The following is a 243,793-nucleotide window of genomic DNA, read 5'->3' on the forward strand; positions in this document are numbered from 1 at the left end:
GTTTATGAGCAGTGCTTAAGGATTTAGATCTCTGAGCACGTGTGTTTAGAAAAAGTTGTTGCCGATTTAGAGTACTCACTCTACAACGGAAAAGCGAAAAGCCACCCCTTGAGTCTCACCTGCGTGTTTAGAAAAAGTGGGTAACAATTTAGAGTACTAGGTACTCTACTATGGTAGAGTTTAAAGCCGTCCCGTGGGTGAGGAGTTTACCTTGTCACGTAAATGTGTGTCTGTTCAGAAAAATTTATTGTCACAGACGTCAATAACATTTCAACAGAACATTCTCTTCTTAGACATACAATAACGATGATGACAAAACAGACGTCATTCACATGAACATGAATATGAGGTGACGTGGAAAGAACATGTACATTCAATAGTTCATACAAACACAGCCACACTAAATTGTGTCACAAAAGTGTGTGTTGTGTGTTTAGAAAAAGTTGGCAACGATTTAGAGCACGTAGTACTTTTACTATGGGAGAGCTTAACGCCGTCCCAAAACGCGGACGAGGAAGTAGCCCGACGCTTTACTGCAGACCTAGAGGAAAAGGGGGAGAGGGGGTTCAGAAAAAAATGTTTAACAATTTTGAGTACTTCGTACTCAACTATGGGGCAGCAGTAAACCGTCCCTTAAAAAAGAACATGTACTAGCGTGTGTCTAGAAAAAGTGGGTGTAATGATTTGGAGTATTAGGTACTCTACTTTGGGAGGGTGTAAAGCCGTCCCATGAGGAGCAGAAATAAATGCGAAGACATTTTGCACACCACTCAGCGTATATTTAGAGAAAAGTAGTTGACGATTCAGAGTACTTCATACTCTACTATGGGAGAGCTTCAAGCCGCCCCGTGACGCCTTTTGTATATATGCCAATGGTAAACACCTTTAGTTGCAGGCGAATGACGGTCAGGAATACACGGTGTACTTGATTATTCAGGATCACCTTATTGAAGCATGCCTCACAATCACGTCGTCGTTTTGTACGCGTAAAGCACCAATATTTATTCTTACCTTCTGTTTCGGCGTATTCATGTCACTCACGCTTCTGTTAAACTTGCACCAGCACCTTCACTTTTTAGTTTGATGAGACGTAACAAACCAAACGGAGAAGCTTTGAGCCCAATCACACGCTCAAATTTTGGTCACAGTGCACGCAACTAGAAACGAAGCGAACATAGACGAGCCCATTAGTCTCGTGCCTTTGTTGCGGTGCGATCCACGCGTTTCCTTTGTTCCGCAAACGTATACGAATAGAAGGTCAATCCGAACGGACGTCTCCTTCCTTCTCGACGCGACAACGGCATTCCGACCTCGCTAGGCCACAGTGCGGGAAGCCGTTGCGCCCTGACTTTCTGAGTTCCGGGTGCCGCAGTAACACTACACAAAAACCGAAACCGGGCATCTGTCTTTCTCTGTGAAGACGGAAACCGCTATTAAGCTTCGGCTTGGCAGTGCGTCTCGGTGTCCTTGGCATCCGTCTTTGTTTGTGCAGTCCTTCGGCTCACTTGGTGCGTTCACGCTACCTTCACTGGTTCTCTCATCCTGCTGAGATTGATGCTCCAACAACGCGATACGCCTGGGAGATTTTCATTCATTTGTACCCGTGCCTTCTGGATATTATCATTTGGTTTTGCCTCCGACCTTCCTATTCAATACGTTGACAAACGCTTGACATTCTTATCTGAAAGCTATAGCAAATTGAAGCCCCGCCGCGGTGGTCTAGTGGCTAAGGTACTCGGCTGCTGACCCGCAGGGCGCGGGTTCGAATCCCGGCAGCGGCGGCTGCATTTCCGATGGAGGCGGAAATGTTGTAGGCCCGTGTGCTCAGATTTGGGTGCACGTTAAAGAACCCCAGGTGGTCTAAATTTCCGGAGCCCTCCACTACGGCGTCTCTCATAATCATATAGTGGTTTTGGGACGTTAAACCCCACATATCAATCAAATCATAGCAAATTGAATATGTTCCTTATATGCAATGGGTGAAATAGGAAGCGATTCATTGTATTTCGTCCATTACCACCAAGCCCGAGGGCATTACAAAGGGGAGCGATCACATAGCAATATACAAATTAGAAATAAGAAAAATACGGATTAGAAAATAAATCTAAAAATATAAATAAGGTGCTTTTATACAATGTTAGCCGTCATGCGTTAGTATGCTTTACATCAATGTAAACATGAACCTTCCTAATCAGACAAACATATGTTGCCACGCGGTAAAAAAAAAACGATGTCCTGAGTAAATCGTATTGATGAAGAAACTGAAGCAACGTAGAATAGTGAGCAACTTGGTAGAGATTCAAATCGAAGCGTAGCACGAGGAAAACGAAAAGTCTAAAGATCACAAATGACAGGCACAAACTGATAACTAAAGTTGAGCGGAATGATCCAGGAAAGTGATTGCGATCTTTCATAATCCAAGGGATGAATGAACCGGAGAGTCTCTTACGGGTCGACCATACTTGGTCGTGAAAATCGTCTCGCTCAAGGGCGATAACATCTGTTTGTGACGGCCAGGTTATCCTCCCACAGCATGGTAAAAGTGATCATCTTCTCCATTCATTCTTAGCTTCGGTGATCTCCAATGACAAAGGCCCACATTCGCAACAGCGTTTCACTCTCAAATCGCTCGCAAGCTCATTGAATCCTGATGTTGGGCACTAAATTAGTGAATGCACACGCACAGTGGGTACCGAGCCTGAACAGCTTTCTCGAACATGCCGATCTGAATTGCATTCAATATATTTTTCTATTCACGAGAAGGTCTCGAGTGTAGCAGACCTCGTTCAGGACGTAAACACAATCGCCATACATTGTGTTCGAAGCATGTGCTTCATATATCTGCTTCGAACCCACAGATGAATGGTGAGAGAAAGTGCTATAGATGACAATATAGCGGTGAGAGCGATTAGTAAAACATCGCCGCCTTAACACAAACATGCGGGGACAGTGGGTTTAGACTAGCGAAAAGCAGCAAGCATTATTAGTATGGCCAGCATTGGTTTTATACTACCGTTTTTGCTCCAGATGTGTTCAAACTAGCAAGTCACTTCTCTCGTGGCGTGAAAGGAAGAGAAAAGTGAGCCCCGTAACTGTCTCTCATGGGCAGGACACCTCAACAGAGCTCACGAGGGTTGGGGGTAGAGAAGAGAATAAAAGGATAGGATTAAAGGGTAGATAGATGGAGAGAGAGGAAGGACAGAGCGAGGTGGTGGGACAGGGAGCGACGGAAGTAAGGAGAAGACAGGAAAGAAGAACATGGTTACAGAAGTCAAAGGACGGGGCACCACTGGCGAGAGCTCTTTTCGGAGACAGGAGATGGCGAAGGGCTAATCCAGTCAGCCAGAGCTACGCTGTCGTCGTCGTAGGAGACCGGCGGCAGGAGGTGGCGTAGGACCAACCCAGTCGGCCAGAGCTGCGCTGCCGTCGGAGATCACGAGGGCACAACCAGTCGGCACGGAATCCGGCGAGCGAGTCCCACTGCACGCGGTCACGTACGTACGTACGTACGTACGTACGTACATACATACATACATACATACATACATACATACATACATACATACATACATACATACATACATACATACATACATACATACATACATACATACATACATACATACATACATACATACATACATACATACATACATACATACATACATACATACATACATACATACATACATACATACATACATACATACATACATACATAAAAAGGATTAATTATTTAATTATTTATTTATAGTACCCTCAAGCTGTAAATACATTACAGAGGGGGGGGGTGCACAGTAAAAACAAGAGAATGAACAATAACAGCAAAAAGGTAAAACTGGAAGCATTATGCTGATTTGATTGATTTGTGGGGTTTAACGTCCCAAAACCACCATATGATTATGAGAGACGCCGTAGTGGAGGGCTCCGGAAATTTTGACCACCTGGGGTTCTTTAACGTGCACCCAAATCTGAGTACACGGGTCTACAACATTTCCGCCTCCATCGGAAATGCAGCCGCCACAGCCGGGATTTGATCCCGCGACCTGCGGGTCAGCAGCCGAGTACCTTAGCCCCTAGACCAGCGTGGCGGGGCATTATGCAAAATAATCGCAGAAATCTAGTAAAGTGCAATACGTTGGAAAAATAAACATGTAGTGCTACAGTACGCTGGATAAGACATTTTTAAATGCTGTTGTATTATATATATATATATATATATATATATATATATATATATATCATCAGTTATGAAGGCTGGTAAGTGACTAAGTGAATGGTAAGGATGGACACACTTGTTGTTCAGCGCTTGGTGCTGCATTATCGCGAACACACACAGAGAAAGAGAAAAAAAATGCTTTACTGCGCTTTCCGAAAATCACTTCAATATAGAAAACCGTCCACAAGGTGTATGGACCACTGCTCAGGTGACTGACTTCCACCGGCCCCAGAGTCACGTTTACTGTGGCAAAAAAATAAGTGGCGGTGAACGGCACTTCGACAGGAGTTCGACAACCGCTTTCTGTAGGTATCGTTCACTCAGGATGATATTTAATAAATGACGGGCTTTCAGTAGCGAAAAGAACACCAAGAAATAACGATGGGCTGCGTACAGTCAGGCCGTGTCGTCGCTTTCTTTATTTTCTTTTTTTAGATGCGGAAGCATCTTATACTCGCGCCTTGTAGTGCGCCGTCTGCGCCGTCCGCGCCGTCCGCACCGCTTCTCGAACATTCGACAGCTGACGCGCGCGCATGCGCCGTCGCGCCGTCGCCCACTCTTCCACCATCTGTGCATCCCTTCCTCCTCTACACACCGCGCGCGCTTCACTCCTCCACCATCTGTGCACCCTTCCTCCTCTACACACCACGTTCGACATCTACAATTCTCCTGATTCTTCAGTGGACGCGCATGTGGCGTCGCGCTTCGAGAACATTCAACAGCTGACAGTGCATGCGCCGTCGTGCTGTATATATACTCAAGGTCGGCGCTCGCTCGCTCAGTTGCCGCTCGTCGGTTGGTTTGTACGGCGCGTCGACGTCCAAGGTCGCGGTGAAATGAATTCCAACGAATCCACAAACACAATGATCGACGTCCCTTCGACCAGCGCCGCCCTTTCGCATACGTATGTACGTGTTCACTCATTTAACACCCCCTCCTACAACCACGTTAACCAATTTAGCCATCGACCCAAGTAAGTCGCAATTTAACACCCCATTTCACAACCACGTTAACCAATTTAGCCATCGACCCAAGTAAGTCGCACTTTAACACCCCGTTAACCAATTATATGCTCCGCATCCTCCTCAGTGTTCCCCCGAGGGAAGCTGCGGGCAATTTTTTTCGCAGGGGAAGTAAACGTCAAAAACTCAACCTGAGAGGAAACGATTGGCGACACCCTTCGCTGTTTACGAGGTCGTTACCGGCGGCCTTCTTGTTCCGAAGCTGACACCGGAGTTACACGATCCGAGGGATTCGAAAACTATATATGGAGTCTGCAGCGCCAGGAATGGCTTCTGCACTAGTAAGAAGGAAGTGGGTAATATTTCAAAGGCAGTTCGACGCAGGCATGGCCATATCACAAAAAAAAACGAATAAAAACGAGAGGCTTAAGATGGAGGATCTATAGCACACAAGCAAATAAGACGGTCATGTTTGTACATGAAAAACTACATCGTATAACACTTCCGCACCATGCGCACGCGCTTCAGCGTCCTCAATGTGGTCACCGTGTCAATACTATAAATGGAGCTGTGGATAACTTACACTTGTGCAAACAGCTTTAAATTCAATTTAATATTATGCAAAGGTTCAAAACGAGTGCGCATGCGCGCATGGCTCCTGTTACGCTTCATTTTACGCGAACCCCTTTGGGCCCAAATGCAAGACCATGGACAGCGTGCGAACGCTCCCGGGCCTGTAAACGTATCGGGGGTAGAGGCGCAGAAGTGTATGCCCAGACGCCGAGGAACCTGAGACGCTGCTGCCGCGAAGGTCGTCATGTGCTGTGCGCGAGAACGCGGTGAGCTCGTGGCTCATTCGCACCTGGCTCTTGAGTGTGGGAACGCCGGTGGTGTGATCCGTGGCGCGATCAGTCGCGTGATCGGTGGCGTGACCAGTGGCGTGGTAGGTGGTGCGAACACAAGGTGTTCCATATTTGGTCATGTCTGGAGGCGCCTGACGTCACACAAGCGCCTGGAACCCTTTAAAAACGCGCAGGGAGAGACTGGGTAGAGCAGTCTAGATTGAGACTCTGCCGGAACTCTGCTCCTCGGCTTCTTACCTTTGTTTGTAAACTTGAATGTCCACTTTGGTGTAACTATGTAATATTAAACTCTTTTAATTTGCTGTTCTGCGCCGTCTCGCCGGTACTTCCCTTCTCGTCGGTCCTGATGCAAGTTACGAGCACAACCTGCTGACGGCGGCGGTCAAGAGACACCCTTAACAACTGGTGGCAGCGGTGGGATGCTGCAGTCATTTCGACGACTCGAGGGCTGAGCTGCGACACGGATCCACGAGCCGTCTCGTCTGCCAGGCCGCAACCAGATGCAGTGTTTGCGAGGGTCTACGCGGAATTCTTGGCTGTTGAGTGGTGAGTGCGGGGCTTTGTCTGCTGAGTTTTGCCAGGCTTTTTCAGTGGGGAAGCGTAACTGGTAATTCGAACTATTGTTGTCGCCAAAGTGGGCTGCGGCAAGATAGTTGTGTACAGTAGGAAAGGCCGCACTGAACACAGCCATGAATTTGAAGTTGCTGCGTAAAGCGGAGTTATTACAGCTTGCAAAGGAGTTGCGTTTGGATGTTTCTGACGCACTCCGGAAACTAGAATTGATCGAGGCTATTAGTGCTCTGGAGACTGAGGAAGATGAGCTGACGGAATGCCTTGAGATAATTCGAGAAAGGGAAGCCGCAAAAAGACAGGCATAGGAGCGTAGAGAACAGCAAGAGAAAGAGCGTGAGGAAAGGGAGCTCGAATTAAAACGACTCGAGTTTCAACGTTCGAGAGAGCGCGAGGAACGCGATCACGCGCTCGAGTTAAAGCGACTCGAGGTTGAAATAGAGCGCGTGCGAACGGCAGGGCAGAGAAGCGAGGCAAACAGTTCAGGGGTGCACATATCGCTCAAAATGACAGAACTAATTCGCCCTTATAAACTCGGAGAGGACATTGGGTTGTTCTTGGTGAACTTTGAGCGGACGTGTGAGAAGCAGGGGTTCTCCCGTGAGTCGTGGCCACAGCGCTTGCTCACACTCTTACCTGGCGAGGCAGCAGAAGTAATCGCTCGTTTATCCACTGAGGAGGTCGACGATTACGATAAAGTAAAATCCAGTTTGCTTAGGAAGTACAGGCTGTCCGCGGAGGCATTCCGGCGGAAATTCCGTGAATTGGAGAAAGGAAGGATTGAGTCATACACTGAATTTGCCTATAAACTGAAGTCAAACATGGTGGAATGGCTAAAGGAGGAGAAGGCCTTCGGTGACCACGCAAAGGTTATTAAGTGTTTTTTACTAGAGCAATTCTACAACCGGTTACCAGAGAACATTAGGCATTGGGTGCAAGACAGGCCAGATGTTAGCTCTGTAGCCAGAGCCGCAGAGCTAGCAGAGGAATTCGTCACACGTTGGGCTCGCGAAGGCAGTGACAGTGGTCGAAAGGGGGGTCCCGATTTTGGGTTCAAGCCAAAGAGAGGGCCTGTAAAAACGAAGGAAGAGCCTGAAATTGGGAATGCCCGAACCGTAAATACGTCGGAGTCGGAACGGAACACCGAACCTGCGTTAGAACAGCAAAGGAAGCTAGAAGCGAGGAAACCGTTCCTTTGCTATAACTGCCATAAACCCGGTCACATTGCGGCGCACTGTAAGAAACCAAAAGTTGTGTTTCTATCCATCAGTGGTAGGGACGAGAATATCGAGCTTCTCGAACCTTACATGCGCGACCTTGAAGTGAACGGGAAACCATGCCGCGTAGTGCGCGATTCTGCGGCTACGATGGACGTAGTTCACAGCTCGTACGTTGAACCGCAAATGTTCACGGGTGAGTGTGCTTGGATCAAGCAGGCTGTAGAGTCGTGTAGTGCATGCCTTCCCGTCGCAAAGGTAACTATCAAAGGCCCTTTCAGCACGCTCGAGACGGAAGCTGCCGTGTCGCCGGCACTCCCTCCGCAATACCCTTACCTGTTTTCGAATAGATCTGACAAGATGCTGCGCGAGAGAGGGCAGCTGTTTGGGGAGGCAAATGTGATGGCGCTAACGCGTTCGAAAGCACGGGAACTCGCTGCGAAGGCAGTTGCCGAGTCCCCTTTAGCTGAAATCGGCCTGACGCAGGACTCCCCATCAGAGGTCGAACTTACGCCAGCGTTACAACAGCAGGGGGTCCCATCCGTGGAGGACGAAGGTACGGCATGGGCACCATCAGAAATATTGGAAGAGCATTCCAGAAATTTACTTGTAGCGCCTACGTCGGAAAGCTTACAGCGACTGTTAATGGTAGACAGCATGGCCTTGAGGAATCAACAAGATAAAGACCCGAGCTTGCGAAACATCCAGAGCAGGGTACATGAAAAGATAGCCCCGAAAAACATAAGTTATTATGAGAAGGATGGCATACTGTACAGGAAGTATGTTGACAAAAGGGGTGTAATGTTTGATCAGCTGATCGTGCCTCAAGCTTATCGAGAGGATTTACTGCGCTTGTCGCATGGAAGTTCTTGGGCAGGTCATTTAGGCGTCAAGAAAACGAAGGGACGGTTGTTGCAGGAGTATTATTGGCCAGGCTGTTTCCGCGACGCAGAGCGATTTGTAAGGACATGCGACACGTGTCAGCGTGTAGGTAAGCCGGGTGACAAGTCGAGGGCGCCGATGAAGCTGGTGCCTATCATCACAGAGCCGTTTCGGCGGCTCGTAGTGGACACTGTAGGCGCACTGCCGGCGACATCGTCGGGGTACCGCCACGTGCTGACCGCGATATGCCCAGCGACTAAGTTCCCCGAAGCGGTTCCACTTAAAGAACTTAGCTCTGTGGAAATAGTTAACGCGCTCCTTTCCATATTCGCACGAGTTGGCTTTCCCGCCGAAATACAGTCGGATCAAGGCTCTGTGTTTACTAGTGCTCTTACCACTACGTTTTTGGAAAAGTGCGGAGTAAAACTAATTCATAGTTCAGTCTACCACCCTCAGTCTAACTCCGTGGAGAAGCTCCACTCCGATCTGAAGCGAGTGTTGAGGGCGTTATGCTACGAAAGGAAGACGGACTGGGAGCTAGGTTTGACGGCTACCATGTTCGCGTTAAGGACTGCCCCGCATGAAGCAACGGGGTTTTCACCAGCCGAGCTCGTGTACGGCCGCTCGTTGCGATCTCCTCTTCGCTTGTTTCGAGAATCGTGGGAAGGCCGAGCCGAAGACCCAGTAGTGGTCGAGTACGTTTTGAAGCTACTGGAGCGTTTAAGAAGCGCTCAACGGCTATCAGAGCAAGCCATGGCTAAAGCGCAACATAGGTCAAAGGTGTACTATGACCGCACAGCCAGAACCCGTCGATTCGATGTCGGGGACAAAGTAATGATACTGCGACCGTCGCAGAAAAACAAGTTAGAAGTGCAGTAGGAAGGTCCCGCCAACGTAGTTGAAAAGCTTTCTGACACAAACTATGTGATACGCCTGCCCGGAAAGCGAAAGATACAGCAAGTGTATCATTACAATCTGCTCAAGCCATACCGAGAACGGGAGGCAGTGGTATGCATAATGGTGAACATCCCCGAGGAGATTCCAGTTGAACTTCCGGGGCTTGCATCAGTCATAAACGGTGAGGATGGTGAACCACTAATCAAAGCATTAATATCGAAAGCGCAGTTAGAGCCGGAGCAAAAGATCGAGCTCCAGGATCTTCTGACAGAATTTCAGGACTTATTTGTAGATAGGCCTGGAAGAACCTCGGTTGTTACTCATGACATCGAGCTGACATCCTCAGAACCCGTGCGTAGCAAAGCTTACCGAGTGTCACCGCGCCAACGAGAGATTATGGATTCCGAGGTGAAGAAGATGTTGGAATTAGGCGTGATCGAGCCTTGTGAGAGCAATTACACTTCGCCCTTAATCTTAGTTGAGGTGCCGGGAAAAGATCCACGCCCTTGCGTGGATTATCGCAAGCTAAACTCGATCACCAAAGATCAGATTTACCCGATACCAAACATTGAAGAGCGCATTGAGAGGGTTAGTGGAGCTCGATATATTTCCACGCTGGATCTCGTTCGAGGCTACTGGCAGGTTCCTCTCACCGAAAGGGCTAGCAGATATGCAGCGTTCATATCGCCGTTGGGAACGTTCCGCCCTAAGGTATTAAGCTTCGGTTTGAAAAATGCACCATACTGTTTTTCAAGCCTTATGGACAAGGTGTTACGAGGACTAGGGGAATTCGCTTTACCCTACTTAGACGATGTGGCGATATATTCGTCCTCTTGGTCGGAACACATGCAACATCTGCGAGTGGTTCTAACGCGTTTGCGTGAAGCGGGACTAACTGTGAAGGCACCTAAATGCCAACTCGCTCAAGCTGAGGTGATCTACCTAGGTCACATAATCGGACAAGGACGCCTCCGACCTTCTGAGCTCAAGGTGGCTGCCATACGCGATTTCCCGCAACCACGCTCAAAGACAGATATCCGCTCATTTCTGGGGGTTGCAGGTTACTACCAACGTTACATCCCGAGATATTCGGAATTAGCTAGCGCTTTAACTGACGCGCTCCGGAAAAATGAGCCACAAACTGTCATCTGGGATGACCGTAAAGAGGAGGCTTTCAAAGCATTAAAAGCCGCCTTAACAGGTCAACCTGTGCTGAAATCACCTGATTATTCGAAAGAGTTCATAGTTCAGTGTGATGCTAGTGAGCGAGGCATGGGAGTAGTGTTGTGCCAACGAGGAGAGGACGGTGAACACCAAGTTCTTTATGCCAGTCGTAAGCTGACTGTGCGAGAACAAGCGTATAGCGCAACCGAGAAAGAATGTGCGTGTCTCGTATGGGCAGTGCAAAAGTTGTCGTGCTACCTTGCAGGCTCGAGGTTCATAATAGAGACAGACCACTGTCCTCTCAGATGGCTGCAGTCCACTTCCAAAAATGGTCGCCTCCTGCGCTGGAGCCTCGTTTTGCAGCAGTATTCATACGAAACACGGTACAAAAAGGGGAGTCTCAATGGCAATGCCGATGGCTTAAGCCGAAACCCCTAGGTCATGAATTGGCCTCGATTGTTTTTCTTCCTGACATAGGTTTTTGTGTTGTTAATTCTTCCGTAGTTTTGGAAGACCTGTGCGTCGTTAGGTGGGCAACGAAATTAGGGGTGTGTTTAGTACTTTGTACGAGTAATAAGATTGAGACTTTTGTGTTTAAGGTAAGCCTGGCGGGGCTCAGTGGATACGTGTCTCGCGCTTGCTTCTTCAGTGGCTTTGTTATCCTGTGTTTTCCCGTGGATTGTTTGTTCAGTCGACCGGCTCTACCATGGCGAGGATCTTGCCCTCCCAGAGAGAGGACTTCGTTGTCATCTTGCATCTCTTCGGACACCACGTCGGTTCCAAACTCTTGGCAGGAACGCCGGAAGAACCTGTGGTTTCCCTTCTTGCTGATGAAAGACCTGAAGCGGTGGGGTGTGATGATCTCACCACCCGGAGCTGCCTGGCGACCAGCCCCACCGACGAGCCCCTGCGGGGTCGCCCCGGAAAGGAGCTCATACCATTGTCTTTGGCCACTTTTGACTGTCGCCATTTGCTGGATTCCATTGTATGGTTCGCCTCCAGCCTCCGGCGAACCTCGACAACATCAGGGAAATCTGGCGGAACTACCTTACGAGACGGAACAGGGCCTGGAGCCAGGTATCACGTACCGTGCTCCAGGTTAAGAAGGCTACGAGCTTCGACGACTGATCCCTGTTGACAGTGGATGCTGTCTCCTGCCATTCGGGATCTCCATCCGCGAGGGGGCAGTCTGTTACGCTTCATTTTACGCGAACCCCTTTGGGCCCAAATGCAAGACCACGGACAGCGTGCGAACGCTCCCGGGCCTGTAAACGTATCGGGGGTAGAGGCGCAGAAGTGTATGCCCAGACGCCGAGGAACCTGAGACGCTGCTGCCGCGAAGGTCGTCATGTGCTGTGCGCGAGAACGCGGTGAGCTCGTGGCTCATTCGCACCTGGCTCTTGAGTGTGGGAACGCCGGTGGTGTGATCCGTGGCGCGATCAGTCGCGTGATCGGTGGCGTGACCAGTGGCGTGGTAGGTGGTGCGAACACAAGGTGTTCCATATTTGGTCATGTCTGGAGGCGCCTGACGTCACACAAGCGCCTGGAACCCTTTAAAAACGCGCAGGGAGAGACTGGGTAGAGCAGTCTAGATTGAGACTCTGCCGGAACTCTGCTCCTCGGCTTCTTACCTTTGTTTGTAAACTTGAATGTCCACTTTGGTGTAACTATGTAATATTAAACTCTTTTGATTTGCTGTTCTGCGCCGTCTCGCCGGTACTTCCCTTCTCGTCGGTCCTGATGCAAGTTACGAGCACAACCTGCTGACGGCGGCGGTCAAGAGACACCCGTAACACTCCCCCCGGATTCTCGTGGTGACCAAAGACAAAATCAAAGCCAGGACAAACTGAAGAGGAGGAGCGTGTCAGTGTGCGCCAAATCGGCCAAGATTGTTTCGCGATGCTCGTTCAATGCACGATCCGCGTTTTGGGGGCGAAGCTCTTTATAGCGGCACCCCTGCGTCCCCCGTAGCTGTTGTAGCATGTAACAAGTATAACATTTTGACCTCCAAGGTGGTGCCAGTGAGAGATTTCTTCTGTGCGTTGTTGAATAATAAAAATAGTGCTCAATTTATAAGCCAATGAGTGCTAATGGGGAATGAGAGACAGGAGCATTCGGCTTGTAGTTAACGCGCACGCTGCGATCCCCATTAGCAGCCATTGGCATCTACATTGAGCACTATCTGACAACAAAGGGTTGCTACGTTATACTCGGTGGGTGAAAACTCCTCAGTTTTAGAAAGGTTTAGCGATCGTTGAGCTGCAGTGCCATGCATACAATGAACTAGCATATACCATGAACTCGATGTGGTTAAAGGCGGGTAGTAGATACGAAGCGCAAGTCGTATGAAAGTAAAAGCCGAACTCTCCTCTCTCATTTCCCATTAGCAGCCATTCGCATGTACATTGAGCTCTATCTGACAGGAAAAAGTTGCTATACATTATACTCGCTGGGCGTAACCTCCTCGGTTTTAAAAAAATGGCAGCATATCCACAGAGTGAATGATGGAGAGTGGGGCGAAGAATTCGTCGATCCATTCGTTCTTGCTTCCGTCCGTCCATGCGTACGTCAGTGTGATCGTCCATGTGTCCATCAGACCGTCCGTGCGTGCGTCTGTTCGTGCGTCCGGCCCTGCGTTCGTCCATGCAGCCACCCCTGCGTCCGTTCATGCGTCCATCCATGCATCTGTCTATGTGTCCGTTCGTCCATCTATTCAACACTCCAAGTACCACCATCTCGCATCTTTTCATCTTACATTCCCCATATAGAAGCACCGCCATCCAGCGGACATTCCAAGGACTAAACGAGAGGTGGCACACGCACACTTTCCTACGGCTTGCGCTTCGGGTCCACTTCCCACCTTTAACCACCTCGAGTTCATGGTATATACTAGTTCACTGTATTCGCCGCCGACGGCGGTAGATCGTTTGGGGTCGCTTATAAAGTGTATTCACACTTAAAAAAGAAAACAAGCATTCAAAGACTCCCCGGGCGTGCGTTCCTCTCCCCTCGGAAGCGTGGGTTCGCCGACGAACCTCCTCTCATCAGCGGCCGAGCAAGCCCTGGAACGTTCTTGATGGAAAGAGGCGGGTGATGCCGGGTTGAGTCGTCCGTCGCGGACAGCCCTCGTACCGTCTCGCCCTTTCCCCCAGCCCTCGCTGCGCATCGCGCCGACGAAATGATGAGAATTTTCTGGAATCTCGCGCGGAAGTTATTTAACCGAGCAGCAGAATTGGGAGATCAGGAGAAGAAGGAAGTTAGCGCCAGTGTGCGTGGGGTATTCCGCCGCGTCTGTCGGTGAAGGTTTTGTCCTTAGTGACAAAGCAGGAGAGGAAGAAGGTATGCGCCAGAGTGCGTAGGGTGTTCCGCCTTGTGGGCGAAGCCTTTTGTCTTCCGGGACAAAGGAGGAGAAGAAGAGGATTTCCACCTGAGTGGTGAAGACTCGAGCTACAGGCAAGAGTGTGTGTCTACCGCTATCGAGCGAAGACGCGTGGCAACAGCTGCGTGTGCGAAGCCGACGTGTTTCCGGCGAAGGAGTTTGAAGCTTGGAGAGCGGCCAAGTGAAGACGCGGGGTTTCCTGAAAGAGAAACTTCGGGGGCAGCGGAACGACAACAACGCTGGACTTTGAGTGAGTGATTCTCTGAAGAGTATCATTCAGATTTTTGTTGCAAGAACTTTGGACTGAATAGGTTTTCTAACTCTTTAGTCTTTAAGTGTCTTGGTTGTTCGATGCATGCGACTGCATTGTAGTGCGTATTGTTATCTGTGTCCGTTCTTTCGAGTGTGGCTGATTGTACTGTGCAGGACGTTGTTTGATTGGTGTCATTTGTATTCAACTATTGTCGAGTGTGCATACTTGTGTATCAATTTGATCTGCCGTATTTGAGAATATAATTTTGTTTTGTTTATCAACTCTCGGCTCTGACTTGTTCTTTGGGCCACAGCCAGCGTCCGCTGGCGCACCAAATAGGACCACTTCTAAATTGTCCACGCTTTCGTGGTGCGGTTCGGGGGGCCGATACTTCGGCCCTTGGAATTAGCCCGGCGATCGCCTCCCTAATTAACGGGACCTGTGACACTTACCTACAAGACGTACAATTGTCCCCACTTCGACATAAGTGCGCGCGAGCGTAGATCCACCTTCTCCACTCTAGGGGCAAAGTACGCGCGGGAGAACGCGCGCCGGCGCACGCTCATTGCGCCATCTTGCTGGTAATACTAAAAACGCGATAGTACCCACCCCTTCCCCGAGACGCTCACCGCCACGCGCTCATTGCGCCATCTTCCTGGTAATGCTGAAAACACGAAAGTTCCCCCCGAGATACGCATCGCCAGTGGTAAGGGGTAGATATTTTTTATATACAAATACTGTAGGCTTTACTTGGGCCCAAGCAAGAGTGGTAATATCTTTAAAAACAATACCAACAATCATGTTGAGAACTATTGACAACTTAAATAGTAAACCACAATTAACCAGCAAAAAGAAATGAATAAATAAATATGCTTTGCAATAGCAAACGCACAACATTATAAATGATGCAAAAATTTGGCAGATCCCACACACCTGGGAATCGACGTTATGCGAAGCACGCGGAGGAAAGGTGACCGTGTTGCAATTTTTTAATTGAGCGACACGTCATTAAATGACGTTAAGTATATGTACGAATGTAGCAGGCACAAACATATGTTGAAGAGTTGCAGATGTTTATATAACCAGTTGCTTGCATTTGCACAACGATGTCAACTGGAACATGCGTATTAGCAACACGAGAAGCTTATATGAAGCGCTGATGCTAGCGAAGATGCTGGCCCTTGACCCTGCTGCATAAATCAACACCACAATTGACGTTAGCCCGACGTAACGGCTGTATCAAAGGAGTACATATGTAATGTTTGTAAAACTGGATAGGCAGCACTGTAACCACTATTGACGTTTAAATAAAATTAGCGTCTAATTGAAAAGTGGTTCCGAGACCAGGCGTTTAGCTCTGTGGTAGAAAGCTTGACTGCCACGCAGAATGCTTTCTGGGACCCGGAAATTTATTATTTGCATTCGTTGAGTCGACGCTACCGATGTCGAGTATTTCTTTATGCTCGAACGTTAAAATATTTCGAATGTCGTTCCTGGGTAGGTACTAAGTGTCAATCGCCTATGGCACATACCCGCATACCAGCGGCACATACCCGCCCGTGGGTATGTGCCACTGTCTGGCGGGAAGTGTTTGATGACGTATGCGACGGGATTGTGACATTATTCGTGTATTGACCAGCGCGTCATATTCGTCAAACCATCTTACCCTCCCATGCTGATTTTAGTCCACGCCAAGTTAAGGGGGTGGCCACGAGAGCACTCAAACCTAAGCGACTAGATAGATAGACATATGCGCTCAATGTTACCAAAGTTCGCTAAGAAAGGCTTCACATATAAAATATGCACATACAATATTTCAACACATCAGATGAGCACTATGCATAAAGAAGTGAACACGAGAATCAACTGCAACAAAGCGGTTCAGCATAAACAGAACTTTACATATCAAACAAAAGGTTATCTAAAAACTGAACAAATGATTCAGCTGCGTTAGGGTTTACTACGTTTTCAGGTAATTTATTCCATTGTGATACAGCATGTTGAAAAGGGGAATACTGATGTATATTAAGATTACTAAACGGCTGCTTGAATGTTTTGTTGTGGTTTCTACAACCAGACCGCATGAAGGGCTAAGTTATGTAGTTTTCACGTGGTATTTTGTAGTGACTGTGGTGCAGCTAATACCAAAATTTCAAGTGAGATAGAGTTCTGCGGTTAGCTAGTTTTTCTTTTTTCAATTTGGCCCTGTCGCGAAGACCTGACACATTGTAAAAACGCGAGTTTGTAGTGTATATAAACCTCAAGGCCAAGTTTTTTACACTAATTTCCTGATCAAGTACTCTTTGTGCGGGCTCTAGATGAGATCCGCATATTCTAATTTTGATCTGACGAGAGCTTTGTATGCAGTTAACTTTCCGGTCGATGACGCACTACATAATTTTCGTTTCAAAAGTGCAAGCTTTTTAGTGCGTTGCTGCAAACGTTTTTTATGTATGTTTTCCAAGTTAAACTGTTTGTAATCGTAAGACATAAATACCTTATTTGATCAGTTTTCTCAAATGTATGCATTAACAATAGTAAAAGACAATTTTAGGGCTTCTTTTTGTTGCTAAATGTAATGCATGCCGTCTTCGAAGTATTAAGCTCCAATCCCCATGTTTCACACCATACGTCAATTGAGTGAAACGTATTATTGAGTCAAACTTGGTCGGAATGGTCAGTCACATCAGCATACACAACACAGTCGTCGTCAAACAGTCTGATCTTCACAGGTGAATCAACAGACAAATAAACATAATGTATATAACCTAAGAACATTAAAGGGCCAAGTACCGAACCTTGTGGTACTCCCGAGTGAACATCCAATGTATCGGAAATACAATCATTAACGACAACATACTGTTTCCTTGAGGACAAATAAGATTCTATCCAACGATTGATATTATGTTGAATGCCCATATAATGTAGTTTGGTTACCAAATCAGCATGCGGAACAACATCAAACGCTTGGGAAAAGTCCAAAAATACTACATCAATTTGACCCCTCATGTTTACTACACTTGAAAAGTCATCTGTTATCTCAGCTAACTATGTTATTGTAGATAAAGACATAAAACCACGTCGATTTGCATGAATTTGATCATTATCCTTGAGATGTGTCATAGTTGTTTTAAATAAAATATGTTCAAGCAGTTTACAAGCAGTGGATGTCAAGGAAAATGGTCTCTAATTATTTAATTATAAAGGGGATCCAGATTTGTAAATTGGAACTATTCTTGCAGAGCGCCAGTCATCAGGTATCACACATGATTCTAACAACTTTTTGTAAATTATATATAAGTTCTATGCTACCCAGATTGCATACCTGTTGAGGAAAACATTCAATATTTCGTCCGGACCTGGTGATTTTTTAATGTCTAAATTACGCAAAAGATTCAAAATGCCGTTCTTGCTTAAATTTATTTCGGCCATCAGGTTACGAAGCGTATAAGATTGCAAGTGTGTATTAGATGTTATCAAAGTAGAAACAGACTGAAAGAACGCGTTGAATTCATTGACAATCGTACAAGGATCGTCAGTGCTTATGCCAGACGTTTTGATCTCTGTGATGCCACGTTTATGTTAAGATAAATATCGCCAAAATTTTCTTGCTTGTTCCGACATGAAAGAAGTCAAGGTGCAAGAAAAGAACTGGTCTCTTGCTGCACGCACTTTATCTTGAAAAGTGCGAACTAAACTTGCAAGTTCCCTCCTATCACCACGTTTTCGAAACCACTTTACCTTGCATTTCAGATGTATAAGATCATGATTCATTTACGGGTATTCTCTGTTGAGACGCTTTTTTTAAAGGAACGTACATGTTTTCAGAATGAATGACAATGTCTTTAAACTGCGACCACAGCTCGTTAACATCATTTAACTCAGTAAAGGAAGGGAATGAGGATTCCATGCAACCAATGACCTCATCATCATTCGTATGCGCATATTCTCTCACAACTGTGTCGGTAGGTTTAACATAGGACCGAAGGAGGCACTATTTCTGAATTTTGAACATCTGAATGCGGGCAGGTTTCAGTGATCACTACGACATGTGGTTAATAAGTCAAAATTGTATCTTCGAGGCTCTGTATCTCATTCAGCACACTGCGAGCATTTAGCGAAACAAGCCGGAGCGTCTTAACAGATTCTCGTCATTTGTTATCGCTTTTACGTGTGTTCGCACGTAAAGATATAAATAGCTTGCCGTTTAAACGGGGAAGGACGTGCTGCTGGGTGGCTCAGTGGGCAACGCTTCGCATTCAGAGGTTCCACGTTTGATTCCGCACGCCAGAGTCTTCTTCAGGACTTCTTTTTTTTCTTTCTTGCGTTTTCATATATATTGACACGTATATATATATACGGTTAGTGACATGGACGTCGACGTCGGCGGCAAAATATAGCGGAGAGTGTCTATACAATTGCTATCGCAATGAAAGAAAACAAACCTGCTGAGACGCCGCCACAGCGACCGCCTTAACCGAGTGCCATCTGGGCTAAAGATAGTGAAGCCACCACCCCCCGAGGAGAAGCCGCCACCGAGCCATCATCATAGCAATCGCCACAGGGACTTCACCACAGTTTTTTACAGCGCGGCCTAGGGGCAGGGATTTCAACTCGTTCAGATTGCAAGCTTTGCGTGTATTCCGAATGCGCCCGTCACCGCCTCTTGTCTGCCGCTAACTCGGCCAAGCACGCTGGATCCAACCGCCGCCGGCGTTATGATTCCCGTGCTGCAACACGACAAACTCGGGATCGACCGGCTTCGCAGGGCCGGTCGATCCCAAGTTGTCGTGCAAACATTCCGCATTGTATGCAACTACTTTTCGAATGTGAGAAAAATTGCTAGATGGTTGCTGCTCGTGATTTGTTTCGTGCTATGTACTACACAAATGCGAATAGAGAACAAAAAAAATGGCAGATCCCACGTACAGTGGGAATCGATGATATGTGAAGCATGAATGAGAAATGTTGATTGGTCAATTTAAAATCAACACAACGTTACGCAATGGAGGTAAATGATGCCGTACATGACATCTGTGTCATGATTATCATGTTTCGATGTGTCGTTTGCCTTCATCATCTATTCGCGTCACGTAATACCAACTACAGTATATGTGGAGCTAGCGGAACAGCCGCGAGCACGCTATTACGTTGTAAGTTATAATGTTCTTACGTGACACGCGTGTCAGGATTATCATGTTTGCACCAGGCATATAGTCTGTCAATCATTGGCGTCACGTTACACTAAATTTGGTATATGTGGAGCTATCAAAACGGCCGCGAGCCCATCGTGCAAAGCACGTATACTTCAATGTAGCGTTGACGCGCGCGCACGGTGGGCACAGCGACGCTATGTTAGCGAAACCCGAGCACTCTAGTCTGACGCCAGGCGCGACCAGCGTCCGTCGGCACGGCCCTACAGTAACTTGCGCGAAATGCAACACGCTGCATTTCTCGCCGATGCGTTACCCAGACAACACTGCGTCTCCCTCTTTTCGTGACAGAGGGACGCCGGGCGCGCTGAAACGCACATGCGTCAAAGAAACGCAGCGCGGCGCACGCCTGCGAGTGTATGGCAGGACCGGCGACTGGCGGCGCCACGCCGGCGTGACGTGACGAAATGAACGTCGGCGAGCACGCGCACCACGTCCCGTCGAAATGTATTGGAGCCTTGACTGCGGCATATAGTCATGTTCTCACATGACACGCATCTCATGATTATCATGTTTACACCAGTCACATACCTTCGTCATCCATTCCCGTACTGCAACACCGAATTTGGTATATGTGACGCTAGCGAAACAGCCGCGAGCACGTCATGAGCGTGTCATGTAGTCATGTTGTTACATTACACGCATGTCATGATTTTCCTGTTAGGGTCTGTCACTTGAGTTCACCATGCAGTCACGCCACATCATACCAGTTTTGCAACATGCCATGTGAACGAAACCACCGGAAAAGCTGCAGGACCATTACATGTAAATCATAACATTCATAACATACATGTCATGATTTTCATGTTATGACTAGTCAAATATGTTCTTCATGCAGTCTTGTTATGCCATACCAAGTTTGGTATACATACCATTTTCGAAATGGCCAGGAAAGCTAAAAGTCGTAGGCGGATAGATAGATAGATAGATAGATAGATAGATAGATAGATAGATAGTTAGATAGATAGATAGATAGATAGATAGATAGATAGATAGATAGATAGATAGATAGATAGATAGATAGATAGATAGATAGATAGATAGATAGATAGATAGATAGATAGATAGATAGATAGATAGATAGATAGATAGATAGATAGATAGATAGATAGATAGATAGATAGATAGATAGATAGATAGATAGATAGATAGATAGATAGATAGATAGATAGATAGATAGATAGATAGATAGATAGATAGATAGATAGATAGATAGATAGATAGATAGATAGATAGATAGATAGATAGATAGATAGATAGATAGATAGATAGATAGATAGATAGATAGATAGATAGATAGATAGATACGTTTAAAGTCGCCGAAGTTCGCTAATAAATGCTTCGCATTTAATAAATGAGGTGGTTTCCGTGCCCCTTGTTTACTTGAGTGAAAGGGCATCCTACTCAGTTGCGTGTCGCTGTCATTTTGGAGCTGATGATACAAATCATCTAATCAAGTGACTTATCGGTGGCAGCACCGAGATTTGAGGGACTTATTGAGTGGACCGATTCTCACTAGGCGCACAATTTTCACGGGGGATCGACCGGTATGAGGTACCACAAAGCAATTTCATCATGTTTGAAAATTTGCTCAACGAATTCCGTGAACCTATTAACCTCTACTAAAATATGTTGGCTGCAAGTGGTACCTCAACACCAATAAATATCGCAATACATACGGCCACTAAAAAGCCAACTGGCATGGCCAAGAGTGACGTCCGTGATGCAGTAATCTACGGTGCGGCTAATCTATGTAATATAATATTATGAATAATAGTACTATTTATTTTGGTAACAACAACAGTGTTTGTTCATTGCGAACCATTAAGACAATACGTACTCTGTCATCGCTCTGTAAATATCATGCTATTTTACTATTACGATTACTCGTGCTCTAAATCGTTAAAAACGTTTTCTAAACACACATTACTCCAGTGGGTGCAGCTCCAGGCATGCCAGCTTGTCCTGGCGCACAACCATCGGGTTGTGTAATCACCACCCACAGGACGGCTTTATGCTCTCTCATAGTACAGTACCTAGTGCTCTAAATCGTTAACCACTTGTTCTAAACACACAGGCTACTACTGATGACGCGCATGACGACAGATGATGTGCGACGGCGTGAGCCTGCCCCCAGGCCCTTTTCCGACACTCCAGTAGTACGATAAGCAAACAAACTTTTAGAAGGGCTCTGGCAGCGTAGGCATACGACCACAACCAACACTCAACACTAACTAAGCCTGTTTAGCACCTAAGGTTTAAAATGGAGATTACGTTCTGTCTGCTCCTTTTACTTTTTATCGATAAATGTTACTAATATCAACAATGGTACCGCACTTAAAATGCAGTGCAACAGCATTGAGAAGAGCAATGTAACCACACGATTGCGATGCTTAGTTGAGTGTTGACCAAATGTTTAAAATATTTACATCGACAAGATCTGCGTTATATTGATTTGTTTTTTCGACAACTTACTGCCAACGCTAAACGTGGCTACTTCAACGAATGCAGCTCACCAGGACATAGTGCTGTTACTATTCTTGCGTCAATCCAAAAAGAAAAGCGTCAAGCGCGGAAGGCACTAATCTCCTTGCACGTTTTCATTAATTAGCGCCTATTCGCCTACCTTTACTGTGGCATTTGCATCCCTGCCCCAGCCAAACTCTTTCTTTTTTTTTTTACTTAACCGCCCATCCTTCGAGTTAAAAAAAAAACGAAATGCAATGTCTTCGCTGTTAGTAACATGCCTGCAAAACGGTGCCGTTTACCTGATTCATTTGTTCTCTTTCTTTTTCGGGCCTCTGTAGTGGCAGCGAGCAATCGATCGCCACGCGATTTCTCGAAATTCCCCGGGCTGTAATTTATAATCTCGTCTGACGGCAAACCGTGCTCCCGGCAACACGGCCCCGGCAATCTGTCTGTCTCTCTCTCTCCCTCTCCGTCATTTCGCGCACCGAGGGTCATTAGTTTGTTGTTACAGCGACTGAGAGCTCGCCACTGCGGATTGTTTAACCACTTCAGCTGAAAACCCGTTTTTTTTTTCAAGAATGTTACCCGATACGACTCGCTGCCGTTACGTCGTAGAGAGCGCGATCACTTCACTTTACTAAACTTCGGAGAGCCGAGTTTGATTTCAAATTGGTTGCTATTCTCGATTCGTTGTTTAGCTTTCCATATAATATGAGTGTTGGAAAGTTGCGCTTTTCTTGCAGGTATACGCCGATGGTTACGCTGCCACCTCCTGTTTTACTTCCTTTTTTTATCAAATACTTCGGCAGGTTGCGTATTTCTATTGCGCTATCACCCTTTAATCTGATACCGAGATATACGAAGTTCTCACGCCTTATATTACTAATGCGGTTTAGGCCACGTGACGCAATACACAAATAGCATTCCAATCAGAAAACTAGAAAATTACGCGTGTGCTTTCTCGGCTTAACAGAGTATACAAGTGTGATCCTGAACAAATCATCCAGCCCTTGGCAATGGAAACGTCATACTCAAAGCTCTTCATGCAGTTTGTAAACAGAAAATAATTTTAGTACTTTATTTTATTCGTTACAGCAAGCACCGCCAACACCAGCTTCATCCTATGATGACAGGCCGAAAGAAGCAGAACCAGAATTTGGCAGTCAGGCTACGTGCGCTATTTTGAGATGTCGATTCGCATGGTTTCGACACTTGTTCTAGAAAATGTTGTAATCGTATCAGCACAAAGAATGACAAGTCGGCAGTCATTGGATTCCAAGAAGATCAATCAATGGTGCTGACGCAAGCTATCGGAAACTAACTATGACAAGTAAACAGAGATCGGGCGGTGGCTGCGTGTTACTGCTATCCGGACTAAGGAAGCCACCCATATTTCGGCCCAAGCCTGGTTCACAATAACGGTCTATATGTATACTGCGGAGAAAGCAGTATATATATATATATATATATATATATATATATATATATATATATATATATATATATATATATATATATATATATGTGTGTGTGTGTGTGTGTGTGTGTGTGTGTGTGTGTGTGTGTGTGTGTGTGTGTGTGTGTGTGTGTGTGTGTGTGTGTGTGTGTGTGTGTGTGTGTGTGTGTGTGTGTGTGTGTGTGTGTGTGTGTGTGTGTGTGTGTGTGTGTGTGTGTGTGTGTGTGTGTGTGTGTGTGTGTGTGTGTGTGTGTGTGTGTGTGTGTGTGTGTGTGTGTGTGTGTGTGTGTGTGTGTGTGTGTGTGTGTGTGTGTGTGTGTGTGTGTGTGTGTGTGTGTGTGTGTGTGTGTGTGTGTGTGTGTGTGTGTGTGTGTGTGTGTGTGTGTGTGTGTGTGTGACGCTAGATGAGGGAGACGTGGCCTGGCTCATACCCCATGTTTATTCTCAAGCACTTCTTCCTTCTCTGCTTCTACAAACCATCACTTCATACGTCACACGATTCCCCCTCCCCCCGAAAAAATGCATGAATTACGAACAAGAAAAAGTAAACAAGGAGAGGTTGGAAAGTCACAAATGTCAAAATCCACAATTTGTTCTATGCTCCAGAGGAGTTCCGTGCACTTTCAAAGACTTCAGGAGGGAGTACAGCAGTCCGGTTAACACAGGCGTTCGGGTGGGCGAGGCTGACTGTGGCGTTCTGGAAAAAATAACCACGTCTTGCACAACTTCACTGACCATGACACGGCTTCGGCAGCTGCGAAGAACGAACGGGGTTGGACGCCCTTGTAGCCTTTGAAGGTCAGACGTTGTATGCGCCGAATTTTCTGTCCTGGGTGCTGTATTTTGTGTCGTGGCTGAGACATAACGAGTGCTTGCAGCCTGCATGTGCGAGAACCGAAGCTGATGGTATGATGCCTTTGTTCCTTCATTGTACACGTGGTAGCTGCACGTCTCTTTCGTAGCTTTCTGTAGTATTCTCTCTGTTTGTTGAACCGTAAACACGGCGTTGAGAACTGGTGCAGGAAACTTTGTCGACGTTGCTTTCTGCGAAGATGGCTTAGGCATCGACTTCGTCTTTGCTTCTTTAATTGATGTTGTCTTTGGTGATCTTTCAGCCACAAGTGTACTCGTGAGGAGGTTTCACTTGATCGTTGTTCTTGTTCGAGTAGCCGTTGCAGTTCTTGGAGTTCGTGGAGTTGCCTTTGTTGAAATTGCTCGTCTTCTTGTGAAAGTTCGTCAGATAAGCCTCTTTCAGGAACATGAGTCTGCTTTTCTTTAGATGGTGATGTGTTCTGTAGATTGTCGGTAGTCGACACTGAACTGCTAGGCTTGTCTTGCGATGAAAGCAGCGTGACAGGCTGATGAGAAAGCTCCCAAGATAGTTGTGAGTCATCCCTGAATGTAAATGCTTCTGTCAGATGACAATGCGCCGGCGTTGGTGGATTCGAAATTCCTGCAGTGCTTTGACTCACATGTGTGTTATCACTTGATGAGAGCACAACAGACATGGCTTCAGGTGGTTCTGATGGCGTATGTTTTTCTTTTTGCAGCGTAGTTAGGCTGAGAATGTCTGTCGAACGACCCTGGTCGGGAACGTCAGGGTGGGGGCTCGTATTGCGAGGATTTGCCAGCTCGTCACACGTAAATTTCGTCACACGCTCAAAACCGTTTGGGCCTTGTGTGTGACACGAAGCATCAAGGCATTCGGGTGTTTCAGTAAAATATGAAGTGTTGTGGTACAGTGAACACGTTGAAAATGCCGAATTCATTGCTCTTGGGAAAGGTGGCTTTAGGTTCAGTTTTTTGGTGAAAATTTCTCGATTCCTTTCAGTATACGGACGCTTTACCTTGTCTGTTGCGACGTGCACGTTACCAGTCGGTGTTCGAATGCGTGACGTTTTTTCGGAAGAGTCATATGATGGTACAATGGTGGTATATTTTCTCTGAGATCTCGTTTGGACAATGGGGTTACTGCGGGAAGACTTCGCGTAACTGTGATGGGTGAGTTGAAATGCCTTCCGCTGATGAGGTATGGACCGGTCTTTATCGTATTCTTCGAAACGAATGATCATTTCTTCTTTGATCTTTTTCCAAGACTCATCGTTCTCGAAGATGTGGGTGAGGTAAAATTTGAATGCCTCACCTGAGATGTAGTCAGTGAAGTTTATGATCATCTCCCGTTCCGACCATGATGCAGCGGTAGCGTGGAGCTCGAACAGGTCGAACCAGTCTTGTACGGGTCCATCGTCCGCTGCTCCGGTGTACTTGGGGATGGGAAGGTCAGTAGATGCTTCTGACATGATGCTGGTCGATGCGTAATGCTAGGTGCTTGCACGGTTGTCCATGTGTGGTCAGGGTGTCTTGCGTAGAACTGCGTCGATGCTGAGCGACTGATGAAGGGGCAGGCAGGTCTCCATCCTGTCGACTCGTGTGACGCTAGATGAGGGAGACGTGGCCTGGCTCATACCCCATGTTTATTCTCAAGCACTTCTTCCTTCTCTGCTTCTACAAACCATCACTTCATACGTCACACACACACACATATATATATATATATATATATATATATATATATATATATATATATATATATATATATATATATATATATATATATATTGCCGTGGCAATATAACTTGCCGTGGGCAGGAACCAAACCTGCGACCTTCCAATAACGCGTTCGATGCTCGGCCGACTGAGCTACCTCAGCGGCTATCCCGCAAGCCAGTTTATAGAGTATACGTGTCAATTAACGTGAAAGGGTAAGTCAGCACCAACAACAGCTATGGCGGCGCGTGTGGCGCATTATTTTACGAGCTTCTTTGGTGTCACGTACCACGTGAGCTCATTACGACCTGGCCGCTGACTAATACTCCCTCGTATACAACCTAAAGGCACCAAGTCTGCCATTACGAGACCCTCGTTAATGAATTATGGAAAGAAGCGTATAGGCTCGTTTTGCCGTGTTTGACACAATATCATTGTGTGTGTGTGTGTGTGTGTGTGTGTGTGTGTGTGTGTGTGTGTGTGTGTGTGTGTGTGTGTGTGTGTGTGTGTGTGTGTGTGTGCGTGCGTGCGTGCGTGCGTGTGTGTGTGTGTGTGTGTGTGTGCGTGCGTGCGTGCGTGCGTGCGTGTGTGTGTGTGTGTGTGTGTGTGTGTGTGTGTGTGTGTGTGTGCGTGCGTGCGTGCGTGTGTGTGTGCGTGCGTGCGTGCGTGTGTGTGTGTGTGTGTGTGTGTGTGTGTGTGTGTGTGTGTGTGTGTGCGTGTGTGTGTGTGTGACGTAAGAAGGTAGGCAGGACGGTTGGTAGAAGCAGAGGAAGAAGTGCAATGGAATAAACACATGGCCTATGACCAGGTGAGCTGCATACCACGTCTCCTAGTCATCATAGCATTCTCTCTCTCTCTGTAGATGTATATATTTTTATTTATTTTATTTGACAATACTGCTAACTCCTGGTGGAGTCGCCGCAGAGTGGGGTTACAATAAAAAATGAAGACAATACAAAGCAAAGAACCAACACAATTAGTTAAACAAAACAGGCGCACAATGTGTAATGTACAGGCGCACAATGTAAACAGGCGCACAATGTATAAAGAAAAAACCAGAAACAAAAACGGACACCCATTCAGGCCGAAATATAAGGCGAAAGGCAAGCAATGCATAAGAAAGGAACTCCACACAATCAACCGGCAAGCAATGAATCGAACAATTCCACACTGTTGGCCTCAACGGTGGGTGCATCCAGGGCGTTCCACTCATCGATCGTTCGCGGAAAAAAAGAATACTTAAAAACATTATTAGCCGTTTGATATGGAGTGATTGAAAAACAATGTCGCATTCTGGTATCATAACCTGTTGAAAAATGCACATAATTGGATATACTGCAGTTGAGATGACCTTTAACTATTTTAAACATAAAACGTAATCGTGCGATTTTATTCCTCGCCGAAGTGTGCTTCAGATTAGCCTTAGCCACTAAGCCTGAGACCGAGACCCTATCGTAGCGATTGAAAATAAATCTTACGGCTTTGTTTTGGACTCTTTCTAGCTTATTAATATTAGATTGTGTAAAGGGGTCCCAAACAATATTAGCGTATTCTAGAATAGGTAAGACAAGTGTTTTAAATGCTATAAGCTTAGTATCACAAGAAGAATGACGAAGGGAGCGTTTTAAGTAATGCAGTTTCGACATTCCTTTGTTAGTGATCTCTGTTATATGATCATTCCAGCGCAGGTCGCTACGAATGTGAAGACCAAGGTACTTGTAGTGCTCGACGCGAGATAGGATGGTACCGTCAATTGTGTAGTCAAATGAGTGTATATGTGTTTTATTTGCGATAGACATGACAACACTTTTCTTAAGATTTACTGACATTTGCCATGTATTGCACCATTGAAAAAGCTGATGAAGTTCCCTGTTCAGTTGCAGTTGATCATTAATAGAGTTAATAACGGAGTAAATTACACAGTCGTCCGCGTACAACCTAATTTTTACATTACAATTGTCAGCAATATCATTGATGTAGAGTAAGAATAATAATGGTCCTAACACCGATCCTTGGGGTACTCCCGAAGAAACCGGAAGCATGGTTGAAGTAGCTTGATTAAACGAGACACACTGTTTTCTAGAAGTTAAGTAAGACTCTATCCAGTTACAAATTGTACTATTCTTTAAGATGTGCGAAACTTTAAGTAGTAGTTTTGGGTGCGACAGTTTATCGAACGCCTTGGTGAAATCCAGAAAAATAGCGTCAATTTGAGTATGATTGTTGATCGCCGAAGCAAAGTCATGAATTACCTCAACTAGTTGTGTGACGGTGGAGAACCCATGCCTGAAACCATGCTGTGCAGGTGATAAAACTGAGTTGGCTTCCAAGAATTTCATAACATGCTTGTAAATTACGTGCTCCAATAGTTTACAGCATGTACAGGTGAGGTGTTTATCAGGTGTTTATCAGGCTATCAGGTGTTTATCGCCTTGCTTATGTAGGGGTTTAACTATCGACGTCTTCCAGTCATCAGGTAAAAGACCAGTGGACAGAGATAAGTTATAAATTAATGTAAGATACTTGGCGCACCATAACGCGTATCGCTTTAAAAACGCATTGGGTATTTCATCTGGACCAGGACTTTTTTTTATATTCAGGTCTAACAATAAATTAAGTACCCCAGATTCTGATACATCTAAATTTTCTATAGGGGGCAGATCACTAAATTTTTTATAAAAAGGGGAGCTTCCATCATCTGTGACAAATACAGATTTGAAGTAATCATTAAATTCACTAGCAATTACAGTAGCATCAGAGGTAGAAGCATTATTTACAATGAAGGTATCACAGTTTGAGATCACCGGTTTTATGAACCTCCAAAAAGAGGCAGGGGACTCTTTTATCATTTTACTCAGCCTAACATTGTAAAAATTATGTTTCTCTTCTCGCATCTTAATTTTAAGTTCTTTAGATACGCTTAAGATTTGATTATGAATATTTGTGTTATGGTGGAGCTTTTTTTTTTTAGCTTTCTTCAAACGCTTAACCTTCCTTTTTAAATGAATAATGTCCCGTGTAATCCAAGGATTGGATACGTTAGTTTTTTTAGTTCTAAGGGGTACAAAAAGTTGTATGCAAGCATGGACCATGTTTCTAAATTTTACCCACAAAGCGTTAACATCACATGTGTGAACACTGCGAAAGAAATCGTCGTAAGATGATTCCAACATTTCCAAAATAGATACATCATCAGCTCTTGCAAAGTCATGAAAACTTATAACCTTAACATGTTTCGTCGCCTTTAAAGAAGGAAACTGTACAAGCACCGCATGATGGTCGGAGATGCCATCAACTACATCACACTCAATAGTTCCCGGAATGTTGCTTCGAACAAAAACGAGATCCAGAATGGATTTAGACTCACCGTGAACACGTGTACAATCCTTAACTATTTGTCTTAGATCAAAGCGAAACGCAATGTCGATAAGTTCTTCACCACACACTATATCATTATTAGTAGCTGAAAATGTATTCCAGTCGATTCCCGGCAAATTAAAATCACCGCAAAGAATGAGCTTTGTGTTTTGCGATATAAGGGAAGCTATAAATGCTTTCAGCTCTTCCAGGACTTTTACATCTTCGCCGGGTGGTCTGTAAACTACTCCAATTACTAGGCATTCGTTTTCAAAAAACAATTTGCAGAACATAGCTTCAGCTCCAGGTGGCTCGGACAAGCGTACTACTTTTAAGCCTTTTCGAAACAGAAGTGCCACTCCCCCACCCCTGAAATTCCTATCTCTCCTATGAGCGCAAAACTGAGGGGGCGTGAATTCGCTATCGAAGACACCGTTGTGAAGCCATGTTTCGGTTAAGGCGATTACGTCAGGATCGTGAATTGAAGTTAAGTGCTCTAAATCGAGGCCCTTGCGCACAATACTTCGACAGTTTGCGTTGAGCAATTTCAACGAAAAGGGAGGGTGCTGGGGTCATTGTTTTGCGTTTCTAGAAACTGCAACCTTATCGTTAGATGCTTCATCCCAGGTATACAGAGTTCCATTGACAGACACCTTGTCGTAGGAAAGTTTAACCCGATCCCCGCGTTCTCTGTGTACACTGGTACAATCCCACAACCTTTTTCTTATGTTCCGTACTTTTTCTGAGTAATCTTCGGTCACATACATACCAGAATTTTTTAGTTTGCCACAGTTCTTTAGAATTGATTGTTTTTCTCTATAATCAAGTAATTTAATAACGATTGGTCTCGTTTTGTTTGGGCGTTTTGATCCAATCCGGTGACATCTTTCCATACCATTTATAGAAAGCTGAAGCTTTTCTTGAAAAAAATCCCTAGAAACACATTCACACAGAGATGACAATGTTTCATCTGCGGGTTCACGAAAACCGTGAATAATAATGTTATTGCGCCTGCTGCGATTTTCGAGATCGTCAACTTTATCAGCAATAGAGGCAATGCTTTTATCTATGCTCTGCATGTGGGATTTCATAGAAGCAAATTGCTCCTGAGCATTGGCAATCGGTATGACCGATGCCTCCAAGGAATCTAGCCTGTCTTTGAGCTGAACTAAGGTGTCCTGTAAAGAAGTCTGCGCCGTGCTATAATCGTTCATACGGCGAATTATTTCCTTTTGGCCTTCAAGAACGTGAAGTAGTAATTCATGATCACTTTCAGAGTCTACTTTTGAGCTGCGCAGTTGGCGTGATACCTTATCATCATTAGGCCCTGGGTTTTGCTCAACGTCACCGCACAGTAATAGCACATCAAAAAAGGAAGAACTTAACGAACATAGTAGACTACAAAATGCACATTTTCGCTTCTGTGGGCAAGGCAGCAGGACAAGAAAAGGATCATTGCTTCGAAAACATTTAGCACCGCTAAGGTAACTGACCTGCACAAGGAAAAAGACGTGCTTGTTCAGCATAGTTGCAGGCACGCTGCCGCCTCGCCCACTGAAGATGCGCAGGGGTGGCGGCGAGTATATAAGTCCTGGGCCGGATGACGTCACGTGAAAGGAGGTGAAGGCATGGCTCGCAAGTGCACACGAGGCGCCTGGTTGTTCGATGAAACTGCAGTAGTTCATGAATGTTGAATTTCCGTGTACTTCGCCAGATAGGGCACGAGAAACGTCGGCTGGGCAGAAATCCTGATCGGATGCCGGCATAGGGCTGGGCGAAATGGCGACCAGCATCTGCACAAGGAAAAAGACGTGCTTGTTCAGCATAGTTGCAGGCACGCTGCCGCCTCGCCCACTGAAGATGCGCAGGGGTGGCGGCGAGTATATAAGTCCTGGGCCGGATGACGTCACGTGAAAGGAGGTGAAGGCATGGCTCGCAAGTGCACACGAGGCGCCTGGTTGTTCGATGAAACTGCAGTAGTTCATGAATGTTGAATTTCCGTGTACTTCGCCAGATAGGGCACGAGAAACGTCGGCTGGGCAGAAATCCTGATCGGATGCCGGCATAGGGCTGGGCGAAATGGCGACCAGCATCTGCACAAGGAAAAAGACGTGCTTGTTCAGCATAGTTGCAGGCACGCTGCCGCCTCGCCCACTGAAGATGCGCAGGGGTGGCGGCGAGTATATAAGTCCTGGGCCGGATGACGTCACGTGAAAGGAGGTGAAGGCATGGCTCGCAAGTGCACACGAGGCGCCTGGTTGTTCGATGAAACTGCAGTAGTTCATGAATGTTGAATTTCCGTGTACTTCGCCAGATAGGGCACGAGAAACGTCGGCTGGGCAGAAATCCTGATCGGATGCCGGCATAGGGCTGGGCGAAATGGCGACCAGCATCTGCACAAGGAAAAAGACGTGCTTGTTCAGCATAGTTGCAGGCACGCTGCCGCCTCGCCCACTGAAGATGCGCAGGGGTGGCGGCGAGTATATAAGTCCTGGGCCGGATGACGTCACGTGAAAGGAGGTGAAGGCATGGCTCGCAAGTGCACACGAGGCGCCTGGTTGTTCGATGAAACTGCAGTAGTTCATGAATGTTGAATTTCCGTGTACTTCGCCAGATAGGGCACGAGAAACGTCGGCTGGGCAGAAATCCTGATCGGATGCCGGCATAGGGCTGGGCGAAATGGCGACCAGCATCTGCACAAGGAAAAAGACGTGCTTGTTCAGCATAGTTGCAGGCACGCTGCCGCCTCGCCCACTGAAGATGCGCAGGGGTGGCGGCGAGTATATAAGTCCTGGGCCGGATGACGTCACGTGAAAGGAGGTGAAGGCATGGCTCGCAAGTGCACACGAGGCGCCTGGTTGTTCGATGAAACTGCAGTAGTTCATGAATGTTGAATTTCCGTGTACTTCGCCAGATAGGGCACGAGAAACGTCGGCTGGGCAGAAATCCTGATCGGATGCCGGCATAGGGCTGGGCGAAATGGCGACCAGCATCTGCACAAGGAAAAAGACGTGCTTGTTCAGCATAGTTGCAGGCACGCTGCCGCCTCGCCCACTAACCTTTCGACGAAGTTCTGTGTGGGAAACTGTTCGAACACCATGCCAGTATGTACCTCTTGGCCGGTGTTTGAAAGAACCCAATCATCTCGGCTGCGTCCTTTTTTCATTGTGATGATGTCCAAAAGCGCCCCGAAAAATTGACAGCAACTCAATTTTTCTCCACACTTTCGAAAGGCACGACGTCTTCGGCATGAATTGGGGGCTGTCAGATTTCCGCTGAGTCCGCTGACTTACATTTCTTTTTTTCAAAGTTTAACAAAAGGGACCTTGCGCAGGAAGCTGGTTCGCCAATGCCCCCCTTTGTAATGGTCCTCTGTAGAGTTACCTTTACTGTAGAGGAAATCTTTATGCCGCATTGCGCTTCTTTGTCACCAATTTTTTTTTCTCCTTTATGCCCAATGGCTCTGTCTCTCTCTTGGCAAAATACAGGCGCCGATTTTGTTTTCCGTCTAAACTCTTCTACAAGCCCACCTCCTGTGATATCTTCTTTCCTGAAAGCCTCTCGCTTTCCTTTGAAGAGAAGTGCTTTAATGTCCTTACCAGACAAGGTGCTTGCAAATAGTGCGCCAGGCACGCTTGGCACAATTCTTGAAATCGTATAAATAGCTTGCACGTGACGTCATGGTCACAGTTCCAAAACGTACTAGTTCAGCAACATGGCGGCCTTGACTCGTAGACGCAGCATAATGACATCATACTTGAACTGCTTCAACATGATAACGATGTGGGCTGAATTTCATTGACCTTTATTCGTCAATATTGAAAGAACTTGCAAGTGATATAGCGATAGCATGAGCGCATAATCTCATGAACCTTAGGTGTGTGAGGTGGCTCACCCACATGGCGGTTCCTGTGACGTCAGTGCCAGCCATCTATTGGCACAGCTCTGGGGTACCACCTCGGCTACGTCTGTGCAGAGCACGCGAGCAGTAATTTTTTTTGCTCTTCAAGAAGTCAGTTACGGGCTCGGAAATGGTCAGCCTCACTACTAGGCCACGCACGCTGCTGACACAGCATGTGAAAGCCTGAAACTGCCTCAAACTGTTGCCCTGTAGAGCCAAAACCGGCTGCTCTTGTGGTCCAGACAGACGTGGCTGCGACTGCACTTCTACACTGCACTTCAGTGCCATGTGACGACGTCACCCTGCGACACCACGAAATGTGGCTTCATAGAGACCTCTTAAAGTGACGTTATTGCTCGATGAATCTTTGCATCATTCATGCTGATGGTCACTTTTGGCGTTTGATGAGGCATCTAGAGCATCCGCCTGAACCGACCTCTGTGTACGTTTTGTTGTTCCTGTGAGACTCTTGAACGCCTATATCTTAGAGTGACGTGCATTTATTACTCCCCATGAAGCACTAATTAAATAATGTAAGCCTGCCTGATTGACGTGTGGGACACTTCAAGGTTGCCTGCAACTCCTCATTAACCGACTTCGTACAGACAAAAGACTATGACTACCATTGATAAAAACTTCTTCCTGTTCCCACTTCATTTCGTCTGCATATCTGTCATTTTCTCGTTTCCTATTCTATTTTCTCTTCTTTTCATATTTTATATAATCTTTTATTTCTATTCCAACCTCGCTAGTGATTAGGCGGGCGCCATGTCCCTTACTGTGGCTTTGTCTTCCTGTTGCTTTCCTGTTTTCTTTGTGTCCTTGTATGTTTAAGCATGCAAGCCAAATAATCGGATAAATAGTAAGAAAAAAAATGAAATTCATTTTTGGCGAGGCTCCTTGTACTCCAGCAACAATGAGTTGGCCCCTTCGGGCAGATGTGGCTGGCTGCCGCCGCTCGATGCCTGTTCACCAACCGTACAGCTGGTTTTCAAGGTCCTGTTTCATCAGCAGAGCCTCCCAGTGGTCTTCGAGTTCTTCCTCTGCATTCACTTCCTTTTCTTCGCTTTCACTTGGGGGTGACTACATTGTTCTTGCACTCCAGCACCTGTGGCGCAGGGTGTTTCAAGCGTCTGGTAGCCAAAACTTGCAGTCCTCCGCGTAGGTCCTTGGATACATTGCGTCCATCAATGAAAGGCGCGGGTAAGCTCCAGCTTAAAATCTTCTCCAGGTCACCGTTTGATCACTGCTCAGACTTTTGTGTGCCGGCGGGTACCATGCACTTCCTCTACTTTCTGTAATTCCCCAAGATGTATCAGCCCTACTTTAATAAATACGTTCATCCTGGTCATGACAGCCGTCCGTACGCATTCCATGTCAGGTATGACTGAGCGTGCATTATCTCGAACCGCAGCATGCACTACCTCGTTCCCCGCAAGACTCTTCTTCCCGCAGCTAGCAGATGGGTACTTCTTCCACGTTAGTGTTCTTTAATACATGAAGTCGTGCCTTTTTGGTCCTCGCGTTCATGCCCCGCCACGGTTGTCTAGTTGCTGAGGTACTCGGCTGCTGGCCCGCAGGTCGCGCGATCAAACCCCAGCAGCGGCGACTGCATTTTCGAAGCGAAAATGATGTAGCCCCGTGTGCTCAGATTTGGGTGCACGTTAAAGAACCACATGTGGTCGAAATTTCTGGAGCCTTCCACTACAGTGTCTCCCATAACCGAATGGTGGTTTCGAAACGTTAAACTCACCAAATCAATCAATCATTCTATCTGTTCATGTACCTTCTGAACGCCACAGTAATCAGGGACTTCTTGCGTGCTGTGATGGCCAGGACTATGCCCAGCTCCACCACTTTGTCACCTCGCCCTCTACCACCTTGCCCTCAGTCATCGACCATTTTCGCGGTTGTAAAACGATCATTTGCAATGTACGCCACTGCGTCCTTCAGGGTCTAATAGGCCATGCGGCGACGCACGTTGCCGCCCACGCACTCATGCTCTGGGTCACTGCCTCGCCTGTAATTCAGAACACTCCTCTCCCGACTCTTAAGGGGATAATTACATATTATCGGGACTCCCATCACCACTTTTTTGCGTCAAAGTGCTCAGCACAACCTAGATGCTTCTGCGTTGGCCATCGTCTTTTGTGTTCGTTGTGTGACATTTTTGCGCTGAGCAGTTTAATAATGGAATACCAACTCGCCCAATCCCACACTTTGCTTTACTGTGCCCTGTAAAGGGCTCAGGAAGACGGATTGTAGAATTCTCCATTTAATCGCCAATATGCTACTATGCACGGCAGTGCTTAAGCATTTTGACGCTTCCTTTTCGGCCTCTTTCAGTACTGTGTGCAGGTAGCGGACCCCTACCAAGTGGTATACAGATGCCAGCTCAATTGTTCTTTACTCCTCAACCTCAACCCAACCCGAGAGAACTGGGAGGCGGCCCTGCTCGGCTGCTAGGACCTTCCGGCCCAACAAGCCATGGTTCGACGTGCCAAGACAGCAGTCACGGCCAGGTGGAGTCTCTAGCTAGGTACCCCACCTAGTACTGTAAGGGAGCTGGCCCACTAAAGGTTTGTTTCCCTAACTACCTCTCCGTAAATGTCAGCTTATTAAATTTCTCTAGTACTGTTACTATTACCACCTTAATAAATATTACTACCACCAATAAATGTTGCTACTACCACACATTTTCTTCATTGCCGTTCGCGCGTTCAAGTGTTTGCTTGAGCAGATGAATCGGATTCTGCCTTCTTCTCTTCTCATACTCTGAATGCAGGCTCCTTGGCATATCGCTCATGTGTTCGTTGTCTTTGAAGTCGTGAAGGATACGCTAACAAAAGTGCATGTTATCTTCGACAGGGTAAAACAGATCTTGGAGTAGAGGGCCCTGCTCGCGTTTGTCAGCTTCAACCGCTCTAGCTCATTAACATTGTGCGCGTCCGCCAGCTCTTCCCATGTGTTGAGCAACATTTTACCATACATGATCATAAATAACAAATAATGAAGCCCTTATGAACCCCTTGTTTATCTCACCCATTTATACATTGGTTAAACGCTTTTTTTCACTCGAATCAATAGTGCATTTCAGACGATATTATGTTTGACGATTTTCTTCGTAGCTTACCTTTCGAGGCAAGTTTTAATATTTCAAAAAAGAACGACGCCTTGAAAAACAATCTACCGTGCTTCCATTCTGCTCCCTCCGCTCCTTTTTTTCTCTGTTTTTTTTTCTGCAAAGATGAGTACGCTCGAAAAGTGGAGGTTCCATGCCCCGAGGCACCGGAATTGAGGGCACCTTGCGGTGAAGGTTCTCATAATGCGAAGGCCGTGGCTTGCTCAGGAAACATTGAGCCTCCATGCTTGCTACCTTTCTTCGTAGTTTTCATCATAGATTTTGGAAACAAGACAGTTTTCGGGTCCTGCCTGCCCTTGAGAGAAGCGCGGACTCGTACACCCGTGGCATGGCTTCTGCGCAAACCCGCCGTATTTTCTTTTCTGACATTTCTTGTGTTCGAGACGTAAACAGGCTCATTTGATCTAGTTCTATCTCCGCAAAACTTTTGAAACGTAGTCTATATTATAATATGGAAGGGTTCTACATGAAAAAACTATGACTTGATTATCAGGCACACCTTTGTGGGGAACTCTAGATACATTCCGACCGCCTGGAGTTTTTATGCTGCACCCATAACAGTAGATGTGCTAAATATACGAACAGCGTAACATAGAAGTAGTTACAGTGTAACTACGAAGAGTAGTTCGGAGAGTCGTGCCTGCCAAGAATGCGCTGTAGGAATCTGAGTAGTTGCGGCCTTAACGTCCTGAAACGTTGTTGTCGGCCGCCGTCGGCTCAGCTTTCTTGCACTTCTCTCCAGCGCTCGTCGGTGACTGGAACGGCTCCATGAAAGAAGCGTCGAGCGGCCACAGAAAAGTGAGTAGGGAACTAACTTTTCTTAGTCTAAATTTCTCTGCTGCCTAAAATCTTTCATGCAGGCTTTACATGTTTTTTTTAGATAAAGGGCTTTGATTACGCTGGCCTTAAATTCAATGATTCTGTCAAAGGAAGTATACACCTATTACATTTAGGATCACATATTAAGATCACATATGCCGATCAGTATAGCAGTTTTTAATATAACTAAATTTCTGGTATAACAAAACATCTCACATTGACCACGCCGTGACACCACAAGGCGTGGTCAAAATGCGTGTAAATGTTCTCTTGCGTGGCCGCATTACTCGCGCGCGCGCTTACATCAGAATCCGGGTGCTTTGTATGTCTTGTGCTACCCCCGCAAGTTTGCTTTGAAGTTACAGTGGTTAAAGAGAGCACCAAGGTCGCCTCGCTCGCTGCGCCAGCCACGTTTCCGAAAGGAGTGCGCGGCGCAAACACGAATTGATTTGAAGTTACAGTGGTTAAAGAGAGCACCAAGGTCGCTTCGCTCGCTGCGACAGCCACGTTTCTGAAAGGAGTGCGCGGCGCAAACACGAATTGATTTGAAGTTACAGTGGTTAAAGAGAGCACCAAGGTCGCTTCGCTCGCTGCGGCAGCCACGTTTCCGAAAGGAGCGCGTGGCGCAAACACGAATTGAGAATTGTGACACAGTTGTTTGTGCTCGTGCCCGTGTAACTTGTGCGCGGCATTTCGTGCGTCTTTCTTTTTGTTTGAGCAGTGTGCTTTAAGTGTCGAGCTGTGTCAACTTTTTGTTCACGCTCGTCCCGTGTAAGCTCATTTCGTGAGTGTTTTCTGCATGAGCTGCGTGCGGCGAATTTCCAGGTGCTTGCTGGTCTTCACGTGACTGGAATTTGTTGCTGTACCAGACATTCATTTGCCCTTGTGGCTGAACAATGCACAATAATCGCCCAACTACCTCTGTAAAGGCACGTCTCGATTTCGTGTTACACCTATTGCTACAAAGAGGGGTCAGCCAATCTATTCTTTTTTTTTTTGTACCATGAGAGCGCTGGAAGTGAGGCTACGCGCTCGGCCAGCAAAGAGCGTTCCCTGAATGCCCTCTGACGGCTGTACACTCTTCTTCGAGAGACACGCCCCTGTTACTCTCTTCGGGCGCACACCGAGAATTTTGAACGTCGTTATTTAAACGTTTGGTTGTCTTGAAGCGCTCTTAAGCCGAGGAAAACTATCCTCAAATATGCATAGCTTACCTAACTTGTCTAGCTATAAACCAGGTAACATTCTGAAGCTATATTTAGAAAGCTCTAACAATATATCCTTAGGGCACAAAATCACGTCGTATTTGCATTGTTTCGAAATAAACACAGTCTTTGCATGTAAAGATCCTTATTTCTATATTGGCCTGTGAAACGTTTAATGCACCAAGATGGTGGTTTGTGCACCGAATTCGATGGCCCTGAACTAGTTTTTCTGAAGTGCACATTCTTTGTAAGCAGCACGCGCAATGCGTTCTCTCTCTCCCTCTCTCTTTCTTTTTGATTCTTAGATCAAAAAATAGTCATACGCTGACAGAAGATTGAAGACCAAATGAAGGCTTATCTCATTCCTTAGCATATCTCATTTGCTTCGTAATAGGAAGTGCGAATATTTGATGCCTTCATATGTTGGGTTTGAAATGGGCAATGAAAAAACACATTTTTTTTGTGCGCAGAATGTTCGCGGAACGTATGAGACCAGAAGTCAGATAGGGCAGAGCACCCCCCATCTGACTTATCTCTTATAAGACAGAAGTAGGTTCTGTAGCTCATCCGCTATAGTACAGAGATAGGGCAGAGCGCACTCTTATCACAATGCAGAACCAACCAGCCCAAGTAGCCACCGTGTTGTAGTCGATTCGTACAAATTGGTACTCGATTGAATTTTCTCAACACTTTCATTAGTCTAAATATTTTAAAACCACTAAACTTTATAAAACAACACATATCAGCACAAGGGACTGCGTACGTTTAATAAATAACGCAAATTTGGACGTATGAAAAGACAAACCAGTTTCAGTTGCCACATTGACTCTCCTACCCTACCATCATTGATAGTAGTATTTAACAAATATTACTCCATTTTTTTCATGCTTGGTGCCCAGAGCATAACATTTTTTATGAGACAGGATACGTTGTTGCAGGGCGCCAAAATTATATTGAGCAATGTCAACAAAACAAATGAAGAATTAATCACTGCACAATCAAGAACAAATGTCCAAAATGGGAAAAATCAGCGTTAGTGTTTGTTCCTAAGATGCAGCATCTTCAATGAACATTGGTATGATTCATTATCACTAGTTTTCCTTGTTGAGAAAGCGTACTTGCGGGATGAAACTCTGACGATATGATTAACACGTCGGCACCAGTGTGTCCAGTGAGCGGCCGTTCTCGTTCTCTACAGACAGGAAGTGTACAGCGTACAGCGGTGTCGCTGGTTCTTTATTATAGCAGCTATCTATCCTTTGTAAAACTGAATAACTGCGTGTGTGGTACGTTCCAGCAATACTGTTGTATATGTAATTGTTTACACTACTTACTGGACATCAAAATCATCTTTTCATGTCTCGTCAATGCTAGTATTAACAGTGGTCGTATGTCACACATGTCCCGTTTATTGGGGAGGCGATCGCCGGGCTAATTCCAAGGGCCGAAGTATTGGCCCCCCGAACCGCACCACGAAAGCGTGGACAATTTAGAAGTGGTCCTTTTTGGCGCGCCAGCGGACGCCGGTTGTGGCCCAAAGAACAAGTCAGAGCCGAGAGTTGATAAACAAAACAAATATTATATTCTCAAAAATGGCAGATCGAAAACGATACACAAGAATGCACACTCCTCAATAGTTACATACAATACGTCACCAATCAAACAACGTACTACACAGTACAATCAACCACACTCAAAACAACGGACACAGACAACGATACGCACTACAATGCAGTCTCATGCATTGAACAACCAAGACACTTAAAGACTAAAGAGATAGAAAACCTATCCAGTCCAAAGTTCTTGGAACCAAAGTCTAGATGATACTCTTCCGAGAATCACTCACTCAAAGTCCAGCGTTGTTGTCGTTCCGCAGCTCTCGAAGTTTCTCTTCCAGGAAACCTCGCGCCTTCAATTGGCCACTCTCCAAGCTTCAAACTTCTTCGCCCGAACACGTCGGCTTCACACACGCAGCTGTCGCCACGCGTCTTCACTCGATAGCGGTAAACACACTCTCTTGCCTGTAGCTCGAGCCTTCACCCCTCAGGTGGAAATCCTCTTCATTTCCTGCTTCGTCCCTACGGACAAAACCTTCGCCGACTACACGGCGGAATCCCTACGCACTCTGGCGCTACTTCCGTCTTCTCCTGATCTCTCATCTCGGCTGCTCGGTTAAATACCTTGCGCGCGACATTCCAGACGGTTCTCGTCATTTCGTCGGCGCGATACGCAGCGAAGGCTGGGAAGAGGGCGAGACGGTTGGAATGCCCTCCCGGCCAATGACTCAACTCGGTATGACCACGCCCCTTTCGTTCTAGAACTTTCGCGGGCTATCTCGGCCGCCGATGTGGGGTGAGGAGGTTCGTCGGTGAAGCCACGCTTCCAAGGGGAGAGCGCGCGCCCGGGGAGCCTTGGATGTTTGTTTTCTTTTTTTTTCCTTTTGACCGCCCGGCGTCTCTTCCGCGCGTTACCGCAAGAATTTGGCGGCGCGCCCATTTTTAGCGCTCGTTCTGTGACATCGTACTATCGCTGTATTTGGCAATATTTCAAAATTTCTTGATTCTGATCGCTCTTCGTTATTATAGTTCACTTCAAAATTGAAAATTTCATATCCGCACACCCTCAGTGCAGAGCAGAGAAGGCTCAGTGCAGGTGCTACTCAATGTAGCGTCAACAAGCTACAAGTGTTAATAATTTAATAACTCTTCTAGGTAAAGGCGAAAAAAATCTGAGAAATTGGGCGAATGACCCGAAACAAGAGAAAGAGAGAGAAACTTTATTTTTTATAAGGCCTGTTCGTAAACTGGACTCCCGCCTTGATGTGGCCTAGCATAGCCTTGCCTCCTCTAGTGGCTACCTCGGCTCACTGGATTGCCCAGAGCTGCTTGTCCAGGGCTGAGTCAAACAAAACACCGGCCACCATCGAGAATTTTAGTAGTGCATCTTACAGGAAGTTCTTCTTTTGGACGGTTTGTGTATGGATTGAAGCGCCTGTGCACACAGGAAAACAAACATGGCGCAATGTGCGAGCTTTTAGAGCGTCTGCACTGTTTACACAACTCATAACTTTGCGGCGAATTTCAGTATATCTTTGTTTGTTCGTTCCACACACATCCGTATAGACAGGGGATTATAGATGCGGAGGTCGCCTTATAATCTCGGATTTGTGCCGGAAGGTCCAAACAGCCGCAAAATGTGACAGCCGCGCTGAAGCTGGGTACACAGGCAGCGTGCGGTGTGCACACATGAGAACGACAGAACTGCAGCCACTACGCAGCATTTCATGGCGTCGTAAAAACTCTGAGATGCACGAAGAAGCCTGAACCCGCGGGCATTTTTTTCTGTTTATATCAGAATGCCATAAGTTAAATGCAAAACAGAACTGTTACACTGAGGAGCACAAAAAGGCCTGAAGTGCGTTCTTCCTGTCATCTTCTGTGTCACGATCCTGTTTTCGCGCTACTCATTAGGAAAACGCCAACTCGCCTCATGCCGACATAACAAAACGCATTACGTGTGCAGATTCCTCCTCATCCTAAACGGGAACATAGAGACATTATTATTTGCACTTCGTACATTTTCTTTAACGTTAGGATGGTGTTCATTATGTCTTCGTACTTCACAATTTACTTTATATATGTATTGTATCTGTGTGCAGTATTTTTTTTACGCATGTCCAACAGTCTGTGTGTTCATTTTATGAAATGCTCAATTCATTCAAGAGTTAAGGAGTAGTTAGGGCCTTATTTGTATGCCAACATCTTCTTGATATCACAATAAATATAGATGAAGCAAAAACCTTTGGAGCGTCCACATACCGGAAAAATTCAAAGCGGACAGACGCTCAAATTCAGGAGGAAATCGACATTTGATTGAAGTTACGAGAAATCAATCATTCAACATTGAACCTCTCTGGAGGCGACGTTTCGAGCGAAGGACTGGTCTTCGTCAGGGCGGCATCAATTTTTCTGTTCAGCAGTTTGTCATCACATACCGAGAAAAGTAGCTTCATCCGCGAATGTGTAATGAGTGTCTAGTGTTTACCTTTATTAGCAAGTATAATAAAAGTCACACGTCTTTCTGCAGTTTTATGCCTGGTGATAGAAGAAATAGAGAGTGAACAGGCGTTTAGAAAAAGTAGTTAACTATTTAGAGTAAGTACGAGGTACTCTACTATGTGTTTAGCAAAAAAGGGGTAAGGATTTTGCAACAAATCAGCTTTGAGCGTTAACCTCGAAGTGTGAAGTCATGGGCACTTAATAAGGAAGGGCACGGCATAGAAACCCCAATGATGTACCCAATACCCCAATGATGTACCCATAGAAAGAAACCCCAATGATGTACCCAATGATGTACCCATAGAAACCCCAATGATGTGTTGTGGGGCAGAGGCTCGGCAAGTAAAAGAAGTGTCTTGCAGCCAAAACGTTGCCTTACAAGTGGTCGAGAGTGCTTTCCGGTCCCCTGGTCCTCTCCCTGCAGCGCTTTTTCGTTATCTTCGACTACCAACCGCCCCTGGAGCTCCGGTCGGGTCGCCGTTTGCGCAGTCAGCCCACGGTCATGTCGCAAGACGAGCACAACAAAAACTCAGCTCCATCCACCCCGCCTACACCCCTGGGCATGCCTTCATGGACTGTCACCACCCCTCAAAAAGATCCCCCGATGTTCGCTGGCCTTCGCGGTGAAGACGTTGAAGACTGGTTGGATGAGTACGACCGTGTGAGTGCGCTTAACTATTGGCATGATTCAGTGAAGCTGTCCCGCGTGCCGTTCTATCTGACGGGGGTCGCTAAGACCTGGTTTCTCAACCATCAGCTGGATTTCCCAGACTGGCCTACCTTTAAGCAGCAGCTCCCTCAGATATTTTCCAACCCTTCTGTACGTGCAGACATCGCCAAACGGAAGCTTGCTGAACGTGTCCAGCACTCCGGCGAGTCCTATACTTCGTACATTGAAGATGTCCTCGCCCTATGCAGTCGCGTCGACAGCTCGATGGCGGAACATGACCGCGTTCACCACCTGCTCAAGGGCATAGGCGCCGTCGCATTTAACGCTTTGGCGGCAAAGAACCCCACCAAGGTCGCGGATATCATCAGTACGTGTCAGCGACTCGACGACCTTCAACTTACACGTTTACAACCTGACACAGCATATCTCAGGCCAACGCATGACAATGAGCTCCGTGCGTTGATACGGTCCATGATTCACGAGGAGCTGCAACTCCAGGCCACCTCGTCGTCTTGTGAGCTCCGCATAACACCTTCTGCAGGCAGCCTCCGCAACATCGTCAGGGAGGAACTGGCATCCATGACGTGTGAGCAAGTCCCGAGCTCGCATACCACTCCAAAGCCGACATACGCTCAGGTGGTTGCAGCGTCACCTTCTCAGCAATCACCGCAGTATGTGTCAACTACGCAGCCCTCCCTAAATGTCCTCACCCCAAGGACACCACCTCCTTCTTTCCATGCCTGGCGTCCATCTCGACCGAGTTGCTATTATTGCGGAATACGTGGCCACATCTCACGGTTCTGTCGTCGACGTTAACAAGACGAAAGGCGGGGCTATGGTGACTACGAGAGGGATGAGTTTGACCCTGCTCCACAACATCGCCACCCATACTAACTGTACCAACGCCGCTCACCATCTCCACAGCACTTCGATGCAGCCAGTACCTTCCGCTCCTTGCGCCGTCGCTCACCGTCACCTATGTGCCGTTTCTCGTCACCACTTCGTCCGGCTACCACGGCGTCTGATCATCGCCCGGAAAACTAAACAGTGCAGCTTCAGGAGGGAAAGCTGCATTTGGCGGACTGCATCGACCTCCTCCTGAACGCCCTTCAAATGTACTTTCAGTGTGTGTTGAGGGTATATGGACTGAAGCCTTGGTGGACACAGGGGCATCGCTCTCAATTATCAGTGTGGACTTGTGTTCCCGTTCGCGCAAAGTGAAGACACCGTATGATGGCCCTCCCCTTTGCTGTGCTAATGCGGTTTCCGTTCAGCCTTCTGGTGTTTGCACAGCACGAGTTTTATGGAGGGCATCCTTCACCATATACAGTTCCTCGTTCTGTCATCGTCTACTAATGCGCTCATTTTAGGGTGGGACTTTCTCTCCTCAGCTTCAGCCATGATATCTTGCCGTCAGAGGGCCATTCGCATGTCAGATACTGTGCTTTCGTCCAATAAAGATGCTCATAGCCAGCGCTTCGTCACCGCTGATGACTGTTTTATTCCTCCAGGTAATGAGCATATTCTGACCCTGACATCAGATAAGATCAGTACTGGTGATGCGTTCCTGGCACCGTGTGGACGCTACATCTCTGGTGGGCTTACGATCGCTCCTAGCCTGGTGCGCTTTCATGATGGCAGAGCATTAGTTACGGCAGTTAACCCTACTTCTTTGCCTGTTGCGCTGCCCCGGGACACCAGTGTGGTTTGCTTCACAGATACCGAACCACTTTCTTTGGTGCCCCTTCACGCAGACGCGCCATCTTTCTCTACAAGTAATGATGACGATGCTACGACGGCTGCTTTAACAGCCACAATAAATCCCGATCTCACGTCAGTGCAAAAGCAAGAATTTTTGGGTATCCTTCAAAAACACAGAGCTTCATTTGATGTCAACTCCAAGCTTTTGGGTCGCACTTCCGCTGCCGTACATCGAATTGAAACGGAAGGCAATACAATTGTACGCCACCACCCATAACGAGTGTCATCCGCAGATCGGAAAATAATCGAGAACAACGTTGCTGATATGCTCAAACGAGATGTTATCCGGCCTTCGTCCAGCCCGTGGTCATCACCTGTAGTGCTAGTTCGAAAGAAGGATGGTTCGGTGCGATTCTGCGTCGATTATCGAGCACTTAATAAGATCACGCGCAAAGACGTGTACCCGGTCCCACGAGTTGACGACGCACTTTACTCTCTGCAAGGCGCTGAATTTTTCTGAAGCCTTGATCTACGGTCTGGTTATTGGCAAATACCTATGTACGAAGCGGACAAAGAAAAAACTGCCTTTGCAACACCAGACGGGCTGTATGAATTCAACGTGATGCCATTCGGTTTATGTAATGCTCCTGCCACGTTTGAACGCATGACTGACACAGTTCTACGCGGCCTAAAATGGAAAACATGTCTCTGTTATCTAGATGACATCGTCATTTTTTCCTCTTCTTTTCGTCAGCATCTTGATTGTTTAGACAAAGTTTTGACGTGTATTTCTAATGCTGGACTTCAGCTAAACACAAAGAAATGCCACTTCGCCAACAAGAACATCAAGGTGTTGGGCCACCTTGTCCGCAAAGATGGCGTTCGCCCGGATCCTGACAAGCTTGCTGCCGTGATACGCTTCCCTCGGCCAGAAAATCAGAAACACCTACGAAGTTTCCTGGGCCTGGCGTCCTACTTCTGCCACTTCATTAGCCATTTTGCTGCCATCGCGTCGCCACTGCATAAGCTGCTGACATCCGGATCAACTTTCGCTTGGAACGACGACTGCGAGCGTGCCTTTCAAGCCCTCAAGCATGCTTTAACATCCGACCTTGTTCTCTGTCATTTCGGCGAGAACGCACCTACATGTCTCCACACCAACGCGAGTGGCCAAGGCATTGGTACAGTTCTTCTACAGCGGGATGCCACTTCACGGGAAAGAGTTATTGCGTATGCTAGTCGTGCTCTCACGGCTGCTGAACAAAACTACTCCATAACTGAGCAGGAGTGCCTTGCTGTCGTCTGGGCCATACAAAAATTTCGAACATATCTTTACGGACGCCACTTCACAGTTATTATAGACCATCACGCCTTGTGCTGGCTGTCGTCACTGAAAAACTTGTCTGGTCGCCTCGGTCGTTGGGTGCTCCGCCTACAAGAGTACAATTTTGACGTCATCTATAAGTCTGGCAAAAGACACCAAGATGCAGATGCTCTCTCTCACTGCCCTCTTCCACTGTCACCATCGAGTACGTCAGGTGTTTGCTCGTCTGGCGGGCAAAACACTGCGCCACCCTTCACATTATCACAACTTGCGGTTATCGACACACCAGCTTCAAATCGCTACACCGAGTTCGCCACACGCCAGCGTGATGATCCATATTGTAAAAGCATTATTCAACGCCTAAATGGTATATCACCTACTCCAAATGCTAGATTGCGCCGACAACTACGGCAATTTAAGCTCGATAACAATGTGCTCCATCGTTACGTTTACACTACTGATGGACACCGCTGGGTTCCAGTACTTCCGCGTTCTCTACGTCACCAAGTCCTCGAAGCCTTTCACGACAACCCATGTGCAGGCCACTTGGTATTTCACAAAACACAAAGCCGCATCAGGAAACGTTTCTTCTGGCCTGGCATCTCTACTTTTGGGGCGAAGTACGTTGCATCTTGCCATTTGTGTCAACGGCGGAAGCGACCAACTTCGTCTCCTGCTGGCCTTCTGCAACCCATCCCGTGTCCCGAGACACCTTTCGCCATCGTTGGCATAGACCTACTAGGACCTCTCCCCATTACGCCAGCAGGTAATCGTTGGATTGTGACTGCTGTCGATCACCTGACACGGTACGCAGAGGCTGCTGCACTACGCACAAGTTCTGCTTCAGACGTCGCAGACTTCTTTCTCAACGCAATTGTATTGTGTCACGGTGCACCTCGCGTCCTCCTGAGTGATCATGGCAAGACGTTCCTGTCCACTACAATCGAAACCCTGCTTACAACCTGTGATACAGTACATAAGACGACGTCAGCCTACCACCCCCAAACTAATGGGCTGACAGAGAGATTTCATCGGACACTAATAGACATGCTATCGATGTACATCGCACCAAACCACGACAACTGGGATACAATTTTGCCTTTTGTGACGTTTGCCCATAACACCGCTGTTCAAATAACTACTGGCTACTCGTCTTTCTACCTCGTGTACGGCCGTACACCGACATTCGCCATCGACGTCTCTTTTCTAAGTGCTCCAACTGACTCCTCGGCAACCGTATCGGAGCAGTTCATCACAAGGCTCGAAGAATGTCGGCAACGGGCTCGCCTTAATACAGAAGCCAATCAGCAAGATCGCAAGCAATGCTACGACAGCTCTCATCGCGACGTCTCCTTCAGTCCGGGGGATGAAGTGTTGGTTTGGACGCCCATTCGTACTCCAGGATTCTGCGCTAAATTTCAGTCACGCTTCATTGTACCCTATACAATCAACGGACAAACGTCACCAGTGAACTACCGTGTCACTCCCAGCGACATTTCTTCGGATCGTCGCTGTCGTGGTTCGGAGATTGTCCACGTATCGCGTCTGAAGCCATTCGTTCGACGTTCCATTTCCGTCTAAGACCCGTCCGGGCTGGCCGCTCAAGCGTGGGGGGGGGGGGGGAAATAATTGTGAGCATTATTCATGCGCGTCATCTTGTCATATGCACATACTCATCATCATCAGTCTGACCTGTGTTGTGGGGCAGAGGCTCGGCAAGTAAAAGAAGTGGCTTGCAGCCAAAACGTTGCCTTACAATATTAAAAAAATTTGGCTCAAACCCAACAACTCTGTGTGGCAAGCGGCAGGTGTTCTGCCACAGAGTCACGCAATTTCTTGAATATGTTTCAGAAAGGAAAAAAAAGACTACAAGAACGCCATGTAGTGGGGAAAGTCTGCTTAACGTGTGTAATATCGAGGGGTAGCAGTGCATAATCACGCCAGGCGTCAAAACATGCGAATTGTGCAACGTGTAGGAGTTTTAAAGGCCCACCCGTTAAAGATCACCCAGACATACGAATCATCATCATCATCGCCATCATCAGTAAAAGCATCAACAAAGTGAGCAGCTGCATAGGTTCACGCGTTGTCTTACCGACGCGTAGTGAGCCACTCGCCGATTCGCAAAAGGAAGAATCGTGGCGTAGCGGACACTACTATACGCTACTTATGCTTGCAGTAGGCATTCTGGGATAGTTCGAAACAGCGAGTGTTATGCGCACAGGCGTATGCTTCCTCGCGGCACGGTTGAGGCATCCACCGAGTATCGAAGCCTTGCTGGCATTTCACGTGGTGATGCACGTGATGCCCGATTAAGCTATCGCATTCTGCTCATGAAGGGGAACCGCGAGTAACCTGCAAGTCTTTTTGGTTACTTACTTATTACTTCCAAATACCATACACGGTCTGAGTACGGTATAAAGTCAAAAACAATAAAATAAAAAAGGAGGCCGTGATACATGGAACGCAAGTGTATAAAACGTAATCTGCTAAAAATAAATTGAGCAAGCACTGCGAACCCACTTAACGTAGTTGAAGAAGTCTAAAATAAAATGCAACAACACCCTATTCTGAGATATGCTCCACTATTAATGCTGTAGAACCATTGCCGGGGAACTGCTATTGACATGAAACCGGAGCAATCAGTAAGGATTGTTATAAATTTTCTGTTCTACGCTCTCATAAACGAACCGAGAAATCACGCTCGCAAGACTGTCGTTGGGTGCTAAGCGAAAATTTCATTGCAAGCCACGCTAGACTCGTTAAAAGAAAAACAACGATAAATACCCCACCTGGCCATTTACTAAAAAGTCACAGCATATTTACGAGGTGAATGATGACAAACAGAGCGAAGCAGACGGACGCACGGACGCACGGACGCACGGACAGATATGCGGACGCACGGACGGACGGATTGATGCTTCGCCCCCCTCATCATCATTCCCTCCATGGATATGCTGTGACACTTTTTTTATTGGCATGCAATGCAACGCAACTGGCTACTACGAAGACTACGATGACACGGGAGATACGAAGTGGGGCAGTTTGGGCTAGTTGGTATGACATCATCATCATCATCACCACCATCATCATCACCATCATCATCATCCTGACTACGTTCACTGCAGGACAAAGGCCTCTGCCATGTTCCGCCAGTCAACTCGGTCCTGTGCTTGCTGCTGCCAATTTATACCCTCAAACTTCTTAATCTCATCTGCCCACCTTACCTTCTATCTCGCCCTAACCCGCTTGGCTTCTCTGCGAATTCAGTCAGTTGCCCTTAATGACCAGCGGTTATCCTGTCTACGCGCTACATGCCCAGCCCATGTCCATTTCTTCTTCTTAATTACAACTATGATATCCTCAATCCCGGTTTTTTTCTAATCAACACTGCTCTCTTATTATCTCTTAAGGTTACACCTACCATATTGCTTTCCATTGCTCGCTGCGTCGTCCTCAATGTAAGCTGAACCCTCTTTGTAAGTCTCCAGGTTTCTGCTCCGTAGCTAAGTACCAGAAAGATACAGCTGTTATATACCTTCCTTTTGAGGGATAGTGGCAATCTACCTGTCATGATTTGAGAGTGCTTGCCAAATGTGCTTCACCCCATTCTTATTCTTCTAGTTACCTGAGTCTCCTGGTTCGGCTCCGTGGTTATGACCTGTACTAAATAGACAGTTATTTACAACAGAAAGTGCACTATTACCTATCTCGAAAAGCTGCTCTCTTAAGAAGTTATCGTACATTACTGTCATTTTCTGCAGATTAATTTCAAGACCTACTTTTCTGTTCTCCTTGTCTAACTTTGTTATCATGAGTTGCAATTCGTCCCCTGAGTTACTCAGCAATGCAATGTCATCGGCGAAGCGCAGGTTACTAAGGTACTCTTTATTAACTCTTATCCCTAGCTGTTCCCAGTCTAGGCCTCTGAAAACCTCCTATAAGCACGCGGTAAATAGCATTGGGGAGATTGTATCTCCCTGCCTTACAGCCTTCTTGATTGGTATTCTGTTGTTTTCTTTATGAAGCACTATGGTAGCAGTTGATCCCCTGTAGATTTCTTTCAGGATGTTTATATATGCTTCGTCGACGCCCTGATTCCGCAGTACCTGCATGACTGCTGATATTTCTGCTGAATCAAATGCCTTCTCGTAATCTATGACGGCTATGTATAGTGGTTGGCTATATTCTGAGCATTTCTCCATTACCTGATTGATAGTATAAACGTGGTCGATTGTTGAGTAGCCTATTCGAAATCCTGCTTGTTTCTTTGGTTGATTGAATTTTAATTCTGTCTTAATTCTGTTAGCAATACCTTTGTAAATAGCTTGTATGCTAAGGAGAACAAGCTGATCTACCTGTAATTTTGCAATTACCTTTGTAAATAGCTTGTACACTATGGAGAGCAAGCTGATCGACCTGTAATTTTTCAAGTCTTGTCATCTCCTTTCTTATGTATTAGGATGACGTTATCATTCTTCCAAGATTATGGTACTCTTCCCACCAGGAGACACCTCGTAAACAGGGTGGCTAGTTTTCCTTACACAATCTGTTCTCCTCTGGTATGACATGACGATAGTTATAGCGCGAGAACAGAACGACGACAAAGAGACAAGAAGGACACGAGCGCTCGTGTCCTTCTTGTCTTTTTGTCGTCGTTCTGTTCTCGCGCTATAACTGTCGGGAGATACGACCCACAGCGTAAGTAGCTTTGTCCCTAAAGAACGTTCTGAGAACTCTTTAATTAAAAGCATGGCCCCTTGTTTATGTAGATCTTTATTACCTTCAACACAGTACGCACACACAAAATCAGTCCACTCAGAGGCGTTCCGACAGGCCAATAGTTCGTAAGAAGCCCAGTAGTGCTTGCACGGCTTTCTTCTGTGTTGAAGCTAATAAAGATCTACGTAAACAAGGGGTATTTTTCTCTTATTTATTTTTAACTCTCCCTTTCTCTTTCAACTCCCTATTCCCCAACCCCAGTGTAGGGTAGCATACCGGATACTAGCATCTGGTTAACCTCCCTGCCTTCCTTTTTTCTCGTTTCTCTCTCTCTCTCTCTTTTATTAGGTTCAACAAAACAATGCACTACAGCCTGTGTATGTCGTCCACGGTGGCATTGCCAACAGATAACCCGTGCTTAGATGCAGGCCAATAATCGGGCGACTAAAGAAAAGAAGGGGAGGGGTAGAGTCCTCTTGGACAATGTTCTTTGTAGCATGCCGACTACGTTAATTATCAGAACATGATTCAACAGTGCACTACATGACAGGAAATTACAGTGTTCTGTATCTACCACCACCCTGTTTTCTTTCGCACCCTAGTTTATGCGAATCCAAGCAGTCTGTACTAACAAACACCGCCAACAAACGAAGATACTGTGACTTACGCTATCAATGGCACTTGCAGAAGCGCGAAGTGATTCATAAAGCTAAGTTTGTTTGTTTTTCTGTTTGTTTGTTTGTTTGTTTGTTTGTTTGTTTTTGAAGGGGGAGGCGTTTGTAGCATTGAATGAATACGGGGCACGTCGCAGATGAATACTAGGCGCACCGCAGCGTGGAACTTCGAATTCTTATTGATAATCTGGATTTTAGTGAACACCTTATTCTAGGTACGCAGGATTTCGCACTTTGCCCACGTCGAAGCGAGCCCGTTGTGGCCAGCAATGTAACCCACCCCTTCTTGTTTAGCAGCGCGATTAGCTTCTCAACTAAACATGGTGGGTGACTACTGGCTCAGTGGGTCGTATTAAGGTTAATACGCAAACAACGACCTCACCAGTTCCGCATCTTGGGACATTCTTTCGCACCGACCCACCGTTAGTTAGTATAAAAAATGCACAGTTTCGTAAGCTGTGTTGACAGTGCGCGCACAAACTGTCCACTTTGTTCGTAAATGCGGAACCAAAGTTTGTATTGGAACCTTAGTGAAATTAAAGAAATACGACAAGAATAACAATACAAGATTGAGTGACTCTTAAGAAATAGTTCTGCGGAATTCCACAAAGTTGCGATAGGTTCATTCAAAATAAATATGAGAGATAATTCTCGGAAACGAAATATTCAGTATAAATAAAAGGCTGGCGAGATGGAAGCGAAACAAAAGCAGTATAGCACTGGTTGAAGTTCCAAAACTTATGATTTTCCTGTTTACTTTCTCGAGTATTGTCTGTGTATGCATTGCTCAAAGATTAGTTGCAGGTTTCATTTTGAGAAATCTGTGCAGATTTCCATGTTGCTTGGTTCAATAAAAAGTGGTCTTAGATTTTTCTTCTAGAACGGGAAGAACATTACGTTGTGACAGAGAAACGTTTGGCTCTACAACAGCAACAACAAAAAACAGCATATCCACGAGGTCAATGATGACGAGTGTGGCGAAGCGGATGGACGTATACGCATGAAAGCACGAAGGGACTGACGGACGCTTCGCTCCACTCATCATCATTCACTCCGTGGATATGCTGTAAAACCATTTTTATTGACATGCAATGAAATGCAACTGGCTACTACGATGACAAGGGACGTACGACCCACGGCGTAAGGAGCTTCGCCTTTAAAAACTAACAAATGACCGACGTTGACATATCGACCCAATCAAGTTTTAATCGGTTGTTGCTATAGGTGTACGAATACGAAAATTTATAATGACGAATCGAATAGCGTTCTGTTCGATTCGATGCTCGAATCAAATGGCACATACTCGCAAGTATTCGAAATAGTTTTCCAGTAATCAGCACCAACGGGAGAACCCCAAAACAAGCCTTGGAAGAGCTAAAATGTATTTTGCCCTTTTAATCCCTTAAGTGATCTGCACGCGGCCTGAGCTTTTACGAGACAACCGACGCTAAAAACCCCACTCTATATCAATTTTTACTATGCCAAAGTGTACAGCATTTATCATCGACGGTCTTCATCTTATAATAACTGAAAGTGGGAACTACGACTGCTTGCAGCTTCATAACTAACAACAGCTGCAAGTATTGGGTCAACTCACATTGTTCTTGTAAATGTAGATATCAGCGCCGATTGTAGCATGCTTTGGGTTCGCAGGCCAAGAGAGAGAGAGAGAGGGAGAAAGGAAAGGCCGGTAGGTTAACCAGATATTGGCATCTGGTTTGCTACCCAGCGCTGGGGGCGGGAAAGTAGGGGCAAGAAAGAGGGGGTAGATAGAGAAAAAAAAAACGCACGCGCACTCATGAGAAAACGAAAACACACACAGGAAGGGCGTCCTAGCTACAACCGTTCAGTAAGGCCGGTCGATCGCAAAAAGTGTAGTAGCGCTTTCAGGGCCCTCTTCTGTGAAGTCGCATCCTGTCGATACTGCAGAATTCCCTGCTCCAACAGAGGTTGATCATCTAATTTGTTGAGTTCCTTGCGAAGGCATAGTCGTTGTTTACTATACGCTAGGCAGTCACAAAGAATATGTTGGATCGTTTCCTCTTTTCCACAGTGGCCACAGGCTGCGGTGTCGGCCATCCCAATGCGGAAAGCGTAGGCGTTGGTAAACGCAACGCCCAACCACAGCACAGCCTACATAACAGGGTCTGGTCTGCTCGGCAAAGCCTCGACGGGACTTGAACACTTAGCGTAGGGTCGAGCGAGTACAGTCGGGCATGCTTGAAGTGTGGCTGATTCCATTGTGATGTGGTTTGCTGGCGAGCAAGCTTGCGGAGCTTTCGTGCAGCATCTGTCCTAGAAAGTGGTAGTCGTAGTTTTTAATCTTCTGTGTGGGCTGAGCGGGCAGCTTGATCAGCCCGTTCATTGCCGATGATTCCGCAGTGACTGGGCAACCACTGAAATGTAATTTGGTGCCATTTCTCAGTGAGGTGGTGTATCACCACCACCACCACCATCAGCCTGACTACGTGGACTGCAGGACAAAAACCTCTCCCTTGTTCCGCCAGTTAACCCGGTCCTGTGCTTGCTGCTGCCAATTTATACCCGCATACTTCTTAATCTCATCTGCCCACCTAACCTTCTGTCTCCCCCTAACCCGCTTGCCTTCTCTGTGAATACAGTTAGTTACTCTTAATGACCAGCGGTTATCCTGTCTACGCGCTACATGCCCAGCCCATGTCCATTTCCTCTTCTTTATTTCAACTATGATATCCTTGACCCCCGTTTGTCCCCTAATCCACTCTGTTCTCTTCTTGTCTCTTAAGGTTACGCCCACCATATTTTTTTCCATTGCTCGCTGTGTCGTCCTCAATTTAAGCTGAACCCTCTTTGTAAGTCTCCAGGTTTCTGCTCCGTAGCTAAGTACCGGCAAGATACAGCTGTTATATACCTTCCTCTTGAGGGATAGTGGCAATCTACCTGTCATAATTTGAGAGTGCTTGCCGAATGTGCTCCACCCCACTCTTATTCTTCTAGTTACTTCAACCTCGTGGTTCGGCTCTGCGATTATTACCTGCCCTAAGTAGACATAGTCTTTTACAACTTCAAGTGCACTATTACCTATCTCGAAGCGCTGCTCCTTTCCGAGGTTGTTGTACATTACTTTCGTTTTCTGCAGATTAATTTTAAGACCCACCTTTCTGTCCTCCTTGTCTAACTCCGTAATCATGAGTTGCAATTCGTCCCCTGAGTTACTCAGCAATGCAATGTCATCGGCGAAGCGCAGGTTACTAAGGTATTCTCCATTAACTCTTATCCCTAACTGTTCCCATTCTAGGCTTCCGAAAACCTCCTGTAAGCACGCGGTAAATAGTATTGGGGAGATTGTGTCCCCCTGCCTTAGACCCTTCTTGATTGGTATTCTGTTGCTTTCTTCATGAAGCACTATGGTAGCAGTTGATCCCCTGTAGATTTCTTCCAGAATGTTTATATATACTTCATCTACGCCCTGATTCCGCAGTGTCTGCATGACGGCTGATATTTCTACTGAATCAAATGCCTTCTCGTAATCTATGAAGGCTATGTATAGTAGTTGGTTATACTCTGAGCATTTCTCTATTACCTGATTGATAGTATGAATGTGGTCAATTGTTGAGTAGCCTGTTCGAAATCCTGCTTGTTCGTTTGGTTGATTGAATTCTAATGTTTTCTTTACTCTGTTAGCAATTACTTTTGTAATTAGCTTGTATACTACAGAGAGCAAGCTGATCGGCCTGTAGTTCTTCAAGTCCTTGTCATCTCCTTTTTTATGTATTAAGATGATAATAGCGTTCTTCCAAGACTCTGGTATTCTTCCCGTCAGGAGACACCTCGTAAACAGGGTGGCTAGTTTTTCTAACACAATCTGTCCTCCATCTTTCAGCAGATCTGGTGTTACCTGATCCTCACCAGCAGCTTTGCCTGTTTGCATGCTCTCCAAAGCTTTTCTGACTTCTTCTATTATTACTGGTGGGTTGTCATCTGGGTTACTGCTAGCTCTTATAGTATTAAGGTCGTGGTTGTATCGGCTCCTGTACAGATCTCTGTAAAACTCCTCCGCTATTTTAACTATCTTATCCATATTGGTAGTTATTTTGCCTTCTTTGTCCCTTAGTGCATACATCTGACTTTTGCCTATACCAAGTTTCCTCTTCACTGCTTTGACGCTTCCTCCGTTTTTCAGAGCGTGTTCAATTCTCTCCATGTTATACCTTCCTACATCGCATACCTTACGTCTATTAATCAACTTCGAAAGGTCTGCCAGTTTTATTTTGTCTGTTGTACTTGACACTTTCATGATTTGACGCTTATTAATTAGGCTCTTCGTTTCCTGGGAAAGCTTGCCAGTGTCCTGTCTAACTACCCTGCCTCCAACTTCCACTGCACACTCCGTAATGATACTCGTCAGATTATCATTCATTGTATTTACGCTAAGGTTGGTTTCCTCACATTGTATTACGCTAAGGTTGGATTCTCACACAATGTGTGTTACCAAGGCGGCTGACATTCACAATGACGTTATCTTCATTTGCCGGTTTTATTAGCACTGAGAGATACGAGTTTGGAATTTCAGTGGCGATGTCATAAATGACTCCTGTTGAAGTGGTGCTATAAGCTGGTATTATAGACTTGACATTGAGAGGGGAGGAAGAAGAAGTTGTCACAGAGAACAGCCTCTGCTTCGAGCTCTGTGAGTTTTCTAATTCTTTTGCCTAGACTTTTCAATAATCGACACACCTCGGAGGGGCGTTCTCCCTTAGAATGGGGGATCGAAACCCTCTCCAGCAACCGGGACCGGGCCAACCACATCATAGTGCGTCTGACACAAGTTCTCACCCCGGCCCAAGCGTGGTCCACGTTGATAATTCTGATGACTCCTCCGTTGAAGATATGGCTTCGGACAGCGACTACGTGGTCGTACCAAGCCGACGCCTGAAAAGGAAAATCAGCCGGACATCGCCGACTGGCTGGCAAGCACAGAAAAAGGCGAGTAGCATGCGGTCGTACACCATTTCGTATGTGCCGACATCGAAGACAGACAACTTGAACTCTCTAAATAGGCAGAGCCTGTCCTCTTTAAATAGGCAGAGCTCTCTAAATACTCTCTAAATAGGCAGAGCCTGACTTTGAGCTCGTCGCTCCAGGTAAAGTCGTAGAAATACGCATAAATAGTCAAAAGAACATACTGTCCGTAGAGGTCACTACGAAGGCTTTATTGGGCACGCTGAAAGCGATTGTTCGATTAGGAAACATTCCGGTGCGCGCATTCTCCGCGTATGACGAAGAAACGACAACAGGAGTTATATACGATGTGGATGAAGAGATAACAGACTCGAGTCTCGAGAAACTGCTGTCATCGTCGGCTCCCGTGCTTGGTTTCCACCGCTTTGGACGCACGCGATGTGTTAAAGTAGTGTTTCAGTCTTAGACGTTAACCACACATGTAAAAGTTGGGTACGTGAGGCGCTCGGTACGTCCTTACGTACCAAAACCTCTGCAATGTCATAAATGCATAAAATTTGGGCACGTTAGTGCAGTTTGCAAGGGTGCAGTAACCTGCAAGCATTGCGGTGGTCTTCATGATGGTGATAACTGCAATGCTGTGGCCAAATGCCCAAACTGCTCAGGCGCCCACGACGCAACATCAAAGGAATGTCCCAAAATGAGGAATGAAATTAGTATCCTGAAGAAGATGGTTCGAGACCACTCCACTCACAGAGAAGCTGCAAGGGCTGTACGGCGCCGTAAACATCGTTCGCGACACCGACGCAAACAAAGCAGCAGTTTTCATAGCTTATCGAATTCGACACACAAAACCGTGCCCTCACCACCTACTAGCCTACTTTTGTCGGCCAGAAAGGAGGATACAGATGCTCAAATGCCAATACAGTCCACGCAGGTACAATGTAACCAGTCATTGGCTCTCCCCACGTCGGAGACTCAGTGGCCTTCACTACCGTCAAGAGCTACGATAGCGCCATCATCACATAGTGCCCCTACCCCCAATGAAGAAAACAAGAAGATGGACAACGCAGATGTCAAGGCTATGCTTAAAAATTTGATGGGTTCGATGCGTAAGATTCTCAGCAGCCTAAACACTCCCGCTGCTAAGGCAGCTGTGCAGCTACTTGAGGTTTTGGAGCCTCTTCTACTGGTTCTTCAGTAAGTGAACATGGCACTGATATTCGGAGAACGCATGCGCCAGTCGCTTGTTATGCAATGGAATGCTCGTGGCCTACGCGGCCGTCTGTCAGACTTCAGACAATAGGTTTTTAAATATCAATTTCCTGTTATCGTTATATGTGAACCGAATATGGTTTCATCTTTTCGTATATGTGGATATATCCAGATTTGGTCCCACAGTGATCAACGTACGAGCAAAGTTCTCGTTTGTATACGCCGTGATTTGACGTTCTTGAGACATGAAGTCGCGTCGCATATCAGCAATGATTACGTGAGCCTGACTATAACAAATAAAAAGCGGACATTCTCACTAATAGGAGGATACATACACCCAAGCGCACAGATGGACTGCTTCCACCTGGGGACCATTCTCCAAGCAGCACAAAGGCCACACATTGTGATCGGCGATTTTAATGCACATCATCCTCTCTGGGGTAGCACTACAACAAATTATCGCGGAAGGGATTTGGCCAATTTTATATGCAACTATGGACTAAGCGTACTCAACGACGGATCACCTACATTTGTTCGTGGCACGTCCTACAGCAGCTGCCTCGACCTCTGTTTCGTTTCCAGAAGCCTCCTGTCTTCCGCATGTTGGTGCACAGATTTGGACACTCGCGGCAGTGACCACCTTCCAACCTATGTTCAGTTCAGGTGGTTTCGCCGCACGCACACACGCTACATCCGTCAAACCGACTGGACACTGTTCAAGGCATCTGTCAAGTCTGGCTGTGAGCACACGACTGATCCATCCGAGGTAGAGGACATCATTGCTTCTTCACTGCGTGACACAACCAAACAGGTTAACCTACCGATGCAGGGATCAGCATTTGACTCCCAATACGAGGCCCTTCGTGCAATCCGTCACCATGCCGAACGCCGATACAGACGAACGAAGTCGCCTTCAGACCTTTCCGTCTGTCGTCGAGCTCAACGACATGTTCTTCGGCATCTTGACAAGATTGACAGGCAGCGTTGGAGAAATTTCTGTAGATCTCTGGACCCCAGGCAACCTCTATCTAAGATCTGGCGGGTGGTACGAAGTTTGCAGACAACTCCCCAACAACGTCAACCATTTCAAGCTGTTGCTCTACATCAGGGACGGACAGAAGTTGAGATAGCCAGTGAATACTGTAGCCTCATCGTGGACACCACTGATGGTCTTGCCACTAATGAGCCTCTTACTACCGTTGCGCCTCCATCGTCTGACGAGCGCCTTGATGTACGTTTTGCAATGCATGAGCTTGACGCTGCGATTTCTGCCTCCCGCCGATCATCGGCACCAGGACCTGACGGAATCACGTATGCTGCACTCAACCATCTTGATACCGAAGCACGACGTATCCTGTTATCTCATTATAACACCTCATGGGAGTCAGAAGTCCCAACTCATTGGAAATGCAGTCGCATTGTTGCATTGCTTAAGCCGGGGAAGTGTCCTTATGCACTTTCCTCCTACAGACCAATCGCCTTAGCCAGATGCGTCGGAAAAGTGATGGAAAGAATGGTACTGTCAAGATTAGAGTGGCTTCTAGAGAGGAACAACTTCTTTCCTGAATTTATGAACGGCTTCAGAAGAGGCCGATGTGCCATTGATGGTGTGGTCGACTTGATCACCAGCGTTGAAGAGGAAAGAAGCCGATGCAGACTAGTGGCGGCGGTCTTCTTAGACATTAAGGGTGCCTACGATAATGTGCTGCATTATGCGATCCTTGACGCACTGGAAGATTTCGACATCGGTGGACGGCTGTACGCTTGGATTTTTAGCTACCTTAGGGACCGCACCATTTACATGACGACAAATAACGGAGACACCGATCTATGTAAGGTTCATCGTGTTCCCCAAGGAGGAGTTCTCAGCCCGATCCTATTCAATGTCACAATGATCGGCCTAGCAGCAGAACTTCCCAGCACAGTGAAGATCAGTGCACACGCTGATGACATATGCATATGGGCATCCGGAACTACTCGTCCGCAATTACGAGCTCGACTACAGCGTGCAGTGACGATCACATACAAATATCTACGACGTCAGGGGCTCACTCTTTCAATCGACAAATGCGCAGTGCTTGCGTTCACGCGCGAGCATATGTCGAAATACCCGATATTTATTAATGGGACAGCGATACCTGCTGTAACGCACCACAAGTTCCTTGGGGTTGTCGTACACAGAGATCTATCGTGGACGAGGCATGTCGCAGTACTTAAATCTAAATTGAAGAGCTTTGCTCTCGTTCTTTGCCACGTAGCAGGAGCAAGATGGGGCCCGTCAGAATCATCGCTACTTCGATTGTACAATGCTCTATTTGTGGGATACAATCGGTACAGCATGCCGGCGCTCCACAATATGAGACCTAGTTGTGTGAAGACGTTAGAGAGTGTTCAAGCTCAATGCTTACGAAGATGCTTGGGTCTACCGCGCTGTACTTCAACAAATGGGACAATCGCAGAGGCTCGGGCTTGTCCCATCAGTGTATACATGCTCTGCGAGCCACTCAGAGTTCACCTCCGATTGCTGAGCAGACACAGACAGCACCCACTGTCAGTACTACCCGCCACTCACCCAGATTGCAGTTTCTCAACAGTAATATTGCGGCATGAAAACATTATATTATCAAGGTTTTCTCCGCCAAATGCCTCTCAGTGCCTCCATGGGTCCTGCCTAAACCACCTGTTTCATTTACGATACCTGGAATCACGAAGAAGTCACTCATTTCTTCTGTTGGCCTCAGACAGCTGACCCTATATCACATTTATACAACGTACAGTGATTCTCTGCACGTGTACACCGACGGATCCACCACGCTAAACACCTCTGCCGCAGCCTTTGTCATCCCAGACATGGATATCGCTCGACGATTCAAAGTGGACCATAAAACCACATCAACTGCCGCAGAGCTTGTCGCTATCCAGGAGGCAATAAGATTTATTTTCGGAGAGCGACCTCGAGCCTGGACGATTTTCCGTGATGCCAAACCCGCTTTGCAAACCATTAATCGCATCATGAAGCAAGGTCCGTATTACAGCTTGGCAATAGAAATCACAGAACTTATTCAGGTTGCTTCAACAAATGGTCATCTTATAACTTTCCAGTGGATTCCCGCTCATTGCGGCGTGATGGGAAACGAAGAGGCAGACGCTGAAGCTAAAAATGCCTTAGGCAGTGCCCCTGAAGTACGCATTGCGTTTTCACGAGCTGACACGAACGCCCTGCTTCGCTGCGTGATGCGCAGCTACACACTTCAGCACTGAACCGAACCGGAACGGCGACACCAGCGACTTCACAAATGGGACCCGGAAATGAGGTTCCGCATGCCCCCTAAATTGAAACGGCAACTCACAAGTATGATCCACCGCATTCGTCTTGGTGTAGCGTACACCAGACGTTACGCACATATCATCGGTCGCAGTGACACCGGTCCTAATTGTGAACACTGTGATGTGCCAGAAACACTTGAGCACATATTTTGTGTCTGCCCAGCATACGCACGTGAACGACAAACACTGATTTCTTCTACTGAACTATACCGCAGTAGGTCATTAACTGATGAGACCATGTTGGGCCCTTGGCCAGACAACAACAGTGCAACTGCGGTCACAAGAGCAGTTATAACCTTTTTGGAAACAACTGGACTATGTGCGCGGCTATGAAATGTGTCTCAGCTAGAAAAAACACTACATACTCACCTCTCTATCTCACCATCGTCATCCATTAATCTTTCTTTTCCCCTTTCCCTTCCCCCAGTGTAGAGTAGCAGGCTAGAGCAAGCTATCGCTCAGGCCGACCTCTCTGCCTTTCTGTAAATAAACTTACCTCCTCCTCCTCCTCCTCCTCCTCCTTGACATTGATGTTACCCAGTTGCGTTACTTTCTGAAGCGCGTTTAGCGCACGTGGGTTCAGCACATCGATTGCCAAGATGTTCCTTCTTGCGTTTAGACGTACTTCTTTGATCTGATTTGGCGTAATATTCTCGAGATACACAGAGAGCGCTTGCCTGTTCAGCCCGCGTAGACTGTCGGTAGCCATCAGCGGCACAAACAGGATAGAGTGAGGCCATCGCTGAGGGGCAGTTTTCATGGTGGTCGTGCTTGATGCCGTAGATTCATTGACGATCCGTCGTTTAGCCTTGCGGTACAGGACGGGTTGGAAGCCGTCGTCCGAGGACTCGTCGCTTGATGCGGAGTACAGCTCAGTGTCCTCACTCTCACTAGACGCGTTTCCTCACTTCCTCGAAGCAGTCCCCGTGGTCGAACCGGACTCGGACGGTGCCCCGTGAGGTTGAACATCCATAACCACGATATATGGGGTGATAGACCCCACAACTGCGGCGAAAAATCCAGAAAAGCACAAAAACGAGCAAGGTGGGTTCCGTAAACGAATCACTTCGTCTTCCTCTCGCAGGCCAAGTTTTCAAGAAAGCTTGAAAACTTCGCAGGCCAAGTTTTCAAGACAGGTTAATGTGCTTCATTACATATTTAGCTGTATCCCCAGTGTTTGGTCGAAAACTGCTCAGTTCTTGTCGTCCGATTTCATATAATATAAGGCAACAAAATATCCCATTGATAACGTTAGTGAATCTCGTATTTGTACCTAAAGTTACAAAACAATACGAACGCTGTAATTCCTGCTGTATACGAGCTTAGCTTAGTTCTCGTAATCATGGTTTTTTCAGTTTATTAAAACTAACTGCTATGCTCTTTGGTGAAAGTTTGTGAATATTTATTTAATACAAAATTTTGGGTGTTTTATTACTGTTCTGAGCATGGCCTACTTGATATTTGAAAACTATACGAGCAGTATTCGATCACTATTCGATACGTATTCGATTCGCTTCTAAAATTCACTATTCGCACGCCCCAAGTTGTTACTGCTTCAGAAAGCTGCTACAATTTGAGAATCTGTATTTGTTACCAAGAAGCACTTTACAATGGACCTTTTAAAACGTTCATACATTAAGCTTTAAAATTGAGCGGCGCTATAAATGGAAGGGCATTCAACGGCGTAAGTATTTCTGGGCGTGAACTACCACGTTGCCGGCCGCTGCCGTGTCGGGTAAATAATCCCAGCTTCTCCGCCACGTTGCGTGACCACTGTCCTGTCCATAGTTGCGCTTTAAAATTTCGGCTGCTGCGTATAGGGTAGCATGGCACTTAAACGATGTAACATATTCGTCCCTTCATAGTGTAGAGGACTGCCAGAGCATGTGTTTTAAGCTGGCAAAGTTTGATCAAAAGCAGGCAAGCGTTTTACATCTGAATTCTTGATATATCTCGTGCAAGAGTGCAGAGATAGGTTATGCCCCAACCTACCTGTCTTTTACCCTCATATTCACAAACGCTCCTCGACTCGACTTCCACACTTCACTTGACAGAGTTGAGCAGTGCGCCACCACTCGGCTAAAAATGACGCTGCGCTACTGAAGAATCGCAGCAGATTATCGCTGATATGCAGTGGCTTGTCGTGCCTAGAGACGGCGCTTCCATAGGCTTTCTCAAATGAAGGTGAAGCATTGAGTGAAGGGACGTTCTAGAATACGGGGTCACTGAGTGTCAATGCCCGAGGCCTGTTCAGTTAACTAAGCAGTGGCGGATACTTTGGCCTCCCCAGGTAAATGTTCGTTTTATCTGGCCGAGGAATCACGATTCTGCAGAAACTCAGCACCGCGCCACCAGCTACACGGTCCACGGCTCCTCGTGCAGCTTTGTAGGTCGACTCGTTGAGGTAGGATGCGGGGTGCCCTCGATCTGACTTGTGGGAGTGGGGAGCTGTAAGATTCCGTGTTGCTTAGTTTCCTTTATATCGCAAGACTCTCAAGGCCGATTCAGAGACTTGGTCTTCGGCGAATGCTCGTACGACCGATTTGGAGTAGCTGTATATATTTTCGTTCCCCTGACAACCTGTAGAACCAAAGCTATCATTACCTGCTCCATTAGCTCGGTGGCCAGCGTATGAGCCGTGGAGGAGTTTGTTATTTTATACTTTCCATCAAAACGGCCTACAACAAACGCATTTCCGTCAGGGTACCATGACGCATCACCATACAGCCATCCCGTCTTCCGCCTACGTTATACTCGGGGTGAACATTCTGAGGAATAGAGGCAGCGGTAATGCCCTCTCTCTGTTCTCGAGGAATGCTGCAGAATCCAGTATCGACCTCCATCAAACACTTTCTTATAACTTTGATGGTATTATTCGTGTTCTTGGGGAGCGCCGTCTGTAGATGCTTCAATAAAATTTTCGAGCTCTCTAAGGTGGTCACAGCCGCACGCTCGCTCACCATCAATGCAGTCTCGACGGTACGAGTTGGTCAACTCAACCAGAACGACTTATTTTTTCACAAAACAGAAAGCTGACAAACTAACGCTGTGACAAATGTTCGTCCACATAGTGGATTTCCGCCCTATACCACGCTACTTACTCTGATTCAGAGCCATCGCGACTGCGAAACTCCTTAGATAATTCCTCTAAGACGTCAGTACGTTGTCAAGCACACAGCAAAATTTCTGTTCGGCGAGGCACCACTGACCATCCATCGTACTCCTCGGCGTTATTTTTAGGGACGCGTGCTCGGAATTCACTCGACCAGCAGGGTGGCTACGAGTATCGGGAATCAATGCCCCTGCTGCGGGGTCAACAATTTCATGCGAGGTTCGCATTCTCTTTACGCCCCGCCTGTCACGGGCCGGCTTGTTTCTTCCATTGCGGTGTTCCGGCCCAGCACACGTAATCGATTCATTCTTCGGTCCTTCTGGCCCGCTTGTTAAGGTGGTCATGCGAGCGGACGGGCCCCATATTTTCGTCGTTGCATTTTGTATTTCGTCCCGCGTTTCTTTCGCGGAAAAATTGGCAAATTCAGTCATATATCCAAGAACAGAAAAAAATGGCAGCATATCCACGGAGTGAATGATTGAGAGTGGGGCGAAGCATTCGTCCGTCCATTCGTTCTTGCTTTCATCCGTCCATGCGTCCGTCTGTGTGACCATCCGTGCGTCCATCCGCCCGTCCGCGCGTGCGTCTGTTCGTGCGTCTGTTCGTGCGTCCGTCCCTGCGTTCGTCCATGCATCCGCCCCTGCGTCCGTTCTTGAGTCGATCCATGCATCTGTCTGTGTGTCCGTTCGTCTATCTATTCAACACTCCAAGTACCACCATCTCGCATCTTTTCCTCATATATTCCCCATGTAGAAGCACCACCATCCAGCGGACATTCCAAGGACTAAAAGAGAGGTGGCACACGCACACTTTCTTATGGCTTGCGCTTCGTTTCTACTTCCCACCTTTAACCACCTCGAGTTCATGGCATATACTAATTCACTGTATTCATGGCACTGCGGCCCAACGCTCGCTAAACCTTTCTAAAATCAAGGAAGTTACGCCCAGCGAGTATAACGTAGCAACCTTTTCTTGTCAGATACTGCTCTATGTACATGTCAATGGCTGCTAATGGGGAATGAGAAACAGGAGCATTCGGTTTTTAGTTAACGCGCACGCCGCGAACTTTTTATTGTTCAACAAACCACAGGATAAATCTCCCACCGGCACCACCTTGCAGGTCAAAATGTAACACTGGTTACACACTACGACTACGACTATGACTACGACTACGAGGGACGAACGGGTGCCGCTTTAAGGAGCTTCGCCCTTTAAAAAAGTGTTCCGTGTTCTTATGTAGATTACGCTGCGCCAGGAGCGACATGAAAGGGAAAAAATTTTATTTGAAGATATACAAGCCCCTTCTGCGACAGTCCAACAGTGAAAGAACGAGTTCATGGCAGGCCTCTAGCCAGGGGAGGGGAGGTTCTGAAATTCTGAAAGAGGGGGGTATTTTACCGGAAATAAGAAATACGTATTCAAATTGAGTACGTATGGCACGAAGTACGTATGGCACGAAGCATTTTACTTGAGGGTCCTGAGATGTACCACCCCTTAGGGTGACGCCACGGGGCGTTGCCACGTGGGAACAGTTCGACCTAGTCTAACCTTCTCATCGCAGGCTCTCTGGACACACCAAAGTTGATATTCCGAGCTCTTAAGGGCCGAGCTCCATTTCTGCTCTGCGAGGTCCTTATCCGCACGTAACTAGAGGCACCGTCAAAGCATGTGCGTCATAGCACGTTTCCCCACAGCGAGGACAGTGTGATCTGAAAACTATTGGCAATATATACAGTGCATGAAAGTGAGATTCGGATGAGGGTTAGTCTGGAACATATTAAGGGTCCTCGCCTGTGGTCTCGTGAGCATTTTGTGCTGTGGGGAAATACTCTTTTTTCCACCTAGATATGTTTCGTGAGTTCATTAAGTATGAACAAAGTGTCTCGAAGCTATTGGACCCCGCACTGTGACAAGGATTCTCCTGTTTCGCAGAAAGTTAATACGCGCACTTGATAGTGGGCGATATCATTGAAGTTGGTGAGTGAGTCTAAATTTTAGCCTAGGTGTGCCGGAAACCACGTGATCATGTGTATAGGTACTGCATTGTTCTTAAGACCGTCATGTGCCTTTTTCGCTATGAAGGCCGAGGCAAACGCCCTAACCACCGAACTAGAATCTACGTAGATTTGAGTCCCACTGGCACCCAAGAGTGCGAAGTGAATGGCAATCTCCTTCGCTTTAGAAAAGGTGCTTTTCTAAAACATTGATGATTAATATGCGGGGTTTTACGCCCCAAAACATCCATATGATTATAAGAGACGCCGTAGTGGAGGGCTCCGGAAATTTCGACCACCTGGGGTTTTATAACTTGCGCCCAAGTCTGAGCACACGGGCCTACAACGTTTCCGCCTCCATCGGAAATGCAGCCGCTGCAGCAGGGATTTGATCCCGTGACCTGCAGCCGAGTACCTTAACCACTAGACCACCACGGCGGGGCGTTTTTCTGAAACAGTAAAGGTTTTAGGCAAGTGCTGCCTCCCCCCCCCCCCCCACTTTCTTCCCCAAATGACTCCTCGCCGCGAGCCTGGATCATGGCATGTCAGAGGCAAACAAATTTTTCTAATATAATGAAAGAATGTACTGATGCTGATGTGCTATCTCATTCTATATGACGTGTCACGTTCGAGCCATGGTAAAACAATCACTCTTGAAAGAAAAAAAAATATAGGAGAGAAGTTCATCATTTTGGCAAAGTAGATAGCACTGTGCTAGCTTTTTGATGAAAAGGATAATACACTGGCTCGCTGAGCATTGCGGACGGGCATGGAGCCGAGTACGCGGAGCTTTGCACATCAGCTTGCATTGGCACAACAAAATTATGCGGGCTTTCCAAACGAGCGTGACTACTTTTTGCTTTTGGAACCCGCCGCGTTAGTCTAGTGGCTAAGGTACTCGGCTGCTGACCCGCAGGTCGCGGGATCAAATCCCGGCTGCGGCGGCTGCATTTCCGATGGAGGCGAAAATTCTGTAGGCCCATGTGCTGAGATTTGGGCGCACGTTAAAGAACCCCAGGTGGTCCAAATTTCCGGAGCCTTCCACTATGGCGTCTCTCATAATCTAATGGTGGTCTTGGGACGTTATACCCCACATATCAATCAACACTTTTTGGTATTTCATATTCCCGTCTAAACCTTCCTTCACGCTTACCGCGACGAGCGCTAGCTTTCATTTCTCGTCGCCGACTTGGAGAAGCGTCTACAAACGCACACTTTCATATGTCATTTAATTTAGTTCTGTGAAAATGAGGAGCCGTACTACGCCCTTTCTTTGCAATTGTCGTTATTTTAGCGCACGATGGAAAGTATACTCAACGCCATGCTCCAAAGGACTGACAATCATCAACCCATGGAAACTTGAATTATTGAACCCTGTTCTGCAGTCGGCGTCTGCCTGGTCTTCTTTAAAAGCGCTAGCTTGTACATTTTTTTTTTCAATGGGAAATGCAGCATAGGAGGAGACGAAACACAAGCGAAGGAACACATTGAACTTGTGCTTCGTCTACTTTTGCGCTGTTTTCCCCATTTGCGAGAGTTCGTCTAACTAGCTCGATGAACGACACTTATGCTTTGTATTAAAGCTTCATGACTGAATGATTAAACGCTGCAGTGTGAGGGCGTATTTGTTTCTCTACTATTCTTGTCATCATTTATCCCCCTACTCCATCCCCAATGTAGAATATTCTCGTTAGCGCAAACCTTGTCTATCTATCTATCTATCTATCTATCTATCTATCTATCTATCTATCTATCTATCTATCTATCTATCTATCTATCTATCTATCTATCTATCTATCTAATACTGTATATAACTGTACGTAGTTGCCAGTGCAAAACTGATGAGTCGATTGCCACTAGACCATAGTGGCGCCATAAAGGAAGGGATTGATTTGATTGATGCGTGGGTTTTAACGTCCCGAAAACACTATATGATTAGGAGCGACGCCGCAGTTCTTAAACGTGTGCCCAAATCTGAGCACACGGGCCTACAGCATTTCCGCCTTCATCGAAAATGCAGCCGCCACAGTCGGGATTCAATCCCGCGAACTGCGGGTTAACAGCCGAGTACTTTAACCAATAGACCCCCGCAGCGGGGCGTAAAGAAAGGGATGTCCACCGATTATTGTAAAGCGGGGTTTTGCTGGCACTTGATTTTTCTATACGGCATGGTGGTCAAGTGATTATGCTGCTTGACTGCTAACCTGAAGGTAGCGGGATCGAATTCCAGATTGCGGTGGTCCATTTTGATGAGCCGAAATAAGAGAACCTGTGTAGTTAGATTTAAAAACATCTGGGAGAACCACAGGGGGTCGAAATTTTCGAAGTTCTTCCCTACGGCGGCCGTTTAATATGAAGGCTTTTACATGCAAGATTCCTGCAGATATTGTTATACTTATCTTCATGCAGCACCACACCTTCCACAGTTGTCACACAACGACGCAAACCACCACGGCGTGTGCCACCGCGCACTTAACATCATCCGCTGTACTTAAGGCATGAAGCAGATTTTTTTTTCTTTTTGAGCGCGTTCTCAATCCCTCACCCCACCTCCCAGTACTAGTAAAAAAATTGAGAAGTTATCGACACAGTTAGTCTCAGAAAAATATTCATTGTCGTGTCCTCCCAAAAAAACATTAAAAAAATACTGACAGATCCCACGTACAATGGCAATCGATGATATGCGAAGCATAAATGATAACGGTTGATACGTCACTTTAAAATCAGCACGATGTTACGAGGTGCAGGTAAATTATGCCGTACATGACTTCCGTGTCATGAATATCATGTTTGCATGTGTCGTTTACCTTCGTCATCTATTCACGTCACGTGATACCAAATATAGTATATGCAGAGCTAGCGAAACGGCCACGAGCACGCTATGAGCTAGGTATTTTGTCATGTTCTTACATGACACGCCTGTCATGATTATCATGTCTGCACCAATCATATATTTCGTCATTCATTGACGTCACGTAACACCGAATTTGTTATATGTGGAGCTAGCGAAATTGCCGCGAGCGCATAAAGAAGGGCCCAATATACTCCAATGTAGCGTTGACGCACGCGCACGCTTGGCACAGCGACGCTACGTTGGCGAAACGCGAGCACTCTATAGTCTGACGCCAGGCGCGACCCGACGGCAACCAGCGCGAAATGCGTTACCCACACCACACTGCGTCTCCCTCTTTTCCTGACGGAGGGATGCCGGACACACTGAAACGCACATCCGTCAAAGCGACGCAGCGCAGCGCGTGCCTGCGAGTATACAAGGACCGGCGCCTGGCGTGGCAATGCCGGCGTAACGCGCCGAAATGAACGCCGGCGAGCACGCGCACCACGTCAAGTCGAAATGTATTGACGCTTTGACTGTGGCATATAGTCATGTTCTCACATGACACGCATCTCATGATTATCCTGTTTGCAAGGGTCACGCACCTTCGTCATCCATTCACGTCTCGTAATACCAAATTTGGTATAAGTGAAGCTAGCGAAACAGCCGCCAGCGCACAATGAGCGTAGCATGTAGTCATGTTAGTACATGACACGCTTATTATCATTATCATGTTTGCACCAGTCACATACCTTTGTCATCCATTCACGTACTGTAATACCAAATTTGGTATATGTGACGCTAGCGAAACGGCCGCGAGCGCGTCATGAGCGTGGCACGTAGTCATGCTGTTACATGACACGTATTTCATAATTTTCATGCTAGGGTTGGTCGCTTGTGTTGACCAGGCAATCATGCCTTACCATACCAGTTTTGCAACATGCCACGTGAACGAAACCACCGCCAGAGCTGCAGGACCATGAAATGTAAATCATGACATTCATGACATACGTGACATATATGTCATGATTTTCATGTTATGACTAGTCAAATATGTTCTTCATACAGTCATGTTATGCATACCAAGTTTGATATTGATACCATTATCGAAACGGCCAGAAGAGCTAAAAGTCGTAGGATAGATAGATAGATAGATAGATAGATAGATAGATAGATAGATAGATAGATAGATAGATAGATAGATAGATAGATAGATAGATAGATAGATAGATAGATAGATAGATAGATAGATAGATAGATAGATAGATAGATAGATAGATAGATAGATAGATAGATAGATAGATAGATAGATAGATAGATAGATAGATAGATAGATAGATAGATAGATAGATAGATAGATAGATAGATAGATAGATAGATAGATAGATAGATAGATAGATAGATAGATAGATAGATAGATAGATAGATAGATAGATAATCAATCGCTTTTGCTATTCCCGTATTACAAACTTGACGTGTTTGCAGGCTCTGTGTAAACTCCGGACATCGTTGTACTGGGCAGCAAACTCAGACTGCCGCCGCTTTTGAGCACAAAGGGGGCATAGAAGAAGGGAGTTAACCGAACCGGGACTAGAAACGTTACACCACATGGCGGGTCAATACGAAGGAAGGGGCACTCACTCGACAAGTAAGCCACGCCGCGTCCCGCTCCTACAGAAGCTCCTCCGGCGTGAACACAAAGCCACGTGTGGGCGAGGATCCCGGCCACGCTGAGCCCGCCAGTGAGCTGCACACTTCGCACACCGCCTCCACCCCGAACGCTGTCGGAATTCGACAACACAAAGCTGCGCTCGAAAGCACTTCGGTCGTAATTTGCGTAAGCAGGCGCGGTTCTAACGTTGTACTGCGTTTCTTCGCTTAGAAGCCCGCGCACTTGAGCGTGACATTTTATGCGTTTGGTGTCGCTAAGCCTAAATATTGCGGGTCACAGCAACAACGTCCAGACCGAACAGAACACACGTAGTACACCCATTTCAGAAAAGAGGGAACGCTGGCACACACTGATGCGATGCGTGGGCGCGTCAATTTAGCGACTGCGCTAAAGCGACGGGTAACCTTATCACAGACATGCGGCGATCAAAGCGCTCGATGACGCAGCATTTCTTTAGGCTCGCGTTATCTGCCCGCGTCACTTCGGCGCGCGTGATCAACGGTTCCGACACTGCACGCGTATGATAACTGTGGCTCCTTGAGCACAATGCGTTTGTTAAAGCGAAGCGCGTATCCGTTCGCAGTCAGTTCCGAAATTTGACGCTCGTCCCCGTTGACATCATTTGCCGGTGAGGTTGTTGATTACCAAGGTAAACGCGTTGCCTCCAAATAACCTTAACGTCTCGGTACTTACGATACGACCTTATTATCATCCGATGAAAGCCTCGGCAAAAGTGAAACTCTTATGAAACTGAACGCACCGCATTGAAATGGTGCAAGGGACTGAACAGGGCAGACGTAAGTTTAGTCTCTTCACACTGAACTTTTAATAAATTGAAAGCCGCGTGACAAACTTGGCATTCAAGCAATAGATAACCGAACGCTATATACAAATGCACGCGAAAGCGTGGCAGTGGTTTGCAGACAGCTTTGAGAAGACACGAATGCCGCAGCAAATGCGCGTTTTACCGGTAACATACGCAGATGATTCGCGCCGTCACCTCACTTTTATAGTCATAGAAAGGCAGCTAGCTGTTCGCCATTGACAGTTACAAAGCACTAGCTCAAAGACATCATGTGTGACTTGCTTGGTCCCACAAAGGTAGTCAATGAATCACTCTCATAGAGGCGGTAATGTTGTAGGCCCGTGTGCTCAGATTTGGGTGCACGTTAAAGAACCCCAGGTGGTAGAAATTTCCGGAGCCCTCCACTACTGCGTCTCTCAGAATCATGTGGTGGTTTTGAGACGTTAAACCCCACACATCAATGAATCACTCTCGGTTCTGATCAGATTCACACCACGAAAACGTTTTTATAACCTTTTTTAACCCTTCGGAGCAAGTCGCCGGTAATGCTGCACGTGGAGGGCGACCAGTTAACAGCGCGTGCAGAGCGCGTGAACGTGCTGACACAGCGCAGGCAGAAGGCGAGAGCGGGGCACCGAGCAACCGGCTTTTGCTATAAAGGCGGCGAAAAGTGCGCGGCGCAGCGCTCCTTGGTTTTTTTTCTTATGACGATGGTCTTTCTTTGGGATTTTCGACGCAAAACTTTTGGTCTTTCTGTCTGGCTGGCCGTCTCTCTGTACATTTGTCTGTTTGTCCACTCTTACCGGCATCGGGTACTTGAAACCGCCGACCCCATCAGCAGCGATCACCAATGTTGCTCAAGGTAGAGCGTTCATGCTTGTGCAATTGCCTATTAAAAAGCAATTATTGCGCATGTCTGGCGCACCATAACAACACGCATATATTCTGCATATGCGTATCTTTCTAGAAAACGCATACACAAGTATTTTAAGGACCGCAGCGCTTATCACGCTGCGCTTACCATGCAACGCTTGCACAGAACGGGGAGCGTTTCCAACGCTTTGCTAAGACGAGACGGTGGTGGCACCTACCCGTCGCCTCGCGTTCTACACCTTATCATATATAAGACGGGCGCGCACGGCCACGCGCTTTGTTTTCCAAAAGAAACTGCCAGATGGCGCTCATTTCTCACGTGTGACGTGACTTGATGCGCTCGTTCGCCTCCGCTCGAGGCACTCTAACGCAGCGCCTCCGGAATACCATTCACCAATTTTCTTGTGCAGAACATCAAACAAATGTTTTGTTCATTCTCTCCGCACGCAAGACTATCGTCTTTCAACGACATTTGCAGATCACATGCAGATACGGGGCCAATTTTTCGGCAAAATTATCAGTGTTTTGCATAGCTTGGCGCATGCGGCTGTCAGCTTCCTTCAACGAAAATCATGAAAGATAATTCGTTGAACGACGTATGTTCGCCTCGCTTCTGCCACTGTTTTCACTGTTAGTGGAAAGAGACATTCGCTTCTGCGTATGCATGCATGGAAGCAAAGGACCCTTCAACTACCTCTGAAAATACAAAAAAAAAACGAATGGGCTATTCTTTCCTGGTGTTTCCCGTCTCTTCGGCGCATTCGTGACGTCAGCAGTCTGTTCGCGCGAGGTCACGAGGAAATAAGCTTTAGATTGGTCCATATACGAGTGATATCAGTTGGGAATCAACCCGTACCGCGTTTTTCCGTACAATCACACACCCGTCCCACGATTGTATCGCATGACTACCATGCATGCACAATCAACTGATTTCTCTTCGTTTTGGGCGTTTTTGACAGCGCAAGCGCAGTTAGCGGAGTGTCGCTGCAAATCATGAAATCTTGATGGCTCAGCGCCTAGTCCTGATTTAGTCCATAAGCCTTATAATTAAATAACGGGTGATGCCTGTAGAAAGGCTTGGGTCAGTTGGTACTTCATTATACAAGATATATATATATCGGCAGGGCAGTAAGACAAGAAAGAAACCACATTCTTGTCTTTACACTCGGTGTTGCTTAGAGACCCTTTAAATGCAGCTTATACATATACAGGTATCCAATCCCGTAGTCTTGTATACATCTTAACATGTATGTTTGAAACGCCTACACCCGAGCACACGCGCGAAAACATGTCAACAAGTAGCTGGTTAAGACAGACAAACTCTGCCCCTAACATAGTTTCTATCAACTTGCTTCACGGCGTTTACTTTGTAAACTACTCAGACTTCCGAAGTGGTGAAAAATTCGCCAGTACACGCGGTTAATCGAACAGTCGATTCTTGATCATTGATATATGAGGCCATTTACCACCGGTCTTCAAGGCTGGTAAAGCATATAACTGTCCGTCAATACCTCTCTGTAAAGTGCAAGCTATAAAGCATATTTATGTAGCTAAATCCTATTTTGACAACTATATAAAAAATTACCATAAGGCACTTAGTAATTTGGGCAATCTGATATGTAGAAAGAGGCACAAAGTACGGTTTGCAGGTTCTCGCTTTTTATTTATTTAGCATACCCACTTGCATAAAGCTCCGAAACGCGCTGCTTTTCGCCTTTTTTGACGTAAAAAATACTCAGAAATAACATTCGTGGTAAGCGGTTGAAGTTTTTTTTCCGCTAATATAGCGCTACTGATGATTATTCTCGTTTGGATAAAATATTGTTGTTGTTGTATGGAGTTTTCAGAGAAGTGTTAGCTTTTTCTTTTATTTCCCTGCGCCTCAACATTATGGGTTTCTATAAATGATTAACGGCACAAAGTTAATTTCACTCGTAGTCGTACGTCTCTTATACCCAGTGCATAAAAAGCTACCGTTGCAATCAGAACAGGCTGAATGAGTCGAAAAGAAAGCAAAAACTGAAGACCTGGTGGCGTTGCACCACACTATATAGGGTGATAAATTATGAAAGCGCCTGCTCATGGCTGATCTGTTTTACTCGTACGTATAGACTGCACTATTTAATAAAAGGGCTGCAGAACAGGCTTAACAAACAGGAAGATTTTTATGCTGCTTAAAAAAAGGCAGAACTGATAAAGAGAAGTTTGACGAGTTGTATTTCTAAAGTGATGGAGAAAGTGATCAATGAAGGAATGTTATGATGGCAAGACATAAAAAAACTACTATCAGGAAGCATAGCCGGTTTCAGAAGAAGTATATGCACAATGAACTGCATTCTGGATTAGGTCACAGATGTGGAAAACCAACGTACGCAAGGAAACATCACTGTCGCTGTATTCCTTGATGTCCAACGAACGTATGACACAGTGAGTCACGTACACGTTTTGGAAGGCCTGGCGTTACATGGATTCAAGGGCAAGATACTGCATTGGATAACTGACTTCCTGAAGCACCAGCAAATTTTGTAGTTACGCAGGAGGGCCCAACGTCAGAACATGTCGTCAACCAAGGAGTGCCACAGGGCAGCGTGCTAAGCCCTACAGTCGTGGCATAGCTCCCGTATAATCTTCCACCTAACATCAGATGTTCAGTATATGCTGATGATATAAGTATGTAGACGCCTGGTCCATCGTTTTTGGATATCCAACAAACTTTACAAGACGGATTGGATTACGTAGACCATTTTCTAAAAAAAAGAGGCATGGCACTGATTCTGGCTAAAACAGCCATGCTACCGTTTACATTAAAAATACCTGGAGATTTTTAGATTACTCTGCAAAACCAGCCTATTCATATGGTAAAAACTCATAGATTCTTGGGAGTAATTTTAGACCAGAGACTAACATGGTCGCCTCAGGTACAGTCCCTTGAACAAAAAGTGAATCAGGCCATTCGAATTCTCCGGCATCTCTGCGGGGCCAAATGGGGTGGTACTACAGAATCGTTATTAGCCCTACATGTTGCCAGGATACGCCCCATCGTAACTTACTCACTGCCTCTGCTGCACGGACTTCCAGCCTCCACCGAAAGGAGACTTCACTTGTTATTGGCAAGGAGCTTGAGGGTATGTCTGGGTTTACCACGGTCAACTTCCAGTGCTTTAGTGTATGCGGAGGCTCGAGAGCCACCTTTGGCAGTACTCCGAACTAAAGAAACATCTCGAAATTTATTTAGAATTTTCACGCAACATGAAAGTCATTTTTTATCTGGTGCACTAACACAAAGGACGGCAACGAGACTACAGGATACTATATCACCATTTCAGGCAGTAGTACCAGAATTTAAACAATGGAAACCTTCAAAACCACCTTTGACGCTACCACTTCTCAACGTTATTCGTGAAATAGACGGCATAGAGAAGAAAGCAGACATGGCACCTCTAGTAGCGGCACAGTTGGTACTTCATCAGCTTCATGTAATGCATAATAAAAAAACGAAGATATATACAGACGGATCATGCACTGAAGAAGCGTCAGTCTGTGCGGTCTTTACACCCGAAATTCAAAAAAAGAAGATGTACAAATTATCGCACAAATCTTCATCGACGACAGCAGAATTGGTGGCTATCTTTGAAGCAGTTAAGCTTATCTGCGAGAATTCTGAGCCACGAAAATGGGTGATATGCACTGATAGCAAACCTGCTCTTCAGCTAATCAGAAATGTGAGATCACCTTACAAAAATGGTGAAATAGCACAATGTATTGCAGAAACTGTGGAATATGCCTCATCTCAGGGTCACAACATCGTATTCCAATAAATACCCAGCCACATTGGAATAAAGGGAAATAAAGATGCTGATAGTCTCGCGAAGAAAGCATTGAAGGAAGGACGGGATTGCACAATCCCTATGTCTGGGGTGGATATTCGACAGTTTATATCGCAAGGAGCTAACCATTGTTCGATGGAGAAGTGGTTTGAGAGCCCTAAATCAAAGGAAACGGCACTTTATGAAGTTGATCCACGCAGAAAATTTTCCATAGCTACAGACCTCCCACGACACCTAGAGACATTAATCCACCGTCTTCGATTGGAAGTAGCATACACAAACAGCTTCCTTCACAAGATACATCGATCCAACTCACCGGGATGCCATTGTGGTCATGCAGAAGAAAATGTTCGCCATACTCTTTTGAAGTGCGTTAAATACGCGAATGAAAGAGAAAAATTAAAGAACAAATTAGCAAGTTTGGACAGACGGCCCCTCACAATAAAAAAACTACTTGGACCATGGCCTGAGATGCATCTCCAGAAAAAGGCAATACTCTTCCTGGCACTTTTCAGCGGAGACCGGACTCGACAAGCACCTATGATAGACAGCCAGAGAAGGATATATATAAAATGTGTGTTATGCCTATACTGACAGTATAGAAGGAAGGTGTGCGTGTAAACAGTTTATGACTGTGTCAACTGCTGTTAGCAAACCATGTATTGGCAAGATATTTGAACTGGTTTCAGTGTGCTATTATGTTTTTATTGTTACCTTTTGGGTATCGTATTGTATTATTCTTTTTTTTTTCGCTGCAGAACTTCGTGATGTGGAGTAACCAAGGCAATATGCACCCCATCCTCTCCACGGCAAAACAGTTAGAACAAAAGTTTAAATTACGGTGACGTTAGTGGGAACGTATACCTACGATTTTCTGGCGTGAAATTGAAAGCTGGGATAGAACAGTGACTCTCCAGTAATCACCAAATTAGAGCAAAACGAACGCATATTGTCATGTAGGTGGCGGTGAGCTTACGGGTGCGCAGACGAGAGGGCATATTACAGCCTAATGAACTCAACTATCTCTTGAAGCCCAATCAACCAAAGTTTATTAGGCTAGCTTGTGCCCGAAAGTGATCAAAATCGAACAGCTCGACAGCTACAGGCGTGTGCACGAAAGGGAACGCAAAAAAAAACGCCCCATACACTGATTAAAGTGTGGGGCGCTTGCGATTAACGTTGCCTCTCCCCCCCCCCCCCCTCCTTTTTGATAGGAATCCTACGCACGCCTATGTCGACGACGGTAAATGAACAGCGTGCCTGAACGGTGGCCGTAAGACATACCGTGAACGGAAACGACGACCCATTATACCCCGCATAGCGGAACATTTGGGCCTCAGCCGTTTAGGGTAAGGCGCTTTGTGCACGATCCGAATTGGCGCTTGCCACCCGTTTGAACGTTGGTGTCCCTCACCGTCGGCGTAAAAACGACTAACGCCAAAAATAACCATCATAAGATGACGTCAACACCATCATCTTTAGTTTCCTAGTTTTGCACTAAAGGGAACTCTGCCGCTATAGTGTCTGTAAAGGGATTCACCCTATAGTTCAGGATGATGGCGCAGAGTTTTTCAAAGCACTGGGGTTTAAGAAGAGGAACGGCAAATAAGTGGGTAGAAATAGCTAGAAGTAGGTTACCTGATTGGTGGCTAAAATCAAGGCACGAGTGAAAACTAAATCCTTCACTGCAAAGCACCATTCCTCAACTTCACTTTTAGAGGGAAAAGAGAAAAAAATAACTCTAGTTCGTGGTTCACTAAGTATTACGGCTAGGTGGCGTTAGCCGCCGCCCTATCAAGAGGGTACAGCCATATCAATCCATCCATCGTCAATTGGAGCTGCAGTTCACGGTGCTTCAGCCAGCATGCGAATGATGAGCCGTACGCGGATTTGTCTGAGCTTCTTTCTTTCGGCCCCGTACGGCTCCGCGTGACCTGAATCCGTTTTCCCTCAGGACAAAGTTCAGCGAAGGTTCAGCAGTCACGTTTCGTCACCTTGAACCCTAGGTTCACTAATTGAACTCGGCTCACGAAGACCACAAAGGTTCGTTCTCTTATTCGATGCCTAACCAAAACACAATAATCGAAACCACAAGTGCTTTCGAAGCCCGCCACCATGAAGACTATAGGCAAATCCGTGTACTACCCATCATTTCCATGCTGGCTGAGCTTCCGCAGCGCCAGTTTCCTATAGAAAATATGAGCACGAGCATTACCATCTTCTCGTGATGACGCTGCCACAATATGTGACGTTTTTATGACGTCACGTAACATGATTTCACATGATGGCGTCATCGCATGTCATTTTAGCTCTGCCAAAGCTGGACCGATTTCAGACGCAGTGCGAAACCATGGTGAGGTGCACAAAGCTTGCGATGCATACCATTCCCGAGGAACTCCAAAGCCATGTTCGGTTTAGAAAGTTTTCGAAGGAGGAGGAGAACAATGACTACATTGACTGAGAAGCACAAGTACTGAGACTTTCTAAACGTTACATTTATTGTATGTGCTTAATTAATGCCTGCTTGAACATTCCTTTTATCTTACGTATGCTCCTCCCCTTATGTAATACCTCAACAGGGGCCCTTAAGGGTTAATAAAAGATGCTGATGATGATGGTGATGAAAAAACAAGAAGAAGATAGATTTTGCCTTCGAGTCAACTTAGGCATAAGAAACTCCAAGAACTTTTTTTTTTCTTCTTAGTGAACAGGCGGTCAGTGTCGAGGTTTTCCCAATAACCACGGCACGTATGTTTTTAATGACGCGCAGACAAAAATACACGGAACGCTATAGCCGCATACGTCTTAGCTGCAAAACAAGAATGAAATAACGTTTACCAAAGCGAACCAGACGTCAATTCATTCTTCGTTTCCCGCCACCTACACTCACGAATGATAACAAAGACCGCAGACACACGTACGTGGCCCGCAGCTCCAATGGCCGAAAAGCGCCGAGCCGCCATCATCGCAACAGCCACGCTTCTCCGCCTTTCTCTGCTTTCTGTAACAAGCACCTCAACCTAATAACTCGTGCACGGGCTCAAGCTACTCGCATGCAATCACGTCCATGCCATACACGTGCGCATGGTGAATACCACCTCCGTATACCATCGGATGCACTTGCCTGTAACGAGATGGCTGGGTGGGCGGGCGCCTTTATGTTCCACCGGCGGCTGTACCGATGTTACTACAGATGCTACATCGCCTTTTGTGTCGTCGTCCTTCTGTTCCTGTCTGCGTTTTGCCGTCGTCCTCAGATCTCACAATGGAGGTTCCTTATATGCGCCACGCGCCAAGCTAGTGGCACATGCTGGGTTAGGTTGTAGTGTAGCAGAATGAAACGCCGGGATTAGTTGATTACCAGTTATGCGCCAATGCAAGTTAGCAAAAAAAAAGATAACAGGAGACGCGCGTAATTATGAATAGGTTTAGGTGTATCTAGTCTAAGTCACTATACTATATGTATACCTGCCGCTCCAATGTACACTGAAGTAGCGAATGATGGGTGTATTGACATGTCGTAAATGCAACGGTCCTCATTGAGGCTCTCTTTGTGAACCACTTTGGCGAGTCTAAACATACGTTGAAGACTTATCCGGTATAGCATATACCAAAACGAAGTTTAGAAAAGGATCTGAATAAACGCTCTAGAGCCCACAACATCATTTTTCCCATGATGATTTTGCTATCTTGAAACTGTGTTTTAACACTTGGAAACATCCTAAAGCCCATAAAAAAACAATGTTTGTGCGTTAGAATGAATCTACAGAGATCCTAATTACTAGATGTATTGATTGCTACGTAGCCTACTGCCCCTAATTTGCCAGGATGACTTTTTTTTTCTGGAGGGAACATAAATGTAGCGAAGAAGTTCATTACACTAGTAGAACTCGCTGTTGGGCTAGTTGGTGCATGTCTTGATTAAATATTCAACGTCGCGCCGAAAGAACAACCACACACAGAAAGAAACACATATAGACACCATGGGTGCCCATGGTGTGTATATTTGTTTCTTTCTGTGTGTGATTGTTCTTTCGGCGCAACGTTGAATATTTAATGAAGATCACTACAGCTATGCTAAGAGTATTTTACTGAAGTGAAAGTTATCTTGTAGTAAAAAAACGCGCAAAAACCACAAGGAATGTTTAGGGAAAAAAACATGTAGGATAGAGCGCTGTCCTACAACTGATCTCTATTTTGAAATGCGGGCCAATTGATACCATGGCCGGCCAAACACACGTTGTCACTGGTCTCGTTACTTAGGGAGGCGATCGCCGGGCTAATTCCAAGGGCTAAAGTATCGGCCTCCCGAGCTGCACCACAAAAGCCCGGACAATGTAGATGTGGTCCTATTTGACGCTCCAGCGAGAGCCGGCTGTGGCCCAAAGTACGAGGCAAAGCATCGTACTTTGGGCCACAGCCGGTGTTGATAACAAAACAAAAATATATTTTAAAATAAGGCAGAACAAACAACACACAAACATGCACACTCAGCAATAATCCAATACAATTCCGTCTAAGCGGAATTTTAGGGCAAATTAGGCACAAACGCTGATACGACATTCTAACTGCACCGCTACTAAACTATGTATATCTGCTGAAGCAGAATCCCAATTTGGGCCAGTTGGTTCACCGTGGTATAACTATAACAGCGTTACACGGTTATAATACGGACAGTAGAAGCACTGTGTCGTTCTTTTCTACTCACCACATTCAAACTCTGTTGCGCCGTTGTTTATTACACGTTAAGCCATGTATCCTCAAAGAAATAATATTATTTGCATGGCTGCGTACGTGAAAGTTACTGGAGTATGTTTTCAATGAAAGTATTCTATGCACAAGCAAAATCAATAATGAGAGCATAGTATAGGCACACAGTGCTAACCCATTGTTAGCATTACCGCGAAGCTGGGTGATATTTCTATTACTCTGAAAAATCATCGCAGAATTAAAAGTGGTACCTGAACTGAACGGACAAACAAATCCAATAACTTTATCCAAAAGCGATTTCAATTGAAGCGAATGTAGGGGCGCTTGCCTTGTGAGGGATGCGACTATCTGTCTTCACTCGACGGAAACTAGCGACATAAAACGTACATTTCAGGACTGTATGTGAACAGGTTATGACACACGGAGCTCATATACAGAAAGTTGGCGAACAAATTTAAAAGCGGAATAACGTCGAACTTTCGGGTTCGACCGTGAATAGCGGAAGATATTGGCCTGCCTGGTTTTCATTCTCGATTTCATAACAACGTCAACGGAGCGGAGAAATTTCCACTGTTCACCGTGGCTCTCTATAATGTAAATAGGTTGGCAGAAGCAGACAAGACTTCCTGCATAACTCGGATTCCAGCGCGTATCCACAAGGTCCCTGCAGTATAGTTAGCGGTCCCTGTTCTTTTATAGCATTCAATGAAGAAAAAAGAGCAACTGTTAATAGGATAATAAAGATACTAGCAGTCCAGAGTGCATCGGTGATACATTACGTGTGCGAAGTAAAAAAAAGAAAGAAGCCAGCTGTGTACACATGAAGGAAACAACTTGTTTCTTCTTCTGCGCGGTCGCCTGTTAGCACATCTTCCTTGCGTGCCACGTACTCGCGGAACAAGCGTACGACCACTAGCGGTCACGCCGAACGTGATCTCGTGTAGTAATCGTACCATCTCACGCTAAGTGACTTCTTTCCCGTTGCCATAGCAGTCAGGAACGTCCATCGCGTCGGAACAGAACAGTACTCGATTGGGGTAAGAGCAACGCAAAACACCGTGCACAAAGCGAATAGATGCTTGAAGCAAGCCACGGCATGGCCACCGCGAATGCTAGTAGCCTGTTTGCTGCTGGCTCGTGAGTATCCAAGGTGAACACACAGAACACCACAAAACTGCTTGTCTTTCTTTTCGTTCATTCTTGTTACATTCGACGTTGCTACCGTAGTTTCCTACGCATTGTCTATTGCCAAAAAGATCAAGCCCTACATTTCGCGTTTTTTTTTTTTTGTGGTGGGGGGGGGGGGGTCGACCTGTCCCTCCAGTTAGCATTCTCGAGTCGCAGATCGACAATCGATATCCGAATGACTGTCGGGTAATAACTGCAACTCATGATACGTTAAAAGCCACTGCTGTATATACCAGCGTACTTACCAGACTGGAAAAAAAAACGGCTAAACGTTAAGTGTTGCGGCGAGGAGCGCTGCCGATTCTCTCCGGGGCTTTGCTGCAGTATAGAACCCCAAGAACGTTTTATTGACCATCTGTGGCTGCACTTGCATACACGTCTATAAAACGTATACAATCAATACCCCTTCCTTCGAGGCACTATCGGCTATAACTTATATTTGTTGACTCTTTATTTTCATTGTTTACAACACAAGGACAAAAGGAGGTGGTTTGCCTACTGACGTGGTCCTGCTCGTACTGGGAATCACTAGCGTAGTAATCAGCAGAAACACAAAGCTATGCATTTTGTGCACGACTAAAAGAAAAGAATACGGTCACACAATGTCATTTTGTCACTAGTAATCGTTCAGGCGAGACAAACACACAATGAGCTTGCAACACAGAGCTGAGGTCTAACTGGATTCTTCGTGTTGAAATCTGTCGTATTCGTTTGCATGCATTCTACTCGGAGCGCGAGCTCAGCAAGACGTGACGTCATAGCGGGCAAGCGTGTGCGCTCGTAATAGATTCACTGATGCTGGTACGCTTAGCCCTTTATGGGGCCCAATGCTTTCGCACAACGCATGCCGCCTATCAAGGGGTGCATTGATGTTTGTATGAGGTTCTCATATACGTACAAAATTTGAGCTCTATATCCTTGAAGAATTTCGAGAAAAAAGTGGGACATACCGTCACATACGTATCTCACTGCCCACTGAAAGACAGTCATTTCAGGAAGGTACTTTTTCACGCAAATTTGCTGCTTCCTTACAAGCGAAAAAAGTACAGATGCTACAAACTGGAACCCTCAACAAACTAACACTTACAAAAATGCCAAGTGAACGGTCATTGTACTTCTACTCGCTAATGGCATTCTAGCAGTAGATTCATTGATTGATTGATTGATTGATTGATTGATTTATTTATTTGTAGGGTTTAACGCGCCAAAACCAGTATATGATTATGAGAGACGCCGTAGTGGAGGGCTCCGGAAATTTCGACCACCTGGGGTTTTTTAACGTGCACTCAAATCTGAGTACACGGGCCTACAACATTTCCGCCTCCATCGGAAATGCAGCCGCCACAGCTGGGATTTGATCCCGCGACCTGCGGGTCAGCAGCCGAGTACCTTAACCACTAGACCACCGTGGCGGAGCTCTAGCAGTAGATGTGGGTACTGGGCCCGCCTTGCTACCGTCCACTTTTTGTCCGTGGAGGAAGCTTAAATGTTTCTTCCACGGGAAGAGGCTTCCCTGCATGAAAAAAAATAATGATAACTGGATACTTCAATCGGCTGTCCACAATGTTAGAATGGCTACACTGCCGGAAATATGTCAATGAATGGTTGACAATTCAGCATTGTGCAAGTCTTTTTTTAAGAAAACTGTATGGGTAGGAACGAAGAAAATCACCATAATATCACACTTGGGAAGGCGTGAGTATTAAACAAACTTCGCAAGCTTGCCTCTCAGACTCAATTGTGAGGAGAGCGCGCCAAAATCGGGATGGACAAGGGTTCTGTATTCGTTGCGCTGCCGTCACAGTGTTGCATCAAATGGTAGTATATAGGTGTTCTGTGGTTGCATTTCCAAGACATATTGGAAAGTGTTCCTTAGAACTGACGGTTGAAATCGTACCCTGTATAGGTTCGGCCTACAAAAGGCTGGATGGCTGGTTTTCATTTTTTTTATTTGTATCCGTATAATTTTGAGTACAGCTTTCGCAATAAGGTGGCAATGTAGAAGTATTTTGTTTAGAGTCTTTGTAACAGCACCACCGTTATGGTTCTATCGGCTTCGCTTACGTAGTGGGTGTTTAGAGAATGAATTTAAACTTACTTTGCGTGCCAGTGTATCTCCAGTATAGCGTATGTGTTCATGTAAATTCGTGCTTTACTTTTGTTGCTGTTTTTTTTTTTCACTCGCGCTATTTTTTTTTTCATTTCTCACCTTGTGGCCTAGATTGGAAAAAGAGGGAGGTGCTAAGCTCCAGGAGGCGGGTTCGAATCCCGAACATAGTTGCCGCATTTCCATTGGAGAGAAATGCAAAGAACACCAGCCTCGTGCTTAGATTTAAGTGCACTGTACGTTCAAGAATCCCAGACGATCTAACTTAATATCGAGTCTCCCACTACGACACGCCTCATAATGTTAACAACGAAAATCTCAGCAATTTTTAATTAAATTATTAGTTAAGAGAGGGAAAGAAGAAATAAGAGGTGTTAGGTTGAATAGGTCATGTCTGGCTTAATGGCACGCTAGACCAGCGTGCAATATGTTATACTTCTGATATCGTTAAACTCACACACTCTCTCTATGTCTCTCCTGTGTCACTCTCCCGAAGTTACTGTTTCGAATTTTATCGATAACAACCAGAGCGCACCATGTCTTTCTTGTCTCAACCATTACGAAACAGCTTCGTTTCTCTTGCGAGCAACACAGCTGGCACGAGGGTGTGCTTGAAATTCAATTTTTGCGTCTCGATTACGCAATGGCCGCATCGAACGCCTCTAACTTCAAGCATCCCACGAACGTATTGACGTTTCCATACAAGAACGTTTCGCGCTACTTGTTACCATATTTCGATCGCTTCGGTATCTTGCCACGTAATAACATTGCCGCCGTACAAATCGAATCTCGGGACGTCGGTAAACAAACGGACCGACGGCACGCATCTCATTATGACGTCGCTGCGCACTGGAATGTATGTAATTGCGAATACTTTTTTTAGAAAGGGGGGCAGATATAGCTCTGAACAACTTTTCAGAAAAACAAAAGCGCAATGTGATTTCGCAAACGGGTACCTTGTGCGCTGCCCGAGTATGCCCTGAATACGTGACTATGCAGACGGCGTCCAGTATCATTCTGTTTAGGATAACGTTCATTTCTTTTACAGTATAGAAGACGTGACGCCAGCAGCACTTCGCTCTTATCAGTCGAATTATCCAGGTGAGACCATCGAGCGAGTGTACGTGCGAATCATATTAAAAGACAACACTCCGTTCACTGCGATAACGCCGTCGAAGTTTCAGTCGACAGCCTCTTGCTCAAACAATTCAAACCGAACACATTTCGTGGATCCTATCGAGTACAGTGAAGTCAGAAGTGCGATAAGAACGCTTTTAAAAAAAATCGCAATATGCGTATTGCAGCTAGAGTACGATTCGTAATGATGTTTTTGTTGTACTCTCTTAACGTGTCTTTAGTCTTGGAAGAGGCAGAGAACTCGGTTGCAGCAAAAGACACTTTGAAAGTTGTTTCGCGGCTCTTTTGTTTCGCGTTTTTTTTTTGTTATATCTGTGTGTTGAGACGCCTTATACCATCAGTTGCAATGTGCTCCACTTTTGTTTTATTATAGGGCAGTATCCTGATCAAGTTTCGTGTCCTCCATTCGAGTTAGAACAATAATTCATAATCATCCAATGCTGTAAGCACGATAAGGTTATGAGATACGCTATAGTGCATGGCTCTGGAAATTCCGGCGATTTGTTGTTTATTAACGTGTACTGCCATCCCAGAGCACACGCGCCTTTAACACTTCGCCTCCATCGAAGTGCGACCGCCACCACCAGGTTCGAACTCACGACTTTCGAGTGCATTGACATGACCTTTTTTTTCGGGGGTAGGAAGGGGGGGGGGCATTCACATAATTTAAATGAACGTAGTGCGTACGGACAAACTACGTGACGAAAGTGTCCTACCTACTCCTGCAAATTGTAGCCTCTGAAGACAACTTTACGCAGCTCGAGTTGCCCAAACGCAATACTTAAAGAGCCTGCTCATATTGTTAAAAAGCGAGAACGACGTTGCCGTTCCCGACGGATTGATTGATTGATATGTGGGGTTTAACGTCCCAAAACCACCATATATGATTATGAGAGACGCCGTAGTGGAGGGCTCCGGAAATTTCGACCACCTGGGGTTCTTTAACGTGAGCCCAAATCTGAGCACACGGGCCTACAACATTTCCGCGTCCATCGGAAATGCAGCCGCCGCAGCCGGGATTCGATCCCGCGACTTGCGGGTCAGCAGCCGAGTACCTTAGCCACTAGACCACCACGGCGGGGCGTCCCCGACGGAGGACGACAGTGTACGACCGGACTTCTCCTTGACGATACTACCACTATTCCAGCCAAGGCGTTACGTTCGGAGAGCCGAAGAGACGCAGAGGCGATGAGAGTGTTGGCGGGTGCCGCGGGGCAATCGCTACCACCACTTTCAACTCGTAGAGAGCTGGTGCAGTGTTCCACTGATAATCTCCGCGACCAGATTAAGGCCTACGTGTCATTGCTGTGTTGAGGTCACTGATGAGCACAATGCGCACACCAAAATGACAACGCCATCGACTCTAAACGCTCCGGAATTTCTTCACACTTTGAAGCCAGTGTTTGCAAGCAATCATCAATTTCATGTATGGCAGTCTATTTCGTCTAATACGACCGTTAACGAATCGTTCTCAAAAACAGTTTGCAGTTTGTAGCAAACGAATCGTACTCTCAAACTGTTCCCAGTTGCACACTGCTTGACTAAGCGTGGTGCCACTGTGTATGCGTATCACTTGTTCTTTCTTTCTCTCTCAAGTCTTTCCTCCCCTTTCCACGTGTAGAATAGTGAACCTAGCGCAACCTGGTCCAGCCTAATGTATATTTTCCCCTGGAATTCCTTCCAGTGGAAAAATCCCAAAAGAAAGCGAAACAATTTCGCGCATCAACTATTTATTGCTGTTATAAGGTTGCAAGTAAAAGTATGAAGATCCCACGATATCAACCCCCTCCCCAATCTACCCACTTACACACCCACACAAACACACACGCGCGCGCGCACATGTAAAAACGTCTTTTTTTTCTTCTAGCCCAACTCCACAATGTGGAATCACACTGGTCAAAAACCCGCTCATATGCGCTGTTACTTTTCATGCGTAAAGATCAAGCCACTAAATCAAAAAAGAAAGTCTTCGACGCCACTTGTTTTCGCACTTTTTCTCGCGTCCGTACACAAGCTTCTAGTTGCGGAATTTGTAGTTATGCCCATGGCTTACTGCGGCCAGCACTTTTACGAGAACACTAGCGTTCGTGTTTCAGGACAAAATAATTTCTTTTAAATTCAATGGTGTACTTTCAAGACAATGAAAGAGCTTGTTTGAGTGCAAAAGCATTTAGATCCTCGCAAAACAGTACATTGGAGAGATTTCGCACGGTGGATAAAACGCGAAGATTTGTCACAGTGCTAAAATGTTATAAGCACGTATAGGCTCTCACACCAGCTTTCTTAAATCGCGCAAAATGATATCTTCTCGTGGTGGACATTCTGATTTCAACGCTTGTAATGATCCCAGACACGCAAACATTTAGAAAACAAAGCAAGAACTCGTAACGCTTAAACGTGCACTGCAGCTTCACAACTAAACGTTGCTTTAGCGTGATTTAAGTACATTTCAGAAGGGCAGTGTGTTGGGCAAGTTGCTTTCATATTTAAACAAAATTTAATGCGAAATCTAACACGCGCAGAACAAAACAAGAACAGAAGAGTCTGTGGTGTAGTTAGAAATGTAGCGTTTAATACAACATAAGTCCAAAAAGATGACAGCCCTTTATTACAACAGTGACGCTACGACACAAACTTGAGTTGCGTATCATTCGTTATACTTAAATTACCATCACGACATGCACAATGCTATTTTATGTCATTTTTAAAGATATATATCGAATGTAACAAGACATTGTTCTAAAGAATGTAACGCCAAATTAATTAAGGGCAGCTGCATGTGCTTCAGAACTGCAAACATGATTATATATATATATATATATATATATATATATATATATATATATATATATATATATATATATATATATATATATATATATATATATATATATATATATATATATATATATATATATATATATATATATATATATATATCACATTTCTTCCCATTTACATTACGATTCGGTCTATTAACTTTCCCTATACTTTCCTTCGCATTATTCTCCTTTAGATCCCATAATATTGTGTCAAAAGCACGAAAAAAAAAAGGCAGATTTCACGTACAGTGGGAATCGATGATATGCAAAGCGCGAATGAGAAATGTTGATATGCCACTTTAAAATCAGCACAACGTTACGAGGTGGAGGTAAATGATGCCGTACATGACGTCTATGTCATGATTATCATGTTTGGATGTGTTGTATACCTTCGTTATCTATTCACGTCACGTGATACCAAATTTAGTATATGTGGAGCTAGCGAAACGGCCGCGAGCACGCTATGTGCGTGGTATGTTGTCATGTTCTTACATGACACACATGTCAGGATTATCATATTTGCACCAGACATATACTTCATCATCCATTGACGTCACGTAACACCTAATTTGGTATATATCTATAGCCAGCAAAACGGCCGCGAGCGCATCATCAAGGACCCACTATACTCTAATGTAGCGTTAAAGCGTGTGCACGCTGGCCACAGCGACGTAACGTTAGGTAGACGCGAGATAGGTAGGTAATTAACTTTATTGATTCACGAAGGAATTATTTGAGGGGGGTGTGTGGTAGGGCAAGTGGGATCAGGATAGCATTCTATAGTCTGACGCCAGGCGCGACCAGCGTCCGTCGGTGCGGCCCGACGGCAACTGGCACGAAATGCGACATGCTGCATTTCGCGCCGATGCGCTCCCTCTATTCCTGACAGAGAGACGCCGGACGCGTTGAAACGCGCTTGCGTTAAAGCAACGCAGCGCGGCGCGCGCCTGCGAGTATATGGCAGGACCAGCGCCTCACGTGGCAACGCTGGCGTGATGCGACAAAATGAACGCCAGCGAGCACGCGCACCGCGTCATGTCGAAATGTATTGGCGCCTTGACTGTGACATGTAGTCTTGTTTTCACATGACACGCATCTCATGATTGTCATGTTTGCACCAGTCCCATACCTTTGTCATCCATTGGCGTCACGTAATACCAAAATTGGCATATGTGAAGCTAACGATTGTACCGCGAGCGCACCATCATTGTGGAATGTAGTCATGTTGTTACATGACACGCATGTTGTGATTATGTTTGGATATGTCATTTGCCTATGTCGTCCGTTCGCGTCGCGTAATACCGAGTTTGGTACATATGAAGCTAGCGAAATGACCGCGAGCCCATCATGAGCGTAGTATGTAGTCATGTTGTTTCATGACACGCATCTCATGTTTATCATGTTTGCACCAGTATCAGACCTTCGTCATCCATTCACGTCCCGTAATACCAAATTTGGCATAAGTGAAGCTAGTGAAACGACCACGAGCGCATCATGAGCGTGGCATGTAGTCATGTTCTTACATAAAACGCATGTCATGATTTTCATGTTAGGGTCTGTTGCTTGTGTTCGCCATGCAATCATGCCATTCCCTACCAGTTTTGCCACGTGCCATGTGATTGAAACCTCCGCAAGAGCTGCAGGACCATGATATGTAAATCATGACATTCATGGCATACATGTCATGATTTTCATGTTATGATTAGTCAAGTATGTTCTTCATACAGTCATGTTATGCCATACCAAGTTTGGTATCGATACCATTATTCAAACGGCCAGGAGAGCTAAAAGTCGTAGGCGGCTAGATAGATAGATAGATAGATAGATAGATAGATAGATAGATAGATAGATAGATAGATAGATAGATAGATAGATAGATAGATAGATAGATAGATAGATAGATAGATAGATAGATAGATAGATAGATAGATAGATAGATAGATAGATAGATAGATAGATAGATAGATAGATAGATAGATAGATAGATAGATAGATAGATAGATAGATAGATAGATAGATAGATAGATAGATAGATAGATAGATAGATAGATAGATAGATAGATAGATAGATAGATAGATAGATAGATAGATAGATAGATAGATAGATAGATAGATAGATAGATAGATAGATAGATAGATAGATAGATAGATAGATAGATAGATAGATAGATAGATAGATAGATAGATAGATAGATAGATATGCTCAAAGTCGCCGATGTTCGCTAAGAAATTCTTCGCATTAAAAAAAAATGCTGGAGTGGAAGCTCCCGCAATGCTTGGCCAGCAATATGAAGCCAGCTTTTGCCCTCCAAAGATCTCAAAAACATGCGATTTTCTGATGGTACCCACTTAGACATCAAGTGGCTTTGATTTGTTATTATAGAGACTACGTAAATAAGGTGACTTAATTTCCAATAAAATCTGCTTTGAATTCGAGGCTTACTAAAGAAAACTAATAACGCAAGGGCGCACTTTGAGCATTATCTCACCCGATAAAGTTGCCATGTTAAACTCGTTGGGCGTGCGAGGAAAACGCTCCTTCTCGATCGCCGAACGCCAACAGCTCATCATGCCCCTGGTAAGATGGCTGCCGCAGCCGCCATTTTACGGCTAGCACGGATTCACTCGTGGGCAAGAATTTCCACTCCAACAATTTTTTTTTAAACCTGCTTGGTCACCACCACCTAGTTCCCGGTGGTGGTGGCTTGGTTCGCTCTTCTTCGCAGTGGCTCGCTGTTTCGGTTACGCCGACAGCGGCGAAACCTCTCAATGAAGAAACGGGCGACAAGGATTGCGCTCTAAAACAAACAGAAAGAAAAGATCTATGTACAAAGTGTCGCTGTATAACATTAGTTCTTCGTTCACATATTCATGACCGCTTCCCTCCGCGCACCTTGCATGTGTCATGCTCGAAGTTCCTATCAGTTTCTCATCTGCATTGCCATATCTTCCAGCCTCGTGTTTGACAGAAAAAAAAAGAAGAAAAACCACGAGCGTTGCCTGCGTTCCTGACTGATGATGTTTCTGAAAGATAATTTATTACGCAGTTATCCGTAGCATGAGCCGCTTGATGCCGGTTAATTTAGCGCCTAGAAAAAAAAAACCACGTGTGAGTAAAAGAAATTACTTTTTTTTCCGTTTATACAAAACGGGGAAAACAGTTGCCGTAGTGCTTCGAAAATCATTTCCGCTTGTTCGTTTCTGAACTGAAGAGAATTAACGACGATGCACGGGAAGTAAAAAAAAAACATATATCGGCTGCTAGAGAGATTGCGAAATTCTCGATTTAGACTGCGCCACAGAAGCTTCAGAGTGCTGTCATTACTTATTTTACCTTTTTTAAACTACGACCTTTCTTTCTGATTAATATAGGCTTCTGGCAATAATTAGATAGCTCTAGTTCGAGGGAAGCTAAATATAGATCTCCGGCACTTTAATCATAACCGCATGCCCAACTTAAATAAACAAGAAAAAAATGGAGAAAGCGCAATGCTGACAGGTTACAACACTGTGAGCTAAATGCGTACGTTATGGCCCCATGGACATACGTTGCTATGGCGATAGCGTTGATTAATGGAATGAAAGATGCGATGTTCGCGTGTAAAGCATGCACAGCTGGTACTCTGCAAAGAAAAGATTAACTGTCAACCCTTCGAGAAGAACACCCCTTTCGTACTTCGTTTCGAATGTTTGGCCATATCAGTATGTTATTTCAAAACGCGCTGCTTTTTAAACAAATATTTTAAAATAACTAGAACAAAATATCCTGTACTTATCGTCACCGAACACACACGGTGCTTGCAGTCTATTGTAACTCATTATATTGCTTAATTTCTATAAGTCCTGACCTGCACATAAGCGCGACACGAAATTCAAAAGCAAGATGAAGTCAAACAAAGCTGTAGCGCCCGCTAGTGTCTATTCACGTAGACTCTGTGGAGCGCTGCCTTCGCAATAATATCGTTTTTAAGATATACTCCCTTTCCTTTAAGCATATAATTGTTACCGAACTATTTTCAAGTTATAGTACAAGCGGTGCACTAAAATGCTTTTCATATCGATGCCTTTCAGCGTTTCCTCTGGAACTTTTTTCCCCGCAACCACATTCTTAAAAAAGGGCTAGTTACAATACAAATGTGTCGGCTATGCAATTCAGAGTCATACAGAGACAGTAGTCTATGTTGGTTTTCTAGGTGTCATCATTCTGCCATACTACTGCCGTGGCCTGTTTGCCCTAATAAAGGGGCCCTGCAACACCTTTTGAGCACGGTCAGAAAACGCTGCCGACCAGCAGTCGAGGCTCAAGAGAACACGCGAGTCAAACATTACAGCGTGGCACGCGGCCTGGAATCCACAATTTCAAAGTCAGCTAAAAATTGCTTTCTCTTGAGAAATGACGTTACAGACTTTGAAATCACTGCGTCACAGGCCAAGTATCAGCCATTGGCTCATTTGAGCATGACGCGCTTGGTCATCACTGGGGCCGGCGCGAGAGGCCGCGACTTGTCCACGCGTGCGCGCGTGATCGCACTGAGAAGCCACGCATTCGATTAAAAAAAAGAAGACGAAGTGTTCAAGGTCATGAGGTGCGTGAGGTATTTCGTCCCCCCCCCCCCCCTGCCATCCCTCCTGCTCAGCTTCTAGCGCTTTCGTCGAGACGAGAGAAGAGAGTATGCAATTTGCATTATGCGACAAATCTTTGTAACTCAGCCCGTACTGGACCGATTCTAAAGATTTATTGCGGTGGGGAATTCGTGAGGCGATAAGCTCCTTTAGTGTTTCTATTCCATGGCCAATTGCAAAAGCGTTGCAGGGCCTCTTCAAGGCGAAAGATTTAGATGCCACAAAAAACAGGAAAAGTGTTCGTTGGTGGCGTCGGCATGAACACGAATTGCTGCGAAAAATCGCCGTTCGATGTCGTCCCGCTGGCATCATGGCGTCGCACGTGGCCGTAATCTGTGATGTGCATTGTAAAGTCTCATCGCGTGACGTCACACGAAGGCTTCATCGCTCGGCGTGCTCGCTTGGTCGAACGTTGGTCGATCTCCTAGGTGGCGCTACAAAACCGTGCTAAGTGTGAAAAAATATGGCGGAGGGGTGGTGGTGGGTGGAATGAATACAATCGATTGAAAAAAAAGAGCAAAAGAAGAAGGCTTAGATAAAAGGGATGGTGGGCAGACTGATAAGGGATTGATTTGATTGATTTGTGGAGTTTAACGTCCCAAAACCACTATATGATTATGAGAGACGCCGTAGTGGAGGGCTCCGGAAATTTTGACCACCTGGGGTTCTTTAACGTGCACCCAAATCTGAGCACACGGGCCTCGACATTTCCGCCTCCATCGGAAATGCAGACTGGTAAGGGAGACACTGATAACTAAATAAAACCTCCAGGAAACTTGTTCTGGGTGTCATTCATGACGCTGAGATCAAATTTGCCGAATGTTTTATTTTGTTACATTAATGTTTCACCATTGTAAATGTTGTTCATGTTTTTTCTATTTTTTTCTTTTGCGTGCGTTTTCATTGGCCTTTAAAATCTGTGCACTTCGATAACGCCTTTAGCCGTGGGATTTAGAAGATTTAGAAGAAAGTTATCGATGAGTTTGCATTCTTGGATTTTGCTATTTTCATGCCTCGTTCAAGTGGCTCCTAAAAAGATAAATAAGGTTGCTCCTCTTTACTTGGTGTTTGGTAGGCCACGTTGACAGCCGATATGTCATTTGTCGAGTTTGTACGTACATATAAGACTACTGTGGTGCAAGGTGCATCCAGTTGTTAGTCAGTGCTCGTGTGTGGTGCGTGTTCTTTGTTCCTTGTCTCAGTCGCTCAGTGCCTTCCTATGCATTATTAAACATGCAGTTCTTGTGAATTAAAACTGTAAAGCGGGCTTGCCCACCTAAAGAAGCTTATTGGGAAGAAACCAGATTTACAGCAAAAAAAAAAGGAAAATTGTATTTTTTTTTTAAAGCTAACCAGCAGTGGATTAAGCAGACACATCACAATGAGAATGGCTTTCGTGGTTCAACGCCGATAGTTTAGTTGAAGTAACCGCTTTTAGTGAAGTGAAACTGTATTTATACCGTTTTCTAATAGAACGGTAAATGCTTTCTTCAGCTCTTGTTGTGGGCTTATGTCAGGTTCATTTCGTTCTCAGACCGAAGGATTCATTAAAGCGTGCCACTCAATCCATGTTGGCCTGAAGGAGCAAAGGATTACATACAATTTACGTAATAACACTGCGCGCAGACAACGCTGATCAAGCTCGCATCCATAAGGGAAAAGCCTAACTCGTTTCGAGGAAGTGTCTTAATTTATGTCGTTCCATCTACCGAATACGCCGTGTGGTTTAGCTTCGGAACGAAAGGCCCCGTTCCAAAATGTAACCATAATTGCCTAACTAGTCAAGAGGCCAAGCTAACTGGGCCAAAGTGCGTGATTGTCGGTGTCCGACCATACAGCCTGCTCTTTCTGTGAACGAAATTACGTCGCTCGCGCCTGCGCTCTCGATGAGCCGCCTGGCATTCCGTGTTGCCTTCAAGTGACGCCGGATCGCAACTAACTGCCCCCGAAATGCACATTGGACGGGAATGGAGTGAAACGCGATGCGATGTGGCGCACTTCTTATGGCACGGGCACGCAGCGAACGCATGCAGTGGCGCGCGTAATAACAAGACTGATGGCATCTGCCTCCTTCCCACGCATGTTTGCGCTGCCGAAACACGGAGAGAATGAGGGGCGGCTCGTCAAAAGTGCTCGGCGTTCTTTATTAACCTACTTCGTCCCGGTCCAGAGCTCGGAGACGCACGTCAGTCGAGGGATGCAGACAGCGCCATTTGATATCCTTTCGTTGCTTTCGGTACTTTGTGATGTATTGCGTCCTTTCTGGCTAACGATAGCCAGAATGTAGTTTGTTTTGTTGTTTAGTTATTTTTTTGTTTAATTAGCCGTGTCACTGATGCACAAAAGTAGTAATGTTGGCATCTAGAAGAGCATCTAGAAAGCGCGTACCGGTTCATAGTGACGATCACTTCTGATGCCGACAGGCAGATGACGGTTAGCTTAAACAGCATCGCTCTTAAATGTTTTCTTGCATCTAAGTGAAAAGTGAGAACGGAAGGAAGGAGGGGGTGGGAGTTCGCTTGGTACGTTGCCTTGTTAGATCGTCTGTGACAAAAACGCGGGACGTCGTGCTTTGCCGATGGATTTTTCATCCATTGTCGTTGGGTCATCACATATACTCGATCTCGGCTAACAGTGCCGGGGCATATGACAAGGAAATGTTGACTTATATTTTTCCTTTGACGCAAGCATTGCGCCCTGGAAGTGATCACTTAAATGCTTCCCCAATTATAGGAGAACCTGTACATACAAACTTAAGGCTGGTACATCGAAGGATCTCACGTTTTTGTTCTCCTATAACACGATGAACGTATGACGGTGCGGCATATTTAGCTCTGGTGCTCTTGAGGGTCAATATTAATTCACGAAAATCAAGTTAACGTCCATGATGTAGTTGAGCTTAATTATAACGTTTCATTTACCAATGTAGATTTTCTAGCTATTTGGCTCATTAGTTTCAAAACTGCATCACTTACAACATGCATGCTAGCTACGCATGTATTGGTGATTAGCCTCGTACAAATAAAGAATTGTGGCAATGTAAACTTATGTGGACTAAAAACAAGACCTTAATTACATTCGGTATAGCCTCTAAGCCCTCTTGAAGCTAGAATTACCAGGAAAGGGTGTTCTTGGCTGCATGACTATAGTGTCTTTTGTGTCTGCGCAGCATTTGTTTAATCAAGCAGAACTGTTGCAGTTGGGATGCGACACTTCAAAGACAATATGCTAGTGCTTTATGGTTCGCTTTGACATCTTAGCGAACATTCATGTTATTATGTGTAGACGTTTTGTTTGTGCGAATATTTGTGTTTCCTGAACTTTTCTGGTGCATGGATGCCTGCCTGTATTGAAGTAATGGGACTAAGTGCGTGAGTGTTAGTTCACGTGCCTGTAGTATAGTTACTTGCTTGTTCGCTATATTAGGGTGACGTAATATGTAAGAGAAGAGGTGTAGCGGGTACTCATGGTGGCATAAACCTCTTTTTGCATGCGTTTAATGAAAAAGTAAAAAAAAGAAGCAAATGCTGTGTGATTTTCTTGCTTTCTTTCCTAACGGTCACAACTTCTTGTCTCGAAAAACGTGAAAGAGAAGGCGAACTTCTCAAATATTTGCGAACGAACACTTGCACTTTGTTTCAACGGTGACTACGCTGGCGCGAAAAGTAGAAAACACGAAGTTAGAGAAAAAGAAAACACGCATACTATTTCATGACAGCTACACACTGCACATTCGTCTTGAACCAAGAAAAGGCCAGGCGCGCTTTCTGCAGAGCTCTCGGCAGTCGTGAGCCACGAAAACCCTGATACATTAAGTACACAGCTAATTTGGAGACGACTCGAAATTAGGCATCGCTCAGACTAGGAAGGTACCATTCTAACGAACCGAGTCGCAGAGAGGTTCCCTGTGGTTGGCAAACAATTATACGCTTGCGAGACTTCGGTAGCGAGAGATCGGCTCCGGGCACGTCGATGTGCGGTGACTGGAATGACTTCAAGGAACGTAAAAGACGGACGGAGCGGCATACGCTCGCCTATGTAACTGCTATTCAATTAGCGAGTACACCGTGACGGTGAAGGAAGCCAGGCTTTTCTGAGCCAACAATTTATGCGGACCGCTTCGTCGAAACACGCCTCGCGTGCCTGCACTCTACTTCTGCATAATTATGTTAACAGCCGATGCTCGAGTCAGTGACGTTGGTCGAGTAAGAATGCACTGAGTGGCTGCATTGACACAATTATTCGTTAATAGTATAAACCAAAATTTTGATAAGCAAAGGAACGCACACATCGGTGGTACATTGGTAACGATGCGCGGCTGCTAACCTAAGTCACGTGTTCAGTGCCGACCACGGCGGTCGCACTTCGATGGAGGCGAAAATGCTAGAGGCCCGTGTGCTGCGCGAAGTAAATGCGTGCTAAAGAAACCCATGTCGTTGAACTTTTAATCTCTACGCTACAGCGTGTGTCATAATCATGCAGAGATCTCAGCTCGTAAGACCCCAGTATTATAGACGAATGCGAACCTGATTTCTGAAGAACCGTAGTAGTCCGCTCTTCATGATGGTTAACAGCGTCTTGTGGAGCTAGTGGCACTATGGTAAGTTGTGCGGCAGAATGTTTGGCTACACAAATGACGCGTGTCAGTCATTGAACTACTTGTAAGCTTGAATTTCCCTACATTTCGATGTGCAGTTTTCTTGAAGACGCAGCGATTTTGTGCCAAGAAAAGTTCCCTCCCTCGTAAATATTCGAGTTGACAGAGTAAAACTAGTTTGTGAGAATGAATAATAATATATAAGTTTTTACGGGCCAGTACCGAGACGTTACTAAGGGGCACGCCGTATCGAGAGACTCGGTATAAGTTGGGACAATCTGGTACTTCTTTACGGTGCATTTACATCTAAGTACGCGGGTGTTATTCTATTTTCGTCCCCATGGAAATGTCTTGGCCGGGCCGTTTAACCCAGGACCCCGAGCTCAGCCCAGCAGCGCAAGTGCCTAACTATATATTGCCAATTGCCACAGTTCGACATTCGCAGGGGACGCGTGCAACAATTTGCGGTCGGAAAAGCCACCACACAAGTGGCGAGAAAGCCACGCCATGAAACGCCGTCCTGCACGCGACGCGATGCTATGGGACCGGCAGGAGACTCGAGGTGAAGAGGAAGAGTGTATGCACACACACACACACACAAACACACACACACATACACACACACACACACACACACATATATATATATATATATATATATATATATATATATATATATATATATATATATATATATATATATATATATATATATATATATATATATATATAAAATAAGGGAGAGAAGTGTATACCTAAGGGCTCGTATTTCCGTGTTTTAACACAATATTAATGAGATATAACAAACAGTAATGCCAAGGAATGTACAGGGGAAGTTATTAGAACCAATGGAATGTAAATAAGAAGAAAGAAGAAAGAAAAGTGGATGAAAAAATTACCAGCTGTGAGCAGGAATCGAACCTACGACCTTCGAATAACGCGTTCGATGCTCTAACCACTGAGCTATCACAGCGGCCGTCCCTCCATCCACTTTTTGGGGTTTATATGTGAATTTAGAAGTAGGAGTGACAGTCAGCGCCATCTATAAGCCAAACAACGAGTGTGAAAACACTGTTATTCGCATGTTTTGGCGTCACGTAGCACGTGAACTTATTATGAGCGGACAGCTCATATATATATATATATATATATATATATATATATATATATATATATATATATATATATATATATATATATATATATATATATATATATATATATATATATATATATATATATATATATATATATATATATATATATATATATATATATATATATATATATATATATAAACGGTGAGTGCATAGGGTGCCTGCCTCACGCATCACATTTGTGCAACTTAAACAAACGAAGCGTGATTGTTCATGATAAGCCAAAACGTAATGCGAACACCATTTAGTATAATGTCACAAACAGCCACAGTCATTAAAAGAAAGTATAAGACGACGTTTATCATGTGGGGGCTGCTGGTTGGAGATCCCTCTTACAGGGGTAGAAAGTTGTGCTTAGCAAGTTTCGGGCCAGACTGGCCTTTACATCGGTTGCCATGTCGACGTGGAATTGAGCAGTACTTATCCATGAGCACTACCCGACCACACGTCTTTCGTTTTTGTGTGCATTGAGAGCAAAATGACGTTTATCTTGCTTTTGTAAAAGGACAATAATAGCTTATTGTAACAGCGAAGCTATTTAAGCCCGCTGTAATTAGTATGTCGCAAACATAAAACTATCGTGATGGACCGGAGCTCGCTCTTTGATGATGATGATGATGATTCCACAGTCATGGCTCGTACCCACTCGGGGGGATCGGCCAAGAATTGATGACTTAATTCAGTAAGATATTTTTTTTTCAATATCGAAACCACCCACTGGAAAAAAAGAAAGAAAAAAGAAAATACACCCTAGGCAGAACGAAAGGAGTGCAATAGTTGTTTGTCACTCGTTCAGATAAGACAATTATTCATTACCTTGAATAGGAATCAGCATGGTTCAACAATGCTCTTGTGTATGTTGGAATTTTTTTCACGAATAATAATCACGCAATTAAAAGATTAATTCTTTTACTTTCATTAAGGGACTTGCAAACTGCATAGAAAACGTTCTCGTGGCTGAAGCCCAGATCGTAAGCACCGAAGGAAAGTACTTTTTCTACAGTGAAATTCAGCCCCAGGCTAGCGAATGGGAGGACTAAGAGTGTTTTCCTAAGCAATTTGTATCGGCTACATGATAAAAAATAGTGCTCTATTGTTTCCAATTCTGAACAAAAGTTGCATAGTGATGATATTGCCAGACCAGCCCTGTGTGAATAGAAATTTAACGGGGAGACGCGACATCGAAATCTGATTATTATGGTTTCCAACTGTCTTGTAGGACACCAATGAATTTTCCATGGAAATCTGAAGTGAGTAAATTCTGGTGTTGACATGGCACACGTGCGCCGTTCTACTATCTCGAGAATTTGCAGTTCACGTACCTTTGCCGAAAAACTAGAGCTATCGGCCACATGAGCTTCGTTACATAGGCAACACTTTTCTTCATCACTCTGACAGTCGCTAGAATTGTGACCTCCCCGCATACCTTACACCTGACCGCTGACCTACAACTTTTCATTGCGGGACCATAACGCCAACACTTTATGCATTGGACCGGACGAGGAGAGAGCGGCTCTACTCTGTAAATTAAAGGCCAAGCCTTAATTTCTGATGGTCGGACTGATCACGCAAAGGTCACAATTACAGACTCAGTTGGTATTTTGTTCTTATCAACCACCCGTCCACACCGATAGACTGAAATAGCACCTGCTGGCGAAAACCACTCTAGTACTTCGGAGGGTGGCATGTTGGCATCGACGCCACGCACTAGACCTCGGGTACATGCTAAATGAGAAGGTATGAACGCGCTCACTGGCTGGGATGCAAACGTCGAGCACTTTAGAAGATCTAGGACACAGGACTGGTCTGGCGAAAAGCACAGTATGCCTCCTCTGCCGAACTGGCGGACCTCCGTTATGGACTAATAATGGGCCGTTACTGACCGCAATTCCGCCTGAATGATTTTCGGGTTTTTCGTCCGAATGATGCCGCCATTGTTCGGGACTAGAGCCACTGGAATATTCCGTTGCGCAAGAAAAGATCCACTGGCACCTCCTTCGGATCCGTAGAAGCAGACCAAAGAAAAGTCCCTAGACCTGGCGAAGATAAGGGCATCTTGTCTTGTCTGAACTGCACAAAGAACACTTATCAAACAACTATTGCAGTATAAGAAACGATTATGGATCAATTAACCAACAACAGCTACCTAATTCTTGGCCACACCCCGAGAGCAAGCTTCAACGGCCAGCAGCGAATTCTCACACTAGAATAGAACGTTTCGAAAGCTCGCTCTTGCCATCCTCCTCTTCTTCTTCGTCCTCTTCTGCATCGATCATGGCACACGTGCGCCGTTTTCTCCGATGCACGGCCAGTAATAATCCTGATGGGTGAAAGAACGAACGCAGAGAGAGAAAGAGAAAGTAAGAAAGAGCGGTGGGAAGCACTAGAACTTACCACAATACAATCACGTGATATACCGAGTGTTATCCGGTTTCGCTGCAAAACACTTGTCCTTATTGCTTTGAATCACTTCTTATCTGGGAGCCCGCAGATTTGCGAATCTCGACACACCCGTGAGCACTTCAGTGCCGCATTCGTCCATGACCAAAATGCCACGGCCGTGGTCTGAAAACATTGCGCATTCGGTTCCCGAGCTGTATTAAGATGCGCGACGTTCCGTACAGGCACACACCTGCCTTGCTTTGTAAGCGCGGCAGAACTGGAGGAAGTAACCGGCGCCATGGTTACGAGTGCTTGTTTGAATACGTAATGAGCAGCCGTCATAAAAGCCTCCACGCTGTTGATTACGAACGACAGTGTTTCCCAGATCGTGGTGATTCGAATGCGATTACGTCCAACTACTACGAGGCACTCACCCTTACAGTGGTTGTCCTAGCCATCCGAGCCGCGACGCTAAGCGAATACGAAAACACATACCCTGAGCCAAGCTTCTTGATTACCACGCAATCACGTGCTCGTGCTTCGGGAAAGATCAAATCACAACCAGTAAACTATCTGCTACCGTTCGATCATTCATTCGGAGAGAACATCTGGTGACTTGTTTTTTTTCAATGAATGCATTACTTGTGTATCAACACCAAAGTCGTTGTGACAGATCGTTTCGGAGGAGCCTGGGTGTTTTGTGTATTCGCAATACTCCTTAAAAAGCAGAGCTAGTCGTTATTACAAACAAACAAAAAAAATAAGAAGGAGATATACTCACCTGGAGGAACTGGTGTTCAGTGAAACTTCTGTACGCGATCGCAAAAATGTGTGCGTAAAAGTTACGCCGCTGTCACGCGATGTACTTTTGATCGCGATCGATGCAGAATCTAGTTTCTTGATTGCTGTTACACGAGAAGGGTAATAATAATATTTGGGGTTTTACTTCCCAAAACCACAATATGATTATGAGAGACGCCGTAGTGGGGGGCTCCGGAAGTTTTTACCATCTCGGGTTCGCGCACTGACATCGCGAAGCAGACGGGCATCTGGCATTTCGCTTCCATCGAAATATGACGACTACGGTCAGAATCGAACCCGCGACCTTCGGGTCAGCATCCGAATCACGCGAAAGGGAGTCAATCTTGGTCAAGAAATTCGATTCCCAGAGGTGCTTGACCACGATTGAAAGTGTCCGCGCGACAACTGTAATAGCGTTTGATGTACGCGCGGCACCCCCGTAAACAATTAAAGTTTTACATAAATGTTCCACCCAAATATTCCTGCCGATAAAAATTGGCTGCGTATCAACGTCTTTCGCAGCGAATGCCATCGAAAGACGATAGTCTTTTGTCTGAAGGCGCTGCGTGAGATATGAACGCCATCTGGTAGTAATCTCCAGAAACACGAGTTTGCGTAAAACGCGCAGCCAGTGGTAGGTAGCAGCACTGTATCGTCTTAGCGAAGCGTAGGAAACTGAACGAGGGTGTGTATGCAGGCTAGTTGGTCTTTCATTGCAATAGTTCGTAGGAAATACCCGCTTTATTATGCATTGCGTCGCCTTGTGAGTGCAGCGTAAGAAACGCCAGGTTCTTCACAATTACGTATCTATGCATTTGCTAGTATAAAAAAGGACAGCATTTGATACTTCCCTATGGATGTTGCCCTCAGATATTGATATTTGCTTTTTGATCGACATTGTTCACAAGTATCAATGCTTTGATACATCGGAGAAACATGAATTTGAAATTTAGGTGAAGGAAAACGAATCAATCAATCATCTAGGAAATATAAATTGAATAATCATAACATTACGTACTAATAAAGTATGCGCTGGCTGGCGCTGCCGCATCGTCGTTATCGCGTTTCTGGAGGTCAACCTATTAAATATTAAACCTTCGAAGAATAAAAAAATATCTTATTTCCCCCATAAGTAAAGGCGACACTTTTTGCCGATATTTCTAGACATATTCCATATTCCCGTGCACAGTTTTTTTTCACATTCAAGGCATCAAAAAGCAAGACGAAAAAGAAGATCCGCCAAGTGGCACGTGCAGCAGACGTGTCTCGCGTCACTCGCTCCGACGTCTACCTGCGGCAGTCTGAAAGTTTCGGCCAGCACTCGTCCGCTCGCCTTATGAGACATCTCAAAGAGAAGACGACTCACAGAAGAAAGCATCGATAAGTTCGGAGGAAGAGCGTCTCCACCGTCAACGTGGATCGGGAGGAACGCACTCCATCATGGCCGACAGCGATAGGAAAGCCAACAAGCGTTCCAAGACCAAGTCGCATAGTCGTAGATCTTCCTCTCGGTACGAAGACGCTCAAGACGAAGACGAGACATACACGAAGACGACGGCGTATTCGAAGACGATGAAGGCGAAACGGAAATCCAAGGGCTCCAAGGTGGGTACCTCCGAGTCGCTCACTCGCGTCAAGGGCGCTGACAGTCCGAAGCGCCGTCCGAAAGTCTCTGGTTCAACGACGGACGGCTCCGAATCACCATCGCTGCCCAAAGAACTCAACTACGAGTACTTCGAGATCTTAGATGGCAACTTGCGCCGGGCTGGAGAGCTCCTCGAAGAACACGGCCGCGGCATTGTCTGGCAGGCTGCCGACATAATCGCGTGCATACCAGAATATTGCCCACCACGACGCTGTACGCCCAAGCTGTGCCGCTGCAACACGTGCTGCGAACGATGCTGCATCGACGAAGAGCACCATCTGAAGGGCTTCCACTCCAACGTCAGGGACCAGGCCACGGACGTGCCGGACGAAGAAGGGCTCGCACTGAGCGCATCTAGCGACACGTCCGTCACCTCCTTAGACCTCAGCAGTGAAGAAGGTATGTCCAAGGCCAGCGCACGCTTAGCGGTCGCCTCTCGCGATGTGAAGCGGGCAGTGCGCCTCGCCAAACAGTTTCGTGCAGCAGCCCGCACCATTGACTCGCTTGAATGCAGCCACGAGTCCGAGCACCAGATGCGAGCTCTGTACACCAAGGAGCTTATGGACAAGGCCGTTTTCTATGCTAAGAAAGCAAACGAGGCACTCGCGGGGTACGCAGCTCTCAGGCGTGCTCTCCGAGAAGTCGCCGACACCAGCGGCGAGGAGGAACTTTCGCGACTGGGCGCACTTCAGGACGCGCAGACACGCTCCCCGTACGACCCCTCGCTCCAATCGACGTACTTCCAGGGAGAAAAACCTCCCTACAGACCACTGCCCTACGGGTATGACTTGGCCGCGCCCGGTCATGGTTACGGCTTCGACGGACCTCATGGTGCGCCAGGTCTTCTCGATGCTCAGCGGTTGCGATGGGCGAGCGCTCCAGTCGTTGGACATCCGCCCTCGGTGCAGACCGCATTAAACCTCTCAAAGATGGCCGACATGGTTATGAGCAAGGCGCAGCAGGCTTCCGAAGAGGCGCTAAAGTTTCAGAGATTCTCCGAAGAAGCGCTAGCAAGAGCGAAAGTCGTTGAAGGAGTTAGCGATGCCCGGCTGCCGCCTTTCGAGCTGAAAGATACGCGAAAGGCATCTGATCGACGTCCCGTAAGCGTAGTCGGATTCGACCATACGGCGCCCGAATCTGCAATCGGAAAAGGTCCAAGTGTACCTAAAGGCATTACGAAGATGCGCATGTCTGAAACAACAGCAGCAGAAAGCAACCGCCAACCAGGACTGCTGAGCGAGCAAGGGCTGCCACAGTCAAGGATCTTCAACAATGATCAGACGAGAAGAAAATCTCACGCCGGGAAAAGGTCAGCTCACAAAGGTGGCAGCAGCGACCTCGAAGTGGACCTAGTTGACAGAGGACAGAGAGCAACAGGACAAAGCGCTATGCACTCTACAAAACAGAGAGCAACGAGAAGGGCTAGCGTTTCAGCGGCTCTTGAGCAATCCCATGGAAGGCTAGCGATGGCTTCGGTAAGGAGAGCCAGCATGTTACAGCAGGAACCCTTTGAAACCAATGAGCCACCTCCACCGCGCAGGACGAAGTTGCTAGCAGCAAGAAGGGCAAGTGTCGGAGCAGGTCTTCTTCTAAAGCTTGGGTCGCACATGAAAGACAGTTCGGAGGGTTCGAGCCCTGAAAAAGAGCCCCCAGTAGCTGCTGCTGCAGCGGACTTTGCCAGCTTCAAAGCTACAGCGACACGGAGAGCTAGCGTTTCGTCTAGACGACCTTCTACGAAACCTGATGGCAAAGACATAAATGCTTTCAGGTCTAAAGCAGCGCGCAGGGCAAGTGTTTTAACAAAGGCACTATCGACATCATTAGACCACACCACCACTGATTCAGATTCCTTCAAAGCCAGAACGTCGAGAAGAACTAGCGTTTCGTCAAATGAAGTCTTTCCACCCAATGAAAGCATGCGCCATGAACAAGACCAACCCCGATTAAAAGCTATACGCAGGGCTAGTGTCTCAAGAGATTTTCCTGGAGACCTTTCGGATGAGTATGAGACATTCAAGGTAAAAACAGCTCGGAGAGCTAGCGTTTCCCACGCAAGTGACGATGGTTCTTTCAAAGCCAAAGCTGCCAAAAAATCTAGCGTGTTGCATCGATTGGTCTCACCCAATCTGCACAGCCCCTCAGAAGGGCAAAAGCCATTCAAAGCAAAGGCAGCTCGAAGAGCAAGCGTTTCCACAAAGTTACCCGCGGGCCACACATACATTCCTGAAACATTCAAAGCAGCACGCAGGGCTAGCGTTTCAAGAGTGACACCTGAAGGTACTCTGGACATGTCTGAACCATTCAAAGGAAAACCACACAGGAAAAGCACAGGTTCCACAGTGGCTCCAGAGGGTGGCAAAAAAATGTACGAATCGTTCAAGGCAGAAGCAGTGCGAAGAGGCGGCTTTCCCGCAATGTCCCCGGATGACGAACAAGAAATGCCCGCACCATTCAAAGTGAAAGCGTCCAGGGAAAGTAAAGGCTCAGTAGTGTCCTCAGATGGCCGCTATGAAGACTCTGAGCCGTTCATTGCAAAAGCAGCCCGAAGAGCCAGTGTTTCTGAAAAGGTCGCCGAAAGCCCCCTCGACATGCAGCATGAATTATTCAAGGTCAAAATTGCACGCCGAGCGAGTGTATCGGCGAAAGGCCCCGCGCGGGAAGAGGGCACTGATAAGCATCGCGAAGAATGCAAAGGACCCGGTGTATTTCCTGCAGTCCAATCCTCACAGCCGGACTCTCCGACGCACGAGACACATGCACTCAAGGCTAATGGAACAAAGGCAACCGTCGCCGAACCAGACATTCGTAAGCCGTCTACCCTACCGCCAATGAAACCTCCAAGGAGAGCAAGCGTATGTGCGGCGAAGTATAAGCGTCTACATGGCGACGTTTCAGCGGAGCAAGCGACCGAGAGTGATGGCGTCAACAACAAAAGATCCAAATTATTCCACGAGTCCACCTTAGTCGATAAGCAAGCCCGAAGATCATCTATCAGCGCTGCAAAACATTTACATAGCGTCCTAAAAGAGGAACTTTTACCCGACTCTGGTAGCGTACATGCCTCTGCTATCACCACTAGTGGGCCATCTGTGTCGGCAGGAAAGAGTAAAAGTGCTTTAAATAAAAGCGCAGAAGAGAATAGGCAGCCTCCTGTAGCGGTGGCACAAGAGAGTACCTTACTTCATCAGCTCTTGGAACCAAGCACAACGTGTACGGGTGCGAAAACGACAAAGGACACAAAGGGCGGCCGTATTGTGGTGAAAATAAAGCCACCACCCGTTCAAATGAGTTCGAAGAAAGTCGGCACGCACCGCGCTACCAAAGACAAGGGCTTCCTTGCCGCAATACGCGACGAGTGCGTCCACGACAACTGCGGATCGTATCTCGCAGGTCCGAGAGAGATACAACAAATCATTGACGAAGGCGTCGGAAAGCCGAAGTATACAAGGGACATGAAGAGTGGCCAAATGATGTCACCTCGCACTCCGGAAATCATCTACGAGCTTTCCGAGCAATCGCTCGACATCGAAGTGGTACCGAGCGAAAGGTGCAAGGGAACTCAAAGCTCATTGCCTTTCGACGGCGTACTTTGCAAAACATACCACCGTAACCAAGTTATCGCATCCACCAACGACAGTGCTAACAAAGAGGCACCAAGGAGCAATGTGCTAGACACCTTGCGCGAAGACGCCAAGGACAAACAAGCACGCCACGAAGGTATGCTTAAGCACTCGAAACACAAGCGCGAAATCCGATCACTCGAAGGTGGCAAGGTTGCTGAAAAGACTCGCGACTCAACAGGAGTCCGCAGCTCGCGTAGGCTTAGTTCTACTGTGCAACAGACGACAAACGAAGACGCGCAATCAACTTCCAGGCTCCACAACATAAAGGCATCCCAGAAGAAACGGACTCACACAGGCTCCCACAAAAGTGGCTCCGATTCTGAACTGAAGGTGCTGCCTTCGGATACATACGTATTCATGGCAGCCACTGCGGCTATTGCTGGGGGAGACGCGAAAAACCCAAAAGCAGCAACAGCCACTGGGAAAGGTTCAAAGAAAATGGACAAGAAAGCGGGCTATTCAGAAAACCCAAAAAAATCTTCCAAACATTCTAAGGAGAGCTCGAAGCGCGAATCCAGCGCTGATAAGTCTTCTAGGCATTCTAAAGAAAGCATGAAACAAAAACATGACGCCGAAAAGTCTCTGGGGCGTTCTAAAGAAAACCTGAAGGAGAAACATGGCGCTAAAAAGCCTTCCAGACCTTCTAATGAAAGCCCGAAGCAAGAGCATGGCGCAGAAAAGCTTTCCGAGCCTTCTAATGAAGGAATGAAGCTAAAGCATGGCGTTAAAAAGTCTTCCGGGCATTTAACAGAAAGGCTGAAGGAAACACATCATGCTGAAAAGCCTTCCGAAGTTTCTGAAGAAAGTCTGAAGCAAAAGCATGACGTTGAAAAGCCTTCCGGACCTTCTAAGGAAAGCCTGAAGCCAAAACATGGTGCTAAACAGTCTTCTGGGCATTCTAAAGAAAGTATGAAGCAAGAACATGGCGCCGAAAAGCCTTCCAGACATTCTCATGACAGCCTGAAGCAAAAACATGGCGCTGAAAAGCTTGCGACACCTTCTCATGAAAGCCTGAAGCAAAAACATAGCGATGAAAAGTCTTCCCGGCATTCTGAAGAAACTCCGAGGCAAAAACATGGCACTGAAAAGTCTCCTGATTACTCCAAAGAAAGCCCGAAGCACAAAATCAGCGCTACGGACAAGCGCAGCTCCTCGTTGAAGCCGGCGAAAGGATCATCGGAGAGCGCCAATGAATCGTCGAAACGCGAAACAGCAGCATCGATGCACCACAAGAAAGAAGCGAAGGAACGAAACGAGCAACACAGTGATCAAGAATCAGTCGATATAACGGAAAAGAGGACTGCTAAGGATGCGGAAGAAGGAAAACGCAAAAAATCGAAGGATAGGAAGGCTGCCGACTTGAAAGACAAGGAACACAAGGCTTCCGTGAAAAAGGATGGAGAGGACAGCAATTTGAAGAACGCGAAATCTTCTGATGAAGATGTTAAGATGTGCAAAGGGTCCTCGAATAAAGAAGACAAGCCCAAGGAGGATCCCGATGAGCTCTATAACCGCCGAAACAAACGCGAGGACAGAGAGCGAAGTGGCACTCACAGAGCATGTGAAGTAATCGATGACAACATGAGTAGCTCCGAAGATGAGACAGTGCAACGGCCGACACTACACGGCGGTCTCTCGAAGAATGGCAACGAATCTAGAAAAAAGCGGCGTCGTGAAGATGCGGATAAGAAAAGCAGCCTACAGAAGCAACCAGCCAGTGTCAATGAAAGCGACTTCAACGCGGGTAAAGAAAAAGGAGTGCCCTTCACTGTTGAAGTGGACAGCAAATCCGGACTTCCATGGAATACCTTGAACGCAAATCAAGATTTTAAAATGACAGCCACTGTTAGAAACGACGCCAACTATGCCAATAGCAAGTCGAAACAAGCCATCGCCACCCCCAAATACATTCCAGAGGACAAACGTAAACATACTGAGACAAGTACCGCGAGCACCAATGGCTTGTACAATCAGCAGCTTGCATTCGCAGTAGGAAAAAACGCCGCTGGGTCATCTACTATCATGGTGATGACAAGCTCTGCACTTGACGATGCTATACACCTAGACGAGCAACCTCCCGAGCTTGTGGTGCCGAAAAAACTTGCATTCGGAGTAGACAATTGGGCTATAGTGTCCCCACTGGAAACATCTAGCGATCGCAGAGAGCCTCAGAATGCCATAAGACCTGGTGGAAGCGAAGACTTGACTGCCAGTGAATATGATCAAGTAGACGCACGCTCCGAAAGCCTGAACAACGTCTCGCAAACACTTGAGCTGCACGATGACATCACGGAAGAGGACATTCATGAGCCAGAGAAGACTGCTTCGTGGAGCCAGCAACAGGAAGGGGAACAGCCAGAAAAGGAACCTTCTGAAATGTATCAACAGGAAGAACTGTCGGATGACGTACTGTCCACATTAGAACTACCAGAAGTGGAACCACCGGAGGAGGGGTCACCACGAGAGGACATTCCAGAGCAGGAATACTTGGAAGAGGAAGCTCCAGTAGACGAGCACGCCATCACTGTCGACGTTCCTGAACCAGAACACAATGAAGAATTCCAGCAGGCACTTAGCGACCAACATGATCCGGGTATGCAGGAGGTGATCGAATTGCAAAACGTTGACTACGAGTTACAATCAAGGCCTCACGCACCTCTAAGGGGGCCTGACCTACGGGACTTTAATTTTTGGGATCTGGACGGGCCCGCTGTGCTCTACCCGGAGAGCAGACTGGTATTTGCTCTAGCATTTGTCGCCGCCATGTGGATACTATACCTCCTATTTACTACCAGGGCAACTTGGAACAGCGGACCCCACCTTGAGCTCTTTACCATGCTAGCTACAGTGCACGAAATACCTCGCGACCGCTTCATAGTCCAACCATTTGCTGTGAACTACATGAAAACCAAAGAAGGAACAGCCGCAACGGAAATGGAATCAATCGTATCCGTAAGGCCACGGTTCCTGTACATTTGCGACACGCGTTACTGCAAAGAATCAGTTCTGCACTTGACCAGGACGCTTGGAAAAGACCCATGCTCGAATTTTTACAGCTACGCCTGCGGCAAGCTGACTCGAAATTGGAACCCCATGGTTGGCTCTGCACTCTCTACCGATGCTTTTATAGTCGACGAAGCCGCCAAGCTTGCTTTCAATTTTATATTGAATCAAGAGCACCCAGGCATGAAGGCCGCCCGAAATCTTCTGGAGGCGTGCCTCGACCATGAGCATGATGAACAGTGGGGTCGAACAGAACTGAGCGAGTTGTTTTTTGAATACTTCGGTTCCTCGTGGCCAGCAGAAAACTTTGTTACCATGGAAACCGTGTGGGCCATCGCAGGACGCCTGGCGCGAGACTTCAAGGTGGAAGTTCTCGCACGTGTAGCTATTGGAGTTCACCCACAAGACAATTCTTCCTCTATCGTGCCAACCGTGGATGAACCAGTCCTACTTTACAGACGTGCCGAATTCGAGGCACCCGGGTATTCGCAGATGCTGAGAACCGCCATTGAACAAGCAGTGACGTTCATCAGCCCAGCTACCAACGGCACGTCATATGTCTCCGGCATCAAGACGACGATGGAGCTGCTTGCCGATATGGTTTCAAATGACTCTGCTGGCTCTGCATGCACGGAAAGGCACCGGCTGACCAAGGTCCATGACCTACCAGCTGGCGTGCGCACTTTCTTGCACACCGTTTTCCTTGACACCATGAGGGTAGATGATAACGTAGACATTTTGGTCAAGTCAATGCCATTCTTCAAAAATCTCCAGGAACCAAGAAGTTCGCTGCTCGACCCTCAAGCGCTTTTCAATTACGTGGGATTTCGTGTGATGGTCTACTTCGCCGCATTTCTGCCACAGCCTAATTTGCGACGCCTGCGTGCACTGGAAGTCAATTACCTCCTCCCAGAGAATGCCTCTGCTCAAGACTTCTGCACGCGTGAAATAGAACGCGTTTTCCCGGTTATCTATGCGCGCGCTTTCGCGCTACAGATGACGAATTTAACCAATTGGTTAAGAAAGTGGTCATCAGAATTGAACAGAATAGTGACCCAGAATTGGGAGCCTGCACCCGTGTCAGCTCACAACACCCAGGTTACCAGACATAAGTTGGATAGTCTCAAGGTCAAATCTGCTGTACCACAATGGATTCTAAATGACTCCAGCTTCGGTCCGTATGCTCAAGGCTTAGAGCGGCAGCTCAGTGTCGCCCTCAACCTGGACCCGAGCAACTCGCTGAAGCGCCTTTGCTTCTTCACCAAGATGCTGCGACAGGATGAAATTGAGCAGGCGCTCCGAGGCGCATCTGAGAACCTAAGTGTAGCGTCCTTGTTCAGCACCGATGCCAAATATGACGCACCATCCCTCACCATCTATGTGCCGATGATAATATTCAACTGGACCTTCCCCGCTGACAGCGTCCCCTTTGTCGTGCATGCCGCTCGCTACGCTGTACGAGTTTTCAAGGCATTAGCACCAATGCTTCGACAAAACCACGAGCAGCCTAACAGCTCCGAAGTGTATGAGGGCTACCACGAGAGACTGAACGACACAACGAGGTGCCTGGTGGAACGGTACGAGAACGCCAGCAGGAACCTCAAGAGCGCATTCCTGAACAAGATGACCGACCGTACCAGACTTGGCCATGCTCTCTTGGACCAGACAACCGCTCTCGTGCAAGCATATTCAGTTTTCAAGGTATACAGTTCTGAAATTTCGTAGTTTGTAGTATTATTCATCAGGCCCTGCGTTCACTAAATTTGAAGGATACAAAACAAAAACGACTATTTGAGACTAATTTAACCTTATAGTTTTTCCCTAATGCTATATATTTACTTCCTCAGTGAATAAGCATGCTTTATTTCGGCTTTTGTAACAAAATAATGGTTTTCAAAAGCCGCAAAACTTCAGTGTTCAACCCTTCTAAGTGTACAACATAGTCCATCTCTGCTTATAAGAGGTTGAGCAAGCCTGAGCAAACCTTATCAAAATTTAACATTACAGCGATGTGGTGCACGAACTTGAGGTGTCACCACTCTTAATTTGTTTATGCATTTTCTAAATGCAAAAGCTTGGATTACATATTCTGGATTACAAGGCATCAATAAAGATTGATAACATTATTGCCACAAGCATGTCACAACAAATAACAAAATGAGAATGTCATATCATAGTGGTCATTTCGTTCCCTCATATATACACCTGAACCTCATCGTAACGAATTCATGCAGCAAATTATCATTTATAATGATCTAAATACCAACTTTTGCTGGCAGTCCTTACATAACGAACACCAATATATCAAATTATTACTTATGGCAAACTAAACATGAATTTCAATTGGCAGCGCTTATATGGCAAACACAAATATAAGGAATTATCGTTTATAGTGAACAGAATACAATAATTCATTGGTGGCACTTCTATGCCAAATGCTGATATAGAAAATTACTGTTTATAGCAACCCAAGTACAAACTTTCATTGGTAACGCTTTGCTAAGTGGCCTTTACTTTTATTAGTATAACGGACCTGAGAGCTCCTGAATTAGTGGTTGTAACGAAGAAATATTTGGCTCACACAAACTTCAAAACTAAAAACAGCGTTCGGAAAATTGCGTAAGCTCTCGTCATCCACAGCATTTAAAAAAATTCACAGAATATCCACGGAGTGAATGATGATGAGTGGGGCAAACTGTCCACCTGTACATCCACGTGCTCCTATCACACTAGAGCATGCATCAGACAGACGGCCCCACCCATCATCGTTCACTCCGGAGATAGGCTGCCAATTTCTTATAACAGCGCAATCTATCTTCTTTAATCGTCGACTATACAAAAACCCCTAACACCATCTAGTGATATTATTTCCAAGGAAATATACACACAACACCATTTAGTCAATTCATAAAACTAACTAGAAGTGGCTACTACAACATGCTGCCAGGGAACAACCCATTTGCTAAGGAGCTTCGCCCCTTAAAAAAAAGTACACTTCACTGAATATAAGTCGTATCTTGTCTTTGGACTGCTTTATGCAGGAAAATCTACGAGCACGGCGGTTCGTTAATTCCAATTTCCGGCTGGCAGGTTTACCACAACTCACGCCCGAGCAACTCTTTTTCGTGGCGTACGGGCAGGACAACTGTGAGGTCAGCGATACTGTCCGCCGGAGGCGCCGGTGGCACGAACACGGTGAACTTCCTCCGGAGGACCGTGTCAACATTCCCCTGATGCAGTTTGAAGAGTTCGCACGAGTCTTCGATTGCAATGATACAGCATCTATGGCCACCAAGAGACGCTGTCCCATGGCGCACATAGCCACCATTTATTAGAGTTACTGTATATGCTACTACCTATGATTAATGGACGTTTATCTATGCCATATAGAACACTCAATTGTTCCATCATGGCACAAGTTACTAGCTATTTAGTGAATTTTGCAGTTTAATATATAATATTCACTCGCTTTTTAATAGCAGCCATTCGCCTCGTCATCGCATATTTTGAAATTTGTGCATTGAACTTTGCAGTTAAAAATGTAGCGTTACAGTGAATACAAGGGTTGAACAAAGTTTGCTTTATTGATATTTGGAGAGACAAAAACATGCTGGAACATAGGATCACGCGTTGCTCATGGATTATTTCACTCCAAACGACCCAGCCATATTTAGGTCAATTTAGTCCATTTAAAATGTTATGTAATTTTAATCCCATAATTAGATTTTATGCAATTTGAATAATGTGACCGAGTTAATGTGGTAACTAGTCAAGATCTTTAATTACGTGCCTAGATGGTGCGTGATTTAGTCATGTGACCAGTTGTTATGATTTGATAGAGGCACGCTGTAGTCAAAGGCTTCAGAAATTTCAACTATCAGAGGTTCTTTAACGTGCACCAACATTACGAAGTGCACGGGCCTCTACCGTTCTGCCTCCATCGAAATGCAACCGCTGCAGTTTGGATCGAACAAGCAACCTTCCGGTCAGCAGCCGAGCGCCGGAATCACTGCACTGCGACCGTCGACATATGTGACTGAAAATCTCGTACCATCACGTAACTAGTCGCATAACGAAAATATTGTGACGTGTAGTCACGCGAGTACTAACGCAGTGTTACACGATTTCTGATCATGGGATTTGTTGCTATATGGTGCTTTGTGATTTTAGACACTCGATACTTGATTAGTCATCACGGAATATTTTAAAGCACAATGAGTTAGATACAGACAGAGAAGGGACACAGCGCTGACACAGCTGTCCGTATCTAGCCCGTTGCGCTACAAAATATTCCACGATGAACACCCACCAACTCACCCAACTCGCGATTCTGCTTCAACATTATTAGTCCTGTGGCTACATGTATTTTGACCTGTAACATATATAATATACTCCCCTGTCCTAGTTATTGCATTCCACGCTGGACAAATCGACATACATGTTGTGAGAGCAAAGCAAAAGATCAAGACCACGAAGCTAGCACATGCCAATTCATGAATTTCTGTTAGCACTACCTGCTGCAATGAAAACAAAGCTCTGCTGTTAAAAGATCAGGCCTGCGCAGAACATGAGGCACTATCGCACTGAAAGCCAGAGGAGCAGCCTTTCTAGCAAATAAATTTGTGAAGTAGGGTGCTACCTGCTATGCCATTCTCCCTTATTCAGTGCAAAAACGCACTATGTGTCTGTAAGCCACCATGAGCACTTTGTTGAAGCTACAGCTGATGACTGCGAAATGTTATGGCTGAATACATTGTAAAGGGCGGTAAGATTTAAACTTCCAACTCATTACACACTTTTCATTGTGTGATACTAGTCTCTATTTTGTTGTCTACCGTGCCATATTACATCTGTTAACATAATTCCTTTGCCAAGCATGGCATCTGTGTAGCCTTTCAACGGACTTTCAAGTTCCCCAAGGCTTGATAGTGGTAGTGTACCAACTGCTGCACAAAGTGCTTTGATTCAAATCTTTCGCAAACCCTTATTTCTTTTGCAGTGAAAGCTGTTACGAAATCACGACAAGGGTCGCGTGCGCCATAGTTGTGCGCTACGCAATAAGAAAAAATTCAGGATATAAAAACACCAAGAACATAATGGGATTCTAACCCGGGTCCCCTGTATGCCAGCCCAGTGTTATACCACTGAGCCAAGCCTGTGCTTGTAAATGTATTCCAAACTGACCCTAGATGGGCTAGATATCGGTCAAGGAATTACAAGAATATAGCTGCGAAATAACGCAGATTACTGGAACACACAAAAAGGACAGGTGTTTCTTTACTCTGTGTCGGCTATATTAAGTCTTGAAGCTAGCCCAACAAATGGTGTTGATATAACAGGCGTCTCACAATGCGAGTGGCGTAATGAGTGGGTGTCCAATGCTCCAACACATTGCTATACCTTCAGACACAATTCTTCATCCTCGTGAGCCACAGCATCACAAGAAATTGCACAAAATTCCTTGCAGAGTGTAGCGGATACCACGCTCCTCCGAAGAATGATTTAAGAATTGCAAAGAGAATGCCTGCCTCCCCCACAAAAATTATAATTTATGACATAGTGGGTACCCAGCAAGTGTGGTTGTAGCAGTTACCCAAACAGTGTTTAAAAAGGGCTTTGAAAAGCCACTTTTCCCACTTTTGCTGTGGCTATGCTGCACATTCTGAGCAAGCCTGGCGGTTTTTCTCAGAGTGCGCGATAGCTGCTACGAATACCTGCGGCAGAAAACTGTGCCACCAAAATCGGCCACTGTTGTGATGTCATAGCGGCTTTCGCTGTAGAAAGAGGAGCTAGCTAGTTGCTTTCCTTGCAGTAAGCTCCAAGACGTTGATTGTAAAGGCATGTTTTTGTAAACACCTTCATTAAGAACTTGGTGAAACTGTAATTAAAAGCAAGACCAGAAAGATATGTCCAATGAACAAGTTTTATTCATGCGAGAGAACAATGTCCAATAAATAATAGATGCACCTGCTCTAGACTAGCAAGTTCAGTTCACTACAGCTGTATGACTAGCTCTTTCATGCACAATCTGCAAAAGCACGCCCCACTTCAACTGCCACGTGGCAAATAAGCAAGATTTAGAAGCAAATATGGCAGCTCATAGTGGGCCACAAAGTTGCTGTAAGTTACATACACTGCTGATGTCTTAGCATTATAGTAGTCCGGGGCCATTATCTTATTAAAAGCACGTCTGCACTTGTAAATAAAGGGTAGTGTCTAGCTGATATATTACATTTGTCCACAGCTGGCCCACACTCCCTTGTGCAGCCACACTAAACCACCTTATTAAAACCTAACATGCTCCTTTTTGGCAGGTGCTCTGCTAGTAGAACCTGAGCAAGTACTTGTGGTGAGCAATGCAAGTTGTGACTACTAACATGGTTTCAGGAGATGTTAGTATGTTACGTGAATGTTCGCATAACAATGCTTGATGCAAGCACGTGGTTGGCATTAGTTTCAGTCGCAGAGCATTTTGTGTGAGTACTGAGCAGGAAAAAAAAAGCGCTAATTAGGTGGTGTCAGCCGAACTACAAGTTGACACGACACTTTGATCTTGGCCAGTGGGTCGAGAAACAAACCTGCTTTACCTGATGAGACCAAAACAGTGACATGCACTAAAGTCACGCTCAACTAAAGGTGGCCTTTGCACAGCTATCGAAAAACAATATGAGACGATCCTACTGGTATGCGTCACAACCACAAACACAGCCAAGGCAAGACTGCGAAATAAAGACAGTAAGACTGATGAGACCGCAGGTGAATTTCAAGACGTATGATGGGATTGAGGAAAGGGGGGTGGAGGCAGGAGATAACTGAACAATTTTTGTGACTGGACGTCCTTCAGTCCTCGGAGTTTGGGGCAACGTGTCCACGCAGGTAGATGTCATCATACAGGTGCCCGTAAAACTCGTCATCAGTGCGGTGCACAGCCTGACGAACATTTCGAATGAATTCGCGCTTGGACATCTTGTTCTTGATGTGGGGACTGCTCAGGTCGACTGAGAGCATGATGAGTGAGAAGCACAGGATGTACACCATGTCTGCAACGGCAGTGTGGAAAAAATATGAATGAAAATAAATTGAAACTAAATTGCTGGTTATAAAAATATCCTCCCCAACAATCTCATTTGCAATTTATGTATGCAATCACATTGGTAGTTGTTAAAGCAACATTTTTCAGTGAGTTCCAGAAGGCAACTTAATGATGAGTGCACAGGCATTTCCAAAATTTCTCTACAGCCTAGAAATGACAATGCTAGCTAGCATGGCAGCTGATGTGACACAAGCATGGCATATGAGAAGAAGCTGTACCAGGGTTTTCCACCAGTAACATTGAACGTACACCAAACAGCCCCAGTGCAGTAAAGAGAGCTGGGGAAATTTAGCTACAGCCATAGAAAGAAAAGAGAACTGGGCTAGTATTTTTTAATGGCATTTTTAATGGTATTTAATGGTATTTTTAATGGTTGTATCCCTTATCAATGAGATGAGCCAGACACAAGTGGGTTAAGCGCATCATCGAATAAGGAATAAGGCATCACTACAAAACACCGGCTCTAGCATGCTCTCTTCTCAGCATTTCCCCACTGCATCAAATCGTTGCCTCAATTTACATAAATGTTGGACGATGCTCAGTGACAAAATCACGCCAGCTGAATTCTAAATTCTGTTATGTACAACTCCTGTCATTTCACCTTGATTCTTGCTTTATGTCCATACTGCATGATGTAATCGCAGCCGACGCTTGAAGCTACCAATCTCAGCTCCACCTGTGCCTTTCTTCAACTCCTCTAAGTGCCACTGTACCTCATCTGCATCATCACTTTTATCACCCAAAAAGAGGCTGTGCACTGTTTTGGGCCAGTCGGAGAAACAAAGCGGTAAAAACTCCAGCGCTAAAGGGTGCACCACAGACAAGAAACTACAGCGTGAACGCTTAGCAACAAATGAGGAAGTTTACTATAAATATGTTCACTCCCAGAAGTAGGGTGCACGTTATTAGAGTGCAGCTACAATCCACCAAAGGATCATGTGTGCAAAGGGCAGATACTGACACCTGACAAGCAAGCGTGACCTCCTTGAACTGACGCTGGCTGTATGCACATGGTGCAGAAATGCTACTCTGGCATGGGAGTGAAAACGTATAATGAGATTAATATTTTTTTGAAAAACACTTGCTTATAGATGTTTATCCTTCAAAAATTTTTCTAATAACTAAGCAATCTAGTCATATAAATTTGTCCTTAAAGCACACCTTTCACTTTGCAAGCGTTGCCGAGACCATGATGATGCGCATCTTGGGCCTTCCGCTATTGACGAATGCCCCTTCTAGAAACTCCCACTCTTCAACTTTGTTCAGTGTCAGACTCCTTCGACATTCTTTGGATAGAGTATCTACAGCTTTTACAACCAGTGCAAGGGTGAATTCTTTACTGGCCTCTACACACCTAACATATTCTCGCTACCCATCGTCAAAACACTGGCTTCTAAAGATTATAGTAACGCGTAACTCAGCCAAATGGCCCAATGTATCAGGCTGCAAGCTATGTCAGCACTTATTTTGTTAGGATCCCGCTGAGGCAGGTAAAAGAACTATTCAGACAGGAGATGATGTGAGTTTGATGCATTCATTGTTCCCTAAGTGCTGCTATGTCGGATGCTGCTGCTGAAGCCATTACTGAAGTTGGCATTTCGACAGTGTACACATAAAATTGCCAAGTTTTAAACAAATGCTCACAAATGCTAATTTCACGATTACAATTACTATTATAAGGTTTCTTGGTTTAGATATGTAAGGAGCACCGGCCAGGACATTAACTCAAAAGTGACTAGACTAGTGTCAAATTTACAAGGGTCCAGTGTATACATTCCTCAAGTCAGTTCATCAAAATGCACAAAGGAAACTATTACAAAGCATTAAATATTTCTGTGCCAACTCAACAAAAAAAATGTTTGTCAGTTCCACTGTCACCTCCCAAAATGTTTTTCATAGGAGAACATGGAGAAAAAACGAAGACACATGGGAGAAACTTGGCTTCCTTACAGGGCTTCTAGTCCCGTTTGCTTGTGATATTGTAGTAATATAATGATATGGTATCAAGGCAACGCCGGTGCTTGAAAAAGAAAATAGCTGCGTCGATCTGCTCGGATCATGTTTAGTAGCTGGTGCACTTTGCCACTGAGCCCCACAGCCGATTCACAGCACGCCATTGGGCATGCAAAGTGTATGGAGAGCCAAGTTTGTCTACAACAGGTCATAGGTCGGCGAACTCACTCATGAGCCGACTCACTTGGACTTGCTCAGACTCAGTCTGAGGCTGAGCGAGTGCAGTCGAGTAATGTTTTGGTGAGTTTGAGTCTGAGTGAATCCGGCTGAAGAAAATTTTTGTGAGAGCGAGTCCAAGTGAGTTTGGCTCTAAAAAATTTTTGTGAGTCTGAGTCACTTGGACTTGCTCAGACTCAGTCTGAGGCTGAGCGAGTGCAGTCGAGTAATGTTTTGGTGAGTTTGAGTCTGAGTGAATCCGGCTGAAGAAAATTTTTGTGAGAGCGAGTCCAAGTGAGTTTGGCTCTGAAAAATTTTTGTGAGTCTGAGTCCGAATAAGTCCAAAGCTCAAAACATATTTCCCGAGTGAGCCTAGGTGAGTTCCAAAAGTTTCACCAAGCTATCCAACAAGTAAAGGGTTAGGCAGCTCTCTATGGAACCAGTCCAGAGCACAGGCGAAACTCACCCGAGCTCAGGCCCAAGTGAGGGTTGCACTTGCAGAATCGCAGAGAGAATTTCTCCAGCAGGGCCCTGAGGTAGCTGTTCTGGGTGTTGGGTGCCTGCAGACTTTGGAAGAAGCGTCGCAGTGCCTCTGGCAAGTGCTGGTTCTCAAAGTTCTGGAGCTCCACCAGGTGATCCAGCACCTGCCGTCTGCAACCACAGCAGTGCACAGCTGCTACTAATCTCCGCTGGTCCACAACTACAGCTATGGTGAATGGAGAATCGATTCCTTGCCGGACACATTTCGATCCAGCCCTATTTACACATTCCAATGTCTCAGATATCTTGTGCAGTGAGTATAAATACTCGCAGAGCACGGCAGTCTACTTGGTTTACGGCTTATCATTGCTGATGATTGCCTGTTTCGTTCGAACGTGCTTCTCATTGCGAACAGAATAACTGTGCCCAGTTTACTACTTCTTCAGGGCTGGCTTGGCCTCCTGTTTAGAGGAAATTTTCTCTTAAAGACAACAAAACATGTTCTTTTTTCAATTACTACAAGCTGCGTGTTTTTTGCCTTCTACTATCGTATAAGTCTGCAGTGTTCCTACTCTGGCAAACTTTAGCATGATATCCTAGGCAAGCAACCCCCCCACTCTCCCTGGTGAGTGTTAATCGGACAAGATTTGGATTGGGAGGTACTCTGCTCAGTCCCGGAACACAATTCCGGGTGGTGGAGAAACAGCTTCCCAGAAGAATGCACACTTGTGCTTCTAATGAAATGCTTTATTCAATGTGTATGCATTTGCTGTTTTTACTGAACCAGAAGGAATCCTCGGTTGAAATTTCATGCATTACAAGAGGGTAAGATGTTCTTTTAACAGTTTGCGACTATTTCTGACAACTCATAATGCAACTCCGACACACTACAGTGTAAAAGTGATATGAAATTGTGCGCATATCTAAAGATTCTCAGAACTTGCGCTCCAGCTCCATAATTCTGTAGCAGAGAGCTAGCTCAGAAAAATAGCGAGAAGGATGCGGAAGGGAAGAGGGGAAGGGAAGAGGGGAAGTGCTTGCTCAGTCACTGGAGCATATTTCAGGCCTCTGAAAATGGACGGGGGCACTTGCTTGGTATTTTACGGTAGTAAATTTTTTTGTCACTGGTTTTCTTTTGCCTTTGTAACCTATCACTTGATTATTTCCTTCCTCGTTACGTACTTTCCTTTTTCGAGTCTCCAATTTCTATTCCCTCATCCCAATAGAGTACGCAGGTGTGCCACACTCCGTGGCTGTTGTCAGACAGCTCCCTACTCACTTCCTTCTTCATCCTTTGCGTGTGTGGCACACACATAAAATATTAATAAATAATTCCTGCAGATAGCTCCACTGCAATTTTTCAATGTCACTTTTTACTCTGGCATATGCGAGTATGTAAAGAAAAATGAAACCCATGGTATTCCTTCACAACAATGAGTTACCTCTTGGAAAACTCTAAGTGAGCTGTTCTCTGTAAAAACACTTCTTTCAACAGCCACTATAATGGCTGCACATTGACAAGACTAGTCAACCTATGCGAATGGGTGCCAAGTGAAAGTGCCACCTGGTTCCCTCATTTATCAGCTGTTTCTCGCTTCAACATGCAATGGGCGTCGATTGGTCAATTTCTCTCACTCTCCTCACCTTTAACTTCCTCATTAAAGCGCCTAATGAAAGTACAACCATTCCAACATGACTTTAGATTTTTGTGTAAGGCCACTGCTACTCTAACATGCACTAAACCCTGTTTTATACTTGATAAGCAACACTACAAAGGCGAAATAGCGTGTCACATCAATACAAGCCGTAGGTATGCACCATGCAATACCCTTGTGAAGCGGGCAAGATAATTGCCCTTATAAAGGAGAGCATGCTTTAGAACTCTGAGTGACACTTGAGGGTATGGGAAAACACAGCTAACTTGTAGCCTAGAAGAAATGACGACAGACGGACAGGGTGTTTTTTGAAGATGTGGATAAAAAAGAAAACAAGAATTCAGAAATGTGATTGTTTCAAGTGTAACCATAAATAAAAACAAAATTATTTTTTTTTTTTTCACAAGTACAGCTGTCTTTTATACAAATGTTGCAAGTCAATAGTGGCAGAGATGTAGATAGGTGTGTTCACAAAACACACTCTGACTAGAGTATACTCTTCAACAAGTGACGTTCCATTTGCACCATTTAGATTTGCTAGTAGTAGTAGTAGTAGTAGTAGTAGTAGTAGTAGTAGTAGTAGTAGTAGTAGTAGTAGTAGTAGACTTTTATTAAATAGTGCCTTAACTGCAGTGTACTCCGCATAAGTGGAATGAACTTGCCCACTTGACACAGGTGCACTTCAATGCAGCATTGTCTTGTGGTTTTTCATTTCGCAAAGAATGACACAATAATTAGATGAGCGGCACCACAAATTCAAACCTATTCATTTTTATTTTGAACAAGTTCGGTGGCACATTTTTGCAGACGTCCAAAGCTGATCAATTGATTAATTGATTTTTCAACCAACATTGTACATCCTGCAACGGCTGGATAAAGTGCACAAAATATCATCTCACCAGACGACAACTTACATACACAAGCAGTTGCTTTAATGTAGTACACAGTGGACTCTCGTTGATGCGTTTTCCATGGGTACAGGAAAATAAAATATATTATACAAAAATCGTATCAACCAATGCAGTTAACCAAAAGATATGTTGTCCAGAAGAAGAAACCATAGCGTACTAGGTCAATAAACATAATATGCTGAAACGTATTAACGAGATTCCACTGTATATGAAGCACTTGTCTCCTGAAAGCATCACTCTTAAAAAAAAATAACTGCACTTCTTTCATTATGACATTTCTTGGTTTCTACCTAGTAAGCATGACACCATGTAAAAATAAAGGCCTGTATACCTACAGTGTATTAGGCTTTAGTACTAAAACTACAAACACGCTTTTTGAATCCTGAGAATTGGTTTCAATACAAGCACGGACATGTGCGTGAGTATTTGGAAATCACTCAGATGACTGCCCACCTTGACTCCAAATACAGCCGTGTTTGGCGAGAGTTGAGCCGCTTAGTATTGTGCAGGAACCTGGCAATTTCAATGGGGACATCTTTCACGAGCCGTTGAGAAATGAAGTACTGCATTCCCTGCAAAAACACACAAGGTAACCAGGAAGAACAAGTTGAGGAAAGTACTTATGTGGCCAGGGACTATTTACAAGTGCATTGAAACAATGTACTGTTTGGGTCGTTTCAACCTTGATTGCACTATAATGAAGCAGACCATGTTAAAGGGGCCCTGAAACAGTTTTTCAAGTAACCATGTAATGGACTCGCTAAAAGAGCTTATTGCCTCATCAATTCGATGCCACAAAAATTTTAAGAATCCGTCCAGTACGAGCAGAGTTACAAAGATTTGTTGCATCTTAGGTTAGGTTAGATTAAGTTCGCATTCTCTCTTCTCTCGTCCCGATGAAAGCGCTTGAAGCTAAGTGAGAAGGGAGATTGCATGGGCCAAGAAAATACATCATGTGCGCTTCGTGACCTTGAGCACATTTTTTTAATACGTGGTTTTTTCAGTGCAACACACACGCGTGAACAAGCCGCAGCCTCCCGCGGCGACCCCTGTAACGACCGAGCGCGTCATATTCAAATCAGCCAATGGCTGATTGAAGGCCTTTTACGAGAGATTTTTCAGCTTCCTCCGTCATTTGTTGAGAGAAGAGGAAGCAATACTTATCTGACTTCAATAATTTATTGTAAATTCCAGAAACATAGCTGGCAACGTAGAGGAATACTATAGCATTAATGAAAGGGTGGTAGGTATCGTAATTAAACTGAATAAAAGATACAAGATGAAGGTAATACAGGCTTACGCGCCTACATCCAGCCATGATGACGCTTCAGTTGAAAGCTTCTATGAAGACGTGGAATCGGCAATGAGTAAGGTAAAAACACAGTATACGATAGTGATGGGCGACTTTAATGCAAAGGTAGGGAAGAAGCAGGCTGGAAACGAGGCAGTAGGAGATTATGGCATCGGTACTAGAAACGCCAGAGGAGAGCTACTAGTAGAATTCGCAGAACGCAATAATTTACGGATTTTGAATACCTTCTACCGAAAACGAGAAAACCGCAAGTGGACATGGAGGAGCCCTAATGGCGAAAATAAGAACGAAATAGACTTTATAATGAGTGCACACCCTGGAATCGTGCAGGATGTGGAAGTGATTGGCAAGGTACGATGCAGTGACCATAAAATGGTACGGTCTCGAATTCGCCTAGACTTGAAGAAGGAACGACAGAAACTGATACGCAAGAAGCCAATCAATCAGCTAGCACTGAGAGGGAAAGTACAGGAATTCAGAGTGTCGCTGCAGAACAGGTACTCGGCTCTTAGTGAGGAAACCAACCTTAGCATAGATACAATGAATGATAATCTGACGAGTATCATTACGGAGTGTGCAGTGGAAGTTGGAGGCAGGGTAGTAAGACAGGACACTGGCAAGCTTTCCCAGGAAACGAAGAACCTAATTAAGAAGCGTCAAATCATGAAAGTGTCAAGTACAACAGACAAAATAGAACTGGCAGAGCTTTCGAAATTGATTAATAGACGTAAGGTATGCGATGTAAGAAGGTATAACATGGAGAGAATTGAACACGCTCTGAAAAACGGAGGAAGTGTCAAAGCATTGAAGAGAAAACTTAGGATAGGCAAAAGTCGGATGTATGCACTAAGAGACAAAGAAGGCAAAATAACTACCAATATGGATAGGATAGTTAAAATAGCGGAGGAGTTTTACAGAGATCTGTACAGTAGCCGAGACAACCACGACCTTAATACTATAAGAACTAGCAGTAACCCAGATTACACTCCACCAGTAATGATAGAAGAAGTCAGAAAAGCATTGGAGAGCATGCAAAGAGGCAAAGCTGCTGGTGAGGATCAGGTAACATCAGATCTGCTGAAAGATGGAGGACAGATTGTGTTAGAAAAACTAGCCACCCTGTTTACGAGGTGTCTCCTGACGGGAAGAGTACCAGAGTCTTGGAAGAACGCTAACATCATCTTAATACATAAGAAAGGAGATGACAAGGACTTGAAGAATTACAGGCCGATCAGCTTGCTCTCTGTAGTATACAAGCTATTTACAAAGGTAATTGCTAACAGAGTAAAGAAAACATTAGAATTCAATCAACCAAAGGAACAAGCAGGATTTCGAACAGGCTACTCAACAATTGACCACATTCATACTATCAATCAGGTAATAGAGAAATGCTCAGAGTATAACCAACCACTATACATAGCCTTCGTAGATTACGAGAAGGCGTTTGATTCAGTAGAAATATCAGCCGTCATGCAAACACTGCGGAATCAGGGCGTGGATGAAATATATATAGACATTCTGGAAGAAATCTACAGGGGATCAACTGCTACCATAGTGCTTCATAAAGAAAGCAACAGAATACCAATCAAGAAGGGTGTAAGGCAGAGGGACACAATTTCCCCAATGCTATTTACCGCGTGATTACAGGAGGTTTTCAGAAGCCTAGAATGGGAACAGTTAAGGATAAGAGTCAATGGAGAATACCTTAGTAACCTGCGCTTCGCCGATGACATTGCATTGCTGAGTAACTCAGGGGACATATTGCAACTCATGATTACGGAGTTAGACAAGGAGAGCAGAAAGGTGGGTCTTAAAATTAATCTGCAGAAAACGAAAGTAATGTACAACAACCTCGGAAGAAAGCAGCGCTTCGAGATAGGTAATAGTGCACTTCAAGTTGTAAAAGACTATGTCTACTTAGGGCAGGTAATAACCGCAGAGCCGAACCATGAGATTGAAGTAACTAGAAGAATAAGAATGGGGTGGAGCACATTCGGCAAGCACTCTCAAATTATGACAGGTAGATTGCCACTATCCCCCAAAAGGAAGGTATATAACAGCTGTATCTTGCCGTTACTTAGCTACGGAGCAGAAACCTGGAGACTTACAAAGAGGGTTCAGCTTAAATTGAGGATGACGCAGCGAGCAATGGAAAGAAAAATGGTAGGTGTAACCTTAAGAGACAAGAAGAGAGCAGAATGGATTAGGGAACAAACGGGGGTTAAGGATATCATAGCTGAAATCAAGAGGAAGAAATGGACATGGGCAGGGCATGTAGCGCGTAGACAGGATAACCGCTGGTCATTAAGGGTAACTGACTGGATTCCCAGAGAAGGGAAGAGGGTTAGGGGGAGACAGAAGATTAGGTGGGCAGATGAGATTAAGAAGTTTGCGGGTATAAATTGGCAGCAGCAAGCACAGGACCGGGTTAACTGGCGGAACATGGGAGAGGCCTTTGTCCTGCAGTGGACCTAGTCAGGCTGATGATGATGATGATGATGATGTGTAGAAAGACATCGCGTAGCTGGTCGACGTACTCTGTTGCTGTTAACTGGGTGGCACTGCCGCTTTCTTCAAAGAAATTGGCAGGCAAGCAAAGCGAAGCGCCATATACAAGCTCGGAAGTGGAGTAGGAGAGGTCCTCCTTGAAAGAAGATCAAATTCCAAGTAGCGTAAGCGGGAAGCGAGGGCAACCGTGTGCTCTGAGTGCTGCTTTGAGGTGCCAATGGAACCTCTCGACGAAATTTGTTTGAGGATGATATGACGCTGTGCGCAGGCGTGAAATACCAAGAAGTTTCAGGAGCTCCGAAAAGAGGGCAGATTCGAACTGGCGACCCTGGTCCGATACAATCGTTGTCGGACAGCAAAATAGGAATATCCAGGTAGAAACAAAAGCCACTGCGACGGTAGCTGCAGACATGTCGGGCATAGGAGTCGTTTCAGGCCAGCGGGTGAAATGATCTAAACATGGTCAGAAGGTAGCGATAGCCTTGGCATGGTGGTAACGAGCCAACAATGTCAATATGCACAACGCCGAAACGTTCGTCGGGTTGCAAGAAGAGCTTTGATGGAGGAGCAAGGTACCGTTGAACTTTGGCGCGCTGACATGATGCACACTCACGAACCCAATCCCTGATTTGGTGTTAATTCCGGGCCAGACAAAGCGTGAAGAAACAAGCTTTTGGGAAGCACGAATTCCAGGGTGAGAAAGACTGTGATAAGTGTCCAATATTTTCTTACGGAAAGGGTTGGTTGGAAATGGTTTGGGTGTGCCTTTAGAGGCGTCACAAATAATTGGCACATGTTCAAAGGTGACGAGTTCGAGCTGAACTGATGTGAACGCTTCGCGTAGGTGTTCAAGCTCAGTGTCTTTTGATTGAGCTGCAGTCAGATCCTGGAGTTTGAATGAAAAGGATTTTGAGGTGCAGTTTTAAAGCGATTGCGCGTGATGGCATCCATGCGACTGAGAGCGTCAGCTGGAGCGTTGTTAACGCCGCTGACGTGGCGTATATCAGTTGAAAACTTCGAGATGAAAGCGAGCTGGCACACCCCGCGTGTTTTGTAGAGTGAGTCAGATGGGCCGATTGAATAGGTGAGAGGTTTGTGATCAGTGAAAATTGTAAAAAAGCGGCCTTCAAATAAGTGTCGAAAATGGCTCACGGCGAGAAAGATGGCAAGCAACTCACAGCCGAAAACACTAGTTTCTTTGGACAGAGGTCATACACTTGGAGAACAAGACAAGGGGCTACCACTGATGAGTGCCAAGGGGTAACTGGGATTGTGGTGCGTCAGCAGTGTGGAATCAGCCAAAGCGTTCTTGATGGAGTTGAAAGCTTTTTTCGCCGCGGTGTTCTATGGTAGTGCAGTTTCCGAGGGTTTACCACAGAGCAAATTGTCGAGGGGCTCGAACAGCATAGCACAGTTCCTAATAAATCAGCAAATCAGAAAGCACGAATTGTGACTCAGCTTGAATGCATCACATCGACGGGTTGCGGTCCCAGTAAGCTGGTAGTCGGAGGGAGACCACAGAGACGTCATGATCGGTCGTCCCAGTAGCTTCCGTATTTAGGTGCGTCTCGTTGCTCTGCAGGACTCTACAATACTTCGGCAGTGCCGCAGAGGACTACAGGTCACCGCTTTGTAGAGCCAGGTTGTACGAGATGGACACGTCCTTTCAGTAACAACGTCTACTTTATTCTGTCTACCAAAGAGTCGAAAATAGAGCAGGGGCATGCAGTGGACCGAAAGTGGCAAGAGTGAAAGAAAGGAAGGAGGAACCAAGAGGAGAGCAGCACATTGCTCGGAATGCTGCCCCGCAGGGTTTTCATGACGCCAGGGGTGCGTGGTGGCGGCCGCGCCGCTACAAGGATAAGGGCATGCCCTGGGGGCCCCTTTTGATGCCTGCCTTTTTACTTGGTTGCACGCGTGCCCCTGAACAGAATGGTTGGCACGGTGATTTGATGCTGTCGTCTGGTGGCGGCGGCACGCGTATGATTCAGCTCTGGTTTGTGACAAAAATAAGTGCTCTGTAATGAATAACACGCATCCAGATACGCTTCCCGACCTTGTAGATTTCAGGGGAATATGTTATACTTCACAGTAGCGTCTTTTTCGATTTAAAGCTGGTCGGCAGCACACAACATCTTCCCAGCGTCGCACCACTAAAAACACCTCTGCCACACATGGGCACACCAAAGAATCGTACTCGAGCGCAGGAAACGTGAGGCAAAGTCCCCCCCCCCCGCACACAATCACATACAAATAAAGCATGAAAAAGCACACGACATGCACAAACCCTCACGCAACCTGATTGCAACACGAAGTGTCGTCGGCTTTGATGGGTGGAGTGTCAACGCCCTCAACAAAAAAAAGGTCGCAACTGCCAACTTAACGGAGACACCATTGCCCAATGATGGCGACGCGACGCACCAGGCCGCACCTTCTTTTTTATTTATTAACCGTGGCTATTAAATCAGCCATTGCATAGCTTGAGCATGGCGCACTTGGTCGTTACTGGGCCACTGCGGGAGGCTGCGACTTGTTTTTGTATACGTGCAAGATTGCACTAAAGGACTGCGTATTGGAAGGTTAGAAAAAAAAGAGGATAATGTGCTCAAGGTCATGAGGTGCAGGTGATGTTTTTTAACGCGATCGTTAAAGAGTTCGTTTCGCCGAACTTCAGACGTCGGCATCGTTGGTTGTGAGCAAAAAATCATCTTATGTGTGACGGAAAAATCAAGAACTATGCAAATAAAATAATGATAAAAAAATCCTAGGGCAGTGTGGCGATCGAACTTTGGTCGTTCGGGGTCTGAGTGAGGATCGAACCCAGGTCGTTTTGCGTGGCAAGCAGATGTTCTGCCACACGGCCACGTGTCTGCATGAGAATAACTTCCACTGCTTGAAAATGCAGTAAATTAACTTTCATGCTTTACAAACACACGCCGCCTGTATACATCCTTCACAATACATGAAATGTTATAGTAATGATGCGTGTTATTATAGTAATAAGCGCACATTGTCATCAACCATCAGAACATGTGATTATGATAATGACTTCGTGGTTTAAAGCCGATCACCCAATACAAATGGCACATACGCTACCGTGCCTAATTCACTCTTACTGGATGGATTATAAAACTTTTCGTGGCGGTATATTCGTGAGGCAATAAGATTCTTCAGTAAATCCATTACATGGCTACTTAAAAAAGTGGTGCAGGGCCCTTTTCAATGAACATATCACCCTTAAATTAATTTATCTTTTTTTTTTCTTGTTATACCGGCTTATATGCTCTAAGTAGAACAAATTTTATAATGCTACGTATTTTACAGGTCATCACTTGCATGCTACTGAAAGTCAAATCCTGCTACTACAAAAAGTTATTTTAATTTCCTTTGAACGAGAAAAAAATGACATATGCATGGAGGCCTTATTTCAATTTTTTTAAATATTGTGCAGGTTAGTTATGTTATAATAAATATGCCCATTTTTCTTTATATGTCAAAGAAACTATTTGAATTCAATTCGAAATTATTCTACCAAATTACCACTCACCTCGAATTCACTTTGAACCTAAAATTCACTATTCCCACAACCCTATGTAAAATGTACCAGTTCAGCCACACCAGAGCGACGAATTCAAGCACTGCTCGCACTTTATTTCGTATTGATGTCTGCATCGATTGAGGAGTCACTTATAAGAGCAAAACTTTTGCTTTTATAGAACCTGGCTTAAAATAAACACTACAGTCACTGCTTGGGTGTCATGGGCCAACTGCAAAGGCCATACTTTGTTGCGTTCTACAGCAAAACAGGAGGTCACGAATACTGACTCCCGGCCATAGCTGTCACATAAAAAAGGACACAAAAAAGTAGAGAACCAATCCGTTACCAAGTTTCAGGCACGCAATGAAAAAATTCTAGGCGGCCTAATTGATCAAAGGCTGTGTAATACATGAAGTAATCGAATAGTCAGTCAAACACTAAAAGGTAAATGTACCCCAATAATGTCAATGTCACAGGAAACCATGAAGGCACAGTCTCAACTCGTGATGCCCTTTGCACTGATGTGTTATATGGTCAGCCCTCTATCACTTTTGCTTTTTTCCACACTTCTCACTACACAGCCACTCACACAGGCGGTTCAGGGATACTGTGAACTCCAGAAATTCTACCTGAGCAAGAGTTCCGCTCCCATTCTTGGTAGATTGAAAATATACGCCAATGACCGAACAAGTCCATACCCCTCAATGACTGTCAATTTTTTCTCCGCTACACGATCCTGCAGCAGGAGTTCCTAGAAACACAACTTCTGAGAGTGTTTAGACACAACTTCTCGGTACTTTTACAGTGTGGTGCGTCAGGGTTGCATTCTGGGCTGTCATAAATGGAATGTTTGACGAGCGTGTTTTTCCTCTAGTGACCACACAAAATTTCACACAAGGATTCAGTTAAAACAGCAAATGCATGTGTATTCAAGAAAACATTTCATTAGAAACACAGGTGTGCATTCTCTTTAGAGGTTTTCCTGCCGTATTCTTGAATTTTGGTCCACAACTTGGCATTCTTCCCCTTCCCCCCCTCCCCTAGAAAAGTATATAACTGTCACCATGGTTGGGGTTAGAAAGGAGGGGTGACTTGCTCGGAGTTTTCTGGTAGGCACACATTAGGGTACTATTTCATTTTGTGCACATGGTGACTTCTTTTTCTTGGTCGAAGAAAGTATGTTATCAGATTACCTCATTCGTCAATTAACCACCTGGTGCAAGATGAGCCTATTATAGCAGAAATCACTCAAATGCTGAGGCCTGTCTTATAGCAAAAGAGACTAATCAAACCAGAATCCAAGTATGATTTTAATGGTGCTGTACATCTTAAAATGAGCGTACTTGTGACCTGTCTGTAAAGTAATGCAACGCTTCTGTATATAGAGAATGAACTTGATCCACGGCATCATATTCGATGACCAATTAGGACGCTAAGTGCTATTGGTACTATGAATCTTCGTGCAGTTTTTCTGGGCACAGGCGCTGAATAATGAGTAAAACTTTTTAGTTTAAACATGCGGCAATGTTTGGTTCTTTATCGTCACTACAATGTATCAACATACTAGACCTGAGGTAAATAGTTATTCTCACCAGCTCTGCGTCTGCGTTGAATGTGATGGTTCCCTCATCGAGCTGCAAGTAGAGCCGCCGATAAGAGAAGCCAGGCTCCTTGGGCATCCCATAGATGCTGGCATAGCCCCACTGGCTGATGCACAAACTGCACAGAATTCAGGCAACAATGACAAAAAAGACTTGGCATGCCAGTTTTAGCAGGCTGAGATTTCATTTTATGCCAGGCAAGCTTGTGCCAGCCAGAGGGGAAAAAATAGAGCTCGCCAACAGTAGTGACATCACTGGCAACACTGCACCGACAGTACAATTTAGTTCAAATGAATAGCTTTACAATGAACACTTTTTTTGCGGGGGCATTAGTACTTGTTCTGAAACACCACAACACAGTACAATATAGGAACATGCCCCCTTTACACACTAAATAAAGATGAGCCCTTAATGTTAGCCAATGTGTGTGTGCATGTGTGTCGGAAAATGGATGTGTGTGCATTTTACAAAGAAGTGAAAGCATAGTGGCACAGATAACATGCAGGAGCAAATTAAAAAAATATGTCTTGAAGCAGGTAGACACTACTAATATACAGTAGAAAATTCAGAATGGTAAAAAAAGCGAAAGGTTTCCCTTATGTTGTGTGTCACCAACACGTCACTTTTCCGAGTATGCTTCAGGAAACAAATGCAAGTGTGAATAAGAGACACTGTGAAAGCCGTGTATGTTATACTGGGGTAGCAACCCCTTTCACACGCAACGCGTGTCATTTGTACCCAAAGCATGAAAGGAGTATGACATTTGTCTTACTGAATTATTTCCATGCTAGCATCCCTATACAATGAACTACATCACCCATGCTTCAGACAGAATTCAATAATTATATACCAGAAGTAAGGCATGCTGCAAATCAAACCACGACACAAGTCTTATGTATAAGGTCGAACGGATTTTCACAATACGCAGAGGCCTCACAACACTTTTTCTCGGGACTAAGCACCCAGTGGCAGAAGTGTGACATATTTCAGCGAGTTCATACCAGCAAAATATTTTTGTAAAGGACATAATAATGACAGTTAAAACATTGTGATGGTTACTACCCCTCCTTCTGTAACGCAATAGGGAGTTCTCAGTTTTCTTCACATGAAGATAGGGAAACACAAACCATTAATTCACAAGAGCACACACAACCAAATGCAATTAAAGTGTGCAACTTTTTGGGTGCCCGAACACAGTGCAATGTGCTATTTTTAAGACCACATAGCTATTCCTCATACTGCAACAGTTCAAGTATGGCATTCAACAAAGACACTACAGAGTGACAAAGGAACATTGACAGGACCAAATGACTTGTGTGATCCCTACTTACACATTTTCTGAAGCTGTAGAGAGGGATGCGTACGTGTTCAAGCCTTGCTCAAAGGTGACACATTGTCATGAATTGTCAATAAATGGTATCAGTGTATTATCATGAGGGTTTACAAAACAGTGAGGGGGGGAGTATGTTGAAACACAGCAGGAGGGAGAGCAAGACTTTTTTTCAAGCAAGGTTGCGGACTCCCTGCTGTACACCGAGGCGAAATATACCTAAGGCCTGCATGTGCATGCCAACATTGTCTAAGCACTGTTGATATTTTCTAAGCATGTTCGAAATAGATTGCAGTGCCCGTATTTAAGGACAATAAGGAAAACACTGAATAAGTTTCAGTTGATAAAGTGTTTTTTACGAAGCCTACGTTTGTTGATTGCACAGTATAGGGTTGGTTACACAGAACAAGAAATTCATTTTCACAATGCACAGCTGCGATCAGTCCCCTCTATAAAAGCAGCAAGTGAATTGAAACATGCCACATGTACAGGCAGGTATCATTTCACAATTTATGGGGTTCAGTGCCCCAAAACCACACTGACTCTCTCACAGACGTTGGAGTAGGTGGCTTTACACTGATTATGACCACATAGGTTCTTCGAAGAAGAAATGACAGATATTTTAAGCATTACAAAAATTCCAACATGCACTTCTTGCATGTCAAAGAAGGAGTGAACAAGTGTGAAAGTTGAAAAAGTAACTGGTGCAAAATGTTTTAGTTTGACTAAAGTTGCTTGTCAACTCGCCACCTGGCATCACCGATATTGCAATGAGATCATGAGAGAGCTAAATCTGCAGACATCAAGCAGCAGCAAGGGTAGGAGTAATAATAGTGCTCAGAATAAAAAAAGTGGGAATGTGGCACTGGAACAAATCAAGCAATATATAATGACACCACCATACATATGTAGTAATTACCATAATTAGTTCACAAAAATGATTATCCTGACAAATTAAATAAATCCCAATGCTTTCCATGGTTGTTTATAGGCCCTCGAGCGTGCACACTATCACTGCACAAAAAAAATGTGATGATGATGCTTTGGCACTAGACACCATTGTTTCTAGGGTTTATTAGACCCATACATTCCTTAATTCAAACAAAAATAAATAAAAAATAATTAAAATGTACAAGCTGAATATTTCCTGTAAATAAGCACTTAATAAGCACATGAATTTAAGCACTTATTTTCTCATCTCATCCATATAAAAGGCCCCTGCAACACTTTTCTAAACAGCCATAGAATAGATTCGCTAAAGGAGCTTAATGTCTCACAAATTTACCACTGCAAAAATTTTTATAGTCATCCAGTACGAGTGAAGTTACAAAGATTTGTCGCATGCTCCAATTGCTTTCCCTTACGTCCCGACAAAAGCACTGTAAGCTAAGCACGGAGGAATGGCTCTAGGAACAAGGTACATCACACACGCCTTGTGACTTTGAGCACATTTTTTTAATCTTTTTTTTTTCTTCTCCCCTTCAAACGTGCGGACATGTCACGGCCTTCTACGACAGCACCAGTAACTCCAGAGCATGCCATGTTCAAATCAACCAATAGCATGATACTTGGGCCTATGACGTAATAATTTGTGAGTACTATACAGCATCATTTTCCAAGAGAAAATAAAGCGATTTTTAGCTGCCCCCCCCCCCCCCCTGGTAATTTATCATAAATTCCAGACTGTGTGCTGAGCGATAACTATATTTGGCACGCACGCTCTCACGAGTCTCAACTGCCAATTGGCAGTGTTTCCTAACCCTGCTCAAAAAGTGTTATGGGGCGCCTTTGAAGTTCAGCCACAAAGGCTGGGAAAATAGCCTGTGACATCAAGCTTGACCGCAGAATGCCACTGCCTCTGAGCCACCACAGCATGTGTGTTCGTAAAGAAAGCTACAGAAAGCCACACAGTTTTTCCTAAACAGAGAACACTCAAACTGTGTCATCACCTGTGCCAGAGAACTTCATCTTGTGCAAGGTGGGTCCACACGCACGCCGCTAAGCAGAGGTCTGTGGCGTTCAAGTGTGACAGCACGGCAAGGCTCAGCTCTGGTGGCCATCTAGCAAGATCTGGAAAGCCTATAAGAACAGTGGGAGTATGTTTTACAGAGCTCGCTCCAAGGCCATGCTAAACCAGCCAAATACCGATTTGGAGAGCTGAACAACACAGAAAGTAAAATTTTAAGCTGACACTCTGCTCTGAAAGCAATGAAACAACGACGATCAAGACAGAGTACATTAATACTGAAATTAGCATCCTTAACTGCAAGGTAGGTTATGACAGACATAACAGTGGAGGCCTTCAGACTAATACTCATCACATAGGTGTTAATAAGCAGCCCCTGCATGGTTCAAATCTTAGAATTTCAGCCCTGTCATAAGTAACCAAGGAGCTGGTGCACATAAGTGGTTAACTACACTTAATTATTTAAGCTGTTTCCTGCCCTTTCTTTCGAAGATTAAAAAAGTACTTCATAATGCACAATGATGAGAAAAGAACTCAAGATGTCTCATATCTCAACAACACGGAAGCCTTAAAGAAGAAAAAGACATGGCTGCATGAACATGACTGCCTCGTCAGAAATGCAAGTGTTCACAGTAAGAGGACTGAGCCAAAACAGTTCAATGTTATTCAAATCGTGGCACAAACTTTCTTTGAAGCCAGTAAGTGTGATGCGAGTTCTATGATGTTCAATTGATATGCTTCACAACTTCACAACACATTCGCTGAGATCAGTAAAAACACTGGAGGATGATGTGGCGACAGAAAAAAAAATGGTAGGTAGTTCACTGATTGACAAAACAAGCAAAAAGCTAATATCACATGCCTCAACAAAGAACTGTATTGAATATTCAGTTACAATATTTCAAGATCAATGTCAAGCAGAAACTGTAAGAAACTAAGCTTCTATATGCAATAATAGCATTCTACAAAAATTGTTAAAGTAATATTCATAACAGCTACAAGGTTCAGTAAATCACCTGAGGCAGGCGCTCTTACTGCCTTTTAAATGGATATGGGACTGGTTTGTACACGTCAAAAGTAAGTAACCTTTCTGTGCTTGTTAAATTGGCCATCAAGTAGAGTGTAGGGGTCGGCTTTGTAATCAGACCAGAGGAAATAGGAGGGTGCACTCGTTACTTTAACCATGGCACCTCGCAAGCTCAAACAATACTGTGATCTCCATCGAAAGTTCGACAGACCAGGTGCCCCACTTTCCGAAGCAAACTCAAACACACGATGAAATGCCCTGTGTGCATATCAGCAGACTTATGCTGGACACTTTGACCCTGTCAACATCGATAGCACCGCTACTTATCCACCTACGATGTAGTCGTTCACCTTGCGAAACCAGGTTCAAAACCGTTCTTACATTGACTTATGCTAGTTTGTCCAAGCGTAATTCGCTTCTTCAACGCAAACGAACACTCCGAAACCTAGATTATCACTAAACATGCGCGTTATGGTAAGAAAAAAAGATGGACTTGCCTTCGGTGTGATCATCTTCGTTACCTTCGCCGTTTTCTTTCACTTTCTTGAGCACCTGTCCCATCGACAAAAGCTCACCTACACAAGTGAATGCAGGGCAAGCGTTAGTTATCTTCCCGCTTACTCAGTCGGTAACGACTGATGAGAAAGCACTTGTACACCGTCAAACCGCGCGGAGATGTGGGCTGTCGGACATAACGCGGATGTCTCAGTTTCGGTCGTGCTACCCTCAGTGCAGCGCATGTTGTGCCTGGAAACTAGCGTAGCATACACCAACAGCTCACGAGAAAGTGTTTATCGCATGGAAGCCGCGCCGAGTGCAGTTAGGGCCGAGTTATCAGCGCGATCGCGAACACTTGTGAAAGCGGTCATATGAGCAGGCAGTCAGAGTATAGTGGTCGGCACTCGACGTAGCTGCGCTCACCCGCGTTTCCCATTGATTCGAGGCGCGTACAGAGACTACGCTTACTTACCGGGAGACGAGCTTTGTTGAAAGTGCTCTGCACATTCGTAATGGAGGGTGAACGAATGGGTGGGAATACTAATCGGGCTTTCTTTCCATAGCAATAACTAAATTTTGAAGCCGATCATTACCGAGGGGAGCTGAAGGACTCGCGAGGAGTCGCTCGCGTTGCGGCCAATTACGAAAGTAGTCCTCGCTGGTCAAACGTGAATTCAGTCCCACTGAAAGCGCTCATATATTGAAAAACTAATGTTTTTTTAATAATTACCGATGAAAACTTGTTAAAAGTTGGCAATTCAGCTAAATGATGTCATTTTTACAAAAGCAAAGTTACTGCTACAAGATTATTTTAATGAAATAAATGAAATATAAGACAATTTGAAAAATTTTGTTACCACGTATAACGTATTTTGTTCATTTTAAGTGTTAGATAGGCTAAAAAATACGTGGAGCACGTGTCACAACAAACATGGCGGCGCTCAGGCCAGGTGATGTCTTGTTTCATTTTCGCATTTTCGCGTGATTCATTCGTTTCTTCCGCTAGGTCGACTGCACCACGTCGCATTTAAACTCTTAGAACAGTAGCGGAATTCACACCTGCTAATACTCGCGCGTTGACGGCTTCCTGTTCCGAATCGACGAGCTGTTACGCGGGTCGGCGTGCCACGCTGACGCGAAACCAGCTGTTGTCGGAGGAGTCGTACCAAGCATCGTACAGCAACGCGCCCGAATGTTGTTCTACGTGTTTCGAAGCTTGTGGTGCGCATTCTCGCTGGGCTAATGCAGCTTTTTTTTTTTTTTCCTCGTCACTGATTAGGTAATGATGACAAGGCGTGGAACGATCCTCCGGTGTTCGCCTACACCGAAGTCCAAGGCACACCCGCTGCCGCCGCGCCCAAGAGGAACCTCCTGAACAAGAGGGTTCCCTATCCTCAGGATGGAATAAAGCCCCCGAGTGCACCATCTGTGACAGGCTCGGCGCCGCCTCCTGCAGGTATGCATAGAAAGGAGCTTGACACTGCTCGAACTGCTCCAAAGTTTTGATGCTTCATGCTGTTCCAAACTGCGATTTTTTTATTTTTTTTTAGTAACCGAACATGCTTTGAAACGGCACTGAGAAGATGAAGACGAGGAATATTACTAATAGGACTAACTGGCAAGCCCTGAAGGAACAAAAAAAAAAAACAATCTGTACACAATCATCCCAGTATGCTATCTGATCTGATTTCATTTATGCAATTGCAGGCGTCCCATGCAAAAAAATTTATTTAGCTGTTTCTTTTTTTATTCAACTTGACATGCAGGCTATCATGGTCAAATGTGAAATCACCGAGATCTCTTTGATCCCCACCGCGGTGGCCTAGTGGCTAAGGTACTCGGCTGCTGACCCGCAGGTCGCGGGATCGAATCCCGGCTATGGCGGCTGAATTTTCGGTGGAGGCGAAAATGTTGTAGGCCCGAGTGCTCAGATTTGGGTGTGCTTTAAAGAACCACAGGTGGTCGAAATTTCCGGAGTCCTGCACCACGGCGTCTCTCATAGTCATATGGTGGTTTTGGGACGTTAAACCCCACATATCAATCGAGATTGCTCTAATTTTATACCAATTACTATTACTTTGGCAACAGTTATATGTAGTTATAATCTTGACCGCGGTTACTTCAACGATGTGGTACTCATCTTTATTGATCTCATTCCACCCACAAGTACTAGTATTTTAAGTATATAGCCTATTATTTCTTTTTTGCAATATACAATGTTCATTTTCTGTCTTTAACGTCTTTTGCAAGAAGTATTGATACTCGTTCGTATGAACTGTTAATATTTATAAGACACCCAATGCCTTGAAGTCCAGGAGTTGTACAACATATTTTGCCCTCTGCTCCTTAAACACCAACGCCTGCCCCAAATTAGCGCTTTTTTTTTTGCTACAAACACGCTTATGGCTGCTCCTAAGCAATATTTTTTTTTTCTGCTCTGAAAAGTGATTGATTGATATGTGGGGTTTAACGTCCCAAAACCACCATATGATTATGAGAGACGCCGTAGTGGAGGGCTCCGAAAATGCCCCGCTGCAATGGTCTAGTGGCTAAGGTACTCGGCTGCTGACCCGCAGGGCGCGGGTTCGAATCCCGGCTGCGGCGGCTGCATTTCCGATGGAGGCGGAAATGTTGTAGGCCCGTGTGCTCAGATTTGGGTGCATGCTAAAGAACCCCAGGTGGTCTGAATTTCCGGAGCCCTCCACTACGGCGTCTCTCATAATCATATAGTGGTTTTGGGACGTTAAACCCCACATATCAATCAATCAATCAGGGCTCCGGAAATTTCGACCACCTGGGGTTCTTTAACGTGCACCCAAATCTGAGCACACGGGCCTACAACATTTCCGCCTCTATCGGAAATGCACCCGCCGCAGCCGGAATTTGAACTCGCGACCTGCGGGTCAGCAGCCGAGTACCTTAGCCACTAGACCACCGCGGCGGGGCGCTCTGAAAAGCGAAGTCAGTTCCATCACCGTTCTTATGTGCATGCTGTCCTGGCGCAAAACTGCTGTTCATTTTCGAGGAGGTGGCTTTCAGTGCTACTCTATTAGAGAAAGTAAAAATGAAGCTGCGATGCAAACAATTTCTCTGCATATTCATAGTGTTATTTAATATGCAACCTTTATAAAAGCAATCAGACATTTAAGCCAAGGAAGGTTTATGGGATGTTAATTGCACTGTTTAACAATGTTGTAGTTATGATATAAATGGGAAGAACGTTCAGTGGACGAAACTACAACTGGCCACCGGCACAGACCAAATTCGGTTTCCGAGCAAGAGCTATCTTTATATATTTAAGTAACAAAAATGCCATTTTCTGGTGCTAGGTTACATTTTTTTGGTGGTGATAGCAATTGTTAAAAAGACAATGAAGATGTCACACACTTGTTGATATTGAGGTCATAGAAATAAACAATGCATCGGGCATTTGTTTAGAGCTGAAGCTTACTCTCTTACGGTGTAAATGCTTGCTTTTCTTCTAGAGCAAACGTAATAGCACTGCCCTTGAGACTTATCCGTCTCACACGGCATGTTTGTTTATACCTTAATAATGAGATCGCAATTATCTTAGAGCATAAACTTTGCATATGAGAAGTACAACAGTCATCTACAGTGATCTTGCATGCTTTCTTCTCTCTTGATCATCAGGACCGGCAGCACCACCTGTCCCTTCTCCTTTAAAAGCAGCCCACTCTAATAACCCCCCGGCAGAGGCCAGTTGTAGTAAAGGTGACCAAAAAGAGACGGTAGGGGTGAACGACACTCCCACAGCAAGCCCTGCCTGTACCCCAGAAAGCCTCAAGGAGGAGACGTTGAGCAATCTCGACAAAGCCGTCGCGCAGTGTGCACCGAACATGGAGGTCAGTGTGGATTGGCTTCTCTGCCTTGCAGCTAATGCATAATAACAAATATTTTTAAGGTTTTATGTTTCATAACTATGACACGATTATGAGACACTGTGGAGAGCTTCAGAAATTAATGCCACCTGGGGGTTTTTAAATGTGCACCTAAATATAAGCATATGAGCTTCGAGCATTTCAACTTTAATCAAAATGCAGCCACCACAACCGGAACTTGAAAAATGCCACGATTATTGGGTAATTCGTAGAGCGCCGCGCCGTAACCACTAGACCGCCATAACAGGTGAGTCTTATGGCTGGGATAGTGAGGAAAAATAAGGATTTTCAACAAATTTTAGCACATTTCAACTGTACTTATTTTTTGTGCTGTATGGGAGGAGGATCACAGAATTTTGGCCTTTTTTTTTACAGTTTAAGTTTTATACACATTGACAGCAGATTGCGATATGTCATATAATCAAAAGTGCTACTTTAATAAAAATAACCTATTAGTATGCAATTACATATGACCCCGGTGACTCGCTATCATTAGAAGTGATTGTATAGTGAACACTATTATGAGCATTAAAAAGCTTTTTTTTTTAATCGCACATTTTCATGTAGTTTCTGTTCTCTCTGTAATGCCCTTTTACAGCGAAAGCTGTTATGAGATCACAACTTGGGTCACGCGCGGCGCCTTAGTTGTCCACCGCCGCTGGTGTCCGTATCCACTATCGCACGAAAAATTACGAACACAGTGGGGTTCGAACCCGGGTCCGCTGCATGCCAGCCCAGTATAATACCACTGAGCCACGCCAGTGCTTGGGACTTATTTGTAAGCTTGACTTAGGCAGTGCTTGACGTCAGAAAAGGAATCGCGTTAATGTGTGTAATAAAGAATTTTAGAACTGCAAAGTAACAACCAGGCGTCACCCAATGCAAATAGAATAACGAGTCTGTCGTAATGCTCCAAACCATTACAAAAGCTTGTTCTTGATGACTTATTAAATGTGGTATATACCCACTTCTGGCATAATTCTTCGTCCTCGTCAGCCACTGCATGAACAATCGGCACAAAATGTTTTGCAAGTGTTTTGCGGATAACACGCTTCTCCGGAAAGAATGTCGAATGATAGCATAGCAAATCCCGACCTACTACCCAAAAGTATGATCATTAATGGCATAGTGAGTACCCAAAAAGAGTTTAGAAAAGGCTCTGAAAGGCCAGCCTTCGCTGTGACTGTGCTGCACGTTCCGCTCATGCCTGACGTTTTCTGCACTTTGTCTAACATTGAAACAATGCCCACCAGCATTATAACAAACTAAATTAGGACTAGTCTTGCAATAAATGCAGTGTTAGAAGTACATTTTTATAATAAATTTTTGAATATTACAAAGTTATTTCCATGTAAGATACAACTTGTTACAATGAAGTGTGAGTGTATTAAAATGCATTACCTTCAAAGTGCCCTGCATAGCAAACAATATTGGAGATCCTAATCAAATAGTTACATGTACAGGTGACTAAAGTTAATGCACAATGAAGTCTTATTGTATGGCATGGATAATATTTTGCCCGATCCAATATAGCACTATTAGCCCCCATAAAATATTTTGCTCAATACATTAGAGAGTTTTATCGCATGCATTTAGCAGCACGTGTCAGCAGCAATATCTAGTAGTGCAATATTTGGCATGAGGTAATGTAGCTTAAAGTGTGGCTAGACTGCAAATAGGACTTTCGTATTTCAGAAGAGAAAGCAAGATGACGTAAAGAAACGACTAGATGTACTCAGAAGTGTTTGGGAACAGGGAAAGCTCAGCCTACCAGTGCAGCAGAGAATGCACGAATTAGCACTGGGTGAGTATGCAGTTGCCTATTCATAAGTTAATTCATTCGTTCAAAACAGTCTGCTATGTTTTGGCTGTAATTTTCAACTTTTCTTGCAAAAGAAAGGGAATTTCAAGGGCTCATTTTTCTTTGCAAGACGTAATATCAGAGAGAACAGACAAGAAAACCAAGAAAAGTATAGGTGGCGTTATTTGTAGAATGTAAGTGTGATGTAATTGTATAAGAAATAAAAATAAACAAAAAAGTCACTTGCCTCCTTTTCATGAACTTAATAATGTCGAGATCAATAAATACAAAGATTGAAAACTTCAAACAGAAGAGCTCAGTTCAAAATTTTGTTTTCCTTTCTGCAGAGCTTTCGAATGGAAATCACGAGAAGGCAAATGCGTTTCACATTTCCCTTATGGTGGACTACGTAAGCGAGGTAAGCATTTTTAGCTGCTGCAATACTGGTAGTTGGGTCTAGTTGGCAATACATGTTTGTTAAAGTTTGCAGCACTCAAACAGGATGTTGTCTTGCATTTCTTTTGCCACATCCCATTCATTTGAGTGCTGTAAATTTTAACAAGGAGCTTTCTAATGTTCGCAATCATATTTCACCCTTACATATCTGATTGCCAACGTTTCTTCGCAGGTCAGCCAGTGGATGCTTGGCATCAAGCACCTAATCTTAGCAGCCCAGGCAGCACAAGAAAAGCCTGCTAGTGATACGCAGGAGTCCTTTTGACCTCTGCCGGAAAAGTGTTAGGCACATTTGAAGACTGCTGATACAAGCTACTCTTCTTTTTTAAATGGATTCTATTAGTAGGACATTGAGAAAAAAAAAGGCAACTAACTTTCTCCTGCGAAGGCAATCATGTGGGTAAAGTTTTATGGGCACCTCTGCAAATATAAATGGCACTGCAGACCTTAATTTGTGCCCCATGGCACTTATTGCGGTTGAGATGTCACAAAATTTAGAAATATAAAAGCCTTTTTTTTGGTATACCTGAACACTTCAGTGAATCAGTTACTTTAATCAATAACTCGGATGCTGCTACATGTCTTAGTATCTGGCCATGTACCTCCAGTACAGGCATTGAGTGAAGATGGTGCTGTTTCTTCACGTGACCTTCACTACAAAGCATATTGAAACAGGCAAGCGGGCAGATTGTATTTTGAAGCTCATATAAAGCATTATGCCAGAGGGACACTGTTATTATTATTATTATTATTATTATTATTATTATTATTATTATTATTATTATATAACATCAAAGACAAGAGAAAAAAAAAAGAAAACTAGTTCACAACTGCTGCCAAAAGTACAACAGTAGCTGGTTGCTATGGAAGGAATGGGAAACTTCTCAAGAGAGTGAATCAAGAATTGGGCTAAGATTAAAACTGAATAACAAATCATGGAAGTAGAAACAGTGTGACATAGAAAAAGAAGGCACCAGAATGAGAATAAACATGCTATAACAGGACACAGTAAGCAACAAAAAAAACATGTGACGGGCATAAGTAGTGTAACGTAGCAAATGTGGCCAACAGTCAATCAATACCAAAAGATAAACTCAACCAAGCTGTGACACAAGAGTTCTAGCATGTCTTGCGTTACAGGGACAGTAGAGGCAAATATTAATCGACATTGATTGCTGAAATAGCGGTCCCCAAATCTCGTAGTGCTACTTTTGTGCCAAAGAAGTGCTTATTTTGGAATAAAATAACATTTTAGTGGTCCGCAACGCGTTAACACACTTCGAATTACCCGCCTCAAGTGGAACCATTCGTGTCACTGTTGCCATGCACAACAGTACCTGCCTTTATTGCGCCACCACCGACACTAGTAGCAGCAGAACGAAAGTAGCAGGAGCCGCAGCAGCAGCAACGACCATTGAACAATTTCCTGCCATGGCCTCCGAGATGGCCAGTGTGCCCCGCTAGATGGCATGACTTGTCCAGTTCAACCAGGTGAAAACTGAACTTTTCAACAACTCTCGCCATTCCCCATAGCGTTTTTTTTTTTTTTTTCATGAATTAAACAGAAACAAACAGGCAGCATTTTATTATGTTTCTTGATGCACCGAAAGATCTTTATTTAGTGGAGCTAGTTTAATTACTAGTGATTAATTGTAGGCAGTAAGTATGACGTCGTCGGGATTATTCGCAAATGTACTGGTTGTGGAGCATGTGTTCTCGTGCATTTACTTCAATTTCTCGTTAAGTAGGGCACTGCTGTAGGTAATATTGTCGTTTTAGACATTGTCATACATTGAGCTTTCACTCGGAATTAAATTGTTATTTGACTTTAGTGTCCCTTTAGGAAGCACTTCAAAAAAATGACAGATCATTACACCATAACAGAAGTAACATAAAAGGACAATGATAATGGCGACGGACCACACAGAGCAAAGCACAAGGCAAGCTGGATAAAAAAAGTTGAGGAAAACTCTCTCGACAAGATTGAATAGGAAGTGTTGGATAAGCACAATAAACGGTAATCTTACCTTCACAAACTTGAAAGTATAAAAACAGCCATTGGACACTAACTCACTCAGGATTTTTTTGTTTCAAAAAGCTTTTTATTGCCCTGGTGCTAAAGGCAAAGCACGCGCATGAATTCTATGAATATTTTACAGAAAATCTTTCAGTTTCAAGAAACTGCGATGGCTCACTCAGTCTTGCATCCTGATCCAGCTCGCCATGAAAAATGCTGCTAAAGACAATTCCATATGGGATTCATGCGAGGTTAAAAAAAAATTTAATTTGTAATGATAGACTCCTTTAAGATGGTCATCTATTCACTAAAAAAAAAAACTTAGCGGTGTAACTTTCATGCAGTGCTGCACAAGAGGTCGCAATTTTTCACAGGTTATAAAAATGTTTTATACAGCGCACATTCTAGGAACCAGAAAGGTACAGCTAAAAACAAAAAAAGAAGGAAAGTCCACTGTGCTAATTAACCAGCATTTCTGTCGCTTCCTGTCTCGTATGCAGTTTCACAAAAAAAAAGTAATGTTAGGTTGTCAAAAGTATGCTACAGTACCGCATGACTCCAAAATGGCCTTCTGGCCAATGCAACTCCATAACTGCCAGTTGCCGAACAAATACTACAGAACTCCTTTCCACCACTTAATGTGTTAAGTGACATTGTTGCTTACAAAGCCACATTCATGACATGTCGGTGTCTACAATACGATGGAATCGTTCCTTCCGGCTGTTTCACGACTAACGACCTTATCAGATGACTGTGCTCATAAGAGAATTCACTGCTTGCGTGTGGATGCCTGTTAATGTTTACCTGCGTGTTGTTCACCTGCATGTGTACATGTATTACCTATGTGTGGGTGTTTCTACATATCCGTTTCCAACATGCATATGTAAACAGAATATGGTAATTTTCACGGCAATAAATATGCTAACAATGTACTACTATAACTGAGGAAAGAAAGAAAAAGAAAAAAAGGCACAGAGGCTGCGTAATAGAATTCAGTGAGCTTGCTCAATGGAAGACTAGCTGTGAGATATATCAAAGCGCTGTTACATGAATGGGCCAAGCATCGCAAATCACTGAAAGCATTATCGTGTAGCAACACTGAGCTCTGTTACCTTTCGTTAACCGAGCAATGAACACCTATGTCCGCAATAAAATCCGATCATGGGAAATGTCAGCAGCTCTGCCGTGCGAATGGGGAAGTGTATAAGTTTCCTAAAGAAATGAGTTCACACACTGAATTTATAATAAAAGTTGCTGCCACAGTTCTGCAGTGAATCAAGGAGCACTTATACAGAACTTCATAGTCAAGCAGTTTTGATGCCTTCAATAAGTCTTTTTTTTTTCTTTTTAATCTTCCCTTTCCTGCATTAAATGAAAGTTCAAAGCTGAAAAGAAAATATGCAGCACAACACAGTGGCAGGGTACAGTTGCAGCCACATGCCAACTATTAAAACTAGGCTTGTGCAAACAGTGGACTTTTAGGTTCGAAGCGAATAACAATTATGGTATCAAATCGAATAGCATACACCACATAATAAGAAAAATGGGCATATTTGTCATAATCTAACTCACCTGCACAATGATTTTTCAGAAATTTACACAAAGGCTGTGCATTTTTTTTTTTTTTGCAAAGAAAGCGGAAACAACTTTTATTAGTAGCAGTATTTGACTTTCAAAAGAATGTAAGTGATAACCTGTAAAATATGTTACATTTTGAAATCTGCTATACTCAGAGCATATAAGCCGTTATAACGAGCTTTCACACTAAACAAAATGATGACTCATATGTTCACTTAACTTTCAAGTGGGGTTTCATGACAATGATTTTTTCTGGACAGGTGTTTTAACGGCATAGCACCCCTCCACTGTGGTGAAACGACCTTTACAGGGAGGTTCTATTCAGACTATTAACAACTACTCTTTCATTTTGAACACTTTGAAATTTTCAATAATTTAAATTTGAATTGAAGTGAGTTTGTATGCCCTAATAATCATTCAAATATTTGAACAATTTTAATATTTGCACAAGCCTGATTAAAATTCTTTTGAGATGCACATGCTGTCTACCTATACTATCACTACAGATCTGCTGCTTAACCTTTATGGAATCAACCAGCTTTATCCAATTTTCCTCAGAGCAACAAATGTACACTGTCAAGTGAGTTATACTATTAACAAAGTGAATAGATTTCCTGAAGCACTCGTATATTCATTCGGCCCGGCTATCATCAGTAGTTTCCAGACAAACATTTCGAACCAATTTTGTCAAACAGAGCCCCATCTTGATGTCGTTCAAGAAAAAACAAAACATGCTAGCACCTTGGCAGCCCATTGCTCTTTGTGTGGCTGCGTCCCGCTCTTTCATGAATACAAGATACTCTCGAGTTATCATAACAAGACAGAGCGCAAAATTAACGAGGCTCTTCATATCAAGACGAAAGGGAACATTTGCGTCAGTGAGCCTTCACTCACCCTCCTGAAAAAAGAGAATGTTTTTGAGTAGTTAACTTGTACTTTTCGACTCGTGGCAGATCCTTCTTTGCCTTTCACTTTTATGTGCACGTGATGGTTATTCTTGTTTTCAGCTAGATATTTCCAGGTGTAATAAATATTACACACAGTTGTTCGTCAGTGCTTGTGTCGTATGTCCAATCTTTCTCCGTACCATTTTTTTGGGCTGTTCCCCTCAGTATCATGTACCAACTAGCCCTTCAAGAAACCCTTCTACAAAATCTTCCTATTGACATAAACAAAAGAAATCTGTACCAATGTACTGCTTCATTGCTCACGTAATGCGGTGAATCATTTCCTGGTATTCCTGTGTATATTTTTTGTGCAATAAATGTAAGACCTGAGTGCACCGTTTCAAGATTTTCGAGATTGACAAAAAATTTTGCCCATTGAAGAGGGCCTTGAAAATGTTCCTATAGGGCCTTGAAAGTCCTTGAATATCCTTGAATTTTCTCCTTTGAAACCTGTACGGACCCTGGGCTGACCAATCGCTTCAACAAGGCACTTGGTCATTGGCGAGGCACGACTAAAAATGAAACTTAATTAGAATCGCTGCATTATGGCAGCTTGGTACACTCAGTGAACTGTTTCATGCACTTTTGCCACAATTGCCATGTGAATTCTTCCGAGTCATAGAGTTTGCATCAGAATTTTGTATCTCCAGGAAGAAAAGTATGTGCGATGTGAGCTGCAGTGAAAATGTGGAGTTCTGCTCTGTTAATGCATGGTCCTTCTAATTTAATGGACAACTGTGCGGCTGGCAAAAGCTACTGCGTGCTGAAACCTGTAATCAGAGGCTATGCTTTTAGGCAAAGCTGTAGTACAGCCTTTTTTTTTTTTTCATAGATCTCTTGTCACTATTACGGTGAAACAATACAGATACAAAATCTGACTTCTTCAACATGGCAAAAAGCTTTGATACAATTGTAGTACACTTTCCTTGTTTCATATTGTTCAAGTACGCTGCACGAGAAGGTTACAGTCCACAAATACGGCACTTTCTTGTGTGAAACACCCGCAAGTTAGCATAAACTTCTAAGGCTTTTGCTATCATTGTTTAAATGGAAACAAAAATGAACTGAGTGGTTTAATTTGTTCCGCTGCATAGGCCAACGTTACACACTACCGTACGTTGAACAGGAAGCATGAATAGCATGTGTTTTTCACATAAATACAAAAATGATTCTGCGAGCCATTGGAAAATCATCACAATACCTCTTTCATCTGAAGAAGTTTTCAGAATTGGAACTTGAAGTGATAGAACGAGCAGCCTTAAAAGGCAAGAAATGAAGGTTGCTGACATGTGCTAGTAAAGACAGAGCTGCAAAGAGCCTTTGTTGGCTGTGACTGGCCACATGACATTTAAAATTTTTCTACATCCTATCACATTTTAACTTTTTTCTACATCATATATTAATGAACTGAACTGCAAAAATAAGCAGTAAATGCACCTTAGACTTCCACAGTACAAATAAAATTTGCAAAGATGTCTGATGAGGGTCTTTTCGAGGCTTTTGTCTGAAGCACTCAGCACCAGCAGCCAACACTGTGCAAGATTTCTTGCCCAAACTGACAGGTGCATAGCAGCAACTCCCAATCACAACGACTTGCCTATGTGTCATCTCAAGAGACAGTTTCGAGTAAATGCAACAAAGTGAAATATAAAAATGAAACACAAATGCAGAACATTTTTTACAGTGGCCTGCTTACTTTGCTTATTGAGAGAGCTGCAGAAGAGGTTTTCGTACTTGGCCTGAAGGATAACCTTTTCAAAAAAATCAACAACTGCAACAGCAGTTAACCACCTCTATCTACGTTACAATACTACTTACGTCACACGTCCAATATCAAAGGTCACCGAACGCTGGTTTTCAATCTATCGAGATCTATTTGTACGAGCTAGATGAACCAGAGCACCGCAATTGGTATGCCTCAATAATCGAGATTAGAAACAGCAATGTGCTGATGAAACAGACAACATGCAAGAGCCCGAAGGCATGCTTTGCCACACTGTTTGAACATTGCCAGTAGCCTCACATTCAAACAACTGGGCGAGTTGAGGCAAGTGCTTGTAGAGCCACTCTCACAGCCGCCTTTGCCACTTTAGCATCAGCACTTGTGTTATGTCACAGGCCATTTCAGTGTTTTCTACAGTTGGTCAAATTTCAATGTTAACACGAACATAACAAGTTTATATATATATGGTGTAAGCAGCACAACAGAGTAAATACAGTAAATACTAACTGTTGCCAAAATCAGCATTCAATGTGTATATGCTCATAACAAATACTAGATATGACAGGCATTTGTGTTTTGGTGCAGCTTTGTTGAAGCAATGTTCATCTGTCTTATTCCTGCCATTAGTTGTGACACAAAAATTAACTAAAGAAGGTGTGTAACTGGCTCGTACCTTGCTTGGCGAGCGCCCGAAAGAGCTGCACTCGCAAGAGTGTCATTATGTGTCCTCATTCGGTCACACAGCAAAATCTTCATTTAACCGGCTGCGATGTCTGATAAACCCAGATGTCTTGGCAAGCTCAACAGCAAACATCAGTGTTCAGTGACCATTGAGAGTACATGTGAGAGCGACGGTTCCAACACACACAACAGCTCGTGCCTTGCACGGCCAAGCTTTTGCCCTCAAACTGTGCACACTTTGCGCACTTGCAACGGCAAAAATCAAAAGGGCAGAAAAACAGAATAACAATACCTTCCGGGCTTCCTGTGACACACATTAAAGTGTCTGCGCCACATCGTGGTATTGCGTTCCACAGTACACACAGCACAGGTCCTATTTACATCCAGAGAAAAGTAAACACTACAAAAGTGCAATAAATTACGGCTTCCAACAGTTCTATGGTACACAGCTATGTACAGATGAGTGAGTAGAAAGAACGACGCCCCCGAGTCGCTACGTGGCTTTGCCCTCCGGATTGGATGAGGCAATCTGTGCAGCGAGGTCAGCAAACTTTGCGACGTAGTCCACGCTGTTCTCGTTCATGAGGCACTGCAGCTGGGTGTCAACCTAGATAATAAATGGAAAGCCATGCCAGCTAAGTTTTACGGCCCGCCGCTTTCAATTATGAAGCTTTAAAAGCTCCTAAGCTCAACCTTAAAGGGCCTTAACAAGTTTAGTAATGGTGTTGTAGTTGTGTGTGACTCTACAACGAACAGATGGCCACGATAATTTTTCAAAATGGTGTCGCAATAGCGAGTTGCACATCCTTGATGTTCAGAAGGAAGCCCATGCTCATTTTGCTCTTTTCTTGACTACACTATGCTCACAGGCTCGTTTTTCCTCCTGGCCAAGTATTCCTCCTGGCTGTACAAGAGGATAAGCAGGAAGCATGTGTAACTGCAGGCAGACAGGTTCTTTCTGCTGCTGACATAACCAGATTCTACTGGTGGAATTATGGCCAACACTAGGGATACCGAAAGGGACAGATTGTTTTTCATTTTGTTTGTTTGTTGTTCTTCCTTTTTCTTTTCCCTGTTGTGCTACGCCAGCAACGTGTGACACTTCCACGTCTGGCAGTGTTGATTGTCATAGCATTTTGAACTCAATGCCTGCGTTTACTTGAAACGTTAAAAAAAATCAAAAGTCGTTTGGGGCCCTTTCAGGAACATAATCTTACGTTGACCAAATTGAATATATGGATTTACTCGTGTAATCCTCGCACTCGCATAATTCTCGCACCCCCCACATCACCCAACAAAAATACGATTTCTTTTTTTTTTCTCGAGTAATTATCGCACTCCGAAAACTGCCGCAATAATGTCGTCTGCTCATTCCAACCACTGACGATGATAGCGCGCGTCATCTGGCGCCATCTCTTAAGCATCAAACGTACTATTATTGGTCACAGATTCAATCTAATCCAGGCCAAGCCAAAGTGGCAAGTGCGCATTGCAGCGTGTTTTGTATGTAGTGTCGGTAATCTTGTCAAGTTATGGGGCGATACTGAAGCTACATGGCTGCTTTTAAGTTGAAAGTGATAGATCATACACTAAACAATGGCAACAGAGCCGCCGGTAGGTCCTTTGGAGTCTACGAGTTTTATGTTCGCTACTCGTGACGGCAGCTGAAAGCCACCAAGACGTGTTGGGCCTGCCGTGTGCCTAAAACTGGGATTGATGGTAAACTTTATTTCTTCAGAAGGAAACTGCAGACTATTCTGTTAAATATCCATCAGCCCTACGCTTACTGACATCCTACGCTTACTGACAATACTGACATCCTACGCTTTTGAGGGCTCCTGTTGAGTGACAAACGCTACCGCAACGCCCATAAGCTTTGCGTATGGTATTCTAATCTTCGACTATTTGCTTGCACTTTTTGTGTCTCAAATAAATCTTGCCTTGAGTTGAACCTGTGCTTTTGTTGTTGAGATAAGTTTTAATTAATACTTCTCAAAGCTTGCTGTTAGTCGCTGGTGTGAGAATCCCGATTTGCGGCCCCTTCGTTTTCTTTTTCGCTCTGTACGTTTTCGTGGAAAGTTTTCCCCGCGTAATTCTCGCACCCCCCCAACTTTGCATCGGTTTCCTGCCAAAAAAAAGTACGAGGATTATGCGAGTAAATACGGTACACTACTACGCGAACGACATATTCCTCAAGTGATGTTGGTGAAGCCACAGGGATGGAGAGACAATTACAATGAGCATATTGACAACAGTGAGCTGTGCAACGAGCTGCACAATCATTACTCCCAATCTCCATTTATCGTGTGACGGTGAAAGGAAATCTGTCTCCAAGTTCAGCTACCATATAATCATTTCCCAACAACCCACACAACGTTCTTCTTACTGGCTATGGTGTCTCTTCAGATCCCAGTGGTGGTGGTGTCTCTTCCAATTATTTCCCACTAACTTTTGCCACTGGCTTAGCCAGGGGAAGGGGGGAGACATTGGGGAGTTCAAGGCCCTTCTCAAATTTTACAATTTTGTATGTGTATACTTTATTTACTTGCACAAAAACACTCGCATAATGAACCCACCCCCAGCTTGCTTCTTGAAAAAAGGAAAAAAAAAAACTTTTTAAAATTTCGTTTTGGTATGATAGCCGGTGCTGTTAATGATCGAAACAATGTTAAATCAAGCCACTACAATGACAAAATAACAACAAAATGAGAGCCAGAAATAGTTATGCAATCTTGCTAAACAGTTGCGAGCAGCGCGAGTGCGGACGATGTCAATTAAAATTTGTAAGTCGCACCTTGTACGGCAAAGCGCCGTCTGTCAAATGCAGGAGAAACCTCTTGGCTGATAGCGCGACGCAAACACAGCGGCACAAAAACAGAGCGCGTGGTGTCCAAAATGGCGCTCGCGCTTCGTAATGGAACACACTGCATGCTCGCCATCTTGGACCTATGCAAAACGCAACCACACCCACCACGCCGATGGCACATTGTGCACCCGCAACGTCTAATACACTCAAACCTCATTATAACAAACTTGCATCTTACATGAAAATAAGTTCGTTATATCTGACAATTCGTTATAAAGATTTATTCTAACACTAAATATATTGCGAGACGTTTTTTCATTTACTTCATTATAACCGATATTTCGTTATATCCGGATTCGTTATATTGAGGTTTGAGTGCAACGTCTGTGCGCCGCCATCCGACGCTGCGTTTCCGTTGTTGGGTTTGTCGTTGTGAACTTAGTTGGGACACCTGCTGTGCAGGGCGCGTTCGGCCGGTGCGCTAGCTACACGGCTGGTTACTAACAGCATGCGCTGGAGCATTGTAACCGAGCGGCTGGACGACACTTCGGCGTCGATTCATGCACTTTCATTACGGGACGAAACAAAAAGAGCTTTGGGCTACAAAAAAAATTTGTCGCGCAGTTCACGGGTCTAAACAACTAAAGTCGTCACCCGAAGTTTTCGCTGTTAAGACTCTTGTGTAATGAATCCTTCCCCTAAATTGGCGTCAACTTTCTTGAAAAAAAAAAAAAAAAGGTGGGTTCATTACGCGCGTAAATACGGCATATTGCATGTGTCATCCAAACCAAGACCTCGTAATATACATGCTCACACACAAGCACATGCATGAACATGCATAAAGAATATTTAATACCCCGAGCCCCCAACCCACCAACGAAAATTTCAAACTATGCTCCTGACTATCGCATACCTTGACATTGCCACACCCAGTTTACCCAGGCCCCTCAGTGCGTCCCGCACTTCCCCAAAAACTTTTTTGATAACCCAGGGACCACAGCTACGGGCCACTCACGTCAGGTGCCAGCCTTGAAATGGAGTCCAGGCTGGAGTTCTCCAAGGCTAGGACAGGGGGCTCAGGCACCACTGACTGTGACCCTACTGGGGGGGTCACTTTGAGTGGCGAGTCCAGTGTGTTCAGCAGGGAGCTCAGCGAGAAATTTGAGCCCTGCGAGAAAGAAAAACTCGGCCTATGGATTCATAGTGATACAATAACGACAGGCAAAGAAACATAGCAAGTTAAACAAAAAACAAACCCACCAAAAGAACATTGATGACTCAATGTAAGAGGGGAACACCAACATCAGAGGAAAAAAAAAAGACGGACCAAGATATGTGTCTCCTCTTGATAATGGAAACCTTTTAAGAAAGCATTAAAGCAGGCACGTCCACAGGAACGAAACACTTATGTGAGACAATGAACATGCAATTTATGTGCAACAAGGCACCTCTATTTTTTTCTTCACGCATATAGAAAAGCAAATACTTCGTGTGAAGCACCTGTTATCGAAGAAATACACTCAAACTCCGTTATAACGAAGTTGAAGGGGAGCCACAAATATTTCATTAAACCCATTATTTCTAGGCTTGTGCGAATAGTGAATTTCAGGGTCGAAGCAAATTTGAAGCGAATAGTGAATTTGGTCGAATAATTTCGAATGGAATTCGAATAGTATGTATGACATATAAAAAAAAGAGAATATTTATCATAACCTAACTAACCTGCACGATATTTCTTTTGAATTGAAATAGGGACTCTAAGCAAATGCCTTTTTTTTTTCGTTGAAAGGAAGTCGAAACAACCTTTATTATTAGTTTCGGTAGGATCGGAGTGATAACCTGTACGATACATAAAGTTTTAAAATTTATTATACTTAAATCCTATAAACCATCATAACAAGCTTAATAAAATGGATTGTTTTGAGGGTAACATGTTCCTTTAAAGGGGCCCTGCAACACTTTTTCAAGTATCCATGGAGCCAGTAAACATGCTTGTCGCCTCACAAGTTTACCGCCGCAAAATTTCTAGAATCGGTCCAGTACAAGCGGAGTTGCAAAAATTTGTCGCATGCTGCAATTGCATTCTCCATTCTCAACCCGTCAAAAGATCTGGAAGCTAAGTAGGGAAGGATGGCACGAGAATAGAAAAAAACGTCATGAGCGCCTAGCGACTTTGAGCACCTTTTCTCTCTTTTTTCTTCGAATACGAGGCCTTTCAGTGCGATCGTGCACGTACTTGTGGACAAGCGGCAGCTTCACGCGGCGGTCCAATAACGACGAGCGCGCCATGCTCAAATCAGCCAATGACTGTGACCAGAGCCGTATTTTCTTTCTTGGCTGCGACAAGTGATTTTTGAGCTTGTAGTGTCATTTGCTGAGGGAAGAGAGCAATTTTTAGCTTTGAAAATTTATTGTGAATTTCAGGCCGCGTGCTGCGCAACAAAACTTGCCTCGCGTGTTATCGGCAGCCTCTACTACCGATCGGCAGCGTTTTCTGACCATGCTCAGCAAGTGTTGCAGGGCCCCTTTAAATCTGAAGGAGGGCTTCGTGGCAAAGCAAATTTCTCCTGAGTAGGTGCTTTCACGGCTTGCATTACTACATTGTAGTGAAACCACCTTTACAGGCGGACTAATGAACATTTATTTGTTCATTGCGAATGAGTGAAACAACTTTATTCGGTCCACAATAGACGCGAGTAAACTCATTGCGAATACTTTAAAAATATTCGATAAGTTAAATTCGAATCGAAGCAAATTCGAATACTCACCTATTCGTTCGAAGCATTCGAATATTTGCACAAGCCTAATTATTTCGTTATATCGATTATAACAGTTTATGAAAATAAAATATATGCTCAGATGGGCGCACACCTAAAGCTTGCTAAAAAGGAAGCCGCCTTGCGGCTAGATGTACCGCTAGGCGACCACACGTGCGACATAAAATAAACACAGTCGAATCTCATTATTTAAACACCCTTAATTCGAACTTCCGGTTAATTTGAACTCCAGCTGTGGTCCCGTCAAAGCTATGTGTATTCCAATAGGCGAAAACGCCCTGTAATTCGAACGCGCAAGCACTTGCGACGGTTAATTCGAACGTACGGCGCTCGGAAAATGCTCTCAGCGCCGTGCCCAATCACGCGGTGGCACCTCTCATCCCTGCCTGCGAAGAAGGAAAAAAAAAGAAAAGGAAAGAAAAGACTGTGGTGGATTGTTTGCTCTCTCTCAAATGCCAATCTGCGACACGCCTGTGCCACGCTTCTCCCTTTTCCGTCTCTGCACGTAGAGACACTTCTCTTTTCAAGGCCGTGCGCAGAGAGAGAGAGGGGAAAAAAAGAAAGCTGTCGGGGAGGGTCCTCCTTTCTCGGTGCAGAGGGTAGCAGCGGAGACGCAGTTGTTGCCGCCGTCTTTCGAGAGTGTTGGTGCTGGACTTAGCCGCGCGCTACTATGCTTTGCAAACTACATGCGAAATTGACTGACTTGCTGCAAGGCAAACGTATGCAAACGCGCATCACCGATTATTTCAGTTAATGACGGATGTCCTCTGATTTGTGAATAAAAGTAAGTCTTCTGAAGCTGCCCCATCGTGTGTTCTTATAAGTGAGAGGAAAATCGCTTTGCACTGCGGCACCGCTTCTCGGACACGTGACCCGCTGAACGCTTTCTCAATCATCTCCGTTGGCTGTGTGAGGAGGAGGGCTCTCTCGGCCACGCGTGGCATGGCTGTAAGGTCGGCGCGGGAGTTTTGGAAGAGCCGTGCCAAGCGAGCGTCAAACTCCGCAGAAAATGGTATACTTAACACACTACGGGCAGATTTTTTTTACTGTTTGATAGACTAATTTAGTTCATTATATCCATTTACTGGTCAATTTTACTTCGTTACAACAAGGTTTAAATGCATGGTTCTCAATGGCGCTTTCAAGGGGAATTTCATTTACTTCATTATATCCATTATTTTGTTATATCCTGTTACATTATAACTAGGTTTGAATGCACTGCTATGCTTCTGGAATTTTTCATTTAACTGATCAATGTTCCTGGATCATACAAAATTCACATTCCACAGAGTTTTAAATTCTTAATGACATCAAGAAAATCTTTCTACAAAACAGCATGCTTTGAAAAGACTAAATTTTTCCTTTTTTTCAAGCGCAGTCCTCCAACTGTGTTATTTCACATGACTAACATTGCAACACAATACCAACTGCCACTGTTCAATCTGAAGCTAACTGGATTGTTGCTAGATTAAGTAAAAGATTGAAAGATTTCTTGCACCAATACTTTCACAACTTTACATGTTATGACAAACAAATGCATTTTTCCATCTATGCAGAACAGATAAGCAAGCAATTTAACACAAACAAAAAGAAAACACTTATTGTCAAGTTATTGAAATTCCAGACTACCTCTCCATTCAGCCAATTGGGATCTGGGGCTGAAGGGACAAGTTTGAATGGACTCATAGGCGGTGTTGTCAAGCCATCCGTCTTGTCAATGACAGCACTTTTCTCCATGGGAGTGGCAGACACTTCCTCGCAGGCCAGCTTGAAGGCGGCTGAAAATAAGGGACAACGCAGCTGCTTCAATCACGTTGTTGAAGTATCATACGCAAAGCTATGTCATAAACATTTAGTAAAGAGTTCGGGTCGATAATGAAAACAGGGATAGCACTTGACAAAACCATCATGAATTTCACAGTCACAATAGTTCAAAATTTTTCATGTGACATGACGCTTGATAATTGGCATGCAGTGCGCACATTGAGCACTGCAAAGCTGCAACCATTGGCAAGTACTGCCACATAGGTCATGATTTTCCAATGAGCATGACAGTAGCAATCAATTTCATTGAATTGTGAAGACACACGAACTGACTGATCCAAATGAATGAATGATTTCAGCATACTATAGCATCACTGGTGCTGTGAGAGAGACTGTAGTGCAGCAAAACCTTGTTAAACTGTACCCGCGTAAACAGTAGTTTGGTTTTAAAAGTAGTGAAGCCAAATCCTCAACTCGGCGGCCATTGAACATAATGCATTTTGTATCCGCATAAGCCGTACCAGCTAATCGCATATGTATCGGTTAATAAGTAGTTTTTCCAATTTTCGTTGCGCACTCGCCGCAGCATGTTGTCCCCCACTGGGCGTCCCGACAGAACAGCAAGCCCCAAAGATCGAAACACGCCTTGCTTTTTTGTGTTGATGATGATACCGGCTGTGTTGGTGAGCGCCATCTCGTGGATTTTTCTCCAACAAGAAGCACTCAGCCGGCTAGGCTTCTGGTGTTGTCCACGCGATCGGGCTTTGCACAAACACGCAAACACGGTGTGCGCTTGCTTTGCTTTCTTTGTTCCTTAGGCGCCGTGCATAGGTGTTCTCTGGTTTATCCGTGCCGCACAGCTCTCTCGTCGTTTTTCACGTGTTGTGTATGTGTGCTTGTGCTGGTTCATACTTGCGTCATGCTGGGACAAAAGCATCCAGTGCTAAAAATAGAGGAGAAATTGGACATAATTCGTGCTATTGAAAGTGGCACGAAAAAAACGGCGCAGGCACGCGAAAAGGACCTGTTGTTAACCACGGTGTGTGGAATTTGGAATTCCAGAGAGAAGAGAGGACTGTTTCGGGAGAAGGTGCTGCTGCTGACGTGGATGGCGCGGAGCAGTGGCAAAATGGTCAGCTGAAGAACATCTTGGAAGACTACGCACCTGATGACATTTTTAATATGGATGAATCGGGGCTATTCTTTAAGCTGCTACCAGACAAAACGCTCGCGTTCAAAGGCGAGACGTGCACCGGCGGCAAGCATGCAAAAGACAGAATATCAGTGGCGTTTTGCGTAAACATGACTGGAACCGACGAAACTCCGCTCCTCGTGATTGGAAAGTCGGCGAAGCCTAGATGTTTCAAAGGCGCCCGCTTGGCATCAGGGGTCATCTATGGCAGCAACAACAAAGCATGGATGACGGCAAAACTCTTTGAGGAGTACGTGCACCTCACTGATCGTCATTTTGCGGATAAGAACAGAAGAGTTGTTGTTATTTTAGACAACGCTTCGGCACACGTCGCCCTGGACAACCTGACGGCTGTGAAGTTGGCGTTTCTGCTACCAAACACAACAGCGATTGCCCAGCCCTAGGACCAAGGCATCATTCGAGCTGTAAAACAGCTCTACAAGAAGAATCTGCTGCGCAGATTTCTTCTCGCCATTGAATGGGGCAAATTATTCTCTATCGACCTGATTGGCGCGATTCACCTGCTAGAATACTCGTGGCGGCAGGTTGAAGCAATGACAGTTCAAAATTGCTTCAAGCGTGCTGGCTTCAGTGTGTGTGCGGGCGACGCAGATGACGCCAGTGACGCCAGTGACACCATCGACCAGACTTCGGACATCGTAGACAAAGCTTGCAAAACTCTGCTAGCTGAAGTGATGGAGCGGCAGGGCGTTACGGAAGGCATTTCCTTCCCCGACTTCAGAGACGCAGACAGCGATGTGCAGACATCTCCGAACATGTCCGACGAAGCCATTGTTGCCTCGGTTGTCGAAGTGTCGCCAAATGATAGTGATGAGGACGACATGGAAAGCGACAACGCATGTGATCCAGGTCCGACAGTGGCCGAAGCTGCGCATTGCGTCAGCGTCATGTGGGTATTTGCCGAGAAGAGGGGGCTGGCAGAAAAGCTGGCTCACAGCATAAGTGAGTTTGAGGCCGCAGTCGTTGCTGCTAGGCCGCCGCATCGTCAAATGAAGATTACAGACTTTGTCACGCGAAGTTAATAAATTACTGCACGTTTTTTGTTCTTTCATCGCACTCCCTGAAGGTTTCTTTTTTTAACAGGTAAGTGAGCGACCTGACGCTATTTCGGTTAAGCAGTACTACCGTTTAGTAGGTACTTTTTCCTAGCTCCGGCCAACTACGGTTTAACGAGGTTTCACTGTGGTACACAATGTTAACTTATGCTATTTTAGGTCTCTCACGCAACCTGAATTAAGGAGAGAATTTCCGCATTTAACACTTTGCCACAATGCACCAGTGACCAAGCCTACAAAGTTGTCATCAGAAGGAAAAGTATTTTCGGCCAACAGGCACCAAGCCACAGATATTAGGCAGAAGGGAAGCTGGAACTTACCGGCAAGATTTGAGTCCGAAACTGCAGTAAAGCTCGGTAAAGGGTTGCTAGCCTCGACTGCAGAGCCGTCTGCATCAAGGGCAGAGAGACCTGCAGCACACATCCATTCGACAAAGGGGCAGATGTATCAGATTGTCATAATGCAACATGAGACAACGCAGTCAACGTCCGATTTTTTAGGTGCCCGAAATTCCCGACTCATCTGTGGCACCACCAAGTTCCCCATAGAGTCAATGTATTGAAAAGTCTAAAATTTCGGACACTTATAGCCTTGGCCATCCGATCTTCCGCACTTTTTACAGCTAACCGCAGACTCGAAGTCATTTCGGTTGCTTTTGCCATTTTGGTTGCTTTCGTACCCTCGAACCTACATACTCGCATCGCAGGTGTGACCAGAAGCACTGTGCTGTAGCTTCCGTAACCATAGAATTTCCTAAAGTTAACTAGAAAGGTCTTTGGCACTCCGATTGTTCAGCAACCATAGGAATGATGGGTAGTACACAAATTTGCCTACTCTTCATGCTTGCCGGCTTCGAACGTGCTAGTGGCTTCATCTATTACTGCGTTTTGGTTTTGTTTCGAATGAAAGAGAGCTGATGATAGCACCGCGCTATGCCGAAACCAAAACTGAATTTTGCCCAAACACTCTCAGGACCCGCATATTATACGGAGACGAAATTATTAAAATCTAGAAAAAAAAAAATGGGGTATAGGGGGCTTTTACGGTATCCGCACACCCACTGTGCCACTGAAATTTTCGGGTTTTTGGTGCGGGTCATATGCACGAAAATATTGTAGCTGCCGTGGTAGCTCAGTTGGTATAGCGTTGGACATGTTATTTTCAGGTTCCAGGTTCGGCCCCAGCCTACGGCAAGTTATTTTATCATTCACTTTAATTTCTTCACAATTACAATGCAATTACTTATAACATCCCCTATACTTTCCTTGGCATGATTATCTGTTAGATCTCATTAATATTGTGTCTAACAAAGAAAACAAGCCATTAAATGTACACTTCTTTCCCAGGTTCAAGTGAGTCACATTGGTAGTTTGTTTGCTGACTGAGTATTGAAGTTGGTACAGCACGCAAATTTACCTTTACGCTCATTGGCCCTTCCTAGGAAAATTCAGGAGTCATCAATGACTGCAATAACAACTATTTTTCCCTATGCTCAATTACAAGCAAGGCAGTGGGACTGCTTTTGTCCCTATTTCAACAAACAAACAAAAAATTCGCTCACAAACATACCAGAGAGTTCAGATCCCAGGCTTGGCAGTGTGGTGGCATCTCCCAAGATCTGCGCAGTCGTGCCTTCTGATGGAAGACCTGCAAAAGGTGGGTCGCCAAATTCAGTTCTGAGAGTACCTGTGTTATTCGCTTTTTTGTCTTTTTAACCGTTTTCTTGAGACGTTTAAAGTGCCAAAACACCATATTTTTCAGATACTACAGCGCAGGCCGTTACTAGTGTTTCATTTGTGCGTATTTTGTCTACCACTCACTGCACTGCCTGACAAACACCTGATCAGTAAAAATGTGCGACACATAAACAGATTAAGAGACTTAAACCATAAAAGGCCAAAAATTGCTGGAAGCAGAGAAGATGCACAGCTACAAGTGAAAGTCGTGCAACTTACGTTTCAATACATTGTTTGGGGTGAATTCCATCTCACAAAAAGCATTAGTTGGCTGCATCAGTAGCCCTATCATTAATGTTCAGAAATCTGTACAAAATAACACTGTGCCTAGGGTAGGCATATGGAACACAGCAAACAGCATTCATATGCTTATACTGCTTTAATTCTAACAAAAAGATGTCCTAATGCTAGCACGAAATAAATTTTTATTTATGAAGCCCTTCTATCAAGGGTAGATATTTTTATGTAGCAAGGCAACTTCAAATGGATTCATAGGCAAGTGCATTCCACTGTCAGTGTTTATGCTAATTACAAGGTGGCACTAAACTTAACCACATAACAGTTGTATGGTGAGGAAAAATACAGAAATTGAGCAATTCGCAAGAAGTCGCACAATGCAGAGGGGCTGGTGCAATGTAGCTATGTAAAAAAAATGTGTCACTCCGGTAAAAAGAAATAAAACAAGCTAACCATTCCGTCAGAGTACCGTAATTACTCGAATCTAATGCGCACCTTTTTTCCGGTTAAGCGAGTTCATAAAACGCATGCACGTTAGAATCGAGTACGAAAAAAAAAATGAATACGGTCGCTCTATTGCCATCGGCATTTCAAAATGGCCGCCCCCTACGTGCGTCGGCATGGCGCGTGGGCCATTTCTGCCTGTGTCTTTCCCATGTGCAGCACTTCGTACGTGTGCTGAGGAGTTCGTCAACTTGCAGTGCATTAGCATCGACGGCATGGAAGGGCCGACTCCAAAAACACGAGTGCGCCACGATGCCGCTTTTAAAAGAAAAGTCATCGCGTGTGCAGAAACGAACGGAAATCGGGCCGCATCGCGGTCGTTCGGAGTTCCCGAAATGTGTGTGCGGGACTGGCGGAAACAAAAGCAGAAGATTGTCCACAGCAAAGCTTCACGCAAAGGCTTCAGTGGACTACAGCAGGGTCGGTTTCCGCAAATTGAAGAACTGCTCGGTGAGTATGTGCTTGAGCAGCGAGCGACACAGCGGCCTCTGACGACAGAACTGCTCCAAGTGCGGGCTATGCAATTAGCCTTAGAAAAAGGTCTAATGCGGAGCCAGTTTAAAGCGAGCAGGTGCTGGCTAACCAACTTTATGAAAAGGAAAGGCTTTCCCCTCCGAAGGTGAACGGGCACATGCGAAAAGTTTTGCGGAGGAGTACGATGAAAAGCTTCACAGTTTTCAGAGGTTCGTCTTAAACTTGCGGCACAACAACGGCTACCTGCTTGGGCAAATCGGGAATGCCGATCAGACGCTTCTTTACTTCGACATGCCTGGCACCACAACGATCGAGAAGAAGGGGGCGAAGGAAGTTCGCATGCTGACATCGGTCCATGGTAAAACTACAGTGACGGCAATGCTCTGTTACATGTCAGATGGGCACAAGCTTCCCCCGTACCTCATATTTAAATGGAAGACGCTCCCGAAAGGAGTTGTTTTTTCGAGTGATGTGATCGTGCGGGGCAGCGAGAAAAATGGGTGCGCGTTGCAATTGATGTCTTACTTTTTATTTTTTTGGCGTGGAAATCGGGTGCGCATTACAATCGAGGGCGCGGTAGAATCGAGTAAATACGGTACTGATTCAACACTTTCGTCTTAGTCAAAGGCCAAGAACATTTTTAGTTTGTCATACTCACTTTCAGGTAAGGAAATGTCTAGTAAAGATGAAATGTTTGGTGGTGAAAGGGGCTGGACTCTGACTGGTGAAGCAGCAGCAACAGAAGCAACATCCAATGCATCTCCAAGGAGGGTCTAGGCATTGCAAAACACAAGTTGACTGGTTCTATAGGCGACGAAAAATAAAGTGACACATGATGCATAGCGTCGTCACTTTTAAACATGTTTCAAAACACGCACACTACAAACAATAATTTTACATTCAAATTCCACTGCCTAATGGCAAAAATCTAGAATACTGATTAAAGAAGCATTGATACAAAAGAGACCAGCTTCCTATCAATGGCAGGTTGCCTCCTTGGTTACATAATCGTCGGCAGATGAAATTGAATGATAATTGAATGATATGAATGAATGAAAATCGAGCCAGACACTTTACTGCCCTAAATGCATTCAATCCAGGGTCGTAGTAAGTCAACTGCAGCTAGTGAGTGCTTTGAACTGAGCAGTGTAAGTCAAGCCAAAACCAGGACAAGCCACAGCATTTTGGCTGTTTTTGACCTCACATTCTCACTTTGCGACTTTCTATTTAAATAACAAAGCTGGCTCTTTACTACTGCACGCTTTCTCCACATCCGACCTAAGGCGGTCGACTACTTACCTTGGTCGCTTCTGCACTTTCAGCCAGAGTCAGGACAGGTGGTTCGTCCACCACCAGGTTTGTAGTCTGTGGCGCATTCTGAACGACAGCCACCGTGTGAGCTTGTTGTGAGGCCACCAGCACAGTCGATGTGCTGGTGGCCTCCATGACAGCAGGGCTGTTGGTGGTGATGGGATGACCTGACGGCGACACCGACATTGCCACACTGTTGGCATCGATCAGTGGCACTTGCACAGGCTGCATGTCGAATGTAGCCCCTGCAATGCTCGTGGCAGCTGAAAGAACAATGAAAATTCGTGATGAGTCTTGACATGCGTGTTGCTGACTACACTACAAGTGCTTGGGGGTTAAACTTAGCAGTTAAATGCATGGCGGAACGTCGTTAGCTGAATTCCAAGGGGACAGCAAGTTTGCTAAATGATATACAGGAAGGCATCCTGAATTAAAGAGCTCCCGTGACTCACATTTGCCAGCTTTGGGAATTGTTTATCGTTAGTAAAATAAAATGTGAACCTATGTTCTGCAGCCTTAAGGAGCACAGCTCAAAAGGAAGCTAGTGTAATACAATAAGGGCAAGAGAAGTGGCTAGCGCACAGCACAGATTGATTTTTCCGGCCCAAAAGCGGCATGCTCCGGCCTTACCGAACACGGCCCGGTGTTTTTAAATATGGCCCGTACCCGGCCCGGGCCCCAAACATTTGGGCCCGGCTCGGTCTGTTTCAGCCAGTTAAGCCTTGAACATAAACGAGGCATTGTGCTACTTTTGGTTATTGTGAAGATACGTGCCACACACAAGGTATTTTCTAGTGAGAGTTTTCAGAACTTCTTTCAGTGTCATGACTTTAACTAGTACCCTGTACACTTTCGGTTAACTACACCCTTACCACTTTTGCAAAATAAGTGCAGGGCAATATAAAATGTAATTGGAGTCATAATAGCTATCTCATATACGCAGTGCTAAGCATGCAATCTTACTTTTGTATTTCAAAGAACGACTGCAATATACGCTACCCCCATAAAGTGGAAAAAATTGTAGACATTTATCGTTTTAGTCTGCATGAATTGCATTTGACCTGGGAGGAGTTGAGTGAAAGTATCAAGTCTCCTGCAAACATCATTAAGTACACAATGCAATAAAAAAAAAAAGAAGCTCTAGCTGCTTCTAGTAGGAATATACCTTGCGCAAAACTGCTGCCGTCTGCAGGCCGTCATGTGTATACCGCCATGTTAGAGGCTCAGCGCGGCGCAGTACGCACAGTCCGCATGTGTTTACATGCACGTACGTGTACGGAAGACGTATCGACGTGAGGCACGTATTGGCTGATGATCTCAATGCCGACTTATTGCTGCGTCCCTTACTCACACAGAGAAGAACTTGAAATGCTTAAATAAAAAAGGTAAGCTGTAAATGTTGCTTCTTATTTTTTCAGGCTGATGTATTTTAGTATAATAAAACATATTTTTCACAGGCATGATTTTGTTTTAGGTAGGAGTGTGCGAACGAATTTCGAATATTTTGTTAATAGTGCTTGCTATTCGATTCAATTCCAACAGCAATATTATCATTCGAATCTATTCGAACTTCCCAAAGACAAATACAGTCAATATCTGATAACAAGTGACCACTTCGAATTTTCAATATGTTTCACCACATCACACACTCATATTGCGGCGAAACTAGCTTTCATTTTCTGCTACGGTTTAACTTTTTAAAGACATTTATTTTTGATTGAAAGTGGCCCCTTCAAATTTTCAATATGCTTCACCTCCTAACACTTCCGTATTGCAGCAAAGCTGCCTTTCAGGCTCCAATACGATGGCAAATGCATTTACTCGGGAAAAGCTGGCACCAAGAGATGGTACATGTGGATGAGATGGGGCTCAATTAATGCTGTTTCGGACCTGAATTTCCGCGGAAAATGCAAAAAATCGGATGCCAGAGATGTTTAGCATTCGAAAATTCATGTGTTCTTATATATTGGCGTCTATGAGGCAAATTTGGAACTCTGGACTTGGAATGGAGCACACCCTTGCCCGCCACATCAGCTGCACTTCAACAAAAGTTGAAAGACGAGGAGAAGCTGAGAAAATAGTATCTTTGCCTTTCACGTGTTGGCAACACTCTGGTTGTAGCAAACCATACACATAAGTACAATTCGGTCTCTGCACTGCCTCTGTCTTGATAAGACAACTATGAAACACCACCCCGCCAGCGCTTCATCAACCTAGCGAAAAGAAACACTTTCATGTAGCTATCTCGTAAAAATATGCTTAGAGATCCTTTTAAACTTTCTTTTTACAATTCCACTTTGAAGTATTCAAAAAGTATTCGATTCACTTCGCACTCACACTTCAGTAGAGAAATTTGCTTCGCACCCAAAATTTTCCTATTCGCAGAGCTCCAGTTTTAGGCCAAGTCACATTTCAAGCTAGGGTCTTATTCTCACAGCCAGAATGTATCCTCCCCAGTGCCACAGCGCCCATTCTGAAGCAGGCACAGACATCAGTGTAAGGCCTCCCATCAAATATAGCATTACTACAAATTTCAACAACCTCTTTTCACCCAGCCAGGAGCACTTACCTGCTGGATGAATGAGCTTGACAATCCCTTTGCCTTGGGGCAGGGGATCCGATGCCAAGGGCTGCACTACGGCTGCCAGTGTGGCCTGGGTTGAGGGCAGTAGCTGCACTAGTGTGACAGGACGACTGTCCGCACGAGGAAGTAGGGGCCGTTGGACCACCAACGGCTTCCGCGTTGTGCGCAGCCGCATGCCTCTCCTGTTTCCTGGAACCAGACGCTGCGGGAGTATACCGCACTCTTACGTTATATCATAGAAGAGTCGATCTAAGTACGTATTTCACAGTAAACCTCTCACCACGGCGTCTCAAAGTAAATTTGCGCACATCTCTCACATTGATTACTATACAGATAAAATCTCACAAGAAAGCAGACAATGCCAATGAGCAGGTGAACAGTCAGAATAAGTGTCTCCTTAAATGATCATAGGGGTGATTGGCTTGAGTAGAAAATTAAACATCGCAACGTCCGCAGCAGTATGACGCGGAAGCACTCAGACATTATGGTCATATTTGGTAAGCTGCAAGTGAGCTGATGACGATGAAACGTTGACTCTGCGGTGATAAACCAAAGCTCTCAGTTCGATGACAAAAACTGGGGGAGCTTGAGAGCGGAAACCTTGGGCCCGTGGGGTTGCGGTGATGGCAACAGAAGTCATGACTGTCTGGCTTTGGGAAGGACTGCCATGACTGCAGTGTTTGAGTACCTGGCTGCTGTAGGCCAAGCGAAGCGGCTGAGTTGAGAAAATCAGGACGCGAGAGCAATCAGGTGAAGTCTGGGTGCCAATTTGTGGGAACAGGCAGACAGACGTTGTTGCTTTGATACCACAAGTTATATACGATATTGCCACATTCCATTTCACAAGTTTTTGTTATCGTTCGGAAACACCACACGATTCTCGGCGCAAACCGCGCCTGCAGGTTTCGAGAAGGTTCCGGACTGTAGTAGATCATTTCGATAAGATCACGCCCACTGTGCGAACGGTACAGATTGTTCTGGAACCTACGCCACCGCCAGCGATAACGCTAGAACATTCGACGGCAAGGGTATAAATGCCGACGCGCTTCGCCGCTTGTCAGTTGTTGATCGAAGGCCGACGCTGCGTTCGCCGCTATCAGTCCGAGACTGCTATCTGTGCAAGACTGCTGCTGTAATTAGACTTTCCCTTTACTGGGCACAGGTTCGCCCAAATAAACAGTTAAATCCCAACACGAAGTTTCCTGTCTTTGGCCACGTCACGACCCCGTGACATCTGGTGGAGGTGCTGCTTCGTTCATGTACCGGACGCCCCCGTCAAGCCGTGAACCCAGCCCCCGTCGCGGAGAAGACACCGACGCCAACCAAGAGCAGCGAACGAGCCGCCGACAGCAAGGTCTCCCACCGGAGTACGGCCTTCTACAAGACAAGGCGCGAAAGACAGAGACCATGACCTCGACTGCAGCGACAATGACAACCGGAGCGTCCCAGCCCGCGATCGTCATTCATCAACCCAGGGAACCACCAACGTTCCATGGCTCATCGTTTGAAGACCTGGAAACCTGGCTAGAAACATACGACCGTGTGGCCGCCCTCAACCACTGGGACAACGAAGAAAAGCTCCGTCGTGTGTACTTCTACCTGAAAGACACCGCAAGGACCTGGCTAGAGAATCGGGAGTCCACGCTCCGAACGTGGGATGTCTTCTGCGGCGCATTTCTGCAAACGTTCGCAAGCGTCGCTCGCAAAGAGAGGGCCGCTGCTCTACTCGAGACCCGGGTTCAGCTACCAAATGAAAAGGTTGGAATTTTCACAGAAGAGATGACCCGCCTATTCCGTCACGCTGACCCAGACATGCCTGAGGAAAAGAAAGTTCGTTTCCTCATGCGAGGGGTCAAACAGGAGCTCTTCGCGGGACTAATGAGGAATCCACCGAACACCGTCCAAGAATTTGTATCCGAGGCGACCACCATCGAAAAAACGCTGGACATGCGCACCAGACAGTATAATCGTCGCCTGACTCCAGAATGCGCTGCTGCTGAAGCCAGTGACTCCGACGACCTGCGTGAAACGATCCGAGCGATCGTGCGGGAAGAGCTGCGCAAACTGTTGCCTTCGGCGCAGCCTCAAGTGGCTTCGATCACCAACATTGTGCGAGAAGAAGTCCGGCAATCGCTTCGAATTCCCGAAACACCGCCGCCCGAGCCAGAAACTATGAGCTACGCCGCTGCAGTGCGCCACAACGCTCCTCCCCGTCCACGCCAAAACGCCGCCCCGTCACACTTCCGTCGCCAGACGCCACCGCCGCCACCACCCCAACCGAAGTCCTACCGTTCCCCAGCGGGCCAGCGCAGTGCACCGAGGAAAATGGACGTTTGGCGTGCACCTGACAACCGCCCGCTCTGCTACCACTGCGGCGAGGCCGGGCACACATACCGCCGTTGCCAGTACCGACAGATGGGACTGCGTGGCTTCGCCGTCAATGCACCGCGTCCGCAGCCAGGAGATTGGCCACGTGACATCGCCGACTACCTGGCAGGAACTCAGTGGACACCACGAAGTCCTTCCCGTTCGCCGTCGCCCAGCCGCCGCATGTCACCGCACGCCCGGCAGTACTCTGGCCCAACGCGGGGCCGGTCTCCTAGCCAGTATCCGGGAAACTAAGGGCAGCAACCGATGGAGGTGCGGTTGCTGTGCAACGAACTACCGAAGATTTTCCGACGACGACGCCGACGCGACGGAGCTTTTTGAACACAACACTAACCAGGCAAAGCCCTGAAGGCAAAAGCTCACTTACCGAAGGTGGCCGGACGACGCAACATAGAAGCAGCGGAACAAGCCAACGCAGCCGTAACCCGACGCCACGCCCTAACTGTAATGCGAGACGGCGAACTAGCGACCTCGACGTTCTTATCGACGGCCACAGTGTGACTGCTCTCGTCGATACTGGAGCCGACTATTCTGTCATCAGTGTGTGGTTGGCCGCGAAGTTAAAGAAAGTTAGGACAGCTTGGAAAGGCCCTGAAATCCGCACAGCCGGAGGTCATCTCGTAACGCCTGCAGGAATCTGCACAGCGTAGAGAGCCACCATTAACGGCCGTATTTATCCTAGAGACTTCGTAGTCCTACAGCGTTGCTCGAGAGATGTCATCCTTGGCATGGACTTCTTATGCCTCCATGGTGCTGTCATCAACCTAAAAACAAGGTCGATAACGTTATCCACAGAAGAAGCACTACCGCCGCGCACACCGTCAGGACACCATGCCTTGAATGTGCTGGAACAACAAGTCACCATTCCGCCTCGCTCAAGCGTCATTATTTCAGTCGGCGCTCCTAAATCACCTGACTTGGAAGGCATCGTTGAAGGCAGTCAGCATCTGTTGGTCACCCGAAATATTTGCGTCGCAAGAGGAATTGCAGAGCTGCGGGGAGGCAAAGCAACGGTTATGCTCACGAATTTCAGCAATGAGTACAAACATGTGAACAAAGGAACAACGGTCGCATACATAGAAGAAATTGTCGAAGCCACCAGTGCTTTCGCCCTCGCCGATTCTGCGGAACCTGCTCAGAGGAACCAAGCCCCTCCCATAGCTTTCGACGTCAATCCCAGACTTCCGAACGATAAGCAAGAACAGCCCAAGGCCCTGCTCCTGCAATACGAAGATTGCTTTTCGTCGTCATCGAAAATTCGGCAGACCCCAATCACGAAACATCGAATCATAACCGAAGAAAATGCCAGACCACTCCGTCAGAGTCCGTACAGGGTTTCGACGCGAGAACGTGAGGCAATGAAAAGACAAGTTGATGAAATGCTGCGAGATGACATTATCCAGCCGTCAAAGAGTTCGTGGGCATACCCCGTGGTGTTAGTGAAGAAAAAGGATGGGACCCTATGTTTCTGCGTCGATTATCGCCGCCTGAACAAAATCACAAGAAAGGACGTGTATCCTCTCCCACGAATAGACGACGCACTTGATCGGCTCCATGACGCCAAGTACTTCTCGTCAATGGACCTCAAGACTGGCTATTGGCAAATCGAAGTCGACGAAAGAGACCGAGAGAAGACAGCGTTTATAACACCGGACGGCCTCTTCGAGTTCAAGGTGATGCCCTTCGGCCTTTGCTCAACGCCTGCAACTTTTCAACGCGTTATGGATACAGTACTGGCAGGATTGAAGTGGCAGACTTGCCTTGTGTACTTAGACGTCGTCGTCGTGTTTTCCTCGAGTTTCGACGAGCATCTTCGGCGCCTTGAAGCTGTACTTCAAGCCATCAAGACGTCCGGACTCACACTGAAGCCAGAAAAGTGCAGATTTGCGTATGAGGAGCTCTTGTTTCTGGGGCACGTTATCAGCAAGTCTGGAGTTCGTCCCGATCCACAAAAAACAGCCGCCATCGCCGACTTCCCGCCGCCCACTGACAAGAAGGCCGTGCGCCGATTTCTGGGCCTGTGCGCCTATTATAGGCGGTTCGTGAAAAACTTCGCCCGCATCGCCGATCCTCTCACTAACCTTACCAAGGCCGACTCGGAGTTCAAGCGGGAAACGCCACAGGAACACGCTTTCCAGGAGCTTAAACATCGCCTCCAGACGCCTCCGTTACTTGCCCATTTCGACGAATTCGCCGAGACAGAAATACATACTGACGCAAGCAGCGTAGGTCTTGGCGCCGTTCTTGTGCAGAGGACTGATGGACTTGAAAGGGTTATTAGTTACGCCAGCCGATCGCTATCCAAAGCAGAAGCAAATTATTCCACAACAGAAAAGGAGTGCCTCGTCATCATCTGAGCTACGTCGAAATTTCGCCCCTACCTCTACGGCAGGCCCTTCAAAGTTGTGAGCGACCACCACGCCTTGTGCTGGCTAGCCACCTTGAAGGACCCTTCAGGTCGCCTCGCACGATGGAGCCTGAGACTTCAAGAATATGACATTACTGTCATTTACAAGTCCGGCAAAAAACACTCCGACGCTGACTGTCTCTCTCGTGCGCCTGTCGACCAACCGCTACCCGACGACTCGGATGACGACTACTTCTTGGGAACGATAACTACCGACGACTTCGCTGAACGACAGCGGGCCGACCCGGAACTTAAAGCCCTAATAGAATACCTCGAAGGCAGGACCGCCGAAGTCCCGAAGGTATTCAAGCGCGCACTTGCGTCGTTCTTTCTACGAAACGGTCTTCTACAAAAGAAAAACTTTTCACCGCTTCGAGCTAAGTACCTCCTTGTGGTGCCTTCAGCTCTGCGACCAGAACTCCTGCAGGCCCTGCACGACAATCCGACGGCAGGGCACCTCGGTGTTTCCCGCACGCTCGCGAGGATACAAGAAAGGTACTACTGGCCACGTCTTACCACCGACGTCACTCGTTATGTGAGGACATGCCGGGACTGTCAGCGACGCAAGACACCGCCGACAAGGCCAGCGGGACTTCTGCAGCCAATTGATCCACCTTGCCGACCTTTCCAGCAGATTGGTATGGACCTACTGGGGCCGTTCCCGACGTCGGCTTTCAGAAACAAGTGGATCGTGGTAGCTACCGACTACCTCACCCGCTACGCCGAGACAAAAGCCCTGCCAAAAGGCAGTGCATCCGAGGTAGCTAAGTTCTTCGTCGAAAATATCGTCCTACGTCACGGCGCCCCGGAGGTCCTTATCACCGACAGAGGAACGGCATTCACTGCCGAGTTAACTCAAGCGATCTTGGCATACAGCCAAACAAACCACCGCCGGACGACAGCGTACCACACACAGACCAACGGCCTCACCGAACGGCTTAACAAGACGATCGCCGACATGCTGTCAATGTACGTCGATGTCGAACACAAGACGTGGGACGCCATTCTTCCGTATGTGACCTTCGCATACAACACGGCGGTGCAGGAGACGACGCAGATATCTCCATACAAATTGGTCTACGGAAGGAGCCCGGCAACGACGCTCGATGCCATGTTGCCCAACGTCACCGACGAAGAAAACCTCGATGTGAGCGAGTACCTTCAACGCGCCGAAGAAGCCCGACAACTTGCGCGTCTCCGTATCAAGAATCAACAGACGACCAACAGCCACCGTTACAACCTTCAACGACGCTTCGTGGAATACCAGCCCGGTGAACGTGTTTGGGTGTGGACGCCGATACGCCGACGTGGACTAAGTGAAAAGCTTCTGCGACGGTACTTCGGACCGTACAAGGTGGTTCGACGTCTCGGCCCACTTGATTACGAGGTTGTCCCCGACGGCATCACGAACTCTCAACGACGCCGATCGCGACCTGAAGTCGTCCATGTCGCGCGCCTCAAGCCGTTTCATGCACGTTAACAAACTTAAACAGTGTTTTTATTATTGTTGTATTGTAATTTATTAATTGTACTTTCTTGCATTATTATTGTACCTTCATCTTTAGTTAAAGCATCGGGACGATGCCTTTTTTCAGAGGGGGGCAACGCCACGTTCCATTTCACAAGTTTTTGTTATCGTTCCGAAACACCACACGATTCTCGGCGCAAACCGCGCCTGCAGGTTTCGAGAAGGTTCCGGACTGTAGTAGATCATTTCGATAAGATCACGCCCACTGTGCGAACGGTACAGATTGTTCTGGAACCTACGCCACCGCCAGCGATAACGCTAGAACATTCGACGGCAAGGGTATAAATGCCGACGCGCTTCGCCGCTTGTCAGTTGTTGATCGAAGGCCGACGCTGCGTTCGCCGCTATCAGTCCGAGACTGCTATCTGTGCAAGACTGCTGCTGTAATTAGACTTTCCCTTTACTGGGCACAGGTTCGCCCAAATAAACAGTTAAATCCCAACACGAAGTTTCCTGTCTTTGGCCACGTCACGACCCCGTGACAATATATTGCCAATTATAAGTAGACTTTTTTTCATATAATGGCCTTCCAAAGCTCAGGGGTCGACCTATAATCAAAGTCGACCTATACAAAGAATCTAAAATCGGCTTTTTTGAGGGGCCCAACGTCGTCCTAACATTCACTGCTGTTCAACGCATCGATAACATAAGCCACAAAGGCAACCGAGTCGCAGTAACTGATATCTCCCAATGCTGGCACGCTGCTTTCAGGGTTGGACATTTTTACGATCAGTCATGACTATCGCGAAACTACGGTATAGATAAGCTATGGTGGCGCGAGGAGCAATGGCGCTTCGGAGATACAGCATTTTTTTCATGACGCGCCGCCAACGGCATTACGGTTGAAATGATAGTGCCACCGCATCAGCGCGTCTGTTGGGTGAGATCAGCAACAACACCGGTACTCGCCGCATAATGAAAAAACTCGACATACGTTTATCACTCACTAACAATGCAACATAAATTTATCTGTCGCGAAAAACTTTAAATGCATTTCTTGCTCGCAAAAGAACGTGATGTTTATCGTTCATGAAAGGCTTGACATGCGTATCTTGCTTTAGCAGCGTGCCCTAACAGCGTGTGTTAACAGCGCTTGCTGACTAGGCAATTAAAAAATTTAGATATCCCGCGAAGCATCATGGGCGTTTCACAAAAAAGCTGTCAGTGCCATGTGGGCTGGCAACACTGTGCGGGAAACTAAACCACATGACCAGACACATGCACCCAGGCAATTTAGATATCCCGCGAAGCACCGTGGGCGTTCCACAAAAGAGCTGGCAGCGCCGTGTGGGCTGGCAACACTGTGCGGGAAACTAAACCACATGATTAGTCACATGCACCCAGGCATGCGCCCACAAGCGTCTTCAAGTCTTTTTGCGCTCACGCCTGTTCACCATTTCTGCACATATCCTCACAAACAGTGGTGTGCATAATATGTGAAGCTGCACAACAGACGCCAAAATGCCACAGCTACACCGTCAACCGGACAACTGCTTTCAAGCGGCAAGCAATCTTCTGCGCAGTTGTGTTGGAAAAGTTTTCGTGAGGGAATGGAGAAAACAACGGACCAAGATCTTCGTGTGCGCTGCGACACACCATTCCTTCCACGGACTGAAGTCTAAACGATACCCAGCTTGTTGAGGAGCAATACGAGATTAGGTTCACGACCAGAGAAGCGAGAGGCCGAGTGTGCTACGATGATAGTGAAACAAAAGCACCAAATGTCGCGAAGGATATGTGCATCCCGCTAACCGAGTTCATACTAAGCTCTTTGAGGAAAGCATGTTAATGACGCCTGGTATGGACTGCCAGCCGATACGACACGGTTCACGTGGTATTTTTCATGAGTGGCATCTCAGTACCACCAGCACCCTTTTCAACGGCGAGCAGTAGCAGTAGCTCACACGATGGTCATGACCGTGACTTCTGAATCTTTCTCTGAAGCGACAAGTGAAAAGCAATGTTTCATAATCAAATGTTTCTTTGTATTCCTCCCTCTTCTGAAACACTTAGTGGTGCACTATGGCCGCGGCATGAGGCTGTGTTCAAAGTGAACTTCTTTTTTTTTCTTTTTCTTTTTTGCCTAGAAGGGGTTGTGTTGGTGGAACGACTTATAATCAGAGTTTACTTATAATCGGCAATATACGTTACTTTGTTCGAAGCCATTTTGGCAGACGTAAACCAGAACAGACGTTACTATCTCGTGCTTTGTGTGTGGTTGTCTTCTCCTCGCTGAATTCTTCTGGCACGTACCGGCGTGCCAGAATTATAACTGATAGATTGTTGTGTCTGGCATCATTATAATTGGGCGAACTGTATAAAGTTTGCAATTAACGAAGTGGAATATTCCATTTATGTTTCATGTAATAATATTCCATTCATGCATGCAATAATAACGCAGTTCTTTACTGTGAAATGAGTGTTTGGGGTTAGCTCTGCCTTCAGTCCCCCTTTTGTTTCATTTGAGCGTTTATTTTCCGAATTTTCGTACCGAACCTGCATATAACGAAAACCTTTTTATACAAACTTTTCCGGGAAATCATCGATTTTCCAGAAATCGATTTTTCAGATAATCGATTTTCCATCGATTATCCAGCTTTAACTGTATCAGCGTCGAATGAAAGCCGAACAGTGGCAAGCCTTCACGATAATATAGTGCGCACCGTCCAGTTATCACGATTGACAGGCTCGTGCATCCTGTTCGGCAGCTCTGCACATACATGCGTGCCTGTCTATGGCGATAAGTGGACAGCGCGCTCTATACCACCATGAAAGCTTGCCGCTGTTCGCATTTTATTTGACGCATATAGTACCGTATTTACTCGATTTTACCGCGCCCTCGATTGTAACCCGCACCCGGTTTCCACGACGAAAAAAAAAAGTAAGACATCGACGTAAGACATCGATTGCAATGCGCACCCATTTTTCTTGTTGGCCCGCACAATCGCACCACTCGAAAAAAACGACTCCTTTTGAGAGCGTCTTCCATTTAAATATGAGGTATGGGGGAAGCTTATGCCCATCTGACGTGTAACAGAGCATTGCCGTCACTATAGTTTTACCGTGGACCAATGTCAGCACGCGAACTTGCTTCGCCCCCCTTCTTCTCAACGGTTGTGGTGCCGGGCATGTTGAAGTAAAGAGGCGTCTGATCGGCATTCCCGATTTGCCCAAGCAGGTAGCCGTTGTTGTGCCGCAAGTTTAGGACGAACCTCTGAAAACTGTGAAGCTTTTCATCGTACTCCTCCGGAAACTTTTCGCATATGCCCGTTCGCCATCGGAGGGAAAAGCCTTTCCTCATCATAACGATAGTTAGCCAGCACCTGCTCGCTTTAAACTGGCTCCGCATTAGCCCTTTTTCTAAGGCTAACTGCATAGCCCGCACTAGGAGCAGTTCTGTCGTCACGGGCCGCTGTGCCGCTCGCTGTTCAAGCACATACTCGCCGAGCAGCTCTTCAATTTGCGGAAACCGACCCTGCCGTTGTCCACTGAAGCCTTTGCGTGAAGCTTTGCTGTCGACAATCTTCTGCTTTTGTTTCTGCCAGTCCCGCACGCACGTTTCGGGAACACCGAACGACCGCGATGCGGCCCGATTTCCGTCCGTTTCTGCACACGCGATGACTTTTCTTTTAAAAGCGGCATCGTGGTGCACTCGAGTTTTTGGAGTCGGCCCTTCCATGCCATCGATGATAATGCACTACAAGATGACAAACTCTTCAGTACACGTACGAAGTGCCGCACATGGGAAACACATAGTCAGAAATGGCCGACATGCCATGTCGACCCACGTAGGGGGCGGCTATTTTGAAGATGCTGATGGCAATAGAATGACTGTATTCATTTTTTTTCCGTACTCAATTCTAACGCGCATGCGATTTATAAACTCGCTTAACCGGAAAAAAGGTTGGCGTTAGACTCGAGTAATTACGATACACTTCGTTGATGCTGTGGGTGGCAATCATTACTGTGAAGAAGTATGGGACAGCGTTTCATAAATGTTGTAAAGCTTTTATGTACTCATTGTGCAATTCACACTGTGTGACGCCTGGTGTGATTTCCCCGTTTTGCCCTATAATAGTACAGTGGATGACGTGACCTTTCACCCAACATAATGCCTGTACAGAAACTTTTTCAGATAAATTCCAAGCACTGGTGTGGCTCTGTGGCCCTACAACACTCAATTGCCCCACAGAGCACTGTGTTCCAAGACCAATTCAATATTTTTTTTCTCATCACGCACTATAGCTGCACAAACTTCAGTGGTGGGTGACAACTTCACCAGAAGCGACTGTTGTTGTGAGCTCTTAACAGCTTACGCTGTAAAACACTGCCAGACATAAAGATAAGCTGTATACTACTGAGCATGGCACACACACTCGTGATTACACATATAGTGGATGCCTCTTAAACGGAACTCGAAGGAGCAAAGAAAATTGTTCCATTTATGAGAAGTTTCATTTAGGCAAAGGCTAAAAAATAAATTAAATACGACTTTATTTCAAGAGCACCAACTGTGGCTGACTGAACAAAAACAATTTGAAATATACAATACACTATAGTCGATTAGAAAGAAAAATGTTGCTAATATTGCTTACAAATATTTCTGTTTACAGCCGCACTTTCTCTAAAAACTATCCTAAAGACAACGCCATGCCAATTTTTAAAACGGCTCAGACAGCCATCGCTCACCCGCAAGTGCTCGATCCCTATGCGAGTAGCAATCTCTTTGGCCTTTTCTTCGAAAATGGTGCTGCTGATCAGGAAGTTCGCACTGTGCACACACTTGAATCAGAGAAAAAAAGCATCTTCAATTTATTTGTGCGCCGCCATTTTCATCCGGATTCTGTCCATGGCGAAGCTTCCAAGCCTTACAGCTTCTTCAATCTTCCCTTTGTTCTTGAGTATCCTCAACAGTGTGGACTTGGGAATATTGAACTTCGCCCCGCCGCGGTGGTCTAGTGGCTAAGGTACTCGGCTGCTGACCCGCAGGTCGCGAGATCGAATCCCGGCTGCGGCGGCTGCATTTCCGATGGAGGCGGAAATGTTGTGGGCCCGTGTGCTCAGATTTGAGTGCACATTAAAGAACCCCAGGTGGTCAAAATTTCTGGAGCCCTCTACTACGGTGTCTCTCATAATCATATGGTGGTTTTGAGATGTTAAACCCCACATATCAATCAATATTGAACTTCTTCCCGATTTCTGTCTTCGATAGGTCGTAGCGGTCAGGTTCTTGATTGATTTTTGCTTTCGTTGCGAGCAAAAGTGATTTGTGCTGCCGTTTTTTTGTTTCCATCTCAAGTTTACGACGAGATGGAAACAAAAAAAGATGGAAACCAGCTGGATCGTTTCCTGCTCGGTGTGCGCGGACATGTGTGATCGCTGGATTGGCTTGGCTAGGCTAGCTTCCGCATTTGTTTCATGGTTGCTAGACTGCCGTGGCCACTTCTGCCGTTCATAAATTTTGCCTTTTTTAGTTTCATTTAACCGATGTAAGCGAAAAAAATTTACGATTACCCGGAACTTTTTATTATTAAATATATAGATCAACCAAATGTGCTTAGATAGTTTCATTTATGCGGCTTTTTCATTTAAGCGAGTTTCGTTTAATGGGAGTCCACTGTAGTTTAACCATTTGGTACATCGCATCTGTGGCCCAACTTTCATTTGCACTCTCTCTTTCAACACTACTTTATATTTACATAGAATCAAACATATATGCATGAAAGAGTTAGCCTAGCTGGGTAAAAATACAGCCAAAGGGAACTCACATCCAGCTGCTCCTGATGTGTGATGTTAGTGGACAGTCCCGGGACCCCAGCCTGCTTGTGAGCCCGTGGTGCCATCCCCATGGGGACCACGAATACATGTTGGTCGGTGCCAGTGCCCGAGCTGGCCGACGCCCCGTCGGCTGCATTTTCCAGCACCTGCGCCTGCTGTACCTGCTGCAACGTGGGCCGCTGTGACGTGCGTGTAGACGGGCTACGACCCAGGGCGCGACTCGCCGTGCTTTTGCCTGAGGGCGGGGTGCCTCCGACGTTTGCGGCACCACGTGCTCCGCCGGATGCACCGCCACTTTTACCAGAAGGAGGTGTGCCACCTGCACTCGCAATGCCTCGCCCTCCTCCTACTCCAGTGCCGCTGCCACATCTGCCAGCAGGTGGCGACAAGGGACCCTAGGCAAAAAGGAAAGTGTGAACGCCCTGGCCTCAGAAATTTAGTTAACCCAAATTCCAAGTCTCGATATCATAAAAATCCCGATAATATAAAATTCTCGGTATAATGAAGCATTGCGATTTTCGCAATTTGATGTTCATAAAACACCATGCATTCTGAACCTCAATAGGCCAATATGCATTACCCGTGATTTGAATGCAAGGAAGTTTCAATGTTTTTACAAAGGAAGACCGAAGCGATAAACTGAGTGGTTGTATGGCTGAGTGGCCCCCAGTTTTCATAGTTAAAGTGATCGACACAAAGAAAAACGGCCTGCCTGAACACTGAGAGCTAGCAAATAATGGACCCACAAAAATTTACAGCAGTGTCGTATAGTACTGTGGCAGATGCTGGTGTGGCTGCCAGTGTATCCCCGCATGACATACTGACAGCATTCAGAAATATATCAATGGTTGTGTCCTATAGATTAAACTGAATAAGAACAGACCAAGGCTACACCCACGTGCACTTGTCATCAAAATACACGCACACAGGAGCAATACTAGAATGCACCAAAACCCTATAGGGTCTGAGAGAACGCATTTCGTCACAGACACTCAAATTCATCACATGCACTGATGTAGCATCTTGCCCCTTCTAATCATCGCCGTCGGTGTAGCTTCCAATGCTCTTAGCTAGACAACAGATGATAAAAAGTGCCGAGGGTGTGTGGCTAATGCCAGCAACTCTACTCTTAATTGAAAAATTTGAGAAATTTCGTCACAATTGACTTGTCAGTCGGTGAGCTTTGACAATTAGGCCAGTGAATGATTACCTGGAAAAGTGATTAACGACCTCTAAAGAATGAACTAAAATCAACGCTGGAGCAGAAATATAACAGATACCACATGTACAGCACGTATAATTCATAGAAGCTGCTCACCTGCTTATTCTTCTCAGCAAACATGACTGTTGCAAGGCTGAGCAACTTTTTAAGCATAGTTGTGCACTCGAGGCTGATCTTAGACTTTTTGTCAACTTTTTGCTCCACAGGACAAAAATCGTAATGAAGAATTATCTTGCTCGGGCAGCCCATCTGAAAGAGAAGAAAACACATTCAGCTTAGCCCATGCAAGCCCAGAACTGCATGTACTGTAGCATATTTTAGAGCTGAGGCTACGAAAAATATTTAGAGCCGAAAGTACCAGAGTTGCATGTAGTCAGTTTACTCGGGATGACATCGTATACCACGACAAAGCAGATTTCGGACACTGCAAGCAAAGTCACTAACTTTCTAGGCATCTCTTCACTGGCAGAACGGCAGTGAGGAAAAAAAAGGATAAGGGGCAGCATGAAAACTTGCAGTCAGCTTTCTGACACCGATTCGACACCTAAGGACCGCCGACAGTGAATCAAAGAAGGCCTTTGAACGCGACAAGCCACAAATGCCAGAAGCGATCACTTTTTGTCGCACAGAAGTTCTCTGCGTCCCTTAATTTACTAACACCACAATGTGCCACAAAGGTTTTCCAACCATTTGGTAATGGCAAGAGCTGGTCGGTGAATGATAACGATTTCCGCAGAAATGTGGCGGTGCCTTCACAGATAAGCATCAGAAAATATCGAAGATGAGGTGGTGGGTGGCGATGAACGTGCCGATTTGACTCATCGATAACAATCTTATGAGAGTATCTGCAGATATCTGTTTGGCTGCACGTGTTTAAGCCACATGAAATAACTATGGTTCAAGTACTTCATGCTGCCATTTGCAAGATTGCCACACTGTGGAAGGCCGCTTGTGCGCTGCTCACAAAATGAATGTCTTTATCATGTTTAATGAACTACGTGTTTCACACGAGCACAATCTGGAATGAAGAATGCCTGAACACACACATGTGTGCATATTTTAGAATGCAAACAACCTGGCATCCAACGGTGAGAGCCCAGCAAGCGACAAGCTACAGGCAAATAGGCAGGGATGATTAGTTAAATGTGGCGATACCACGCTTCAATGGAATGGTGTGAGTTCATTACGAACATGGTTTAATTCCCTCATGAACAAAGTGGGTGACACTTAATATACAGAAAGGCCTAACGTCACCACAAGGGTTGTTGGCACTTAAAAAATTACACAAAAAAAAAAAAACGATTCAGTCACTAAGTGCCAGTTTTTAAGGATGAGTCTACAATGTGGGGTCTCAAAATGGCGAGCGAGCGCCACGCCAAGCTCTTAAGAGTGAAAGGACGCAGCACACACAGTCGCAACAAACCAAACGATACACACACACATATTTATTTAACTAATTTTAGAACGACAATATTGTCAGCAGAATTAATATAACATCAATCGTGATCAGCATGCGAAGACATCCTTACACAATATTACCATACACTTCAAGACATGACAAACACAATAACACACCCAAGGCGGTACCGCCAAGTCTTGACTTACCATAAGAGCCCCCGCGGTGCCACGCACTGGGGACCCACGCTAGAGACAATTGTTCGTGGCAACCACCATGCACAGAAGAGCCCAGCTTATTTCTCACTCGCCGCTACCAAGGCTTGTCACCGCTACCACTATACCATGATGATGATGATAGTGGTGATTAACGCTCGCGAACACACCACCACCTACCACCCGGTAGTTGTAACCCGAAATGCGGCTTTTGGGCAAGACACATGCACCACGCAGCACAAACAACTTTACAGAGGGTGTCAGCACCTCCACAACAAACAACAAACTAAAGATATAATCACCACTTATTGCGGCATGTTTGAGTTCATCATGAGCAGGTCCAACTATATATGGTATAATCATCGACCAACTAGGCCACCAGTACAATTTAAAACCAATCAAAACTTCCCGAGAGCCAGTGCATATTTCTATACAGACGCCGACCGATAAATCAGACACTGATAATTCAGACATGCTCGGTAATTCGAACTATAGAGTTTCCTAAAATTAACAAGAGGGGACTCTGGTGCAGCAATCATTCAGCAACCGAGGGAATGATGGGTAGTACACGGACTTGCTTAGTCTTTGTACTTGCGGGCGGCAAATCCCACTTGTGGCTTCGTTTATTGCTTTGTCTTGGTTTTGTTTCAAAAGAAAAAATAAACCCTTTTGAACTCCGTGACCCGATTTGAAATGGTAAGCCAAAAGATTAATGTGATGAAGCGCAATGACTGAATATTTGACGAATGCTGTTCCATGACAAGGCAGCTTCAAGCCATGTGAAGCCAAAAGGAACGTAAAGTACGAAGACTGGTCAAATCCGTGTACTACCCATAATTCCCATCCTCGCTGAAGCGCTATGTGTTGCAGCTCCCATAGACACTAGCGCAAGAGTTACCTCTAGTGTATATACAGAAAACTATATGTTATGAGAAGGACACCGACTCGGAAGGGTAGTCACCGATGTATTTACAGCCGGTTAGACGAGCAGCGCCAGCCACACAGATTAGTTTTCGCCAGTCTATCCGCTTTGTCTTCTTCAACTCCATGCACTGGCACGTAGCACGACCCCCTGCGACAAAGGCACCGTCCCGGTGCTTTAAAGGTCGTTATCTGACGCATTCTTGTAGGGCTTGATCCACGAGACGTGTATAGTATCACTGGACCGCAAAGTAGATGATGATGGATAGATGGGGCTGATCTCGTAGCTGACAGTTGTTACTTGCTGCAATATACGGTAAGGTCCCGTGTAAGAGACAGAAAGAAGCTTTTCTGATAGGCCCAGCCGACGATAAGGGGACCAGAGTAAAACGAGGGTACCGGGAGCGAAATGTACATCTCTATGTTCCACATCGTACCGACGGCATTGGTTGGTTTGCAACGCCATCAGCCGAGCGCGAGCGAGCTGACGGGCATGATCGGCTCACGCAATCGCGTCGCGGACATACCGTATTTACACGATTGTAAGACGACTCGAATGTAAGACGACCCCCCCCCCCAAAATCGCATCTCAAAAAAAAAAAAAAAAGAACGCGCGCATTTTACACAAGGGAAATTTATTCACGTGGTTGCGGAGGATTATTCATCGTCGCTGGATTCGTCCTCGCTGGTGCTGCTGCCGTCATTGCTGCTGCAGTCCCACAGCACGTCGTCGTCAAGTGAGTCCACACTTCGCGAACGACCACACCACGGCATCGCGTGGGACAGCCGCCCATGCGGAGAGGAACCACCCGCACACAGTAGCCAGGGAGGCTCTCCTCACATGCCCGCTTGGCGTAAGTTCGCGGCTTCCTGACGAATAGTTATAGCGCGAGAACAAAACGACGACACAGAGACAAGAAGGACACGAAAGACACGCCCAAGAACTAGCCCAAGCTGCCACACTTTTAAGTTCCTGACGAAATCCACTCGTATTCGCGGCGCAGGATGAGAATAGCAGCCCGCTTAAACGCTGCCATAAACGAGCGCCGAGTGTTCTTCGAGCCTACGGCACTCATGTCAGACAGAAGTGACTCGAGAGAGCCGGTCGTGGACACAAGCAACAAGAGCACGCGGCGACGCGCCCGCTTAGAAAATTGTATCACAAAGAGGAGCTCTTCCGTCAACTACCAATACCCCCCTACGGCGGCTCTTCCATCGATTACCGGTGCTCCCTCAAGAGCCGTGTGCTCGTCATAAAGGCACTCGTAATGCGCGCAGTAGATGCTAAAAAAAGAAAAGCTTTTGTATAAGCATGCGGAAAACTATGCGCTTTGGGTTGAGCGGGAAACTATTCGAGATGACAATACATGGTTCGATTTCGATTCTAAGGTACATGGTTCGATTTCGATTCTAAAACGACCCCTCAACATTGGATTGTCAAATTTGAAAAAAAGGGTCGTCTTACAATCGTGTAAATATGGTACTAGCTGGTGGACGAGGAGTGAGCTGAGATGACTGTGTCCAGTGGTAAAGTCGGCTCTCTTCCGTACAATAAGTAGAACGACGAAAAGCCCGCTGTGTCGTGACAGGATGAATTATACGCGAAAGATACGTAGGGTAAGGCAAGGTCCCAGTCTCGGTGGTCAGCCGACACATACATAGAGAGCATATTTGTTAAAGTGTGGTTAAATCGTTCCGTGAGGCCGTTTGTTTGAGGGTGGTAAGCGGTTGTCAGTGTGTGTTGCGTGGAACAAGAACGCAGAATGTCGGCGATGACTTGGGATAGAAATGTGCGGCCACGGTCTGTGAGAAGCTGTCTCGGAGTACCGTGAATCAATATAACGTACCGTAACAAGACGTCAGTGACGTCAATTGCACAGCTGGTCGGTAGAGCTCGCGTAATAGCGTAGCGTGTAGCGTAGTCTGTAATAACGGTTATCCATTTGTTTCCCAATGTTGATGTAGGAAAGGGACCAAGCAGGTCTAACCCAACACGGTAAAATGGTTCCGCGGGTTTGTCAATTGGTTGAAGATGGCCAGCGGGTAGCAGTGACGGTGTTTTACGACGTTGGCATAGATCACACGTGGCGACGTATCGACGTACCGAGCGAGCAAGGCCTGGCCAGAAGAAACGGCGCCGGACGCACACGTACGTGCGGGATAAGCCAAGGTGTCCAGCCGTGGGAGCGTCGTAAAGTTGTCAATTGGTTGAAGATGGCCAGCGAGTAGCAGTGACGGTGTTTTACGACGTTGGCATAGGTCACACGTGGCGACGTATCGACGTACCGAGCGAGCAAGGCCTGGCCAGAAGAAACGGCGCCAGACACACACGTACGTGCGGGATAAGCCAAGGTGTCCAGCCGTGGGACCGTCGTAAAGTTCAGTGAGAACACAGCGGCGCAAATGCTTAGGCACAACAATGAGAAAGTCGGGCCCGTCTGGTCGGAAATCGCGACGGTATAGCACACCCTTTTGAATGACAAACTAGCGGACAGAAGCACCATTTGGGGAGGATTTCATACGGCCGATGATGTCAAGCAGCTCTGGACCACGCTTCTGTTCTTCCCCAATATTAAGGAAGTCGGACACTGACAAGATAGAGTTATCCGTGGGCTCGTCAGTGTCCTCAGGTTCGTCGACAGGGTACCGGGAGAGGCAATCGGCATCATGGTGTAAGCGGCCAGATTTGTAGACCACCGAATAGGAAAACTCTTACACGCGCAAAGCCCAGAGACCAAGGCGGCCTGATGGATCTTCCAGAGAGTTGAGCCAGTAGAGTGCGTGGTGGTCGGTAACTACTGAAAATGGGCGTCCGTATAAATAAGGTCGAAATTTCGCCACCGCCCATACAAGAGCCAAGCAGTCACGCTCTGTGATCATTCAGTTACGTTCAGGGGCGGATAGGAGGCAGCTGGCATATGCAATAACTCAATCATGGCCATGTTGTTTCTGAGCCAGCACTGCACCAATGCCATGTCCACTTGCATCTGTATGGATTTCCATAGGGGCAGCAGGGTTGAAGTGTGCCAGAATCGGAGGAGTAGTGAGAAGAGCGACGAAAGTCGAGAACGCAGAAGCCTCTTCGGAGCCCCATGAAAATGGGACTTCTTTCTTGAAGAGCTGCGTAAGCGGCCTCGCTATGGGCGCAAAATTTTTCACAAAGCGTCGGAAGTAGGAGTATAGTCCGATAAAGCTGCATACATCCTTCGCAGATCATGGTATAAAAAAAGTTTTTGACGCCGCTGATTTTCGCCGGTTTGGCTGTACACCGTTGGCGTTTACTAAATGGCCAAGCACTGTGATTTGATGGCGTCCAAAGTGACATTTGGACGAGTTGAGCTGCAGGCCAGCGTGACGGAAGATTTCCAGGATGGCTGAGAGGCGCTCCTCTATATGAGTTTAAAATGTTGGTGAAAAGACGATGACGTCGTCCAAGTAGCACAAACAGGCAGACTATTTGAATCCTCTGAGCAGGAAGTCCATAATTTGTTCAAAGGTGGCTGGATCGTTACAAAGGCCAAAGGGCATGACCTTGAACTGATATAGGCCATCGGGGGTGATGAATGCCGTCTTTTCACGGTCCATTTCATCTACCTCTATCTGCCAGTAGCCCGAACGAAGGTCTATGGAGGAAAAATAGTGGGACCCATAGACGCAATCAAGCGCATCATCTATTCGTGGCAGACGGTAGACGTCTTTTTTGGTAATTTTGTTTAGGTGTCGATAATCCACGCAGAAACGCCATGCACAGTCTTTCTTGCGGACTAGCACTACAGGAGAAGCCCAAGGACTGCAGGATAGCTCAATGATGTCCTTGGCGAGCATTTTTTCGACCTCACTTTGGATAATGTGACGCTCGGCTGCCGACACCAGATATGGACACCTATGAATAGGATGCTCATTACCAGTGTTTATGCGGTGGCTCATACCGGTAGCTTTCCCCAACGGACGGCCGCTGATGTCAATAACATCGATGTAGGACAGCAGAACCCAGTGGAGCTCATCAGTTTGCTGTGGCGTTAAGTTGGAAGCGATCATCGACGTAATAGCGCTGTCGGAGCAAGTGGCAGATTGATGTTGAGCGTGAGGGTCAGAAGGAGCGGCCATCGCGAAAACGTCTACCGCATTGTCTTCTAAGGTGCAGAGCAACGCCAAAGAGATCCCTTGTGGCAGAACTTGAGGTGTCAAGCTAAAGTTGACAACTGGGAGGCACGTAGAATTTCCTGCGACGGACAGAATGGTGTTCAGTAATGTAATGCCACGGTTTATGAGGACATCGGTGATAGGGGTCAGTACATAGTTACCGTCGGGAACTGGTGGTATTGAGATGAGCTCTATGTAGGTCAGTGTCTGTGGAGGGAGGCGCACGTGTCCCATTGTGCAGAGGCGACTCTGCTGTTGTGCAAGAGGTTCTGTTGCGGGTAAGTGTAGACAGAGCATACTGGTCGAACAGTCTATGAGGGCAGAATGCGCGGACAAGAAGTCGAGGCCTAAGATTACGTGAGGGCATTTATCAAGGACGGTGAAGAGAACAACTGTGTGTCGATCCGCAACGCTCACACAAGCGGAGCACATTCCAACGATAGATGCTCCACCATCTGCAATACGGACGAACTGAGTGGTCGCAGGCGTGAGAACCTTCTTGAGCTTGCGGCGAAAATCACTCGTCATCACGGAAAGTTGAGCGCCAGTGTCGACAAGAGCAGTGACATGTATGCCGTCTACTTGTACGTCTACAAGGTTTTGTTTTGTCGGTATCGTCAAAAGAGGATTTTCGGTCAGTCCGAGCGATGCAGCGCCATCTCCGGGGGCTGCAACACTTAGTTTTCCGTCGGGGAACCTCGTGGGAAGGCGGGGGAAGATGGTCGGCTGGGCTGTGGAGAACGAGACTGGCGACAACGAGACTGGCGACGCTGGGGGGATGGAGAGCGGGAGTAGCGGTGTTCCGAAGCAGGTTCCTGGGCAAAATGGTCGCGGCTGGTCTCATGGCGATAGGCAGGACGTGCATAGAAGGGACGAGAGGACGATTGTGCTGGAGGACCCCAGCGACTTTTGCAATGGCGAGAAATGTGCCCGATTCTGTGACACGAGAAGCAGATCGGCTTGTCATCGTGTGTTCGCCATGCGGACGGATTACGGAACGTTGAGGGAGAGCTGGTCGGGAAGGGGCGTGCAGGCGTGTGTTGGGGCTTGTAGTCGGTGCGGGGAAGCGGTGAGATAGAGTGAATTCCCAAGCTGGCGATTTCCTGCCGGACGACTGCTTGAATGAGAGGCAACGTAATTGGAGGAGAGGGGTCAGGGGACGTTGGTCCCACCTTAGCTGGAGCAGCTGCTTCAAGTTCCCGCCTGACGATTCGCGTCAAGTTGTCACAAGTGTCTGGTGGATGATATTTGTCGAGACATGAGGACGTCGCAGTGGTGTTCGTGAGGCGCTGGAACTGATGGGAGATGCGTCTGCTTTTAGCTTGTTGGAACCGGTGGCATTCTTGAATGATCGCATCAACAGATGACACATTGTTGAATACCAAAAAGTTGAACGCATCGTCGGCGATACCCTTTAGGATATGCGCAACTTTTTCAGGTTCGGACATGTTTTCGTCAGCTTGGCGGCATAGTGAGAGGACAGCCTGAATGTAACCGATGTAGGGCTCCATGGAAGATTGTGCGCGAGTCGACAACTCATTTTTCGCAGCTTCACGACAACCAGAGATGTTACCAAAAAGCTCACGGATCTTTTCCTTGAAGCTGTCCCAGCTTGTTATGTCATGCTCGTGGTTGACAAACCAAACACGAGGGGTTCCGTCGAGATAAAAGATGACGTTTGCGAGCATAACAGTGGCATCCCACCTTTAATTGGCGCTGACGCGTTCGTAGAGGCGTAACCACTGGTCGACGTCGGAACCCTCGCTGCCCGAGAACACGCCGGGGTCTTTGAGCATGGGAAGCGTCACGAAAGTTGTTGCGGGCACTGGGTTGGCAGGCCGGGCAGAAGGGCGGGCGATTGGAGAGGATGTAGCCGAGTCTTGAATGGTCATGTTGTAAGCCGCGAGGGAGCGTCCGCTTCGGAGTTCCGTGGCGAGGACGGGGATCGCACAACTCCACCAAATATGTTTCGAGAAAGAGACCGACTCGGAGGGGTAGTCACCGATGTATTTACAGCCGGTTAGGCAAGCAGCGCCAGCCACACAGATTAGCTCGCGCCAGTCTATCTGCTTTGTCTTCTTCAACTACATGCACTGGCACGTAGCAATATGATTGGGACAGCCGCGAGACACCACCGATTGAACTATAGGCATACATAATGTATAAAGACGACCAATATTTCGGACTGCCGCCAGATCTACCTTCGATAATCCGAACTATGTTCAAACATGGCGCACACTTCGAATCGGCAGCCACCATTATCTCCTCTGGTACCCATACCACACAAAGTATGGCCTCAGAGATTTAAAAAATGAAAGCCAACTGGTGATCTGTGAGGCTTAACTTCGATTGCCTCACAGCTTTATAATAGGAAATGCCAATATTGGAGGCACTGCTGAACTGTGGGAGATCGTATCGAAGTCACGAACATCCTATATTTTGGTTTCGGTATCCCCGCACTGTTATGGCACTGTACTGCTATCAGCACCATTCTGTCATATGTGTCTGCGGTAGAGCATTCTGCTGAATTCTGCGTACGTTCTGTTTGGTCTGTTTGATGTGAAGACCTGCTTTATTTTGCATTCTGCTGTCCTAAAAGATCTGCGTTAAATGGCACCAACGGTGCCTTCAGAACCAGCGCCGCCGCCGCTGAAACGTGACAGACACACACAACGCTAACCATGGCAAGGAAAGCTGCCATCATTCTGCAAGTGCTCAGTAGCTGCCCGCAAGTCGAAGTTGCCCGAGAGTTCTACGTTTCGGGAGTTGAAAAACCCGACACTGCAACTGAAGAGCCGGACCTGCCGCCCAGCACAATGAGCTCAAGTGCAGACGTAATTGATGACCTGCGTGCTGTGGTGTGCCGATTCCCAACTCAGTTACCTTTGAAGACTTCCCAAGCATCGACAGTGCCGTGTCGTCATACGTCGAAGTGAACGACGATGACATAACTGAGCAGGTTCTGCAACCGCCAAACAGTGATTCTGACTCTAGTGATGAGGACACATCGTGTGCTCTGGAGCCGTTGCATGTGTACTTATCTCAAGCTCTCGCAATTCTTTCGTCGTCCTACCTGTGGTCCTACAGCGAGCATAGCACACTGGCAGAAATACAGACAGACTTGGTTGTACGTTGCACGTAAGTGCAAGAGCATGCAGAAACGCGTTGACAGCTTTTTCCGGCCAATAAATCACTGAAGCGTCCCTAAATGTATTTTTTTCTGATGCATTCGTTTTATCAAACATTCTATAATTTGGACTTCTGTAGGTTCCTCGTAGAGTCCAAACTATCGGTCGTTGACTATAAGTAACACCACTACCAGCACATAAAAAGACAAGTAAGCTTGCAATCAAATGCACTCGCCATGAGGTAGAGTTCGCCAATGGTCATCAAACCAGCCTCTTGTGCCGTCCATCCCTTAGTACTGCGCTCGCGGGCGTTCTCTTCCTCTTCCTTTCTCTTGGCCTCCTCCTCCAGCTCCTGCTGACTTTTCTTCTCCTCCTGCTCTTCTTCCTCCCTCTTCTTCCTCTTGGCCTCCTCTGCAGCCTCATCCTCTTCCTCTTCGCCACCCTGACGAGCTTCCTCAGCGGCCTTGCCTAGAAGCTGGCCCAGCGTAAGGCCTCCTGCAACCGCACTGCCATCTGCCAGGATGCTCTCCACACTCTCGATGACAGCCGGCATCGGGGCCGGCGCAACTGGCAGCGGTGAAGATGCAGGATCGGGAGCGGCCGATTTCTGCGCAGCCGGCACGGTGCTCGTTGTCGTTGCTGGGGGGTCGGGTTCCAGCATGCTGCGTAGCAGGGTCAACGACTTTGCAGCCTCGTCTTCTGGATTCTCCTCCACCTGTCCCGTAGATGGTGGCGGGGAAGACGGAACGCTGCTTCCCTGTGAGGTCTCACCACCACTGCTACCTGCGAAAACAACAAAGTTATCTCACTGACGAAGCACTGAGACGTGTTTTCGAAGTTGTAGGAGCTCTACCACACATTTCCTACAAATAAGTGGTTGATACATCGCCGGTATAAAGGTTTTGCAACAACTCAAGGTGTTTTAATTTGATGTTGACATTGTCCCGATGCTAGACTGATCAACATTATTGGGATACTATGACACTCAGCGAAATTCGCTGACATGCAGCAAGTGGGCAAGCAAAATGGTGTTCTTTACACAAAAAAAATAAAGAAACTAAGACCTATGCACTCATTTTTTCGGGGCTGTACTCATATTACTACATAAGGGGAGATGCTACTCGAAGACACTTTTCTCTTAAATATTCACCCTAGAGCAATGAAACTTGAGCTGTTTATGGAACTTTTTACGCTGATTTCAAATACATAATTAGTTTTCTTGCAAGTTGCACACTTTTAGCTCTGCAACATGACAAAGTGAAAACATTAAATCTTTTGCCACCCCTCTTTTCATCCCTAAACTTCTGCAATTTTTTACTATTCATAGTTCATAATGTTTCGAAATGAAATGTAGAACGCAAATAACTAATTAGGGAGCACATACAAAATATTTAATATGCGTGAAAAATAATAGTTGTAAATAGTCCACATTTCACCTACCCTAGTAAAAATTTACATATAATTTTTTATTATACAGTAAAATATTGGAATCTAAACTAGAAAATTGCATTTGTCATACTTTGGAAAAAATTGGAGCAAAATTTCATGCAGATCCAAGCACTGGAAGTGCCAGAAATAGAAGGGGCACATTGAAAAAAATGGTAAAATTTGGGCTTTGAGAAAAATGAGTCTTAAAGTTAGAATCGAGTTTTTATTTATGAAACATATAAATAAATCTGATGAAATTTGCACACCAAAAAGAACAATCCTTCTTGTAGTGGCCGTTGTGACTAAAATACGCCAGTGCCATGAGTTTGTCCCTCTCGGCATTTTCGAGCCGACTCCTCACAGACATTTCGCTCACAGACAGGGCCATGAAACGCTTGCCTCCGCTACATCTGGCAGAGCCTTGTGCCAACTGCAAGCTAGGAAGAAGTTCGACAGGACTGCAAAATCCAAACTAAGTCTAGTGTCATGCCATTTTGCGGCCATGTTTGTGCCACATAGCGTCGTACATAATGACAATGTCGTCCCTGCTAAGTTCTCTCACTGCAAGCTCTTTCGACCTCGCAAGATTGGCGCTGACGCCATCCATTGCCGCATCACGAACTTTCCGGCTGATGGGTATGAATAACTTTTGACGTATTGGCTTTTGCAAGCCAACAAATTAACTGCCGCAAATCGGACCAGCTGCTCGTAGCCTATTCCTACAGAGCACGCCACACAATGGCTTTCACTTGCGAGCAATTCCTTTTTTCATTCATAACGGAGATAATTACACGACAAAAGCATTGTTCAGCTACGCTGCTCGACAAGACATGGACCCCACAAATAGGTTTCACAGCACATACAGGTGCGCAGCGGCCAATGGCGGTCCCCGATCCGTACCATGTGATAAGCCAGTCGTGGCGTTCGAAAAACGCGCAGAAGCGTGCTTCTATTTATTATTTCTTGCACTGCATCAGCGAGAGAAACTGTTGTTAATTGAGGAGTGAGGCTTGATTCTTAGGCTCATGCTATCAACAATGGCGAGCGGCAGTGCAATATGGGCGGCAGGGTGCTCGAAGACAGCACACTTGGACCTTTTAACAGGCACCTTGTGCTCTTTAGATGCAATTTTTAAGCATTTCCAGTTAAGTCTCGACCTGCATTTTTTTTTCATAACAGTAGAGGTACTAATCTTATCAAAACAGGCGAAAATAAAACTTGGTAATTTTGAAAAAAACTTGCGTTTTTCGACCCCCATCTCCCTTAAACAACTCATGAAACAGCCATGCCCAATGAAATGTCTCACACAACGTGGGGCTCTCACAGAAGTGTGGCAGCTTGGGCTAGTTGGTATGGCATGACGATAGTTATAGCGCGAGAGCAAAACGACGACACAGAGACAAGAAGGACACGTGTCCTTCTTGTCTCTGTGTCGTCATTTTGTCTCTGTGTCGTCGTTTTGTTCTCGCGCTATAACTATCGTCATGCTCTCACAGAGTTACCAAACAATGCACATACTGTTTTGCTGAGCAGGCTCAGAGGAAACGGTAGTGTCTGTTGTCGAATCTTGCGCTGCATTTGCGTTCGCTGTAGATGAGGCAGCCGCCTGAGATGCTGCCACCTTAACGGCTCGAGACTGTTTGGTTGGCTTGGCGGGGCGCGACTTCTGCCCGTCTGCCAAGGTTGCAGCTTTCTTGCGGTGGCACTGGAAAGATACGTCCAAGCTCGAGGCCATGGCCGAGAAGCTGACGGGCGATATGGGTGTGCTGGGCCAGACCCTCAGTTCCTGTGCCACCTCAGGCTCCATCGAGGCCAGCAACTTGCAGTCTGTGCCTGCCAGGCTGGCCACTGCCTGTTCCTTCTGGATAGGAAAATAAACAAACCAAACTTTGCATTCCTGGAGCAAAAAAAAAGAGTGCCATCGTATATCTTCGACATTGCATAAACTCAACCACATAGTCACAATATCAAATTTAAATACTTGACTTGGGAAACGTTTATAAAATATTTTAACTGAATACTAAAGTTGGTCTTGAATGGTTGGACTTCCACACTGGCATCATCACAGTTTCATGGCACAGAGCTATCAAGATGCTATCCAAAACAGGAAGTCTTTTTTGACACAATCTTAATGAAGCAAATGTAAGTTCAACAGACATTGTGAAAAGCACTGCTGGCTGCAGTTACAGTTGAACCCCTTTATAGGAGACATGCACCGGGACCAATTCTCATCTTTTATATGAGGTGTCTCTTAGAAACACGGCGCCACATACGCATTTTCTTATCAAGACCTATTTCAATGTAGACACACTGGTGTCTCTTATACACATCTGTCTCTTCCATTAATGTCTATTGTAAAAGGGTTTGACTGTATATATGTAAAAAAAAATGCTTTCTAAATTTCAAAAAACATTCAGAAGGGGAAAAAAGTTAGCACACAACAGCTCTCAGCACCACAAAATACAGACTTGGAAAATCCACCCGATGATTTTGATAGGTTGCTTCAACACACAGTGCATTCCCAGTTTTCACTGAGCTCTCGATATACGAGTGCAAAAAACTTCCATGGCACGGTACATGTGATGCTCAAACAGGGCATGTAGGTGATTTGTCCTGAACATTTCTCCCGCAAAGACATCACAAAGTGAGGCCCCGTCATCACCTGTCGCAAACGAAGTGGTTTCCACCGAGATTGCAAGTGTTCTAGCACGTTGGAGAGTCGGCGCTGTAGGCTCGTCTTGGTGCGCACCCGAGGATTTTGAGCCAGAGACTGCACCTGCACCCAGGCGGCATTGGTGCGAGGCCGGAACTCGACCCACACGTCCGCTGGAAGCTTGGGTGGCTCATCCTTCGTGTCTGCAAGACAAACAATGCTTACGTTCATTGCCTATGTCACAAGCAGACACCATGCCAATCTAAACCTATCACAGAATCTAACAGACAGATTCAACTCTGAATTTACGGTGTAATTCTTGCCCCGGAATGTACAGTCTACTATTGAACCCTGTTACACTGAAAGTACAGTTAAACCTGATTATAATGAACCTCTATATAACGAACTCCTCGATATAACAAAGTTTATCTATTCCTCGCTGTAACTCCATAGAAGCACATATATTTCCAACCTCTATGTAACAAAGTAACAGCGGAAGACATCCTTGATATTACGAATTTTCACCATAGACAAACTAGAAAATTTGCCCCAGATTTTGTCATTTTGGCATGAGCATGCATCTTCTGCGTTTGCCCCGCCGCCGACAAAGCACGAAGCAGCGGCTAGCATTGCCGCCGTTTAGCCGCTGCGGGCGCATGCACGAATGTGCTCTCCCTCTCCCTTCATACCATAAACAAAGTATTAAAAAAACTACTTTTGCACCGTTCACTCTTCGTTTTCGACGCTATGCAAGTGTATGGTTTCACAACGCGCGCATGATGTGGCCTCCGATGCCGTTCAGCTTTGAGTGTTTTTTTTTTTAATGCGGACAAACGCCTCGTGACTGATCAAGGGCATTTCAGATTAGGCACTGATGAAAACTCTTCGAGACCACGGTAACAACGACAGGTCTCAGGAGGTCGACTCGTCACGTGTGCTTCCGTCTTGAGCCGCACCATGAGTTTATTTATTATTTATTTAAGACATACTGCAGTCCGAAGACCAAGCAGGTGGGCAGGGATTAATTACATAGAAAGCATCAATCCGCATGGTAAATTGGTACACAATTCTGAAAACAGTCAAACAAGTGTGAAAAAAAATATATATATAGCAGTACACAAAGAAACATAGCGGCACAGTGAATGTTTAAAATATTGCAGAAAGTACACGCTTTTCAAAATCCGACACATCACGCGCCGAAAGCACATCAACAGGCAATCTATTCCACTGCTCGACTGTGCGGGGAAAGAAGGAGTGCTTAAAAAGATTAGTGCGTGCAAAAATTGGAGTTAGATTGTGCTCATGGGTGCTTCGAGTTGAACGAGATAAGCGGGGCTGAATATAAAGTCCTGGATTAATATTGAATAGTTGGGAATTAAGCAAAAACAGAAATCTTAGACACGCAACCTGCCTCCTGTGTTCCAGGGTCATTATATTGTTGTTATCCATGAGAAGCGATGGAGAAGCTCGGCTATGATAGCTGTTAAAGATGAACCGGACTGTTCGCAGGAACTTAGCCATCACGATTAAGCAATTAACTGTGGCAAAAGCACGATGCCGCGTTGAATGCAATGCAATAAATGCGATAGCAACAAATTGTAATGTTATGCGAAGTAGGGCTGGCAGCCAACTCTTTGGATCCGATATCGCGGAACTCCTGCAAAATGCTAGTATAAGGTACGGCCGCTCCAGAAAGAAGTGCTCTTTTCACAGACTCTTCGCACTTAAAGCGCACTGATGCTTGCCGAGATGGCACGCCTGCCAGCAGCCTGGCCCTTGAAATGAAAATTCCCCGCTGCTACCAAAGCGACCCCCCCCCCCCCCCCCGCATTTTTTCATGAATGTTAAAACCAAGGTTCCCTTTCTGTTTCAGCATTCGACGGCAGTTCTAGCATGCAGGGGGATATTATTGTATGCACCCTCCAGGCGATAGAGATGGGCCGACTCAATTGATCTCTGCTTCAGCAGCACTCGGGCATTTTTATGTGCTCGTAAAAGTTACGATGTGCGGGGGGGGCATGTTATCAACTTAGACTTGTTACAAAACATTGCGGCGACAGCAATAAATTCGCCAAGAGTGTCCATATAATTGCCATCGCAATATCAATGCAGTTTATTACTACAAAATAAGTGTTTCGGGCTAACTCTGCCTTCAGTTTTCCTTTTGTTTAATTTTTACATTAATTTTCTTAATTTTCGTATCGAACCTGCATACAACAAAATCTTCTCTATAACGTATTTTCCCAAAATTTGCCAATTTTGTTATATCCTTCATTTGAGTGGAATGACATTTGGATTTAACGACATCATTCTGTTGCTGCACAGTGATAGTTGAGTAATGTCATAAGAATTGAATGACTTTGCAATTGAATGTGTTCAAAAACCTCGTCTCACTTCTCGCTCGGATCAAATGTGTCTTTGTACCCCTGGACAAGGTAAAATGATGTAGGAATCAGCATTCTTCATTTGAGAAGTATTCATGTATGTCAAAGGAACACTAAAGTCAGACAACAATTTCCGTCAGAGTGAAAGCTCAATGTATAACAGCATCTAAAACGACAATATTATCAACAAGGGTGCCCCACTTACAGAGAAATTAAGGTAAATGCACAAGAACACATGCACCACAGTAGGACATTTTCAAAATTATATCGATGACGTCATAATCAGTAGTAATCGATCTAGCTGCACTAAATAAAGAACTTTCTGTGCATCAAGAGATGCAATAAAATGCTGCCTGTTCGTTTCTGTTTGATTCGTGAAAAAAAGAACCGCCGAACGTTACTATGGAGAATGGCGCAAGTGATTCAAAAATTCAATTTTCCCGTAGTTACACTGGACAGATGGTGCCGTCTAGCGGGGAGCAGTTGAATCGAAAACATCTGCAATCTCGAAGCTAATGGTGGGAAATTGATCAATAGCCATTGTTGCTGCTGTGGCTCCCGCTGCTTTCAGTCTGCTGCTACTAGCACAGTAAAGCCCGGCAACGTTCTGCACAGCAACAGTGACGTGAGTCGGTCCAGTCGGTCCGCTTCTTGAGGCAGATAATTTGAAGTGCGCTAACACGATGCGGACCACTATAACGTGATTTTATTTCAAAATAGGCCCTTCCTTGGCACAAAAGTGACACTACGAGGTTTCTGGACGGCTATTTCAACAATCAACGCCGACTTAATAGTTGCCTTTAGTATCCCTATAACCTTACTTGTCGTAAGGCACCTGTCATAATTTAAACGATGGTAGCACTTGGTACATTACCTTCTTTGTGTCCATAGAGTTTCTCACAATCATAACTAGAGGAAAATCTGGCGCTAGTGAGCTGCTGGATGCAAGAGAATGATGGGATACGTGAGCTTGAAACTTCACTTGGATTTATATACCTCGAAGACGCATCTGGCTTTACGTTAAAATGATTGATTTCTAACGAAAAGAGCATGTAATATGCTATATTTTTGTCATTGCACTGAAACCTGTTGTATTTAACCCTAGAACCTTCTACGATGATGTACAGTTTTATGTAGCATAAGAAAGAACCAATGACCGCTAAACTTGGCAGGCAGATGACAAAGCAAGCATTTTTCCCGCCCCGTTTACGTCGTCTGTTTCTTTCCTTCGCTGTTTGTTTGTGCCGCCAATAATACGCACCAATGAGATTCGCTTACGAATGTTTTTGTTTTAGAAAAGCTTCATTTACGCAGTCGTATTCGCCTTTGAGCCGAAGCCTCGCTCAACACCAGCCAACACAAGTCTCGCAGACACATATACCGTCATTCCCAGCGCTCCGGCATCGCACCTTAAGAAATTCGCATAGACAGTGGCACCACACTTCCCTCTAGGCATTTATGAGAAACTCTATGTTTGTGTCCCTATTGGGTAGTACGAGTTTACAAGGTTCTATTTTAATGTCGGAAAACAAAAAACACAATTAGGAAGGAAATCGGTTAAGCTTAACAGCCAAGTAAACACAAAGTGAAAATATTATGGCAGTATACCTCTGCAACACACCACTGTATAAAATCGACAGTGAAAATAAAACTAGATGCCTCACCAACATTGTTGATTTTCTTTAAGGCTCGGCACACTGGAGTCTTGATGCGAATACGTTTGCCACGTATTTTCACCAAGGTTGAACTGTCAGGAAAAAAAAAACTAAGTTGGTTGGTGCTCTGGCATGCAAATCAGTACTCTTTAAAGCAAAGCAGTAATGCACCAAAGAAGGTCAAGCTGGCAAAAACGTGAAAGCAAGACAGGTTTTATGATAGATGCCCTGGCACATTGTCCAGGCAGAAAAAATCTCAATTTTCAACGTGTAGCGATATGACAAGCAAAAAACTGCTGCTTTATGACCTTAGATATCTTATGCAAAATTGCTGTCGTCTGTCGGCCGTCGTGTCCATATCCACAATGTTAGAGGCTCAGCGCGGCGCAGTGCGCACAGTCCCCATGCGTTTACGTATATATACGACATATGGACGTGAGTCATGTATTAGCTGATGATCGCAATGCCGACCTATTGCTGCGTCCCTTAAAGCTCATTGCCTGAACGTGGCTTCTGCTTAAAGCGTACGAATCGCCTTCACTTGTTAAATGGCTGATAGCGAAAACGTTGCAAAAACTGTCTGGCTTCAGCGTGCAGCAATTTGAGGGAACATGAGTACAAATGATATTGCACACCTTACTTGCTTGTAAAGACAAACCCAAACATGTGTTTCGGGAGCAGTAGCCAAAGCATATGCTGGAAACGTCATCAGCTTGAAAAAGTAACGTGGAGCAAAGTTTTCGGCTCACCCTTTTTCCTTCGGAATTTCGAGTTCCTCTCTCTGTGCAGCAGGCGACACAGCGATATGTCAGGATTGCAATTATCAGTCAATACACGCCTCACGTTGATACGCCTTATGTATACGTATGCGTAAGCACATGCGAACTGTGCGTACTGTGCCGCGCTGAGCCTCTAACATGGCGGTATGCAAACGACGGCCGACAGATGGCAACCATTCTGCATAAGGTCTATACAAAAGCATTCACATTTGCTGTACCTACGCTAAGAAAAAAGGGTTATTTAGGTAGAATTTTAAGAGCTAGTAAACAACAAATTGGTGTTCACGGTTAAGTTAACTAGACTTCAACAGCAATATATGGATGATGAGGGTCTCAATACTTCAGTTTAATGCACACAATATGCAAGGCAAGCTGCTCAAAAAGAAGAGGGAAAGCATTTAATGCAGCTAGCAGCATATGCTATTGACTGCTGGTACCGCAAAAGTAACCACTTATTGCTTTGGTCTTTCAATGTGTCACCAATGAATCTACATTATGCTGCTATCGCAGGTAAACACTTTTGGCTATGTGCATTGTGCATAAAAATACATAGTGTTCTACAGCCATGAATTCACGAAAACTTTCAATACTTCATCGCATTGAGGGCTAACTAAATAAATTAGTGCACATTCCTACGGCAGAAAAAGAATGCTCAGTCGTAAAATTTCGACCAATAAAAATCCCGTAGTACTAAATGTGAATGCTCTTCTTTCCATTTCCCTACATAGTTAATTAACACAACAGTTATTGGGATGCATTTTGCATACTCAGAAGCTTTCATACTTCTTACATGTTCATGTGCCTAATAAAGTCGCATTCCTTTATTGAACAAGAACAAAGCACAAAAGCTAGAAACAGAAGCCCTGCCTTCCTTCCCTTTCATGGAAACTCTTATAAGAATGGTTTGCTTTTTACTTACCCAGTCAGAACTAGCTCGGTGAGAAGCTGTCCACTTTTCTGATTAATACCTATACAGGGGTAGGAAACAGAGAAAGAAGACAGGGAAACATTAACTAATACTGCAATCTGACTTGAAGACTACCAGCACACTGAAACAAACAAAAAATACCTGCCACCAAAAAAATGACATTTAAATCCACACACACATTTAAGAATGTGCACTGCACACCACCAAAATATGGGCAGCTGCTTAGATTGGTGCTTTCAAACTTGGAACAGAACTGGACTGCATTAATAATGAACAGTCACAAATTAATTATATTACTGATTTATCAGTAATCAATAATACATATTTTGGTAGATTAGTTTGAACAACCGGTCGCTTTCATATCGCTGTAACCACTGCGATTCAAATACATGTTTTGGAAGCAAATTACACACGACCAGATACCTCACTGTCCTGAAAAAATGAAACAGGCAAAGCTGCATTGAACTGCTGAATTCGGCAAAGACTACGGAAGCACAGCCACAATTGTTTTACGCAGCAGCCTCACAGATGCCCTTGCACAGGCAGGACACCAAATATTCAGTATTTGTTTCGTCCTCCGAATGACAGGTTGCAGAGCTTCTATTGTTGACATCCCTACACATTAGACATATTGTTACCACATGTGTAATTTAGGTATGTACACCTGTGTAGCGGGGAACATGGTGGTGGCAGAAGAAGAGAACATTCGATTGGTGGCTAGAGCTCGCTGCTGCGCGTTCACTGCTGTATACCGTCGAGTCGACCGTTACGTCGGCTCTGAATATACCCCTCTCGTAGACGTAACAGAGTGGTGGAGGTGCGGGGTACGGCACGTCGGCGTACCACGGAGCCACAGCTGTTCGGAGTTTGCCGGAGCCGTCGTCTTGCCAATCTGCCGCCGACAACAGTCGTCATGGCCCATAGCGAAGGTCAGGAATCAACCGCCTCGACTTTGCACAGGTCTACACTGGCTACACCTAGGCATCACTACATGGAACCCCGCCCATTTGCGGGAATGGCAGGAGAAGATGTGGACGCGTGGCTAACGCACTACAAAAGGGTGAGCCGGTTCAACCACTGGAACTCTATCGATCAGCTGGAAAACGTCGCGCTGTTTCTCACGGACACTGCCCTGATGTGGTATAAAAACCACGAAGAGTCCTTGACAACATGGGCTCTTTTTGCTCAAGAACTGAAGAAGTGTTTTGGTGACTCCGACTCAAAAAAGAAAAGCGCGGAGCGAACTCTTGCTGAAAGAGCCCAGACTCCTGGAGAAACCTGCACTGCTTATATAGAGGACGTTCTTAAGCTTTGCAAGATTATAAACCCGCAGATGTCTGAAGAAGACAGGGTCGGACACCTCTTGTAAGGCATAGCGGAAGACGTCTACAATTTTCTGACAGGCAGGAATGACCTCACCTCTGCCTGTGACGTCCAACATCACTGCCGCAAGTTTGAAAAATTGAAGACTCGTCGCATCGCCCCGAAATTCGGTAGGCTGGCAAACGTGACAACGGTCGCCAGCATCGACGTGAGCCCGCCCAACGACTTTGCCGCTACTATTCGGGCAATTGTGCGTGAAGAGCTGCAGCGACAAGGTGGTAGGGTTGACGAAACCTTTCCTCATCCACTTACCAATCTACCCAACTACACGGCTGTGCCATCAGCTCCTTTGCCACTATCGGTATGTGTGGCAGATATCAGCGAAACTGGAAATTCGCGGCCACGTCGTGACTCATTCGCGACCGACCAGCGATATGGCCAACGCCTTCGTCACGGCCCCGCCACACAGAGGTGGGCAGCCCCTGCTCAGCAAGCTCATCACCGACCCTTCACAGCTGAGCGGTCTCAGCATTGGTTCGGCGAGCGTCCTCTACCAGTCTGCTACAACTGTGGCTTCGAAGGACACATTGCCAGGTATTGCAACTACCGGCAGCTGCCAAGGTACGACCGATCACCGAGATTTAACCGTTCTGGCGTTACCCGAGCACCGATATTCCCGGGAAGCGCGTCTAACGAGATCCCAGGACCGCTATGAAACCAATCTCCGGCCTCTGACCGCAGTATGACACCACCACCTGCTCCTCGCGCCAACCGATCACCGCCTCCTCGGCGCCGCCACTCCTCGCCTCCTACGGAAAACTAGCCCGCGCGGCCGTTGGAGGTGAGATCGCCGGACAGTCTTTGATTTCAACAGATATACCTCCGTTAGCTTTCATGTTTAGCAACAAGGTTCGAGTGCTTATCGATGGTGTACCAACAATGACGTGGTGGACACAGGTGCATCCGTGTCAGTAATGAGTTTAGTTTTCACCCGCCTTCTTGGACGAAAGGTTATGTTTTGTTGGGACCGTCCTGATATTTTTCGTGGAGTGAGCGGAGAGGTGTTACAACCTATTGGTGTCTGCACTGTGACTGTTAGTTTGGCGTGCCAGAACTTTGTCGCAAAGTTTGCTGTTCTAACTCATACTACGCATGACGTCATTCTGGGACTCGATTTCTTGAAGCTATGTAGTGCTACTGTCGACTGCCGCACAGGACAAATTACAGTAGATTACGATATCCCAGTTGCGTTTATGGAAAACTCGCCCTCTCAAGAAAGTGCTCTTTGCGTGTCTGTGGACACAACTGTGCCGCCATTGTCTACAAAATGTGTCCCTGTTGTCTGTTCACCTGCAAGCGAGAAAACATTTGACCCAACTGTGGAGCCCGTGCATCTCAGTTGCATAAAGAAGACAGTCTTATACCCTACTGCACGCTATCGGTTGTGCAAGGGCATGCTGGTTTATGGGTGATTAACTGCTCTAATGAACCTACAGTCCTGCGGGAGGGTCTGAAACTTGGAGAGATTCGTGAACACCAAGTATTCTCGCTTGCCACCCTTGCAGAAAGCAATGATTCCCCGGATAAGACCCGTAGCGATAATCTGCACGCCAGGGACACCACCAATTATGACTATGATTGATAAGTCACTCAGCACCAAGGAACATAATGAACTGGCGAGTATTCTGCGCAAACATGCCGGTATTTTTTATTTCGCTCAGCATGATTCACCGCCGTTCCCTGCTTCTCGTATAAAGCACCGAATCGACACGACATCTCACAGACCTCTCCGACAGAAACCATATCGTGTATCGCCTTCAGAACGCGCAGTGATCAATGAACAGGTTTGCGAGATGCTCAAGCAAAATGTAATTCAAGAATCATGTAGTCCGTGTGCCGCTCCAGTAATTCTAGTGAAGAAGAAGGATGGGACATGGCGATTTTGTGTTGACTATCGCCGTCTCAACGCCATCTTAGTACTAAAAAAGACGTATATCCACTCCCGCGGATTGATGATGCTATCGATTGTCTATCATCGGCCTCTTACTTTTCGTTTGTGGATCTGAGGTCAGGCTACTGGCAGATTCCAATGCACGAGGAAGACAAGGAGAAAACGGCATTTGTTACAACAGATGGACTATTTGAATTTAATGTGATGCCGTTCGGACTCTGCAACGCGCCCGCAACTTTTGAGCGATTTATGGACAACATTCTGCGTGGATTGAAGTGGGAAGTGTGTATGTGTTACTTGGACGACGTTCTAATTTTTGGGCGCACCTTTTGTAAGCACAACACACACCTTGGCCTCGTACTGGACTGCCTAAGCAAAGCACGCCTGGTGCTCAATTCAAAGAAATATCGTTTTGGAGAGCGCCAAACACTCGTCCTTGGACACTTAGTAAACAAAGAAGGCATACGACCGGATCCCGCCAAGACGGCCGCAGAGAAGGCATTTAAGCAACCAAACTCGGTGAAAGAACTGCGCTTGGGGCTTTGTTCCTACTTTCGCCGATTCATTCCTGGCTTTGCCAATATCGCATACCCGCTCACGTGTCTGCTTCAGAAAGGTGCGCAGTTTGACTGGACCCCGGAATGCGAGTCTGCTTTTTCGAAGTTGAAGTTTCTTTTGACGTCTCATCCGATTCTTCGACACTTCAATCCTCTGGCACCCACTGAGATTCACACAGACGCCAGCGGTATTGGTGTAGGTGCTGTCCTGGTTCAACGCTTGGATAATCAAGAACACGTCGTAGCGTATGCAAGTCGCTCGCTCAGCAAGTCCGAGCGTAACTACACCGCCACAGAGCAAGAATGCCTTGCAGTAGTCTTCGCAGTGCAGCGCTTCCGGTCCTACCTGTACGGACGCCCCTTTACCATCGTGACAGACCATCATTCTCTCTGCTGGTTGGTCAATCTGCGTGAACCATCTGGCCGGCTGGCGCGCTGGGCACTTCGTCTACAAGAATATGACTTCACAGTTTCCTATAAAAGCGGCCGACGTCACGCTGACGCAGATTGTCTTTCGCGACTACCACTTCCAACGACGGATTGTGACGCGGACACCTTCGATACCTACATTGCATCACTCGACCAACCGTTTTCCGATAACAAGACCTTTAAGGATGAGCAACAAAGGGACAGAATCATACAACAGCTTCTTGCTACCAGACCAAAATCATCGCCTACGCGCTTCTGCATCCGAGACGGGCTAGTTTACAAAAAGAACTACACCAACACCGGCTCACGATATCTTCTGGTGGTTCCGAAGAGTCTTCGCGTTTATGTCTTGCAGGCTATGCATGATGACCCAACATCCGGTCATCTGCGCACAGCGAAAACTCTTTGCCGTCTTCAAGAAAGATTCTACTGGCCCAAAATGCGCCAGACGACAGAACAATCTAGCTGTAACGAGTGCCAACGTCATAAGCGCCCAACAAGTGCTCTTTTAGGGCAATTACATCCGGTGCCGCCCCCTAGAACTCCATTCGAGCAAGTCGGGATTGACCTCTTTGGACCCTTTCCCCGGCCTTCTGATGGAAATCGTTGGACAGTCGTTTGCACCGACCATTTAACACGGTACTGCGAGACAGCTGCCATACCATCGGCAACTGCAGCCGATGTGTCTTCCTTCATGCTAAGTTTTGTAATTCTTCGACATGGACCTCCCACAACTGTAATCAGTGACCGTGGCCGACAATTCACAGCAGACGTGATGGAAGAGATGCTTCGTGTCTGTGCTTCAAGGTTTCAGCACTCTACGCCATATCATCCCCAAACGAACGGTCTAACTTGTGGGAATTGAGGCTGGCCCGCTGCCTTTGCGCGGGCTTTACCGCCTTTCCTGCCATTCTCATGTCCCGACATGTCTGCCCTCCTTTGCTGTCTGCCGCGCCGGGAAGGGCGGAGTGACGTTTACCTCCCTCACCCGGTAGCGGATGTTGACTGTGGCGCCGCGCGGGGAGCCTCCCGAGAGGTTTTCGCGCGCTGCGTCGGGAGCAGTGAGTACAGTCCGGGACTTCAAACGGTGAGCCACGCATTCTTTTCCGTCCGTCGAGTCCCGTCGCTCGGGGCTCGTCGGACTTCGCTGACGGCGCCTCGCGCCCGATGCGAACGCTCACCTTTTGTTGCCCCGCTGCGTACTCACGGCCGAAGGGCAGTACGGTGTCCTAGTGCGTGGCCTAGCTACGCCGACCCGTCTCCCTTCGAAGCCAACGCGAGCGCCTTTGCCCTCGCTCGAGCAACCGGGCCCCTTTGTCCCGGTGTGTCCGTGGATTACCTTTACCGCGGAGACGTGCTCGTGGCACCCCTGTGTAGTACTTTGTGCCCGTGGCGTGGATAAGCCTACTTGCTTTCCCGCCGCGCCTTTTTGCAACGGGCTGTACTGCGTTTGGTGTTGCCACAATAAAGTGTTGCGACTTGAGCAGTATCGTGTTTCCCGCCACGGCGACGGTTAACGCGTGCCCTGCGGCTCGCTAAGACCGGACCCACGCTGGTGGCCGTACTCCTTCGGGATACGTGTACACCACACTGGCGCCCAACGCGGTATCAAAAGCTCTAGCTTTTGATTGCTCTTAGCGAGTCAGTTCGCCTGCGCGATTCGGGCTCGTCGCAACATGGCTGCTTCGCGGGACTTTTGTCCGCTGTCCCTTTTTAGCGGATGCCGCGTTGCACAAGGAGGCCATTGCCTCTATTGACGGGAACCCTTCTGCACCCGTCTGTGTCGGCACCCCCTATTGCGGTGACGACACGAGGCGCCTAGCCGCTCCCTTTGGAGATGGCGCGTCGCTTCGGAATGGGCCTCTTGCCCTACCCGAACGTTACGCACAAGCGCCTCCGACGCCCGTCCGTGTCGGCACCCCCTATTGCGGTGACGACACGAGGCGCCTAGCCGCTCCCTTTGGAGATGGTGCGTCGCTTCGGAATGGGCCTCTTGCCCTACCCGAACGTTGTCTGCTTCGTGGCATGCCGCGTTGCACCAAGAGGCCACCGCCTCTATCGACGGGCGCCCTTCGGCGCTCGCCTGTGTCGTCACCCCTTTTTGTGGTGAATACACTCCTACGTGGTAGCTGACGCGCTATCTCGTGCCCCTTGTTGTCTGCCGAGAACCTGGATTTCGGTGCGACGGCTGCTCGCGGTGCCTTAGCACATGCAAGCGTCGGGGGCGAAACAGCAGCTTCGCCGCCATTCGGCGAGAAGGGTGAGTCCCCATGCGGACAAACCTTGGCTGTTAACCAGGTAAGCGGCGCACCGCGAAGCGGCCGAGCGGGGGAGCTTTCCGAAGGCCACGAGGCCGAGAGCGAACCCGTAACGCCGACTCACGCGGCGGTTGCTGCGGTCCTGAGTGGGCGCGATACCAGACTCCCCCATTTGGGAGAATGGGAATTGCTTTCGGCAGCGAAGAGCTACTGAAGGCTCAGCAGAGTGATCCGTTTCGAGTCTCGGAGGAACGGAGCGCCGTATACGCTGCTTGCTTTGCGGCGGGCGCCGTTAAACCGTCTTGACGAGGCGCGGAGCGCCGTTACGCTGCTTGCTTTGCGGCGGGCGCGATTAGGGGGCTGAAACAGCGTGTGTCGCTGAGTCCCCGGCGGATTCATTTTGCTGGACCATGACGGGCTCCTGCTGAAATATATAGCCACTGACGACGAGTCCATAGACCCGTTTAAGGTGGCTATGCCCAAAAGTCTGAGAGCCGCACTGTTGCGATCCTCTCACGACGAACCCATGGCCGGTCACCTGAGTGGCTCGAAAGTTTTTGCAAACTGAGCGATGTTGTGACCTGGCCCGGCACGAAGCGTGGTTTTTATCGCTATTCCGTGCCTGCCACGTCTGACAAACGGTTGAGCCAAGGGTTGGAAAGCCGCCCGGTCTTATGAACCGATTGTCAGTGAGCGTCCGTGGCGCGTACTAGCTGAAAGATCCCCTTTGGGAAAACTCAGCCGTGCCCACATCGCAGACCTGAAGCCCTTTGTCACGGTCTGACGAGCTCGCGCCAGTGCCCTGCGGCACTTCGCGCAAGCAACGGGCACACCCGGAGCGACGGACCGCATTCGGACCCCGCGCCGGTATAATCTGAGGAAGCGGTCACCTTTGTGATTTCGCGCCGGACGGCGGACTTCTCCGCAACCGAAGGCCCTCAGTTTAGTCTAGCCTCAGTATAGGTTAGCTTCTTTACGGCCTTTTCTCGTAAAGAAGTTGACCCCGCCTTGTCTGCTGCCAGTGTTTCTTTTTTTTTTTAAGTGTTCATGTGTATTTTATGTTTCTTTTGTCTAATATTAAGTGTTATTTGTATTTTGTTTTTTTTGCCAGATGTTTAGTGTCAGTATGCTCTGTGTTTACTTTTTTTTTTCGTGTTCGTTTCGTCTACCGCGAAGGGAGCTGTGTGTGACCTTGAGTGTCGGTGCTTGACGGGGGAGAGAGACGAAGGACGCTTTGCGCCTACGCTCGCGCAGCCGTCGGCGGTGTGTGTGCGTGTGTAAGTGCGTGACGCTTCAGTGCGAGCCCGCGAAGAGTGCGTCATGGCTTCCCCCCATCGATGCGGACGCTGGAGGTGCTGGGGGGTCATTGACCCACTGACGTCAGACCATCTGGCTGTGCTCTGCTCTCGGCCGTCGTCGAAGAAGCCCCGCTGCCTTTACCACCATGGCTCCTGCGCGAGGCCAGCTGAAAGCAGCTATATGCTGCCGGCCAACGCCATTCGCAGCCAATTTGGGTCGGCCTCCCTGAGCACTGGAGAGGCCCGGCTTCGCGCAACGTTCCAGCTTCATCATCGAGCCAGAAATGCGGGGGCCTCCGAAGCACAGCCGAGGCAGCGTTCGTCGGACTCGCTGCTTATCAAGACCAGCAACGAGCCATCAGTGAGCCCCCTCCCGTACCTCTGACCTCGCACTCGGGCATCGCACCCAGCGGACACTGTCACGCCCTTTTCCGCCCCTCCGCGCAGTGGACGCCATTCCCGCTTCAGCACCACGAACACTAGTGCCACGTTTCTGTGCTCCCTTCCGCAGTTATTTGTATAGTGTCATGTGTTTATTTTGTTATTTATGTTTTGTTCCTCATTTGTAATCTTTTATCAGCAGTAACAGGGCTAGACTGAGGTTAGCTGTCGCTCATAGCAGTGTCATTTTAACTGCATGGGTGACGTCCGGCTGCCTTTTGCAGACCGGTAAAGGGCAAATTTAGGAGAGGGGGATGTGGGAATTGAGGCTGGCCCGCTGCCTTTGCGCGGGCTTTACCGCCTTTCCTGCCATTCTCATGTCCCGACATGTCTGCCCTCCTTTGCTGTCTGCCGCGCCGGGAAGGGCGGAGTGACGTTTACCTCCCTCACCCGGTAGCGGATGTTGACTGTGGCGCCGCGCGGGGAGCCTCCCGAGAGGTTTTCGCGCGCTGCGTCGGGAGCAGTGAGTACAGTCCGGGACTTCAAACGGTGAGCCACGCATTCTTTTCCGTCCGTCGAGTCCCGTCGCTCGGGGCTCGTCGGACTTCGCTGACGGCGCCTCGCGCCCGATGCGAACGCTCACCTTTTTGTTGCCCCGCTGCGTACTCACGGCCGAAGGGCAGTACGGTGTCCTAGTGCGTGGCCTAGCTACGCCGACCCGTCTCCCTTCGAAGCCAACGCGAGCGCCTTTGCCCTCGCTCGAGCAACCGGGCCTTTGCTCCGGTGTCTCCGTGGATCGGCTTTACCGCGGAGACGTGCTCGTGGCACCCTGTGTAGTACTTTGTGCCCGTGGCGTGGATAAGCCTATTTGCTTTCCCGCCGCGCCTTTTTGCAACGGGCTGTACTGCGTTTGGTGTTGCCACAATAAAGTGTTGCGACTTGAGCAGTATCGTGTTCCCGCCACGGCGACGGTTAACGCGTGCCCTGCGGCTCGCTAAGACCGGACCCACGCTGGTGGCCGTACTCCTTCGGGATACGTGTACACCACAAACTGAACGAACGAACAGAAGTCTCTCGAACATGCTGTCTATGTATGTTGCATCAGATCACAAGGACTGGGACAGTATTTTACCCTTTATCACATATGCATTCAACACCGCTTAGCATGAAACTACTGGCTACAGTCCTTTCTTTCTTCTATATGCTCGACCACCTCGTCATACCCTGAATACCATCTTCCCGTGTTTGGACCACCATGATCCCTGCATATCCGAGATTATCTGTCGGGCCGAAGAAGCTAGATGCCTTGCTTATTTGCGCACTCTTGCTTCGCAAGACTGCTCGAAGGCACATTTTGACCGCCAACGCCGACATGTGACGTACAATCACGGCGACCTAGTGTTGCTGTGGACACCAACAAGAAAACGCGGTTTGAGCGAGAAACTGCTAGCGCACTATACAGGACCTTATCTTGTTGTAGACCGTATCAGTGATTTAGTTTACCGCATAGCGCGTCTCCATTCAAACTGCCGACGGTCTGCAAAAACTGAACTTGTCCATGTTGCACGTTTGAAGCACTTTATTCTTCGAGAGACTGTTTGACTCGCCCAGTGGGCTTCGTCTGCGCGGAGGGAAATGTTACCACATGTATATTTTAGGTATGTGCACCTGTGTAACGGGGAACATGGTGGTGGCAGAAGAAGAGGACGTTCGGTTGGTGGCAAGAGCTCGCTGCTGCGCGTTCACTGCTGTATACCTTCGAGTCGACCGTTACATAGGCTCTGAATATACCCCTCTCGTAGACGTAACAATATCATTTCAGTCAGCAATACAGATTGCACATTTTTTTTCTGCATTGTATCTATAAAAAATATTAACTTCGGTGTGTAAGAACTTAAGAGTATAAAACATTACCCTGCTTTTTTATGGCGTGGTTATCAGTTCATACCAGCTATCACGCTTCAAGTTTTGCTGTCATAATTCATTCCATGGTCACTGAACAAGTCCAATCAGGACTGTGGCAACTTTACTTTCAAGTAGGTGCCTCACATTAATCTTTTTTTGGCCAAACACTGAAGTCCATGTAGAAAACCTTTTGATTGACAGCTGAACGCCTAAAACCATAACACTTAGAACCAAAACAGAGAATGCAATGTTAAATCTCATTGAAAAAATCTAAATTCCAATCAGTCCTCATTTAAGGAATTGGCCAATACAAGGAGATTTTTCTACCAGAAAAGTGAAAAGGCTTCATAATCAAGTTTGCGCTTAAGCACTCATACATACATGCACTGTATTTTTTACGCAGTTCCGCGTAGTTGATGAGTCCGTATAGTTCCTGTGTCTGCTTCTTCACGTCTGTAGGAAAAACAAAATGAAAAAGGTGGGGGAGGGGAAGCAGTTTCACAAGGAATGTCACTTCCATGTGTGTAAGTAGTAATGATGATAATAGTACTAGTAGTGATAACAACCTTGAAAAATATCAGTGCTACTAAAGTTTTCATCTGTGACTTGAGTGAAAAGAACCACCTTTGCGAAAATGTTTAATTTCCTCCCAAAGAGCACTACTGCTTCCCAAAGAGCACTATTGCTTAAAGAAGGCATGACAGCATGCCACCTAATCGTCCTGAATGCTGATTTAGAAAAGAGATGACATCTCACTGCTTTTCAGATTGATAACCTATGTTAGCTTATGATATGTGCTGTTGCCACTTCCAAGTGTTTCACTTTTGCCATTTTGATGCTTGTTTGCATCTGTAGCTGTTCGTGCCACTATTCTTTGTTTAAATTAATTTTTGTGATTTAATCTATCTGACTGTTAAAATTATTTTATCTTTTACATTTGTGATTATTATGGCTAGCTTTTATTTTTTTATTACTTATGAATACTTTACCTTTTATTACTAAAGCTATAGAAATTATATAAAATAAATGACTCACTGTTCACCTAGTTTCCTGTAAACCCCCACTTATGTATTGTTAGAAGGTCCCCCCGACAGTTTTCACTACGAGACCTGTGAAGTTGCGCTTCTTGTCCATCTTGTAATCTCGTCGAATTTCGTCAAATAAATTTCAAATAAAATTTCAAAATATTTGCACCAGAATACATATACATTGCAATGCAAAGGCTACATGCCAGAAATTATTCCACATGACAGCGAAAATCGATGGTCAACCTTTGATCGTAATGCTTTCGTGTCAGTCCTCATGAGCATGAAGAAGAATGCCTTAAAAAGGGATATACAAAGTTATTTCACCTCATTCCGAACTTGTAGACAGACCTAGGCCACACCAACCTCCTCGCATATCAATGTGCCAAAAACTGCGCATGCCCCTCCATGACACAGATACATCCCAAATGTCATACCGTACCTTCTCGACCCTCGCCAATGTCCATGACCTTCGCTATCTTGTGCCACGTCCGGTAGTAGAAATGTCGTACTTGATCCTTGTTCTTGATGCAGTGCGCGGGCACACCTTTCTTCTTGCTCCGCTGAGCGATGTACGATTGAATGCTCTCGAAATCCTTCCCAAACTGCAGGAAAAACACAAAAAGGGGTAGCATGTATTTAATTTTGAAACCGAGGCAGGTAACCACCATGCAAACACCCCTCTGATTGGTAGGTTTTTCTGAAACGTACCAAGGCAACGCAGGCATCACAAGCTTGAACCGTTAGGCACGAAGCTTAAGGGGAGACGTGGGTTTTAGGACGATCAAAAAATGGTCAAAAAATCGATTTTTTGCAAAGCTTATTTTCAAGGCGTTTGTACTTCTGAGCACCTACTCTCAAATTGCTAACGCTGAATTCAGTCGGGAAACGCAATAAAATCGGCCTTCAATGCAGCCCGATCGCACTGAAATGCCCCCAAAGGACGAAATTTGTTCGAACTTTCTGCGCGCGCCATTTGCGTTGCGGTGGACCGAGCGTCGCCATCTTGGGCTTGATTTGAAGCTGTTTTCTTTGTGCACAATTTGCGCCATCTTGAAATGCCGTCGCTCAAGCGGAATTGCTGCTGTAGCAGGTTTTCTGAAGGTCATTTCCAGATCACCGATTGGCCCTAACGCAGCGTGCTTTTCAAGCCCATCTTTCCAAGTTCTCATTCGCAGGGGTGACCAACACGTGATCTTTTTTTCATTTGTGTTGTGTTGGCCCCGTGGCTGTCCATTTGTGTGCATCTGCTCTTGCGATCGTACGCGTTTTGCGACGCACCCTTTTTTCCGCTTTGCACCGTTACTTTTCCACCGCAATCGAGATGTCTGGAGACTCTCGTCTGAAACCATCAACGCGACGAGCTTTTGGAAGCCATAAAAAACGGCCTTGGAACAAAAAGGTGCCTGCCACAAGTGCCCTTTGGCAGCTGGTTGCAGTCGCAGCCGGACCCGTTGGATTCGCCGGAAACTTTAACGACGCTGTCTACTGACGACGACGTGGGACCAAGTTCGACGAGCGATACGCTTCGAATTGATGCTGCGCTCTACTCAACAGCGGAGAAGGCACAGCGAGTTAAAAAATAGAGGCAAACGAAGATCGTTTTGTCAAGAAAATCGGCTACCCGAAAGTTCGACCTCCTTGGAGTCAGCGCTTATAGCCTTCGCCATCCGATTTTTGGCAGCACCTACACAGGCAACGAGCTAGGAGTTGACGCGAGCACTGATAACACTGTCATCAGTGAACAGCGACAGCATGACGTCTAGCTGAAATTAAGGCAGACATCATCAAGGGCAAGCGGAATGACGTGCGAAAAAAAATAGGAGAATGTTTTTAGGCCGATGTGATTACCACTGAGGTAGCACCGGCCACATCGATCTTTTTTTATATACACGGCTCTTCAGAGCAACCTAAACGATGCATTTACAAGATTGCAACACGAATTTTGTACTACAGCAGTGACCCTCTGTGTCAGCAAAAAAAAACATATAAAAAAGGGGCATTTTTGCAAGCATTCATTTTTCCGCACATTTTCATGGTCTCTTGAGAGTCCAGAAATAAGCAACTTATTATCCAGGACAGCATGCTGCCTAACAGCTAGTCGTTTGAGCCTCATACCCCACAACTTTTCCAGAACCCCTCAACAGCTTGCCATGGTGAAGTTCTGATAATGCTTTCCACATTGAAAAACGATTCCAAGGATGAAAAGGCACATTTTGTTCTGTTTTGTAGGGGAATAGATGAGGAACATGTGTATAAAATTTGTGGTAAAAGTTCCTCACAGAAAATTTTGCACTGCATGTCGAAACTTCAAATGCGATTTCCTCAGCTTCACATTTTTCGCCAACCTGGCCAGCCTTACGGAACATTTCATCATGTTTTTGTGAAGCAATTTTTTTAAATTTTACACCATTGAACTCGTAAAAAACAGGACTGTGCAGCTATGCTATTTTTGTGGATAGAAGAGACATATGAAATGGCATGAGCAATAAACTAAGCTATTTAAATTTCGAAATTGTCGAGCATCAATGCAAATGAGAATCTTTATATAATTATGTATCTCAGTGACAACATAAATAGCATACCTCCCCATGGCAGGTCTTTGGCTACAGCTGCACCCTAAACAGAACCTAAAAATACTGAGGGAAAGTACCTTAACAACCCGCAAGAAATTACACAATTAGACTTCACTTATGCTCTCTCAATTTGATAACTAGTTGGTGCGGATAAAAACTAATTATAATTTTGAAAAGAGGAGGAAGAAATACATATACACACCTAATTTTATTACAGTATCTCCAATAATAAAAACTTTCATTTCAAGACCAGCCTCTCCCATTAAGAATTCAAATGTGCACTGGCAGAATTCTATTACATAATCTAGATAAAAAGTGTGAAAATTTGGCTACAATGAGCTCAACACACATAAACACAGACATAAGATAATGGATACAATAAATTAAATCCAAAAAGGTTCTCACCAATGTAACAAACATATCGTTCTCAGAAATACATCTGCTTCGAGTTGTCGATGAATTCACCCTCGTGCTGCCAATTGCTAGCTTCCTGCAGCATGGTTAGTTCTATTGCTAGAGCGACCACCCTAGAAAAGCGTTGTTCCTGGGTTTGCTTACCAGACCAGGACGAATTTTTCAGCAACTAAGAGGCTTTCCTTTTTGAGAAATCCATATGGATTTCCTTGTGGCTTTGTACCACAAATGCGTGGCTGTCTAATTTCAATTTCTTTACATGCAGGATAATAAACTTATTTTTTCATGTTGGATGCAATGAACTTTTTATGGATTATGAAGGGAAATGATGTGCAGGAACTTTGATGTACCTCTAAGAACAGTGACAAGCCAGTGAATATCTGCCATATCTTATAAACACTCTCGCGACGAGTGACCGGTAGACATGCATACGTGCCTCACAAACGGCTTCAAAAAAGGCATTCTTGTCCTCAATGCTCCACAACTCCCATGGGCGGCGCGTCTTGCCAGCATCAGCGCCCCCTTGCTTGGACACTGAAAGCACAGATCACTTTCTGTAAGATTTTTTAAAAATAAAAGTGACCTCCAGTTCCCTTCCCGGCATGTTTCAGGGCAGAATAATAGGCAGATTTGCACACAAATGCGTGCATTTTGTTGTTATTTACAATAGACTGCCAGCATACAATTTCATTGGTGTCAATGCCTTTTTTTTTCTGTGTGTGGCATCAGAAAATAGTAAACAAGCACAATGGAACAGAATCTGTCAAAGGCATTGACAGAGGTACAAAAAACTCCATTAAATGGTGTCACGTAACACTGTTGAAACGTCGCATATAAAACATGTTCAGTTCCCGGCCGATGTATACTGATGAACACCTGAGCTTTACGTTATTCGTGTACTCATGCAATGTTCACAACAGGCAGTATTTCGTGCTTTGAACAACTGCTTCTTTGCTTCTCTAACTCCCTAAATTTCATGGCACCTTGCATCCGTTACAATTATGAACTTCTGGGTACAATACCATTAAACACACTAAGACTTTCTTTCTTGTAACACTGCATGTAAACAGTTCCTCTAGCTGAAGCAGAGGGAGCTCAATGTCGATTGCGCTACATGAACTAAAGTAGTGTATTGTATGAAAGAAAGCGAATACTAAAGGCTTAATATTCCTTGTTAAGCACAATATTACTCATTGACAAGAAAGTCAGAGAAAGTAGAGGGGATGTTATTTGTAACATGAAGAAAGTAAAGTAGACGAAAAAATAACTTGCTGCAGGCTGAGACCGAATCTGTGACCTTTGAATAACGCGTCCCATGCTTTACCTACTGAGCTACAGTGGCGGTCATCCCCGACTTCCCCTTTAAGGGGCGTATGTGCGCATTTTAACGTGCGAGTGTTAGTCAGCGCCACAGGTAGCCATGACAGCGAGTGCAGAACACAGTGGCTTATTGAACACTGTCGCTTATTGGCTGCGCCCACGGACTGAGGAAGTCCGTGCAGCCGCCGCACGGAGTCTACCCACCGCGCGAGCAACAATGCTGGGGAGAGGCGAAGCATGTAGGGAAGGGCATTTCAGTTCCACTAAACGTGAAACCTGGGGAGGGGGAAAGGATACACATCCACATTTAGTTAACGTGCAGGTTGCGAATCTCTCTTGTTCAACTATGCACAAGAGAAATCTCCGACCAGCATTCCATTGCAGGTCAAGATCCAGTGCCTATATATATGGGGTGGCATAGCACGTCTTTTATGAGCAAGGGAGCGTTTCCACAGTCAACGCACGCCGTTCGCCCTCTCTCGCCAGGCGGCGAGTGCTGAGGCTGTGGCAAGTGAGAGCAAACTCGCTCTTCGCAAGAGAAGGCAGTCTCTCTCTCTTGCACCCAAGCCAGTCAACCATCATGACAACAGCAGACGACAGATGCACGCAGACACGCTGAAACCCTAAGGTGCTCCACCCCTAAAAGAGTATTCCAGAATAACACAGATGCAGAAAAGATGCCCTAGAAGTAAGTGACAACTGAGGAGGTAGTTTATTCTCTGCTGAATACAAAGAGACAGACATTACAGAACATAAAGATTGTAGAAGAGAGTGAAAATGATCAGGGGACCATTCTCAAAATTAGACAGACACCACTTTAGATGGTACTGCTTGTGGCTTAAGGTTGATTAGTATTCAAGGTAAGCAAGAAACATTTATTAAATTCTGGTGACAAGAATGGAGGGCAATGATAAATAAAGCCGTGGTCATTACAGGCCTCAAAGAAGAGAAGAAACATCGAGGAGAGACAGGCAAAATGCTAGGACGCAGTAGATGCAAAACCACCGTAGGCCAAGCAGGCTTGGAAGATTTGTTTGTCAGGTCTCGCAACAGACTCCTGTAGAAACTGCTGCACATTGTCACCTAAAAAACTCGTGTATGCTATCTGTAAGCAGTCAAGATTTCAGCCATGCCACTCTTTGGTGCACAAATTCAAATGCTTGTTACTGCTGCCCAAGTGAAGAAGACGAGAAATGGAATGAATGTAAACATTCGACAGAAGTCTGTCTGGTTGGGAATGCAAATGGGAGATGATTTAGACTCCAACCAAAAGTTTTGAAGAAACCCGACGTTTCGAAACCGGCAATGTTTGGTCAAGTCAAGGAACCAAGTCGGTTTCGAAACGTCGGGTTTATTCAAAACTTTTGGTTGGAGTCTAAATCATCTCCGAGAAATGGAATGAACAGCAGAACAAGGAGACACAGCAAAAATGACAGGCACAACAGTCGTCTTCTGTCTGATCATGCCATTGTTGCAATGCTTGTTACACTTTGCTAAGCACTGACCAAACAATTTCAGTACCCTCGTGCATATTGTTGGACACATAAAAGCTGTTGACTAATTGCATCACCTGATGGTTGGCACAGGTTTGAAACTCTCGGTGCTAGACTGCCTGTCACATCCTGCCATTGCTACAGCGATGGGACTTCCCGTTGCTAAATATGTTTAGAGCGCAGCGCTCGTTTCTGCTCTGAGCGGTGTTACCACTGTTGAAGAAATCGATAAAGCGAATGTGAAATGATGACGAAAGAGAGACTGACCAAAAGAGTTTTCGACCATGATAGCCACACAGCCGCTGTGTTAGCATCTGCAATGCGCCATGCCTGTTCCTGCTTTTTGTGACAGCTTAACACATGCCTCTCGCGCATGGGCAAAGGAAAGTGGGTTAACCTGCGAGGCTTGAGGAAAAAACTACACGAACTGGTCGAAGAGACACTTCGTGAGCGGAATGTTCTAGCAACATTGGTCGAAAAGAAACTGCGTGTGAAATGCTCTAACGGGCTCTTGGGGCCCTTTATAGTCCAACACAACGTCCGTGTTGGCGATGCTAGCTTCACCACGTTACATTGCCACAAAAAAACTAACCATTTTATGCTCCCACTAATACTCCGTCATGTCACCTCGATGCATTTATATTTTCTCAACTTATAACAAAATCAAAACACATGAACAGCTTTTCACATTGAGCAGTACCATAATTGCTTAATTTTTTTACTATGTCTTCATTTGTTTACTGCGTATGCTACTGTACTTTGTTGACAATTCACTGATATTGAGTTCAGTTTTATGATACATACTCCAACAGAACGTAGGCATCAATGAGGATGGCAATTTGGGCTTGTTGGTATGGTAGCATGATAATATAAGGTAGCGCAGACAGAGGACACAGACAAGAGAAAGCAAGAGAAGATGTTGTCTTAAATGTGCCTTCTCTTGTCCGTGTCCTTTGTCTGTGCTACCATATATTATCAGGTAGGCATCAAGTTGTTAACAATTAACTGCATCAAAATCCCAGCAAATTGAACAGCTTTTCCGGTAGCCTGTCTGCTGTCACTTGTCGAGAAGCTGTTTTTAGTAAAATGCAATAGGTAATGCCCGCCATCAGTGACATTAGCAGATAAATCATGGATGAAGCAGAGACTGGCTGGAGCACTATCATAAAGGGGGTTAGTTCTCCATTGCTTGATCAACGATAACCCCTCGGTTCGGACGTCCCTCAAAGCTTTTATTTCTACACCTTGACATGCGTAGCAACGTGCCAGGTGCATGATGGGGCTAACCGTGCCATCTCTTACAAATACTTTTATCATTCTCAATTCCCTTTATGACAACATACAATGGAGGAGGCTCTTTTCTTACTTGCATTACATAGGAGTGAAATGCATAAAACAGCCTGAATGAGAGATACAAAATACAACATGCAAAATGCTAATGAGTCCCATGCTCTTCATTGTTGGTATTACTATAATTTGAACGAGTGCAAGACGTTGGTGAGACTCCTCTTCTCTATTATTTTTTTTAAGAAAAGGGGAGCACTTTTGCATGAATGTATTTGATTACCGCGTAACTAAATCTTCGTGCGAAATGATATAATAGCGTTCATAAAAGACTTTGTGGCCAGAAAGACCTCTAGGTCGCAACAATCATGGCTCCCTTCAATGTCATGCTATGGACCGACAACACACTTTCAAGCCGGCCTGCAAGTTCTCGCGGCCACACTGTCAACAAAGCCAAATGTCGACATGTGTGTCACGCTTGTTTACTTACCAGAACGATGTCATCATGTACAAAGATGACAACAGGAATGCCGACATGCCTGACACGCAAAGGCATCGATCATACGTGCAAGGCAACGGCGCAGCTATCGCTCACGCTGCCCAAACTTCGTATCACGGACACTCTCGAGGCCACACAAAACACACTTTTCAAAATCACCGGGACGCCGCTACACGAAGAGCACACAGACGAATGTGGACACGGCGGGAAAAAAGGCACTGACCAGCGGACGATTTCTTGTTCGCAGCCGCATTGGTGGAGGGCGGAGGGTTGGATGAACTCGGCGGCGGGCTGACGTCCTTGCGTGGTCGCTTCGTGACGCGCAAACTTGAGCGCTGCACGGGCGCTGAACTTTTGGCCTCCTGTTTCTCGGAGGATGCAACATCGTCACCGGCCGCTGAACTGTTTTGCCCGCTCGGAGAACCGATACGTGGTGCGTTTTGGGAACGAGTGCGAGCGAGCAGCTGAACAGCAGCGGGCTCGGAGCGATTGGGAGCCGATAGGTCTCCTTCCTTTCCAGCCTCGGTTGATCTGCGAAAACGCACAAACGCAGTACAAGTGAATTCCAAGCGACAGGCACGACCAGTAGGAGTACACCGATGATTAGGATGCTGAAATATAAAACGCCAAGAGTAGGAAAATGCTGTCGGAAGTAAGATGGCTACCGAGGCGAAAAGGTTTTTGAAACTTCGGCACCACTCCGAGACGAGAGACCCCGCATTTATTTCGGCAGGCGATCGGGCGCGCTTTGGTTTGAACCTAGCACGCTCCTGCGCGGTTGGCATGAGCGAGACAGTGCGTGACATTTCCGTGCGCGAATCTGCAAAACGGCGACAGGGAAAAAACACTGGAAAAATAAGCGCAGAAAAATATGGCGACGACACGAAAAGATTGAAGTAGGCTTAACGAGGAGACCGACGCTTACGGGTCTTCGGGGCGCTTTTCTTCCTGTGCAGAGCATGATCCAGACTTTTTGCGCTTTACCATCGGACCGGCAACGTGTTCTATAACTCCGGCATCTCGGGAGCGGAGGTATCCGGACGTCGACGGGGCACAGCGCGCACAAATGTCAAAGGCGTGTTTAGCTTGCGGTCGCTTGTTGCTACACGTATGGGGGTTTCTGGGAGTCGAGCTAGTCAAGTTTCTGATACACAGACTAACGTGGTGACATCACTTCATCTCTTAGGAGCCCGAAAAACGCTTCTTAATCGCGAGAAAAAGTCTGCGAAAAGCTGCCAGGCGCTGTAGCGATTTTTACGAGACGAACTTTGCGAGTACGCGTTCAAAGTTTGACACGGGGAACGAATAGCTGGCTCGTGTGTATTCGTCCCGCCTCAAACCTCGATTGCTTAATTGTGGCAAAGAAGTTGCCACAAACTTGCGCTGTTTAAATGCCTAAGAGGGATATGAAAAGAATAAGTCAGCAGAACTCTGCCTCTTAATTGTCACTTCTCCGTAGAAATCTGCGCGAATGCAACACGAAAACTGATAATAGATCAATCACGTTTTTTCTGAGCGCTAAATACTTGGTCAATATAAAGGAATCCTACATTCATTTTACATGTTCACTTTGCCTTAAAAGTTTTTAAGTGTATATAGCTGCTGTAATAACACTCATGGCAACACAAATTTTGTTTTCCTTTTTCACGCAAATAGTTAAGACCAGAACACTGAACATTGTACAGCTATAATTGGTCAATTGATCTAGCAGTGGCAACCTCACGACGATAAATTTGAAGATAAACTGGTTCGCTATCATACTTTGTATTTATTTCGTAAGGTTTAGGCTAACCATTCCTTGTCAGACTACTTTATTTTTGCATGTGCATGAAGTGAACGAAAATCCTATGTGAAAATAACGCACGCCCAGACCTGCGGTTTTAGACCAACGCTTCACTTAGCGTAGAAAACGTTTACAATCGCGAAATTCTGTATTGCTTATTACTCGCACGCCTCAATATTTTTGTGTGCACGAGAGAGATGCCATGACGAACGCATATTCCTCATGTGTTTCATTGGAGAGACAATTTCATTTTCCAGGCCATCAAAAGTATATATGTTAAAATGAAGGGATCCTACTAGAAGTCGAAGGAAGGCGTACAGTTAGAGACAACTTACACGCAGCTAAAGATACCTAATAGAGCTGGTTTCACATGCAGACACATCAGGCGCGTTTTCACTGAGCTGACGCGGAATGCTTGCTGACACTTGCGACCAGCCACGTAGGTGCGCCCGAGAGCAGCCGACGCCTCTTAGCGCGCTTACTTCAAAACCAGAACTTACGCTATTGGTTGGCGATACGGCTTGTTGTTTTGGTTCTTTACAGTTCAGTGCTTTATTTATTTCAAATACTGAATGAAATATAATTATAAACAATGCCTTCACTATAATAAAGAAAATATGAAGTGATTGTGAAGTGGTTCAGCATTGTAAAAAAAGTTTATGTTTTCTTATAGACACATTTTTAACAATTTGTTAGGCTTTGGCAGAACCGCCAACAATGCCTGGCCACAATGAAGTTTTCTTTTTTTTTTTTAGTTCGCGCATGCTTCGTTTGTTGATGGCGGCTGTGCGCGTTCTCGTGAAAACTGTTACGGCGCGTCTGTAACGACTACCGGTGTGAAAAGTATAAATTTGGCTTCGTTGTTTGTTAGGCGCATCGCCGACTCCTTGTGAGTGCATAGGAATGTTCGGCACTCCTGCGAAACCAACGGGCTTTACCGGATTTGGCACACCTACGACTACTGCAGCAACGTTCGGGACCGGCACGCCCGGTAAACTTCGACAGTTCCTTGCAGCCAGTTTACTGCGTTGATTCTAAACTGATCGCACTGATAGAGTGCGTTGTGGCCTAAATTTTGTCCCCGTTAAGCACGCGGTCACAGAGTGCACACCAGTTTTGTTTCTGTTGAGAATTCCGACTTCGTCGTAAGATCGAGGGAAATTTGAATCGTCGTTCGTGTTTGTGTTGTTGGTGTTCGTTTAGGGACGTTAAAACAGGAATAGAGAGGAGGGAGTCACGCGATGGCTATTCAGTTCATTCGATGACATTACGAATGTGTTAGCCGTTCTAACGTTGTGATTTGATCGATAAGCAACAGATTTGACTGCCGTACGTCCTTTCCGTAGGCCAGTGTATAGATATGTTAGCCGTAACAGAAACATAAATAGAAGCTTGGAGCTACCAGAAGGTGGTTGAGAACTCCACTAGCGTCACGACCACCCCAGACTAGCGTTATTCAGACCATACTCTACTCTTCAAGAATAAATCGGGCATTTGGAGAATATTTCTGCTACACTACTATAATCGTAATCTCGTAATCTGCATCGCGTACTTTGCTTGCGTTATCGCCGCGGACCCTACACTTCCTTGTTGCAAAAGGCGTGACATAGCTTACTCATATGTCACATAGCATGAAATCGCATTCTTGCTATGTCACGCTGTGTAACATGAGTATGCTATGGGGCATCAGCGTGGCGTAGCGATCTTTATCAGAAAGTGGCGAGAGCCGGGCTTTCGAGATAGGAAACACAAGCAAGCTAGATGACCATTATAGTTGTGTGGCAGACATGCTCCTGAATTGCTCTACTTTATTAGAATGTATAACTCATAAGGACACCGTTTGCAGGGGTTGGCTTTGGTGCAACACCGGCAGCAGGGAGCACACCTGCAGCCAGTGGGTTCAACATGACGTTCGGACAGCCTGCGACTACAGCCACACCTGGCACGGGGCTAACATTTGGCCAACCTGCTGCGCCCACCGGCACAGGTTTCACTTTCAACCAACCGGGCGCGACAGTGTTTGGTCAGCCGGCCACAACGACTACCGCATTTACATTTGGCCAACCAGCAGCCGCTCCCACTGCGGCAACGAGCTTTGGATTTGGCCAGCCAGCGGCTACGACAACTGCGGCATTTTCATTTGGCCAGCCGGTTGCCGGTCAACAGGTGACAACGAGCGGTTTCACATTTGGCCAGCCGACCACCGCCAACACCGCCTTCACCTTCGGTCAGCCAACAGCAACAGGCACTGGGTTTGGATTCGGCGCTCAGCCAAGCACAGCAGCACCGACGTTTAATTTTGGCGGCACCACAACGACTACAACAGCACCAACATTCTCATTTGGGGCTGCGACAACAACGGCTGGTAGCACCGGCTTTCAGTTTGGAGGTGAGACAGGCCCACTCATTAAATGGGGTGGTTTGTGGGTTGAAGCTTGCAAATGACTGTTCTAAATGTATCCTTCCCTTGAAATGGATAATGTCGCAACTAATTCTAAGACATTAGTTTAAATTCCAATCACAGTGACCATGTTTTAATAGGGGCAAATTACATATATGCAGATGTGCTTTGATTAAAGTGCACATTTAAAAACACCATGCCGTGAACGTTAATCAGGAATTCTTTAATACAGCATGCCTTAATCATATCTCAGTTCTGACACACAAAACCCCTAGAATTCAACTTCTTTTATATATCATGTTGTTTGAAAGCCAAATTCAGGCCAATATATCCATAAGCAACTCAGAGCAAATGCTTGCATGGCAAATTATGCCATTTAGTTAAAAAGCAGGTGCAAAATAAGAATTGCCATATCCCCTACTGTTCACTCGATATGCAGCAGTTCAAATTCTGCACATTGCTAATCTATTTTTACAAAACTGGTGAGTTTATTTTTCTTCTAAGGTGTCACGTGCTGCTTTAGTTTGACTTGCGGAAATTTGCCTCGGTTCTATGTTATGTGCTGTTATCTAGGAGATGTCAATGAAGGTTAGTGCACGATTATGTCTTCCTGTTATGGATATGGGCAAACAGCAGGCTAGATAAATATTGCTGAGCTTGTACGTCCATCATAGTGTAACGAAAGAGAAAATATTCATTATGTGTCTGCCTAGGGTGCAATAACTGCACGCTGCACTTACAGAGTCAGCCACTCTTACGTGAGACACGTCATTATTATTCAGGAGCTGATAGCAGCTAGTGTGCAGTATAGGATTCGGTAAACTGTTCCATCATTTATTGACATAATTAGCCATCTTATAAGACACTTCCACGTGTAGTAAAAGGAATGTCTGTTTATATATTTGGTTTTAAGTGCATGGTTATTACATAGAATGGAAAAACTATGTGGGTCACTGGACTATACCTCTAGCACTGCAATTCACATTCGTCACTAGAAACTGAATTTTAGGCAAATGCCCATTTTGTTCATAAGGTTACCATCGCTCCACTTCGACATGTGTTTTTATAGTGCCTCTAAACGCCTATTTTTTACATTTTTGCCTAAACCGATAAGTGCCTATAAATGCTTATCTTCAAAATTAGTGCCAATATGAACACTATTTAATTCTAAATTCCACTTTCGAGTGCAGCTTGAGGCCATTGCTCATTTTAGGAGGGAACATTGAATGTTCTAAAATTTATGGAGTTCAACCTAGCCCTTTGGTTGAATTGACTTCCAGAAAACAACTGATAGAATAGTGAAATATTGTGCACAGGCCACCACAATCACATGGCACGAGCGATTGGCGAATGCAAAGCCGTGAAGAGTCGTCAGGTGCAGTGAGTTAAGAGCAAAAGAAAGAAAGTTATGATGTGCGAGCGGCATTTCTTTTGCTTGTAATTTACTTTTTAAGTGTTCATCAAGAGGGGAGAAGTTGACCCTGTGCGATTAGGCCCTGCCAATAGGAGGCATTCCTCATTTATGGTCTTCTAGTGGTTGGGCTGTCTCCTCCTTTGCAGTGCTGCCCTTCTCGGGCAGCACTGCAACGCGCATGCCGCTTTCAAGAAGTTACTGATGAGGACATCAAAGATTTGCTGGGGTTGGCCTTCCGCTTGGCTTCCTTGGCTCGCATCTCCTCAGTTTTGTCGTTGTGCTGAAGACGCTTGCGCTCGACTTCTTTGGCTCGCGTCTCATCGGTGTTACCTGCGCGTCGTCTCCATTCTCGAACCCGATCGGTATGCTAGACTCGCACCTCGTTGGTGTCTTTAGTCTTCCACTGCGACGCATGCGTTTGGCTTCCATGGCTCACACCTCATTGGTGTTGCAGGCGCGACGTCGCTATTCGCAAACGCGATTGGCTCTGCTAATCTGCGCAACGCCAGCGACGGCCAGGTTAGGCCAATTCACCTTGGCACGTGCTTTGGCAGGTGAAAGAGCCTCACTTTCCGGCATCCTCTCCATTGCAGATAAACGAGCCAAAAGTGTTCACTCGATGTGGGCTCAAACGTTGCGAGCGGTAGAAAGGGTGAAGCGAGAGAGAGGTGACATGCGGTGAGCACGCGGCAGGCGAAGGGAGGCGGGACCTACTTGGCACCGCCACAACACCTGCAGTGAGGGCAGCGCGTTGGCATGGAGACACGGACTGACAGCATAACACAGGCTAGTCAAGGAACTGCTTCGCATCTAATATACTATGTATAAATGTTTCATGCACAGACATTTGTTCAAGCGTTGCAAATGTTTTTATGAACCAATTCTTTGCACTTGCACAACTATGCCAACAGGACCATGAGTATTAACAATACCAGAAGCGATAAGCTGATATGAAGCGCTGGGGCTTGTGAGGATGGTAGCCCTGGACACTGTTACATGAATCAACTTCAGTGCATGGCACCTAACTACAATTTGACATTAACCCGACGTGACCACTGTATCATAGGAGTACATATCATATGTAATGTTTATGAAATTGGATAGCCAGCACTGCAACCACAATTGACGTTTCACAAACATTAAAGTCAATTTAAAAAGTAGATCTGACACTTGGCGTGGCTCTAAGGTAGAATGCTTGGGTTCAATTTCTGCTGGGATCCTGACATTTATTTTTTGCATTCATCCGGTCAACGCTGCCGATGTCAGGTTTCTCTTAACACTCGCACGTTAAAATTACCCATGTGTGTTCTCGTCGTTCCTGGGTAGATAGTAAAAGTCAATCACCTGTGGCATATACCCACATACCAGTGGCACATACCCGCCTGCAGGTATGTGTTACTGTTTGGCAGGAAGTGTTTGATGACATAGGCGACGGGATTGTGACATTATTTATGTCTTGACCAGCACGTCACATTCATCAAACCGTTTACTCTCCCATACTAATTTTGGTTCACGTCAAGTTAAGGAGGTGATCTCGAGAGCACCCAGACGTATGTGACTAGATAGATAGATACGCAGATAGATGTCAAAAGTGCTTGCAGTACGCAAAGAAATGCTTCGCATTTAAAAGAGACTGTATTCTGTGAACTGTGCGAGAAGAAGGACAACATGAAGGCATGGCTATGTGTGCTGTTGGAGCCTCTGTGCAATCATAGGCAGTGAAAATTTTTTTAATGCCAAGCATTTCTAAGCAAACTGAAGGCACTCTCTATCTGGCCACCTATGTCTGGGCATCTTCATGGTTGCCTCCTTAACTCGGTACTTACTGAAATTGGCATAGGAGGACATGAAAGTGAAACAGACATGACTGTCATGTCAATAAAGGATCACTGTGACAGGCCTGTTAGGTACATTGCAAAACCCTTTCCCATAGTCGTATGTGACACATACCCATTCAAGTGTTGCTCGACCCCTGAGGAATGGGCAAACCAAAGCGTGTATGACATACTCATCATTGCACTCGGCAGTGCACTTCGTTTTGATTTAACATGTGTCTTTGCTTTATCGTGAGTGCTGATGTTACGTTGGACCATAAACTCACGACGTGCTTACTGAGCCCACGGCGTGTGCACCACCCCATTTACACAAACTTGTCGATCCACGCTGTTATGTTTGGCTCAAAGGCGAAATATGCAGCGTAGTCAGCTACTTGGTGACTGCTTCACATTAAACCGATTGTCACTATGCATGGGATCTCCCAATATTTTGCCTCCTTGTCATCAATATAAGTCCCGCACATCTCTGTTTTGAAATCATTTATATTCATCTGGAAATGAGTTCTGCCTACATTTGCAATTTCCGAGGCCTAGATTGTGTTTTGTTTGCCTATTTCTGGGGCCTGAAACATTGTTCTGCATGCTTATTTTTATTGCTTAAAACGTGCTTTATTAGTACTAAAAAATATGGCCTCTATTCACCATGCAGCAGCATTCGGAAAAGAACAACACTATAACAATGTTGGAAGTTAGACCAACTTCAATACTAATACGGCATTTCACTTAAATGTGGACAACACTGCAGAAGTCGATAAGTGCCCCTTATCATTTTGTGTGCTTGTGAACCACTGGACATTTTTATGATGAAAGAGGTTTAGTAGTCATATGCATCAGACTCGCATATATTTCACGTTGTCTTTTTCAGGGTTTGGTGCTAACACGACCACAACGCAAAGCAACCCCTTTGGAAGCACTTCGCTAGTTTCGACAGGATTCGGCACCAGTGCGGTTCCCTCGTTTGGCGGTGCTGCCCCTGCGGCAGGTACCACGGCGGCAGCTGCCAGCAACCTCACCAACTTGGCAACAGCATTGTCGCTGCCCACTGTGTTCAACGATGAGCGGGACAACATTTTGGCCAAGTGGAATCAGCTACAGGCATTCTGGGGCACCGGCAAGGGTTTCTTCTCGGCAACAGCACCTCCGGTGGTATTCACTACCGAGAACCCTTTCTGCCGATTCAAGGTGAGCAAGCTTTAAGTTTAACATTTAGTGCAATAAGCAGTTTTATGGTAGGAATCTGCAACTTGAAGAACTTAACTGTAATCGAGGTCAAAAATGTGTAAATAAAAAAATCTATGTACTTGTGCTGTCAGAGTGGTAGCACGGCAGCAGCCACCCCGACACAGGCGGAAGGGAAGCCATTGTCCATGAATTCGCATGACGCTGGAGTGCCAAAGAAAATGTACACTCAGCTCAACGGTTCACCACCAACGCACGTAGTGCATTTTATTTACAAGAAACATTTGCAACGACCAAAGTCGGCCAAGACACTATACGATGCTACTTTTCACGAGACCACCTGACACCCACTCATGTCAAACTAAGCTAGCAAAAAAAAAAAAAACTTTAACAGTACTGCTCTGATAGTGCATTGGTGTGAACATGTGTCGAGGTGGGAAGACTTGTGTCAACACAGCCTAGCTATCAACCTAGGTATCAGCCATGTACAGCCTCGGCCACGGCTGTGTATAGCACGCGGGCAGCTAGTTTTCGCTCTTCGGGGCAGCGCCTTTAGGCAGTTTCGTGCTCTGACATGGCCAGCCTGACTGCTAGGCCACGCAATCTCCTGACACACCATGTCAGAGCCCAAACATGCCTCAAGGAGTCGCCCCGAAGAATTAAAACCTATAGTAACTGTATATGCTCCCTACGAGAGCAGAGTAGCGCTCAGGTCCGCCATCTTGCTTAGTTAGCAACCATAGTTACGCGGCGAAGCCGTGCTCTGTTTTTGCAGCTGACTTGCTTAAGCCTGTCGCCAATCGACGAAGCGAGTCGTCGATCGCCAGTCAACGTGCCTGGTGTGTCAATGAGCGACAAAGAAAGAATAAACACCTGCTTTAGGCACTGTGCCATGAGAGTTTCAGTTTCATTTTATTGAGCGTATTTGGGTGGAGGGTTACATGTAGGGAGAGGTTTGCAGAATGAGGTCCTCAGTGTCAACACTGCAATGGGGCCTCTTGTTATGGAATAGATGAGAAAAAATGAAAACAAGAGCAGAATCACAAAGAATAAGCGTCAATATGTGTACAAAATAATACGAGTGACATTGTCGCGTGCAATAACATATAGAACATTTGACACCGAGTTACACATACAAAATACCTAACAAAGCACAATGATGCAATCGTTAGGAGCGTACACTAATAAATGTTTCACAAAAAAAGAAAATAATGAATGCAGAATAAAAAAGTACTAGATTCATTGTAAAAGCAACAAAACAAGTAACGAAAGTAGATACACATGATTTGAACATTCAAAAAATGATTGAGGCAAAGGAGAACATAATGTTTGAAAGCATTCAATGAGGGTGAAGTTTTAGTCTTCAGAGGCAAAGTGTTCCATAGCTCGATCGCGGAGAAGCTCACTGTTTTCAGTCCGTAATTTGTGCGCGCCTTGGGCAGTAAGATAATATTGCTTTGAAGGGAGGAGCTTGTATTGCTAGAGGAAGTTGTAATTTATTACCGATACATAAATTTATTACCTACGATATACAAAAGATTCGGATTACGTACCAAGCGGTTGGCAATTACAGCTAAGTTAAAGACGATCATATTTGAAATAGGAAGAATATTAAGTGAAGAGAATAGTAGAGCGGTTGGCAATTACAGCTAAGTTAAAGACGATCATATTTGAAATAGGAAGAATATTAAGTGAAGAGAATAGTAGAGCTGAATGAGCATGATAATCGCTGTGTGTTATTATGCGGAGAACCTGTTTATGAATGTGCACTGATGGGGTTAAGTACTTTTTGTATGCAAGTCTGCAAGACTCAAAGGAGTAGTGTAAATGGCTATGAAGGAAGGCAAAATAGAGCACGAATACCACGGGTGGTCTTTCTTTTTATTAGATCAATATGTTGATTTGGTTCGACACCAAGCAATGGGCATTTTTCAGATGGAAATATTTCATAGTTCAGAGTTTAAAAGCATTTTTTTAATCTGTTCAGTTACGCAAAGCACAAAAGCATAGCGTAGTGCTGATTAACATGCACCGCCGCTGCCGTACGATCAAGTGGCACCAGCTAGGGAGAATAAGCAACAACTGACGAACACAAAATATATGTCCTCCAAGGTTCAAGGAGCGCCCCTTTAAGCCTACAGCATTGATTATTTCAGTATGGTTTTTAGGAATGGTGCTGAATCCATGCAAATACGTTGCTGTCGAAGCTCAAGGACATGAATTTAAAGCAAATAAAAGGACTAGTTCATAGCTAATGAGCTATAGAGTGCATGACGGTCACTTGATCGATTTCAGGTAAACGGCGGCCGCTTTCGGCAGTGCGGCGTGTCCACCAGCTTCTCCGTAGCGTACGGTTGCTAGTGGCATTGAGAAACAAATTGGCTACTCTGCTACCTAAAGGTAGCATGTACAGTGACTCTTCAAAAACCTAAAGCCCCTGAATAATAAAACAAATTAATGACATCTCTTGTTATCTTCTCCTGTCCTCCTCTCCTGCGCTTTCCCTCAACGCTCAATGCACCCATTGCGTAGGTAGAGCCACGGTCGAAAGAAGAGAGAGTGAACGCTGGCGCAGAAGGAGAAGAGAATAGTTGGCATTACTTTCTTTCTCTTTTTTTATTCAGGGACTTTATAAAAACTAGCTGTTCGCGCACTATACACAGGCGTGGCCACGGCTGTACAGTCAGTGAGAAATTGTATGTAGGATGGGGAGATTAGGCTATGCAAACTGCTATATTTGCTCGCCTAAATTGTGTGTCCCTAAGATGTCACTGTTGTTCTTTTTTTTTTTAACTGCAATACTTTAATATCATGTTTTCCACTCCCTATTCTACTCTGCAGCAAGCTTCCACAAGGCAGGCTTGAGAAGATTGGCAGTATCAGTCACAATGTCACACGCTTGCAAAATCACACGCCACATATACGCATATACGCACGCAAAGTTAAGCATGAACTCTTTTGTTTGGAATTGTGGTCTAGTAGAACAGCTAAGCCTTGTTAACAATACCTGCATGCATCTGCATTATTACTAACGGTTTAAACATAGTAGTTACAAGGAATCCTTGATCCAGTCTCACTAGAGTACGACCGTTAGTGCATACCACGATCTGCTGTACCCGTCAGCTGGTGATTTGGTTGATGCCACAGTGGGCTGTACAATGTACTAACAGCCACCTTCTCAGTAAAAGCAGATGCCAGTTGACCAGCTATTCTGACATCGGCACGAGTGTAAATAATTAGTAAACAGATAGGCATTGCCAATACACATTCGCATTATGGTGGCTACCCAACGAACATGCTTGTAGCATACAATTTATCACCAACAGCCCTATCAGGATGAGCAACATTATTTACTCAGCAGCGCATGTGGAATTGTGCCGGTATGAGGGTACTGCTCACTTTCAATAGATGGCGGCTCAAAGAGACTGCTCCACCATACGCTGCGTCCTGCTCATGCTTCAAATGCATGTCACTTGCAGAAACTAGTTACTCCTGTTATTATGATGAGCGGAGAATTCACGCTCTGCGCCGTTCCCATACATGGCCAGGAGCAGCATAGGGAGAAAGCAACTTCAATACACAGGCATTACCATGGCAAATTTCCATGTTGATTACAGCAAACTCTCTAAGCTCGGTAGGGAGCATGGTGCACATAAATATTTGTTGGAATTATCGGCTCCACATGCAGGCAGCAGCTACTGCGTTTCACTGAAGCAGTACTGGTTTTTGCTGACATAGCAGATTGCAGTTCTATCACTTCTATTTGTACAAAATAGCTGCTCTATACTTCGTCTCATGGTGTCTACGTAGGTATGCCGCACATTCCTGGCAGTGAGGTTTTCTTGTAGTGCTTAGCAGTCTGCATTGGGGTTTATCAATGTGCTGCGGAGTTTAGTGCTGCCAGTTTATCAGTGTGTCAGCTTATTAGCGCTTATCATCTGCAATTGTCACTCTGCCCTTTTTATTAATTTTTTTCATATTACACAACTCATATACAGTTGTATCCATTTACAAGAAGTATGCATTGGCGAGGAGTTCTTGTCTTTTATATAAGGTGTCTGTTTTAGCCAGGGCACCACGTAGCATACCTGCCAAGTTTTACGATTTTATCGTAAAGTGCCCGATTTTCAGCACATTTTTACAATTATCGTAACAGCAACTATATTTTTACCATTTTTCATTTTTTCCGTCGAAAAACTGAAAAACTAAATCCTGCATCAAACAGTCAACTGCCCCAGCTAAATTTAGTATTTTTTCATGAGGCCATGTAGGCAGCACTGTACTGGCTCGTATTTATTTAGAGTCAAAGCCAAAGGGCATCTACTTCGCGGATGGGGGAAATGTGCTCGACTTGCTTTGTTATCTTTTGCGCTGTGGGACATGCGTTGCACACATGTTTTTATGCTGAAGCGTAAGCTCACGAGATGTCTTAAAAGAAATACTTTTAAGAGTTTATTCCCAGCTATTCGACTGACTTTCCATTTATTAAGAGCTCGCGTAAAGGTGAGCGGTACACATTTTGTAGTTTGTGCTGCTGTGACATGAACATTTCGCACACTGGTTGCCGGGATATTATACTATATTTGAGTATGAAGGAACACAAGGACTCCGTGAAACTTGTGCATTCTAACGAGAAACTTGGAAGGTACTTCAGCCAAGTGGATCTTGTCTAGAGCGGAGTGCCTTTTTACTGTGTTTCTGATCGAACACAACGTGCCGTTCACAGCTGCTGATCATGCTGGAGACCTCTTTCGAAAAATGTTTCCAGACTCAAAGGAAACTAACCCCCGTATTCACAAACGCTCCTCGACTCGACTTTCACCCTTCACTTGACAGAGTTGAGCCCTGCGCCACAGCTTGGCTCAAAATGATGCTGCGCTAGTCAAGAATCGCAGCAGATTATCGCTGATATGCAGTGACTTGTCATGCCTAGGGACGGTGCTCCCATCGGCTTTCTCAAGTGAAGGTGAAGCATTGAGTGAAGGGACGTTCTAGAATACGGGGGTAAGAACTACGCCTGCGCCTGTACGAAGACTACGATAATTGTGAAGGAAATGGTCAACAAAGCTATTAACGAAGCTATAAGTCACCTACAGCACGCTCCGTTCTCGGTCGCCACTGATGGGAGCAATGATTCTGGCAACGATGCAAAAGTGTATCCAATCATGGTGACATTCTGTGATAGTACTGTTCGCACTGCCTTGCGCGAGATGCTTGCCCTCCGTGACATTACGGGACGAAACATCATTGCGCTTGTTGAGGACATGCTAACAAGCAAAAATATACCACTCAAGAACTGCATCAGCATGGCGTGTGATAATTCGCCAGTCATGATTGTATTGAAAATGGAGTGGCAGCTTCCCGGACTCAAGAACGCTTTGTGCCTCTTTTTCAAACGTTTCTTTTCTTATTTTTTATATTTTGGGAAGGTGAGATGATCCCTGGAAATAAAACAGCGTTTTAGTATTTTTATACCCAGCTTTAGTATTTTGTCGTCTCCTGTAGTACTTTGAGAAGTGTGGGGTTTGCAGGTCTGACATAGGGATTTTCTTAGCACCTTTATTTCATTGTAGGCACTGCGGTGTTTCTTATATCGATGGCTTCATATATTAGGGGCTCTTATGAAGAGGTTCAACCGTAATGCCGTCATTATAGCTACAACTGATACCAGAGCTGCAAGAAAGGTAATTATGCTGTTACCACTCACTGCAAATGGTGCAGAACCTTGAATTTTCAGAACCTGAATGGCTCCCTGGTATAATCACTGAGATATGGCAGTGCTAGAACTTTTGGCAGTCATGGTTTTCAGTTTTACACCGTATCTGCTAACTACACTGTTCATGTACCATCTTACTTGAGTTCTATTTTTTAATTATTTCACTCTTGCCACTTTCCCACGATTATGTTAGTAGTGCTTATCTACAATCAAATCTGCTAAATGGTACTTGTGTTGAAGCTTTTATGGTGTCGAATTCTTGATAGTAGTTTTGCTTCAGAATGCATTTTAATATTTTTTTTTGTTCTACATAAGAAAGATCCACATGAAATTCGCCACGTGAACATTGATGCCACAGAGCCTTCTTTTGTGCCCAGGCTATCGGCTATAGCCGGCTGCCGCAAGCCAAGCCAGAGGATGGCCTGCTAGCACTACTGTTTGAAAAGAAGCTGGAAGACGTGCAACCAATGCAGGCGCAGCTGGTGGAGGGCCTTCAGCGCGCATTGGGCAACAAACCAAACGTCGCTGTCTGTGTTGAAGGTCTCAAGAGCCTCGAGGCCAACAGGTGTGTGGTTTTTCGCTGTTGTCCAGCACTTTCAACTGGACCTTGCAACGCGTCCCTAGCTACTTGCTCTGTCGAAGGCCTCAGAAGGTCACTCAAAGTCAGCTCGGTAATCTTTTCAAACTCTTTATGTATCTTAATAATTAAAACCTGAAGGGTTCATCTAACAGAAGTTTGGTTTGCTAAGCAAGTATTTGGCATCGTAGCAAGCAGATAAAAAACTTTGAGGTACATCACTGGTCATTTTCATCTTCACTTGCGCTCTGGATGAAAAAAGCTCCCCTAGTAGTAAGCATCATGTTTTTCATATTATAGAGAAAGCTAATTTATTAATGCATCTTTGCTATCTCTTTAGGTGGAACTTTTCATATTAATAACCTCCCTCTTCAATTGTATCACACGCTCATGTTGTTCTGTAAAGGGAGTCAATATTTGGTGGCCTCGTGGGAACGCATTGTTCATGCTGTAATGTTTTGTTTTCCTCGCTATATTAAGTTTTTGCTTTGGCGGTATACTATGGCAGCACTACCAACCGTTATGGTTAACAGGTTGTACTATGCTTGAGTCTTCCTAATCCAGAAAGAAAATTGAATGGCCTTTTTGACCTGAACGCGAAGGAACACCATTGGCTCGTATTGGACAATTTACTAATGAAAGGCTGGACACTGGGAATAGCGTCTTTACTTTAGCATGGTGTGAAGCAGTGCTGAATGTTGGGCGTGGTTTGTGGTCAAGTTTCTTTCCAATGAGCACCCGAGACTTAAACGTGTGTTACTTGACATTTTGCAGGTGCGAGCTGGTTGTGTACGTAATGGAGCGCGCTCCAACGGGACAAACACGACGGTTTCCCTCGAACGAAGTGGTGTCTTACCTGGAACAGGCAACCGTGAAGCCCCAGTTGACCAACATGGGAGTGCACTCGGTAATCTCCAAGGCGGCAGCCACCAAGGACTGGCTAAAGGCCTACCTTAGCAGCCCGCCCTGTGGTGAGAAAATGTCTCTCGAAGGAAGAAGGAGTTGTAGCCAGCTCAAAGTTTGGCTCGCGCATTTTATCAAACTACAAACAGGTTTGCCAAGTACTGCTTTTAAAGCGAGGTCATTTTCTTTTCTTTGGTCTTTCGTCCACAAAGCTTAGGAACAGTAGTAAAAACTAGAGCTGTGTGAATCGCAAATTTACGATCGCGAAGTGAATTCAAATAAAAAAGTTTGAGTGTGAATAGAATAATTCTCTGGTACTCTGGAAGAGTACCAGAGTCTTGGAAGAACGCTAACATCATCTTAATACATAAGAAAGGAGATGACAAGGACTTGAAGAATTACAGGCCGATCAGCTTGCTCTCTGTAGTATACAAGCTATTTACAAAGGTAATTACTAACAGAGTAAAGAAAACATTAGAATTCAATCAACCAAAGGAACAAGCAGGATTTCGAACAGGCTACTCAACAATTGACCACATTCATACTATCAATCAGGTAATAGAGAAATGCTCAGAGTATAACCAACCACTATACATAGCATTCATAGATTACGAGAAGGCGTTTGATTCAGTAGAAATATCAGCCGTCATGCAAACACTGCGGAATCAGGGCGTAGATGAAGTATATATAAACATTCTGGAAGAAATCTACAGGGGATCAACTGCTACCATAGTGCTTCATAAAGAAAGCAACAGAATACCAATCAAAAAGGGTGTAAGGCAGGGGGACACAATTTCCCCAATGCTATTTACCGCGTGCTTACAGGAGGTTTTCAGAAGCCTAGAATGGGAACAGTTAGGGATAAGAATCAATGGAGAATACCTTAGTAACCTGCGCTTCGCCGATGACATTGCATTGCTGAGTAACTCAGGGGACGAATTGCAACTCATGATTACGGAGTTAGACAAGGAGAGCAGAAAGGTGGGTCTTAAAATTAATCTGCAGAAAACGAAAGTAACGTACAACCTCGGTAAGGAGCAGCGCTTCGAGATAGGTAATAGTGCACTTGAAGTTGTAAAAGACTATGTCTACTTAGGGCAGGTAATAACCGCAGAGCCGAACCACGAGATTGAAGTAACTAGAAGAATAAGAATGGGGTGGAGCACATTCGGCAAGCACTCTCAAATTATGACAGGTAGATTGCCGCTATCCCTCAAGAGGAAGGTATATAACAGCTGTATCTTGCCGGTAGTTAGCTACGGAGCAGAAACCTGGAGACTTACAAAGAGGGTTCAGCTTAAATTGAGGACGACGCAGCGAGCAATGGAAAGAAAAATGGTAGGTGTAACCTTAAGAGACAAGAAGAGAGCAGAATGGATTAGGGAACAAACGGGGGTTAAGGATATCATAGCTGAAATCAAGAAGAAGAAATGGACAGGGCATGTAGCGCGTAGACAGGATAACCGCTGGTCATTAAGGGTAACTGACTGGATTCCCAGAGAAGGGAAGCGGGTTAGGGGGAGACAGAAGATTAGGTGGGCAGATGAGATTAAGAAGTTTGCGGGTATAAATTGGCAGCAGCAAGCACAGGACCGGGTTAACTGGCGGAACATGGGAGAGGCCTTTGTCCTGCAGTGGACGTAGTCAGGCTGATGATGATGATGAGAATAATTCTCAAATGTTTTTTTAATATTTTTCAAGTACTTCGAAGCATAGGCTTGTAGACAATGGGGAAGCCGCCCCTTCTGTTTACCTGGGCCGGAGAGGGGGGGGGGGGGGGGTCACAAAGACTGCCCCATATGTTTGCTCAGTCATGCCCGTGCAGGCTTCTGACAATAACAGCAGTCAAAGGCCTCTAACATTGCATTCCAGGAACTGTTTACACTCAAACCTCGTTACAAAAAATTGCATCTTACAGGGAAATGAGTTCATTGTATCCAAAAATTCGTTACAAATGTATATTCTGAACACTGTCTATAGCAGGACTATTCTTTATTTACTTTGTTATAACCAATATTTCGTTATATTTGGGCTTGTTATATTCAGGTTTAAGTCTACTTCCCATCTTTAATTTAAAAATTTCAGTAGCCGAGGGCAGACCTTTGTGAAAGGCTTTGATGATACTTTGCTCTCATGCCCTCCTGATTGGGAACCCTGCGAACAGCTGTGCTTTGAAGCAAAATTACATAAAAAAAGTTACAGGGACTTCGTAAACATACTTTAATGTATTCTTTAAAAAATTATAGCTCTGCAAAGGTACAACAGGGTGCTGTCATTTTAGTCTCTTCAGAAAGAGTATTCCTCCGTTGTCAAATTTCTCATTTAGCTAGGTTCTCCATACAAAAATGCACGCATAAAAAAACAAAACTTTAAAGTTTGTTCCAGGGCCTCTCAGTGTCCACCATGTTGCTCCAGCACGCCTCATCCAATGCTTACTCCAGCCAGGGTCATCTGCTGCTTGTGTGTCACAAGGTCACAGCCGTCTACAATCGCACTACTTAGTGACATGTTTGCACTCACTCTGTATTTACGAGTTGACGTCGATTATCACTTCATAGTCTTCTCTAACTTTGCTTTAGTGTGGCAACTGCGTGTGGGCCCTCAGATTATGATTATGCTCAATCCTCCAATTATGATAATGCACAGCACTTATCGCGGACTTTGCAAATGCGGCTTGGACAGACAGGTGGGTAGAGGTTCTGCTCATCGGCACTTCGTACCTCATGACGAAGACCATTGCGGGGAGTCTCTTTGTAGTCACAATTGAGCATGGCGCACTGTGAAACATAGGGCACTGCGGCCAAGGACACAGCGACCAAGTTTACCTCTTGGAGCCCTGGCTTGGCCTAACTCCATGATCGCCTATTTATGGGATGATCCCGAACTTTGCCACCAAGAACATCTCACCAGCGGACATGCAAAAGCCCAATATGCCACAGCGTAAGCACCTCACCATTCGTCTCAAATGTCGCAGCTGTGTCTGCATCGCTGAACTCGAGCTATGCGATTTCTGAAGTAATTGTGCAGCGACGTGAACTGCGACAATGGTACGGATGAATCGAATAGGCCATACAAATGGAGCAAACAAATGGAGGCAAATGTATCATCACTTACGAGAAGCCATCTATACTGCACTCGCGGACAACTTTTTTTGGCAACAAAGAGAAAGCTACAGGGGTGGAGCACGCGAAGTAATTCGGTACGATTCGCACTGCTATAGACAGTGACGGCTATGCACAATCGGCATTTCATGCCAACCCAAATGCCACTTAGCAATCGAGGTACATGTAAAGGCGCAACTTTCTGTCGCTTGCAAAAACACACTGTGTAAGTAAAAACAAATACAAATATCTCATTAGTGTGAGCTGAGTCCTCGCTCAAAGACCAAGAAAATAAAGGAGTATTTTTAATATCTTACTAAACAAAAAATGGACATGACTGTGGGTCTGTATCTGTAGCCTTTGCTTCATTGCCAAGAAAAGTTGTCCTCAAGTTTAGGGGTTGTGTCTAATAAGGTAAGCCCTTTTTTCATTAATTTTATGACTCATTTTTACATTCTTGTGGGCATGCTTTTTCCCCTTGTTTTTCTTCACAAAGGCATAGATTCATTGCTGTGGGAGCAGGCCAAGCTGGACAACCCAGACCCGGAGCGACTCATCCCCGTGCCAATGATTGGCTTTGCTGAGCTCCGCCGTCGCTTCAAGCTTCAGGAGCACGAGATCAAGCAACACCAGTGTCGGCTAGATGTGAGTGGGCCCACTTTGCCTTCATTGTAAGCAGTTCTGAACAGAGTTTTTGTTACGTTTGACTGTGTGTTCTCGCTAAAGATATTTAAAACAAACATTACGAGAGTGAAAGCTTCTGCATCTCCTTAACAACACAGAAGTGCTGTGCTTGCCTCTACTTCAGCCTTGGAATAGACCTGGGTCTACTGCAGCCCACTTACACCTCGAATCCTTCGTACTTCTGAATGAAATACTTGGCTAATCAAAAAGTAAGAGCCTGTGAAGGTACTACTGGCTTTGCTAAAAGTGCTGGTAATAGGACTCCCAATAAAATTTGAAAAAAAAATATTACAAAAAAAGCCAGTTATGAGAAGGTACACATTGAGCAGGAGATGCAGGGTATAGTTAGCCATCTTTAAGTGGGCAGACTGGTCTTTGGGACCAAAAAGTGACAAAAAAAATTTATTTTTTAAAGTTGACATGTTTGGTTTCTGCAAGTATTTTCTCTCTCTGCAAATTTTTACACACCAGGAAGTGGTAATTTTTTGTAATGTCATTCTAACTGTCCAGATTCTTGGTGCTGTTAACATGCAGAACATGAAAAAAATGGAGAACCGTCTTCGAGGCTTCTTTATTTTCCTGACACCTGTGTTAGAAGCTCTGCTACAAATTTATGAGCACCTTTATGAGGATTGCAACACATGCGCGCCATGATTGTTGCTTCTGAAGAAGCTCTGTGTTTTCAGTTTTTTTTTTTTTTTCATTTTTCTCAAAAAAGTAAATTTACAACAATCCAATTTAGAGGCCTCAATATCTTTGCAGCTGGGGCTGGTACAACAATAATTCTTTTTGCAATGGAAACCTGTATGTGTTTAGAATGCAAGTATGGGAGAAGAATTTACAGCCTGAGCTTTTTTTGTTAATTAGTCATTAAAATTGTAACACAATTCCATCTGCTTTTGAAAATAGATAGTTTATTTTGCTAAAATAACCAAGAAAGACCTAAAATAAAAAAAAACCTTGCATACTTTCAATCTATAGTCATTAGTCTCTGTTGGCATATCTTAAATATCACTTTTAATTAAGTACTTTTTTTCTATGGTGGCCTTAAACAATAGGGGGTGAATTTAAGTTACCTGAGGAACAAGATGAGTTACAGGAAAACTAATTAAGTATTTGAATTCAGTAGAAAAAACTGTATAATTCTGTGCAGTTTGATCAAGATCACTGAAGAAATAAACAATAATGTGTCTAAGACCAGTTTGCCCCCTTAAAGACACTGCAGGAGACATTGATTTCTCTTATATAAAATAAATTGCAAATTTTCCTTCCAAAATGCCAAGTGTGCCACTTGTGCTGTGAGAAGACCACTTTGTTAGCAAAGCAGACAAGGAAATACATATAATTTGTTACACTAAGAACAATTATTCAAAATCACTGACCTTTTCAATGGCATTGCAGTTTAATGAATGAATCAGTGAATGAATAACATTTGAAAGGCTGCGTGCAGAGATGTCCTTTTTTGATGTTCCCTTTACTTTTTCATCTTTTCATTCATAAAGGCAATTGCTGAGGACATCTCTAAGCTCCAAATTCAGCACTCCAATATGATAGCGAAAATCGAAGAGCACAAGAGGAAGCAACAAAATCTGTACCACAGAATACTCAAGGTAAGTAGGAAGTGAAGCAACAGCCCATGTCTATAGTTCTCACAGTAGCTGTACATTATTTTCACTTATACTTATCTCAGTAGCAGATAGTGGTATAAGAGGCTGTGACTAATGCACCACATACTGCATAACACTTGGTTTAACATTTCACAAGATGTAGGTTCAACACAAATGTTAATAACAGTCAAATCCGTTTATGACCAATGCTGCCGATTGGTAGTCTAAGCTCCTGTGAACGTGTGAGCAAATGATTATAACACTGCATGCGACAAGAAATTTACAGTTACATTTCATAAACACTTAGAAAATTGCTCACTTATATCTTGGAAAGTTACTTAAGAGACAGGCCTGACTGTCATATGTGGGAGGGCTTTACCGTTGGCTTACTTGAGCATTATTGTGCTGCCTAGTTAATGAGACTATCAGGAACAGCGGTCACATATTTCTGTCACACTCTTTTTGGTAGAATGGCATGCAACAGAATCACGTTAGCACACTCAGGGTCATGCAAATGCGTTCAAGGGAAAACAAACGAAAAAAGAGAAGTGCTCAAGGTGATGACACACTCTCACGACCCTTCTTGTCCCTTTTGTATTCCCTCTTGTGATGCTTTTAGCTTGCTTGTTAGGATGAAAAGAGTGAGAAAGTATTTGAATGTGTGACAAATCCTTGTAACCGCTTGTACTACACAGGATTGAAAAATTTTGGGCCGGTAGATTCGGAAGGTAATAAACTCCAAAACTGAAGCCATTTGATGATTACTTGGAAAAGTGTTGCAGGCCATTCGAAGTGAGCGCTTTTGTTATTTACAAGGGAACGCTCAAGTTTTCAGCACTAGCTTCTTCACAGGTCATGGTTCACCACGAAGTCAGCCGCAAGATGGGCTTCGCAATACAGCCAGAAGAGGAACAGCTGCGAACAAAGCTGGAGTCCATCCTGGCTGAACTCAGCGCACCGACACAATTCAGGGTTTGTCATTTAATCGGCTAATTAGTGCATGCATTACCTTTGCTGTGTATGTGGTGCTCCACAGTGAGCTGGCCCGAGAGCTGTCCTCTTCGATGAATAGTAGCAAATGCCAAAGCGAGTGGTGCTAAATATCGCAGAAGGCCAAAAATACTATGCCAAGTTCTTTAAGTCACATATTTCATCGGCAGCGTCCTTGAGGAATGTCTTTGTTGATAAGTTTGTGTTGACCATTAGACATTTCATTGAACTTCATTGTGTATTTAAATCATTGTCATATTTTCAAGTACTACTACACCTATTAACGTGCCATAGAGCAAGCACTTGCTCTTTAGACCCGTACACAGCTGTGTTACATTTCTCCATGGTATTCATTGCTTTACTGAATACTCATACCGCATAAGTCATGTTCTGTTTCATCTTTGACGTTTGCTGTCATAGGGCAAAAAAGCCACTGGTGAAAAGTGAAAGCAGTGGCACACTCTGAGACAAAGTTGATTCAAATTTATTCAACGGGGAAAAGCATGGAAGAGTCCAAGACTGTTAACCTGCTGTTCTTTCTTATTTTTTTTTTGCATGGAAATGCACACAAAACACAAAAATGTCACTAGTGCATCATGGTTGGATGAAATCTCATAAGGATTCACTGCAAGCATTGCTACTTCTGTTCACTTTTTTTGGTAACCTCGTGTTTCACAAAGAGTGATGCAAGTACCAACACTTTCGGTTGTAATGTGGAGTGAAGTGAATGTATGGCTTTTTAATGTGTTGAATTTTAGCGGTTCATTAGAAATTATGATTATTTACGTTAGCTTAGCAGCACTATAATTTACTGAATGTGCATGTCAATCAAATTGGTCAACACATTACTACAGTTATGGCTCAATGATGGTTTACGGTGCTCAGCTGCTGATCTTAAAAGATGTTAGTTTGATACCGGGTGCAGCTGCTGCATTTCAATTCAGGCAAAGTGCTAAAGGACTGTGTATGTGCAGTTTCGGTGCGAGGGCCTCAGATGGCTTATTGAGGCCACCAACTAACCAACCAATGCCATTGTGCTGGATACTAGCGCATGTCTATTTGTGGATCTTTTTCCTGAATATTTTAATGGGAAGTACTATGTAACGCAGAGTAATACAAGCTTCTCTGAATGGGGATCCTTTGCAGGGCCGCCTGAATGAGTTGATGTCGCAGATCAAGCTGCAGAACAACCAGATGACATTCACTGACACGACGATACACTGCAGCCTTGATCCCAATTCGCTGAGTCAGCTCAAAGAGGTAACATTTTATTCTACATGCATATCTGATTCATGTCTTAGTGCACATCATGCATGTATGATTCAAATTTATGTTGGTTGTTTGTCTTGGCCCTCTATTTATAAAGTGATGAGCAGCTACTACTTGAGTGACAAAAAACGAGCTTTTCTGTTTGTGTTGGATTTTATTATAGAAGGTGTATTGTTGTGTGTGTCAGTGCTAAAATTAAGTAGTGGAATGAAGTAAATGAACTTTTTTTATAGTTTTTCTTCAAGGCAGCGTTGTGTCGTATAGGAAACAGGTTTACGACCCATAGACCTAAATAAAAGTAAAATGAAAAGGAAATTAACCAGAACATTATTTATGGAGTGTACCAGCCCAGCTTATTATCTGCTCTTAAGAATGAGATCCAAAACTTGTGGCTAAGTGGTGCTCGTCATTGGCAGTGTTTGCTAAAAAATTGTAAATGAGTAAAGCTCATAGGCAAAATTTAATGGCTCACCCCTTATTAACCGTTTTGAACTAGCACAGCTAATTCTTACCAAACTGTGCACGGAACATATGAAGCTTGAGATGATATCTTCCTATGAGTGTTTTGAAGTGACTCGCCTGCTTTCAAGTTAGTACATGTGTTTCTTCACAGATGAGAGCATTTGCTTGGCAATTTATTCTAACCACCATTTCACATATCTATTCGCGTCTTGTGTTCAGAAAATATTGTCCAGCGAAGACGAGTGCGTTGCTTGTACGTTGTCGTAGAAAAGGCGCCTTTTGTCATCGTACAGCTCTTCAGGCACTGATTATCTAAATACCAAAGCTTGCTTTGATGACAGCGTATTTTCCAGTTATTTTGGACGATCACATTCTGCGAATATTGAAGAGCACTAGTAGGCATGTGACTGTAAACTTCGTTGTGCTAATTTGACTTGATATATGCATATATTTTTTCATTTATAAAGATGTTTTTTAGAAGCAAGATATTTGCAATTAAGAGTGAAAATTAAACATTTTAGGCAGAAAAATTTTTAAAAAATCATTGAGGGGTTAAAAATGTTACCATCTTGGCCTAGTGCTTGTACCAATACCTATATTGGCTGTATTTCACTTCACACAAAAAGACAGATTCCTGTGTTGAACCAGGCTGGCTGAGGCTGTTAGGAATTCTTGGAGTTCTGAATTCTTGACTGGAATTCAGCAGTGAACATGTATAATGGGCCATTGTAATGCTGGGAAGCTTGTTGAACGAGCAACTTGTCCTTATTCTTGGTTAAAAAAAAAAAATAGACAGAGAGAAACCTCGGTAGAGCTACAAAGGTTTCCAAACACTACGTTTTCTCACAGAAAAAGTGACAAAAGAGACCAGAAGCATAGTAGATGCAAAAAGGTATGCGTCAAATCGAGGAAATTGAAAATAAAGCAGAGAATGAACTCAGGTGTGTTAGAGTGGGGACTACTGATTTACAAAATGTACGAATTACAATACGGTACAGAATAAGAAAGCTATACTGCTGCTCTGAATGAACTACTAAGAACAGAGAGACTATGGCACAGCGTTTCAAAGCTGTGGCTATCTATTGTGTATCGTAGGTCTAAATCAGCAGTGTCCACAGTGAATGATTGATGCCGTGCAAAGACAATGATTTCAGTATGTGCATATCTGTTTCAGCACCTGCACAATCAGCAGAAGGGCATCTTTGAGTTGGTGAAAATTATCAAGGGCGATCTCGAAGAACTGAAGGAAATGGAAAGCAGTCTCCAAGGGACGGCTGCTCCAAGAAGATAGCACAACGAACGAATAGGGGATAGCCAAGATTCCAAATTTCGAGACACTATCGTGCCGTGTACTGCCACGGGAAAAATAACATCGCAGCCTGTGTATCAGTTGGCAATGTAATCCTTTCCGTGATATCATGCTCTGCGGCAAAGCATCATGCAAGAAAGATTCCCAATAGAATTCTGCGATATATCCCCTCTGGGTGTCATGGTTTGCTGTGTAAATTCTGAAGATGAAGCTAATATTTTTTGTAGCAGCAGCAATGTAAATTGTAAAATAAGGTAAGAGTGGGCGCCTGCTGTCTTGCAGTTGCCAAGCCGGTTGTCGTGCATAATTGTGCAGTAAACACTTTTTCTCTTTTTCTTGTTCGCCGTTGTGTGTCACTAATACACATGTTTGCTTCGACATCTGTATTGCTTTAATCTCTCAGTGGGAAATTTTTGCAGCTGCACAAGTGGTGCAACTCTAAACTGCCAAACTAGATAATAGAAGCTGCACAGCACGGAGCAGGGGTGTGAATCACAACCATCGTTGCAATGTGCTACGGGCTGTAAAACAGTGCTCATTTTTGTTACTACTTGTGTGTTTTCTAGCACGCGATTCGGAATAATGTTGCCTTGAAAATTGCCAGGTGTCACTGTGTTGGTGACACACAAACTTGAAAGTTGCCCAGATGTAAGATCCTGCTCAACATTATTTCATGCAATGAGTTGAGTTTGAGAGCGAATTCTGGCGATGTTCAGAATGCCTAGAATAATTTTTAACAGTTTTTGTTTGAAGTGGGTTTTAAGCCGAAGGTGATCTTTTGAATAATTTCTCATTCAGTGGTTCAAATAGTATGTATCGCATATAGAGAAAAGTGAAAATTTTTGTCAGGGCTCACCCAACTTACACAATGTTTTTACAACTGAAAAGGCATCTGCAAATTTCACTTTTAACAAGAGCATCTTGAGCTTTACAGAAACTCTGTGGGCTGTGTACAAAAATTACCATCATGAACAGGTATGTGCCCTCCCTATGCTCTCTTTCATCACTCCCATAACATGGGGCACAGCTAATTTTCCAGAAATTCTGCCATTGTACATTGTGATTGAAAAATCGAGAATGATGCAAATAAAAGGAATGATAAAAAAACCTTGGAGCAGAATGGGGACCGAATCAGGGTTGTTGGGGTCCGATTGGGGATCAAACCCGGGTCGTTTGTGTGGCAAGTGA

The 243,793-nt window shown here is 45.5% G+C and overlaps 4 protein-coding genes across 4 annotated transcripts; 2 read left to right on the forward strand and 2 right to left on the reverse strand.

Annotated features, from left to right (window-relative positions):
- Nucleotides 1-115,963: 115,963 nt before the first annotated feature.
- LOC119170464 (F-box only protein 8) lies at nt 115,964-136,756 on the reverse strand. The gene is made up of 7 exons (XM_037421637.2): nt 136,619-136,756; nt 136,146-136,223; nt 134,605-134,734; nt 131,317-131,443; nt 122,820-122,938; nt 119,787-119,971; nt 115,964-117,098 (listed from the first exon to the last, which is right to left on the reverse strand). Exons 2-7 carry the CDS (start codon nt 136,207-136,209, stop codon nt 116,899-116,901), a joined length of 825 nt encoding a protein of 274 aa, XP_037277534.1. The 5' UTR covers nt 136,210-136,223; nt 136,619-136,756; the 3' UTR covers nt 115,964-116,898.
- A 265-nt stretch (nt 136,757-137,021) lies between these two features.
- On the forward strand, nt 137,022-142,833 carry LOC119170463 (steroid receptor RNA activator 1). Its single transcript, XM_037421636.2, has 6 exons — nt 137,022-137,096; nt 137,426-137,602; nt 139,798-140,009; nt 141,741-141,849; nt 142,194-142,264; nt 142,475-142,833. Exons 1-6 carry the CDS (start codon nt 137,078-137,080, stop codon nt 142,565-142,567), a joined length of 681 nt encoding a protein of 226 aa, XP_037277533.2. The 5' UTR covers nt 137,022-137,077; the 3' UTR covers nt 142,568-142,833.
- Nucleotides 142,834-149,699: 6,866 nt separating this feature from the next.
- Nucleotides 149,700-218,532, reverse strand: crm (cramped chromatin regulator). Its single transcript, XM_075875151.1, has 20 exons — nt 218,301-218,532; nt 217,599-217,906; nt 213,216-213,313; nt 210,232-210,394; nt 209,146-209,217; nt 198,654-198,702; nt 196,965-197,047; nt 192,926-193,119; nt 191,782-192,124; nt 189,071-189,618; nt 179,129-179,281; nt 177,801-178,205; nt 165,695-165,911; nt 163,114-163,388; nt 162,473-162,587; nt 160,433-160,510; nt 159,184-159,273; nt 156,461-156,609; nt 153,070-153,222; nt 149,700-149,855 (listed from the first exon to the last, which is right to left on the reverse strand). Exons 1-20 carry the CDS (start codon nt 218,360-218,362, stop codon nt 149,742-149,744), a joined length of 3,669 nt encoding a protein of 1,222 aa, XP_075731266.1. The 5' UTR covers nt 218,363-218,532; the 3' UTR covers nt 149,700-149,741.
- A 1,385-nt stretch (nt 218,533-219,917) lies between these two features.
- Nucleotides 219,918-242,940, forward strand: Nup54 (nuclear pore complex protein Nup54). Its single transcript, XM_075875162.1, has 10 exons — nt 219,918-220,149; nt 221,005-221,547; nt 225,674-225,990; nt 232,081-232,268; nt 233,055-233,251; nt 236,781-236,929; nt 238,471-238,578; nt 239,428-239,547; nt 240,712-240,825; nt 242,471-242,940. Exons 1-10 carry the CDS (start codon nt 220,062-220,064, stop codon nt 242,585-242,587), a joined length of 1,941 nt encoding a protein of 646 aa, XP_075731277.1. The 5' UTR covers nt 219,918-220,061; the 3' UTR covers nt 242,588-242,940.
- The last annotated feature ends 853 nt before the right edge of the window (nt 242,941-243,793 follow it).

This window comes from Rhipicephalus microplus, chromosome 2, assembly GCF_043290135.1.
Source record: "Rhipicephalus microplus isolate Deutch F79 chromosome 2, USDA_Rmic, whole genome shotgun sequence".
Taxonomy (NCBI): Eukaryota; Metazoa; Arthropoda; class Arachnida; order Ixodida; family Ixodidae; genus Rhipicephalus; species Rhipicephalus microplus.

Bases quoted from the DNA above. Each gene is read 5' to 3' on its own strand.
- LOC119170464 (XM_037421637.2), bottom strand. From the start codon at position 136,209: ATGGGACAGGTGCTCAAGAAAGTGAAAGAAAACGGCGAAGGTAACGAA. The intron at 131,444-134,604 runs GTGATGACACAG...AATTCTGTGCAG, and splicing joins GATGAAGTTCTCTGGCACAG to TTTGTGCATCAGCCAGTGGG. The intron at 117,099-119,786 runs GTGAGTTTCGCC...CTGCCGTTGCAG, and splicing joins TCACTTGGGCCTGAGCTCGG to ACATGGTGTACATCCTGTGC.
- LOC119170463 (XM_037421636.2), top strand. The intron at 137,603-139,797 runs GTATGCATAGAA...CTTGATCATCAG, and splicing joins CTCGGCGCCGCCTCCTGCAG to GACCGGCAGCACCACCTGTC. The intron at 142,265-142,474 runs GTAAGCATTTTT...GTTTCTTCGCAG, and splicing joins TGGTGGACTACGTAAGCGAG to GTCAGCCAGTGGATGCTTGG.
- crm (XM_075875151.1), bottom strand. From the start codon at position 218,362: ATGGTAAAGCGCAAAAAGTCTGGATCATGCTCTGCACAGGAAGAAAAG. The intron at 209,218-210,231 runs GTACGGTATGAC...TTTTTCCTACAG, and splicing joins CATTGGCGAGGGTCGAGAAG to ACGTGAAGAAGCAGACACAG. The intron at 197,048-198,653 runs GTAAGTAAAAAG...TTTTCCTGACAG, and splicing joins ACCGAGCTAGTTCTGACTGG to TTCAACCTTGGTGAAAATAC.
- Nup54 (XM_075875162.1), top strand. From the start codon at position 220,062: ATGTTCGGCACTCCTGCGAAACCAACGGGCTTTACCGGATTTGGCACA. The intron at 220,150-221,004 runs GTAAACTTCGAC...CACCGTTTGCAG, and splicing joins GTTCGGGACCGGCACGCCCG to GGGTTGGCTTTGGTGCAACA. The intron at 238,579-239,427 runs GTAAGTAGGAAG...GCTTCTTCACAG, and splicing joins TGTACCACAGAATACTCAAG to GTCATGGTTCACCACGAAGT.